The sequence below is a fragment of the Taudactylus pleione genome, unplaced genomic scaffold (assembly GCF_031769625.1).
Source record: "Taudactylus pleione unplaced genomic scaffold, aTauple2 ptg000186l, whole genome shotgun sequence".
NCBI classification, from domain to species: domain Eukaryota; kingdom Metazoa; phylum Chordata; class Amphibia; order Anura; family Myobatrachidae; genus Taudactylus; species Taudactylus pleione.
The window spans coordinates 9,426,427-9,714,784 of record NW_028284588.1 but is presented as its reverse complement, the minus strand read 5'-3'; the positions used below and the strand labels follow the sequence as shown (position 1 = coordinate 9,714,784).

General features: G+C 43.9%; 1 protein-coding gene across 1 annotated transcript; it reads left to right on the top strand.

Moving 5' to 3' along the window:
- The first annotated feature begins 157,747 nt into the window (after positions 1 to 157,747).
- LOC148519652 (uncharacterized) lies at positions 157,748 to 280,815 on the top strand. Its single transcript, XM_088476309.1, has 15 exons — positions 157,748 to 157,859; positions 169,857 to 169,925; positions 177,127 to 177,142; positions 185,642 to 185,698; positions 194,520 to 194,659; positions 204,742 to 204,867; positions 214,004 to 214,043; positions 235,034 to 235,067; positions 240,010 to 240,028; positions 251,635 to 251,673; positions 251,809 to 251,916; positions 256,334 to 256,382; positions 268,511 to 268,570; positions 275,364 to 275,780; positions 280,565 to 280,815. Exons 2-15 carry the CDS (start codon positions 169,872 to 169,874, stop codon positions 280,618 to 280,620), a joined length of 1,215 nt encoding a protein of 404 aa, XP_088332435.1. The 5' UTR covers positions 157,748 to 157,859; positions 169,857 to 169,871; the 3' UTR covers positions 280,621 to 280,815.
- Positions 280,816 to 288,358: the final 7,543 nt, after the last annotated feature.

The window sequence follows — 288,358 nt, the reverse complement described above, 5'->3', positions numbered from 1 at the left end:
TACAACTCCAAACATGACTTGTTTAGCATGTATAATACCTTAGTTATCAAATATCTTTACTTTTCAGCATTTAAACTAACTGAACCAACTTAAATCATACACTTTAGAGCTTATTGAACCTTATGTGTGAATATGTAATGTGTGGGTATTCGGGGTTTGATATAAGGACGCTAGTTATTAATGGGTGAGATTTGAGTGCATAATTTCTCATACACGAAGTGAACATTCAGCAGTGTGGATTGCTGAGCATTGTAGTTCCATGCCCTCTGTCAGCAGGCCCCCACCTGTCCTGCGTTCAAAGGAAAAAACCTCTTTTGTTCTCCCAGACTCTTGTGTGAACTGTGAATCAAGCTGTGAAGTTGGGGCCATCCTGTCTAGGATTCAGACAAATCCAATTGTGTAGATCAATGCCTGGATTATATTACAATTGCCACAACTATACTTTATCTGCATCCAGGGATTCCCAATTTGTATGTAAAAATACCCATTGTCTATTCTATTTACTCTTACTCAGAAAGCTTGTTCTTCCAGTTGCCCTTGGTAGATTAACAAAAACATTGCCATCTATTCTTAGCTCCTGAGTTGTAACTTGAAATGATGCTGGTCACAAAATGGCGTCTTGCAGATTCTTGTTTCTAAAATGGAGTCTAGCTGCCATTTGCAAGATGGCGTCGCGCATGCTTCAATTTTAAACTGATCTTGTCTCAGCCAATTATTCAGCTTCGACAGTCCAATCTGATAGCAGATTGTGATAGCATGTTGTTTGCTATTAGAATTTAATTTAGGCTTACATTTACATATTATTTAGTGTTATCATGGGATGGCACAAGGTGGTTCTTAGTCCATCAATAATGTGTCTCTGGGTGGGGACATAAAACTACTATTATACGCACACCGCGGATCTTGGAAGATCATGTGAAAGGTGTGGGAATGCACCAGTCTTATAAAAGCAGTCTTGAAGGGGAATTTAGACTTTACATTATTTGGGGTGTTTTTTTTAAAAAGAAAAAACATTTCAATAATACATTTTTTATGCATGGCTAAATATAATACATTAAATGATGGTATTTCCTAGCTCAGGGTTGTAATGCAGTTCTGTATTTACCTCGGTATTCATACTGGCCACTATCATAATTTCATTCTTTCGTTTTACTCTATTTTTACATTTTCCACACTTCAACACTATAGGAACACACCGGACGCATCATATTTCTTTTGCCTCTGTGTTCATATTGTGTGTGAAGATAGGGTGACGGTGTGTTTTTATGTATACCCAGCATTTCAACATGTGTGAGGGTCATAACTTCTGGAAGTATTTTTCCCAAATAACATAACAATTACAATACTAAAATGGGTCAGACACTCCCCTGATTGGCATTGCACTCCTCCTCCTGACTCCACTCCATCAGCTCCGCCATCAGCTCACATCTCCTTTATCGGTCCCCCATCACAGACACTGAGTATCCCCAAACAGATCATCATGACAAAAACTCTGGAAAGAAAAAGAACTAGGATGACCACAGCAGACCACTCCATTGCTGGAAGCAGTGATCTACACATTTCTTTAGCTCCGATATCTCACAGTCACCTTTTTAATCCTTCCGGCACAAGCTCGCAATCGACAGGTCCACGTTATCGGCCTTGTCTCTGCCTTGTATCTCCACCGGTTGGTTATCCTCCCTATAGTGAGTGGAATGGACCCACGTATCTTCCCCGGCCACCCTTTGTGGATGTAGTATCGTCAGATACGGACCTTTCCACCGATCAGTCAAACAACCTGAGCTAAAAAAAATTTGGATCATAACAAATTCTCCAGATTTGACATCATGACAGTTTGCATTAGACATGTTAGTTAATAACACTTTCAATTTCGGTTATTCTCATTCATCTTCGTGAGACCCTGCACAGTAACCTCATTATCATATTTTCACATGAGGCTGCCTGTTTGAACAGTATCTCCAAGGGGGACAAATAAAGGAAAAGACAGTCTGGGATAATCTTAGTGTTGTTACCCATCACCTTTCACATGTTCTTGGAAACGTCACCTGTAAAATAAGTCCCCCCATAATTTTTAATAATTCTAGGGATATAGTATCTGCATACAGGTTCCTGCAATTAAATCTTGTTATTAATAGCTACTGCTCTAAATAATGCCTGGGCCACTGGGTTGAATAGTATTCCGAGTAGTCGACCTCAGCCTGGCATGGCTGCTGTTTATCCTTAGCAACCTTGGGTCCTGTGAGTGGGAGATAAAGCACAACAGTTTAATATCATTTAAACATGACCTAAAATACAACAATAAATCGTCCACATTTTACATTAGAACAGATACATTGATAGGTTGAAAAGATTGTAAACAGTCATATAAGGCCTGGGAGAAGATACTGGGGTTACCTATGAACCCATGGGAAACTCGTGTTCCTGTGTGGTGTTCTACACTTTGCAGTTCTTACTTACATGTCCCACTTGGTGACAGTTAAAACATAATTTTGAACGGGGTGGATGAAAAGATTTTTGTGGGATTTGAGCAAGAGGGAAAGGTGGTGGGTATGGGTAAAGATAGGGAGGGTAAGGATATTGTGGGGGATATGAGTATGGGACCTGTGGTTGTGTATGATATGTGGGGTAAGGATGTGTTTGCTGTGGTGTGGGATTGGTGAGTATGTGTAATTATTCAGGTGTGTGTGTGGGTGCAGATGTGTCGGTTGGCTGTGATGTTATTGTCATTCCTTCCAGAGCTTGGATACTGACAGCCATTAGTTTTTCGCTCTGGGTCTCTCTCTTTTTTGTGATATTTTTATCAAGTTCTATGGCAGACTCTATGAGGTTATCTATTGTGATTCCCCTCCAGCCAGGTTGTGAGGTCTGAACCCGAGTCTTTAAGTCGTCTTTCAGACCGTCCATGAGTACCGTGACTATCATTCCCCTGTGGTGAGTGCTATCTTTAATATCCTCTATCCCAGTGTACTGGGTGATAGCCTGCAGAGCCCAATCACAATAATCTTCTGCAGTTTCACTCTCCTTCTGCTTAATGGTGAAAATTTTGTTCCAGTTAACTACTACTGGAAAATATACACCCAATTGAGTCACAATGCGGGAAATGTTACCTTGGTTTACTTGGTCTGTTAAGGGAACGTCACCATCCAATACACAATCCGTGATAAATTTTGTCACGTCGGTATTGCGTGGTAGACAGGCCCTTAACACCACACGCCAATCTTTATTAGTTGGCTCATGAGAACTACCCAAATTCCTCAAAAATCTTTGACATTTGGCTAGTTCCTTTTTGGGATCGGGGAAATCATTTATGATGGAATTTAGTTCCGCTCTTGTCCAAGGACAATGCATTACTACTTCCCTCATGGGCACTACACCGTTCGTATCTGCATTTCCTTTCAGAATAGTTATCGTCCGAATGGGATGCAGACCGGTAGCGCTGCTACCTTTGACCTGGTTACCTGGCTGGGGGTTTAATCTGCTGCTGCTACGTATGGTATTTACGGGTGCAGTGTGTGTTAACACTTCCCCTGCTGTTACCGATGGAGATGGCGGCACCACCCGTGATTGTGGTGATGCAGCATCTATCATCTGCACAGCATGGGAAATGGCAGACATTACAATAGGCTCATCATCCGCATCATGAACATTTTCTTTATAGTTGCTTAAGAGAGGGTACAAGTTGCTTGTTACATTTTTATGGGTATTTTTGGTAACTGTACTTGCACCTCCATCCACATAAGGTGGGGGAGGTGAGCGTGAACTGCTCGCAATACTCTCCACAACGCTACCCTGTCGCATGTGCGAGCCAATTTGCGGCTCGCCCGTATTGCAATTTAGCGTCGCGGAAGTATTTTCTGGCAATGCGTAGTTTGCGTCGCTTGCACATTTTTAAGCCACGCATCCCCTTCATGCTGCCACAGTTTTAAACATTCAAAATATTTAACCTTTTTCTCTCGGGAGCGCATCAAACTGATGTGATCCCGGACATTCTCTAATACATCCTTATCAAAACTACCAATTCTGGGAAACGGTCTAACACACTTCCTCGTCATATTAAACCATAAATCACAATACCTTATTGCATAAGTACCGTACTTGGTATGCATGATACGACAGGCCGATCCAATCGGCGCCTCCATTAGCAGCACATCATTGCCTAACATCTCTACTGTTTGCGTGGCTCCCTTTCTGAGACAACTCTACGCTTTTCAATAAAGATTTAGACCGGGGAAAGGCAATCAAGACACTTTCACTTGTGGACGATTTAAGTCGGCGGCGCCCACACACCTGGATAAGATTTAGTAAGGCAACTTCCACACCTGGATAAGATTTGAAAAAGGCAACTTCCACACCCGGATAAGATTTAGTAAGGTGACTTCCACACCTATGAGACTTTATATGTTGGCTACTCTCACGCACCTCTCTACAACAAAGACAACATGTACACCTGCTACTGTGTATAGAACGGTAAAGCTGCTTACCGAGCGGCTAGACTAACCCTTGCACCTAACATTTAAGGATCATACGATACCCTTATCTTTGCTCAACAAATATTCACTGTTACACACTTTTTTCCTGCGCAGAAAAATACAAGTTAACCCAGATATTGGTAATAGAAAAAAAAGTAAACCTCAATGGCTTTGTTTAAACACCATGGCAGCACAACCGGAAGTACGTATACGCTATTGTGCGACCAGCCACATAAAAAAATAATGCAACTACCACACAACCGTATAATGACTTTTTAACTGTGTACGCAAAAGTGCGTCTTTGCTATGCGCAAACCTGTGACTTAGCCGCGTACTCAGTACTGCAACACCCCTTTAAACGTAAGGTTCTATCAACAGAGGAAAACAAACTTTTTCCTCTCTTGTCCCTGGATTCTAGTCAGCTTCCTTGATTCACACGGAGACGGATAGCGATCTTTCAGCACAAAGCGGTTGCAGGCAAACCCTGCATGTGGCCACTCCACCGATAGACGTATGTACCGTGTGAGCAGGTAAGTGACTTCACTCGAGCCCCCATCTGACAATATTGAAATGAACCTCTATATACCCCTGCCTGTACCTTCTCAAACCCTTCCTATAAACCTCTAAGGATGACGCTAATTTGCGTACACAGTCATACAATAAATAGAGACTCCAGACTCAGAACATGTGGTTCCGAAGCACAAAGTATTATTCAAGTAAAAGTACAGTCAGTTACACGCTATGATCTGTGTACAATAAGCACAAATAAATCAGTCACAAGGTACAGTTGATATACATATGCATGATTAAACTTCAAAATACAATGAGAGACAGAGAGAGACACACATAGAGACAGACCGAGAGAGAGAGCGAGAGAAACAGAGAGAGAGAGAGACACAATTTAGGCGCAAAAGGAAATTATACAGACCCCAAGTACAGTATACATACGCAGGCGCTTCCGGACCCAGAGATAGGCATCAGCAAGAGACCCCTCATCATTCAGCACGAAGACCCAGAACCAGCGTTCGTGCACTCATATTTATACCCCCCAGAATAAACAGGACAATAGGGAAGTATGTTGCTGATATCATTGGTTCCCAGGGGTGAATCATCTGTTACAGCACATTTAACAGGCTGGTTCACAGTCTCCCTGCCTCTAACAGCTGGGGGTCTTCCTCTTCACGCCTCCTGCAGCATCCTAACAGTTGCTTCTAAAATATACATTTTGTTGCTTGTAGGTTCTGCGATCCATAACTCGGGAATGTATGATGCGATCTCCCCACAGATAACACCGGAATACTGTAAAAAGGATACGCATCAGTACAACTCCAAACATGACTTGTTTAGCATGTATAATACCTTAGTTATCAAATATCTTTACTTTTCAGCATTTAAACTAACTGAACCAACTTAAATCATACACTTTAGAGTTTATTGAACCTTATGTGTGAATATGTAATGTGTGGGTATTCGGGGTTTGATATAAGGATGCTAGTTATTAATGGGTGAGATTTGAGTGCATAATTTCTCATACACGAAGTGAACATTCAGCAGTGTGGATTGCTGAGCATTGTAGTTCCATGCCCTATGTCAGCAGGCCCCCACCTGTCCTGCGTTCAAAGGAAAAAACCTCTTTTGTTCTCCCAGACTCTTGTGTGAACTGTGAATCAAGCTGTGAAGTTGGGGCCATCCTGTCTAGGATTCAGACAAATCCAATTGTGTAGATCAATGCCTGGATTATATTACAATTGCCACAACTATACTTTATCTGCATCCAGGGATTCCCAATTTGTATGTAAAAATACCCATTGTCTATTCTATTTACTCTTACTCAGAAAGCTTGTTCTTCTAGTTGCCCTTGGTAGATTAACAAAAACATTGCCATCTGTTCTTAGCTCCTGAGTTGTAATTTGAAATGATGCTGGTCACAAAATGGTGTCTTGCAGATTCTTGTTTCTAAAATGGAGTCTAGCTGCCATTTGCAAGATGGTGTCGCGCACGCTTCAATTTTAAACTGATCTTGTCTCAGCCTATTATTCAGCTTCTACAGTATATGTACCCTTTTGAGGTAAAAATATTCCCCAGTGTATGGGATACACTGGGGAATAGGGGCGGAGTGATATGACTGGGAGTGACTTGGTTCCTGTCAGGAAAAGTAGGTCCGTTTATAGTGAGGTATATATAAGCTGTCAGCAGCAGCTGACAGGTAGTTGGGAGTTGCATTCCTTGGTTGCTCAACCCCCTGTGCCTTGCTAGGCATAGGGGGGTGGAGCTGGACAGGTAGCCTGTCACAGCAGGAGCTGCGATGCTAGTGGGAGCAGCGCGACACTCTGCAGGAGAGGCGGCTGACTGGGCTGCTGTATGCCAGAGCCAGTGACTGGGAGTCAGAAGAGGGAGGCCAGTGTGATGCTGTCAGCAGGTCTCCTTCAGCTGCCTGCAAGTTCCAATGAGCAGAGGTAGTAGTGGGCAGCTAGTCACACACTACAGTCGGAGCTGATCAGCTGCTACAAGAAAGCGTATATGAGCTGTCAGAGGGGGAGGCCAGAGTTCCCAGCCAGGTGAGGAGGCAGCATAATGGGAGCCACAGAAGCAGTGAAAGTATCCACAACAGTGAACCCTACCTGCAGTGGGTAATATTATACACTGCTCTGACACAGCTACTAGCAGCAGTGGAGAGGAGAGCTGGGAAGGAGCAAGGCACATAGAGGGCTGATGTAGTCAGAAGCCAACAGCCAGATAAGGTTCAGTCATATAGTACTGTACATACCTCCTGTCCTCCTTTAAACTCTGGAGCTGGGGGAGTTTTATACCAAGACATTTAAACTGGTGTTTACGCATAGCCTATGACATTGGTTAAGCTATTATTCCTACTATGGAGTTCATATCACAGTGAACAGACACTACAAGATACTGTCCTAAATGAAACAAAAGGATATGTTATGTAACTGGATAGGTTATAGTATAGTAAGACTAATTAACTTATGGTAGCTGCAGCCAATGGACAGGAGGCTCTGTAGTCTATAGACTCTGGATTTTTATTCTTGCTAATTTCTCATACTGGGAAGTGATAACATAATCTTATGCAGTCCCTCCCTAGGATATGACAGAGACTAAATACAAATGGTGACATGGTACACTACTGCATATGTTCTCTACTGCTTGTAACGTAAGAGACAGGAGCATCCAGGAAACCAGGTATTTTATGCCACTGGAGGGTTAAGCAAATTAACATTACAGAAGACTTTGGGACTCATCCTGTACTGTAGGAGTAGTGAACAAAATATAGCAAAGTTGGTCATTAAGTGTTTCTAGAATTATATCTATCATTAATGACCTGTGGTACACCTTTGTTCAGTTAGATGTTCATATCTTCATGTATAAATTGGTGTACTTTACATTTCTATATAATATTTGAATGTATGAATTAACTTATTTGTTCACTTCCCTATAAAAGTGATAAAATACCTTAAATGTGAGTATGTACTTAACCCAGAAAACGGTATAAAGCAACGAAGATCAAAGATCCTAAGTAAGACGGTAATGGGTTGTAATGACCAAAGTATATTATGCATGTAACTCCCAGCAATACACACTATACTGATATAATAGGGGTTTCCCAAGTAGGCCCATACTACTTACTTGGGTGGAGGCACTGATCTAAAGGAGGTACACCACTTAGTGGGAGGTAAAAAGTGGGTACATTAGACAACATGGGTGTTAGTAACCTAGTGTCCCTATAGTGTTAAAGGGAGGGGGTTACATTAAATATGCGGAAACTAGCATTTTTCATATGATGAATAGGCCCCTATGTCTCTGTAAACTGCTAACATCGGCTGATGGAAATTTGGCATTAATCTCTTTGGAAATCAATGTAACAGTGGCCACATTTAGATGACTTCTAACTCTTGTTAAAGAATATTTTAAAAGATGAAACACATCCAAAGGAAATGGTTGGTGTGTGGGCGAAAAAACCCTGAAACAGAGCTATAATCCTTGGCATGAAATCTTGGTTTTCTTTCCTCTGAGTTATGCTATTCCTCTCTCCCCCAGCTATTTTAATTACTATTAACAGTGACAATTCCTGTGTGAAAGTATTAGGCTAATTGCTGTGTAAACTTCTGCAGACTATACTACTCCTTCAGTGTCTATACATGACTGCTAGTTTACATGTATAAGAGGGAAGGTTTTGATGAATCTCAATGCAAAATACAACAGTCCTTGTTCCCCCAGTCAGCCAACTGTATTTAAATTATCAGCAAAGCTTATTGGGTGTTACCGAAGCTCACCACCTTTGGGTTTTTATGGCTCCCTGTCAGAATAACTGCATGCCACTGCCGCCCCCTGATTCATCAGACCAACCTCTGATCATTGTACCATCCTCCTTTCAGTGCAGCGGCTACTACCCCAGTATCTGATTAGCTTGGCATTGTCGACACCTCCTTCCAGTTCCACGGATCTGAGGCTAACGCTGGCTATATGGCTTACCTTGTTTTCAGTCCTCTTGGCCGCCACTGCCACTTCCCACCACTGGCACAGCTTCACCATGTATCTTACATTTTAGCCCACATGGGCTGCACTTAAACTGTCACTCTGCCACCACTGTTACACACAAACCCCGGCACTGCGCGGCACAGAGGCAGACAGGTAAGTCAGCTCTAAAGGATCTGGAAGCTAACGGTCTCCGCTGCGGTGCTGATATGTATACCCTTCTAACCTGTCCACGTGGCCCACCCTCTGTATTCCCACCTGAGCCTGTGTCCTCACAAACACACATGTACAAATGTCCCAGTCCCCAATGGTCTGTGTATGCCAGCAATGCAGCTTTGTCACTACCATTTGTTTTATTTATATGAATAAGATGCACATTGTGAGAGAAAAAGATGCTCAGCGCTTCCAAGTCGTCCTGGAACTGGATCGACAAGAGGGGCTAAATTATGCGACTTAAGCAATGGTATAAAAGGACACAACTGTAAATAAATAATAATAATAATAATAATAATGATGAGAAATGAAAGTAATCAAAGTGAAATCTAATAAAAAAAATCAATTTACCTGAATTCATATAAATATTCTGCAATTGTGCAGTCATTTTGATGTCTGCAAGTGGATGTGTGCCTTTAGTGATGTGCATTGGGATGTGTGAGTGATATAAGGCCTGTGTATTGGGGACAGTTAAACAGTTAACACACATACACACACACGTTCCTGAAAGACAGAGTGGAAATTATCAATATATGAATTTATCAGCAAATTCATTGCTTTGTTGGTATGACACAATAACAGTGGAATACTTAAAAAAAAAAACAAGTAAAGCTGAAGGCCTCTATGCCTTCAATACCGAGGTACAGCTATTGTCTTGTACATGCCGACACTCTGCTCCGTGATGCTATGCTGTGATCTCTCTCTCTTTCTCTCATTACAAGATTGCAAATTAAATTATATATTGTCTTAAGGTGGCCATACATCAGAGACAGGATTTTGCGATCTGGCGATGCGATGAGAAGTGCCGGCGTTTCCAAGTGGAAACAGATACACATCATGTAAAATTAGAATAAAAATTGCGGTTAAAATTTTGATAGCCGTTAAAATATTAATAAAGTGAGCAATAAAACCAGGTTAAAGGAATGCAGCTATTTCATAGCTATCATTTAGTCCATTAGGTTGCAGTGTATTGAGTTCGAAAATCCAAAACATTTCTCGCTGTGCGAGTTTTTTTGTGAGATTGCCATCTCTTGCACCTACTTTCACAAGTTCAATACCTTTAAAGGTTAAGAGTTCTGGATTCGAATCATGGCACGTTTTAAAATGTTTGGACACTGAATGACTTTCAACCTTATTCCTTACATGCTCCTGGATTCTATGTTTCAAATTTCTTTTAGTTTTGCCCACATATTTCAATTGGCAAGGATATTCCAGTACATAGATAACTGAAGAGCTGTTACAATTGATGAAATCTTTAATCTTGTAAGTTCTTGAGCTTTGAAGGTTGATGACAATTTTTCTATTGGGATGGAGGTGCTTACACATATTGCACTTTCCACACTTATATGCTCCAACACATTTCAATATGTTTTGTTTAGTGGGGACCATGTGTCTCAGCATACTAGGAGCTAAAATGTCCTTTTAAGTTTCTGGCTTTTTTAAAAATGATCATGGGTTTTTGGGGTAAAAAACTAGATAAAACCGGGTCCATTTGTAAGATGCCCCAATGTTTATTGAGGATCTGTCTAATCCTACTCTCCTCATTACTGAATTGAGTGACGAAGGAGATCATATCCTCTTTTTTCTTATTATCTAAATTTTTATATTGTAGGAGATCTTCCCTTGCTACAGCTTCTGTTTTGGACATAGCTTTGGAAATGATGGATTCAGGGTATTTCCGGTTCCTAAACCTCTCTGCATAGACTTTAAACTGTTGTGAACATACTTCATCATTACTACAATTCCTTTTTATATGGTGAAACTGAGAATAAGGAATGTTGTCTTTCCAGCTCCTGACATGTCCATTACCATAGTGGAGATAGCTATTCGTATCTACTGATTTAATAAAAGTGCTTGAGGAGATAGCATTCTGAGATCCTTCAAGGATAATGTCTAAAAATTCTATTTTGTTTCTTTGTAGGTTGGAAGTGAATTTTAAGTTAAAGTCATTGACACTAATAAAATCCATAAAACATTTAAAATCCTCTTCTGAACCTTTCCATATAATAATAATATCATCGATGTAGCGTTTATATAGATGTATTTTGTTTTTGAAAGGATTTTTATCAAAAATGAATTCTGATTCCCAGTTCCCCATAAAAAGATTCGCATAACTAGGTGCGAAGATCGTGCCCATCGCGGTACCACACATTTGTAAATAAAATTGATCTAAAAATTTAAAATTGTGAGTTAAAATAAATAAGATCAATTCACAAATAAAATGTTTGTGCTGGGTATCGATCAGGGGATCTTGATCTAGGAATTTTTTACAAGATTCAATACCTTTGTAATGTTTTATGCATGTATACAAAGACTGAACATCAATAGTGGCCCATATAAAATCATTACTCCAGTGCATCCCTTGTATTAAATTTAAAAGACTTGTAGTAGTGTCTTTTAGGTATGATGGCAGTTCTTTAACATATTTGTTTAAAAAAATATCAACATATTCTGAAGCATGTGAAGTTAATGAATCGATGCCAGCTATTATAGGTCTGCCAGGTGGATTTTTCATATCCTTGTGAATTTTTGGCAGGTGATAAAAGATTGGGATTACTGGGTTAGTGTCAGGGTTCAGCCTAGGATCGGCTATCTCTTACCTCCGTGCCGGCTTCCCCTGACTTCCTTGTGGCCAAACACCTGGTGCAGTGAGGGGTGAGATGCTGAGTATTCTACCTTAGGTGCTTTTGCGGACTTCCATGGTCGGCTGTGTGTTTTGGGGATCGGAGTTCCCATCATGGGCGCCGCCATGACAGTTCCTCTCATGTGACAGTCCTCCTAACCAATGGTAGCATGATCTCAGTAAGCTGATGCTGTGCTCCAATAATCTGCTACCCCTGGGTATAAATCCACCTCCAGAACTTCAGGAAGATGCTGTTCAACTTCGTTATTCCAAGTGCCTGTGTTACTCCCACTGTTGCTCTGTGCTAAATCCTTCAGTGTGTTGCTTCAGCCTGCTCACAGTTTTCCAGTTTCCTGTGTTAGCTTCCATGCTAACCCTTACTCTGAGACTTTAGCTTTCTCACAGTACTTCAGTGTTTCATGTCCCTTCCCTGTGTGTCTTTGTATATGTGCTGCTAATTCTATTGCAGCTTTCCTGTGGCTATTACCCTGTGTCACTGAGGTGTCAGATTACCTGCTAGTACTAATTATCTCACAGCTGGACCTCCAGCACTCTCCTAGTAATTGCCTTTGTCCAGTACCAGCATTACTAGCTTCCCCAGTTTATCCCTGCCTTCCCTCTGTGTTTTACTGTGCTTATCAGCTCCAGAAACTGTTGCAGTTCCTGTACATTTTCCTGTCTTTCCCAGCTAGCCTGCGACTGGGATAACTACATGTGCCTGTGTCCACTTCTCTCTGTGTCTTGTTTGTGCAGTCAACACCTACATTTATAGCTTTCCAGTGCATGTTGGTGTTCTTTGCTCTGTGTCTTGTCTCTGCAAATCAGCTCTAAACATATCTAGCAATTCAAAATATATGCCTCTGTTTTTCTGTGCAATCAGCACTTGGATTTCTTAGTGATTCTCAGTACACTTTCCAGTATTCCTATGCTAGCCTGTGATTAAGATCCCTAAACAGCGTTTCAATATCTAAGCATCCAGTTTACCTCCTGTGCTCTAGCATTTGCTTTGTTAAATATAGTTTCCGGTCTTCTTCCATTCCCAGGTACCTGTCCAGAGGGCCGCGACCTGCTCACTTGGTGCAGCAGAAAACCAAATCCCAATTGGAGGGGTCACTGGAGAAAACCACCAAGTGAGTTAGACTCCGCGCCTCTGGGCAGGTCTAGCCAAATCTGTGTTCGGCCGCAACTAGGAGACCTAGTCCGGTCACTTCCCAGGTCACCCGAACCCCCCGGCTTACCATCCTCCACAGAGGAACATTTGCATTGGATCGTGAGTTAGGTTGCATAAGATATTGGTATTCGTCTTTCATTAGTATATTCATGTGTAAGCCTTTTACTAATGTATCCCTTAAGGAGTCTGCAAAGTCCTCAGTTGGATCTCTAGTGAGGGGTTTATATGAATTCTGATCCCCCAAGAGCCGTACAGCCTCTTTGGTGTAGTCAGATGTATTCATTACAACCAAACCTCCTCCTTTATCTGCTTGTTTCAGGACTTTATCTTTATTAGTTTGGAGAGATTTTAGGGCCTGTTTCTCAGATTGTGTGAGATTATTCCTTAAGGGGATATCTGATTTAGTATCAATTAAATCCTTCTTAACCATATCATAAAACATTGAAATGTTACTACTCTTGGATTCTAATGGGTAAAATTTTGAAGCTGGTTTAAGACCAGATTTTGAGAATGGGATTTCATAATTGGAAATTACCGCTGTGTCTTTTCGCACAAAGTGTCTTTTCAGCGTGAGTTTTCTAACAAATTTGTTCAGGTCTATATATGTCTGGAATTTGTTGCTTTTATGTACTGGGGCAAAATTTAAGCCCTTACTGAGGAGAGAAATTTCTGCATTTGACAGTTGATGATCTGATATATTAAAAATGCCCTGTTTTTTGACTTGTTCTAATGTCTGTACATGTTCCTTCTTTTTGGTTCTTGTTCTGCATCCTGCTCTCCTACCTCTGTGTACCCTCTTTTTAGGGGGGATGCAAAATGTGACTGTTCCTTGAACATTGTTTTTTTGTACGTTCTCCTCTGGTAGGGAGTGGGGGTTGGGGATAAAAAATCGCTGTCACTATTGGACTCAACCCTCTCCAATGCAGTGAACCTATTTCTCAGGAGGGGTCCTTCCCTGTAAATGGGGCTAGGTTTAGGTTTAAAATTCCTATACTTTTTAGGTGGTTTATTCCAATTTCTGCGAGTATCATTCCTATATTGATTGATGGGATGCGAATTAAAATTAAAGCAACTCCAATTTTTGAATCTGTTGTTTTCATAATCAAGTTTGTCTCTAATAAATTTTTCTCCTTCATTTTGGTGACCTCTTCCTCGACTCTCTCTAGTTTTTTTTTTTGTAATACTGTTTCATTTATTTTATACTCCTCTTTTTCTTTATGGGAAAGGAACAAACTTTCTTTGCTTTTGATCTGTTCTATATTTTCCAGGTGATGTTTTTTCTCCTCTACAATGAGTTTCATGAGGTTCAAAGAACATTCATGGAGGATATGATCCCATTTTTCAGAAAAAATGGGGTTATCCAGGCCAAAACTCTGGGTTTTTGTTAGGCATAACCCTCTGGGGATTCTGTTAGCTTTTAAAGAGAACTCTAGGCCCTTTATATCCCACCATACTTTAGTTTCTTTAATGAGTAATTTTTCAATATCCCAAAAAAATGTGTCTACATCATCATTTGGTGCATTAACATTTAAGCATGAATCTTCATTAAAAAATTTCTGACAGGCATCGGATCTCTTATTTCCCAGGCCTTGTGTTCGAAACATCTTATTTTTTATGATCAAACTTTAGGAAGGGGAGTTAGTTACGGCTGCTACCCAAGTGTGCCAAGGTATTTTAGGTGAAAGGAGTGTGAGGGTAGCGCACAGTAAAAGATGATACCCTTATTAATACAAATGAACGTGTAACTAGTGCAAATATGTGAACGGTAAAAAGAGTTGCTTCAAAGTCACTGATCCTTAATTAAAAGGCGGCTGCAGTCCTCTTGGGGTCCGTTTTGGCTAGCGGGTGAAGTGGTTCTGGAAAAGAGGTTTAAGAAGACATGCGCCTGATAGTGTAGTATTTAAAAGAATAGTACCGAGTGCTCGTAAGAATAAGCTGGCATCGATTCATTAACTTCACATTCTTCAGAATATGTTGATATCTTTTTAAACAAATATGTTAAAGAACTGCCATCATACCTAAAAGACACTACTACAAGTCTTTTAAATTTAATACAAGGGATGCACTGGAGTAATGATTTTATATGGGCCACTATTGATGTTCAGTCTTTGTATACATGCATAAAACATTACAAAGGTATTGAATCTTGTAAAAAATTCCTAGATCAAGATCCCCTGATCGATACCCAGCACAAACATTTTATTTGTGAATTGATCTTGTTTATTTTAACTCACAATTATTTTAAACTTTTAGATCAATTTTATTTACAAATGTGTGGTACCGCGATGGGCACGATCTTTGCACCTAGTTATGCAAATCTTTTTATGGGGAACTGGGAATCAGAATTCATTTTTGATAAAAATCCTTTCAAAAACAAAATACATCTATATAAACGCTACATCGATAATATTATTATTATATGGAAAGGTTCAGAAGAGGATTTTAAATGTTTTATGGATTTTATTAGTGTCAATGACTTTAACTTAAAATTCACTTCCAACCTACAAAGAAACAAAATAGAATTTTTAGACATTATCCTTGAAGGATCTCAGAATGCTATCTCCTCAAGCACTTTTATTAAATCAGTAGATACTAATAGCTATCTCCACTATGGTAGTGGACATGTCAGGAGCTGGAAAGACAACATTCCTTATTCTCAGTTTCACCATATAAAAAGGAATTGTAGTAATGATGAAGTATGTTCACAACAGCTTAAAGTCTATGCAGAGAGGTTTAGGAACCGGAAATACCCTGAATCCATCATTTCCAAAGCTATGTCCAAAACAGAAGCTGTAGCAAGGGAAGATCTCCTACAATATAAAAATTTAGATAATAAGAAATAAGAGGATATGATCCCCTTCATCAGTCAATTCAGTAATGCGGAGGGTAGGATTAGACAGGTCCTCAATAAACATTGGGGCATCTTACAAATGGACCCGGTTTTATCTAGTATTTTACCCCAAAAACCCATGATCATTTTTAAAAAAGCCAGAAACTTAAAAGGACATTTTAGCTCCTAGTATGCTTAGACACATGGTCCCCACTAAACAAAACATATTGAAATGTGTTGGAGCATATAAGTGTGGAAAGTGCAATATGTGTAAGCACCTCCATCCCAATAGAAAAACTGTCATCAACCTTCAAAGCTCAAGAACTTACAAGATTAAAGATTTCATCAATTGTAACAGCTCTTCAGTTATCTATGTACTGGAATATCCTTGCCAATTGAAATATGTGGGCAAAACTAAAAGAAATCTGAAACATAGAATCCAGGAGCATGTAAGGAACATAAGGAATAAGGTTGAAAGTCATTCAGTGTCCAAACATTTTAAAACGTGCCATGATTCGAATCCAGAACTCTTAACCTTTAAAGGTATTGAACTTGTGAAAGTAGGTGCAAGAGATGGCAATCTCACAAAAAAACTCGCACAGCGAGAAATGTTTTGGATTTTCGAACTCAATACACTGCAACCTAATGGACTAAATGATAGCTATGAAATAGCTGCATTCCTTTAACCTGGTTTTATTGCTCACTTTATTAATATTTTAACGGCTATCAAAATTTTAACCGCAATATTTATTCCAATTTTACATGATGTGTATCTGTTTTATGTGACATAACTACTTTTTTGTTGCTTTTAAAGTTTTTATGGTCTCATACTAAACAGATCATTTTAAGGCTTGTAACTATTTGCCATAACAGTGTACATATACATAAGGAGGTGGCAATTCTCTCCTTTTAGTTCCCTTTATATGTGGTTTGCTGTATCATTTATTTATATGTTTTACTCTTTTATTCTTTGTTATTATGTATTATGGCATTCATAATCCATGGTGCAATTATGTTTTACTGTACCTAATATTTGTGCTGCATTAGCTATGTTTAGACTGTAAACAACCATTTATTATTCCCCTTTTTCCCTAAAGTATGATTTCTATATATTAATTATCTTTGGCACCAATTTAACTGCTGCATTGTGGGTTTGGTATCCTATCCCACTAACAAAATGACCGCCTGTGTATCTCTATATCTTACAAGCTTTCTGTAACCCGATTTAGCCCCTGACAAGTATATAGAGCCATTTCTTCTATGGCAATCTGGAGAAGAAAAAAATAAATTTTTTTATTTATTTTTTGCTGTTTTTGGTGCCAAAGTGCAGCAGCACACCTCCCCCTATCCAGGGGATAAATAGAAGGCACTCCAATGACCCACACTACTCCTGAAGAAGTCCTGAAGGGACAAAACGCATTGAGGCAAGCAGACCCAGGCTCTCTGTATCCTTGGTTATGTAAAGAGGACTGGGTACCCTTATATAAGCCATTTTTTTATTCTTTTATATCTTGTTTTATGTTCCCCCATACCCTGTAAACCTAATAAAATCCCCTGTTTGGAATATACTGACGAGAGATTGCATATGTATTCAGCTCTCATACACTGAACATCCAAGCACCTAAGAGGGATTCCTAGAGGGTATTAGGAGGTCCCTGGAGGAGAATATACTACGGGCTATTTATTCATCATTATCCGGTACACAGCCTCTACTTATTATTATACCATTTGCAAAAATATACTACACTATATATACTCTCTCTCCCATGAGCTTATACAAGCTCCACCTAAGGTGATCAAGTTGATGACATCTCATCTAAACTTATCCAGTGTGGACTACTCATCCCTGGAACACAGATAAGCTTAAAATTGTTTATTTTTGGTATGCACACTTATTCTTACGAGCACTCGGTACTATTCTTTTAAATACTACACTATCAGGCGCATGTCTTCTTAAACCTCTTTTCCACGACCACTTCACCCGCTAGCCAAAACAGACCCCAAGAGGACTGCAGCCACCTTTTAATTAAGGATCAGTGACTTTGAAGCAACTCTTTTACTGTTCACATATTTGCACTAGTTACACGTTCATTTGTATTAATAAGGGTATCATCTTTTACTGTGCGCTACCCTCACACTCCTTTCACCATATATATATATATATATATATATATATATATATTAGGGGTGAGCGGGTTCGTATTTCTGAAATCCGAACCCCGCCGATCCAAGGCCGATCCGAGTCAGGCTCGACTTTTCCCGCCTGACTCGGATCTGAAATCGAGGCAAAATGTCATCATCCCGCCTTCCGGGTCTCGCGGGTTTTGGATCCTATATAAGGTAACCGCGTCGGCGCCATTTTCTCACTCGGCTGTGGACAGTGAAGAGGGAGGGTGAGAGTTAGGGCTGGCTGGGCTGTGTAGTGTAGTGTAGTATAGTGTAGTGTAGTGCAGTGTAGTGTAGTGCTGTGCTGTGCTGCTGTTGTCCATAGGGGCTGTGTCCACTCCTTCAAAGTCCATAGGCTTCCTGGACTGTGTTGTGCAGTCAGTTGTCCACTCCAAAGTCCTGTGCAGTGTCCCAGTCCTAAAGGGGTGCTGTAGTGTTGTCCAGGGGTGTTCTGTCCATCAGGGGTGCTCCCCCCAAGTGCAAAAAAATATATATTTTTCCTGTTTTCCTGTGTTTGTGAATTGTGTGCACTGTGGCTGCACGTGCATCAACAAAGGATCAGCGCCAAGCGTGTGCCTGTGTCCCATTAGTAAAGGGCCGGCTGGCTTGTCCGTTAAAGGGTGCTGTTACCCCCAAAGTACACTCCAAACAAAAAAAAAATATATTTTCTGTGTTTGTGAATTGTGTGCACTGTGGCTGCACGTGCATCAACAAAGGAGCAGCGCCAAGCGTGCGCCTGTGTCCCATAAGCAAAGGGCCGGCTGGCTTGTCCGTTAAAGGGTGCTGTAACCCCCAAAGTACACTCCAAACAAAATCAAAAAATATTTTCTGTGTTTGTGAATTGTGTGCACTGTGGCTGCACGTGCATCAAGAAAGGAGCAGCGCCAAGCGTGCGCCTGTGTCCCATAAGTAAAGGCCCGGCTGGCTTGTCCATTAAAGGGTGCTGTAACCCTCAAATTACACTCCAAACAAAATAAAAAATTATTTTCTGTGTTTGTGAATTGTGTGCGCAGTAGCCGCACGTGCATCAACAAAGTAGTGCCAAGCGTGCGCCTGTGTCATAAGTAAAGGGCCGGCTGGCTTGACCGTTATAGGGTGCTGTAACCCCCAAAGTACACTCCAAACAAAATAAAAAAATATTTTCAGTGTTTGTGAATTGTGTGCACTGTGGCTGCACGTGCATCAACAAAGGAGCAGCGCCAAGCGTGCGCCTTTGTCCCATAAGTAAAGGGCCGGCTGGCTCATTTCTTAAAGCATGGTGTAACCCACAAAGTGCACTAGTCTCCAACAAAAATAAAAAATAATTTTCTGTGTTTGTGTGCACCTTAGCCGCACATATATATCAATATAACTTAAATGGAGTACCAAACTTTCTCCGATAAAAATAAAATAGGGAAAGATCAAGAACCACTTCCTCCTAGTGCTGAAGCTGCTGCCACTAGTCATGACATAGACGATAACATGCCATCAACGTCGTCTGCCAAGGCCGATGCCCAATGTCATAGTAGAGGGCACATACAATCCTAAATGACAAAGTTCAGGAAAATGACCTTAAAAAAAACATTTAAATCATCTGAAGAGAAATGTAAACTTGCCAATATGCCATTTATGACACGAAGTGGCAAGGAACGGCTAAGGTCTTTCCCTATGTTCATGACTAGTGGTTCAGCTTCACATGACGATGGAAGCCCTCCTCCCGCTAAAAAAATCAAACGAGTTAAGCTGGCAAAAGCACAGCAAAGAACTGTGTGTTCTAAGAAGATATCACAAATCCCCAAGGAGAGTCCAAGTGTGGTGGCGGTTGCGATGCCTGACCTTCCCAGCACTGGACTGGAAGAGGTGGCTCTTTCCACCATTTGCACGCCCCCTGCAAGTGCTGAAAGGAGCACCCACAGTCCACTTGCGATGCCCAAGAAGAAAGATCCAGATCCAAAACACGAAAAGTGGCCGGTGCGCACCCCTAATATATATATATATATATATATAAATACACTATATGTGCGTGCGTATGTGTGTACACTGAGCTATCAGCTTCCTTGTTCAGAAATAATATTTAGATCACAGGTTATTAAACTCGGTCCTCCGGACCCCAAACAGTGCATGTTTTCCAGGTCTCCTCACAGAATCACAAGTGAAGTAATGATCTCCATCTGTGGATCTTTTAAAATGTGTCAGTGAGTAATGAATACACCTGTGCACCTGCTGGGTGACCAACAAAACGTGAACTTTGTGGGATCCTGAGGACCGAGTTTGAGATCCACTGATCTAGCTGATAGCATAAGATATTACCTGCAACAGGGAAATACATTTAATATTTATCATTCTAGGTTGGCCTTTAGAGATATTTAAATTGCTATTTTGATGTGTCCAATTGCAGCCCAGTAATTGGGCTCACACTACGGGCCTGATTCAGAGCCGGACTCTCTGACCAGAGCGCTCGCTCTGAATCAGGGCCGTCCTATTTAAATTTGGAGCGGCCTTTTGGACGCTCGCATAGCTGTGGGTTACCACCCACAGCTTATGCGAGCGTCCATGATGATGGTCGCAATGGTCAAGACCATCGCGACCCTCGGGCTTGCGACGAGACCCTGTGGTAGGGTCTCGCTGCCGCAAGCCCTGGAGTGATTTTGGCTCTATCAAAGCCAAAATCACTCCCACTGACATCACTAGTGATGTCAGTGGGGCCGGACCCAGACGGTAGGCGTTCCCATGGGAACGCCTCCATCTGGCAGCCACGCCCCCAGCATGCCCACCAAAGGGGGCATGCTGTCAGTCACCATCAACAGCACGCCCCCTTTGGTGCTATCCGTGTCTCGCACATGCGCACGACGGAGCTCCCTCCATCGTGCGCATGAGCATTGGGGTAACATCGACCTGCTTGCGAGCGTCCTGCGCTCGCGAGCGGGTCTGAATGAGACCCTACACCCATTCCCTGACAGTCACGCTGAGCAAGTCGCCGACTCCAGGTCCAGTGAAAGAGTCGCAGTCCATTGCACTTTCTCATCCATGTTTAACAGTTGGTGCTACAAGGGATTATTCACTAAGCAGTGTTTTGTAAAAGCCGTCAGTTCCAGGTGTGTTTAAGCACAAAGGTAGGATAATGCTTTTAATACAGCAGCAAAACATAGTGTGTTTTGCTATTATACACTCCCTTATTTATCACAGCCGGCTAAGGCTAAAGGTGCATACACACGAGACGATATGAATGATAATGATATCGTTCAACGATATATCGTTCATATTCCGTGTGTATGCAATGAACAACCAACAATGCGTGCTCCCGCTGGACGATAACGATATCTTTGATTGTCCGTACATGCAGGCCAAATTGGACGATTTCATCATGATTTGCATGTTCAGAGATGTGGCAGGATGACTTCACTGAAGGATATCTATCATAGATCTCTATCAGTCTGTACACCTATTATCGTTTGTCCTGCACTACATGGAACTCGTTCAGCGATATCGTTGGTTATACAGATTGTCCCGTGTGTACCCAGCATTAGAGGCATATGTCTGGTTATTAATTGCTGGGGACCCCACACTGAAGGTTTTTTTTTATTTTTGTCAATTTTCACTTTAATATAAAAGCCTACACAGATCAAACTTGAAACTCGCCTGCTTCTGTCAGGTCATTAATTTGGGCAGGTTTGGAGGTGGTTTCTAGAACCGCTGCTTAGTAAATCTGGGGTATCTATGAACTGATGAGCAATTGTATGTTAAACCCTGGCTTGTCTGCATTTTCCATCTGTATGGGGTTTAGTAAATCTGCGGATTGCAAAACCATCACAAAATGCAATACCGCTGCTTTGTGAATATATCCCCAGGTTTCCTCTTAGAATGCCAGCAATAACTCTGCTCCTAAGCGGGGGGTTCTTCCCCTCATCTGCAGCATAATACTCCCAGTGGAGGGTTCGAGCAATATGCACTGAGATTATACCCTGTACTAATCCAGAGAGGTTTCCCGGAGTCGCTGTTCCCCCAGGTACAGGTAACGCCGCCTCACGATGATGTCATCTAGTATCAAAGCTTTATATATTGAGCATAGAAGTCTATGGGGACAGTGTTATAGTGCAGAAAGGCAATTAAGGCAGGGGAAATCAGACGGCTAACCCCATACTTGCCTACTCTTCCAGGACCTGCTGTAGGCTCCCAATTTTTCAGGTAACCCCCCACACCCACTGAAAAGTAGGCACTTCTCCTGCATCTCACCCACTTCCTAGTGAAAAGTGGATATAATTGGGATAATTTTCACAGGGATCAGCAGGTCCGTGAGTAGGGGGCCTAATGATGCAATTCTATGTGAATTGCCTAATTTGACCCTGTCACCTAGTTAAATAAGCGGAAATCCCTGCATTTTACTGTGAGGGGTGGGGCTTAATGATACAAATAGTCTGGCCCACCCATCGCCGCCCACCTGAATCTCCTCTCTTGGCAATATGTAAATGTTGCTACGTATGGCTAACCCTTTGTTACATAGGCAGAAGTGGCTGTGGCTCCTTTGTTAGCATTTACTCTGGCATAATGGCTCCTCTCAGCTTATTAATATGAGACCCCATCTTAAACTACCTGTCACTTTCACTGACAGGTAAAGGCCACTACTTATATGTGAAGATATTGAAAACAATAGCAGTTTCTCATTATGCTGTCATTTTATAACCAGTTTACAGTAAGGCTGGCTAGTACATAGTGTGCTTTAAAGATATAGAGGGGTATTCAATATGAAACGTTAAATTCACTGTCGAAGTTAACGTTTCATATCGGAGTTTTTTTCTGCGTTAAGGTATGGTGCGCGCTCCCGCTTATCCCGGTATTCAATATAAAATTAACGAAAATGGGTAACTCCGAAGTTGGATTTGCGTAAAGTTACGAATTTTTCCTTAAAATAATTGTAAGACCCCCCTAAAGTTGTAAAAACATGGGGGAACACTATGGGTACCCTCGTTTTAGCCTTTAATTGAAAGTCGGGGATTTAAATAGCCGCTGCAGGTATTTTTTTCCCGACATTGAATAAGTGATGCAGAAGAGCACTTAGGTTATTTTTTTCATTTTTTTATGTGGTCCCATCAAATTTGGGGTACATGAAAATGGGTACTAGCATATTTTTAAGTCCCTAAAGTAATTTTTTAAAAATTCTGCATTTGTGCACCTGCCGCTATAATTCTATTCTAGAAAACACCTGCCGCATACTTGCAGAATAGCCCTGAACCTATTTCCCTATTGTTAAAAAAAAATTTCCTATTTTTTTTTTTCACCCCAATTTTTAAAATAATTTTTTGGGGTGTCCCTATTATTTTTTTTAAAACTTTTTTTGACACAGTTCTTTTTTAAATGTCATTCCCAGGGGTGCAGGCTATTTTTTTTTAAGCCTGCACCCCTAAACCCCAATTCTGCACTTTTTTTCGACACCTATTCAATGGTGAAAACTTATCCCCGTTTTTTATCAAAGACTTTTCAAAACTGCAATAAGTCTTTGAAATTGAATATGGTGTAAAACTAAAACCTGCGATAATGATGTCATACCTCCGATATTAACGCAAAAACGATGTTATCGCACCCATATTGAATACCCCTGATAGTGACAATAAGGGTTGGATATATTTTTAGTAAAACATTGGGTGATTGAAACTAAGTCAGTGGTTCCCAAACTGGGTGCCATAGCACCCTGGGGTGTCACAGGGCACTTGCAAGTGTGCCAGAGGTTGGTGGTCCAATCCCAAATTTAAATGATTTATGGTCAATGTAATAGACAATGCTAGTGCTGGTGGCTGCCAACAAAATACGCGGACAAACAGAAAGGCAGACCTGTCCACCACAACATGACGGAACAGGACCTAAGGATGACAGGTAAGCACAGTTTACTTTATTTAATAATTTTTCCTGATTATCTCAATGAAAACTTTTGGCCCTGGGGTGCTCTGACTCTAGGGCGTCGTGATTCAAGAAAGTTTGGGAACCACTGATTTTAGGTATGATTTTTATTTTGCAATTACATACAAATATTTCTTAGAATTTAAGAAAAAAAAGTGAATTAATGTGTTTAATATGGTACTTAATGTGATCAAAGCCATATGAAGATAAATGTGCATAGTAGTGCTGTTTGTATGTATGTGTTGCATTATTCAAGTGTCTGTCTCACCATCGCATCTGCTCTCCACAATAGCTGTTGGGATCTTGTGGAGGCTGAAATATAAAGGAAGATGTGTTATAAAAAGTAATGGGAACTAGTCCAACTCTGAGTCATAAACATTCATTTTACTTTATTGCGCATATATGTATGATTACAGTACTGTCGTGCAATGTCCCACAAACATACATAAAATGGCATATATATATATATATATATATATATATATATATATATAATATATACAATTCTTTGCGTTCCCGGCACTCATTGATATATGGGTCTTACTTATGTTGGTGCCCTCCTAGGAGTGTGCATGCTCCAATACAGAATAGATTCTCAAGAAGGCGGTATTCGACGTCTTAGTATAATCTGTGAAAATTTGTTCCAACTGCGTTTCGGGCTGTGTGCCCATGATCAAGGATACATGTACATTGACAACTGTCCCTCTAATATACCCGGCTAGATGAATGTAATGATCAATGATCCTACTCACCTGTGTGGCTCGGCCATCCAACCCCCTCGTCCGGTGTGCTCCACAATCCTGTGGTCACATCCAACCTGATGCCATCAGCGGCACCACCCAGGTGAGTTCGATGGCTATCACACTGCCAGTTCCTATGGCAACATAGTAAAATTCAAAAAACTTTATTAACATGCACCATTCCACAATTTTTAAAAGAATAAAAATCAGTGTTCTTCCACATGGACCTCCTTATTTTGATCATTGAATCTAGCCTATTGAAGTTAGGCTACGGAAGTGCTTTGGATGTTTTTTCTTATACAATGTAGCAGATTGGTCTATTTGTTACAATGATGTTCTGTGTTTGCCAATGTTACTGTTTATAGACACCATATGTTGGATTTCTCATGCTTTTGAGTTTTTCTCTTGACCTTTGCAGGCTTTCCGTATCCTAACTTTTAGATTACTATGGTGATGGGGAGCACTTTATGCACATGATGTCACGCGGCTTCAGTCACAGAAGTGCCGCAGCCTTCTGTTCATTGGATGAGAGATGTAGTTAAGGTAAGGCAGTACAATATTATGTTTTTGTATCCTGATGAAAGAACCTATTAAAGAGTTCTGGCATATAGCCTGGCTTGCTCTGGTGCCCTCTTTCTGGGGTTAGTACCCCTAATCAATATAGTCCATAATGAAAGGCGGCACTCAGAGTCTAATAAATCCAAATACCCTCACCAGAGGGATTTATTTGTGCAAGTCAACATTTCGGGGTCTTTCACCCCTTCCTCAGGACAACTTGATCCCTAAAACCTGGACTGTTAGTGTGCCTTGAAGCCCATTTTTGGGAACCCCTGCACTAGAATTTCTGGGATACTCCTGAATTTCGACCAGCCTCTCAACTGAGTAGCCTCCAATGGGACAATGGGACTCTGCAGATTCCAGCCACAGAGTTCCATCTCTTCAAACAGAGGAATTTAGTCAGACACAGCACTGACTGCCTATGGTGCACCGGCAGAGCAAACCTGAGATGGATCATTGGATTCAAGGCCGATTCCCTATCATCTCCAATTGCAGAGCTCCATATACACCCCACAGGGACTGCAGACATCACGGGCGCCTTTCACACCGTGGTCGCTGCTGCCCCTGTGCACTGTGTTGAATAGACTGAAGACAGGTGAGACATTGGCTTATATGGGACATCAGTATTATACCACAGTTCCCACTGGGAGAACTCATGCTGATCATTCCACATATACACAACCAGTAAAGATATGAGTGAGATCTATATGTGACATCTACGGCAGACCTGAGGAGATAGCATAGAGACTATAATATACTTTCACTCCTCTATTCATAAGTGAAATCCAACAACTTTGTTTCAGGACATTTAATACAGACATACTATAACTATTGCTCTAGTCCACAGGATTTATATATTCCATCAATTTCTTGCATAGTTTTTAGTGTTTAAGAATATTTTATGTCAGGACAGCATTTTTCTGCTGTCCAAGATTGTTTTATATGATTTTTTGTTATATTTACTGTGATTCTATTTTTACGGGATATGTAAATAAATGCTTTCATATATTCACATTGTTACTAATTTGACTAGACTACGCAGCCAATTCATTTTATATTGTTCTTTTGGAGAAATTGCACAGACTTATTTAATTGGCAGCTGCACTCTAGTCTATTAACATATATTCACCTTAGCAGTTGTGAGCACCATTGTCAGTAATACATATCTACTTGGGGACAACACCGCTCCTACGCCTACCTCTGAGGCATCTGTCTGAACCACAAACTCTTGAGAAAAGTCTGGTGTTATCAACTCCGGTTGTGAACACAAAGCCACTTTCAATGTCTGAAACGTTTCCTCAGCCTGAGGGCCCCATTTCACCAAGTTAGACTGTTTCCCTTTTGTAAGGTCTGCTAGTGGCAATGCCGTGGTGGCAAAATTTGGGATAAACCGTCTATACTACCCAGTGATCCCTAAAAAAGCTTTAACTTGTTTTTAGTTTGTGGGACGGGGACAGTTTTGTATGGCTTCAATTTTGTTTAACTGGGGCTTAATCAGGCCTCTCCCTATGGTATACCCCAAGTATTGAACCTCTTCCATTGCTAGGCAACATTTCTTAGGGATGGCTGTTAGGCCGGCCTTCCTAATTGAGTCCAGTACCGCCTGTACTCTGACTAAGTGAGATACCCAGTCTGGACTGTGGATTACCACATCATCCGGATAGGCCGCTGCATACTGTCTGTGGGGTTTCAAAATTCTATCCATTGTTTGTTGAAAGGTTGCTGGGGCCCCATGCAACCCAAAAGGCAACATAGCCCTTCTGGAACAGAAAAAGCAGTTTTTTCCTTCGCCCTATCAGTTAATGGTATTTGCTAATAAACCTTTGTCAGGTCCAGTGTGGTGAGATATCTGGCTGTCCCTAACCTCTCTATCAACTCATCCACATGTAGCAAGAGATATGCATCAAATTTGGAAACTGCATTTAACTTACGAAAATCATTACAGAAGCGTAAGCTGCCATCCGGCTTCGGAATCAGAACTATGGGACTGGATCACTCACTATTAGACTCCTCGATGACACCAAGTTCTAGCATATTCTTAACCTCTTTAGAGACAACCTCACGCTGTGCTTCAAGAATTCTGTATGACTTTAGATTGACCTTAACCCCTGGCTCTGTAACGATATCATGCTTTATTATGGCCGTGCGGCTGGGCAGTGCTGAAAGTTCCTAATAAGCAACTCCTTAGCCTCATTTTTTTGATTGACGGACAGGGTTTTGGACACTTTTACTTCTGGAACCAAAGGGACTGATGCTACTGGTGGACTTGGTTCAGCTAACAGAGCTAACCTATCTTTCCAGGATTTGATAAGGTTAACATGGTAAGTTTGTTCAGGCTTCCTTTTGCCTGGTTGGTATACTTTATAGTTAACCTTACACCTTTTTATTACTTGATACAAGAGCTCATTGTTAAGGGCCATGTGTGGAAACGTAAGCCTGCTATCTGGGTCTAACGGGTTCCCATTAACAATTTTCACATTTCACCATCTTTCACCACGGTATTTGCACTTCCTGAGTCCAACAATGCCTTTACCCAGTTGCCTCCCATAACAACCTCACACATTTGTTTTTCTGACTCAGTTGAAGGTGTAACAAGACATTCTGTGACATTCAAAGACAGCATCACATTGCATAGGTTCTTGAACAACTGGGCAATTAGCAACAATATGTCCTGGCATACCACTCCTAAAACATTTAATCACATAACTGTCCAGTTTTTTAGGCATGTGAGACCTTTCTGGCCCCACTGACCCATCTTTGAACCGAGCACTCACAGTCTCTTCAGCTTTAAGTTCCCTTAACCGCCCAGGACCCTTTTCCCATGGAACAGTCTTACCAGGTTTCACTGAAGTGTGCTGTCGTAGATCTGGGGGCTGCTGAGACATAGCCAACAGTTCCTCTGCCGCCAGATACCTTTCCACCATCTCCACTATCTGTTCAGCTGTCTTAGGATCCCCGTCCATGACAACTCTTTTTTTTTTTTTTAAATATGTTTTTATTTGGGTTTTCAAACATTTTAATTATACATGTTATAACATTAGAATATTAATACAATAACATTTGTTGGCATATAAAATACATAACATATTGTATTTGAGAAATATTACATGTTTATGTCATTTATTGTTAATCAACAATGCTGAAATTAAATAATATAGAAAAAGGAAACAAAAAGAAAAAAAAGAGAGTGACGAGGAAAGTAAAGAAAGAAAGGAAGGGGAGGGGGAAGGATCATCTGCAGCCCTCCTCCACAATTTGCTATAAAGTATTTCAACTAAGTTGAATAGGAGGTTCTAACTGAAACACTCTAGTTTCATACTATAAAGTTTTTCGGAAACAGTTATGAATTTGTAGTTTAATTGTTATACTCAAATTATCAATAAAGGATTCCCAAATTTTAAAGAATTTTTCTATTCGTCGTTCTTTGTGTAATGATGTTTCCATCCAATCCATTTTAAAAGTGTTAAAAAGTTTTTCTTAGAACATTTGTATGGTTGGGGGGGGGGAGAATGTATCCAATGCTTGGAGTATGCATTTCCTCACCACAGCCGAGAGTATCAAGAGCAGTTTTCGGCACCCTGATGAAATCCTAGAATCTGTTGTTAAAATTCCAAAAATAGCCCATTCAGGGGTCAATGGTAGATAATTAATTAACTCTGAGATTGCAAATTGTTTTATTTGGTACCAGAATCTTTTAATAGAAATACAATCCCATAGACAGTGATAGAGAGAAGCTTCAGTGCTAGCACATTTTGGGCAATTGGAAGAAGAAAGACCAATTAAATGGCTATGAGATGGTGATACATAGCCCCTGTAAAATAATTTAAAAACATTTCTTGGTATGTGATTGCTGTAAGAATATAGAAGTGCCTTTAAAATTTTTGATTCGCTAAGATCTGGGAAGTGTTTCTGCTAGCGAGTTATACCGGTTTCATAATAACGGCAGTAATTAGGAGTTTTCAATATTTTATAAAATAAGGATATGGCTCCTTTGCAGTTTTCTGGGGTTTGAAGAGCCGTGTCTAACCGATTTGTCCAGTCCATGGGAAAGAAAAAAGAAATTACTTTAGATATATAATGTTGTGCCTGCATAAAGGCTAGATTATGAACTTGTATAAAAGGAAATTTAAAATGTGCTTGAGAAAAAGGAAGCACTTGATATGTGTCTGGATTTGTAAGCTGGCGAATTTTATTTAAACGGTTAGTATCCCATAAATTAAAAAGGAGAGAAAGCCATTCCATTCTGAAAATTTACATTTCCCAGTAGCGGAAGAAACAAAGATTAAGAGGCATTTAGTTTCCACTTGTTGCGAACAATGGGCCTGATTCAGACCCACTCGCGAGTGGCTATCCGCTCGCAAGTGGGTCGATGTTCTGGACTGAGCATGCGCACGACGGAGGGAGCTCCGTCGTGCGCATGCGCCAGATGCGACGAGCGAAGGAAAGTCCTTCGCTCGTTGTATCTGATCAAAGGGGGCGTGCTGTCGATGTTGATTGACAGCACGCCCCCTTTGGTAGGCGTGCCGGGGGCGTGCCTCCCTGACGGGGGCGTTCCCACGGGAACGTCTTCCGTCAGAAGCCGGCCCACTGACATCACTAGTGATGTCAGTGGGAGTGATTTTGGCTCTGATAGAGCCAAAATCACTCCGGAGCTTGCGGTTGAAAACCTCAACCGCAGGCTCCGGCTCGCAGTTTCGATGGTCGTGATGGTCAAGACCATCGCGGCCATCAAATTGCACGCTCGTATAGCCTGTGGGTGGTCACCCACAGCTATACGAGCATCCAGGAGGAGGCCGGCCCTCATTCAGAGCGTGCGCTCTGCTCAGAGCGTACGGCTCTGAATGAGGGCCAATATGCGAAACCGAACATACGAAGAGGATTATTTAATACGTCTTTAGAGATTTCAGATTTGTTTAAGTGTAAGAAACTAATTAGTTCAGTATTTTCAAGAAAAGATCTCTCTATTGAGTAATTAGAATATATACTGGAGTGTGATATCCAGTCTTTTATTTGTCTACAAACCGCTGCTTGATTGTATATTTCCATGTTTGGAAAATTAATTCCCGCCTCCGATTTATCTCGTCATAGCAATTGTAGACTAATGCGAGGTCTTTTATTTTTCCATATAAACTGTATAATTGTAGGTATTGCCATTCTTACAATTCTTTAATAGCTTTGTCTATAATATATTTAATATTGAGAGAATATAGATTGTAAATATTTTTGGGTAGTCTAATACCCAAGTATGGGATATCAGTATCTGTCCATTGTAATCTGCCAAAATCTAAGCTGTTTTTGGTAACGGAATTGTTTAAGGCCATTATTTTGGATTTAGAGTTATTAATGGTAAATCCAGAAAATTTGGCAAATTCGTCTAATTTTCAGAGAAGGGGAGCCAGACTGTCACACGTATTTGAAATAAAAAATGTAAGATCGGCAGCAAAAGCTGAAACTTTGACTTCTGTTTGTCCTAAAGGAATACCTTTAAGAAGGGGCCAGGACTGTAACACTCGCAACAGTGGATCCAATGCTAGGTTAAACAGCATAGGGGACAATGGACATCCTTGGCGCGTTCCTCTATACATTTCAATAGAATCTCCCAGCAAACCATTAATCAAAAGTTTTGTATGAGGAGAAGTGTAGAAATATTTGATCATGTGTATAAAGGAGGAACCAAATTGTCTAGTCTGCAAAACTGTATATAGATAAGGCCATAGAACTTTATCAAATGCCTTTTCGGCATCTAAACTTAACATTACATGTGGTGAGTGACGGTGAATTGAGGAGGAGTATAAGGCCGACACCGCTAAACGGACATTTTGGACTATGGCCCTCATTCAGAGCCGCTCGTTAGCGGCAGTACGCTCGTTCCGAGCGATGTTCGCACATCTGTGCATGCGTACGGTTTTTATTACGCATGCGCGAACCAGTCAGTACGGCCGAAAATCGTTTGTACGCTATATAGCGAGTGCCTGCTATTTTGAGTGACAGAATGAGGTGTATGTGGGTGGTAACAGGGGAAGGTGCTTGAAAACGGGGGAGTGGAATTCGAACGCAGGCGTGCTTAAAGGTCAAAACGGGCGTTTTAAGGGTGTGCATAATTAATCCAGCAGCGTCATTGACCACGTCACTTGGTTTTTTTAAACTCAGAACTGCTCGCAAAATAGCGGTTGAAAAAACCAACCACAAGAATAGCGAGCAGTTCATACGCTGTACGATGTACTCGATTAATCAAATAGCGGACATGACGTATGGTGCGAGCGGCCAGGGGGCGTTTTTATCAAATAAACGAGCGTATGTTTTGCTCGCACGTTCAGACTTAGAGGTGGGAACAGACTGCAATTTGCGAACGGATCATTTGAATAGCCACCCCTTGTTTTTGAACGAACGACCGCAAATAGCGAACGGCTCTGAATGAGGGCCTATATGTCTGTCATGTGTGAATCCTGTCTGATGTGGCGATAGAAGGGAGAAAAGCATAGATTGTAGGTGGCTTGCAAAACATTTTTGCTAATATCTTATAATCTTGATTGAGGAGGGTAATAGGTCTGTAAGAGGATACAGATTTCGGGTCTTTATTAGGTTTTAATATCAATTGTGCTGCGATGAACGGGAAAAGGGCCACAGACAGATCAGAAAAATAAAAAAAAGGGAAGGAAAAAAAAAGATAAAAAAACCTTAAACAAATAAAAAAAAATTAAAAAAAGTGACAAGAACCCAGAAACATAGGTTCAGCAATAGGTAAGTGTTAGATTGAAACAATGGCAACAATTTTACAATTAACAATTTTACAGCAAACATGTGAACAATTAATATGAGTTGCTGGAACCCCCCTCCAACACAAAGGAGGACAGCATTGAGGAACCAGCACAATCCCATCATAAGAAAGATACAAATAAAAAAAATACAACATAGTGTCAATCATTTGGAGGTGGATTCATAGAAAAAGAATGTACTGGAATGTTAAAATGAGCTCTAGCTAAGTCAGGAGTTTCAAACATTATTGGCTTTCCGTCTATGAATACCCTCATTTTGGCAGGGTAAAGAAGGGCAAATATAACATTCTGAGTGAATAAGGTGAAATCCTTCCTTTTCAGCGTCACATTTGCAGAGAAATCCTGGAATATTAGTAGTTTAAAGTTGCGCACTTGAAGAAGCTACTAGTATATTTTCCTTATCACGAAAGTTAAGGAATCTGGCAATGGCTGGACGAGGGCGTGTTTGGGTAGAGTGAGGACCTCGATCTGGGCCAATGCGATGAGCTCTTTCAATTAGTACTGCTCCTGTAGTAGGGACATTAAGAAGCTGAACTATATCTACACTGAGAAGATCAAAGAGATCAGCACCTATAATAGACTCAGGGATACCTATGAATCTAAGATTATTGTGACTTTCTCTATTGTCAAGATCATCATTTTTTGAGGTTAGGAATGCAATTTGTTGAGAATGCGAATCATCAGAGTTTTGTAAGGATAAGATCATGTCTTCGGCTGTACTGATACGCTGTTCTGCTTCAACCAATCGATTAGTATGAATTTCTAAATGGGAAAGTACTGTATTTAAAGTTGTTTGTATTGCATCCAATTTTTTTTCCAGGTTGGGATTTAGAGGTTGAGATTTTTCATTGGAGAGAGGGGGTACATTAGGTGATGAAGACATTTCCTGTGATAAGGAGGGAGGTGATAAGTTTTGAGGAGGATAATTTTTCATCTCTTTTACTGAGGGAATTTTAGCTTGTGGAGCTTTGGTTCTGCCCATTGTATCACTGGGAATTTTGTCAAAGAATCTGTCCATACTATGAACTAATTAACCAGCTAAAGACCCAATACCACTTATGATGAACGTCTACAGAATTATTACATTATCTATATAGTGTATGTTCAATAGTAGAGATATATAGAAATATTTCAGTGACAAATGATTATTGACCCAAGGTCGTTAGTCTTAATCCTAAATCTTAGTTACTGAAAAAAGTAGTGAAAGTTATAGTAATGTCACTTATCTATTAGTTTTCCTATTAGCCAATGTTAAAAGTTACATTCTAGACTTTGTCTGTGGTTTCTGATAAATTACATCTAGTCAATCACAAAGAACACTGAACAAGAGAAATAAAGAAATGTAAATATCTATATACTTCTCAAATGTAATATTTAAATCTTGTCTGTTAATTATAAAATATATCAGCAGTAAACAAGAAAAGACACTAGATGGCAGACTAAGGGCCTGATTCAGAGCCACTCGTAAGCGGCCACTCGTTCGTAGTCAGTCGATGTTGTACAACCACACATGCGTCGGTGTAACAGTGCGCATGTGCGTAAGTCTGATTACGGTCATTTTTCAGTCGATCATAGACACAGCGAACAGGAAGTGACATGTCAAATGTGATTGACAGAATTGTCCGTTTTGGGGTGGTGACGGGGGCGGAGATGGAAAAATGCAGGCGTGTCGAGGCGTTTTTTGGGCGTACATAAATTATTTTATGCGAGCACCAAATGTGAACGGAACAAGTGATACTTCACTGTCTCATCCAATTTCCATTAAGACTGCTCGCTCAGCTTGTGGCCTGGTATAGTCTACCACAATGATGATGGTCTCTTCGTACTTCCCTGGGCTCATCGATGGTGTAGCGATTTATCAATTGAGGCCACAAAAACAATCCTCTTTTAAATGCAAAACTGCTTGAAGGTGTTTAGCAAATAGACTTTTTTTAGTAGCTAAAAACCGAACGCAGGTGAACTACTCAGCTGCTAATTTCTGGGTCATACAATCAATTAGCTAACAAATATTATTTATTTTGGGGCTTTTAAAATATTTGTAAGTGTCTCTTTTTTAGGGAAACAATATTGTACGCATGTTTTTTTTTCCTTATTTTTTTGGAGGACAAGAAACCAATCGTCCTTTTGTTTTTTGCTAAGTGTTAATTCAAACTCATAAATTGTTTTTAACCCTTGTTTTGTTTCTATTTCCATTGTATTGTTTCTAAGTTTGTTTGAGAGATTACCTTTTCTCCCGTTTTGGAATAAATCAACAATAGAATTTTGCAGATTTTTATCATAATTGTATTAAATGATTGTGTCCATTTTTTTTTTTATTTCCCATAAACATATTTTTAATAAGTTAAAAAATTTTAAAAATGATTTGGGCCACACACACACACAGAGATGGATTGTGGGGTAATTAGCCAGTGCTGTCATCGCCCTTTTGGCCGGGGGTTGGAGGGAGCCGGAACGGGTCCGGGAGCTCCTTCGGCTGGCCTGGCCTGAGGCAGATGTTGTGGCCTCTGGACTAGGCATAGGGCTAGGCACATTTGGAGGGATGGGTGTTGTTGTGCTAGAGGTGGAGGGTCCTGATGTTCCGGCAGGAAGGGAGGCCGGCTCCAACATGTTCTGGCAAACGAGCTGCTCCAGGGCATTTGCAATTCTTACGTTTGCCCCAGTATTTTCCGCCAGGGCACTTGCAATTCTCATGTTGGCCGCAGTATTTTCCTCCAGGGCGTCCGCCACCCGTAGCAGATTGGCATCCATCCTCAGCAGAATCTCGGTGTGCTGATCCGTTTTAACATTGAGATCAGTGAGGAGGGCCACTGCCTGCGAGGGGGAATGCCCTGGACTCTCTGCCACAGGGTCCCCAGCTGGATCTACTGCTTCCTCCCCTGCAGAGCCAGAAGAAATTCTGCGGCCAAAGCTCACCTCTGGAGCAGACTCATCCGCCTGTGTCTCTGTGAGAAAAAAGAGAAAAGATTAAAATTCAAATCGAGATATTTTGCAAAACACATTTCTGAGTTGTTAACATTACAACATTTACCTGGGGCAACATGAGGAGCCGCAAAGTCTGGCATGTCGGTATCCATGTTCGACACGCCAAACACCTCCTCATCCTGCACACATCTGGGCCAGCTCCTCCAAATCCGTGAGCTCAAGTGACACAGGGGTGGGACCCCCACCTGTTCCCCCTGCATGCCTAGCCCTATCAGCCATTTTTTGTTTAAGCCGATATTTGAAGTTGCGCCATCTGTTGGTTAAAAAGTTAGCATTATTACTGCAGTATTTGGACCTGTAACCATTTTTTAGTAAAATGTAGTTTTTACGTACCGGCGTTTGACCTCCCGGGTTGAACGTTCAAACTCACCCACCACATTGACAGCACTGGCTATGTCATCCCACAGTTTCCATCTCTGGGTTGCACCCATATTCCTTGGTGCCTGTGCCAGGTTGTCGTTGCACATTTGCACCAAAACCTCCATCTCCTTCCTTGTGAATTGTGGCTGCCTTTTTATTTTGGCCCTACTAGGCCCAGCAGCCTCTTCCATGGCATCCTCCACACCTTTTTTTTAAAATGGTTGAAAAATTAAAAAAGTAAAATGTTTAAAAATGTAATGTTAAACATAAGCATTTTCACATAATTTAACAAATAATTACATGGCGCCTCTTTGCTAGTACTTTGCTGCTCTGTACTCATTGTCTTTTGTCAATGTAGCAGACCGATTTTGGCCTTCAGTGATGTTTTTATACATGCATCAGGATTATTCGGCCGCATCATTCCTTTGCGTTCCTATTGTCCGTCCTTAATTTGAGCGGGAAAATAAAGCCTATTTATGGTTTGGTGTGACTCCATTCGAGGTGGCATTTTTGGATTGTTGGAGGTTTTTTGGTGTAGTGGTTTGTTCGTGGTTTGTTGGTTCGTGAAGGAGTAGATTGTATTTTTGAGAAGGAGCGCTTTTTTATTACTTTGTTTACGTTAGCATTTTTGTGTTTTTTTTGCTATTTTTCTTTATATTTTTGAGTAAGTATTTCAATAATTCCCCTAAATATTTAGTATTAAATTGTTTTCAATTTAAAAAAAAAAAAAAATTTTAACAGTTATTTTGGCAGTGACCAAGTGACCTTTTCTAACTTTGGGATATTTGACTGTTTTTGGTAAGTGTTTTTGGTTTTATTAATTAACAAATTAGATGTGTTGGTCTTAGCATATGTTTCGCTAAGTAATGTGTGTTTTTTCTGTGTAAAATCATGTCTTAACTCTAAATGTAGCATACTATTTTGCAAACTAATGTGTGTTGTTTTCTGTGTAAAATCATGTATTAACTCTAAATGTAGCGTACTATTTGGCGAACTAAAGTGTTTTTTTCTGTGTAAAATCATGTCTTAACTCTAAATGTAGCGTACTATTTTGCAAACTAATGTGTGCTCCCTTCTCTAAATTTTCGACAACTATATTTGGCTTAATTCCTAGTTTATTAAATTAATAATAAAAATATTTTCTACTTTTGAAATGTAGGTTGATTTTCACATGACACGACCCAGGCCTGTAAGAATCTTTGGTTTTCTTTGAAAAGATAAGTATATTTTTCATTACACATTTGTCTAAAACAATAACTACCTGGCTTAACATTTCAGGTTGATGTTGGTTGTATTATATTGGCCATGGTTCCAGAACCCGACCAACCTCAACTTCATCCCAGGCATAGGCCTTGTAGGCGTGCAAGGCCCCAGATATATAGAACATTTATCACCCTTTTTGGAATGCCAGATGATGAGGTGTTAAGGCGATACCGTCTTCCGCCACAAATCATCATAGACACTCTCTCATTAATAGAGAGTGATCTTGAATGGCAAATTGACAGTCCTACAGCAATACCACCACTTACGCAATTAATGTAAGTGTTAAATTTTTGTGCCTCAGGATCCTTTCAAACCACTGTGGGAATAGTGGCAGGAATATCCCAATCCTCCTTTTCAAGGATCTTGAGGGCAGTGATGGATGCACTTTTTAAACACCTCCATCATTTTATTAAAATGCCATTGGATATGGGTTCCCTTAATGTGGTGAAGGCTAATTTTTACCAAATTGCTGGCTTCCCACACATCATAGGGGTTGTGGATGGCACTCACATACCACTTCAGCCTCCAGCAAGGCTGGAGGCAATATTTAGGAACTGCAAGCACTTTCATTTGCTGAATGTAATGGTGGTATGTGATGCCTCCCTCCAGATCCTGTCCCTGAATGCCAAATTCCCAGGCAGTGCACATAATTCCTTCGTCATCTGGCAATCAGGGATTTGGTACAAATTAAACAACCTACAAGCTGGTGATGCGTGGCTTCTGGGTAAGTTGACACCTTCTGTTGAAACCAATGCAAAGCTTGGTACACAATGGTCCTGATTTTGCTTTTTATATTTTCACAGGAGACATTGGTTACCCTTGCATGCCCTGGCTGCTGACTCCTTATTTGGTTCCCACACCAAGGCCACAAAGTCAGTATAATTCCACACTTACAGCCACCAGGCAGGTGGTGGAGTGCTGTATCGGCCTTTTAAAAGGCCGATTTAGATGCCTTCACCGCTCTGGTGGCGACCTCATGTATTTGCCGGCTATGGTTTCGAAAATTGTGGTCCTGTGTGGGATATTTCACAACATCACCATAAGGCGTGGTGTCCCAATGCAGCCAGAGGATGCCTTGCCTGAGGACGGCCCCCCGAGGTTGGTCGGAGGTCAGTATGTGGGGGGGGGGCATACGCATTGAAGTTGTTGCAAGATTTTTTAGGTAATTATTTCCACAAATTAATTTCATTGACACAATGTAGACATGTAATATTTTAATGTACACTTTTAACTTTTTTTTTTTATTATGTTTTTTTTTTATTCCCTAAAATGACCATAAAAATCCATGCATACTACCTGATCAACACAAATGACTTTATGTGGACACATTGGATATAACTTCGGGAACAATGATTTCTTCTCCTCATTTGTGGATTCATGTTGGCATGCTACTTCTTCAAACAGTTCCTGATTTTTTTTTGGGGGGGGGGTTCTGTTGTTTTGACTCTTGTGTGTGGTTTCAATGTGTGAATTTATTGTGTCATTTCACTTGGTGTTTATTATTTGTGTGCATTAAATTTTTTTTTTACGTTACCCAACCATTTCCATCTTAAATTACAACCAAGTGTAACCTGTTCAAAAAAATGCAAAGTTGCTTAATGCCTAATACTGTAATTTCTTAATTTGTAAACGTTAGTACCCTGCTTTGTTGCTAAAAACAAACACCAAAGGTATTATAGTGAATCAGTATGTTTTCAAATCTAGGCCTAAGCAGGTAGCTTTCATTTTTACATTACCCCCACAAAAAAATTATTTGATTTTTGAGGTTAATTCTACAAACCTATTGGTATTGTTATGTGTTTAATGTGCAAGCTTACATACTTACTTGAGCTTTCTACAAACAAATTTCCATTACTTAAAAACTCAGGGTCAAATAGTAGACTTATGTAAGGTTCAACAATCTAAGATTTACAGACAAGGGATGAGATTTAAATAATTCAAAATAAACTTTATTTTTTAGAAAATTATTTTTGGTCATGTCCAAAAATTAGTGGCGCAGGATCGCCAAAAGATGGTCCAATGCCACCAGCATGGCAATTACATGGCCCCGTAGATACAGTAATCCGGCAGCAATTGCCTCGTTATGCCTCTGGTCCTCTGTGGGTTTAAAAAATGTGCGGATTACTAAAATGACACCTTCATTTAGATTTTAAAAACCAACCAAAAATTCAGACTATACCAAAAAAAACCATCAGTTACCAAAACATGTCCAAAACAAAAGGAATGCAAAAAGAAAAGATTTTAAACAAATAAGGGCCCAAAAAGCAGAAAAAAAAATCCAAAAAAAAAAAAAAAACTACGCCAAACTACGACATTTGGGAGCTTAAACAAGAAAGACACAAGTGTGAGTGTTTGGACATGTGTCATATGTGTAAGGGGAAAACATCCTTGACATTGTTTCACAAAGATATATTTAAAGCACATTTGAACTACTTTACTATTTTGAACTGCACAGGCAAAAGGACAACATCAACCAAAATAAAAAAACCTAAAACAAACCCATAGTTTAAAATGTAACATACTGGGCACACTGCTGCCTGGGCCATGAGCCCCGAATTCCTCCTCATCAGAGGTGGGCCAGTGACTCAGGGAAGGAGGAGGGGTTATGTGGGATGAAGTAGAGGGTGAGGAAAAGAGAGGGGGGGGTTTGAGGGGAGGGGGAAGTTGGAGGGATGTTAATGTGAGGAGAGGGAGGGGACTGACATTCGGCAAGGTCTGGGGTGGAGGGGGAATTTGGGGAAGAGTGGGCAGAGGATGTTTGGGAGGGAGTGGGGGATAGGGGACGAGACACACATCTGCGACATGTGAGTCTCCGCTCTGCCCCTAAATGATGGAGAACAACATTTTTAATTACAAATTACCTTTTTTTTTTACGATTTTTTCCCAAATTTTTTTTAAAAAAACAGGGCTACACTGTAAACATGCACACGCAGGTATGTCCCAAATAAACAAACAGGCCTATACTGTAAACATATACACACAGGTATGTCCCAAATAAACAAACAGGCCTATACTGTAAACATGCACACGCAGGTATGTCCAAAATAAACAAACAGGCCTATACTGTAAACATGCACACGCAGGTATGAGAAAAAAAAAAATGTTAAAAAAATATAAACATACACAGAAGCACTTACTTTGCACTATCTGGAGATGCAAAAGGGCCAGCAGGCATGGGGATCTGTGCCTCAGATCCGACCACCTGCGTTCCAGCTGGCCGATATTATGGTGATAGCCGAGGGAACGCAGGCGGCAGCGCACCTCCGCGTAGGCCAGCCACTTGCAGAGGTTGGTGATGGGGGCTGGATGGTCAGTTATTCGCTGGTCCATCACCTCAGTGAGGACCAGTAGCTCACGCCAACAAAAAGCGGAGGCTCTCATGATGGCAATGATTTTTTTTTTTATTTACACAAAACAGTTTTAATAAAGGTCCTAAAAAAAATTTGATTAGCTAATGTACTTTGTAAAATAACAAGAACAATTTCATTGGTTATTGCATGAGTCATGTGACCTACTCCCTCACAAATATAATGTGAGTTATGATAGGCTTGATGCAGTGTCATGCGTAAGCTAATTTAAATATAAAAATTAAAGTATTAAAATCCGCCTATAAAACAAAAAACGAAAAACAATAGTAGCATTCAAACAAACTATTCATTTCGAAAAACCATCCCCTTGGTCAAACCGTACGTATTCTGCGGAAGAAATGACACACACTAACAAGAATAAAGTTTATTGACATTGAAAAAAAAAAACAGGATTGCAAACATGTGAATAACAATTAAGGTAATTAATATAGTGATTGCCAGTAATCGATTCAAGTATGTTTGCAGAATGAAATAGCAGGCAATCGAACACTGACAGGCCCACTTCCGGAACTGACTTGTGCGAGCGCTCAATGCAACCAAAGAGGAGACGGACGCTCGCTATTTTGAACGCTCGCTAGCTAGAGGAGGGGTTGGGAGAATATGGGGTGGAAGGTTAGCTACAAGCGAACATACGAGCGAGCGCTTAAATTTAAATTTTTCCGCTCGTACGGCAGACGAGCGAACGGCCACTTGCGTCCGGGTCTGAATCAGGCCCTAAGACCATAAATTCCAGTCTGAGTAAATGCAATGAATAACATGGTGTAATGTTAAATTACCTTTAGCTGGTATAACAGATATACATGGAGATATTTGTCACTATATTTGTTAGTGGGACATATAAGTATCAAACAAATAATTTGATAATTATAAACAAATTATTAACCCATATATCCTTAAAATGGCAAACAGTGGTAAAGAAAATGTTGCATATATATGGATTCAAACAAATTGATAGTTAATAAAAAAAAAAAAAAAATGAGGGGAAGGGGCAGATAGGGAGCACAAGGGAATAACTGAATAGGGAATGAAAATACTTTGTTTCGGATGGAGGTGCAATATCTAGTTTGGAGGAGAGTGACTTCACAGAGAACTTTTTGTCTATCAAGCAATAATATAACAGTCACAGTTACAGCAATAGGAATAGGAATATATATATTATATAGAAAACAAAAGGTGAGAACAAGCACCTATATAGTGTAGTATTCAGTGAAAAATGTCATAAAATGGCATGCGTACCGTCATCACCCAGAACAATAAGCATTTGTTTATAAGTCCTTTTTCAGGTGTCACCAGGTTGGTCCTCTTATGTACCCAAAAGTCGCTGGTTAAATACTCAAACATAGGGTTTAAAAAGAGAGAACACTTTCCTTAGTGTAGTATTTTTAAAAGAAGTTTAGTCCAAAATACACACACAACACACATAAAAAATGAAAAATTACATTAATGAAAATTCAAACACGCTTATCTGATGGTAGCTGGTCACAGAGTCTAGGGGTACACCCACAGTCCTCAACGCGTTTCGTCCTTAGTGCGGTTAAAGCTGGACTTCTTCAGGAGGATTTATAAAGCACTAAGGGCAAAAATTCTACATATTTTATGTGTGTTGTGTGTATTTTGGATTAAACTTATTTTAAAAATACTACACTATGGAAAGTGTTCTCTCTTTTTAAACCCTATATTTTGGAGTATTTAACCAGCGGCTTTTGGGTACATAAGAGGACCAACCTGGTGACACCTGAAAAAGGACTTATAAACAAATGCTTATTGTTCTGGGTGATTACGGTACGCATGCAATTTTATGAGAGAGTATGCTACATTTTTCACTGAATACTACACTATATAGGCGCTTGTTCTCACCTTTTGTTTTCTATGACTTTCTGGGATCATATAACAACTGATTCTTCCGGAGAACATACAGCTGCCACTGCAAAAACGGGATTTTAGTGGATCAAAACATTCATATTGTTATAAAGTAACTGCTTTTACACAGAAACATATGGGATGGAGCGCTGTCTCAGTACCATACTGATATATATATATATATATATTAACCCGTTCCAAAGAATCAGAAAATGAGTGCTCCCCTCAGACTTCCATAAATATCACCAGGCTTAGGGAACTGGGTGTCTCTCCAAGTCCAGCAATGTTATTGGGGAACAGGAGCCAAATTGCTCCGTCTTTTGTGAAGAAAAGCCCTTTGTAAGTAGCGTCCCCAAAAGACAGGACCTATTTGTCGGGAGCGTCAGAACTCACCAGTAGCTGCAGTGTCCCCACTGCCATCCACTGTGAGCCCTCTGCCAAGATGAGAAGACAGGTCCGCCATCCACAAGATGTGACTTCTCTGACGGGCTCAGAGGTAGATGCTGCCGAGAGTGCAAGATCTGCTATGAAGGCTTGCCTGTTCACAGGCTTATCAGGAGAGAACAGGTCCTTGCAGACTGTCAAATAGCAGCTGGATAGGCACTTAGGGTGAGGACACACAACACCTACGGGGAACCACCAACAATGCAGACACCGGAGCAAAGCAGCATAGGATCAATTTCATGGCCACAGTGTCAGGTCTGTCCACAGGCTCCAGAGGGGGGATGCACCAACAGTGAACAGGCGCAGCAGGTAATCAGATGGAGTGCCAGGTCCAGTGATGGAGGATCAGTCCTGCCGACAGTGGAGCAGGTGAGTCACCTTATCCGTGGTATGTCGTCGGCACTTAGAGAGATCCGGCTGCCAGAGCAATAGTCAAGCAGAGCACGCAACACCCCTGGGGGATCAGCGGGATCACGGCCAGCAGTAGGTGCCAAGCGACCACAGTCTCCATCAGTCACAAACCACTGGCCAGCTGTCTAACTCAGGGTCTCAGTCATCACAAAGAGGCAGCACTGATGGAGGTTAGCTGTCAGGCGGATCCCTCAGCCACGATGTGTGTCAGCCAGCTCTCCCCCGAGACCCCACCACGGGTATCTCACACACTGCCCAGCAGTGTTAAGGGAGGTCTTGTGGAACAGGAACAGCTGACAATGAGGATTGAGTGGAAGGTATTGTAGGTAAGGCAGAAAGGGAGAGCCAGACTCAGGCTTCTTGGGAGTGTAGAAAGGAGCCTGGAATTCACGCCTAAATCTCAGGTGGTCATGAATGCCACTTTGTTAGGGGCTGAAATCTGGGGAATTCAAAGAGCTCCTACTAGAATTAATAATCCCTTGGTAGCCTAATGCACTTAGGTAATAGATTATTTGAAGATAATCCAAATAAATAGAGATTATGAGGGAGGATTACACAGGATTCTAGACAAGGTAAAGGAGCTTCAGTAAAAAGCGGCCATGCATGATGCTCCGCCCACCGGAAGTGTCCATGACAACTCTTTCAACCATCTAAGGTCCAGTTAATGTCTCTGGTTGTAACCATTTTTTGGTCAGGTGAATTAGGTTGAGCATTTCTGAGCAGGGAGGTTTATCCAAGTAGTACACCCAGCGATGTACACGTTGCGCTCGGACCAACAAGGTAACTACCAGGCGAGTCAGAATTTCTGCTTTTAGCTTTTCATAGTTCAAAGCATCTGCCATGCTTAAGTCAAAGTATGCTTTTTGAGGCTAGCCAGAGAGAAAGGGGGCCAGCAATCCAGCCCACTGATCCTTAGGCCAACTCTCCCGCTCGGCCGTCCTCTCAAAGGCAGTCAAGTATGCCTCCACATCATCAGTCTCTGTCAATTTTTGAAGGAAACGGCTTGCCCTTATGGAGCTGTTTTGAACATTTGGGAAAGCATTTCCAGGCCATGCTGCACCACCTCTTTTAGGACCTCATGGTCCTCATGCTGTTGCCGCCGTGTTTCCTCAATCCCTAGATGATGTTGCCACCGTGCCTCCTCAACCTCCAGTTGATGTTGCCGCCGCGCCTCCTCAACCTCCAGTTGATGTTGCCGCCGCGCCTCCTCAACCTCCAGTTGATGTTGCCTGGTAGCTTCTTGCTGTACCCTTGAGGCTTCTTGCTGTACTGCTGTCACTTGTAGCAAGGCCTTGACAATATCCTCCATATTGTGGGGCTTTACCAGCAACTTTGTAGCCTCTTTTCACCCAGGACATGTATCAGTACTGGTTTCCAGCAAAAAGAAAGGTCTGGCCCTTTAACTGAACCAGATTCCACAACTCTGCAGGCAAAGCACCACCTGGACTTACTTCTATGTGTGAGGCACCACAGCTTCCAGCATTTCCCACTGTGCAAAAGCCTCTGCAGAGTATCACACCTGCAGTTTTACTCTGTGCCACATTTAATTTCAATCCAGACAGACACAGACCTGCTTCTGCAGAACTCTCAAAGCTGCTGCTATCTTCACCTATGCGCAGACCATTGTGCCTACATTCTCCACATGTAGCAAGGTCGGGCAACTGGTACCATCTCCTGGGGTATAAGGCACTGCACAGCAGCTGAGAAATCACACAAAGGCCACTGGTCTGGTGGAACTGGTCTCCACCAGTTTTATTTAGGCAAACAAACAGAATAAACAGAAACAAACATCCTGCTGTCTGGCACTAACTATACAGAAGTGATCCTAGCTCACTAACAACCAAAGTATTAGAAGGGTTTTTTCAGGTAATTTACCTGCTTCCATCAACTTGATTCTCACCCAGAGACACAAAAGTCTGTCCTTTCCCCAGGCAATGTCTTCCTGTAATGCTCAGCCTCACAGCACTAAAAAACATCCACACAGCTGAAAACCCTAATTAGCCTCCTGTGAAGCTAATAACCCAAAGAGCTCCTAACACAAATACCTTCCTGAGGTTTCAAAAGACGTAGGCCAGGAGTCTAGGGCTAGGGCAAATATACCTGCCTTCCACTATAATGCCAGTGACCTTGTCACAATATATATATATATATATATATATATATTATATACACACACACCAGGGCCGAAAATAAGATATCTGTTACCCGGTGCAGGGGTTACATGCTCGTTGCCATGGGGTTTATGTTCATTGCCATGGGGTTTATGGCCATGGGGTTTCATGCTTGTTGCCAGGGGGTTTCATGCTTGTTGCCAGGGGGTTTCATGCTCATTGCCAGGGGGTTTATTGCTCGTTGCTAGGGTTTTTTTTGGATACCCGTTTTCAGCAGAGTCCATGCGGACAGCTAGTCCGCATGGAATCTGCTGGAAATGGCCATCCAAAAATGGCCACCGCCTAGGAGGAGACAGACACTACAGGTCCAGTAAGTACCTCTAGCATCTGTCTCCTCCTTGGCGGCGGCCATTTTTGGATGGCCATTTTCTGAATCTGCAGCCCCCAAGCCACCGTGAGTCACCCCCTGCATTCTGGCACCCGGTGCGCATGCATCTCTAGCCCCCCCTAGTTGCGGCCCTGATACAAACACACACAGTCAGATATACAGTATATATAAATATATAGGGACTGCGAGGGATGCAGGTGGGAACTTCAGCAAGGCCTAAGATGATTTACTACCTGTAGCGAGGCCTAAGATGATTTACTACCTATAATTTTTTGCAGATAGAGCATAGATGTGCAGGTTAGCACACATGCATGTGCACATGACGCTGCTCTCCCGGATCGGCCGGGAGGCTCCTGAATCTTGGGTGGCACTCCTGACCTTCTGGAACAGTGGGCAAGTCTCCCAGAGGCTGCCCACTTCCCAAGTGCAATGGGTGGTACGGCCAGCTGATGACATGATTCCCACTGAATCACCTCATTGTGATCCTGCCCACCGCTTCACAATGCTGGTAATTGTAGCATTGTATAGCATGGGGTGGGGCCAAGATGACACATCACATCATCATTCCCCTGATGCCTCCCACTTGGCCATGACAGCCCCAGCAGCAGGGCCATAGCTAGGGTAGTGCGCTGGTGCCATCGCACAGGCCACCACGGGTCAGGGTGCACTGTTTGGGCCTGTCAAATTTCTGTTTATTATCATTCTTGCTTGTAGCTTCCTCTTATTTCATCCCCAGCATCTCCTGGCCTCTCCTATCTCTTTCCTGACCCTTCCCCATGAAGCCATGGCTCTTTTTTGAGGGCATTATGTCCCTTTGAAAAATGAGGGGGGCGCCAATGCTCTTTCTGGCACAGGGCACCAAAAAGTCTAGTTACAGCTCTGCACAGCAGTGCCAATCTAGCTGCCCCCTCCCGGAGGGCACAACTATATATGTGCATGGTCCTTTCCTTGAGATATTGCATGGACAGAGGGCTTCAGGAAATGCATTATTTTCATGTTCCAGAGGTAGGAGGGAGGAGTCTCCTTCCTCATTCACTCTTATATGCATGACCTCTACAATATAACTCAGGAAAGTGAGGTAATATTGTGGCTGCCTTTATTTTACATGTCATATATACATGGATTACACGTATGTTACTGCATTGATATAATTGTATATTATTGGTCTTATACCTTGATGCAAATATGGACATACTATATTTATTTATTTTTTTCTGGTTAAAACAAAGTTTTATATGACACTTATTGTAGCAGACATTTTACGCCAACTTATGGGTCATCCTTATATGCAGACACACCGTCACATATACAGATGGTCATGCCCACTATTGTACATCTCCTGTATTGTAACATGCATCTAGCACCCAGCCTTTACTAATAAGGAACACCCATTTCCTGTCACACTCCTCCCAGCAGCACAAAAAAATAAAAACACTTGGTCCCTCAGGACACGCTCTGACCAGTCAGCAGTGCTGTCCTAAGCTGTCATTCACTCTCATTCTTCAGGCAGAGTAAAGGGAGGAGACCATGGCGAGTGTGCTCTCCCCGCCACCCCTAACCTTATGCTCCACACAGGATCCGAGAAGCCTACTGTGTAGCTGGGGGCTGTCACCGGGGACTGTACTGAGACTGCAGTGGAGGCAGTATGTGAAAATCATGCCCACCAAAGGCACCAGAAGTTGGTGGAGGTTGCCTGGGGGGGATACACTACTGTTGGCTAGTGGCGAGAATACATTACTGTCAGCTATTGGGGGAGGATACACTACTGGGGGATACACTACGGTCTGCTAGTTGGGGTAGGGGCATATCTATAATTGGAGCAGGGTATGCGGTGTACATGGGCCCCTGGGTCCAGGGGGCCTAAGACCGTACACCCTGCACCCATATTTTCTAATACTCACCTCTCCGAAGCCCCACGTCGGCTGTCGCAGCCCTGCATAAAACAATTGGAAAATGGCCACCAGGGCCATTTTGCTGGAATTTTGCACATGCGCAGTAGAGAAATCACAGGAGAAATGGTGCCCAGAGTCTACTGCTGCAGTCAGTACACTGCCGGCCGCCGGGGAGAGAGGAGAGGGCCCCAGATGGGTAATGCACACGGGCCTCCTCCTCTCTTAATATGCCCAAGTGGGGGGATACACTATGGATGGCTAGTGGGTGTGATACACTATAGATGGCTTGTGGGGGTGATACACTATGGGTGGCTATTGGGGGTGATACACTATGGGCGGCTAGTGGGGGTGATAAACTATGGGTGGCTAGTGGGGGTGATACACTATGGGCGGTTAGGTCGGATACACTTTGGGTGGCTCGAGGGGTGGTATATACTACAGGTGGCTAGTGGAGGGATACACTACTGTCAGCTAGTGGGGGGATACACTATACTATACACAAGGTGGCTAGTGGGTGAATACACTACTGGAGGCTAGGGGGGATATACTACAAGTGACTAGGGGGATACACAATGAGGCTGCTATAAGTAGAAAGATAAGCTACAAGACATTCACATACAGGATATGGATCAGATATAGAAGAGGGCAGAGTTCATATATACCCCTGTGCTGGGGCTGGCTGGCAACTTTGAACCTGGGGGGCAAACACTAGCATGTGGCCATCAATATTCTACCAAATAACTGCGACGGAAAAAATAGCATATTAATCTTCTCGTCGGAGTGGTGTATCTAATGTGGGTGTGCTTTAAATAATCATATAAATGTCTTCTTATGCCAAAGAGCTATTAACAAACACATAACCTACCAGCCGTATCTAACAAAGCAAAAACTATTCTAGTGTCCTCTGTTCAATACAATGACCAATATAGAATAATTAGACTTAAAATCAGATCCACAAAATGACTGCCTCTCCTTTCTCATTAAAATCAGATGCTAGATCTGACCCCCCTTTTTAAATTAGACCCCAGATTTTACAGACTCCCACCTACTTTATTAAAAATCGTATTCAATACACTCACACACCTAGCTCATTGAAAATAATACCCCATATCTGAAGCACTCTCATTAAATAAAACAGACCCAACTTCTGTCTCTTCTTCCACATTAAAAATCGTACTCCAAAATTGACACCCCCTTTTTATTAAAGATGATACCCCAAATCATACTTGCCTACTCTCCCTGGACCGATGGCACCCCGCAAGACTAGGCAAGTCCCCCGCAATGGCCTCCGCACCCCGCAAACCCCCATGCCTGCTGCAAAAGTGGGCGGTCCGGGGATGCGATGATGCGATTCGAAACGATTTACGTCATTGTGGCCCTGCCCCTGCTCTATAATGCTGGTAATATAGGCATTATAAAGCGGGGGGCGGGGGCCACTATAAGTCATGATTGCATTGGCACACCCCCACTCCGCCTACCTGAACCACACCCACCCTCCCAGCGGGAACGACCTGGCAGCCCCTCCTGGAGCCCCCTGCAGAAATGTCGGTAAGTATGCCTCAAATCTGTATTTTCTCCCTTCCTCATAGCACATAATGCTGATATAGGCAGGAACACAAAGAGGAGCATGATAAAGAAAAAGGGTCAGGAAGATACTTATGTTTTCCTTCAGTCCTTGTTATTCTTGCAGGAGGAAGGAGGAGCAGGAGACATCACAGGCTGGTGGAGGAGAAGATGATAAGAGATCAGGGGCAGGCATTAAACTATGAGGTGACCCCTCCCCACTCTCCAGATTAAATACACTAGAATTCTGGTGAGGTACTTGAGCAGATTATTTCAAAACCATTCCAGTGCCTAGTTTGGTTTCCTTTAAACTTATAAAATATATATATATATATATATATATATATATATACACACACACAGTATATATATATATATATATATATATATATATATATATGTGTCGAAGCTGGATGATTGGCTGAGACCAGATCTTAAAATTAATATCGAGTGACACCATTTTATATTGTTTCTGACGATGCCATCTTGTGTCATCAGCATGAAACCATGGTGTGCGATGCTAATATGCTATTAATAGCATTGTGCGATCACATTTCCACTGCTTATTGTTTAAAACCCTATCATACCCCATACGCACGGATACACATATAAATATATATATTTAAAGACTTCATATATTCAGTGATGACAGACGTCTTGTAGACATGTATGTGACAAATAATCAAGAATACACAAAGATACTGTGAGTGTTTACTTCAAACATATACACAGTATGTCTGTGGCAATTGAAATATAACCCAGACACTGATATGCACAATTGAAGTGTCCTAAATGTAGATTAATAAACAATTGCCAGATGTGTAGCTATTGTTAACAAATATCCAATGCTGATGTATTTAAGTTGTATTAGGGGAGCCTTTTGTTAAAATTATCAGATTGTTTGCCAAGGCTTGCTCCATCCATGAACAGGACAAAACTCCATTGTCTGTCATTCCTTTAGTCCAGACAGAAGTAAATCAAGAGATATGGTAAGAACTTACCTTTGTTATCTCTGTTTCTACGAAGTCCATAGGGTCCACAGGGTTGACCTTGGGGTATAGCTGGATCTGGATCCACAATGGGCACCACGCAGTTAAAGCTTTAGCTGCTCCCAGGATGCACTTGGGTCCGTCCTCCTCTATACCCCGCCCCCGAGTCACAGGCACCTCAGTTGGTAAGCAGCCAAGGCCGGAGGAGGAGAAAAAACAGAGAGAAGGAAGACTGGAACACACAAGAAACCATACTCACAGAAATGGGAGACGGAAAACCGGTGATCAGCAACAAAACCCATTTGAATCCAGGTGCGTCAGGGCGGGCGCCCTGTGGACCATATGGACTTCGTAGAAACAGAGATAACAAAGGTAAGTTCTTACCATATCTCTTGTTTTCTACTTCAGGGTCCAAAGGGGATCCACAGGGTTGACCTTGGGGATGTCCCAAAGCAGTTCAACTAAGGGCGGGGATGCTCCTGTGCAGAAAGGAGAATCCTGCGCCCAAAGGATGCATCCTGAGAGGCAAAGGTGTCAAACGCATAACACCTCAAAAACGTCTGAATGGAAGACCAAGTGGCTGCCTTGCACAGCTGAACAGTGGAGGCACCACTTCTAGCAGCCCAAGAAGGACCCACAGACCAAGTGGAATGAGCCTTAACAGAGGCTGGAACAGGCAAACGTTCCTGAATATAAGATTCCCTAATAACAGAACAAAGCCAACGGGCTAAAGTTTGTTTGTTGGCAGGCCAACCCCTCTTATGAAAATCAAAGAGGACAAACAAAGAATCGGACCTTCTTACAGAAGCAGTCCGATCAACATAAATTCTGAGAGCAAGAACAACGTCCAACGAAGCCTTGCCAGCTGTAAGATCAGGGGACTGAAAAGCTGGCACCACTAGTTCTTGATTGATGTGCAACTTAGAGACTTTAGGCAAAAACTCAGGATGAGTGCGAAGCACTGCTCTGTCCTGGTGAAAAATGAAGAAGGGGGGACTACAGGAAAGTGCCCCCAACTCGGATACCCTCCTGGCCAAAGCAATTGCCAGGAGAAACACAGGACCTCATTCAGAGTCGGTCGTAGCGGCCACACGGTCGTACAGGCTACGACCACAAAATCCGATCGTACGGCAGGTCGATCGTAAACAAAGTGACGCCCATTCGTTAGCACTGCACCTCCTCTAGCTACCGACTGATCTGATCGAACGACCGAGACAATCGTAGTCAGGCGCTGTCAGTCACTGTATGCTAATTATGTTCTGATGTTTGCGGCCGTATGTGTTGTATTGATGGTCACATGTCATGTTTACCTGGACTATCGATCAGCTTGTTATTAGCTTGTTGTCAATTATCTAATTAAGATTGTTTAACTCTTGCTGTTCTTTTTAACAAGTTTTTTTCATGTGTCAATAAACTTTATTGTTTTTTTCGTGGGTGTTTTCTCCATTCTCTTTTTTTCTAAATTTCCAAAACAAAGTAATGTTTATCATCTGTGAATGTACTGTTGCTAATTGTGTTAACTTTAAAAATGCATGTGCATTGTGCGTTAGGATCATTTGCACTCATGTTTGCAATTGCACACTGCGTGTTTTATCCAATCAAATCTGACCTTATTTTTCGGGTCACATGATTAAAGGATTGGCCAATAGTGGTTTTTTTTAGGAAACTGAGTAAATATTTTAGCCAATCATTTTTATTTTCCCCCATGTATATTTAATATTTTCTGTAAAATCGGCCATTGCCATCATGAGAGCCGCGGCCTTTACCCGTCGGGAATTGATGATCCTCGTTCAGATCATGGACAGGCGGATTACGACCGCCCAACCTCCAATTTCAAACCACATAAAGCGGGCGGCCTATGCGGAGGTGAGGCGAGCCCTTCGCAGTGCGGGATACAAGCGCAATATAGCGCAACTAGAGAGGCGGTGGTCGGATCTGCACCACCGGTCAACAGTCCTTTTGCAAAATTTGCGGGCGCGACTATGCAGACGTAATTGTGCGTTTGTTTAAATGTTATAATTAGTGGACTGTTAAAAATGTATGTTCCTTTTCCAATTCTTTTAGTAAATGTAAAAAAACCGTCCTGTATGTTGTCCCTATTCTCCTGAATGTGCAAAGTGTACTTGTATTGTGTAGCCGAAAGTGAAAACTAAACGTATTTTTTTTTAATATCTTTAAATTTTAGAAACACAGCGGAGACAGGTCCCAACCTGCAGCCCTCCCCCTCACCTTCCCCATCCGCTCAACCCAGCCCTCCCTCCCCACCACCATACTCCCCCAGTAACCCTCCCTCCCTCTTCCAAACCTCCCATAATATTCCTCCCTCCCCTGCTCACCCATCCCAAATCTCCACTCCCGTGCCCGAGTCCTCATCCCAAATATCCCCTCCCTTTGATGTCTTCCACTCCATTTCCACTCCCACCATTCCCCCAACTCCAACTTACTCCCCATCTCCAGCACCATCTCCTGCACCATCTCCATCGGGTGCTTTGTTAGAACGCTCTGATGGTATGTGTTTTGTAATTTTTTTTTGTTTTTGTTTGGAGTGTTGGTGTTATCCTTGTTTTTTTAAACATTTGATGGCGGTGTGTTTGTTTTCTTTTTTTCAGTATGGGTGTCAAAATCATTGCGTAGTAATGCTGTTATTCAATATTTTGTGCTTATGTTTTGTACCTGGGCCATTTTTTTGGGGGGGAGCCCAAATATGTATGCCTCTTGGGGTTTCCAAAATGCTTTTTATTTTGTGTAAAAAATGATTACATTTGGATTAGTATTTTAGATTTAAATAAAACATGTCACAGAACTTGGGAAGGTGATAGGAACCAGACTAACCTTGTTAATGTTGTGTACACTGTGTTTAAAATGTACTAAGATGTAACTTCATTAGGCAGAGTGATGTTTGCTATAGCAAACAAACACATTTTAGTTTTGGATTATCAAGAACATTCTAGAAGTGAATACGTGCAGTGTGTTTTAAGGATATGGCCATCATGACTTAAGAATACACCTCCCAGTTTGTTTATTTTAACATCCTAGGGGTTTTCTACTTATGTCACATAGTTAAGGTTTCCAATTGTTTTTACACCATAAAAGTTTCAACATATTAATAATGTTGTGTTGATGAAACTTTCGAACACACCCTAACATCATTGTGTTTTCACACTTTTTGGGACATTGACTACTGTTTAATGTTCAAATGTTGGAAATTTTTTAGATGTTTTTAACCTACAAATACATTTTTCTGTCCACAGATCTAACCAACATCATGGTGGACATTCGGGAGGAGCTGAGACGAACAAGTGGCCATTTGCTGCAGGCCTACTGCTGCCTACAGCGTATTGTGGGAAGTCTGGAGAGATTTTAATTTTTTTTTGTCATCTTTGTCCATTTAAAAATTGTCTTTATTACAGTAAAGTTTTTTTGGAAAAACATTTGTCCTCTTTTATTTTAAAAATTAAAGGGTGTAATTCAGCATTTCAAATACTTTGTGAACAAAGCTGGGTGCCTTTCCATAGTGTAACAATTTCAAAAATGTTTTTGTAAACCTTAAGAACATTTGCAGTAATGTTTTTTAATAGTTTTGTTTGGGGTTGCCCTACATTATCCACCTCAAAATGGCTTTCCCAAAAAATTTACAACCAACATATTTATTTAGTAAAATCATTTATTAACTAACAAACATGTTGCCAACATGCTTTTAATCGTAAAAAGCATTTCATCACAGAATCACACGTAAAAAATGTCCTCAGGGTTTTTCAAAATCAAATATCTGGCTTAGTCAGACATAAAAAACAATATTATAAAACAAACATAAATTTTTTTTGGAAACAGAGAAATTAATAAAACAAAAGGCAAATTAACTAAACATGTTGTGGTATATCCGTGCAAAATTTGTTAGTTGTCCAAAAACAGTACAGGGTATTGCCAATGGGTTCCATTAGTTTTGCAGTTTTAGAAAGTGTTGTGATTTTGGTGGAAGAAAAAAAAAATTATGTACACCTTAAAATACATTTGCTCTAAGTGTAAAAAACTAAATAAATTTAAAAATTATTACCAAAAAAATCGAGAAACAACAGATTCGCATCTGGCTCCCCCCTGACAGCATCACAACACCTTCCTCCGGGGGGCCATCCTCTGGCAAGGCATCCTCTGGCTGCATGGGTACTCGACTCCTTATTGCAGTGTTGTGTAAAATCCCACACAGGACCACAATGCGAGAAATCATATCCAGTGAGTACATGAGTGCACCACCAGAGTGATGGAGATACCCGACCCGGCCCTTTAAAAAGCCGATATAGCGCTCCACCACCTGCCTGCTGGCAGTAGATGTGGCATTATATTGAGTTTGTGACCCTGGTGTGGGAGTCAAATAAGGAGTCAGCAGCCAGAGCGTGCAAGGATATCCACTGTCACCTGATGGAGATGGGGCACCAAAAGATACATAAATTGACCATGAAAACATGTTTACACTATTACTATAGCTACATACTGGATTTATACTTACCAAGAAGACAAGCATCACCAGCCTGCAGTGTGCTTAATTTTGGCCAAATCCCTGAATGCTGTGTTGAATTCGTCAATAAACCTTTTAATATATTCCTTCCTATAAACCTCTAAGATTCACCTGCCTAGAACCTCTAAGACAACACCCTGCCTAAAACCTCTAAACAGAATGCTAATTGCGTACGCAGTTTAACCGCAAATAAAGACAGGAGTGGAATCTGTGTTTCCAACGCACAAGTATTATTCAGGTAAAAGTACAGTCAGTTACACGCAATCTATACATACACAAGTTAGGCGTAAAAGGAAATAATACAGACCCAAGTACGGTTATACATATGCTGCGCCTCTGGACCCAGAGATAGACTTCTGACTAGATATCCTCAGTTCACCCAAAATTCAGCATGAACTGGCAAACCAGTGTTTGGACACATGTATTTATTCCCCCCCAGACTGAAACAGGACAAAGGGGGAACTTCCTGCTGATCTCATTGGTTCCCAGAGGAGAAGCATATGTAACGACACATTTAACAGGTTGTTTCAAATAGACTTTCCCTGCCTCTAACAGCCGGAGTCTTTCTGGTAACGCCTCCTGTAACATTCCATCAACTAAACATTTTGTTGCTTGTAAGTTCTACGATCCGTAACTTGAGTTTGCATGATGCGATCTCTCCACCGATAACACCGGGATTCTGTAAACAGCGTACGCATCAGAACGAAACCAAACACACCTTGCTTATCATGTATAATACCTTAGATATCAAAAACCTCTATTTCTTAGCATTTAAACTAACTTAACCAACTTGAATCATACAATTTGATGCTAATGGAACCTTGTGTGCGAATATGTAGTGTGTGAGTATTCGGGGTATGATATAAGGACGCTAGTTATTAATGGGTGAGATTTAAGTGCATAATTTCTCATACACGAAGTGAACATCCAGCAGTGTGGATGGCTGAGGGTTGTAGTTCTACATGCCCTCTGTCAGCAGACCCCCACCTGTTGTGTGTTAAAAGGAAAACAAAACCTATTTTGTTCTCACAGACTCTTGTGTGAAATGCATATGTATTACCACCTCAAGCTGTGGAATTTGGGGCCATCCTGTCTAGGATTCAGACAAATCCAATTGTGTAGATATTATATTACAATTGCCACAACTATACTTTATCTGCATCCAGGGATTCCCAAATTGTATGTAAAAATACCCATTGTCTCTTCTTATTTACTTTTACTCAGAAAGCTTGTTTTTCCAGTTGCCCTTGGTAGGTTAACAAAAACATTGCCATCTGTTCTTAGCTCCTGAGTTATAACTTGAATTGATGCTGACCACAAAAATGGTGTCTTGCGATCTCATTTCCAAAATGGAGTCTTGCAGCCATTCGCAAGATGGCATCGCCGCGATTAAATTTTAAACTGAACTTGTCTCAGCCAATTATTCAGCTTCGACAGTCCACCCTTTGATAGCAAACAACATGCTATCACAATCTGCTATAAAAATTTATTTTGGGCTTACATTCACATATTATTTAGTGTTATCATGGGATGGCACAAGGTGGTTCTTAATCCATCAACAATGTGGCTCTAGGCGGGGGCATAAAACTACTATTATACGCACACCGCGGATCTTGGGAGATCATGTGACAGATGTGGGGATGCACCAGTCTTATAATAGTAGTTTTGAAGGGGAATTTGAGACTTTACATTGTCTGGGTGTTCTATAAATAACATTTCAATAATATCTTCTATGCATGTCTAAATATTATACATTTAAATGATGGTACTTCCTAGCTCAGGGTTGTAGTGCAGTTCTGTATCTACCTCGGTATACATATTATCATTTCTGACCACCATCATAGTTTCATCCCTTCGTTTCACTCTGTTTTCACATTTTCCACACTTCAACACAATAGGAACACATGGGACGCATATGCCAATTACTATGATGACAATCAGTATAAGGATCAAGAATTTGCCTACGCTGGCGACCACTTCCTGGACCTGCTCTCCTAGACCCGAGAACCATTTCACTGGGTTCAGCCATGACACCCATCCTTCTATCTTTTCCCCTGCTTCAGCCACTGATGCGTTATGGTTCTTACAAAATTCCCACTTTAGCTGCAGAATCTCATCCATCTTCTGGTCTATCACCTCCTTAGGGTCGCTGGTATCATTGGTGACATAAGTGCAACACTTTACTCCAAATTGGGTGGCTAATGTTACATAATACCCTCCAGTAACAGCAGTTAAATAATTCAACACTAGCCTGTGTTGCACTAGTTCTTTCTTGTACGCTTGCAATTCTCTCCCTGTGTACCTGAATGTGTCATCGTACATCTCGGTGATATTATCTATTAATTTAGCAAGTTCCTGGATATATCTAAAATTTAATGTACCCCTAGCAATTCTGGTGGGATCCAGGGTGACTAAAACTTGGAAGCCAGTTGTCTCACTGATTAACTGAGCGGCTTTATGCATATCACCAGGTATCATATTTCTCTTGCCTCTGTGTTCATATTGTGTGTGAAGATATGGTGACGGTGTGTTTTTATGTATTCCCAACATTTCAACATGTGTGAGGGTCATAACTTCTGGGACAACTCTTCCCAGATAACACAAACCTTCGGAACTCGGGGAGAGCCATTTATACGCTTTTCTTCCACATATAAAATATACATTATCAGGGAGAATATAAGGAATGGTATGCATCATTATCATTAAACACATTTCTCTTGCAAACAATCCTATCTCAGGCTCTTCCATCTGGTATATGCAAGTTTCTGGTTGTATTATTTTAGCACAATAACCATCTGGTACTTTACCAATCATTTCTTTGGTGGAACTCAATGTATACCGGTACCTAAAATATTTCCCACTTGATTTAATTGAGCGTAGCAGATCATAGTTTATGGACTCATTATCAGCTCTTTGTGAGAAGGTCATCGTCTGATTATTCCCCGTCACTTCCCAACCTCCGGGTTTATTGGGGTTGGTTATGTTTAAACACAAAAGTGATTTATCTACTTGAAATTGATAGAGTTTGAAATGAGGTGGTTTGGATGAGAGGAATTTTCCATCCAATGTTTTCCCCTTTTGTAATTCTAAAATTTCCGTGATATTCAGCGGAAATGGCACCAACCCTACATTATGCTGTCCCTGTGGCACATGTGAACACACCCAGCAATCGGTTTGATTTAACACTTTGCCTACCATGCTGTGATAATCCTCTAAAGGATACCCTCCCCAGTACAGGTTATATTTAGGTTGGCACCGTTGAATACAGTTCTCATCAACTAGGGACCCACAAAACTCACAAATACAGGAATCTTCAGACGATAACCCTTCACACCTTCCCCGAGTATCCGGAATGACAGCTCTCTTAACAATAACAGTACTAAGATTGGTCAGACACTCCCCTGATTGGCATTGCACTCCTCCTTTCTCCACTCCATCAGCACTGCCATCAGCTACTGTTTCCTCAATAGGTCCCCCATCACAGACTGGGTATTCCCGAACTGACCAGGATGGTGAACACTCTAAAAGAGAATATGAAAATGAACACAGCAGGCCCGTCCATTGTCACAACAAGACCTCCAAATTTCTCTCAGTTCAGGTATCTCACTACAACCTTTTCAATCCTCCCGGAACAAGCTTGCGAGTGACAGATCCACACTATCAGCTTTGTCTCCGACCTGTTTCTCCACCGGTTGATTGACCTTTTTACAGTGAGTGGAATGGACCCAGGTATCTCTCTCGGCCACCTTCAAAGATGTAGTACTTGTCAGCAGCACCTGGTATGGACCTTCCCACCGATCAGTCAAACAACCTGAACGTAAGAAATTTCGGATCATTACATATTCTCCTGGTTCAACATCATGGCAGTTCATTTCAGGCATATCATGGGACAACAATTTCAGTTTCTGCTGCTGTTGCTTTAACTGCTTACTCATTGATATAAGATACTTCACAGTTACCTCGTTGTTACCCTTTAGATCTTCCTGTGGACTTATAATCAAATGAGGTTGTCTACCAAACAATATTTCAAATGGGGACAGATTCAGAGGAAATCTAGGAGTGGTCCTTATACTATGTAGGACCAAAGGTAAAGCTTCTGGCCATCCTAGTCCAGTCTCCGCCATGATTTTACTTAGCTTATTTTTAATAGTCCCGTTCATCCTCTCTACCTTGGCACTGGCTTGCGGTCGGTAGGGGGTGTGAAGTCGGCTATTAATGCCCATCAGCTTACACATATTTTGGAAAACATCACCTGTGAAATGGGTACCCCTATCACTTTCGATGACTCTAGGGATACCGTAGCTGCATATAAATTCCTGAACTATTTTCTTGGCAGTAAACGCAGCAGTATTAGTGGCTGCTGGGTAGGCCTCAACCCAGTTAGAGAATACGCCTGTGCACACTAATACATACTTAAGGTTCCTGCAGGGTGGTAATTGGATGAAATCAATTTGTATCACCTGGAAAGGTCCATCAGTCAGTGGAATGTGGGACGGTTCGGTAGGGATCGCTTTCCCTATGTTCTTTCTCAAGCAGGTCAGACAGGACAATGCTATCTTTTCTGCTTGTGAAGAAAACCCTGGTGCGCACCAGTATGCCCTCACCAACTTGCACATGCCCTGTTTACCCAGATGAGTCAGACCATGTGCTGCTTCAGCCAGGCTGGGGTAATATGCCTTGGGGGCTACTGGCTTACCATGTCCGTCCCTCCAGAGCCCGGAGGACTCTTGCCCACACCCCTTGGACTTCCATATGGATTTTTCCTGAATTGAACACAAATTTTGCATCTCAATTAATTTCAGCATATCAATGGTTTGGAATGACATAATTGTTTCAATTGGAGAAGGCATTTTTAACCCCGCTGACCATTTTGCAGCTTCGTCAGCTCTGGTGTTGCCCAGTGACACTGGGTTATCCTCACATGTGTGGGCTTTGCATTTAATTACTGCCACTGCTTTGGGCAGTTGGATTGCTTCTAAGAGATGTTTTATGTGTCGGGAGTGTGCAACTGGTGTGCCTGCTGCTGTCATAACATCTCTCAGACGCCATAGAGCCCCAAAATCGTGCACCACCCCGAACGTAAACCTCGAGTCAGTGTAAATGTTAGCAGATTTGCCTGCTGCCAGTTCACATGCTCTAGACAGTGCTACTAACTCTGCCACCTGGGCTGAGTGAGGAGGACCGAGAGGTTTAGCTTCCATGATGTCTGTGTCATTTACAACAGCATAACCTGTACATAATTCACCTGTGTCTGTTTGTCTATGACAACTCCCATCCGTATAGAAAGTCACATCTACATTCTCTAAAGGTGTGTCATGTATGTCAGGTCTAGCAGTAAAGGTCTGATTCAGATATGTCATACAATCGTGGGTGTCATCATGTCTGCTGAACTCACCTCCCGCCAGCAACTCCTCTCCTTCCACCCTTTGTACATCATGTTGTACATATGGCAGGTATGTTGCTGGATTCAGCGTACTGCAACGTTTAACTGTAATATTTGCAGGAGCTATTAGGGCTAGTTCCCATTTGGTGAACCTAGCCGAGGAGACGTGTCTGGTTTGAGCTGAGTTCAACAGAGCAGATACAGCATGGGGAGTGTAGACAATCATATCATGGCCCAATACTACGTCCTCACTTTTACTCACCAATAGAGCAGTAGCTGCTACTCTTCTCAAACAGGTGGGGAGTGATCTTGCTACCGTGTCCAATTGGGCACTGTAGTATGCTACGGGCCTACTGGCATCACCATGTTTTTGTGTAAGGACACCTGCAGCACAACCATCGGCTTCCGTACAATATAAATCAAAAGGTTTTTCATAATCGGGTATTCCCAATGCAGGGGCTTTTGTCAGGCTATCCTTAAGATTAAAAAAAGCCTGTTCTGATTCCTCAGTGTGTGTGATGCGATCGGGCTTTGAGGAAGAGACTAGTTCCTGTAAAGGCAAGGCCAAAATAGAAAAACCTGGGATCCACATTCGGCAATATCCACACATTTCCAAGAAGGTACGAATTTGCTGTTGATTCTGCGGCAGTGTCATGTTTTGTATGGCCTGGATTCTATCATTTGTGAGATGTCATAACCCCTGGGTTAGGCAATGTCCCAAATATTTTACTCTGGGCTGGCACGGCTGTAACTTGTCCTTAGCCACTTTGTGTCCTGTTTGCGAGAGATGAAGTAACAAAAGTTTAGTATCATTCACACATGACATAAATGAGTCAGAACATAGCAATAAATCGTCCACATATTGAATTAGAACTGATCCATTGGCAGGTTGAAAAGCTTGTAAACAGTCATGCAATGCCTGGGAGAAGATACTGGGGCTGTCTATGAAACCTTGGAGCAATCGTGTCCATGTATATTGCACACCTCTGTATGTAAATGCGAATAGGTACTGACAGTCAGGGTGGAGAGGCACAGAGAAGAAAGCAGAACAGAGGTCAATGACAGTGAAATGGGTTGCATTTGGTGGGATCTGCATCAGGATGACAGCTGGATTCAGCACTACAGGGAATTGGCTCTCTACTACCTTATTAACACCTCTAAGGTCTTGCACCAGCCTATAACCCCTCCCACCACTCTTCTTTACTGGAAAGATGGGACTGTTGGCTACACTAGCTGTACGAACTAAAATTCCCTGTTGCAATAATCGCTCGATTATTGGAAACACCCCTAGTTCTACTTCCTGTTTTAGTGGGTACTGGGGAATTTTTGGAGCTTGCCTACCGCTTTTTAAGTGTATCATTACCGGGCTTACGTCTGCCATTAATCCAGTGTCCTGTCCATCTTTTGTCCAAAGGGAATCTGGAATTTGGGACAACATTTCATCTACTTGTGATGGATTTACTTTTAAAACTGTAGAGTGGTACATTATCCTTTGTGGGGTGTCTAACATATCCTGCACTTCGTATACCATTCTCTCTGGGATATCTAAATATACACCATCAGGGGTGCAATATATGACACATCCCATTTTACACAACAAGTCTCTGCCCAGCAGGTTAGTAGGAGCCGCGGCAGCCAGAAGAAAAGAATGTCTGGTATGCAATGGCCCAATACTAACTTCTGCGGGTCTGGTTAAAGGATAACGTTCCACTTTACCTGTCACACCCATTGTTGGTATTGTCTCGTTGGTCACCTGTAAATTAACGGGAGATTTCATCACTGACTTGGTCGCCCCTGTGTCTACAAGAAAAGGATATTCAGTACCAGCTACATCAACCATCAAGACCGGTTCTTCCCTAGTACTTCCCGTTAACCTGACTATCTGTAGACTACAGGTATGACCTGACCCCTAGCGTTGGCTACCCTTCTCCAATAAAGCATTTGTGGCTACAATTGGAGCTGGTGCTTGCTGAATATTTGCTGATCTCTGTGCATATCCCTTATGGGGATATCCAGGTTTCCCTTGGTGTGGGGTCCATACTCTTTTTACTGTGCAGTTTCTACTTAAGTGTCCTGTTTGTTTGCAATTAAAACATGTCCGTGATTCAGGTGAAAGCATGTGTTGTTGTGAAGTTTGAGCAGAGGGCAAAGGTGGTAGATATGGGCAAGGATAGGGAGGGTAAGGGTATTGTGGGGGAAAAGAAGTGGGTGGATATCCTGGGACCTGTGGTTGCATTGGGTTAGTGGGATAGAGTTGTGTTTGTTGTTGAGTGGGGTTAGTGAGAGCAATTTGTTCTGGCATGAGTGTGTGTGCAAGTGCAAGCGTGTCTGTTGGCTGTGATGTTAACGTCATTCTCTCCAGAGCTTGTATACTGACAGCCATTAATTTTTTGCTCTGGGTCTCCCTCTTTTTTGAGATGTTTTTGACATGTTCTATGGCAGACTCTATGAAGTTATCTATTGTAAGTCCCCGCCAGCCAGGCTGTGAGGTCTGAACCCGAGTTTTTAAATTCTCTTTTAACCCATCCATTAATATCGTGACTATCATTCCCCTGTGGTGAATGCTATCTTTAATCTCTTCTATCCCAGTGTACTGGGTGATAGCCTGCAGAGCCCGGTCGCAATATTCTTCTGCAGTTTCACTCTCTTTTTGTTTGATTGTGAAGATGTTGTTCCAGTTACTACTACTGGAAAATATACACCCAATTGAGTCACAATGCGGGAAATGTTACCTTGGTTTACTTGGTCTGTTAAGGGAACGTCGCAATCCAATACACAGTCTGTGATAAATTTTGTCACGTCGGTATTGTGTGGCAGGCAGGCCCTTAACACCACACGCCAATCTTTATTAGTGGGCTCATGAGAACTACCCAAATTTCTCAAAAATCTTTGACATTTGGCTAGTTCCTTTTTGGGATTGGGGAAATCATTTATGATGGAATTTAGTTCTGCTCTTGTCCATGGACAATGCATTACTACTTCCCTCGTGGGCACTACACTGTTTGCATCTGCATTTCCATTTGGAACAGTTATTGTCCGAATGGGATGCAGACCGGCAGCGTTGCTACCTCTGACCTGGTTACCTGGCTGGGGGTTTAATCTGCTGCTGCTACGTATGGTATTAACAACTTCCTCAATGGGTGCCGAGTGTATTAACACTTCCCTTGCTGTTACCGATGGAGATGGCGGCACCACCCGTGATTGTGGTGATGCAGCATCTATCATTTGTACAGCATGGGAAATAGCAGACTTTACAATAGGATCATCTTCAACATCATAAACATTTTCTTTATGGTTACTTAAGAGGGGGTACAAATTACTTGTTACATTTTTATTGGTATTTTTGGTAACTGTACTTGCACCTCCATCCACATAAGGTGGGGGAGGTGAGCGTGAACTGCTGGCAATACTCTCCACGACGCTACTTTGCCGCGCCAATTTGCGGCTCGCCCGTATTGCAACTCAGCATCACGGATGTATTTTCTGGCAATGCGTTCGCAACGCTAGTTTGCATCGTTTGCACATTTTTAAGCCTAGCATCCCCTTCATGTTGCCATATTTTTAAACATTCAAAATACTTAATCTTTTTCTCTCGTGATCCCACCATACTGATGTGATCCTGGACATTTTTGTCAAAACTACCAATTCTGGGAAACGGTCTAACACTCTTTCTCATCATATTAAACCATATATCACAATACCTTATTGCATAAGTACCATACTTAGTATGCATAATACGACGGGCTGATCCAATCGGAGGCTCCATTAGCAGCACATCATTGCTTAACATTTCTACCGTTTGCGTGGCTCCCATTTTGAGACAACTCCTACGCTTTTCAATAAAAATTTAAACTGGTGAAAGACAATCAAGATACTTTCACTTACCTGTAAACGATTTAAGTCGGCGGCGCCCACACACCTGGATAAGATTTCGTAAGGCCACTTCCACACCTAGATAAGTTTTGAAACAGGCAACTTCCAGACCCGGATAAGCTTTAGTAAGGTAACTTCCAAACCTATGAGAGTTTGTATGTCGGCCACTCTCACACACCTCTATACAACAAAGACAACATGTACACCTGCTACTATGTTTAGAATGGTAAAGCTGCTTACCGAGCAACTAGGCTAACCCTTGCACCTAGCCCTTAAGGATCATACGGTACCCTTAACTTTAGGGAATAAATTACCCCTACTAACAATACACACACTGTTACACACTTTTTCTCTGCGCAGAAAATAAACGTTTAACCCAGATATTGGTAGATAGAAAAAAATGTAAACCTCAATGGCTTTGTTCAAAGATGTGGCAGCAGAACCGGAAGTGCATATACGCTATTGTGCGATCGTCTGCCTACACAATTATGCGACTACCACACAAGCGTATAATTACTTTTTTTTTTAACTGCATACGCAAAAATGCGTTTTTAGCTGCGTATGCAAATACTGCAGCACCCCTCTAAACAAAAGGTTCTATCAACAGAGGAAAAACAAACTTTTTTTCCTCTGTTGTCCCTGGATTCTAATCAGCGCTTCCTCTACACAATAACCGGCAGTACGCTCTCAGCAACACTGTGGTAATGAAAGACTAATGCGTCTCCCAAAAGGCGCCTCCACCCTTTTGCTGAGAGAGGACTGACCGAGTGTTATCATGTATCAGATAGTGTGATAAACCGATGAGCCCCCACTGTTGAATTCATCAATAAACCTTTTAATATATTCCTTCCTATAAACCTCTAAGATTCACCTGCCTAGAACCTCTAAGACAAAACCCTGCCTAAAACCTCTAAACAGAACGCTAATTGCGTACGCAGTTTAACCGCAAATAAAGACAGGAGTGGAATCTGTGTTTCCAATGCACAAGTATTATTCAGGTAAAAGTACAGTCAGTTACACGCAATCTATACATACACAAGTTAGGCGTAAAAGGAAATAATACAGACCCAAGTACGGTTATACATATGCTGCGCCTCTGGACCCAGAGATAGACTTCTGACTAGATATCCTCAGTTCACCCAAAATTCAGCATGAACTGGCAAACCAGTGTTTGGACACATGTATTTATTCCCCCCCAGACTGAAACAGGACAAAGGGGGAACTTCCTGCTGATCTCATTGGTTCCCAGAGGAGAAGCATATGTAACGACACATTTAACAGGTTGTTTCAAATAGACTTTCCCTGCCTCTAACAGCTGGAGTCTTTCTGGTAATGCCTCCTGTAACATTCCATCAACTAAACATTTTGTTGCTTGTAAGTTCTACGATCCGTAACTTGAGTTTGCATGATGCGATCTCTCCACCGATAACACCGGGATTCTGTAAACAGCGTAAGCATCAGAACGAAACCAAACACACCTTGCTTATCATGTATAATACCTTAGATATCAAAAACCTCTATTTCTTAGCATTTAAACTAACTTAACCAACTTGAATCATACAATTTGATGCTAATGGAACCTTGTGTGCGAATATGTAGTGTGTGAGTATTCGGGGTTTGATATAAGGATGCTAGTTATTAATGGGTGAGATTTAAGTGCATAATTTCTCATACACGAAGTGAACATCCAGCAGTGTGGATGGCTGAGGGTTGTAGTTCTACATGCCCTCTGTCAGCAGGCCCCCACCTGTTGTGTGTTCAAAGGAAAACAAAACCTATTTTGTTCTCACAGACTCTTGTGTGAAATGCAAATGTATTACCACCTCAAGCTGTGGAATTTGGGGCCATCCTGTCTAGGATTCAGACAAATCCAATTGTGTAGATATTATATTACAATTGCCACAACTATACTTTATCTGCATCCAGGGATTCCCAATTTGTATGTAAAAATACCCATTGTCTCTTCTTATTTACTTTTACTCAGAAAGCTTGTTTTTCCAGTTGCCCTTGGTAGGTTAACAAAAACATTGCCATCTGTTCTTAGCTCCTGAGTTATAACTTGAATTGACGCTGACCACAAAAATGGTGTCTTGCGATCTCATTTCCAAAATGGAGTCTTGCGGCCATTCACAAGATGGCGTCACCGCAATTAAATTTTAAACTGAACTTGTCTCAGCCAATTATTCAGCTTCGACAGCTGGATCACGTACGCAGCATGGCTGCAGCCTGGAAATTTGGCATTCAGGGAGAGGAACTAGAGGGAGGCATTACATAGCACCATTACATTTAGTGAATGGAAATGTTTACGGTTCCTATATATTTGTTCCCTGCATGCATGGGGCTGAATTGCTATGTGTGTGCCATCCACTACCCCTATGACATGTGGAAAGCCTGCAATCTCAAAAAACTTCTGCTTTACCACATCAAGGGCTTCCGTATGCAAAGGCATACTAATAAAATGTGCTATATGATTGAAGAATCCATCTAGCACACGTCTCAGGATCCGTGAAAATGAGGGCTGCGAGAGTCCACCCACCAGCCCCACAGTGGTTTGGAAGGACCCTGAGGCGTAGAAATGTAACACCGCCAATAACTGTGTAAGTGGTGAGATTGCTGTTGGAATGTGAATCTGACTTTCTAGATCATTCTTTATTATTGAAAGAGTGTCTAGGATAATATTTGGAGGAGGCGATAAGTGGTTACAACCACATCATCAGGCATTCCAAAAAGGGTGACACGTGTTCTATATATCTTGGCCCTTGCACGCCTCCTATGCCTACGCCCAGGAGGAGGCTGAGGAAGGTTGGTGAGGGGCAACATGGCCCCTATTAGCTGGCCCACATCGCTCTGTAAATTTAAAAAAAAGTGTTTTTGATAATGATTTTTGAATATTTGGCCCAAAATACATAGCTTAGTAATAATGGTGCATATTCTTACAGGGTCGGGCAGTGCCATCTTCAGGAACCCCTACAAGTGTATTTGGTGTATGGTTTTTTTGGGGGGGAAGAAAAAGAAAATAATATAATATTGTTAAAAAACCACTATTACTACTATTATTGTTAAAACCAACCTTAACTTTTAAATTGGCCAATATTACATTTTGTAAACTTTAATATTGTTTTTTCCAAAAAATTAAAAACTGCATTATTAAATGTTAAAAAAACAGCAAAAAACACTTCATAATTAAAATAAACAAACTTTTAGGTTTGTAAAAATATACACTTACCTGATTCAAGTACAAACTGGACTGTTAAACACCTTAAAAAAAAAAAAAAAACATGATTAAAATTTTTCGAATAATGTAATTTTTCTGGGTTTATATAACAAACAAAATAAAAAAAAAACTAGCAGTAGGCTGGCACACTTATTGGAGTCTTCAAATAACGTTGGATTTTTGATCCTCCAAAAGGCCGGCCACCCAAACACACCAAGTAACCAGGTTTGGGAAATTTTACCAAACAAAATTAGAAATAAAAAACAACCACCCAAAAAAATGTAAAACAAAAACCACCACCCAAAATAAAATAAAAAATAAAAAAACACCACCCAACCAAAAAAAATAAAATAAAAAAACACCCAAAAAATAAGAAAGAAAAAACAACCACCCAAAAAAATTAAAAACAAAAACCACCACCCAAAATAAAATTAAAAATAAAAAACCACCACCCAAACAAACAAAAAAAAACACCCCCAAAAATAAAAAAACAACAACACTCAAACAACACACAAAAGCACCACTCAAACAACACACACAAGCAACACTCAAACAACACACACAAGCAACACTCAACCAACACACAAAAGCACCAGTCAAACAACACACACAAGCAACACTCAACCAACACACAAAAGCACCAGTCAAACAACACACACAAGCACCACTCAAACAACACACACAAGCACCACTCAAACAACATACACAAGCACCACTCAAACAACACACAAAAGCACTACTCAAACAACACACACAAGCACCACTCAAACAACACACAAAAGCACCACTCAAACAACACACACAAGCACCACTCAAACAACACACACAAGCACCACTGAAACAACTCCAAACAATGTAACCAATAGCAATCCCTTCCTGCACCACAAATCACTCCAACTACAGCCTACAAGTAAGGGAACATTTGGCTTTGCCTCAAATAATGAAAAAAAAACACAATTATTGAATCATGCAGGCAAAGGATGCACGGGTAACCAATCCAGCAAATAGGGCAAATAGGGATGCACGGTTAACCAATCCAGGGATGCGCTCACATCTAGCCCAACCCATGCAGTGATTACGGAATGCAGGCAAGGTGTGCATTGTACTTAGGCAAATAGGGATGCATGGGCAACCAATCCAGGGATGTGCTCACATCTAGCCCAACCCATGCAGTGATTATGGAATGCAGGCAAGGTGTGCATTGTACTTAGGCAAATAGGGATGCATGGGTAACCAATCCAGGGATGCGCTCACATCTAGCCCAACCCACGCAGTGATTACGGAATGCAGTCAAGGTGTGCATTGTACTTAGGCAAATAGGTATGCACGATGCGCTTACATCTAGCCCAACCCATGCAGTGATTACGGAATGCAGTCAAGATGTGCATTGTACTTAGGCAAATAGGGATGCACGGGTAACAAATCCAGGGATGCACTTACATCTATAAAAAAGTCTGCACAGGCAGTATTCTTCATGCTCTCTCACATGTTTGTAAAATGTCAAGCGAGGAGCATGGTGAGCAGAGGCCAACTGAGGCAGGTAAGTGCGAATCACATTTTGAAAAAAACACAAGAACAGTTCATATTTCCAAAATTATACTTTTTTATTTTATCTAATTTTAAAAATGTTGTAGGTGCTGGGAATCCAATTCCACCACTAGAGGAGGAGGAGGAGGCAGGCCCAAGCAGGCCAAGAAACCCTCCTTTTTCACGGATCGAGCTTGAGACATTGGTGACCATGACAATGGATAACCTTGTCCATGCCCCAAGAAATATGGGGGCTGGAGCCAAAGACAGGATTTGGGAGGAGATATCCAGGGTTGTTAATGCTGTGGGGATAACCCACAGAACCATGAAAGTCATTAAAAAACGAGTGTACTGAAGTCAAAAGCGAGATCTTATTTTAAAAAACTAACCCTTAAAAAATGCCAAATCACATTGACAGCTGGACCGATTTCAAATACCAGTTGAAGAGGAAGCTACGGAGTAGGGTGGACCATGCTGTGGGGACAGGTGGTGGTCCCATCCCTGTTGGGGACGTTGGCTCAGGGATGTGTGACGGAAGAGGAGATAGTCGGCGTGTCCACTATGGACACTGACATGGCCGACTTCAATGCTCCACATGTGCAAGAATGTAAATATTTGTAAGACTCAAAAAAGTATAGAGCTAAAATGTGTATGCGTTTTTTAAAAAAAATAAAAATACAAATTTTTTATTTTTTTTTCCCAGACTCAGAGGAGGTAGTGCCTGCTCCTGAGGTCAGGTCTTGGTCCAGCGCAGATGGAGACTCTGCAGAAGAGGATCCAAGTACTCCATCTGGGGACCCTGTGGAGTCTACTCCAGGGCAACCATCAGACTGAGCAGTGCCTCTCCTCACCAGGTTGGTCTCCCAAACTCAGGAGAACAGATGTGTTCTCCTAAGTATGGAGACCACTCTGGTGAGGGTGGCGGTGGCCCTGGAGACCATTGCTGGGGCCTTTGATCGTTGGGCCAATACCCAGGAGCAGGCAAACCCACCTGCCATGATGGAGCGAGACTCCCTTCCTCCCAGGACCACCATCTCTGGCAGCCCAACAGCCACCCCTGCAAGTATGGAGAGCCCTATGCCTAGGCCTGAGGAAATCCCATCTACCTCTGGCCAAAGCCAGTCAGCGTGTTACACGCCAGTCGGCTGTCCGTAGCTTACCTCTTCCTCCGAGCCGGCCAAAATGACGAAAGTAGCCCTGGATATCTCTTCCCTCACCTGTTGTCCAGTCCCCATATTTCTTGTCACCAATGTCTCAAGCTCTTTTTTTTTTTTTTTATTTATTTATTCAGAATTGTGTTTTTTTTTTTAATTATATGCAAATTTTGCCCTAACAATTGTTAGTTAAATTGTGATGAAAGGCAAATTTAAAAAAAATAAAAAAAAAATATTCCAAAATGTCTATATTTAACTATATCAATGTATACAAGGTTTAAAAAGTATGGTATCTGAAAAGGCTGCTACGCAAAACAATGCTAGATGTTTAAAAAACTGTTTTAAAAAAATAAGTTTAAAAAGCACAAATAAACATTTGTGTTACGAATTCCCTAATGCACACGCAAGTGAAATCAGTTACAAGGTAATTAGGAGTGTTAATAGTTACAATGCACCAATCTTAGCTGCTTGGTTTGCGTGGTTCCAATTAGAATCATCGCAAGTAACATCGGATTTATGATTGTACTGTTGTGGCTTACGGACGCTTCTTGCCTACCTTAGTCTGGATGATCATAGTGTTCATAGAGTGACGTTGTCATGCATCCGCAATTCTTGGTCGTACTAAGCATAGTAAGCAGATAATTTATGCACTCCCCTAAAACGCCTGGAAACGCTGAAGAACGCCTCCGTTTGCAGACCACCACCCTCGTATACTCCCACAAACGGACTTTCCTGTCAATCAACTTTAGCAATCCACTTCCGTGTCGGAAGCCCTACGACCCACAGTATTTTTCATCGGTAGAGCTCATACGCACATGCGCACAGCTAGCCATGCGCAGGCGCAGAAAGAAAAACATAGGATGCGTACGACCGTGTGGCCGCTACGACCAACTCTGAATGAGGTCCACAGTCTTAAGTGTTAACCACTTGAGGTCAACCGACTCAAGAGGTTCAAAAGGAGGTCCCTGCAGGATCCGAAGAACCACCGCCAAGTCCCACGGAGCCACTGGAGGCACAAAGGGAGGCTGGATTCTAAGAACACCCTGGAAAAAGGTGTGAACGTCAGGCACTGTAGCGATTCTACATTGGAACCACACAGACAGAGCCGATACATGAACCTTCAGGGAAGCAAGACGTAAGCCCAGGTCAAGACCTGACTGCAGAAATGCCAAAATCCTAGAAACTCTGAACACCTGAGGATCAAAGTTTCTGGACTCACACCACTGAGAGTAAGTGTGCCACACTCTGTGGTAAATCCGTGCAGAGGCAGGTTTATGCGCCCTCAGCATGGTACTGATGACAGAGCTTGAAAAGCCTCGGGACCTTAAGACGGCTGTCTCAAGAGCCTCGCCATCAAAGACAGCCGACCCAGATCTGGGTAAAGGCAAGGCCCCTGAGACAGCAGGTCCTGACGCTGAGGTAGAAGGAATGGAGCATCTACGGACAAGCTCCTGAGATCGGAGTACCAAGGACGTCTGGGCCACATTGGAGCCACCAGCAGAAACGTGCCCCCGTCCTGTTTGATTTTTCTTAGTGCCCGAGGTAGCAGAGAGATCGGAGGGAACAGGTACGCTAGGTGAAATGTCCATTTCACTGACAGCACATCCACCAGGCTTGCGCCTGCGTCCCTTGTCCTTGAGCCGTACACGGGTAACTTGTAATTGTGACGGGAGGCCATCAGGTCCAACTCCAGCAGTCCCCATTTGTCCACGAGAAGTTGAAACACCTCTGGGTGAAGTGACCATTCCCCGGGATGCACGTCGTGACGGCTGAGGAAGTCTGTCTCCCAATTGAGGACTCCCAGGATGAAGACTGCCGAGATTGCTAGAAGGTGGCACTCTGCCCAAGCCAGGATCTGAGACACCTCCGACATCGCAGCTTGACTGCGAGTTCCTCCCTGGTGATTGATGTACACCACCGTGGTGGCATTGTCGGATTGCACCTGAACTGCCCTTCCGTGAAGAGCGGTGCCTGACGACAGCAGAGCCCTGTACAAGGCCCGCAGCTCCAGCAATTATGGGAAGAACTGCTTCCTCTGCAGACCAGTTGGCCCTGAAGGGACAACGAGCCAGTCACTGCCCCCCAACCCTGGAAACTGGCATCTGTTGTGAGCAGAACCCAGTCCGGGATCCAAAAGGGGAGCCCCTCAATGAGATGAGCTGGCTGAAGCCACCAAGCTAGAGACTGGCACACTTCCGAGGACAAGACCAGCATCTGGGATCGGATCCGGTGAGGTAACCCATTCCATTCCGATAGAATCTGCCCCTGCAGGGGCCTGGAATGGAACTGGGCAAATTCCACCATGTCGAATGCCGACACCATGGACCCTAGGACTCTCATGGCTGAGTGGACCAACACCCTGGCACTGCTCAGGCAACTGTGTATCCGCAGTTGTAGGTAGGACACCTTTTCTGGAGTCAGGAAAATCCTTTGCTGACGAGAATCCAGAAGGGATCCCAAGTGAACCATCCGTTGTGATGGGATCAGAGATGACTTCTTTCAATTTATCAACCACCCGTGTCGCTGAAGACAAGCAATGGTCAGGTGGAGATGTCGAAGAAGTACCTCCGGGGAGCTTGCCAGCAGAAGAAGATCATACAGATACGGCAGCAGCCATATACCCTGGCCCCCGAAGGTGGGCGGCCATAATAGCCATCACCTTGGTGAACACCCTCGGAGCCGTGGAAAGGCCAAAAGGCAATGCCCGAAACTGTTAGTGATGTTGCAGGATAGCAAACCTCAGATACCGCTGGTGTGCAGGTGCTATGGGCACGTGGAGATAGGCATCCTGGATATCCAGGGAGACCATGTAATCCCCGGGTTCCATTGCCAGAATGATGGAATGGAATGTTTCCATCCTGAATTTGGGAACCCTGAGGTATTTGTTCAAAGACTTCAAATTCAGGATAGGGCGAAGAGAACCATTGGTCTTCTGTACCAGAAACAGAGTAGAATAGTACCCCATCCCACGTTGAGACTGCGGAATGGGAACAATGACCCCTGCTTGTAGCAAGGATTCTATAGCTACCTGAATCTGGGAAGCTTTGGTCTTGTCCAGAGGACTCGTGCAAAAAAACTGGTGGGGCAGCCTGAGCCGAAAGGACAGGGCATACCCCTGAGAGACTACTTCTCGAACCCAGGCATCTGTGGTGGTATTGTGCCAGCACTGGGCGAATTGGAGAAGTCAGCCTCCCAGTCTGAGGTCCCCCAGAGGGAGGCCCATCCCATCAGGCAGTAGGTTTATTCTCCTGCTTGGAAGAAGGGCGCCGATCACTTCATGCCTGTTTCTTGGGCTTGGGTGTGGCCTTGGTCGCTGAATGTCTCGGGAAGGACTTACCTTGAAACCAAAAGGACCGAAAGGCAGAGCTCCTAACCTTGGTTGGCGCTGAAGCCGAAGGAAAGAAGGCCGACTTGGATTTAGCCAAAGTATCTACTATCTTGTCCAAGTCCGGACCAAATAATAACTCTCCATTAAAAGGCAAGGCCTCCAGACCCTTTTTAGAGTCCGTATCTGCTCACCAAGGACCGATGAGCAGAAACAGCTGCAGCCGAAACCCTAGAGGTCAGCAGGCTAGCATCCAACGACGCTTCCCCTATATAGGAAGCAGCATCCCTCATTTGCCCAATTAATGCTCTCTGGATATCCGGAGCATCTCCTGGAAATGAATCCTCCAAAGCGTTAGCCCAGCTCTCGATGGCTTTAGCCACCCACGAGATGGCCATGGACAGGTGCGCCACTGCCCCTGAAAGGGAGTAAATGGATTTCAAACAGATCTCTACCTTCCTGTCCATGGGATCCTTTAAGGAGGAGATAGATGGCAACGGTAGCATAGAGCTCTTAATCAAATGGGTGACATGGGAATCCACCACTGGTGGGGTCTCCCACTTCCTGCAATGAGCTTCAGGAAAAGGGTAATTAGATGCCAACCTCTTTTGAGGTTGGAATCTCTTACTGGGCATCTGCCAGGCCATATGATCCGTCAACTGGTCAGACAAGGGAAAGACACTCAAAGTTACCTTGGTCTTTTTAAAATTAGGGTACTTAGACTTGGGGGCAGGTGCATCATCCTCTATATTCAGGATAGCCCGCACCACCCTAACCAATGCCAGCACATTTATGGAGGACTTAGGACCTGATTCAGACCCGGACGCAAGTAGCCGTACGCTCGTCCGCCTACGAGCGGAAATATTTAAATTCAAGCGTTCGTCCGTATGTTCGCTCGTAGCTAATTTTCCGCCCTATAGTCTCCCAACCCCTCCTCTAGCTTGTGACCATTCAAAATAGCGACCGTTCGTCTCTTTGGTTTCTTTGGTCGCTCGCACAAGTCAATTCCGGAAGTGGGCCTGTCAGATTTCGATTCCCTGCTCTTTCATTCTGCAAACATACTTTAATCGTTTCATGGCAATCAATATATTAATTACCTTAATTGCTCTTCACATGTTTTCAATCCTTTTTTTTTTTGTCATTGTCAATAAACTTTATTCTTGTCAGTGTATGTAATTTTTCCCGCATAACACGTACGGTTTCACCAATGGTTTTTTTTAAACAAATTACATGTTTTTAGGATTGATACTATTGTTTTCCTTTGTTTTTTATAGGCATATTTTAGTACTTTAATTTGTTTATTTAAATTAGCTTACGCATGTCACTTCATCAAGCCTATCATAATTCCCATTATATTTGTGAGGGTGTAGGTCATATGACTCATACAATAACCAATACAATGCGTTCTGTTATTTTTCTAAGTACATTAGCCAATCAAATTTTTTCAGGGTCCTTTATTAAAACTGTTTTTTGTGGAAAAAATCATTGCCATCATGAGAGCCGCAGCATTTACACGAAGCGAACTCCTGGTCCTCACAGATGTGATGGACCGGAGAATCACTTCTCATCCGGCCCCCATCACAAACCTACGCAAACGGCTCGCCTATGCGGAGGTGCGGCGGCGGCTGCGTAATATGCCCTTCCACCGCAATATCGGGCAGCTTGAAAGGCGGTGGTCGGATCTCCACCGCAGGTCCCCCCGCCTTTTGGCGAATTTGCGTCAGCAAATAGCTGAAAGTAAGTTTATTTTTTTAACCTAAAAAATGCAAACATACCTGCGTGTGCATGTTTTCCATCTAGCCCTGTTTGTTTATTTTGGACAGATCTGCGTGTGCATGTTTTCCATCTAGCCCTGTTTGTTTATTTTGGACAGAACTGCGTGTGCATGTTTTCCCTCTAGCCCTGTTTGGTTTTTTTTGACAGACCTGCGTGTGCATGTTTTCCATCTAGCCCTGTTTGTTTATTTTGTACAGACCTGCGTGTGCATGTTTGCCATATTTTTTTTTTGGGTAAATTTTTGGAGGTGTAAATTTTTATCTAAACCCCCCCCCAAAAAAAATAAAACATTTTTATCCATCATTTAGGGGCTGAGCGCAGACTCCGATGTCTAATGCGAGGAAGGTGTCGGCCTCGTCCCCTATCCCCCACTCCCACCCAAACCTCCTCTCCCCAACCTTCCCCAAATTCCCCCTCCAGCCCAGACCGGCCAGTCCCTGAGGTCCCTCCCTCTCCCAATATTCCCATCCCTCCAAATTCACCCTCCCCTCCACCCCCCCTCTCTTTTCATCACCCTCCCCTCCACCCCCCCTCTCTTTTCATCACCCTCCCCTCCACCCACCCCTCGCTTTTCCTTCCCCTCCACCCCTAGTGAAATCAGCACTGGCCCACCTCAGAGGAGGACGATGTCGGGGCTCCTGGACCAGGCATCAATCTGACCGGTATGTTTCCCTTTTAAACTATGCTTTTTTTTGTAATTTTTGGGGTTTTGGGTGATGTTGTCCTTTTGCCTGTGCATTTCCAATGTATTTCGAATGTTTTGGAGATATATCTTTGAAAAACAATGTCTAGGATGCTTTCCCCTTACACATATCACACATGTCCAAACACTCATACTTGTGTCTTTCTAGTTTACGGTAACAACAAATGTAGTTTTTTGGCGTACTTCCCCCTTTTTTTGGTTGTCTTTTTATGTGTAATTTTTCTAGTTTGTATTTATACAATCTTTGTGTTTTCCATTTCTTTTTTTCTCTTCCAAATTTTTTTTTTTTTCTTTTAAGTATAGTCTGAATTTTAAGCTGTTTGGTAACATATAAATTAAGGTGTCAGTTTAGTAATCCACACTTTTTTTTAAACCCACAGAGGACCAGAGGTATTTGCAAGCAATGCAGGAAGGCTTGCACACATTGAGGGGCCATGTTGTCGGGATGCTTGTGGTCCTGGATCACATGATGGTGGTCCTGCGGTACTAAATCTTTTGTTTGTTCCCCCCTCAAAAAGTTGGTTAAAATAAAATATATATTGATTTATTAGAGTCTCATTCCTTGTCTGTAAATATTAGATTGTTTAACCTTACATAAGTAGACTATTGGAGCATGAGTTTTTAAGTAATGTAAATTAGATTCTAGAAAGCTCAAGTAAGTATGTAAGCTGGCACATTAAACACCTAACAATACCAATAGGTTTCGAGAATTACCAGTTTTTTTTGTTTTTTTGGGGGGTGGGTAATGTAAATATTAAAGCAAACCTGCTTAGGCCTAGATTATAAAACATACTGATTCACCATAATCCCTTTGGGGTTTGCTTTTAGCCACAAAGCATGTTAAACTACTTAACAATTTAACACATTACAGGATTAGCCATTCTGAAAGTTTGCATTTGTTGGCCCAGGTTACACATGCTTTTAATGTACCAAGGAAAAGTATTTTTAACGTCAATCAAAAATTTAATATACACAAATAATAAACAGAAAGTGAATTGTGACAAAACAATTCACACAGTGAAAACACACGCCCAAAAAAAATACAACACTCAAGAACTGTTGTAAGAAGGAGCAGGCCAACATGAATCCACAAATGAGGCGAAGAAATAATTGTTCCTGAAGTATCCAATATGGCCACATGAAGAGAATTTTGGGGATCAGGTAGTAGGCATCGTTTTTTTGGGTAATTTTAGGGAATAAAAGACAAAAAATGAAAAAAAAATATTAAAATTGGCCATTAAAATCTAACATGTCTACATTGTGTCAATTAACCAAATGTTTGACAATAATTACCTAAAATATCTGGCCACCACATCATCGCATATGGCCCCCCCACATACTGACCTCCGACCAACCTTGGGGGGGCCATCCTCAGGCAAGACATCCTCTGGCTGCATTGGGACACCACTCCTTATGGCGATGTTGTGAAATATCCCACACAGGACCACAATTTTCGAAACCATATCCGGCAAATACATGAGCTCGCCACCAGAGCGGTGGAGGCATCTGAATCTGCCTTTTAAAAGGCCGATACAGCGCTACACCACCTGCCTGGTGGCTGTAAGTGCGGAATTATACTCACTTTGTGGCCCTGATGTGGGAGCCAAATAAGGAGTCAGCAGCCAGGGCATGCAAGGGTAACCACTGTCTCCTGTGAAAAAACAAAAACAAACATCAGGACCATTGTGTAACAAGCTTTGCATCGGTTGCCATGGAAGGTGTCAACTTACCCAGAAGCCACAAATCACCAGCTTGTAGGTTGTCTAATTTGTGCCAAATCCCTGATTGCCAGATGACGAAGGAATCATGTGCACTCCCGGGGAATTTGGCATTCAGGGACAGGATCTGTAGGGAGGCATCACATACCACCATTACATTCAGTGAATGAAAGTGTCTGCGGTTCCTAAAAATAGCCTCCAGCCTTGCTGGAGGCTGAAGTGGTATGTGAGTGCTATCCACAACCCCTATGATGTGTGGGAAGACAGCTATTTGGTAAAAATTGGTCTTCGCCACACTAAGGGAACCCATATCCACTGGCATTTGAATAAAATGATGGAGGTTTTTAAAAATGGCCGCCATCACTGCCCTCAGGATCCTTGAAAAGGAGGATTGGGAGATTCCGGCAACTATTCCCACTGTGGTTTGAAAGGATCCTGAGGCACAGAAATGTAACACCGACATTAATTGAGTAAGTGGTGGTATTGCTGTAGGACTGACAATTTGCCGTTCAAGATCACTCTCTATTAATGAGAGAGTGTCTAGGATGATTTGTGGAGGAAGACGGTATCGTCTTAAGACCTCATCATCTAGCATTCCGAAAAGGGTGACACGTGTTCTATATATCTGGGGCCTTGCACGCCTATGAGGCCTATGCCTGGGACGAAGTTGAGGTTGGTCGGGTTCTGGAAACATGGCCAAGATAATACGACCAACATCAACCTGAAATGGTAAGCCAGGTAGTTATTGTTTGAGACAAATGTGAACCCAAAAAACTACTTATCTTTTCCAATAAATCCAAAGATGCTTACAGGCCGGGGTATTGTCATGAGTAGAAAAACCTACATTTCCAAATTTAAAAATAAATTTAGTTTTTTTAGCACAAAAACTTCTTCTAAACACATTTTTTTTCTCAAAAAATATAGAAGGGAGCACACATTAGTTAGGAAATGCACGCTACAATTAGTGGTAAAACATGACTTTACATTTTTTACACAAAAAAAACATTAGTGCGCTAAATAGTTTGCATTTTTTACTGGTTCATAAGGAAACATTAGTGCGCTAAATAGTTCGCATTTTTTACTGGTTCATAAGGAAACATTATTGCGCTAAATAGTTCTCATTTTTTACTGGTTCATAAGGAAACATTAGTGCGCTAAATAGTTCGCATTTTTTACTGGTTCATAAGGAAACATTAGTGCACTAAATAGTTCGCATTTTTTACTGGTTCATAAGGAAACATTAGTGCGCTAAATAGTTCGCATTTTTTACTGGTTCATAAGGAAACATTAGTGCGCTAAATAGTTTGCAATTTTTACTGGTTCATAAAGAAAGACATTAGTGCGCTAAATAGTTCGCATTTTTTACTGGTTCATAAGGAAACATTAGTGCGCTAAATAGTTCGCATTTTTTACTGGTTCATAAGGAAACAGTGCGCTAAATAGTTTGCATTTTTTACTGGTTCATAAGGAAACATTAGTGCGCTAAATAGTTCGCATTTTTTACTGGTTCATAAGGAAACATTAGTGCGCTAAATAGTTCGCATTTTTTATTAAATACAACTCTAACTATATTTCGCTAAAGAGTACGTTATATTTCTTGTTAAGACATGATTGTTTAAATTCAAAATAAAAAATTACTCTGCAAAACATATGCGAAGACCAACACATCGAAATTTTAACTTCATGAACCAAAAAAAATGTACCAAAATCCGACAAATAAGTCATAGTCCAAAAACGTCAATGGGGCAATGCCTAAATAACTTTAAAAAAAAAAAATAAGTACTAACATTTGGTTATTAGATCCAGAATTTTTTTAAGGAGGTTTTTAAAAAGACTTACTCAAAAAAGAACCAAAAAAGAAAATAACCAATTCCAAAAAAGCGAGCGGAAACTAAAAAAGTCAGAAAACCAAAACCAATAACAAACTCCAAAAAACCGCCTCAAACCACAAACCACGCCAACAATCCACTCCTCCAAGCTAAACCTCCAACATTCGTCACCCGCCACCTCGACTCGAGTCGCACCAAGCCATAAATAGTCTTTATTTTCCCGCTCAAATTAAGGACGGATAATAGGATCGCACAATCAATGATGCGGACAAATAATGCTGACGCATGTATAAATACGTCACTGAAATTCACAAACGGTCTGCTGTAGTGAAACTTTAATCTCTAAAATGGCTACAGAGCAGCAAAACACTGGCCAAGAGGCGCCCGGTAAGTATTTGTCTCTTTTGTATTAAAGGATTATTGATACCAATAATTTTGGGAACGCTTGACATAAAAATTGTAAAAATGTTTTTTACAAAAGGAGTGGAGGATGTCATGTCAGAGGCTGCTGGGCCTAGTCGGCCTAAGAAACAAACTAAAAAAAAAGGCAGCCACAATTCACAAGAAAGGAGATGGAGGTTTTGGTCCAAATGTGCCATGACAACCTGCCACAGGCAGAAAGAAATATGGGTGCAAGCCAGAAGTGGAAAATGTGGGATGACATAGCCAGTGCTGTCAATAGGGTGGGTGAGTTTTAACGTGCAACCCGGGATGTCAAACGCCGGTACGTAAGAACTACATTTTAAAAAAAAGTGCTTACAGGGCCAAATACTGCAGGAATAATGCCAACTTTTTCACCCACAGATGGAGCGATTTCAAATATCGGCTGAAGCAAAAACTGGCTGATAGGGCTAGGCATGCAAGGGGGACAGGTGGGTGTCCCACCCCTGTGTCATTGGAGCTTAATGACTTGGAAGAGCTGGCCCAGGGGTGTGTGCAGGATGAGGAGGTGTTTGGCGTGTCCAACATGGATACGGACATGCCAGACTTTGCGGCTCCTCATGTTGTCCCAAGTAAATGTTGTTATGTTACCAACTCTGAAATGTGTTTGTGACAATATGTAGATTCTAATGTTACTCTTTTCTCATTTTTCTCACAGAGAAACAGGCGGATGAGTCTGCTCCAGAGGGGAGGCTTGGCCGCAGAATTTCTGCTGGCTGTGCAGGGGAGGAAGCAGTAGATCCGGCTGGGGACCCTGCAGAAGCCAGTCCAGGGCAATCCCCCTCGCAGGCAGTGGCCCTCCTCATGGATCTCAATTTTAAATCGGATCACCACACGGAGATTCTGCTGAGGATGGACGCCAGTCTGCTACGGGTGGCGGAGGCCATGGAGCAAAATGCTGCAGCCAACGTGACCATTGCTCAGGGCCTGGCCGCAAATAATGGTGCCAACATCAGGATTGCAAATGCCCTGGAGCAGCTCGTTCGCCAGCACATGGTGGAGACGGCCTCCCTTCCTACCGGAACATCAGGACCTTCCACCTCTGGCACAACAACAGCCATCCCTCCAAATGTGCCTAGCCCTGTGCCTAGTCCAGAGGCCCCAACATCTGCCTCAGGACAGGCCAGCTGAAGGACCTCCCGGACCCGGTCAGGCTCCCACCCTACCCCGGCCAAACGGGCCAAAAGGCGATGACAGCACTGGCTAATTTTCCCACATTCCTTTTGTGCTTGCCCCATATTCCTTAAGGGCCAAAACTTCCCTCTCCTTTCTTGTGAATTGTTTTTAAATTGTGTTATTTTGTGTTGGGCAACTGCCACTATTTGTGTTTGTGTTTTTGTTTTTTGTTTTTTATTATTTATTTACGTTATCCAGATGTGATTTCTGACAATTACACATAAAAAAAAAAATGTGTTGAAAAAATGAAACATCTGGAAAATCTGCTCAATTGTATTGTGAAATTGTTCCTAAACTGGTTCATAGGTAATCCCGCAAAAAACCACACAAAAAAATGAATAGAAATCTACACATTATTTTGGATTCCGAAAAACAAAAGGGTTAAAAACCATTTAGGAGTTTTAATGAACACTTTGCCAAAAAAAAAGGACGAGTTTTTTCTTGGCCCCTTAAAAATGAAGAAAAAACACAAACATAATGACAATAATGTTGCAATTAAAATATCTCCCAATACGAAATGCAAAAAAACATATTTTTCTCTAAAATTGGTACGCTAATTGAGTGTCTAATCCTGAAATTATCAGCTGAGTAGTTCACCTGTGTACGGTTTTGTGCTACTAAAAAAATACTATTTGAGAAACACATTACAAGCTTGTTTTCAATTCTAAGTTGATTGTTTTTCTGGCAACAATTGATAAATCAGAAAAACATCGAAGAGGCACAGGAAGGAGGAAGAGACCATCATCATTGCGGTAGAGAATACCAGACCACAAGCTGAACAAGCAGTTTGAATGGAAAGTGGATCAGACAGTGACGTATCACTTGTTCCGTTCACATTGGCCGTTCGCATGAGATAATTTATGTACGCCCAAAAAACGGCTCGACACGCCTGCGTTTTCCCATCTCCACCCCCGTCAACGCCCCAAAACGGGCTGTTCTGTCAATCACATTTGACATGTCACTTCCTGTTCGCTAGTCGACGAACGAGGGAAAAATAGATCGCAATCAGTCGTACGCACATGCGCATTGTTACACCGGCGCATGCGTGGTTGCACAACATCGGTTCACTACGAGCGTATGGCCTCTTACGAGCGGCTCTGAATGAGGGCCTTAGTCTCCATCTCCTGGGCCATGGCGTCTGAGTCAGAGTCCTTGTGGACTTCTCCGTCATCTGAGAACACATCCAAGTCCGACAGCTGCGCCGTCAGAGAACTCACTACGGGACGCTTGGATGCCTTAGAGGGCAAATCACTCTGCAACATCGATTGAAAAGCCGAAGATGAGGCAGCCAAACTCTGTACAGAGTTAGAGAGGACATCCACCCATAGTGGAGGAGCCGTTTGAGGAAAACCCGGAAAAGGCACCACAGACTGCTGCGTCACCGGGGGGGACTGGACATACACATGTAACCCCACATAAGGACCCATGGGACCCATCCCCCAATGGGGGATGCTAGGCTGGGGAAACTCCCTGATAGGTACTGCCGGCGGAACGTCTTAATGGTCCACAATTGTCGCCAGCACCTGTGAAAACATCGCCCAAGGAGGATCCTGCGACATAGGGGGTTTAGAGGGGCCAGGTACCAGCTGGCACCGCCTGCACATACCATCCTGAGATAGTTCCTCCCTATCCAGCCCTGCAGAAAAGCGTCTGCAGGAAAGCAACACAGGAGCCACGGAGTGCTCAATTTTCTCATCAGACATGACACAATAAATATGCAATAAATCTGTATCACAAGGAAGAGATGTTATAACACCAGTGCACTCACAAGTATGCAAAACAAACAGTCCACGATATGGCACTGAGTAGCATACAACTGTATGTGACCGACCTCACAAATATTTGATTTATATAAGTGAGGTCCACAGAAAAGCCCTTCCCCCACACACCTATCGGGCCATAGGAAAAGAAAAGGGACAGGTATAAGCTGACAGTAAGTAGAAAAAGCACAGACAGGCAGCACTAGCAATAGTCACATACAATGCAGAGGATATGTTATATATACTCTCTGCCCCTTTACACTGCAATCAACCTCCCAGATTCAGTGTCTGGGAGGGCTATAGCGCTGAGTACACTGTCCTCACAGGGGAGAAATACACAGGGGGACCGGGTCAGCACCGCCTGGGAGATCTGCTGCATTGATGCCAATAGAAGATGGCCGCCGGAGAGCTCTGAGGAGGAGTGGCCACAGTAGGAGCAGCTCAGCGACGCCAGCACACATGAGAGAAGGCGCGCTGAGCTGAGGGGAGGAGCCGCTAAGCCAGGGAAGGCTGCCTCCCCTGGCTAGTGTTTAACCCCAGGGATGCCGGTTCTACTAGCGCCGCCGTCTGTCCCCAGAGACCGGCGGCAATAGACTGCATTTTCCCCCGCGAGCAGCGGAAGCAGCGCTGCTCGCGGCTTACCTTGTCCCCGTGAGCCCGGCAGCAGTCAGTGGGAGGTCCCGGAGCCACGCTAGTACTGACTCCGGGGTGCCGCTGCGATCCCCAGATCAGTACTGGCGTCGCAGCGCCAGCGGGGATGTTGGAGTGGCAGCTTGGATGTCCAGATGGACAGTCTGATGCTGCCGCTCTGAAGATAGAAAAAATAAACAAATAAAATATTTTTTTTTTTTTAAATTAAAAATAAGCTTAGAGGCTGCTACTGCAGCCCCACTGCGCCAGGGTGACCCGACTCCGGCCGGGCACCAACTAAAACTGAGGTGCCTGTGGCTTGGGGGCGGGGAATAGAGGAGGACAGACCCAAGTGCATCCTAGGAGCAGCTAAATCTTTAAATGCGTGGTGCCCGTCGTGGATCCAGATCCAGCTATACCCCAAGGTCAACCCTGTGGACCCCCTATGGACCCCGAAGTAGAAAATAAATAATTACCAGTTTGAGGATATATATATGTGAATGTGTGTATGTATATATATATATATATATATATATGTATGTATGTGTATATGTACATATATATACACTTAAACGATCACATGGGTATCCACAATGCATGCACACATAGATATACAGTTGCAACTATAAATAGAAACACACAGCGCACCTTTTTCCGCTGCATGAAGACACACAAAGCATACTTACATATAATCATAAATATAAACGCATTCATAAAAGGTTCCTGCACATTATGGTTTATATTCAAGTTATTAATTATGATATAAGATGCATGTATTTAATATTTATGGTATACAACATGATAAACATGGCATGTTTGGTACTAAACTGACACACTGTTTATTTCCAGATATCTGAACCTATCAGCGAGGGTGTCGCATCTTGTGTTCGATGGTTATGGAACATAGGAAATTATTGGTTAGAATATGTACACTGTAATGTAGTGTCTCTATCTAATTTAAATCAATTAAAGAATGACAATGTTATCTGGAGAATTGGGACATACCCTTAGTGAACTGCCCTATGAACTACAGCATACTACAAAGACCAAGAGCAAGAACCAATGGAATTATGTTTGTCTGTCTACATTGTTGTTTTCATGATCTGTTAGGGTATATAGCCTGTGTCTTGGTCCCAGTTAGAAGCCATTCTCTGGGATGACCACAGACCTCTGGGTTGATGACTGTAACTGGGATTGGTGTGCTTCAGTATGTATCGACTACACCTTGTGATTGTATAATTTGTTTGCACTAATTGTATTTAGATCACAGCGTGTAACTATCTGCTTTTGAGTGTATAATATCTTTTTGTGCTTTGGAACCACAATCAAAGTCTGGAGAGCAATTATTTATAGTGCGATTCATAACACTATTTAGCGACATTTAGAGTGTATAGATAGGTAGGAATCAATAGATGGGGGCTCATAGTGAAATCACGCTACCATTCACACGGTAACACACAGTTATCGATCTCTTAGCAAAAGGGTGGAGGCGCCATACGCAGGAAAGAACGCATTGTGCTTTCGAATGCCTGCTACCACTTTGTTGCTGAGAGACCGCTATCCATTATTGTGTGAGTTCAAGTAGCGCTGATTAGAATCCAGGGACAAGGGAGGAAAAAGTTTGTTTTCCTTCGTTGATAAAATTTCATGTTAAAAGGGGAAGTCACACAATAGGGTAAGGGTAATAATACGTTTTGTGTAGCGGTCGAATTATTGTGTATGCGACTAGTCACACAATAGCGTATACGTATTTCCTGTATTGCTGCCGTATGTTTAAACAAAGCCATTGTGTGGGCGCATCCTGTTAATATCGTCCACAGGTAAGTGAAAGTAGCCTTGACATTATTTCACCGATTTAAATCTCTATTGAAAAGTTTAGTGTTATTTTCCCAAGATGGGAGCCAAGCAAATGGTAGAGATGTTAGATGATGTGCTGCTTTTGGAAGTGCCGATCGGGTCTCCACGGCATATTATGCATACTAGGTACGGTGCTTATGCAACTAGATACTGTGATGTATGGTTTAAAATGACGAGGAAGGGTGTGAAACCGTTTCACCGGAATTGGCAGCTTTGATAAGGAGGTATTGAACAATGGCCCTGATTCAGAGCCGGACACTCTGACAGAGCGCTCGCTCTGAATCAGGGCCGTCCTTATCTTTTTTTAGAGCGGCCTCCTGGCCACTCATATAGCTGTGGGTGACCACCCACAACTATACCGAGCGGCCAAAAAGATGGTCACGATGGTCAAGACCCTCGCGACCATCGGGCTTGCGACGAGACCCTTGTGGTAGGGTCTTGTTGCCACAAGCCCCAGAGTGCTTTCGGCTCTATCAGAGCCGAGAGCACTCCCATTGACATCACTAGTGATGTCAGTTGGGGCGGCCCCAGACGGTAGGCGTTCCCATGGGAACGCCTCCATCTGGGTAGCCACACCCCCAGCACACCCACCAAAGGGGGCGTGCTGTCACTCACCATCGACAGCACGCCCCCTTTGTAGCGAGACCCATAGCGACGGCTTGGCCATCGCTATCCGGGTCTAGCGCATGCACACGACAGAGCCGGCTCCCTCGTGTGCATGCGCACTTGGCCAACATCGACCCACTTGCGAGCGCTCAGCGCTCGTGAGCGGGTCTGAATTAGGCCCAATGTCCGAGATAGCATCTGTATGGTGCACTCTCGAAAGAAAAAGATTAAGTATAACGACTATTTAAAGCTATGGCAGCACGAAGGAGATACGTGTCTCAGGAGTGTGCATGCGACGCAAACCAGAGTTGCTGGTGGAAGGTGAGTTCTGCAGGTATATTGATGCACATGATTGTATGGAATATCTGAATCAGACCTTTACTGCAAGGCCTGACATACGGGATACACCTTTAGAACATGTAGATGTGACATTTTTATTTTACATGGATTGGAGTTGTCATAGACAAACTGACACTGGAGAGTTATGTACAGGTTATGCTGTGGTAAATGACAAAGACATCATAGAGGCCAAACCTTTAGGTCAACCTCACTCGGCCCAAGTGACAGTAACTGGTGGCATTAAGGAGAGCGTGTGAATTAGCAGAAGGTAAATCTGCTAATATCTACACTGACTCTAGGTATGCCTTTGGGGTAGTACATGATTTCGGTGCACCATGGCATCTGAGAAATTTTATGACAGCAGCCTGCACACCAACTGCACATTCCAGACATATAAAAGGACTACTGACAGCGATCCAATTGCCTAAGACAGTGGTAGTAATTAAGTGTAAAGCCTATACATGTGAGGATGATACGGTGTCAATGGGCAACAACAGGGCAGACGAAGCTGCCAAATGGGCAGCAGGGTTAAAAGTAAATGTGCCAATTAACCAAATGACGTTTCAAACGATTGATATGCCGAAATTAATTGAGATGCAAAATTTGTGTTCCATTCAGGAAAAGGCAGTCTGGAAGTCCAAGGGATGTGGACAAAAGTCTTCTGGACTCTGGAGAGATGGACAAGGTAAGCCAGTAGCCCCCAAGGCATACTACCCAAGCCTGGCTGAGGCAGCGCATGGTCTGACTCACTTGGGAAAGCAAGGTATGTGCAAATTGGTGAGAGTATACTGGTGTGCATCGGGTTTTTCTTCTCAAGTGGACAAGAGAGCAATGTCCTGTCTGACCTGCTTGAGGAAAATCATTGGGAAAATGATCCCTACCAAACCATCCCACATTCCTCCGACCGACGGATCTTTTTAGGTAATACAAATTGATTTCATCCAATTACCACCCTGCAGGAATCTCAAGTATGTATTAGTGTGCACTGATGTGTTATCTAAGTGGGTTGAGGCATACCCAGCTGCCACTAATACTGCTGCGTTTACTGCTAAGAAAATAGTTCAGGAGTTTGTATGCAGATACGGTATCCCTAGAATTATTGAAAGTGATAGGGGTACTCATTTCACAGGTGATGTCTTCCAAAACATGTGTAAGTTGAAAGTAGACTTTATACCCCCTACCGACCGCAAGCCAGCGCCAAGGTGGAGAGGATGAATGGGACTATTAAAAACAAATTAAGTAAAATCATGGCAGAAACTGGACTGGGTTGGCCAGAAGCATTACCATTTGTCCTACACAGTATCAGGACAACTCCTAGACCCCCTCTCAATCTGTCTCCCTTTGAAATACTGTTTGGTAGACAACCTCATTTGATTATAAGCCCACCGGAGGATTTGAAAAGTAACATCGAGGTAACTGTAAGGTATCTTATAACAATGAGTAAACAGTTAAAACTGCAACAGCAGAAACTGAAATTGTTGTCACATGATATGCCTGAAACAAACTGTCATGATGTTGAACCTGGAGAATTTGTTATGATCAGAAGTTTCTTGCATTCAGGTTGTTTGACAGATCGGTGGGAAGGTCCATATCAGGTGTTGTTGACGAGTACAACTTCATTGAAAGTGGCGGAGAGAGATACCTGGGTCCATTCCACTCACTGTAAGAAGGTCAATCACCCGAAGGAGATACAAGGCAGAATCGAGGCAGATAACATGGACCTGTCGATTGCAAGCCTGTTCCGGGAGAGTTGGTGACTGCAGTGGAACACCTGAGCTAGAGAAATATACAGACCACTATTCCAGCAATGGAGTGGTGGGCTGTGATTATGGGGGGTCTTTCTTCCTGGGTTTTTCTCATTTTAGTTTTTCTTGGGATATCTAATTTCTGTGACAGAGGTCAGAGGATGGAGAGGGGAGCTGATGGTGATATCAATGGAGTGGAGCTGGGAGAAGAAGTGCTAAACCAATCAGGGGAGTATCTGACCAAACTCAGTACAGTAATTGTTAAGAGATCTGCTATTCTGGACACTCGGAGACAGTGTGAAGGTCTATCATCTGAGGATTATTGTATGTGTGAGTTCTGTGGGTCCGTAGTCGATGAGAGATGCATCCAACAGTGCCAACCTAAGTATAACCAGTATTGGGATGGGTATCCTTTAGAGGATTATCATACCACGGTGGGAAAAGTTTTAAACCCAACTGACTGTTGGGTGTGCTCTCACATGCCTCAAGGACAGCATAATGTAGGGTTAGTGCCATTCCCATTGAATGTCTCTGAGGTTTTCGAATCGCAAAGAGGGCATGCACTGGATGGAAAATTTCTTAAGTCCAAACCACCTCATTTTAAACTCCACCAGTACCAAATAGATAAATCACTTTTATGTTTGAACATCACCAACTCCAATGACCCAGGAAGTTGGGAGGTGACGGGGAATAACCAGAGGATGACCTTCTCACTAAGGGCTGATAATGAACCTATAAATTTTGAATTGTTACACACAATTAGGTTGGGTGGAAGACACTTCCGGTATAAATATACACTAAGTAACATCAAAGAAATGATTGGTAGGGTACCAGAAGGATATTGTGCCAAGATATTACAACGAGAAACTTGTATGAGTCAAATGGGAGAACCTGAAGTAGGATCACTTGCTAGGGAAATGTGTGGGTTACTGATGTTTACTATTCCCTATGTTCTCCCCGATGATGTATATTTTATATGTGGTAGAAAAGCGTATAAGTGGCTCTCTCCGAGTTCCGAAGGGTTGTGTTATCTGGGAAGAGTAGTCCCAGAGGTTATGACCCTTACACATGGTGAAATGCTTGGTATTCATAAAAACACACCATCACCATATCTTCACACACAGTATGAAGATAAAGACAAAAGAAATATGATACCAAGTGATGTACATAAAGCCACACAGTTAATTAGTGAAACAACTGGCTTTCAAGTTTTGGTAGCATTGGATCCCACCAGGATCACACGGGGTACACAAAATTTTAGATACATCCAAGATCTTGTTAAATGAATAGATAATATCACCGAGATGTATGAGGACACATTTAGGTATACAGGTAGGGAGTTGCAAGCTTACAAGAAAGAACTGGTGCAACATAGACTAGTGTTAAATTATTTAACAGCTGTCACTGGAGGGTATTGTGTAACTTTGGCCACCCAATTTGGTGTAAAGTGTTACATATATATTACAAATAATACTAGTGATCCCAAGGAGGTGATAGACCGGAAGATGGACGAAATTCTGCATCTGAAATGGGAATTTCGGAAGAACCATAATGCTTCAATGGCTGAAGTAGAGGATAAGGTAGAGGAATGGGTTTCATGGTTGAACCCAGTGAAATGGTTCTCCGGTCTAGGAGAATGGGTCCAGGAAAAGATTGCTAGTATAGGTAAACTCCTGATTTTTATATTGGTTGTCATCTTAGTAATTGGCGTATGTGTCAGGTGTGTTCCTACTGTGTTGAAATATGGAAAATGTAAAGATAAGATAAACTGAAAGAATGAAATTTTGATGGTGGTTAGAAGTAACAATATGAATACTCAGGTAAATGTAGGACTGCATTACAACCCTGAACTAGAATGTACCATCAGATTATGTATAAATGTAGCCATGCATGAAATGTGTTATTAAAATGTTATTTTAAAACCTCTTACATAATGTAAGTCCCTATCCCCTTCAAAACTTCCTTTATAGGTTAGGTGAATCCCCACAACTTTCCCATGATCTCCCAAGATCCGTGTAGTTTCATGTCCCCCCCTAGAGACACATTATTGATGGTTTAATGACCACATTGTGCTATCCCATAATATAACATTAAATAAATATCCCATAGAGTAAGACTAAAAAATAAATAAATAAAAATAATAAGACCAGAGTGTGATAGCATTTTGTTTGCTATCAAAGGGTGAACTGTCCAAGCCGGATGATTGGCTGAGACCAGATCTTAAAATTAATATCGAGCGACGCCATTTTAGGTTGCCTCTGACGATGCCATCTTGTGTCATCAGCATGAAACCATGGTGTGTGGTGCTAATATGCTATTATTAACATCGTGCGATCACATTACCACTGCTTACTGTTTAAAACCCTATCATACCCCATACGCACGGATAAACATATAAATATATATATTTAAAGACTTCATATATTCAGTGATGACAGACATGTCTTGTAGACATGTCTGTGACAAATAATCAAGAATACACAAAGATACTGTGAGTGTTTACTTCAAATATATACACAGTATGTCTGTGGCAATTGAAATACAACCCAGACACTGATATGCACAATTGAAGTGTCCTAAATGTAGATTAATAAACAATTGCCAGATGTGTAGCTATTGTTAACAAATATCCAATGCTGATGTATTTAAGTTGTATTAGGGGAGCCTTTTGTTAAAATGATTAGATTGTTTGCCAAAGCTTGCTCCATACATGAACAGGACAAAACCCCATTGTCTGTCATTCTTTTAGTCCAGACAGAAGTAAAATAATGACCAGTTTGAAGATATATATATGTGAATGTGTGTATGTATATATATATATATATATATATATATATATGTGTGTGTGTATGTATATACATAAATATATATATATATATACTTAATCGATCACATGGGTATCCACAATGCATGCACACATAGATATACAGTTGCAATTATAAATAGAAACACACAGCACACCTTTTTCTGCTGCATGAAGACACACTACGCATACAATCATAAATATACACGCACTCATAAAAGGTTCCTGCACATTATAGTTTATATTAAAGTTATTAATTATAATATAAAATGCATGTATTTAATATTTATGGTATACAACATGATAAACACGGCATGTTTGGTACTAAACTGACACACTGTTTATTTCCAGATATCTGAACCTATCAGCGAGTCACATATTGCGTTCGATGGTTATGGAATATAGGAAATTATTGGTTAGAATGTGTACACTGTAATGTAGTGTCTCTATCTAATTTAAATCAATTAAAGAATGACAATGTAATCTGGAGAATTGGGACATACCCCTAGTGAACTGCCCTATGAACTGCAGTGTACTACAAAGACCAAGTGCAAGAACCAATGGAATTATGTTTGTCTATCTACATTGTTGTTATCATGATCTGTTAGGGTATATAGCCTGTATCCTAGTCCTAGTTAGTAGCCATTCTCTGGGATGACCACAGACCTCTGGGTTGATGACTGTAACTGGGACCGGAGCGCTTGCATATGTATCAACTATACCTTGTGATTGTATAATTTGTTTGCGCTAATTGTACTTAGATCACAGCGTGTAACTATCTGCATTTTGTGAATAATATCTTTTTGTGCTTTGGAACCACAATCAAAAGCTATAGGAGGTACGGATCTGAAATTTGGCATGGCCGGGTGCTGCATGCCAAATTTCAGAGCAAAAACATAAAAAATTAGGATTTGGGAGTAATCTAAAGCTCCAACTGTCAGATTTTTCTGACATTCTCAATTAGGACAACTTTTCTGCTGTAGTCTATGGGGGATTTTTGGGAAGGCAAAACTCAGGGTAGGGGTGGAATTTAGACTTGGGGTTTGTTTTATTAGGTAGCTATTGTGCCAGTGTACGTGCTTTTGGGGTTCAGGTAAATTAGAAATTTACAGTTTTTAAACTATTACCTCAAGAATATAAAGATAGGACTTTTCAACTTGTTGCGCATGCTCAGTAGGAGCCTCCAGCAGGTGTAGTCATAGTGGCTTCACTTGGGTGCAGTAAGATGGCCGTCGTTTGTGGGCGATAGTGGGCGCTGGTAAAAAAAACAATGGTAGCAGTGGCGGGGTCATCAGCGGCAGCGGGTGTCATCTGTGGTGCTGGGGGTGCGGTTGTCGGTGGCGGAGGAGGGTCCGGCGGTGGCTGATGGACCGGCGCCTGTTCAAGTGTCGGCGGTGGGCCTGGATTCGAGAGGATCCAATCCCCCGCCATACATTCTGCTGAATATTCCAGTGACGCCCATTTTTGAAATTCAAAGATGGCGGCCATGAGCCAATCAAGGCTCACGGTGGCCATCTTTGAATTTCAAAAATGGTGCTGAGGCGTTGTTTTTGAAATGGGCGCCGCTGCCATACTCGGCAGAATGGTTGGTGGGGACTAGATCTTCTCGGATCCAGGCCTGCCACCAACACCCGAACAGGTGCCGGTCCCGCAGCTGCTGGGTGCTATTGGCTCACGGTGGCCATCTCTGATTTTCAAAGATGGCCACCGCGAGCCAATCACAACTCATGACATCATTGGAGGTGGCAGCACCTGAAGAGGACCACAGAAGCCCTGGGGAGGTGGCAGCCACCCCCCAGGTGAAGACGCCAGAAGCCCTGGTGGGTGGGCACCTGCCAGGTGAAGACACCGAAGCCCTGGCGGGTTTGCACCCACCAGGTGAAGACACCGAAGCCCTGGCGGGTTGACACCCACCAGGTGAAGCCACCTTAAGTCCTAGTGGGCGGCAGCCATGAAAAAAAGCTGACACAGGCTGTCACCCAGTAGGTGAAGATGTCGAAGCCCTGGCAGGTTGGCGCACGCCAGGCGAAACACACCAGAAGTCCTAGTGGGAGGCAGCCACGTAAAAGAGCTAACACAGGCTGCAGCCCACTAGGCGAAGACACCGAAGCCCTGGCGGGTTGGCTTCCACCAGGCGAAGACGCCGGAAGTCCTAGTGGGTGGCAGCCATGAAAAAGAGCTGACACAGGCTGCCGCCCACTAGGTGAAGTCATCAAAGCCCTTGTGGGTTGGCGCCCACCAGGTGAAGACGCCGAAGCCACAGCGGGTTGGTGCCCGCCAGGCGAAGATGCTGAAGCCCTGGCGGGTTGGCGCCTGCCAGGTGAAGACGCCCATAGTGGGTGGCAGCCATTAACAAGAGCTGACACAAGCTGCCGCCCACTAGGTGAAGACTTCAAAGCCCTGGAGGGTTGGCGCCCGCCAGGTGTGGACGTCAAAGCCCTGGCGGGTTGGTGCCCACCTGGCGAAGACACCAGAAGTCCTAGTGGGAGGCAGCCAAGAAAAAGAGCTAACAGAGGCTGCCACCAACTAGGCAAAGACACCAAAGCCCTGGCGGGTTGGCGCCCGCCAGGTGAAGATGCCGGAAATCCTATTGGGTGGCAGTCACAAAAAAGAGCTGACACAGCCTGCTGCCCACTAGGTGAAGATGTTGAAGCCCTGGTGGCTTGGTGCCCGCCAGGCAAATATGCCAAAGCCATGGTGGATTGGCATCAGCCAGGGGAAGACGCCGAAGCCTTGGTGGGTTGGCACCCACCCACTAGGACTTCAGGTGTCATCGCCTGGCGGGCGCCAACCCACCAGTACTTGTAGAACCACAAGTATCAGCATGCGGGGCATTACGGGCGTGCTGGTAGCTGTAGCTCCACAACAAAAGCAATATTAAAAAAACACAGCACACACACCGTAGAAAAGTATAATTTTATTAAAACATACATGCACACACACATGTACTCACACATGCACACACTGGGCCTGATTCAGAGCCGGACGCTATTTGCGCTCGCTCATTCAGAAAAAGGGGCCGGATATTTAAATAGAGCGCTCGCTCTTTGCGGTCTGTTGAATTCTCTATGTCTGAACGAGCGAACGAAACATGCGCTCACTATTTTTTTTAAAACGCCCCCTGGCCGCTCGCATCCTACGTCATCCCCGCTATTTATTAGATTAATCGAGTACATCGAAAGGCGTATGAACTGCTCGCAGTGCTTGTGGTAGGATTTTCCTACCGCAATCATGCGAGCAGTTCAGGCTAAAAGACAACCAAGTGACGTGGTCAATGACGCTGCTTTGTTAATTATGCACACCCTTAAAACACCCGTTTTGACCGTTTGGCACGCCTGCGTTCGGATCTCCACTCCCTGTTTTCAAGCACCTTCCCCTGTTACCACCCACAAACGCCTCATCCTGTCACTCAAAATAGCAGGCATTCGCTATTTTGCGAGCACACAATTTCCGACCGCAATGACTGGTTTGCGCATTCGTATTACAACCCATATGCATGCGCAGTTGTGCGAACATCGCTCTGAGCGAACGAGCGCCCGCTTACGAGCGGCTCTGAATCAGGTCCACTATCTCATATACTCACCTAGTATCCCTGAAGCCAATCTGTCCTCTTCTCCAGTAGATAATCCAATGGTGTACCTGTAATAAAAAATGTCATACTCACCTCCTCCTATGCATAGATCTGTTCTCTTTGTTCCAAAGTAGGCAAATCCGGGGTCTTGGCAAAAAAAAAAAACTAATTACCCGAGCCCACGGACACTAGTAGTGTCCTCTAAGGACACTACTACCCGAATGACAGCTCTGCTGCAGGATTTCAGTCCAGAAATCCCGGTGCGGATTGCTGATTGGCTGAGAGAGGCGAGCCTTCCACCTCTTAGCCAATGAGCGGTTCTCACCATTGAATTCAATGGTGAGAACCGAGTGCGCCCTTTTAAAAAACGGCGCCTCAGCGCCATCTTTGAAATGTCATCGCCCCGCCCCCTTGGCTGGCTTAAATACTGCTAGCACAAGGTCCGTTCACTCAGTCGGCGGCGGGGAGGTAGCAGAGAAGAGCTGCCGAAGACAGAAGAAAGAAGACGCTGCAGAAGCCGTGGATGGGCGACAGCCAGGAAAAAGAGCTTAAAGGCCGACGCCCTCCAGGTAAAGATGCCATAGAAGTCCAGGGGGAGCGGCAGCCATGTAAAAGAGCTTAAGGCTGCCCCCCCCCAGGTGAAGGTCCTGCGAAATAAAATATTAAACAAAATGGTGTCTGTCTGTTTTATTTTAATATTTCTTTTGCAGGGGTACTATAGGTACCAGCAGGCCCTTAGTGCCCTGCCTGCTGGTACTTGTGGTTCTCCAAGTGCCAGCATGCGGGGGATACCTGCTGGAACCTGTAGTACTACTGCAAAAGACAATATTTATAAATTCATATGCACCACACAACACAAATCAACCCAGCACCCACCACCCAGGGGTGCTGGGGATAGCCCCAGACTATCAGTCTGGGCCTGGGGTGCCCTGGAGTGGAGGGACCCCTTTAATGGGGGGGTCTCCAACTCCCCTGGGATCCCTGGCCTGGGTTGACTAGCAGTCAGGGGTGATGCTTTGGCTGGGGGGTCCAGTGAAAGGGCTCCCTTGGCTGTGGCATCACCCCCCTGCTAGAAAGGGTCCGGTGCTGGTTCTGGGAAATACAGGGGAGCCCTATGCATTTTTTCCCCCTGTATTTCCAGAACCAGGACTGGCTCAGAGCCCTGTGCTGGTTGTGCTAAATATGGCAGACCCCTACATCATTTGTCCCCAGTATTTTGCAACCAGTACTGGGGCTCCAAAGCCCAATGCTGTTTGTGCTTAATACGGGGGACCTCTATGTCATTTGTCCCCGATGCTGGTTGTCTTCAAGGGGGCAGGGCTATGCCTCTTTTTTTGTGACTTACTGAATTGATTTTCTCAGGTGCATACGCACTACCAATGAGCCTTCTGTTGCCCCCTTTGCACTGCACAGCTGCCACTGCTCTGCACCACCGCTGGTGCCGCTACCCCACATGCCTACAGCCATCTCGCACTCTGCACCTCCTAAACCAACCTCCTGTGTGCTGTGCCCTCTTCCACCTGCTTTAGTGTACCATTTTGCTGCCCTTCTCCCCTATAGGTGGCCCGGTTTGCTCATCCAAACCCTGATAGTTAATAAATGTTAAAAAAGCTATGAAATTCCATAGACAAAAATCCTTACGGTTTCACATGTCCCATTAAGGCTGCTTAGACATGATCTGAAAATTTACAAAACCTATTGATTTCTGCCACTCAAGCTTCAAAAAGCAATGAAATTACGATTATTAAGGCTGATGCCTTATTGGACGTGTTCCTTGTGCAATACAGATATGGTATGCCATCACACCCTGTGGTTAACTGCAGATACAGAACTCTCACAGAATGAGATTGCTGTCACTCACAAAATGGTGGAGCTGCTAATTCACAGAATTGTGTGCTCATTGGAATACACACATGCAGCCTATGCAACTGGGGTCAAAGCAGAAAATAGAGCTGTGCAGATGGGATAAAAGTGGTGTGGATGGGGGGAGGAGACACAGCAGCATGGATAGGTGAGACATAAAGGCGTGTAGAGGAGGGAAGGTTAAGCAGTACAGAGGGGGGTCGCCAAAGTAATGCAGATGGGTGGAAAACAGTGGTGTGGATGGGGAGAAACAGAGTGGCATGGTTTGGGGGGACAGCGATGTGGATGGGGAACAGAGTAGTATGGATATGGGAAGACAGAGCAGTGCAAATGGGTAAAGACAGATTGGTGCGGATAAGGGAATACAGACTAGCACAAATAGTTGAACACACAAAGGTAGGGAATGGGGAAGACAGATTAGTGTGGATGGATAGGAAGACAGAGTAGTGTGGGTGAGGGGCGGAGACAGAGTTGCACAGTTTGGGGGGACAGAGTGGTGCAGATGGAGGAAGAAAGAGTGCCACAGAGGAAAAGAAGACAGTGGCGTGGCTTAGGGGAAGGCAGTGCAGAAGGAAACAGAGCGGCACGGATGCAGGGCGGTACAGATGGAGCAAGACAGATTGGTGCAGATGAGAGAACACAGACTACCATAGTTCGGAGACCACACAGCAGTAGGGATTGGGGAAGACAGATTGGTGTGGATGGGGAGGAAGACATAGTTGCACAGTTGGGGGACCAGAGTGGTGCAGATGGAGGAAGAAAGAGTGCCACAGATGAGAGAAAGACAGCAACATGATGATAATAATAATAATAATAATAATAATAATAAGAGTAAACACTAATTAAGAAAATGAGCAATTTCATAATTTTCATTTAGACCATTCGGTATGATATTAAGCTAAAAAATCCAGAACATCTCTCTCTGGGAGAGTTTAATTGCCAGATCACCTCCTCTTGGTCCTAAATTCAGTAGTTCAAATCCTTTAAGGGTAAGGAACTCAGGATTGGACCCGTGATGTGTTTTGAAGTGTCGAGATGGAATAGCTTTCAACCTTGTTTTTAATATTCCTTAAGTGTTCTTGGATACGTAACTTTAGGTTCCTTTTGGTCTTACCCACATATTTAAGACCACAAGTACATTCTAACAAATAAATAACAGAGCAGGTGTTACAATTCAAAAATCGTTTGATGGAAAATGTCTTAGACTCATTAAAGTTTGCGATGGTACTTTTATTAGGATGAAGATACTTACACATTATACATTTACCACATTTGAAAGAGCCAACACATTTCTTAAGAATATTAGTAGATACGGATTCTTCTTTTAATATGCTTGAAGCTAGCATGCCTTTCAAATTTTTTGCTTTCTTAAAGAGAATCAAAGTGTTTATTCATAACATGTTTAATTCTCTTTTCATCCATACTAAATTGTGTTACATAGGGGACCATCTCATCTTTCTTTTCTTTCACCTTATATTGTAAGAGGTTCTCCCTTTGCAAAGCCTCAGTTTTAATTTTAGCTTGATATATAAGGTTTTCAGGGTAGCCACATTCCCGAAACCGACCTGAGAACATCTCCAGTTGTTGTGAGCACACCTCTGCATCAGAACAATTCCTTTTAATACGATGGAATTGGGAGTAGGGGATGTTATCTTTCCATTTTTTAACGTGTCCACTGTTATAATGAAGATAGCTGTTTGTATCAACAGTTTTAATAAAAGTCTTAGTTTGGATTGAACTCCCCTTCCCTTCTAAAATAATATCTAAAAACTCAATTTCATATTTCTGTACATTGGAGGTAAATTTAAGGGTAAAATCATTGGTGTTAATAGTACCTAAAAATTAATTGCAAATCTTCTCATCTCCTTTCCAAATGATTAAAATATCGTCAATATAGTGTTTATAAAAATGGATGTTAGCGTTAAAAGGATTATTACTGTAGATACGTTCTGCTTCCCAGTTGCACATGAGTAAATTTGCATAACTGGGTGCAAATATTGTGCCCATAGCTGTCCCACATGTTTGTAGATAAAATGTATCTAAAAATGTAAAATAATTATGTGTTAAAACATATGAAATCAACTCACAGACAAAAATCCTTATGTTGGCTAGACATCTCCATATCCTGTACCAGAAATTCCCTACAGACTCTTATACCCTTGTCATGCTCTATGCATGTGTACAAGGACCGTACATCTATAGTAGCCCATATAAAATAATTTTCCAACTTCATATTCTGTAGAAGATTGAGAAGACTTGTAGTGTCTTTCAAATACGAGGGTAGACTTTTAACATATTTACTCAAAAATACTTCGATATACTCAGGTACATGGGAAGTCACAGAATCAATGCCTGCAACGATCGGTCTTCCTGGTGGATTTCTCAGATCTTTATGTATTTTGGGCAAATGATAAAATATCGGAATAACTGGATTTGACTGCATGATATATTGATATTCATCTTTACTCAGGATTCCTCTATGTAAACCTTTTACTAAAGTATTCCTCAGAGCGTCAACAAACTCCTCTATAGGGTCACTGGGGAGGGGTTTGTAGGATTTCTGATCAGATAAGAGCCGCATAGCTTCTTTCACATAATCAGACCTATTCATTATAACAATACCCCTCCTTTATAAGCTTGTTTAATAGTAATGGTTTAATTTTTCTGTAGATCTTTTAGAGCCTATTTTTCATGGTAAGTTAAATTACTTTTGTTTTAATGTTAGTACCTATGGTATCATTATTTAGCAAATCCCTTTTCACCATTTCATAAAACATTGAGATATTGCTACTTTTGGATTCAAGAGGATAGAATTTTGAGGTAGGTTTTAGGCCTGACTTAGATGCCTCATAGTTTGAAACTACTGCTGTCTCTTTACGTAAAAAATGCCTCTTTAAAGTCAGTTTCCTTGTGAATTTGTTTAAATCTATAAAAGTCTGGAATTTATTACTTCTTTGATAAGGGCAAAACTTAAGTCCCTATGAAAGAAGTGAAGTTTCAGGTGCAGATAATTCATGGTCAAAGATGCCTTGTGATTTAGGATCTAATATTTGTCCGGATTTCTTTTTTTTGGCTTTCTTTCTGCACCCTGCTCTCCTTCCTCTATGTGTCTTCTTTTTAATGGGGAGGCAGGTCTCGACTGGTCCCTGAACGTAATTCTTTTTTGCGTTCGCTGTTGGTAAGGTGTTGGTAAGGTGTTGGAGTAGGGGATAAAAAATCAGCATCATCATTTGAATTAAGTCTCGTAACTGCTCAGACCTCAGTTGCATAGACTGCATGTGTGTATTCCAATGAGCACACAATTCTGTGAATTAGCAGCTCCACCATTTTGTGGGTGACAGCAATCTCACTCTGTGAGAGTGCTGAATCTGCAGTTAACCACAGGGTGTGATAACATACCATATCTGTATTGCGCAAGGAACACATCCATTAAGGCGTCAGCCTTAATGATAGTAATTTCATTGCTTTTTGAAGTTTGAGGGGCATTTTGTGAATTTACAGATCATGTCTAAGCAGCATTAATGGGACATGCGAAACCGTAAGGTTTTTTGTCTATGGAATATATATATATATATTGCTCCCGATTACAGCCCAGCCCCCGAACCATCATCTGATAGGAGATTTTGCCCACCAGAGAGTTATTCCAGCAGTGCTCTCATGGGACAGTGGGAGCAGCTGCTGCATGTGAGTGACATGAACAATGCTGAGCAGTGCAGAAGGTGGAGCCACATGCTTGAGAAAGGATTGGAGAGGTACATGCAGGAAGTGCACAGCGCTCCTGCCAGTAGTTAAGTAAAAAAGTCCCAAAACAATGTGCCTTAGTCACCACCCCAATCCCACCAACCCAGCAGCTGTGACTGACAGCCGGGGAACTCTATGCACGCAAAGACTCTGCCCAGCCACTCTTACCTGTCTAGTCCACCTGCAGCCTCCTGAATTCTGATTGGTGGATAGCTCCAGCCATCCACCAATCAGTGGGAAGACATCCCACCACTGTGATTGGTGGATGGGACTAGAGCCATCCACCAAGCAGCATTCTGCCAAATACCGATGGACACAGCACAGCTGCATCACAGGTATGTGACAGGCGGCCGGGAGACAGAGAGAAGATGCTCCCGGCCGTTCTGGCTGTGTGAATTACTTAAATGGAGCGGTCAGGGAACATCTTCTCTGGCTCCTAACCACAGGGTATGTGATGCAGCTTGTAACTGCAGCCACCCGGCGGCCCCTTAACTTTAAAATTGTAGTGCCCAGCCCCAGCTCCTGTGTTCATATATGAACTGTGCCCCTCTCCCATAAAAGACCCACGTACTCTGTTCTGCTCCATGTGTCATTTGGAGTAATACAGGTAGGAGGGTATTAATGTGGGTATTACAGATCATTGGGCAGCCGAGGAGAAGGAGTATCACTGGAGTATTATGTGTAATGTCAGAGGGTATAATACAGGCCACTGGGTAGCAGCAGAGGGGTATAGCTGGGGTAATATACATAGTATATATTTGTACTGTCTGGGTAGTATGTATACTGTATATGTATATTATAAGGGCACAGTCGTGCCCTTATATTAAGGCTACATCTAAAGAAACCAGATTTCTCCATAGAGAATTCTGAAGGGGGCAGAGTGTTCAAGGGGCTACACCTCAAAACCTATTAGAGGTACGGATCTGAAATTTGGCATGGCCGGGTAGAACTGTCACTGGGTGCTGCATGCCAAATTTCAGGGCAATAACATGAAAAATTAGGATTTGGGAGTAATCTGAATCTCCAACTGTTAAGTTTTTCTGACACTAAATTAGGACAACTTTTCTGCTGTAGTCTATGGGTTTTTTCTGGGAAGGCAAAACTCAGGGTAGGTGGTGAATTTAGTCTTGGGGTTTGTTTTATTAGGTAGCTATTGTGCCAGCGTACATGCTTTTGGAGTTCAGGTAAATTAGAAAGTTACAGTTTTTAAACTATTACCTCAAGAATGCGCCATTATAAAGATAGGACTTTTCAACTTGTTGCGCATGCTCAGTAGGAGCCTCCAGCAGGTGTTCTCACGGTGGCTTCACTTGGGTGCACAAAGATGGCCGTCGTTTGCAGGCAATAGCGGAGCTGGAAAACACCAATGGTAGCAGCAGTGGGGACATCAGCAGTGGTGGCGCAGGTGTCGGTGGGACCCAGTGGTGGAGGAGGAACTGGCGGTGGTGCGGGCGTTGGTGGTGTGCCTGGATCCAAGAGGAGCAAGATCCTCTCAGATCCAGGCCTGTCGCCAACACCCGAACAGGCGCCGATCCCGCAGCTGCTGGGTGCCGCAAACGATGACGTCACAAGCAATCATTGGCTCGTGGCGGCCATCTTTGATTTTCAAAGATGCCCGCCGCGAGCCTATCACGGCTTGTGATGTCATTGGAGGCTGCGGCAACTGAAGAGGACCACAGAAGCCCTGGGGAGGTCGCAGAAGCCATGGCGGGTGGGTGCCCACCAGTCAAAAACACCGAAGCCCGCCGGGTTGGCGCCCACCAGGCGAAGATGCTGAAGCCCTGGCTGGTTGGCGCCTGCCAGGCAAAGACACCAGAAGCCCTAGTGGGCAGTGGCCAGGTAGAAGAGCTAACAAAGGCTGTCACCCACTAGGTGAAGTCGCCGCAGCCCTGGTGGGTTGGCGCCCACCTGCCAAAGACGCCGGAAGTCCTACTGGGAGGCAGCCACGAAAAAGAGCTAACAGGCTGATGCCCACTAGGTGAAGACGTCGAAGCCCTGGCGGGTTGGCGCCCGCCAGGTAAAGACACCAGAAGCCATGTAAAAGAGCTGACACAGGCTGCCGCTCACTAGGCGAAGAGCCTGAAGCCCTGGCGGGTTGGCGCCCATCAGGTGAAGGTGCCGGAAGTCCTAGTGGGAGGCAGCCATGAAAAAGACCTGACACAGGCTCCCGCCCACTAGGTGAAGACGCCAAAGCCCTGGTGGGTTGGTGCCTGCTACGTGAAGACGTAGAAGCCCTGGTGGGTTAGCACCTGCCAGGCAAAGACGCCGGAAGTCCTAGTGGGCGGTGGCCAAGTAAAAGAGCTGACAGGCTGCCACCCACTAGGTGAAGACGCCAAAGCCCTGGTGGGTTGGTGCCCGCCAGGCGAAGATGCCTAAGCCCTGGGTTGGCAGAGGCCACGTAAAAGAGCTTAAAGACCGCCGTCCCCCAGGTGAAGACCTGTAAAATAAAATATTACAATATTAAAGTGTATTGTGTTATTTTAGTATATTTTTTTTACAGGTGGACTACAGGTGGCAGTGGGCCTTATGGCCCAGCATGCTGGTACTTCTAGTTTTCCAAGTACCAGCATGCAGGTAGGCATGCTGGGACCTATAGTTCACCTGCAAAAGAAAATATTCTTTAAAATGCACCTCATCACACAATCAACCTGGCACCCACCGCCCAGGGGTGCAAGGGATAGCCCCGGGCTATCAGCCTAGGCCTGTGGTGCCCTGAGGAGGGGGACCCCTTTATTGGGGGGTCACCAGCTCCTCAGGGATCCCCAGCCTGGACTGACTAGCGGTCAGGGTTAATGCTGCAGCTGAGGGGCCCGGTGAAAGGGCTCCCCTGACTGTGGCATCAGCTCCCCGTTAGAAAAAGTCTGGTGCTGGTTCTGGAGAATACAGGGGGACCTTACTCATTTGTTTCCCCTGTATTTCCAGAACCAGGACCAGATCAGAGCCCAGTGCTGGTTGCACAACTTACGGGGAACCCCTACGTCATTTGTCCCCCGTATTTTGGCAACCAGGGCTGGTTGTGCTTAAATACGGGGGATCCCTATGTCATTTGTCCCCTGTATTTAAGCACAAACAGGACTGGCTGTCTGTGTTTAAAAAAAAAAAAAAAAAAAAAATGGCGTGGCCCCACCCCCCATAGAACAAACAGCACCGGGCTTTGGAGACCCAGTACTGGTTGTGCTAAATACAGGGGACAAGCGACATTGGGGTCCCCTGTATTAAGCATAACCAGCACCAGGCTTTTCAGAACCAGTCCTGGTTGCTAAAATACAGGGGGGCAAATGACGTAGGGGTCCCCCATATTCAGCACAACCAGCACTGGGCTTTGAGCTGCCCTCGTTCTGGAAATACAGGGGGGAAAAATGCATAGGGCTCCCTCTATTTACTAGAACCAGCAGCGGGCCCTTTCTAGCAGGGGGGTGATGCCACAGCAAGGGGAGCCCTTCCACTGGGCCCCCCAGCCGAAGCATCACCTCTGACCATGCATATATGCACTTTTTACATGTCACAGATTCAGGACTTGTCATTGAGTACAAGTTAACCAATTATTTTTATTATACGCAATAAATTTTATTTTAATTACCTGTTTTGTATCTCATTGGTCTGGGTTTGATGATTGGTGCTATTATTGTATACTGAAGCATCACCTCTGACCGCTAGTCAGCCCAGGCTGGGGATCCATGGGGAGCTGGGGATCCCCCCCAATAAAGTGATCCCCTTTTCCAGGGCACCCCAGGCTTAGGCTGATAGCCCGGGGCTATTCTCAGCACCCCTGGAGCGTCGGGTGCCGGGATGATTGTGTAAAGTGTGGAGCAAGTAAAGTTAAAATATTGTCTTTTGCTGTGGAACTACAGTTCCCAGCAAGCCTCCACCGCATGCTGGTACTTGGAGAACCACAAGTATCAGCATATGGGGCATTACGGGCCTGCTGGTACCTGTACTTCCACAGCAAAAGTAATATTAAAAAAACACACAACACACACCTTAGAAATGTAAAATTTTAATAGAACATACATGCAGACACACATGTACTCACACATGCACACACTATCTCACATACTCACCTATGTATCCCTGAAGCCATTCTGTCCTCTTCTCCAGTAGACAATCCAATGGATTACCTGTAATAAAAATTCCATACTCACCTCCTCCTATGCGTGGATTTGTCCTCTTCAAAGCAATCCAGGGTATTGGCAAAAAAAAAAAGAAAAAATGCGGACCCACAGATATTAGTAGTGTTCTTAAAGAATACTACTACCCGAATGACAGCTCCGCCCAGCATTTCAGTTCAGAAATCCCGATGTGGAGCACTCACTGGCTGAGAGAGGCAAGGCTTCCGCCTCTCAGCCAATGAGCTGTTCTCACCATTGACTTCAATGGTGAGAACCAAGCGTGCCCTTTTCAAAAATGGCGCCTCAACGCCATTTTTGGAATTCAAAGATGGCCATCACGAGCCAATCACGGCTCGCGACATCATTGACCCGCCCACCTCGGCTTGCTTATATACAGCCAGCGCGAGGGCCGATCACTCACAGTCCATCGGCCAGGAGGCAGCGGAGAAAAGCTGCCGAAGACAGAAGATGCCGCGGAAGCCCTGGATGTGCAGCGGCCGTGCAAAAGAGCTGAAAGGTTGCCGCCATCCTGGTTAAGACGCCGTAGAAGTTCTAGGGGAAGCGGCAGCCATAAAAAGAGCTTAAAGGCTGCCGCTCCCCCGGGTGAAGGTGCAGCTAAATAAAATAATTTAAAAAACTGTCTGTTTGTTTTATTTTAATATTTCTTTTGCAGGGGTACTATAGGTACCAGCAGGCCCTTAATGCCCCGCCTGCTGGTACTTGTGGTTCTCCAAGTACCAGTGTGCAGGGATGCCTGCTGGGACCTGTAGTACTACTGCAAAAGACAATTTATATTTTCATACGCACTACACTACATAATCAACCCAGCACCCACTGCCAAGGGGTGCTGGGGATAGCCCCGGGGCTATCAGACTGGGCCTAGGGTGCCCTGAGGGGGACCGCTTTATTGGGAGGGTCCTCAGCTCCCCAAGGATCCCCAGCCTTGGCTGACTAGCGGTCAGGGGTGATGCTTTGGCTGGGGGGCCTGGTGAAAGGGCTCCCCTGGCTGTGGCATCACTCCACCCGCTAGAAAGAGTCCGATGCTGGTTCTGGGAAATACAGGGGGAACCTGTGCATTTTTCCCCCTGTGTTTTCCTGAACCAGGACCGGCTCGGAGCCCGTGCTGGTTGCGCTGCATACGGGGGACGCCTTAATTGACGTTTTCCTTGCGTAATACAGATATGGTATGCCATGACACCATGTGGTTAACTGCAGATTCAGCACTCTCACAGAGGTTGAGTGAGATTGCTGTCACTCACAAAATGGTGGAGCTGCTAATTCACAGAATTGTGTGCTCACTGGAAAACACACATGCAGTCTATGCAACTGAGGTCTGAGCAGTTATGTGGCTCCCACATCCCACTCAGTGCCCACAATCTTCCCAGTCACCACAAAAATTTCACTGTGTTCCAACATCCTTCTCACTCCATACATACATCTCATTCATTCATACCATATCTGCATTACGCAAGGAACACGTCCATTAAGGCGTCAGCCTTAACGATCGTAATTTCATTGCTTTTTGAAGTTTGAGTGGCATTTCGTGAATTTTCAGATAATTTCTAAGCAGCCTTAATGGGACATGTGAAACCATAAGGTTTTTTGTCTATGGAATATATATATATGCAGCCCCCGAGCTATCGTCTGATAGGAGATTTTGCCCACCAGAGAGTTTTTCCAGCAGTGCTCTCATGGGACACTGGGAGCAGCTGCTGCATGTGAGTGACATGTACCATGCTGAGCAGTGCAGAAGGTGGAGCCACATGCTTGGGAAAGGATTGTAGAGGTACATGCAGGAAGTGTGCAGCACTCCTGCCAGTAATTAAATAAAAAAGTCCCAAAACAATACGCCCCAGTCACCACCCCAACCCCACCAACCCCGCAACTGTGACTGACAGCCGAGGAACTCATACACTCTGCCCTGCCACTCTTACCTGTATAGTCCACCTGCAACCTTCTGAATTCTGATTGATGGATAGCTCCAGCCATCTGCCAATCAGTGTGGGAAGACATCCCACCACTGTGATTGGTGGATGGGACTAGAGCCATCCACCAATCAAAATTCTGCTAAATACCGATGGACACAGCACGGCTGCATCACAGGTATGTGACAGGCAGCCGGGAGACAGGGAGAAGATGCTCCCGGCTGCTCTGGCTGTGTGAATTACTTAAATGGAGCAGTCTGGGAGCATCTTCTATGTCTCCCGGCCGCAGGGTATGTGATACAGCATGCAGCTGCAGCCACCCGGCGCCCCCTTAACTTTAAAATTGTAGCGGCCTGGCCCCAGCTCCTGTGTGCATATATGAACTGTGCCCCTCTCCCATGCAAGACCCATGTACTCTGTTCTGCTCCATGTGTCATTTGGAGTAATACAGGTAGGAGGGTATTAATGGGGGTAATACAGGTCATTGGGCAGCCGAGGAGAAGGGGTATAGCTGGGGTATTATGTGTAATGTCAGAGGGTATAATACAGGCCACTGGGTAGCAGCAGAGGGGTATAGTCGTGCCCTTATATTAAGGCTGCATCTAAAAAAAAATGATTTTTCCATAGAGAATTCTAAAGGGGGGGCAGAGTGTTCAAGTGGCTACACCTCAAAAGCAAGAGGTACAGATCTGAAATATGGCATTCTCGGGTAGAACCGTCACTGGCTGCTGCATGCCAAATTTCAGGGCAATAACATATAAAAATTAGGATTTGGGAGTAATCTAAAGCTCCAACTGTCACATTTTTCTGACATTCTCAATTAGGATAACTTTTCTGCTGTAGTCTATGGGGGTTTTTTGGGAAGGCAAAACTCAGGCAAGGTGGCAACTTTAGGACCTCATTCAGAGTCTCTCGCAAGATGCCATCATTCGCTTGCAATAAGGGGCCGGGTATGCAAATCAAGCGATCGCTCTTTGCGCTGTATGGATGCCCTCTATGTCTTAGTGAGCGACGGCAGTTAGCGTACGCTGGACTATAAAACCTCCCACCTGTCACTCGCAGCACACGTCATCTCCGGGAAGTGTCTGATTAATCGTGAACATCGAGGTCCATCGGAGCTGCTCGCAGCACTTGGGGTTGACCTAACATACCCCAAGCACTGCGAGCAGTTCAGGCTAAAAAACAACCAAGTGACGTGTGCAATGATGCAACTTTGCTAATTATGCACACCCATTAAACACCGTTCTGACGGTCAGACACGCCTGCGTTCGCACAACCACTCCCCCATTCACAAGCACCTTCCCCTGTTACCACCCACAAATGGCACTATCTGTCACTCAAAGCAGTGACCTGAAAGTGGCTTGCGAGCTAGCAAAATCAGATCGCAACGAATTATAAGCATGCGCAGATGTGTGATTATCGCTCCCTGCGAGCGAGCGTGCCCTAGCGAGAGACTCTGAATGAGGTCCTTAGACTAGGGGTTTGTTTTATTAGGTAGCTATTGTGCCAGGGTACATACTTTTGGGGTTCAGGTAAATTAGAAAGTTACAGTTTTTAAACTATTACCTCAAGAATGCGCCATTACAAAGATAAGACTTTTCAACTTGTTGCGCATGCTCAGTAAGAGCCTCCAGCAGGTGTTCTCACTGTGGCTTCACTTGGGTGTACAAAGATGGGCGTCGTTTGCGGGCAATAGCGGCACTGGAAAACACCAATGGTAGCAGCGACGGGGACACGGAGGCGGCGGTGGGGACATCAGTGGCGGCGGTGGCGCAGGTGTTGGTGGGACCCAGTGGCGGCGGTGAAATTGGCGGCAGTGGGGGCATTGGCGGTGGGCCTGGTTCCGAGAGGAGCCATTCAGCAATCTTTGAATTTCAAAAATGGCGCTGAGGCCACAATTGCCTCGCCTTTGTCTGCGGGGCAAATTACAATGGATTTATCTTCACTCAATGTTTTAAGAGCTTGCATCTGGATTTTAGGCAAATTATGAAAGTTCACATAGTAACTACTAATAAGTTTCAACCCTTTGAGTGGAAGGTAGACATGTTGAGAATTAACATGAACCTCAAAATAAAAGAGTTTTTCTTGAATAGTACAGATGGTGTTACTATGTGTGACCATGGCCCTATTAAGAGCAAATCAAATTTTGAACCATACTCTACTAATGCATCAATCTGATGCTTTTTCACTAATGGTAGATGATGAGGTCTTAAATAGACATACGGATCACAATGGGAACTTTCATAATTTGCCTAAAATCTAGATGCAAGATACATCCATCGTAATTCGCGCCGCAGACAAAGGCGGGGCAATTGTGGTACAGGATACTACAAAATACTGTGCTGAGATATACAGACAGCTCAATGACACTACGGTATATAAACAACTTACGTTTGACCCTACATCAGATTATTTGGATAAATTGACCCTTTCTTTACAAAAGGCTAATTCTTCGGACATCATTTCTATTAAGACCATGGATGCATTGATTCAAATGAACCCTGTGGTTCCGTTATTATATTCCTTACCAAAAGTGCACAAAAACCTTGCCTCCCCCCGGGTAGACCAATAATCTCAGCTCGCAATTCACTGTGCAGTTCAGTGTCCAAATATTTAGACTTTTATTTGCAGCCGCTGATCCAAACTGAATCCACCTTTCTAAAGGATACGACTTCATTTCTATTGAAGCTACAACAACTCTCAGATCTGCCATCTAACTTGTTATTATGCAACATTGACGTAGTAAACTTATATACTAACATCCCACATCAAAAAGGATTGTTGGCAATGCAAGAATTTTTATTATCCAAGGACGACTACGCTAGTCCTCATATACCTTTTTTTCTAGAGTTATTACCCTAAGGAGAAACTATTTTTACTTTGATGGGAATTTTTTTGGCAATTACAAGGTTGTAGTATGGGATTAAACGTATCACTTTCCCTGGGAAATATCTTTATGTTTAAAATAGAAAAACTCTTGTTTTTTGATAACCTGGAAATTTCTAAACATATGTTGTTTTTTATTCGTTATATTGACAGCATTTTTGTTATTTGGTCGGGTACCTCTGAGGAATTTATCAAAACAATAGACAAGATTAACGAATTACATCATTCAATTAAATTTACATTTGTGCAGAATACACATAAAATCAACTTTTTGGATGTGGATATTACTTGGAATGGCAGCTCCTTAGAAACTAATCTCTATACAAAATCTACAGATAAAATACCCTTCTTCTCGCTGCCAGTCATCATCCTGTAGCTTTAAAAAAAGGACTTCCATTTTCCCAATTCTTACGTATTAGACGGATTGTCAGTAACGAGGAGGAAGTTGTTAAACAGATGGATGTTATGTTAAATTTTATTGCATAGGTTACTCTCGCAAAGATCTCATCAAAGCAAAAGAGAAAGCATTAAAAATCTTGCGGGCTGAGTGCTTATCTAATGCACGCAATAGCAAGACTAAACAACATAACAACATGATCTTCGTAAATACGTTCAATGATGCCAGTGCCAATATTAATTCTTCCATCAAGAAATTTTGGCCTTTAGTGGCCACAGATCCTCATTTGAAAAAGTTGAAAGATTGCAGAATCATGCAAGGGTACCGGAGAGGTCCTAATCTCAAGGACCATTTAGTAAAAAATTATATACAGGTTTTTCGGCAGTACTTAAGGAGAGTAATTTTTTAACCAAAAAACGGGGCTGTTATAGATGTTTGGGTTGTGCTACTTGCCAATATATGGAGACTAGCAATTATGTACTTCATCCCTATTCTGGACGCAAAATTTACATTAAACATATACTTACCTGCACTAGCACTTTTGTTATCTACGTCATCAGATGCCCCTGCGGCTTGGTCTACATTAGCAAGACAATCTGCCAATTTCAGAATAGAGTAGCCCAGCACCGCTCAGCCATCAGATCAGCCCTTAATGGAAGGGACTCGGATCAACATATGGCTCGCCACTTTAAGGAGTTCAAACATCCTCTTGCTACGTTGCGCTACAAACTTGTGGATCACATACCCCTTTCTCCCAGGAGGGTGATAGAGAAAAATCTTTCTTATGTTTAGAGGCGAGATGGATACATTTAATGAACAGTGTGGCACCTTATGGCTTAAACGAGAATTTACATTTAGCATGTTTTTTGTAAATAACATGTACTTCTATTTCAGGTTTTCTTTCCTTGATCTAGTAGGAATGTACTTGTTCTGTTTTGTTTTTTTACCCTAATATATTGCCTGCATTTGATCAACCATGGTTGGCTATACGGGTTTCATCATTAGTATTTTGCAACATGCAGAGTTATCCATCATGCTGTTATAGCCTTATATTTATAGCAGGTTCATTCTTATGCTTGTATTATCAGGTTTCTGGTTATCCACCATGTGATTTATACTATGTGTTATACATTTTATTGTTGGTGATAATTTCTTTGTCACTATAGCAACACGGATGCCGTCCGTGGTGTGAGGACGTCTGCAGCGGGTCGTGGCACTGACGTCACCTCCCCCGGCGCCGGCCTCCGGTTGTCTGCACATGGGTGAGTTCCCTTTTTCTTTGTCTATATATATGTATGTATTTTAGTGGTGTTGTTGGTCCCTGAGGAAAATCTCCAATAAAGGAGATTGAAACGTTGGCATATATCATGGCCTAGATTTGATTATTTTATCTACATGTTTACAAGTCCTAAGAGTGCTGCCGATTCACACATTTATTCTATATATATATATATATATATATATATATATATATATAGTATAGAAAAGAAAAACAGCGGCACTACGGGATTTTGCAAAAGTCATATGCGTGTAATTAGATCTTCCAACGTTTCGGGGCCATGTCGCCCCTTTGTCAAGGTATACAATACAAATACAAAAACTAGCTTACCTTAAGAAGGTTCAGGAGCACGCGAAAAAGTGTGTTGAGACTGTCCCGTCACCCAAGTCGCTCAGTGATGACGTTGCGGCGTCGGAGGTTCCATGGTCACAGTGTCCTAGGCAACCAAACAGCGTCGCGAGGGTACACTGAGCATAGAGAATCAAAACAAAACAGAAAGTGCTGTTCAGAAAAGGCTACATCCCATAGACAGCAACCCATCCCATAGACAGCAACATGTAACACCCTTGGGGTGTTTATTTCCTTTTTTCTCATTATACACCCACTGGACGCACTGTTAACTTGGATTACAAATTGATTGATTACACACTAGGTGTGTTTAGTTTGTGGTTTCACAGCCCTGTGTGATTATGGATTCAACTAATGCATCGACATGGCAGGAGGATCCTTCTGGATATAAGGGTATTAGTAGTCCACAAGGAGAAACTTATAGTTTCACGGATGATGATGCCACCAGATTACGTTTTTCAGAACTGTCTTTCACGGACACACAGTATGGAACCAAGAACATCTACCATCAATTACTAAAATTAAAACGTAAAGAAACTGACTTTTTACTTCATGGCATCTCCCTCTCTGATTATCATCGTGAGAGGATGATTCCTAGAGGGTTTAGGGTCAGGAATGTACCCACGATCGGTCGCTTTAATCCAGATTTAAAAAAAAAAATGGGTAGGGATTTTAAATAAGTGCAGTATGGACCTGTTACTTCTCGTGATAGAGGAACTAGGTTGTGAGCTAAAAAATACCAGAGATAGGATTTCCAAGTTCGAAGCATAGAAATTAATTTTTCTCCAACAGGATACCACACAGGATTGGATACATAAAATTAAAATGCAGTGTGAAGCCTATAAGAGAGATTTAATTAAATTTAAACGTAACAAATATTCCATTGTCAAAGAGGATTATGACTCCAATAGAGTGTACAGGTGGCTCATGGGAGGAGAACCAGGCCAACAACGCCCCTATAATTATAGAGTCAAGCATAGCTGGAGAAAGCGCAGAGAGATGTCAGCCAGGAATTTGACTTCATCCAACAGTGATAGCGAATTTGCCCCATATGAGTCAGAGGACATGCAGAGCACCCCGTCAGCCTCTGTAGGGGAGCCTTCAACGGTTCCAAAAAACTCAAAAGGCAGAGGCCGTCCACCCGTCGGGGAGGCCAGAACACGAGGATCCAAAGATCTGGATCCCAAGAAGAAAATGTAATTCTTAATCTGTCCTCAAGGCAACTAACAGCCCCTGAATTGAGAGTTTTGAATAAGGGTCTGTCGTATGTCCCCACTAATAACTTTGATGATTTAACCTGGAAGATCGATTTACACAAATTTGCTCGCCAGTTGAGAAGACAAGAATTTTTTCAATCTAAGGGGCATATTCAATTACCCGCGGGACCTCTCCTGCGAGTAATTGATGGGTGAAAGTCCCGCGGCGCGGGGTAAAGCTATTCAATAGAATAGCTTTTTCCCCGCATCCAAAAAACAGGACTTCCATGCGAGAACACACTGATTCCGCGAGAACTGCGGAATCAGTGTGTTAATATTGCTCGTGCGAGGCCTAATAGGGCGGCCTCGCGCTAATTTTACCTCGCACCTACATGAGGTGCGAGGTAAAATCAAACAGCGGGGACTCACGCGCGGGGTCTCAGGGACACCCGCGCGTGGAATCCCAGCTAATTGAATCCCGTCAAGCATGTCAATTAGCCACGGGGTTTGAATATGCCCCTAAGAGTAGCTCTTCTGTGCCTTCCAGACACCAGAAATTTCTTCACTCTAGATCCAGATCCCAGTTTGACCCTCAGTCTTCGAATTAAATTGTTCACGAGACTTTTGGATGAGTCGGTGATCAAATATGTTGCTGCTTGTCCCAATATTCATCATAATCTTGACAAATAGCAATGGTCAGCTCTTAGACAACTTGGAGCTTACAGGGACATTGTTATCCGCCCCGCCGATAAGGGGGGCGGCATTGTCATCATGGACCTGACACAATACAGAGATGAAATTTTGGGTCAATTGGCAGATAATAACACATATCGGAATCTAGATGCCGATCCTACGGCTGTATACAAGAAAGAGTTAGATGATCTTCTCATGGAAGCATCCATCAATGGCCTTCTATCCTCTGACCTCTACAGCGCACTGAGACAAGAGCATCCTGTGGTTCCTGTTTTCTTTACAGTACCTAAAATACACAAGAGTTTATAAAATCCCCCAGGCAGGCCCATCATATCGGTTAGAAATTCAATTTATCAACCGGTATCTCAATTCTTGGACAATATCCTCCAGCCTCTAGTTACCAGTCAACGTAATTTCATCAAAGATACCACCAGCTTTCTAAATCTTTTGGAGACTATTGAATTTATTCCCACCGGGACATTATTATGTGTTATGGGTGTAAAAAGCCTCTATACTTGCATTCCCCATAAAGACGGGTTGGAGGCGACCAGACAATTTTTAATTAAAGAAAATATGTCAGACCTCGATCTAGATCTTTTCATGCGTTTATTAGAACTTACTTTGATTCTGAATTATTTCCTTTTCGATGGTAAGTTCTACTTACAGCTTAATGGCTGTGCGATGGGGAGCAATGTCTCCCCATCGTTCGTGAACATTTTCATGTTCAAAGAAGAGAATATAATGTTTTTTCAGGATTCTGACATTTCCACCAACATTCTGGTCTACGCCCGCTACATTGACGACCTGTTCATGTGTTGGACAGGTGGGGAAATGAAATTCCTTCAGTTGATGAATTTTATCAATTCTAGAGATTCTCCGATTAAATTGACTTTTCAAATGAGCACAAATGAACTCAATTTTCTGGACGTTCAGATCACGATTAGGGAGAATAGAGTTGTAACTAATGTTTATTCCAAACCCACTGATAAGAACACGTTGTTAAGGGCAAACAGTCACCACCCACGCTCTTTAAAAAACGGTTTGCCCAAATCTCAAATGATAAGAGTAGCCCGTATTACCAGTGAACATGATTGTCTAGAGGTTGAATTGGACAAGGTAGTCCATAAATTTTGCAGTAGAGGGTATAAGATGAATTATCTCACTAAAATCAAAAATGAGGTCATGACCATTCCAAGGAATCATTTACTTAGCCCCACTACGAGGAATACTGAGGACACTATCCCCTGGGTTAGTAAATTTAATGTTGCTAGTGCAATTTTACCCAGAGCATCACGAGCTTTGTGGTCTCTGGTGTCTTCAGATAAAGATCTACCTTGTTTTAAGCACAAACGTCCCATGGCATGTTTCACCCGAGGACGTAATCTAAGGGACATCATTGTCCATACGGATATAACTAACTTTTCCAATTCTCAAACACATAGTGCTTCCTTTTTGACTAAAACACCGGGTTGTTACAAATGCCTTCATTGTACAACATGAAACTTCATGGTCACAGGCTCTTTATTTAAACATCCTCATGATGATCGTGAGTTTAGAATTAGGCATAATCTCTCTTGTACCTCTACATTCATAGTGTATTTGATCTTTTGTCCTTGTAACAAGTTTTATATAGGAAAGACAACTAGAATGATGAGGGAAAGAATGGCCCTTCATCATTCTGCAATAAAAGCAGCTTTATCTGGGAAACAATCAGATCAACCAGTGGCTCGCCACTGTGCAAAGAGAAACATCTACTATCCTCCCTACTTCACATGGCCATTGATCATATACCTAAGTCCATTAGGGGAGGAGACAGGGCCAAGAAACTTTTACAGGCAGAGGCAAGATGGATCTATTGAATACGGTGAACCCCAATGGACTGAATGAAAAATTCACATGGAATGTATTTTGTTAAGTGGAAGCTCACTTTATCAGTACATTGATACGTGTGTAAAGTTTTTGGTTAATTAGTTATATTCTATTAGGCAATTAGGATGGCTGAATTATTGTACTGTGTTGTACACTCTAGGAAAGGGGATTCCCCTACTTTGGGTGTAGTCTATATACATCATATTGCGCATTATTATGGAACAATGCATTTTGAATAATATACTGTTTCGTTTACATTATTATTACATTATTGAATAGAGAGACATTTTGTGCTGAACATATTTATAGCTGCATGAGCTTTTTTGCATATATATATATATATATATATTTTTTTTTTTTTTTTTTTTATAGAAGCACTGGAGAAGTGTGGAATGGCTTCTATGTATGTCCTAGATTCCTGTCCTATGTGTTCTGAAACCCCCAGGAAAAGTCTGTTTGGAAAAAACAGACTAGAAATGTTGGCTTTAGGGAAAAGCCGGAATGAGTCCTGGGGGTGTGGATGTGAGAGGGAGGTCTCCATCCACAAGCCACTCCATGTGTTGGGTCTTTCAGCCTGACAGCAGGCTCCTAAGGACTTGCACCTGGAAATGGCTAATATAAGCTGGGTTTGTTTATGGCTGAGTGTCTCACGTCAGGGAGAGCAGGCCCACAGGATAGCCTGCTCTGAGAAAGGGGAAACTTCCAGTGGTTGGTGTTTGACCCAGGAACATATGGCGTTTTTAACAAAGTGTATGTCTTCAAAATGTTAATCCCGGAGCCAGTATTTGAGAGGGCCAAACAGATTAAAGTCAGAAGGGGCCAAATCAGGACTGTATGGTGAATGTGGCATTATTGCCCACCCCATTTTGGCAATGGCCGCAGATGTTGCCAAGTGTGAGATCTGGCATTGTCATGGTGTAAGATGACATTTGACAGTGGATTTGTTGATCTTTTTTTGCGGATGGCTTCTTTCAGCTTCTTAAGTGTAATAATGTATCGATCACTGTTGATTGAGTGGTTCCATGTAATCAATGAGAATAACACCTAGACAATCCCAGAAGAATGTGGCCATGACTTTGTTTACGGATCGCTGTAATTTAAACTTTTTTGGCCTAGGTGAACTTGGGTCTTTCCATTGCTTTGATTGGGCCTTTGTTTCTGGGTCATAAAGGAATACCCAGGTCTCATCTCCTGTAATGACATTTTCCAAAAAAGTCTCAGGGTTGGCTTCAAAGTAGGTCAAAAGGTCATTGCACACTTCCAGGGCCTTATGATTCCTGGTTAATTGCTTTGGAACCCAGTTAGCACACACTTTACGATATCCCAAATCATTGATTAGTGTTTTTACAGTGCCATGGCTACATTCAAGTTCATCACTGACATCTCTGATGGTCACACGATGGTCTTTCTGAATCATGGCATTGACTTGTGTCGGTTCTCTGCCATCACTGCAGTTGATGGTCTGCCACCATGAGGTTTGTCGCACACGGACGATTCTCCCAATTGAAAATGCTTCATCCACCTTCTGACATTGCTATAGTCAATTGTACGCTCACCATACACTTTTTTCAGTCTTCTGTGGATTTCTGTAGCACTGCAGCCTTCTTTTTCCAGAAATTCAATGATGGCTTTGTTTCATCTTGGATTCCATGGTATTTCTTGAACTACCTAAACAAAAATACATATATAGCTAGCAGACATATTAAACTACAAACTGACAAAGTTTCAAATAAATATTGCATAATATTTCAGAGTTATTTTAGGCATTACTTTTTGGACAACCCTCCTATATATACATATATTTACTCTCAACACAATACATTTTTTAGACAGATTAGTACACACACACATATATATATATATATATACATATATTAGGGATTATCTCTCACCTGAATTACCCACATTCTGGTCAAATTAGCTCCCTTCAAGGGAGGCTGGAGTGAAACCTGAGTGTTCTGCATTAGTAGTGGAGATGTGATATTCCAGGTTTTCACATTTACACAGACCCAGCTGGAATAATCACTGGAGCACAGGAAGGGTTTAAAATTCTTACACACCTGATGCTCATTTCCCTGATGCTGAGTAGCAGCCAGGAAGTAGGGATACAGTGTTGTAGTGCCAGGGTCCAGGGCTATGCTGGGAGAGAGCCACTGCTGACTGATTAGCACAAGGAGTGCTGAGACTTTTATGTTTGCTTGCTTATTTTATGTTATGAGTCTGTATGTGTGCAGGCCTAACCTCACGTAACCTCATGTATGCAAAGGTGCAGTGTCTTTACCAAGTACCTGCCTGTCTGGAGTCCTCATTTCTATACCCCATATTACATATGGTGGCCCGTACAGTGACCTCTGCACTGCTGTGTTGCAGCACAATTGCTAGACACCTATAGCGTAGCAAAGGAACTGACAAGGTAAAACGTGTAGTATATGTGATGTGATAGAAGCACTGGTAAAGTGGTCAATGGCAGGTACATTTGTCCTAGGTTTTTGGCCTATGTGTTCTAAAAAAAACCCAGGAGAAGTCTGTTTGGGAAAATGTTGGCTTTAAAGAAAAGCCGGTTTGGGTCCTGGGGGTGTGGATGTGAGGAGAGGGAGGGCTCCATCCACAGGCCACTCCAGGTTTTGGAACTTTCAGCCTGGTAACAGGCTCATTAGGGCTTGCAGCTGGTAATGACTAATATAAGCTGGGTTTGTTTGTGGCTGAGTGTCTCACACCTGGGAGAGCAGGCAGACTAGCCTGTTCAGAGACACTTGGTGATAATCCTTGTAAGTACTGTGGTACGTGTTTTGTTGATGGTGAGGGCAATAGGCCCTACCATTATTATAGAGAGAGAATCTGCTCTGTAGCTAGTGCCCACCCGGGCTAGGACTTATTTTTATGTTTTGTTTGTGTTTATATTCATTTGGCACAATAAAGACTGGCACCGACTAGTTTGTACGAGAACCCCTGACTTGTATCCTGTTTCTACAGCTGCTGTGTGTGTTATGAGGGAGTCCATCTACCCCAGGAGAGGGACCCCTACCCTGACTGTGTTACATTTGTTGGAGAATGCGGGCAATAACACACTGAAGTTTGCAGCAAGGAAAATTTTTCATTTAAAATTTAAAGGGACAGATACCAATTCATCAAGGTGGATAGAGGTGGCGTCCGCAGATGCTTAGGGAGCCAGATTCTGCTTCCAACCTACACCCCAGGACAAAATGGAGGACATTGTTAAAGCCTTGTTCCAAGCTACTGCTGTGGTACCATCTTCTACATAGATCGTTAGATCGAGGAAATCAACCGAGATTTCACTAACACAAAAACTTAGTTTAATATTGTGAGCATTATTATTCAAATGTTGACAAAAGGTATCCAAAGTATTTAGATCACCCCTCCAACATGAAAATAATATCATCGATATACTGACGCCATGACACCAGGCTGGCACCAAAATCATGCCCACTCCAAACTGAGTGGTCCTCCCACCAAGCCATAAATAAATCGGCATAGCTTGGTGCCAGCCTGGTGCCCATGGCTGTGCCTGCAAGCTGTAAATAAAAGGTGCTATCGTACCAGAAAAAGTTATTACATAAAATTAACTCAATACCCTCCAAAATAAAATTCTGTATGTCCTCTGTCATATTTTCTTTATTCAGAAAATATTTTACTGCTTCCAAATCTGTTTGATGTTGAATAATCGTATATAGAGAGGTGACATCTGCTGTCACCAATCTATATCCAGGAAACTACTCTATAGAGGAAAAATCTTTAATAGTGGATATAGTATCCTTTAAATAAGATGTAGTTTTTTGCACCAATGGCTGAAGCAGATGGTCAAGATATTGCGACAAATTTGACAAGATAGAATTAGTGCCTGCTACTATAGGGCGTCTAGGTTTTTTTTTGTTGTCCTTATGGATCTTAGGTAATATATATATTACTGGTATGGATGGATTTTCTATGTGGATATATCCTTGTGTAGCTTCTGTAATCACTTGCTTTGATGTATACAAAGCCAAAAAAGTATACAATTTTTTAGTAATGGATATAGAAGGATTAGTTCTTAATTTTTTGTATGTTTTGCCATCAGACAATTGTCTGATGATTTCTGCATTATAATCATCCACATCTAAAATAACAACACTTCCCCCCTTATCGGCTGGTTTTATTACTATTTGTTTGTTGTCCTTCAAGGTTTTAATTGCTGATCTTTCTTCTTTGGTTAAATTCATATCTTTGATAGGTTTAATATTCAATCTTTCTAAATCCTCTTTCACCAGTCGTTCAAAGGTATCTATGTAGCAACCCTTCTTATAGGCTGGGAAAAATTTAGATTTCTTCCTAAACACCAAAAACTCCTGACAATCATGGGTCTTAATTGTTTCTGTATCTGGATCTTCAAAAAATTTCTTTAAAGTTCATTTTCTGATGAATTTCTGGAGGTCAATAAAGACCTCAAATTTATTCAACCGACTTGATGGAGCGAATTTCAGTCCTCGCTCTAATACTTTCCTTTCACTTACATTGAGTTCATATTTACTCAGATTTAGTATTGTGGTTTTGGATGTAGTTTTATTTTTAGTAATATTATCCAAATTTTCATTATTACCACCCTTATCTATTCTCTTTCTTTTTCTTTTCTTTCTCATTTGACATTGGCCACCCCTATTGCTCCTAGGTTTCCTATTTTTTAGGGTATAGGGAACCCTATTTATACTAAAAAATCGTCATCATGGTTAGTGAGTGGTTCAAATCTGTTTCTCCAGTTACCTGATTGGTGATAATCCTTTCTCCTTCCCCAATTGTCCGATGGTTTAACCAAGGGACGGTTTTGATGTTTAGTGTAATAATTTTGAGGACTCATCACAGTAGTCCAATTGTTATTAGTTTCAAATGGTCCCCTCTCAAAGTGATCAAGCCTAGCTGGTCTTGAAATCCTTCTAACAGAAGGAGATCTTAAATCCCTATATTTAGATCTTTGTAAGTTTCTTCTATTTATGTCTATACTATGGGAGTAATTAGAATGATAATTTTTTTCTTTTTTAGTAATCATATGCTCATTCCCATTGATATAGTCATTTTTGTCCCTCCAGTATTTTTTCTTTTTTTGTTTTTTAATTCCCTCTCATTCTTTTCTATTTTTCTAATACTTTGTTCTTCTAAAAGTTTAAAATCACCTGAATTTTGAAAAGGATCTATCAAGCTTTTATATGTATTAATCTCATCTTCTAGCTTTTGCATTTCCTTACTTTTTTCTATAATGATGAGATTCACAAGGGAAAAAGAACAGTGGTCCAATATTTTAAACCACACAGTTCTAAACTCAGAGGAACTACTTTCAAAAGATGGGACCTTATCTCTACGTAGACCCCTAGGGATGATTTTCTCACTGCAATATTTTTGTAGTGTTCTCATTTCCCACCAAATTTTTCCCTCTTTTAATAAACATTTTTCCAATTTAGATATAGCCATATCAAGATGTTCATCTACCACACTTTCATCTTCACAGTGTTTAAACACATCGTTCATAAGTAGATGTCTTTGTCCTCTGTGTGAGAACATATTTAGGACAGCTGGACACCTCCACTTAGGTGCGTTAACTACAAATACCAAAATACAATGTTGTAGAGGCAACCTGCGCCCTCCAGACTGCAGCTCAGTCACACACCCAGAGTGCACCACAACTCCAAACCTTGAAATAAAAACAAAATGGGTGGTTCAATAAGCGCTGTCTTCCAAGACCATGCAGAAGTCCTTCTTGATTGGGACCTTTATGTGGACATCGATGCCTGATCCCAGGTGAGTTTGTATACCTAAGGGTTCTTGATGGGAATGCATGAACCTTAATATAGTGTATGAGGAAATCCTGAACACAAAGATACCTTGATAGGAACACATTGTTTATTAAGGAGGTGGAATCAAGATTCCATATCAACAGAAATATTTTACAAGATTAGCATAATTTGCTGTGTATTCTTTTTATATATTTTGAGTGACAGTCCCAATCAAGAAGGACTTCCACATAGTCTTGGAAGACAGCGCTTATTGAACCACCCGTTTTGTTTTTATTTCAAGGTTTGGAGTTGTGGTGCACTCTGGGTGTGTGACTGAGCTGCAGTCTGGAGGGCGCAGGTTGCCTCTACAACATTGTATTATGACATAATCACTGACCCAGGGGTTAAGGTTAACTAAAGCCCTATAGGTTACAAGAAACCCAAAGAGAATCAGTGTCGAAGGAAATAAAAAAAAATAAAAATTTAGAGTTGGGTGTAATTGAAGAATCGCATAGTGAGTGGTCAAGTCCCATTGTGCTCATTCCAAAACCCAATGGGAGTGTACGATTCTGCAATGACTTCCGGAAATTGAACAGTGTGTCAAACTTCGATGTCTACCCTATGCCTAGGGTGGATGAACTAATTGAAAGGCTGGGGACAGCCAGATATTTAACTACTCTTGACTTAACCAAAGGGTATTGGCAAGTGCCGTTAACTGAGAACGCCAAAGAAAATACAGCTTTTTCTGCACCAGAGGGGTTGTTTCAATACAAGATGTTGCCCTTTGGGCTACATGGGGCAGCGGCTACCTTTCAAAGAATGATGGATAGGATTCTAAGGCCCCGTAGACAGTATGCTGCTGTTTATCTGGATGATCTGGTCATTCATAGTCCTGATTGGAAGTCTCACTCTCCCAGAGTACAAGCAGTGTTGGACTCCATCTATAAGGCAGGTTTGACAGCCAACCCAAAAAAGTGTTGTCTGGGGATAGAAGTAAAATATCTTGGGTACACCATTGGCAGAGGTTTGATAAAGCCACAGCTCAATAAGATTGAGGCAATCCAAAACTGGCCACGACCACAGCCAGATATTTAACTACTCTTGACTTAACCAAAGGGTATTGGCAAGTGCCGTTAACTGAGAACCCCAAAGAAAATACAGCTTTTTCTGCACCAGAGGGGTTGTTTCAATACAAGATGTTGCCCTTTGGGCTACATGGGGCAGCGGCTACCTTTCAAAGAATGATGGATAGGATTCTAAGGCCCCGTAGATAGTATGCTGCTGTTTATCTGGATGATCTGGTCATTCATAGTCCTGATTGGAAGTCTCACTCTCCCAGAGTACAAGCAGTGTTGGACTCCATCTATAAGGCAGGTTTGACAGCCAACCCAAAAAAGTGTTGTCTGGGGATAGAAGTAAAATATCTTGGGTACACCATTGGCAGAGTTTTGATAAAGCCACAGCTCAATAAGATTGAGGCAATCCAAAACTGGCCACGACCACTGAATAAAAAGCAGGTGAGAGCCTTCTTAGGGATCACTGGGTATTATAGGAGGTTTATACCCAATTTTGCCACCATTGCAGTCCCACTGACTGACCTTACCAAAGGCAAACAGAAAGTCATGGTTGAATGGGGTCCTGAAGCAGAGAAGGCTTTCCAGGAGTTAAAAATAGCGTTATGTACCCAACCAGTTCTGATGACACCTGATTTTGACAGAGAGTTTGTTGTACAAACCGATGCGTCAGATGTAGGCATCGGAGCGGTCCTGTCCCACAGCAAAGAGGGTGAAGAAAAATCTTCAAAGAGGGTGAAGATTTTCTTCTTAAGCCGGAAATTAAATGTACATGAAAGAAAGTATGCTACGGTCGAGAAAGAAGCATTGGCCATAAAGTGGGCATTAGAGACTTTCAGGTACTACTTGGTGGGAAGAAAGTTCAGATTGATCACTGACCATGCCCCTCTGAAGTGGATGTCAGAAAACAAGGACAGTAATGCGAGAATAACTAGATGGTTCTTGGCATTACAAACCTTTAAATTTACGGTAGAACACAGGCCAGGAAGCCAGCTGGCCAATGCAGATGCTTTGTCACATGTCCATTGTTTGTAGGCTTGCAACTGGTAATGACTAATATAAGCTGGGTTTATTTGTGGCTGAGTGTCTCACACCTGGGAGAGCAGGCAGACTAGCCTGTTCAGAGGCACTTGGTGATAATCCTTGTAAGTACTGTGTATGTGTTTTGTTGATGGTGAGGGCAATAGGCCCTACCATTTTTATAGAGAGGGAATCTGCTGTGTAGCTAGTGCCCAGCCGGGATAGGACTTATGTTTATGTTTTGTTTGTGTTTATATTCATTTGGCACAGTAAAGACTGATGCCGACCAGTTTGTACAAGAACCCTTGACTTGTATCCTGTTTCTCCAGCTGCTGTGTGTGTAAAGAGGGAGTCCATCTACCCCAGGAGAGGGATCCCTACCCTGACTGTGTCACAGTAAGTATGGTTGGCGAACCAGAAAAAATGCAGTTATAATAAGGACATTCTGTAACTTGCTATGCATTGTGAAAAAGCTGTTTATTTGTACTGAGAAAAAAAAGTTTCTGTGTTTCGATTTTACTAAGGTGCTTGAGATATAACAAATGCTGATTAGTATCTTCACCAGCTAGTATGCTGTCTAAATAAGTTCACCAGTTGACTGAACAAGAGGAAGACACACATATTACTAAGGTCCAATTCAGCACTGCAGTGCTGGAAGAGAAAAAGTATTTTTTTTCCCTGTGTTCTGTCTAACCCCTGCATTGCTGGAGGAAAAAAAAGCAGTGTTATTTTTTCTGTGTTAAATGTGAATTACAATTGCTGTGCTGAAGAAAGATATATTTATTTGTGTAAACTGGTTATCTAAAAGCACCTACATTTGTACATACCCCTCCCACTATAAAAAATGGAGGAAGTTTTCCGCACTATAGTAAATTTGTTGGCCTCTCACCAAAAGACAAAGGAACAAATGTTACAGAGAATGGGCACAACAGATGCTGGGTGTCTGAAGAAAATGTCTGCCTCAGATGACCCAGAGGCATATTTGCTGATATTTGAGAGTGTGGCACAGCGTTTAAAATGGCCAGCAGATACTTGGGCTGATAGACTTGCCCCATATCTCAATGTGGGAAACTGTGTTGCTGAATGGCTGAGAACTCCCAGCGATTATAGACTTAAGCTGGCCACACATCTAAAGATTATCTGTCCAACCAGCCAACTAGTAGATTGGTTGGAATGAAAATCTGGTAAGGAATAAAATCAGCAACTTGCTCCCAGACGCTGAAAAATGGACCAAAACTGTTGTATAAACAAATAGTTTAAATCAAACATTAAACAAACTTGTCTGACGACCATTTTCATCTGTTTTCTGGCATGTAGGAGTAAATTTCTGAAAATCATTTACTCCCATTCCTTACCAGATTTTCATTCCAACCAATCAATAAGTTGGCTGGTTGGATGTAAGTTGTTCTAGTGTGTGGCCAGCTTTAGGGAGTGAGCTAACCCTGATCTCAGAGGCTGTCCTGCCCAGGGCAGTATAAAAGGTGGCAGGGTTATTTGAAGTACTTTGTATTCAAGGATCCACAGAAAACTTTTCCAGAGTGCTAGCGAGCCTCACCATAAAGGGGCGCACTTATGAGGTGGTTGCCACGGTTGGTCCTAAGCTCCCCTATCTTATCATATTGGGACACAATTTCCCATGATTTGTTGAGCTTGTGAAGGAACCACAGAGACAATGCCAATGTAAAGTTTCCAATGCCCTACCTCGGAAAAGGGAGAGGAGTGGAAAAGCATGGCCAGTCCTCTTTGGAGAAGGAACGTATGACTCATCAATATTAAGTGAGAATAGCCCCAGTCCAGATTGGGATACGCTGCCACCTGACATAGGGCCTCATTCAGACCCACTCGCAAGCGGCTGTCCACTCGCAAGTGGGTCGATGGTGTGCACTGCGCATGCGCACGACGGAGGGAGCTCCGTCGTGCGCATGCGCCAGACGCGACGAGCGAAGGACTTTCCTTCGCTCGTTGTGTCTGATCAAAGGGGGCGTGCTGTCGATGTTGATTGACAGCACGCCCCCTTTGGTGGGCGTGCCGGGGGCGTGCCTGCCAGACGGAGGCGTTCCCAAAGGAATGCCTACTGTCAGAAGCCGGCCCCACTGACATCACTAGTGATGTCAGTGGGAGTGATTTTGGCTCTGATAGAGCCAAAATCACTCCAGGGCTTGTGGTCGAAAACCCCGACCACAGGCTTCTGGTCACACTGGCGATGGTCGCGATGGTCAAGACCATCGCGACCATCATCCTGCACGCTCGTATGTGCTGTGGGTGGTGACCCACAGCTATACGAGCGTCCAGGAGGACGCTCCATTTTTATGGAGGATGGCCCTCATTCAGAGCGAGCGCTCTGCTCAGAGCGTCCGGCTCTGAATGAGGGCCATAGACCTGCAAAGTTTTGCCTGAGATCAACAAAACGATGCTGCCCTCGGGAATGCTATGGCTAGAGTCATAGCATTCCCGAGGGCAGCATCGTTTTGCTGATCTCGGATAATAAATGGGAGTGGGATGAAGTATTCCCTTACTTTATGTTTGCCATAAGTGAAGTACCTTAATCCTCAACCGGGTTTAGCTCTACTGAGCTCCTCTTTGGAAGGCAACCAAGAGGCATCCTAGACATCTTGAAGGAAGGCTGGGAACAGCAGAAAATAGAGGAACCAAACATTGTGGAGTTAGCTAGAAAATTATATGAACGGCTGTATAAAATAGGGACCATTGTTCGAGAAACCCTTATAGAGGCCCAAGCTTGTCAGAAACGAGCCTATGATGCCACAGCTCAGGTCAGAAAGTTTCATCCAGGGTACAAAGTTCTAGTGTTGGTGCCAACACAAGATAATAAGTTGTTTGCCTATTGGCACAGGCCCTATGAAGTGGTGGAACCTGTACTTCTCGGCAGACCTCTCGAATGTCGCACTGGCTCTTTGAGTAATACATTGTCCAATGAGTGGCAGGGAAAAGTACAACCCAGCGTCCGCAAGAAGAAGATTGAAGGGTAATGATACTGAATTAGAACCTCTATATACCCCTGCCTATATCTTCTAATATCCTACCTATAAACCTCTAAGGATGACGCTATTCTGCATACGCAGTCATACAGTAAATAAAGACTTCAGACCTAGAAGCTGTGGTTCCAAAGCACAAAGTATTATTCAAGAAAAAATAAGTCAGTTACACGCTATTGATCCATACACAATTCGGCGCAAAGGAATTATACAGACCCAAGTAAAATTACACATATGCAGCGCTCTCTGGTCCAGATGTTAGGCATCAGCAAGAAACCCCTCATCAGTTAGCATTCAGCAAGAAGACTAAGACCCAGTGTTGGAGCACACATATTTATACCTCCCAGAAATAGACAACACAATAGAGAAGTTTGTTGCTGATGCCATTGGTCCTCAAGGGGGATGTATCTGTTACAGAGAATTTAACAGGCTGATTCAAATAGACACAACCCAACCTCCAACAACTGAGGGTCTCTGGTTTCCCGCCGCATGCAACATCCTAACAGTTGTTCATATAATATACATTTTGTTGCTTGAAGTCTCTGCGGTCCATAAGTTGAGAATGCATGATGTGATCTCCACACCGATAATACTGGAATTCTGTTGAAAGAGTACGCAAAACCAAACACGGCTTACTTAGCATGTATAAAACCTTAGTTACCAAATAATCTTTATTTCACAGCATTTATACTAAATGAACGAACTTATCCCTTAAAGCTTATGGAACCTTGTATGTGGATATGTAATGTGTGAGTATGCGGGGTTTGATATAAAGACGCTAGTTAACTTGGAGCAGATGCGTGCGCATAAAGCTAATGAACAGCGTTTTCATATAATATCTTATGCATTTGCTAATATGCGATTAGTTACCAGTGCAATTGTGCGTATTAATGTGTGTATGAAAAATGGTGCACCTAAATCTCACTTAAACTAAGTGAACACCTAGCAGTGTGGAATGCTCCGCCTTATTGTTCCACAAAACCCCTTCTCTCAGCGGCCCCCACCTTTCCCAGGCTCAAAAGTAAAGTCCTTTGTTCTCCCAGGTTCTTGTGTATATGCAAATTAGCACAGCTACAAGACCCAAACCTAAGATAACACTCTTGGCTTTGAAGGTATTTTATTGCAGGAAGCCTGCTAATGTAATGTGTGTATTCGAGCAGAGCCACCTGGAGTGAGAGCAGATGTTATATCCAGGAAGCTTGTCTACACAGGCTAGTTGTCACGTGGTCATTTGCTTTGTTGTTACTAATGCAATCCAATTTTGACATACTGTAAAGCCATTTCTGAAATATATCCTTTAGGGGAATTATAATAATATACACTTTATCCAGAGCACCCAAACTACGTAAAGTCATGAAATGGGCTTTTGGTGAATCGCCGTAACTTATGGCAATGGTCACAGATGCATTCGCATGATGCTAATAGTAATATCGCCACGTACTAAAGTGTGAGTTTATCTAAAATGGCGCTTAGGCAGCCATTCGCAAAATGGCGTCTTGCGATCTCATTTCCAAGATGGCGTGTTGCGGCCGGTCGCAAGATGGTGTCGCTGTGATTCAATTTTAAACTGATCTTGTCTCATCCAATAATCCAGCTTCGACAGTCCACCCTTTGATAGCGAACAACATGCTATCACAATCTGATTTTAAAATATAATTTAGGCTTACATTTATATACTATTTAGTGTTATTATGGGATGACACAAGGTGGTTCTTAATCCATCAATAATGTGTCTCTGAGTGGGGACATAAAACTACTATTATATGCACACCACAGATCTTGGAAGATCATGTGAAAGGTGTAGGGAAGCACATCTTATAAAAGGCAGTCTTGAAGGGGAATTGAGACTTTACATTATCTGAGGTGTTTTAAAAATAACATTTCAATAATACATTTTATGCATGTCTAAATATAATACATTAAATGATGGTATTTCCTAGTTCAGGGTTGTAATGCAGTTCTGTATTTACCTCGGTATTCATACTGGCCACCATCATAATTTCGTTCTTTCGTTTTACTCTATTTTTACATTTTCCACACTTCAACACAATAGGAACACACCGGACACATATGCCAATTATTATGATGACAATCAGTATAAGGATCAAGAATTTGCCTATACTGGCGATCATTTCCTGGACCCATTCCCCTAGACCTGAGAACCATTTCACTGGGTTCAGTCATTAAACCCATCCTTCTATCTCCTCCCATACTTCAGCCACTGAAGCGTTATGGTTCCTAAGAAACTCCCATTTTAGCTGCAGAATTTCATCCATCTTCCGGTCTATCACTTCCTTAGGGTCGCTGGTATCATTGGTGACATAGGTGCAACATTTTACTCCAAATTGGGTGGCTAACATTACACAATACCCTCCAGTAACAGCAGTTAAATAATTCAACACTACCCTGTGTTGCACCAGTTCTTTCTTGTACGCTTGCAATTCTCTACCTGTATACCTGAATGTGTCATCGTACAGCTCGGTAATATTATCTATCAATTTAGCAAGTTCCTGAATATATCTAAAATTTAACGTACCCCGAGCGATCCTGGTGGGATCCAGTGCGACTAAAACTTGATAGCCAGTTGTCTCACTAATTAACTGAGTGGATTTATGCACGTCACCAGGTATCATATTTCTTTTGCCTCTGTGTTCATATTGCGTGTGAAGATATGGTGATGGTATGTTTTTGTGTATACCAAGCATTTCAACATGTGTGAGGGTCACAACTTCTGGGACTACTCTTCCCAGGTAACACAAACCTTCAGAACTCGGGGAGAGCCACTTATACGCTTTTCTTCCACATATAAAATATACCTTATCGGGGAGAACATAAGGGATGGTATGCATCATTATCATTAAGCACATTTCTCTTGCAAACAATCCTATTTCTGGGTCTTCTAATTGGTTCATGCAAGTCTCTGGCTGTATTATTTTAGCACAATAACCATCTGGCAATTTACCAATAATTTCTTTGGTGGAACTCAATGTATACCGATACCTAAAATGTTTCCCACTAGATTTAATTGACCGTAACAGATCATGGTTTATGGACTCATTATCAACTCTTCTGCGAGAAGGTCATCGTCTAATTATTCCCCGTCACTTCCCAACTCCCGGGTTTATTGGGGTTGGTTATGTTTAAACACAAAAGTGATCTATCTACTTGGAATTGATAGAGTTTGAAATGAGGTGGTTTGGATGAGAGGAATTTTCCATCCAATGTTTTCCCTTTTTGTAATTCTAAAATTTCCGTGATATTCAGTGGAAATGCCACCAACCCTACGTTATGCTGTCCCTGTGGCATATGTGAACATACCCAGCAATCAGTTTGATTTAACACTTTGCCTACCATGCTATGATAATCCTCTAAAGGATACCCACCCCAGTACGGGTTATATTTAGGTTGGCACCGTTGGATACAGTTCTCATCAACTAGGGATCCACAAAGCTCATAAATACAGGAGTCTTCAGACGATAAACCTCCACACCTTCCCCGAGTATCCGGAATGACAGCTCTCTTAACAATAACAGTACTAAGATAGGCCAGACACTCCCCTGATTGGCACTGCACTCCTCCTGACTCCACTCCATCAGCGCTAACATCAGCTCCCATCTCCTCAATCGGTCCCCCGTCACAGAAACTGGATATCCCTGAACCGACCAGGATGGTGAACACTCTAAAAGAGAATATGAAAATGAACATAGCAGGCCCGTCCATTGTCACAACAAGACCTGCAAATTTCTCTCAGTTCAGGTATCTCACTACGACCTTTTCAATCCTCCCGGAACAAGCTCGTGAGCGACAGGTCCACGTTATCAGCCTTGTCTCCGACTTGTTTCTCCACCGGTTGATTGACCTTTTTGCAGTGGAATGGACCCAGGTATCTCTCTCGGCCACCTTCAAAGATGTAGTACTTGTTAGCAGCACCTGGTACAGACCTTCCCACCGATCAGTCAAAAAACCTGAACGCAAGACATTTCTGATCATAACATATTCTCCTGGTTCAACATCATGACAGTTAGTTTCAGGCATATCATGGGACAACAATTTCAGTTTCTGCTGCTGTTGCTTTAACTGCTTACTCATTGTTACCCTTCAAGTCTTCCTGTGGACTTATAATCAAATGAGGTTGTCTACCAAACAGTATTTCAAATGGGGACAGATTTAGAGGGGGTCTAGGAGTGGTCCTTATGCTATGTAGGACCAAAGGTAATGCTTCTGGCCATCCTAGTCCAGTTTCTGCCATAATTTTACTTAACTTATTTTTAATAGTCCCGTTCATCCTCTCTACCTTGGCTCTGGCTTGCGGTCGGTAGGGGGTATGAAGTCGGCTATTAATACCCATCAGCTTACACATATTTTGAAAAACATCACCTGTGAAATGAGTACCCCTGTCACTCTCGATTTTAGGGATACCATACCTGCATGCAAATTCATGGACTATTTTCTTGGCAGTAAACGCAGCAGTATTAGTGGCCGCTGGGTAGGCCTCAACCCAATTATAAAATACATCAGTGCACACTAATACATACTTAAGGTTCCTGCAGGGTGGTAATTGGATGACATCAATTTGTATCACCTGGAAAGGTCCATCAGTCGGTGGAATGTGGGACGGTTTCGGTAGGGATCGCTTTCCCTATGTTCTTCCTCAAGCAGGTCAGACAGGACATTGCTATCTTTTCTGCTTGTGAAGAAAAACCTGGTGCGCACCAGTATGCTCTCACCAACTTGCACATACCTTGTTTTCCCAGATGAGTCAGACCATGTGCTGCCTCAGCTAGGCTGGGGTAATATGCCTTGTGGGCTACTGGTTTATCTTGTAAGTCCCTCCAGAGCCCGGAGGGCTCTTGCCCACATCCCTTGGACTCCCAAATGGATTTTTCCTGAATTGAACACAAATTTTGCATCTCAATTAATTTCAGCATATCAATTGTTTGGAAAGACATAATTTTTTCAGTTGGAGAAAATATTTTTAACCCTGCTGCCCATTTTGCAGCTTCATCGGCTCTGTTGTTGCCCAGTGACACCGGACCATCCTCACATGTATGGGCTTTACATTTAATTACTGCCACCGCTTTGGGCAGTTGGATTGCTTCTAAAAGATGTTTTATGTGTCTGGAATGTGCAACTGGTGTGCCTGCTGCTGTCATAAAATTTCTCAGACGCCATAGAGCCCCAAAATCGTGCACCACCCCGAACGCATACCTCGAGTCAGTGTAAATGTTAGCAGATTTGCCTGCTGCCAGTTCACACGCTCTAGTTAGTGCTACTAACTCTGCCACTTGAGCTGAGTGTGCAGGACCAAGAGGTTTTGCTTCTATGATGTCTGTGTCATTTTCAACAGCATAACCTGTACATAACTCACCTGTGTCTGTTTGTCTATGACAACTCCCATTCGTGTAAAAAGTAGGGATGTGCAGGCTCGGTTCTATTCGATTACGTTCGTTTTTTTTTTTTAAAACAAAATATTTTATTGGAAAACATTATAAGTTTGCATAAAGAAAAACAGATAAACAAAACATTGTCTTGAATATGTGATAAATTAGAACACATTCAAACTATATACTTACACAGAAATAAGTAAATAATACCAATAAACACATCTCGGTATTTAATAAATTAGCCAAAGTCAACACAAATAATACTGATCGTTTACTAAGCATTATTAACCATAACATCTCAATAATTTTGTATTTTATAACACAAAAGAGAAATAGAAAGGAAAAGGAAAAAAGAAAAGAGGAGAAGGAACAAAAAAAAAAAAAAAAGGGGGGGGTTCAGAGGGGAAAGAAGGGAGGGAGTTTTAGGGTAGAGTATTCAACGGACTCCAGGAGCAGGACGAGTCTGAGAGTGAAACCATGGTAACCAAATCAGATGATATTTTGTTACCGAATTATTTTGTAAACTGGAAATATATTCCATTGATGCAATGTAGTTAATTTTAGCTATAAGAGCCTCTTTTGAGGGTGGGCGGTGGTCTTTCCAGTGTTTGGCTATAAGGGTTTTAGCTGCATTACATATATGTGTAATCAGTTTACCCTGGTTTTTAGATACACCAACAAGTGGTGCATTCAATAAAGCTGATAATGGATCTAAAGTAAATCCCGTACCAAGAGTCTGATTAATCAATTGGCGAACATGGGACCAAAAAAGGCGGATAGAGGGACAAGACCACCAAATGTGGAAAAATGACCCCTCTTGACCACAAAGTCTCCAACACATTTTGGATGTAGCAGGAAATATGGAATGGAGTTTAGTAGGTACTAAGTACCAACGGGTATATACTTTATAGCAAGTTTCGCGTATGGATACACTAATAGAAGCTTTGGCGGTACGTAATCTAATTTCTTCCCATTGATCCTCATCTATATTTGTAGCTAAGTCAGATTCCCACAGCAATTCGTGCGGTTCGCGTGGAGGATAATCGGGGGCCAAAATTGAATTGTAAATTATTGAGATATTCCCTCTTCTCCCAATTGAATATAAACACAAACGTTCAAATGAGGTAGGGTTGCGCAGCGAAGAAGATTTAGATTGGGAGCAGATAAAACTAATAATTTGAAAATATTGGAAGAAGCAAGAGGAAGGGAGGTTAAAGCGATCTTGGAAGTTCTGGAATGAGGAGGGAGCAAAATCGCCTTTGATATGAATAAATCTTTCTATACCTCGAGCCTGCCATGGAGCTGCCATTTTTCTATCACATCCTGAGGGGAATTGAGGATGATCCCATATTGAGGTGAGTGGGGATGGATAGGGAGAAAGATCATAGGTGGCGCGTACTTTGTCCCATAGTTGGAGAGAAAATTTGATAGTAGGGATTGAGTACACTGACGCCGGCCTACAATTTTTAGGAAGCCAAACCAACGTATTAAGCGTACCACATTGTGTTAAGGAGTTCTCAATATCAACCCACTTTTTAACTCCTGGGTCAGAATGCCATGACAGGATGTGATTAAGATGACATGCCTCATAGTAAGACTGTAGAATAGGGAGTCCCAAGCCCCCCGTGATTGTACTTTTGCTAAGAATTGATCTCTTGATACGTGGTCTACTACCCGCCCATACAAATCTGTTAGAGTGTTTTTGTAAAGAAATGAGGGTTGCGCGGGGTACCGAAATTGGAAGAGTCTGGAAAAGGTATAATAAACGGGGGAGAAGGTTCATTTTGAGAGCGTTTATTCTACCAAACCACGAAATATACATCCGGTCCCAGATCTGAAGTTCCTGAATCAAATTATTAATCAGAGGGACAAAATTAGCCTGATACAGAGAAGAATAGTTTTTAGTGATGAATATCCCAAGATATTTTATAGCGGATGGCCTCCAAAGAAAAGGAAACGAAGAGGTTAACGTGGCCTGCATTTGTGGAGAGACATATAATGCCAAAGCTTCCGATTTAGAATGATTAATTTTGTATCCCGAAAAAGAACCGTAAATGGAGAGCTCCTTTTGAAGGTTAGGAAGGGATATTAATGGATTTGAAAGAGTCAAGAGAACATCGTCTGCGAAAAGGGATATTTTATAATGGTTTTGACCCACTGTGATGCCCTGTATATCAGTATTAGCTCGAATACGGGCTGCTAGTGGTTCGATGCATAGGGCAAATATAAGGGGTGATAATGGGCAGCCTTGTCGTGTGCCGTTATTGAGGGTGAATCGGGGGGAACAGATCCCATTCGTCAAAACCATAGAAGAGGGACAGGAATAGAGGGCTTTAATAGCCGTGATAAAAAGGCCTCTGAATCCAAATGAGGAGAGGGTAGAGAATAAGAAGGGCCATGAAATGCGATCAAACGCCTTCTCAGCGTCGAGTGCTAGGACTATAGAAGGTGTTTTGGAGGCATTAATATGGTGGATCAAATTGATAGTGCATCTTGTATTATCTGAGGCCTGATGTCCCGGCATAAAGCCTACTTGATCAGTGTCGATTAAAGATGTTAACACAGAATTTAATCTACTAGCAAGTACCTTGGCAAATAATTTAAGATCAGTGTTTATTAAAGAGATGGGCCTATAATTGGTACAAAGGGAAGGGTCTTTACCGGGCTTGGGGATAACTATAATACGAGAAGCCAAAGAATCAGTGTGGAACGGGGTACCATTCATGACCCCATTAAATAGTTTAACCATATATGGTAACAGCTGAGGGGCAAATGTTTTGTAGTAGGCCATTGAATATCCGTCTGGGCCTGGGGCCTTAGATGGTTTCTGGGTTTTTAATGCCGCTTCAAGTTCCTCAATTGAGATATCATTATTTAACAGCTGACGAGCAGATGTATCAATTTGGGGGAGGGCACAGGAATCTAGATACAAATGGGACTCAGTGGCATATGAGGATGGGTCAACCGGTGGTTTTAAATTATATAGAGCTCGATAGTAATCCAAGAAAACCTTGTTGATACATTTAGGGTCATAGGTCAAACGGCCAGTGGGGTCTTTAATTGAGTAGATGGCCTGGGCAGCTTTTTTATTTCGGAGTTTATTTGCCAATAAGGTATGAGCCTTGTTGCTTTTGTCATAGAAATTTTGATTAGCCCAGCGTAGAGATCGTTCGACCTCTTCAGCTTGGAGCGATTGCAATTCAGCTCTTGCTTTAGAAAGTTGGGTAAGAGTGGTCTTGGAGTGAGTGCGTTTGTGTTCTCTGTCAAGAGCTGCAATGGAGTTGGTCAGGTGATCTATCTGTTGTCTCTGTTCTCGTTTTCTACGAGATGCATATTGGATAATCGATCCCCGTATGACTGCTTTATGGGCCTCCCAAACCGTCGACATAGTACACTCTCCCTGCATATTAAGAACGAAGTAATCCTGAATTTTAGATTTGATCAGTTCTTGAAATTGGGGGATTTTTAGTAAAGTCTCGTTGAGTCTCCATGGTGACCTACCATTCTTAGATTCTAAAAGGTCAAATGTTACTGACAAAACTGAATGGTCTGACCAAGTGTTAGGAATTATCTTGGAATGAATTGCAGACTGTGTGAGGCACAACAAAGAAATAAATCAATACGGGAATAGACATCATGAGGTATAGAGTAAAAGGTGTAATCTCGGATGGTGGGGTTAAGAGAACGCCATACATCAAAAAGCCCATTCTCAGCTATATTTTTTTGTAATGCCAAGGATGGGGTTGATATGTCTCTACGAGGGGGAGGAGCCTGATTTGTCCATATGAGGAGCGAGAGTCATGTTAAAATCTCCCCCTACCAGTGTTTTACCCTTACAATAAATATTGAGATCATGAAAAAATTTACGAAAGAATCTGGTTTGGCCAGTATTAGGGGCATATATGTTAGCTAATGTAATCTCCTCATGTCGGAGTTTACCTCGTATCATAATATATCTGCCCTCAGAGTCACTTCTGGAATCTAGAAATTGAAAAGGGAGGGACTTTCTGAGCAAGATTGCCACGCCATTACGTTTGGAGGCATGGTTGGAATACCACACCATTGGGAAAGTTTTGGAGGATAGTGACGGGTGTGAGTTATTTTTCAAGTGGGTTTCTTGTAAGAAAATAATATCTCCTTTCAATTTACGGAGGGTCTTGTGAAGATGTGAGCGCTTTTGGGGTGTATTAAGACCCTTTGTGTTAATGGATAAACTTATTAAAGGCATCGCGATAAGGTTTCAAATAACTTAAATTGCCAAATAAAAAACAAAACTCCGGGGTCCGCTAGAAAGGGGGAAGAAAAAAAAAAAAAAAGAAGGGGGGTAACAAGAAAATAAAATAAGAGATGAAAACAAAAATAGAGACTAAATAAACGGCCGAGAATATCCTACAGATATGGATAGTCGGCCACAAAAGTAGAGCTCCACAGGAATGGGAGCTCACAGGTGGGATTGAATAGTATAATTAATAATAGGCCTACTAAGAAGCCCAATTTGTATATATAATTATAATCCCAAGATTGGGGGGGTGGAGTGAGGTGAAATTACCACCACTCCCCCCTAGGAGCTACATATAATAATTATTGATTAATACTGAACAGCATATAACATTATGAACAAGAAAAGATGAAAAAGAGCATTGGTCTCATGATAGGGCCACAATACACATTATAATCGCAAGACATTGTATTAACGGGCAAAGAGGCAACACTAGTAACCTTAGTATCATTATCAATAGAGTACATGTATAGATGCTAGCGCGGCAAACACAGATAATATTATGACTATGTTCCAGCACACATTAAATCAAGATAATAAAATAAAAAATAAAAGCCCTCACTACTATTAGAACTAGATTGAGCTCTTGAAAAGAAAATCTTTACCTGTATGTTAGGCGGGGCCACAGCAATAAAAGATAACGATATATCAAACATTTCGGAAATTTCTAGTTCACAGTAAAGACATTGAGTCAATTAAAGAATAACTTGTAGGAAACAGAATATTAATTTTAGAGTCATAAAGGGCTACAAAAGACATTCAAACCCAAATCGGAAGTAGGTCAAGTCGACGACGATGCTCCAGAATGACCAAGAACTAGATCAGGAATAGATGTCAGGTTCAGCTTTCTAAGCAGTTGATTCCCCTCTTCCACCGAGCGAACAGAATGAAGGCGGCCCTCAATGTTCACTGAGAGACGAAAGGGGAATCCCCATCTGTATTTATAGCCGTGATCCCGGAGTGTAGCTGTGACTGCTCGGAGGTCGCGGCGTTTAGCTAAGGTGGCCGGAGCCAAATCTTGGAATATTTGAATATGGGATCCATCGAACAAAAATGAGGTAGTGTTTCTGCAGGCCATGGTGATGTTGTTCTTGATCTGGAATGACAGCAATTTAAGAATAACATCCCTAGGAGGGTCAGAATCTTTGGGTTTGGGTCGCAATGCTCGATGAGCTCACTCTATCTGTATGGACTCAGCGGTCAGTGAGGGAGCTATTGAAATAAACAGTCTCTTGAGATAGGATTCCAAGTCGGAAGCTGTAATGGCCTCCGGGATATTACGGATTCGGAGGTTGTTCCGTCTCTCGCGATTTTCGAGATCCTCTGTCTTCTCTCGGAGAAACTCCAGTTCGCTATGTAGGCAGTCCATGTTGTTGCCTGTTTTTTCTTGGAAATTCCTATGGGTGTCTGCTTGTGATTCCAACAATGAGGTACGAGAATCCAGAACGGCGATGTCAGATTTCAATTCACCAATAGCCGTTTGAAGAGCACTTGTGAATGAGGTTTTAAGGTCCAATATCATGGATTGAAGGGATTGTATGTCCTCTTTTGTTGAGGGGGCTGACATGGGATCCATCATTGGTTGAGATATAGAGGTAGCAGGTGAAGTAACTGAGGTCTGTGACCCACGGCGGGAGAAATGTTGTGAGATATCTTGTGAGGCAGTTTTTCTTGTTCTATTCCCTGATCTGCTCATAGTATCGTGTTAAACAAGAATAATATAGCAATGTGTGGATACATAGAGAAAAGTAATAAGTATGCTTGTAGCTCTGAAGCGGGGGGAGCAGAGGATCACATATTACACCAGGAACAGCATGAGTCTATATCTAGAACGTCCACCGTTTCCACGGCACTTATGACATCCAGGATCAGATATAGGTCAAGAACACCAGTGTAGCTGCACGGGGCGGATTTGACCCAGTATATGTTGATTTAGCAAAAACCACTCCAGTAATCAATAATGGTGCAGCAATAGAGCAGAGGAAAAGGTTAAAAACGAAGTTTGTAATAGTGTTTCAAAGTAGTAGCACATGTATAGGGAGCATGGGCAAAACAGAGATCCCGGGCCAGCCGACAGAACTCGCCCCTCAGCCCCTATCAGGAGTGAATTATGGGAAAATTTAATGATTAACCATGAGGTGGTAGGGTGCCCGTTAGTGGACTGGGCTGCCCATAGTATCTCCGCTATCAAGGGTCACCAGGTGTGAGAATCAGACAAGAGCTGAATGTCACTTGGGCAGCCTAGTCACAGCAGCCCCCGGTGAGCTGCACAGCAAGTCCGCAGGGCAGGTCGTCAGGAAGGACACAGGGCACAGGAGGACTCACCCGTCCACAACAGGAGCCTGTGGTTCCAGACAGTGGGAGCCGCTGAGAACGTCCAGAGCGGCAGACCTTTCAGACCTCACACATGACCGGAGGATCGCAGCAGAGCCAGCCCTGCAGCTGAGCCCGCGGCTCCACTCCGCGCGAGCGGGTCAGAGGGGCTACTGAAGAGAGACAGTGTGAAGAGGACAGGGGAGGTATAGGCACCGCACCAGGTAAGGAAGCGCTGCAGTTCGGGAGTCAATCCGCCGGGCACCAGGTTTAAAATTGAGGCCCCGGCTTCACTCGCGTGACCAGGCCACAACCCGCGGGAGCAGATTAATCACTCCCCGGCTCCGTAACCTCGGCCACCGCTGGTGCAGGGGGTATATCAGAGGCTGGGACTGGTGTCAGTTGTCCCCAGCAGCTTTGGTCTCATATATCTGGGCTATCAGGCGGGAGCTGCAGGGAGACACTACCGATCCTGATGGACGCCAAGCCACACCCCCCGTTCGTTTTTTTATACCGAATCTTATTGGCTATCCAAAACTTGTGACAGCTGATACCCAATAAGATTCGGTAAAAAAAAACGAACGGAACCGAGTAGAACCGAGCCTGCACATCCCTAGTAAAGAGTCACATCTACATTCTCTAAAGGTGTGTCATGTATGTCAGGTCTAGCAGTAAAAGTCTGATTCAAATACTCCATACAATCATGTGCATCTTTATGTCTGCTGAACTCACCTCCCACCAGCAACTCATCTCCTTCCACCCTTTGTACATCATGTTGTACATATGGTAAATACGTTGCTGGGTTCAGCGTGCTGCAACGTTTAACAGTGATGTTTGGTGGTGCAATTAGAGCTAGTTCCCATTTGGTAAACCTAGCCGAAGAGACGTGTCTGGTTTGTGCTGAGTTCAACACAGCAGATACAGCATGGGGACTGTAGACAATCATATCATGACCCAGTACTACGTCCTCACTTTTACTCACCAATAGAGCAGTAGCTGCTACACTTCTCAAACAAGTGGGGAGTGATCTTGCTACAGTGTCCAATTGGGCACTGTAGTATGCTACGGGCCTACTGGCATCACCATGTTTTTGTGTAAGGACACCTGTAGCACAACCATCGGCTTCCGTACAATACAAATCAAAAGGTTTTTCATAGTCAGGTATTCCCAATGCAGGAGCTTTTGTCAGACTATCTTTAAGATTAAGGGAAGCCTGCTCTGATTCCTCTGTGTGTACGACACGATTGAGCTTTGAGGAAGAGACTAAGGCCCTCATTCAGAGCCACTCGCTAGCGGCAGTACGCTCGTTCCAAGCGATGTTCGCACATCTGCGCATGCGTACGGTTTTTAGTACGCATGCGCGAACCAGTCAGTGCGGCCGAAAATCGTTGGTACGCAATATAGCGAGGGCCTGCTATTTTGAGTGACAGAATGAGGCGTATGTGGGTGGTAACAGGGGAAGGTGCTTGAAAACGGGGAGTGGAGATCCGAACGCAGGCGTGCTTAAAGGTCAAAACGGGCGTTTTAAGGGAGTGCATAATTAATACAGCAGCGTCATTGACCACGTCACTTGGTTTTTTTAACTCAGAACTGCTCGCAAAATAGCGGTTGAAAACACCAACCACAAGAATAGCGAGCAGTTCATACGCTGTACGATGTACTCGATTAATCTAATAAATAGCGGACATGACGTATGATGCGTGCGGCCAGGGGGCGTTTTTATCAAATAAACGAGCGTATGTTTTGCTCGCTTGTTCAGACTTAGAGGTGGGAACAGACTGCAATTTGCGAACGGATCATTTGAATAGCCACCCCTTGTTTTTGAACGAACGACCACAAATAGCGAACGGCTCTGAATCAGGCCCTAATTCCTGTAAAGTAAAGGCCAAAATAGAAAAACCTGGGATCCATATTCTGCAGTATCCACACATTCCAAAGAAGGTACGAATTTGCTGTTGATTCTGCGGCAGTGTCATGTTTTGTATGGCCTGGATTCTATCATTTGTAAGATGTCGTAACCCCTGGGTTAGGCAGTGTCCCAAATATTTTACTTTGGATTGGCACGGCTGTAGTTTGTCCTTAGCCACCTTGTGTCCTGTATGCGAGAGATGAAGTAACAAAAGTTTAGTATCATTCAAACATGACATAAACGAGTCAGAACATAGCAATAAATCATCCACATATTGAATTAGAACAGATCCATTGGCAGGTTGAAAAGATTGTAAACAGTCGTGCAATGCCTGGGAGAAGATACTGGGGCTGTCTATGAAACCTTGGGGTAACCATGTCCATGTATATTGTACACCTCTGTATGTAAATGCAAATAGATACTGACAGTCAGGGTGGAGAGGCACAGAGAAGAAAGCAGAACAGAGGTCAATGACAGTGAAATGGGTTGCATTTGGTGAGATCTGCATCAGAATTACAACTGGATTTGGCACTACAGGGAATTGGCTCTCTACCACCTTTTTAACACCTCTAAGGTCTTGTACCAGCCTATAACCCCTCCCACCACTCTTTTTCACTGGAAAGATGGGACTGTTGGCTACACTAGCTGTACGAACTAAAATTCCCTGTTGCAATAATCGCTCAATTATTGGAAAAACCCCTAATTCTACCTCCTGTTTTAGTGGGTACTGGGGAATTTTTGGAGCTTGCCAACCGCTTTTTAAATTTACCATTACAGGGCTTACTTTTGCCATTAATCCAGTGTCCTGTCCATCCTTAGTCCAAAGGGAATCTGGAATTTGGGACATTTCATCTACCTGAGATGGATTTTCATTTAAACTTGTTGAGTGATACATTATCCTTTGGGGAGTGTCCAACATATCCCACACCTCGTGTGCAACTCTCTCTGGGATATCCAAAAATACACCATCAGGGGTGCAATATATAACACATCCCATTTTACATAACAGATTTCTACCCAGCAGGTTAGTAGGAGTCACAGCAGCCAGAAGGAAAGAATGCCTGGTATGCAACGGCCCAATAGTAACCTCTGTGGACTTTGTTAAAGGATAATGTTCCACTTTACCTGTTACACCCATTGTTGGTACTGTCTCGTTGGTCACCTGTAAATTAACGGGAGATTTTATCACTGACCTGGTCGCCCCTGTGTCTACAAGAAAAGGATATTCAGTACCAGCTACATCAACCATCATGACCGGTTTTTCCCTAGTACTTCCCGTTAACCTGACTATCTGTAGACTACAGGTATGACCTGACCCCTAGCGTTGGCTACCATTCTCCAATAAAGCATTTACGGCCACAATTGGAGCTGGTGCCGGCTGGACAATTGCTGGTCTCTGTGCATATCCCTTATGGGGATGTCCAGGTCTTCCCTGATTTGGGGTTCCTACTCTTCTTACTGTACAGTTTCTACTTAAGTGTCCTGTTTGTTTAAAATTAAAACATGTTCGTGGATCGGGTGAAGACGTGTTGTTGTGAGGTTTGAGCAGAGGGTAAAGGTGGTGGATATGGGTAAGGATAGGGAGGGTAAGGGTATTGTGGGGGATATAAGGTTTGTGAACAGTATGGGACCTGTGGTTGTGTTGGGTTAGTGGAATAGAGCTGTTTGTTGTTGCGTGGGGTTAGTGAGGGCATATAACTGTTCAGGTGTAAGTGTGTGTGCAGGTGCGAGTGTGTCAATTGGCTGTGATGTTACCGTCATTCCCTCCAGAGCTTGGATACTGACAGCCATTAGTTTTTCGCTCTGGGTCTCTCTCTTCTTTGAGATGTTTTTATCATGTTTTATGGCAGATTCTATGAGTGTATCTATTGTGACTCCCCTCCAGGCAGGTTGTGAGGTCTGAACCCGAGTCTTTAAATTCTCTTTAAGCCCATCCATGAGTACCGTGACTATCATTCCCCTGTGGTGAGTGTTATCTTTAATATCTTCTAACCCAGTGTACTGGGCGATAGCCTGCAGAGCCCAGTCGAAATAATCTTCTGCAGATTCACTCTCCTTTTGTTTAATGGTGAAAATTTTGTTCCCGTTGACTACTACTGGAAAATATATACCCAATTGAGTTACTATGTGGGAAATGTTACCTTGGTTTACTTGATCTGTTAAGGGAACGTCACCATCCAATGCACAATCCGTGATAAATTTTGTCACGTCGGTATTGCGTGGTAGACAGGCCCTTAACACCATTGCCAATCTTTATTAGTTGGCTCATGAGAACTACCCAAATTCCTCAAAAATCTTTGACATTTGGCTAGTTCCTTTTTGGGATCGGGGAAATCATTTATGATGGAATTTAGTTCTACCCTTGTCCAAAGAGAATGCATTACTACTTCCCTCGTGGGCACTACACCGTTCGCATCTACATTTCCATTCAGAACATTTATTGTCCGAATGGGATGCAGACCGGTAGCACTGCTACTTTTGACCTTGTTACCTGGCTGAGGGTTTAATCTGTTGCTGCTACATATGGTATTAACAACTTCCTCTACGGGTGCAAAGGGTGTTAGCACTTTGCTTGCTATTACCGATGAAGATGGCAGCACCACTCGTGATTGTTGTGATACAGCGTCTATCATTTGTACAGCATGGGAAATGGCAGACATTTCAATGGGCTCATCATCCACATCATGAACATTTTCTTTATGATTGCATAAGAGAGGGTACAAGTTCCTTGTTACATTTTTATGGGTATTTTTGGTAACTGTAGTTGCACCTCCATCCACATAAGGTGGAGGTGGTGAGCGTGAACTGCTGGCAATACTCTCCATAACGCTACCTTGCTACACATGCGCACCATTTTGCGGCCCGTCCGTATTGCAATTAAGCGTCGCGGATGTGTTTTCTGGCAATGCTCTTGCAACGCAAGCTTGCGTCGCTTGCACATTTTTAAGCCACGCATCCCCTTCATGATGCCACAATTTTAAACATTCATAATATTTTCCCTTTTTCCCTCGGGAGCACATCAAACTGATGTGATCCCGGACATTATCTAATACATCCTTATCAAAACTACCAATTCTGGGAAACGGTCTAACACTCTTCATCGTCATTTTAAACCATACATCACAATACCTTATTGCATAAGTACCGTACTTAGGCCCTCATTCAGAGCCGCTCGCTAGCGGCCGTACGCTCATTCCGAGCGATGTTCGCACATCTGCGCATGCGTACGGTTTTTAGTACGCATGCGCGAACCAGACAGTGCGGCCGAAAATCATTTGTACGCTATATAGCGAGTGCCTGCTATTTTGAGTGACAGAATGAGGCGTATGTGGGTGGTAACAGGGGTAGGTGTTTGAAAACGGGGGAGTGGAATTCGAACGCAGGCGTGCTTAAAGGTCAAAACGGGCGTTTTAAGGGAGTGCATAATTAATACAGCAGCGTCATTGACCACGTCACTTGGTTTTTTTTAACTCAGAACTGCTCGCAAAATAGCGGTTGAAAAAACCAACCACAAGAATAGCGATCAGTTCATACGCTGTACGATGTACTCGATTAATCTAATAAATAGCGGACATGACGTACGGTGCGAGCGGCCAGGGGGCGTTTTTATCAAATAAACGAGCGTATGTTTTGCTCGCTCGTTCAGACTTAGAGGTGTGAACAGACTGCAATTTGCGAACGGATCATTTGAATAGCCACCCCTTGTTTTTGAACGAACGACCGCAAATAGCGAACGGCTCTGAATCAGGCCCTTAGTATGCATAATACGAGCCGATCCAATCGGCGCCTCCATTAGCAGCACATCATTGTCTAACATTTCTATTGTTTGCATGGCCCCCATTCTGAGACAACTCCTATGCTTTTCAATAAAGATTTAAACTGGTGAAAGACAATCAAGATACTTTCACTTCCTGTGGACGATACTAACAGGATGCGCCCACACACCTGGATAAGATTTGAAAAAGGCAACTTCCACACTCGGATAAGATTTAGAAAGGCAACTTCCACACATGGATAAGATTTAAATAGGCAACTTCCACACCTGGATAAGATTTAAAAAGGCAACTTCCACACCTTCTCTGCAACAAAGACATGTACACCTGCTACTGTGTATAGAATGGTAAGCTGCTTACCGAGCGACTAGCACTTAGCCCTTAAAGGTCATACGGTACCTCTAACTGTAGGGAACAAGTTACCCCTACCAACAAATACTCACTGTTACACACTTTTTCCTGCGCAGAAAAATACACGTTAACCCAGATATTGATAACAATTGAAAAATGTAAACCTCAACGGCTTTGTTTAAACACTGTGGCAGCACAACCGGAAGTACGTATACACTATGGTGCGACCAGTCGCATACACAATAATGCGACTATCACACAACCATATGACAACTTTTTTTAGCTGCATACGCAAAAGTGCGTCTTTGCTGTGCGCAAAACTGTGACTCAGCCACGTACTCAATACTGCGGCACCCCTTGAAACGTTAGGTTCTATCAACAAAGGAAAACAAACTTTTTCCTCTCTTGTCCCTGGATTCTAGTCAGCTTCCTTGGCTCACACAGAAACGGATAGCGATCTTTCAGCACAAAGCGGTTACAGGTAAACCCTGCATGTGGCCACTCCACCCGTTGCTGAATATTGATAACCGTATTTACCGTGTGAGTAGGTAAGTGACTTCACTACTAGCCCCCAACTAATGATACTGAATTAGAACCTCTATATACCCCTGCCTATACCTTCTAATATCCTACCTATAAACCTCTAAGGATGACGCTATTTTGCGTACGCAGTCATACAGTAAATAAAGACTTCAGACCTAGAATCTGTGGTTCCAAAGCACAAAGTATTATTCAAGTAAAAGTACAGTCAGTTACACGCTATTGATCCATACACAATTCGGCGCAAAGGAATTATACAGACCCAAGTACAATTATACATACGCAGCACTCTCTGGTCAAGATGTTAGGCATCAGCAAGAAACCCCTCGTCAGTCAGCATTCAGCAAGAAGACTAAGACCCAGTGTTGGAGCACACATATTTATACCCCCCAGAAATAGACAACACAATAGAGAAGTTTGTTGCTGATGCCATTGGTCCTCAAGGGGGATGTATCTGTTACAGAGCATTTAACAGGCTGATTCAAATAGACACAACCCAGCCTCCAACAACTGAGGGTCTCTGGTTTCCCGCCGCATGCAACATCCTAACAGTTGTTCATATAATATACATTTTGTTGCTTGAAGTCTCTGCGGTCAATAAGTTGAGAATGCATGATGCGATCTCCACACCGATAATACCGGAATTCTGTTGAGTACGCATCAGTACAAAACCAAACACGGCTTACTTAGCATGTATAAAACCTTAGTTACCAAATAATCTTTACTTCACAGCATTTATACTAAATGAACAAACTTAAATCTTATCCCTTAAAGCTTATGGAACCTTGTATGTGGATATGTAATGTGTGAGTATGCGGGGTTTGATATAAAGATGCTAGTTAACTTGGAGCAGATGCGTGCGCATAAAGCTAATGAACAGCGTTTTCATATAGGATCTTATGCATTCGCTAATATGCGATTAGTTACCAGTGCAATTGTGCGTATTAATGTGTGTATGAAAAATGGTGCACTTAAATCTCACTTAAACTAAGTGAACACTTAGCAGTGTGGAATGCTGAGCCTTATAGTTCCACATGCCCCCCTCTCTCAGCAGCCCCCTCCCTTCCCAGGCTCAAAAGTAAAGTCCTTTGTTCTCCCAGGTTCTTGTGTAAAAGCAAATTAGCACAGCTACAAGACCCAAAGATAACACTCTTGGCTTTGAAGGTATTTTATTGCAGGAAGCCTGCTAATGTAAGGTGTGTATTCGAGCAGGGCCACCTGGAGTGAGAGCAGACATTATATCCAGTAAGCTTATCTACACAGGCTAGTTGTCACGTGGGCATTTGCTCTGTTGTTGCTAATGCAATCCAATCTTGACATACTGTAAAGCCATTTCTGAAATATATCCTTTAGGGGAATTATAATAATATACACTTTATAGAGAGCACCCAAACTACGTAAAGTCATGAAATGGGCTTTTGGTGAATCGCCGTAACTTATGGCAATGGTCACAGATGCATTCGCATGATGCTAATAGTAATATCGCCACATGTACTAAAGTGTGAGTTTATCTAAAATGGCGCTTAGGCAGCCATTCGCAAAATGGCGTCTTGCGATCTCATTTCCAAGATGGCGTCTTGCGGCCGGTCGCAAGATGGTGTCGTTGTGATTCAATTTTAAACTGATCTTGTCTCAGTCAATAATCCAGCTTCGACAAGGGTGTCGGCCATCACCAAGGAATACGTGCACTTCCCAAAGCTTGGAAAAGCGAAAGGGGAGAATGTATGGTGAGAGGGATTGTCTATCACCTGAATTACCCACATTCTGGAGGAATTAGCTCCCTCCAAGGGAGGCTGGAGTGAAACCTGTGTGTTCTGCATTAGCAGTGGAGGTGTGGAATTCCAGGTTTTCACATTCACACAAACCCAACTGGAATAATCACTGGAGCACAGGAAGGTTTTAAAACTCTCACACACCTGATGCTCCTTACCCTGATGCTGAGTATCAGCCAGGAAGTAGGGACACAGGCCCTGATTCAGAACCGGACGCTCTCTCCAGAGCGCTCGTTCTGAATCAGGGCCGTCCTATGTAAATGTGGAGCGGCCTTTTGGACGCTCGCATAGCTGTCAAGACCATCGCGACCATCGGGCTTGCGACGAGACCCTGCGGTAGGGTCTCGCTGCCACAAGCCCTGGAGTGATTTTGGCTCTATCAGAGCCAAAATCACTCCCACTGACATCACTAGTGATGTCAGTGGGGCTGGACCCAGACGGCAGGCGTTCCCATGGGAACGCCTCCATCTGGCAGCCACGCCCCCGGCATGCCCACCAAAGGGGGCGTGCTGTCAGTCACCATCAACAGCACGCCCCCTTTGGTGCGAGACCCGGAGCGACAGCTTGGCTGTCGCAGTGCGGGCCTCGCGCATGCACACGACGGAGCTCCCTCCATCGTGCGCATGCGCATTGGGGTAACATCGACCCGCTTGCGAGCGTCCTGCGCTTGCGAGCGGGTCTGAATGAGACCCACAGTGTTGTAGTGCCAGGGTCAAAGGGCTATGATGCGAGAACATGCCAAAATTGTGGCTGCAAGCCACTGCTGACTGATTGGCACTAGGAGTGCTGAGACTTTTATGTTTGTTTGTTTACTTTATGTTATGTGTGCAGGCCTTAACTCACGTGTGCTAAGCTGCAATATTTGCTGCTATTAAAAAGCCACTGCTTTACCAAAAATACCTGCCTATATGGAATCATTTCAATACCCTGTGTTACAATAATATGAGATATGGTAAGAACTTACCCTTGTTATCTCTATTTCTACGAAGTCCATAGGGTTCCACAGGATACCTTGGGGTATAGGTGTGACGTCAGTCGCTGGGCACCATAGAGTTAAGCTTTTCAGCCTCCCAGGATGCACTAGGGTCCCCCTCCTATACCCCGCCCCCGAGCCAAGGCACCTCAGTTAGTTATCAAGCCATAGGCCGGAGGAGGAGAAGGAAGAGAGAGAAAAAAGATCTGGACACATACAAGAATCACATTCTCACCAGAGGGAGACGGAAAACCGGTGACCAGAGCAAAGCCCATCTGCAGCACAGGTGCAACAGTCCTGTGGAACCCTATGGACTTCGTAGAAATAGGGATAACAAGGGTAAGTTCTTACCATATCTCATATTTTCTACTTCGGGGTCCATAGGGTATCCACAGGATACCTTGGGGATGTCCCAAAGCAGTATCCTTTAAGGGTGGGGATGCTCCTGTGCAGAAAGGAGAATCTGCCGCCCGAAGGAAGCATCCTGAGAGGCGAAGGTGTCAAACCTGTAATACCTCACAAAGGTATGGACTGAGGACCACGTAGCAGCCTTGCAGATCTGAACTGCCGAGGCACCACGTCGAGCTGCCCACGAAGGACCCACAGACCTAGTGGAATAAGCCTTCAGAGAAGGAGGAACCGGTAGGCCTTCATGAAGATAAGCTTCAGAAATAGCCATATGGATCCAGGCTGCCAAAGTTTGCTTTGAAGCAGGCCAACCCTTTTTACGGAAGCCATAGAGGACAAACAAAGCGTCCGACTTCCTAAACGAAGAAGTGCGGTCAACATAAGTCCTTAAGGCCCGCACAACATCCAAAGAGGCCTCACCCACGGAAAGACCCGGTGAGTTAAAGGCCGGAACAACGATTTCCTCGTTAACATGAAACTGGGAAACAACTTTGGGAAGAAACTCGGGCCGAGAGCGCAGCACTGCCTTGTTCCCATGAAAAACCAAGAAAGGGGGTCTACAAGAAAGAGCCCCTAACTCAGAAACACGTCTGGCCGAAGCAATAGCCAGAAGGAAAACAGTCTTAGCTGTTAGCCATTTAAGATCCACTGAGCCCAGTGGTTCAAACGGCGGTCCTTGGAGAGCCCTCAGGACGACAGCCAGATCCCAAGGCGCCACAGATGGAACAAAGGGCGGCTGAATGCGGACAACACCTTGCATAAAGGTGCGCACATCCGGGATTGTAGCAATCCTACGGTGAAACCAGACAGACAGGGCCGAAACCTGTACCTTCAAAGAAGCAAGGCGAAGCCCATGATCTAGTCCCGCTTGCAGGAAGGCGAGAATCCGAGACAGACGAAACTCCCGCGGTGCATAACCTCTCGGTCGACACCACTGGAAGAACGTATGCCACACGCGATGGTATATCCTCGCGGAAGATGGTTTCCGAGCTCTCAACATGGTACGCACCACAGAGCTGGAAAACCCCCGGGACCTCAGCATGGCCGTCTCAACAGCCACGCCGTCAAAGACAGCCGAGTCAGATCCGGGTGAAGACAAGGACCCTGAGACAGAAGGTCCGGTCGTAGCGGCAACCGCAGAGGACTGTCCACGGACAGACACTGAAGGTCTGAGAACCAGTGCCATCTGGGCCACGCGGGAGCTATCAACAGGAGCGTCCCTCCTTCCTGTTTGAATTTCCGGATTACCCGTGGAAGAAGGGAGACCGGAGGGAACAGGTATGCAAACAGGAACGTCCACCGGACGGACAGAGCATCCACCAGAGACGCCCCTTCGTCTCTTGTGCGAGACCCGTACACCGGCAACTTGTTGTTGTGCCGGGACGCCATGAGGTCGATCTCTGGAAGACCCCACCTGTCCACCAGCAGTTGAAAAACGTCCGTGTGCAGGGACCATTCCCCCGGATGAACGTCCTGGCGACTTAGAAAGTCCGCCTCCCAATTTAGCACTCCCGGGATGAAGACCGCTGATATGGCCGGAAGATTGCGCTCCGCCCAAACCAGGATCCGAGAGACCTCTACGAGAGCCGCCCGACTGTGGGTTCCTCCTTGCCTGTTTATGTAGGCCACGGTGGTAGCGTTGTCCGACTGGACCTGCACCGGGTGACCCTGGAGAAACCGATGTGCCTGCTGGAGAGCATTGAAGACCGCTCGGAGTTCCAAGATATTTATTGGAAGCTCAGCTTCTGTCGGCGTCCACCTGCCCTGGAACAAGTGTGGACCCGAAACTGCTCCCCAACCCCGAAGACTGGTGTCCGTTGTCAACAGGACCCAATTTGGAACCCAGAACGGACGTCCCTTGTTGAGGTGGGTCGTCTGAAACCACCACGCAAGGGACAGGTGAACTTCCGGGGTGATCACAATCATCTGGGACTTCAGAGACTGAGGCAGCCCGTTCCACTTGGACAGGATCAGGTGCTGCAGAGGTCTGGAGTGAAACTGGGCTTATTCCACCATGTCGAACACCGACACCATGGAGCCCAGTAACCTCATCGCCGAGTGTAGGGACACCCGGCGGCTGTGCAGACAACTGCGCACCCTTGACTATAAAGCAGAGATCTTGTCCTCCGTCACGAAGATCCTTTGCTGTCCTGAGTCCAATAAGGCTCCAAGATGCAGAATCCTCCGAGATGGGATTAGAGTGGACTTCTGCCAGTTGATTAGCCAGCCATTCCGTTGCAGCAGTGCAATGGTCAGGTCCAAGTGGCGTAACAGGAGCTCTGGAGATCCTGCCACCAATAACAGGTCATCCAAGTACGGCAACATGCGGACTCCCTGCAGCCGCAGAGAAGCTGCCATGACCGCCATCACCTTGGTGAAAACACGTGGTGCTGTCGCCAGGCCAAGAGGTAACGCCCGAAACTGGAAGTGGTCGCTGCGGATTGCAAACCTGAGGAACTGTTCATGGCTCAAAAGAATAGGGACATGCAGGTAAGCGTCCTGTATGTCCAATGACACCATGTAGTCCCCAGGTTCCAGCGCCAGAATGATGGACCGTAGGGTCTCCATCCGAAACTTCAGAACCCGCAAAGACTTGTTGAGTGCTTTGAGGTTGAGAATCGGACGATACGACCCATTGGGTTTCTGTACCAAAAAAAGATTTGAATAGAAACCCTGGCCCCTCTGGGAGAATGGAACAGGCACTATAACTCCAGCCTGGAGCATAGTGTGCAATACCTTCCGCAGCTCCGTAGCCTTGTTCCGGTCTGATGGTAGACCCGTGGTGAAGAATCGAGCCGGGGGTCTGTGCCGGAAGGAGAGGGCGTATCCATGGGAAACCACCTCCAGAACCCAAGTGTCTGTCGTAGTGGCCGACCAACATTGGGCGAACTGCAGCAGGCGGCCTCCCACCCTGAGATCCCCCAAAGGGAGGCCCGGACCGTCAGACCGCAGGCTTGTCATCTGGCTTGGGGGCCGGACGTCTGGTACTCCATGCCTGCTTCCGGGGCTTGGCCGATTTCTTAGGGCCAGCCTGTCGAGGAAACGACTGTGGTTTGGGCCTGCCCTGGGCCGTGGATGACCGAAAGGACGATGGTCCAGAGCCAGAAGGAGCAGCGGCCGACGGGAGACAAGCCGATTTGGCTGCCGCCAGCGTGGCCACAATCTTATCCAGATCCGGACCGAAGAGAACTTCTCCGGTAAACGGCAACGCCTCCAGACCCTTTTTGGAATCTGCGTCCGCCTTCCAGGATCGCAGCCACAAGATGCGATGAGCAGCCACCGCTGCTGAAGAAATTCTAGACACCAGAGTACTAATGTCTAGGGCCTCCTCGTTGATATAAGTGGCCTAATCATGGAGATTACTAATCAACTCCGCCTGTTCGGCCGGACAGTCGGAATCAAAAGAAGCCTCTAATGAATCCGCCCAGCGCTCCATCGCTCTGGCAGCCCAGCAAATGGCCATAGCCAGCCGTGCTGCCTCCCCCGCAAGGGAATAAGCGGACTTCAGGCAGATCTCCACCTTGCGGTCCGTAGCATCCTTAAGGGAGGACATAGATGGCATCGGCAATGTGGCACTACGGACAAGATGGGTCACGTGAGAATCCACCTGTGGAGGGGATTCCCACTTTGCTAAATAATTATCCGCGAACGGATAAGCCACCGCCAGGCGTCTCTGCGGCTGGTATCTTTTGCCAGGCTGTTTCCACGCCTCCTCTAAATGGTCCACCAACTGACCCGAAAGAGGAAAGACTGTGGCATCGCCCTTCACATCTTTGAAAAAGGCATACTTAGATTTAGCCGCTGGGGGAACTTCGTCCTCAATCACCAAGGTTGTGCGGACCGCCCGAATAAGTCCAGGAATATATACTTTGGACTTAGCATCACCGTCCTTAGTATGGAGAGGTTCCTGATCGTAAGGATCCAGAATCTCCCCATCATCAGACGTCCCCTCATCATCCTCATAAGGAGCCGACAGAGACGCCACCGGCTGTTTATGCGGCCGCATCACAGACTCCCCTTGCAACACATCCGACAAGTGCTGTACAGAACTCGTCAGGGAGTTAACCCACGCTGGCTCCTGAGAAACCGGGAGCGAGGAAATAGGGAGACTGTGGGGTACCACCAATTGTCGTGGGAAACCCTGCATGGGTGACGACACCACTGACTGCTGGGATAAACCCATCGGTGTAAACGCAGGCTGCGGAGCTATCTGGCCCACTAAGGCTGTAAGCGCCTGAGCGAAACAAGCCCAGGGCGGCTCCTGTACCGGTGCTGTAACCGTAAGAGGCCGCGCCATGAACAAACACTGCCGGCAAAGGCCCTCCGCGCTACCCTCCCCCTCCGCTAACGGTACTTTACACGTGGTACACTGTAGTCGGAGGGGAAAATCACTTTCGGACATGATGGCACCACGTATGTGACCCCTCTCACCAATTATATCTTAAATAGGCGAGAGACCACCCTGCAGCACCGCACCGCAAGGGCTTAGCAGAAAGAACAGGGACAGTAATAAAGCTGACAGTTTAGAGAAAAGTTACAGGCAGCAGCGCTAGCACAGTCACATACAATGCAAAGAAAATCAATTCCTGCACTAACAGCGCTGATCACTCAACTACGCAGACACAGGGCCTGGTAGGACACAGCGCTGCATACACAGACCTGACCACAGCGGAGGAGAGGTATGCGGGGGGACCCAGACCACGATGCTTCCTTCCAGGCTTCCAGCAGCGTTCACCATGCGTTCTGGAGAAGATGGCCGCCGAGGAGCAGAGAGGAGGCTGGCCTGGGGGAGGAGCGTTGCCACAGGAACAGTCGGCAGCGTGCAGAGAGGGCTGTGTGCAGCGGGGGAGGCACCGGCTGTGAGACAGGGAAGGCGCGCTCCCCTGGCATGCATTTAACCCCTGGGACGCCGCAGCGCTACCGCTCTGCTGCGGTCCGCTGTCCCAGGGGGTAGTGGAAAGCGCAGGTTGGTCGCCTGGCTCCACGCTGCAGCCAGTCCCCAGGGAGCCCCCTGCCTGGGGACTTAGGACCATGTGACCAGCGGGGACCCACCGCGGGACCCCGCTGCTTACCTTTGTGCCCCTTGGATCCGGCCATGGTCCGGAACATCTGGGGTCACCGCTAGCTGTGACCCCAGATGCTCACCAGCATCCCCGGATCGGTACCGGCGTTCTGGTACCGGCAGGGGTGTAGGGAAGACAGCATGGACATCAGGACTGACTGTCCATGCTGTACATCCAGATGTGCAGCCACAGCTGCATTGAAGAAAGCTTCAGGGGCTCTTCTAGCCCCCACTCCGGCCGGGCACCAAACTAAACTGAGGTGCCTTGGCTCGGGGGCGGGGTATAGGAGGGGGACCCTAGTGCATCCTGGGAGGCTGAAAAGCTTAACTCTATGGTGCCCAGCGACTGACGTCAGACCTATACCCCAAGGTATCCTGTGGATACCCTATGGACCCTGAAGTAGAAATATATATATATGTAAATATATATATACTTATATGATCTTTGGGGGAGGGACCAGGGGTGACAATGGGGGCTGCCCCATCACAGTTACCAGCAGTGATCGGGACACTAGGGTAGGAGTCGCAACTACAATCAACAGCGGCTGCACGACAGCTTCTGGGTCATGCTGGGCAGCCCGAAGTGTGGGCGGAGCTGTCGCTAGCAAGTGGGGGGTAGTGTCTTTCAACTGACCAATCATTGTGGCCATAGTGATCGGACACACTCTGGGCAGAGCCGCGGCTGCTGTGAGCCGCAGCTGTCCTGTGCCTGCAGAGCTGGGTGGTGGTGCCACGGACTGCCTGATTACTGTGACCACCAGTGATCGGGAGAAATTGGGGGTGGAGCAGTGGATGACTGGCAACTGCGGGAAGATCATCTTCCCGCAGCCTTCAATTGGTCTTTTCTGAATGGTCGCATCAGATGCGACCATGTCAAGGACAGCCCAGCCTAATGTGGTCGCATCTGATGCGACCACACCAGGCAAGTGGTTAATTCGGCACTGCTCGCACTATTTCTGTTACATCAGGAAAAGCATTCTTGGTAAAACACTTCTATCTGTTGCCCTTGGATGTTGCTCACTTGTGCTCTCAATTTATTCAACATAATCTAGTGTGACACAGTCGGAATAGGGGTCGCTCTCCTGGGGTAGATGGACTCCCTCTTTACACACACAGCAGCCGGAAAAACAGGACACAAGTCTGAGGTTCTCGTACAAACTGGTCGGCGCCATTCTTTATTGTACCAAACGTATAAACAAAATAAAACATAAACAAAATCCTAGCCCATCTGGGCTCTAACTAGACAGTAGGTTCCCTCACTACCAGAACACTAAAAGTAAGTTCACGTCCACAGTACTTACAGGTCTGTCATATAGTGTCTCTGGACATGCTAGCCTGTATGCCTACTTCCGCAGGTGTGAGACACTCAGCCACAACTACTCCTAGCTTAAATCAGCCACGCCCAGGTGCAAGCCCTAATGAGCCAACTACCAGGCTGAAAAGGCCCAACACCTGGAGTGGCCTGTAGATGGAGCCCTCCCTCTCCTCACATCCACACCCCCAGGACCCATTCCGGCTTTTCTCCAAAGCAGACATGTCTAGTCTGTTTTACAAACAGACTTCTCCTGGGGGTCTTAAAACACATAGGACAGAAATCTGGGACACACATAGAAGCCACTCACCACTTCTCCAGTGCTTCTATCACATATCCCCCCTTTGTTTCGACCTGTGGGGCGGAACAACTGCAGCCCCCAAACAATGTACGCGTGACAAAGCGCCTGCATTGGCCAGCTGGCATCCTGGCTTGTATTCTACCGAAAACTTAAAGGTTTGCAATGCCAAGAACCACCTCGTTATTCTCCCATTGCTGTCTTTGTTTTCTGACATCCACTTCAAAGGGGCATGGTCAGTGATCAGCCTGAATTTCCTTCCTACCAAATAGTACCTGAGAGTTTCTAAGGCCCATTTTATGGACAACGCTTCCTTCTCAACTGTAGCATAGTTTCTCTCATGTACATTTAATTTCCTGCTTAGGTAAAAAATAGGGTGTTCCTCACCGTCCTTGCACTGGGACAGGACCGCTCCTATACCTACTTCTGATGCATCAGTTTGCACCACAAACTCCCTGACAAAATCAGGAGTCACTAGAACGGGTTGGGTACGCTGTTTTTAATGCCTGAAAAACCTTCTCTGCTTCAGGACTCCATTCCACCATGACTTTCTGTTTGCCCTTGGTAAGGTCAGTCAGTGGGTCTGCTAAAATTAATTAAACTTACCACATACAGTGGAACAAGGTATCTCCTGCCCCATAATCTCCTCAAAGTCATCATTATTCCAGTTCAAATTCACAGGTGTTAGCTAAACGATTGAGGGCCTGATTCATTACCGATGGCAACTGCAATTACGCACACAATCGGGCGATTGTTGCGTTGTGTGCATGCATCGCAGTGTGCGAACCGGCCACTGCTATCGGAGTGACTATGCAGACCCATAGCTGAGTGATTGACAGGAAGTATCGTTTGTGGGTGTTGACTGGGGGTGGTCGGCGAAACCCAGGCGTTTGAACACCGTTGCAGGGGCGTGCATAAATTAGTCACTGCGATGCCGTATGCAGCCTGAGGACTTATAGCGGGCGATGAAGTTAGACATTTCTGAGTGAGGTCTGACCTTGTGCAAGTGTGCGTGAGGCTGCGATGGTACTCCATTGTACCGATGGTTATGCAGTCTTGCTAAACATCACTGTTGTATTTAAAGTAAAGTGTAAGGTAAATTATGTTATGCTGCAACGGCATAGCGATAGCAATGGATTGGCATACTATCGCAGTGAGACTGCGTGCATAATCGCTATTGCATTCGCAGTTGTGATGCGTAATGAATCAGGACCTGTATTGCTTCGGTCTCACACTGACAATGGTAACTAACTAGTGACAACAGCAAATCAGATGTCAGCGATGATGTCACAATGACAGTATGTAACCACTGACAACAGTAAATCAGATGTGGCAATGATGATGTCACAATGACTGTATATTACATTGAAGTGAACCATTAAAGGTGAAATACCTCTAGCAGTGAAACGCATTTAGGGTGTACTCCTGAAATTACCAGGTGACTCCTGATAATGTCTCCCCAGACCCAGAATATTCCTTGGGGACCCAATCCTCCCCATCCCTCATTTTCTTTGTTCTTTTATTTATTTTTATTTATTTTCCTACACACAGCTGCAGGCTTAGAGGCCATGGTCAGAGGGAGAAATTACACCTGATATAGAGCTGGTGCAAGTTTTGATGGTGTGACCGATGGTACATCTAAGGACACAACAATCAGTATTATGTGTACGGACAGTGTAAGGGTGCACACTCAGCGTACACAAGGGAAGGACTTTGTAGCGGCATTTTCATAAAGTCGCAGACAGGTGACCACTAATAGACAAAGCTAGGGCACAGAATCAGCCCCATGTGTCATCCCAATTTGTTATGTTTATTTAATGCTACAGCACAATATGGCTGCCATTCTCCTGAGGGGACCAGTATGATTGTCGGCAGTCATAATAATGACAGCGTAATGTCGACCGGAGAATGCTGAAACGGCAGTAATGTTATTAAAGCATTTTTAACCATGTTGGCATTATAACGAGAGCAACACAGTGCCTGCCATATAATGCAGAGAGTACAGTGCTCGCCATATGATGCTGAGAGCAACACAGTGACGGCCATTAATGCAGAGAGCAATGCAGTGATGCAGTGCCCTCCATATAATGCAGAGAGCAATGCAGTGATGCAGTGCCCTCCATATAATGCAGAGAGCAAAGCAGTGCTCGTCATATAATGCAGGGAGCCATATAATGCAGAGAGCAATGCAGTGCCTGCCATATAATGCAGTGCCCACCATATAATGCAGAGAACCATATAATGCAGTGACCACCATATAATGCAGAGAGCAACGCAGTGACTGCCATATAAAGCAGAGAGCAACGCAGTGACCACCATATAATGCAGAGAGCAATGCATTGCCTACCAAATAATGCAGAGAACCATATAATGCAGAGAACCATATAATGCAGTGACCACCATATAATGCAGAGAGCAATGCATTGCCTACCAAATAATGCAACACATCTGTACCTCTAATTGCACACTATGCACTGTTCCCGCAGTGCCACCACATATGTGTACAGTATCTCCTTACATGCTACGCGTGGTCAGGGGCATCGAGAGGGTACTAATTACCCGGGCCCAGGCTTGTTGGAGGGGCCTGGCAGGGGTCCCCTCCCTCTTATCTGTCAACTGCTGTGTGCTGGGCTGCAGTGGGAGCAGGGAAACTGCTCGTTGCTGCTGAGCAGCAGTTTTTTCTTCTCTGCCTGTGGGGGAAGTGTATTTGCGCCGGTATACCCTCCGTGATTAGGCCACACCCTCATCGATTCCTGGGACCGGTGCCGCCTCCCCTCCCTCTTATCTGTCAGCAGCCCAGCACATACTGCTGTGTGCTGGGCTGCAGTGGGAGTAGGGATACAGCTCACCTCCCGTGATTAGGCCACGCCCCATCAATACCTGGGACCGTGGTCCAAACTGTGCCAACACCTATGTATACCCTATTGCACGCAATGCACTGTACAAACAGTGCCAACACATCGTGTACCTTGTGGCACGCTAGCAAAATCCCACACTTTGTATACTCAGCTGCACTTTTGGCATTTGTGCCTACTGCAGAGGTTCCCAAACATCGTCATGACAGTTGAGGTTTTAAAGCTATACATACTTGAGTCCACATGGTTAAATCAAATTGAAGTATTGATTAAGTCACCTGTGCTCAAGCATGGATATGCTAAAACGTGGACTGTAATGGCGGAGTTTGGGAACCTCTGGCCTACTGTGTTAAGCACTTCAAGGTATTGCATGGCTACCACCTCTCGGTGGATCGCAGCTATACCTCTTTCAGTGTGTTCTCCTGTAGAAGCAAAATACCAAGGCAGGGTCTGTTCCAGACAATATTACGAAGGTAGAAGCAGCATGAATGGGAGAGGGCTTGAATGTGGGGTTTGGAAAAGTGAGGAGTCAAGTATACCTCCTAGGCAGCAGACTTGTGGGCAGAGGAGAGGGTAATTTCAGTGGATAAATAGGCCCTGATTCAGAGCCGGTCGCTCTGACAGAGCGCTCGCTCTGAACCAGGGCCGGTCTTTTTTTTTTTTTAGAACGGCCTCCTGGCCGCTCGCATAGCTGTGACCACCCACAGCTATAGCGAGAGGCCAGGAAGATGGTCGCAATGGTCAAGACCATCGCGACCATCGGGCTTGCGACGAGACCCTTGTGGTAGGGTCTCGTGCCGCAAACCCCAGAAAGATTTCGGCTCTAACAGAGCCAGAATCTCTCCACTGACATCACTTGTGATGTCAGTGGGGCCCGCCCCAAACGGTAGGCATTCACATGGGAACGCCTCCGTTTGGGCAGCCACCCCCCCGGCCCGCCCACCAAAGGGGGCGTGCTGTCACTCAACATCGACAGCCCCCTTTGGTGCGAGACCCGAAGCGACGCATTGCCCGTCGCTATCTGGGTCTCGCGCATGCACACGACGGAGCCAGCTGTCGTGCGCATGCGCTCTGGGCCACCATCGACCTGGTTCCGAGCGCTCAGCGCTTGCGACCGGGTCTGAATCAGGCCCATAGTCAGAAGAGGGAGGTTAGGGGACTCCAAAATGAGTATAAATTGTATTGTTTCAATATATATCAAAATAAAATGTAATAAACACAATCTTATGGTGCGTACACACGGGACGTTTAAAATGTACGATATGAACAATATCGAGCATATTGTTATCGTCCATATCATACATTTTTTGGTCCCTTCCAACCCACCAACGACCTGTGATGCGCGGGCACGTATGGATTATAACGATATCGTCCATCGCCCATGCATGCAGGCCAACCTGGTTGATAACGTTGGTGGTGTGTTGGATGAACGATATCGATCATCAAGCACTCCGGGAAAGGTGCAGGACGATCAGTCAGCGATATTGTTATCGCTGACTGATCGTACCTTGTGTACGCACCATTGCAGTTATACACTATCCAATATAGAGAGCATCCAGGGACAGGCATTAACCACACATTTCATCAGAGTATGCAACCTAGCATCCTGAGAAGGGGATCTAGTCACTAACCTTCAGTTAGTGAATGGAAGAACTCTATCGATAATCGATGGACAGTAATTATCAATAATCTATGATTGATCCCACTTGTGGTTTCACCATCGATTAAGCTGCTCGTATGTTGGACCATCGAAAGCGGCGACTGACGTTTAGAAAACATCGGCGCCGCCGGTTCGATGGTACAACCTTAATCGGCCATAGTCACTACTTCAGGCACAGGAAACCCGAACGATGTAGCTTTTACCTAGCATGGAACCTCCGGTCACTATAGTTACACACCGGAAGTCACGTTACATAGATCGTCTCACATGGTACTTCCGGTGCTGCTTCTAGCGGCAGTAATTACGAGTGTCCGTATCCGGTTCTCTTGCTGTAGGAAAGGTAAGAGGTTGTCTCTCTGCCAGTTATAGCGGCTGGTGCTGCCTCTATTTGTTACAGTCGCGGGTGTGGGTTAATACCGGATCCATTCTAAAATAAATATATAATACACACAGATCTTGTTGTACTAAAATACAGAAAAGTCCACATCCACACTAAATTCAAGCTGCTGTGTAATTTTGCAAAAGAGCTGTAGTCATAGGGGGAGATGTGACTAAAGCTTGGACAGAGATAAAGTACCAACCAATCATCTCCTAACTGTCATGTTACAGGCTGTGTTTGAAAAATGACAGGAGCTGATTGGTTGGTACTTTCTCTCCCCATAGGACGTAAGTTACTGATAAATGATACATGGGCGTGTTTTATTGTGTTGGGTACGGGATGCCGGCTGTCACAATACAGTCTGAATCCTGACCCAACTAAGGGAGTACCCTACCCAACCCCCAGGGATTCCTACTGCTGTAGGGATTCCAGCATCGGCATCCCAACCGCCAGGATGCTAACTACATCCTGTGATGTAGGCTTTAGCATAGCAGCTTCTATAATGTAGAGGTGTCTTGCAAAGTTTAACTAGCTGTCAGACTTTGCAAGACACCTACATTATAGAAGCTGTTGCGCTAAAGCCTGCTATTGGCCCCATTTAACAAGGTTACCAAAGACGTCCGCAATATAGTGCCCGTTCTCATTCAGTTTACCAGACAATGTATTCTTTTCTCTTCCACGGACACCGACAAATGAAGAGGATCCGTGGGAGGTACCAGCAGCTGGCGCATGCGCAGACTGATTGTGTGGGCTTCAACACAGAGAGTAAAGGCAGGTATCCACTACCCGATTAAAATGAGCGATATAACAATATAGTTATTGTTCAATCGTTCGCAAATAGGCCATGACAGTGTTGATGCTCCCACTGGTAGTTTTTGACATCTGTCATCACCTGAACATTCTAGTCAATAACAACAGATTGCCCATGATGAGGAATGATCGTTCAGTGTAGGCACAGCACAGCCTGTGAAACGACTGCACGATTACAATGTTGTAATGATGCAGTCTTTTCACAGTCTACTAGTGGATGGGCCCCCTTAAGAGAGAAGGTGTGGAAAGCGGGGCCAGCACTGCATTGTGTTTAATGTTCCGGATGCAGTCTACCCGCTGGGACATTACCACTCACCGGTGCAGCTGGATGCCAGTTTTGCCTGCTAAGTTTGGATCTACACAACAGCAGTCAGTTGCAGATACCGCCGTTGTTAAATACAAATGTTAATAGTATGGATAAGAGAAAGCAGCCGAGCGCTGCTCACTCCAATTAGTCAAACTGCGTTATCTGCCATCATAAATATTAGAAAGGCTTCTAGCATCGGAAAAGAGAGATAAAAGGCTTATCTCTTGTGATAAATGGGGCCTCATATCAATCCAGCAGCGGCTAAGAGGTGGCGATCTACAGTAGGGGCGGGGACAGAGAGAGAAAGGACTGAATCCCTGAGAGAGAGACTGCGGCCCACACAAACCCTATCCCCATATCAATCCATTATCTGCTCTGATCACACAGTTACATGTTGAGCCTCCCATATCCAAAATGCTTGTGACCAGGGGTATTTTGGATATTGGAATATTCAGTATTTTGGAATAATTGCATACCATAATGAGATATCTTGGGATAGGGACACAAATCTAAAAACAGAATGCATTTATGTGTTATATACACCTTATACACACAGCCTGAAGGTCATTTTATACTATATTTTCAATAATTTTGCGGCACAAACAAAGTTTGTGTACATACATGAAATTCATTTATATTTTATATACACAAAGCCTGTTGGTAATTTTATACTTTATTTTTAGTAATTTTGTGCCTTAAACAAAGTTTGTGTACATTGAACCATCAATAAGCAAAGGTGTCACTATCTCAGTCATGCTAAAAAAATTCAGTATTTCGAAAATATTCAGTATTCGGAATGTTTGGGTATGGAAGACTCAACCTGTAATTGTGCCAGCGGCCCGGGATAAGTGCGAGATTACTGGTTGTACCTCCCTGATGGTGGCACTGTGTCCATGAAATGTGTACATCAAAGTTGTTATCAGAAAGTTCTCCATGTGTACTTCAGTATAGTTTTGTGATTTATACGAAACGATCCATGAATCTGTGCTGATGTTGTTTTTCCCCACTTATTGTCACGTCCTGTCATGTGTTACGGTCTGTCATTACATGTTGTAGAATTGTATGGAGGTGGACCACATGTAACAAAGAAAATGTGCTTGGCAATATGGCCACTACATATATTGGCAGTTAACATGGCCACTACATAAACTTTTGTGCCATGGCGCCATCAAAGGGGAAATATCAGCGCTACAGATGTGTCCTCACTAACATTTTCTCAAATCGCGCCAAATAACCTTGTTGGTGTGCTGCAGCTTATGTGACTAAACTATGTCATGCAATTTTGTATCAAATGTGTCTTAAGCTGGGTACACACTACTCCAGTGATCTTCAACCCGTAGCTCGCAAGCTACCAGTAGCTCGTGGATATAATTTGGGTAACTCTCCTAGCTGCAGTACTGCTGAGTCAACTAGGAGGAAGTGACCTCTGACAAACCGTGGGTGGAGCAACTGGGAAGTGCGTTAGATGATTACCATAGGCCCACACAATACGTGACGAACACCATCTGGACATCACAGGAGTCAACTGCATTTGGGCAAATGAGTCCTGCTCTGCCGCAAAATCACACAGCAGCCTGCCTATATCTTTTGCTCCTCTACTGTACTTACCTCCTTGGAGCTGGTTTTTAAAACGAAATGCGCAACAATATCACTATTAAATGCGCTGTTGTTTTCTTCTTCGGGTTCCATAGGGTCCACAGGATCTACCTTGGGGGTTATGTAGTTGGATCGCATCCAATGCACCAAACGGCAAAGCTTTGGAGCTCCCAGCATGCACTGGTCCTCTTCCCTATATACCCCAGCCACAGGCATTAAGTTTTTTTGTTTGGTGCGCGGCAAGACGGACCTGTTATAACAGCGGGACTGCTAGGCAGTCCTAGGCTTTTTTACTTTTATGTTTTACCTTAACTTTTTCTAAACTTCAGAGTTTAGTGGTACCAGGCGCCGTGAAAGACTCTTGCACCGCGACGCCTTCTACCTCCGTCGACACTCCAGCACCGCTATACGCCCTGAGGTTCTCAGCGTGGCTTGGCTAGCGGCTTTCGCGGAGGCCTTTGACTGCGGTCGAGTCACAGAGATGGCAGGTAAAGATTCCTCATGGGGAATTGTGCGCGAACCAGTCCTTTGCCTCCGGTGTTGAGATGCATCGGAGGCAGCTGCGGTGAATGCCTAGTGTAAAGTATCCTCACGAAGGCGGCCAGGGCCATATCGCCTGTCGCCGGGGACGGGTTGTAAGACACACTAAAGCGCACTAGTCAACATCTTGCTACCGTGAGGTCAGCATACCAGGTCATCAAAATCGCAGCCTAGGAGGTATCGGCGCAGCCCCGACTGCTCCTCCCTCTAGATGCAAACTTCAGGTTATGGATTCCGTGTCTTGATCGCTATAATTGACCACCTCGTGTGTGAGACGCGCACAGTTTAGCGTCGGTCCGTGCACTGGAGTGGTTGGTCTCAGAGGTTTGGTCTGTCTCTCTATATACCTCTCCCCTGGTTTGGCATATAGCGCACACTATATCCTACTATTACCCCTCCGAGGCTGGTCAGATGATTGAGAGTCCATATTGATTTAGCAAATGTGTGTATTTATGCATTGTATGTGACTGTATGCTAGCTGCTGTGCGTACGCTGCCTATTTTTTCAAAACTGTCAGGTACAACTATCACGGTTTCTCCTCATCCCTCTGAAGGTGTGTGGGGTGTCTCATTGATACAAAGTCACGTTGCATTTATATTGTTATACCTTATACCATTTATACATTATCATGTCTGAAGGTAAAGGTGAGGATGGGAGTCCTACAGTGCTTATTTCCTGTAAGTCCTGTTTGGCAGGCTTATCAGACCAGGATGTAAACCAGTATGGATTATGTAGTAACTGTTGCAAACAGCTACCCAATATATCTGGCACACCTGCACCAGAGGCGTCTTGGATGGCCATTACGCCTGAGGTTTTGTCCTATTTAATAGGCAAGGCCACGGAGGTACGGGCTCCGGCTGCTGTAGAGCCTCATGCTATGGGGTACGCACAGCATATGCATCATCCTATGTGTATGCCCCCCATGAATCCCTGTTGGGGTAATTTGCCTGCTCACTCTAGCCAGAGTATACTGCCATCTTCAGCCTCTCCGCAGGTGGATAGGGCGGTGGTAGTAAAAAAAAAAAAAAAAAGCAGGGGCATAAAACAGATTCTCGTCATGTATTACCTCACAAGTCTGACTCGACCTCCTCATCAGACATATACTCATGTAACCAGATTAATCGGGAGCGCTATGTTGCCCATTCCTGCAGCATCCTTTTTTTAAAAGAGGTTACGGGTAGAAAATTGGATAATCACTTGAAATCTATGTTTTCACTATCTGGAGCTGTTACTAGGCCAGCTACGACTGTAGCCTGGGTAGCCAAGGCTGTGGAGGAGTGGACAAAATCCCTGGAGGATACTATAGTTGATCCAACTAGAGAGCAACAATCCCTTCTCGGCCAGATGCGGGAAGCAGGAATTTACGCAGGCATCCTGGCTTCTAGGGTCTCTGCTAACTCAATTGCAGCTCGAAGAACTCTTTGGCTAAAGACCTGGAAGGCGGAAGCAGGGTCTAAGAAGGCTCTGGAATCTTTGCCTTTTGCAGGGAAGGTACTGTTTCGGCTGGGATTGGATAACATAATGACTTCTTTGGCGACACCGAAGTCTGCTGAATTGCCATGTATGTCTACTTCTAGGAGGCAGTCGTCCTCTCGGTCCTTTCGTCCACAAGGTAGCACAAAGAAAGTCCTCGGCCAGACAGTCAGTCCCACAGGAAACCGCAGCCCAAAAAACCTTGGTTTACTAAACGCACGGCTGCCAAGTCAGAAGGTAAACCTACTGGTTGATGGGGCGGGCCTTCCCCTGGAGGATGTCTGGGTTGGAGTCCGACTTTTACAGTTCTCCCAGGCCTGGCAGCAGACAATTACAGATGTCTGGGGGAAAAAGCTGGTCTCTCAGGGGTATGCCATCACATTCCTAAGACATCCCCCTCAGACGTTTGTTGCTACAAACCTGTCTGCAGGCCCGGTCAGAGGTTCGGCCTACCGGGAGTCTATTGGGGAACTCCTGGGGAAAAAAAATATTTTTTATTCAAAAACCTAATGGGTCTCGCCGCCCTATCCTGAATCTGAAATCCCTCAACAGATTCTTCCATGTGCCCAAATTCCGTATGGAAACTCTACAGTCAATTATTCTGGCAATGGAGCCTAGAGACTCCATGGTCTCACTGGACATACAAGATGCATATCTGCATTTCCCGATTGCAAGATCCCACCAGACCTTTCTCAGGTTCGCGGTGGATAAGTAACATTATCAGTTCCAGGCTCTACCCTTCGGTCTGGCCACAGCCCATCGGGTATTTACCAAGATAATAGCAGTAATGATGGCTTGTCTGAGTCCGGAATCTGCCAGATCTAGACGACCACTTGATATTGGCACAATGTTACAATGTCCTCTACATATGACCATTCTCTGCCTACAGGACCACGGCTGGATGATCAATTGGAAAAAGTATTTTCTTTCTCCAACTCGGCAGATGGTGCACTTGGGGGCACTGCTGGACTCTCTGGGAGAGGAGATTCTTTTACCAGAGTACAAGATTGTGCACGCGAGTCTGTAGTGCTTCAAACTACTTTGCAAGCAAACAGTGTTAGTTCACTTGGCTATTCAGATACTGGTATCCATGGTAGCCTAATTCGACATGGTGGCTTATGGCTCCGTTCCACTCCAGGTCTCTACAGCTGTGGATCAGTGGGATGGACAGTATCATCAGCTAAAGCATCAGATGATGCGCATCTCATCTGAGGTACGGCTCTCCCTTGCTTGGTGGTTGGAGACGACTCAATTGGACAAGGGTCGTCCGTTACGGATCCCGGAATGGGTGGTACTCATCACGGATGCAAGTGGAGCAATGACTGGTCATCACACCTTTCAGGGAAGGTGGACGGACCAGGAAACTCGCCTACCAATAAATATATTCGACCTTCTAGCAGTGCACAAAGAACTCAATCTGGCGCAGAACCTTCTTCAGGTCTTCTGCCCAGGTTCAGTCCTACAATGCGACAGCAGTGGCCTAAATAAATCATCAAGGAGGCACACGAAGTCCGGCAGCAATGAGAGAAGTGGCAAAGATTCTGCTGTGGGCAGAGGGCCATCTTCCAGCAATCTCGGCAATATTTATCCCAGGTTTTCTCAACTGAGAGGCGGACTTCCTAAGTCGCCAGGACATACACACCGGAGAATGGGCTCTTCTTCCAGAAGTATTTCAACTACTGGTGGACAGGGGGGAAATACTGGACGTAGATCTCATGTCATCATATCACAACCACAAGGTCCCCAGGTACGGGTCCAGAACAAGGGACCCCTCAGCCGCTTTCGTGGACGCTTTGGTGGTGAGATGGAACTTCAGGTTGGCATACCTGTTTCCTCCAATCTCCCTCCTCTCAAGAGTCATCAGAAAGTTCAAGCGGAAGGAAGGCAGGATGATACTAATAGACCCTGCCTAGCCCAGGAGGCATTGGTTCTCCGATCTGACACGTCAATCTGTAGACAGTCCACTTCCACTGCCTCTAAAACAGGATCTGCTAATGCAGGGTCCATGTCTTTACCAGGATTTACGTCGGCTGGCTTTGATGGCATGGCTCTTGAGTCGTCTGTTTTAAAGGCCAGGGGTTTCTCTGCTGTGATTCAGATGATGCTTAGAGCTATGAAGCCTGCTTCTGCTCGCATCTATCACAGAATTTGGCGGTCATTTTTTCTTTGGTGTTCCCACAGAAAATATGACCCTAAAGTTTTCAAGGTATCAAGAATACTAGGTTTTCTTCAGGCCCGATTAGACTTAGGTCTCTTCGCCTGGCTACCTTCAGAGTCCAAGTTTCGGCTTTGACAGTTTGGTTCCAGCTCAAGATTTCTCCTCTGCCGGATGTTAGAACCTTCTTGCAGGGGGTTTCGCGGCTGCGACCTAAATTTCTCCCACCGGTAGCACCGTGAGATTTGTCTTTGGTTCTCAGGGCACTGCAGTCGCATCCCTTTGAACTCTTGGATAATGTGGACTTCAGGTGGCTGACTGCGAAGACACTTTATTTTTCTTCTTGCCATCTCTTCAGCCCGCAGAGTTTCTGACTTGGCAGCATTGTCATGTCGTTCTCCCTATTTGATCTTTCAGCCAAATAGAGCGGTCCTCTGTACCAAGGCGGGCAACCTCCCAAAACTGATTTCCTGTTTTCATATAAATGAGGAAATTGTGGTCCCGGCCTTCAAGTCTTCAGATTTGTCTACAAGTAAAGCTTCCTTAGGTATGGTTCGAGCATTTCGTATTTACGTAGATTGGACCAGTTTCATCAGGAATTCTGATTATTTTTGTGCTATATGGTTTTCACAGAAGAGGTTGGCCAGCAAACAAACGTTGGCTCGCTGGCTTCGTATGACTATTTCTCACTTCTATACACAGGCTGGTCTCCCTGTTCCTAACAAGCTGACAACACATTCCACTCGGTCTGTTGGACCATCGTGGGCGGTAAGACAAGGCACCTCAGCTGAACAGCATTGTAAGGCAGCCACTTGGTCTTCCGTTAATACGTTTATTAAATTCTATGCTTTTGATATGGTTGCCTCCCAGGATGCTTTTATGGGGCGGTGGATTCTCCTCTCTGCGGAGGAGCGTCCCCAAGGTAGATCCTGTGGACCCTATGGAACCCGAAGAAGAAATACAGAATTATGGTATAACATACCTCTTGATGATAATTTTTCTTCAAGGTCCACAGGGCACCCACCCTGATGCACCTGGCCTCAGTTGGGATGTGTTCTTCAGCCTTTTTTCACAGATTCCTTCTTTGTATGTGGAATGTTTCTTGTGCAAGTTTTCTTCCTTCTCCACTCTCCGTCACTTGCCGTTAGGCTTGGTTACAAACTGATTGCCTGTGGCTGGGGACGGGATACATAGGGAGGAGGACCAGTGCATGCTGGGGGCTCCAAAGCTTTGCATTGGATGCGTTCCAACTACATACCCCGCAAGGTAGATCCTATGCACCGCAAAGAAAAAGAATTATCAAAGATATGTTATACCATACTTCTGTATTTCTATGAAACATTTTTTTTCAATTTCATTAAATGATGTAATTTTTCGGTTATTAGCCAGATTTTTTTAATTTTTAAAAAAAAAATGTTGTTAGCTGTTCAGGAGGTTTAATTTTTCTACAGAAGCTCACATCTCAATTAAGATTGGCGACCACCGCAGAAAACAAGGTACGCATGATACATTGCACCATCCATGCACAATGCAGTGGATGACGCTGTGATGTGTAGTTCCATACTGCATTTAGCAGCATGGCGTTGTTCATCGCATTATTCCATAATCTGTGCTGTACTGCACAGCAGATAAGACGATGCGATGAACGACCCACGGGCATGCGCGATCGGGCCTACATACTATGCAATCCGCACGATATATCGTGCAATGGATCTCGTAGTGTGTACCCAGCTTGCTCCTCACCATGATGTGACAAAAGTGCGAAGCAAGAGTACCTTGAACACTGCAACTGCCTTTGCATGCAGCAGTGGTATTCGACTCGGACGCTAACTTGGGAAAAAAATAAGACCGGACCGACAGTGAGCCATGCCGTGCATCTCGACATGCAGCGTTGTGCTTAATCTACAGCCTTATACCAACAAATGCTAAATTAAGAGATATAAACATACAGCACCAGGCGCTATTTTAAATATAAAATAAAAGTTGTTGGTAAATAATGTATAAAGAGTCGCTACCCAATAAATAGCTCTGATATTACTACTTCACAATATACAAATTAATAAGAGGTGACATCTGAAATTATTCACCTCAGGGTGCGCTCACATAGACATAAGGATTCAGGTATTACTGGAGTGGACATTTAACAGCTGAAACTTGCTTTGGAAATCTCATTACCCCCCTAATAAGGAGCATAATTATTGACAAGACGCGAGTGCAATATTGCTCTATTTGGACATAATTACAACCTTAAAGGAGATCAATATACTTATTTATACAGGTGGACATTTGATTGTTCACACACGCTATTATTGATCCATTATGATGAATATGTGAGAATGGCCATTTAGATGCTGATTTATAAATGTTTTTATATGTTAATACTGTGTATTTTTAATAAAATATTTTATTGTATTATATGTATCCTTATGTCTATGTGAGCGCACCCTGATGTGAATAATTTCAGATACCACCTCTTATTAATTTAAATTAAGATATAGGTATGAAAGTTAAAAAATTGCTGTCTGTCCATATAGCGCAAAAAATGGGTGAAGGAGTATATATCTATATGTGCCTAGTGTAGACTGAAAGATATACAGATAATATTGTGCAAAGTATGTAAATGAACATTACCAATGATTGAACATATTCATGTCTCATTTCATGCTTTGATTAATTCATACATTGTTCATTCACTGAATTTGTGTGTTCACTTACTGGCTTTGTGTTAAATCACTGGTAATTCTGCCCTTGTCTTATTCATGTTTTGTGGTTGTAAAATGCTGTTACTTAAGTCTTTAAATCAAGTTGTTTGTTGTTTTTTTTGTTTGTTTTTAAGTAGACAAACCTCTGTAGTCAGCCGACTAGAACAGTGGGCCTGCTTCAGAGACAGACGCTCTGAAAGAGTGCTCGCTCTGAATCAGGGCGTTTTTTTATTTTTTTTTATTTTGTGCGGCCTCCTGGCCGCTCGCTTAGCTGTGGGTGACCACTCACAGCTATTGCGAGCGGCCAGGATGATGGTTGCGATGGTCAAGACCATCGCGACCATCGGGGCTTGCGACGAGACCCTTGTGGTAGGGTCTCGTGGCCGCAAGACCCAGAGAGCTTCCTGCTCTAATAGAGCCGGAAGCTCTCCCACTGACATCAACACATATTATAGGCCCGATCCGCATATTATCAGTGGATTGGGGAAATGATTGCATAGTGAAGGAGCTGTACTCGCAACTCCACAATTGAATATCTTGCATATTGCTTATATATTTATAGCCTAAGGAAGTCTAATTTTTGGTGTCTGTCACTATGCAGCAGTTATTGTTTAAATCTATTTACACTGCAAACAGGCTATACATGACACACTTATACCATTTTCAGACAGAAAATGGCAAAAAAAACAGCTTTTACTCGGCATTTTGCATGCCAGGTTTTTTTGCCATTTTCTGTTTGATACCCCTATCACACAGGAAAATTAAAATCCTGGGTAATTCACTTTTACCTGGTAATTTCCTAAACAACCCGGGATTTTTCCCTGTGTGAAAGGGTCATCCCGGGACTAAATTCCCGGGTCTCCGACCCTGTTTTTTTGCAGGGTCAGAGACTCCGGGTTGTTTAGCAAATTACCAGTTAAAAGTGAATTACCCGGGATTTTCATTTTCAGTGTGAATGGGGTATCAGTGAAAAGATCACCACCAGGCACCAGTGTCAGATACGAACCTGTTCTTATAAGGTTTCAATTGCAGAGCCTAGTCCTTCACACTGCAAACAGGCTATACATGAGAATGTAAACTGCATTTATACCACTTTCAGACCGAAAATGGCAAAAAACCCAGCTTTTACCCGGCATTTTGCATACCAGGTTTTTTGCCTTTTACTGTCTGAAATCCCGGGTAATTCACTTTTACTTGGTAATTTGCTAAACAACCTGGGTTTTTTCCCTGTGTGAAAGGGTCAACCCGGGACTTAATTCCCAGGTCTACGACCTTGCAAAAAACCATGTTTGGAGACCTGGGAATATCCCTTTCACATCAGGATGCCGAGTCACAACCGAGATTTTGTTCACAGGTCCATCCTGGGTGCGACCAGGTGGAGACTCCTTTTAGACTAGCGGCCTGACCCGGCAATAATGCTGGGTTGATGACGTCACAGCTATCATGTGCTGAGCCGGCACTTGGATATATAATTTCCAGGCGCCGGCTCTTCCTATGCACTGGACGGGACCTGGTTTGCATCCACCCAAGTTACCCGTTCACACTGCATAATGAGCCAGGTTTAACCTGTGTTCAACCCTGCCCATTATCAGGGTTGAAATACAGTGTCGCTCAACCTGGCCCTTTCACAGTGCACTGTAACTCTGGTTGCTGCACATTCAGGTGCAATAACCCGTGTTATTGGAGCAAGTGTGAAAAGGGTATATCAGTGTATGCCCAGCAATGCTAAAATAATCACAAGTCAAAGAATTAAGGTGGCCATACACGGGACAATTTTTAACACGATTTTGGCTGTTTCTACAGGTTGGACAGACCAATAGTTTGAAAATAGTTGTATTTTGAGTCTTCTGCGACGCCGATGCGCGTCCACGCCATTGTCTAGTTGGATCGCAGATCAGATGGTTTTGCAGAGAGATCTCAACTGATCGTGTATGATGTGATACACTTCTATGCATCTTATCCTATGATCTTAATGATCAATCGTACACCATTTGACCACATCTTATGAAGAATTTCAAGGGAAGAATTTCAAGGGAAATCGTACAACTGATCTTACCAACTTTGAATCTCACCGTGTATGGGGGCCTTTAGAACCACCCGTAGATCATTTAAAATGTCAGTCACTGATGAATACACCTGTGCTCCAGCAAGGATATATAGCAGAGATTCCTAAACTCCGATTTGATTTAACCATCTGGAGTCACACTTAGATATTTTTAAAACCTGGGCAGAGTTTGGGAACCTTTGATAGTTGGAAGACATGCACTGTAAGTGTGTCCTGAGGATTGCATTTGAGAAGCACTTGAATAGAATATATTGATGTGCAAAGTATTCATTTTATGTGTTTGATAATTACCTTTTTTTTTTTCTTTTAGAACTACATCTTGGAAATGAGCGGCAAAGATGATCATCTTGGTCCTAAAGTGGACCGCTATGTTTTCAAGGTATCTTGGAATATCTTTAGTTGCCATAGCTAAATATGGTTTTACCTCATGTTAAGTACTTGAACACACATTTCACAATGAACGTATCTTGAATATGTATCATTAATTCCTATAGTAAAGACATGGTATTTTTTCTTTAGTCTTTTCAAAAGAGTAGGTGACCATGTATACTGCTGTTTCTTAGTAAGGTGTGTTTGAGTAAATTCTGTGTACCTTATTGTGTTCAGTGTTCCCCTTCTGCTTGTCTGTGTGTTTCATATGTATTAGCCATCAGATAATTAAATAGTCACTATAGTAGATTAGTGTCCTTATGTTGGAGGCAGCGGCATCTGCACCTGTGACTGTTTTCTTAAGAACTGGTATTCACCTAATTTCAGCAGGTAATATCCTCTATAAACTACTATTATCAACTAAAGGCCCCCATACATCAGTAATCTGAAAACCACAATTGAACAATTTGAAGATTTATTGTCCGATTTTAGGATTCTCCAATCTAGCAATTTGCGCCCATACATTACAGATATTTTTCAGTGATTCGCAGATCATTTTCAGCAAACACAGATCTGCCACTCTTGAAAGGCCAATCATTTTACTAGTAACGGTCTGCAAATCTGCTGATCATGTCCATACACTAGCAATCTACAGCCCCAATCTATCTGTGAAATCCAATTTGTTGGACAATCTGATTTAACAATTCCAATCACTTTTTGGTTGCAATCTGTGATCTGTGAAGCCCATACATTGCAGATATTTTTATACAATAATCTGCAAATTGCAGAATTGCCACAATCGATTGCTGATGTATGGAGACCTTAACTGTATAACAAAGACTCATTGGTCCTCCACATTAGGAGTTCCCAATCTTATTTTCTTTTTCAGGGTCCATAGGGAGTCCACAGGGTTACCATCGGGAAATGTGGTTGGAGTGATCCAGACACCAAACAGTTAAGCTTTCAGCTCCCAGGATGCCTCAGATCCTCCTCCACATATACCCTGCCCCTGGCCACAGGCATTTTTTTCGTTTGGTGTGGCAGGATTCAGAAGCACCTTTGTAACGCGGACTGTTCAGACAGTCCCAAGCTTTTTATTTTTTATTTATTTATTTTTACTTCAGAGCAAGCAGCACTAGGCATCCTAAAAGATGCCTGTGCTGCTGTTCCACCTACCCCCGCCAGCGCTGCAACACCAGTAACCGGACCGGTGACTTTGGCGGGCACCAGTGGAGCTTGGCTAGCGGCGATGCTGGGACCCGGGACTGCAGCCGGAAGCACGGGGATGCAGACAGTGGCCGCGGCCATGTTATAAGGCCAGCATACCCTTGGGGGTTAATTCAGCATAGGGGAGGCAGCCCCTCCCCCAGCCCAGATGCCGATCCAGCTGAGGTTTTCCAGCATCTGGGTTGCTCCTCCTACCCTTCTCTTTATACAGTGCTCTGCTGTAGCTGCTGGTCTCAGGAGGTTTTGGGTCTAGTCTCCAGGTATTCCTCTGCCCAGAGGCCAGGTTATACAGTGCTCAAAATCCTACCAAACCTTGTGTTTTGACTAAAAAAAATTTTGAGTAGTTGATTCAGGCCTATTGCAAGTATATTGTATATGCATTGTATGTGCTAGCTCTGCTGTGTTGTTACTGCCTTTATTTTCTGTACTGTCAGGTATAACTATCACTACTATTTCTCCTCAACCCTATGGCTAAGGGTGTGTGGGGAATAATTTTTTTTTGTGTTTCTCAAATTGTACTTCACATTTATTGTTGCTTGTGAAGGCAGTCACATTTGCACTTATTTATTATGTTTAAGAATAAAGGGAAGCAGGAAACTGAGGCCCTGATGCTGGTTTAATGTAAAAGTTGCTTAGCGGGCTTGTCCCTTCAGGACTTTTTAACAAATAGCACACAAACCATCCTGTATAAAGAACCACCTCACCAGTCCAGTCTACCAGCTCCTGTACAGGAGCCATCTTGGGTGTCCTCCTTGTCTCAGGTTATGACGCAGCTAGTGGACCGTTTGGCTACTCCCACGCTGCCTCCTTTAATGGGATACCCACAGCAGTTCCAGCCTGCTATGTTTGTTCCTCCTGTACATCCTTCCTGGATGTTTATGCCCACTCAAGTCAGAGCGCGGCTCAGTTAGCTGCTGCATTTCAACAAATGTTGCAGACGAGCAGACTGGTAGCCATTAAAGCACCTTAGCGAACGATATAATTTTGTCAGTCTGCACAGCATGTAGATTCAGACGCATCATCGAAGGAGTCAGATGATGTGCCGAGTTGTTCTCCAGGGTCTATCTCAGGAGAAAAGGACTATCCTTCTACAGTGGATGTCCCATCTTTAATGAGGGCAGCCAAATGGGATGCAATCGGGAAGCCGGCTGACATTATACCGACAGCCGACTGTCATATCTCGGCGAGGGTGAAATGACCGGCGTCTAGATGTAGTATCGAAGGGATGCCGGGCGCTGCGAGTGGACAGCCGAGGGGGGGGTGGGTTAGGTTTATGGCTCCCTGGGGGGACTTAGGGTTAGGCACCCCCCCGGGAGGTTACTGTCTAGGGGGAGGGAGGGTTAGGGTTAGGTACCCCTGGGGGGAGGTTAGGGTTAGGCACCCCCCGGGGGACTTGGGTTTAGGCAGCAGGGAAGGGGGGGTTAGGTTTAGGCACTTAGAGGGGGGGTTAGGTTTAGGCACTTAGAGGGGGGAATAGGGTTAGGCACTTAGAGGGGGGAATAGGGTTAGGCACTTAGAGGGTGGATTAGGGTTAGGCACTTAGAGGGTGGATTAGGGTTAGGCACTTGGGAGGGAGGTTAGGGTTAGGCACCCCTAAGGGAGGGTTAGGGGGGTAGGTTAGGTTAGTTAATACTTACCTAGGGACGATCGGGGTTTCCAGCGCTGTCGGGCATGCTGCTGCCGGGATCTGTTCCACTGTTGGCCTTACGCTGCCGAGAATCGAACTGCCGGCCATGCGGCCGGCTGTATTACATACCGATTCCCAGCCAAATCAATCCTAAATATAGAGGATGATGAGCCAGCTCCTAGACCTAAGGCTCCAGTGTTTAAACACCAGAGGGTGGTAAAAGCTGAGTTTCCGAAGTCTTAGCAGCTTACTGAACTTATGGGAGGAGCATGGAGTAACCTGGATAAACTGTTCCATCTTACAAAAAGATTAGCATCTTTGTATCCTTTTCCACCTACTGAATGTACTAAGTGGGAATGTCCTTCCTACTGTGGATGCTCATATGAAGCATTTAGTCAGGTGTGCTACGTCGCCTATACCGTCCACATCTTCTCTTAAAGATCCTATAATTAGAAAACTTCAAATATGTCTTAAATCCGTGTTTTTATTGTTTGGAGCTGTGTTACTCGAAATACAATAAGTTGACGAGTCGCGCCTGACATTAGTTAGTGCAATTGGGTTAAATATGTTAACTCACAAATATGTTAATCTACTCTAACTTAAATGCAATTTTGTGACATATAAACCATGAGGCTATGGCTGCGACCTGGGTATCCAAGTCTGTTGAAGAATGGATGGGGTCATTGGAAGATATGCTACCCGAGAACAGCTGACACACATCTCCCACATACGGGAAGCGGTCTCCTATTTGGCAGAAGCTGCAATAGACACTGGGCTCCTGGCTTCTAAAGCATTGGCAGCTTCGGTTGCTGCCCATAGAGCTCTTTGGTTAAGGTCCTCGTGGAAAGCAGATTCGGGGTTCAAGAAGGCTCTGGTATCCCTACCTTTTTATGGAAAAATACTTTTTGGAGCAGAATTGGATAAGAAAGTGGCTACTCTGGGAGCCTCAAAGTCTGCAAGTCTACCATCAACCCCTACATCAATGTCTAGACAGTCCTCTTTTCGGTCTTTTCATCCTTTCTGCTAGGGGATAAGATTTCGGCCCTATTATTGCGAGTGCGCAAATTTGCTCTGCAAGCGAAGGGTATCCATTTTATCAGCGATGCAGGTCCTGATTTAATGGTATCCACCTTTGACATTGTGGAATATGCTCAGTTCATCTCCAGGCCTCTGCAACAAATGATTCTCTCCCGGTGGAACAGCAGTATCATCTAATACAGTCCCAGAGGATTCTTCTCACTTCAGAGGTTCGTCTCTCTCTCGCTCTCGTGGTGGCTACAGAAGGCTCATCTGGACAAGGGTCGCCCATTCTGGATTCCAAATTGAGTGCTCCTCACCACGGACGCCAGTTTTCGCGGTTGGGGGCGGTGACAGATCATCATACCTTTCAGGGAAGATGGACAAATCAGGAAAGTCACCTGCCCATAAACATCTTGTAGCTTCGTGCAGTATACAAAGCGCTCATCTTGGCACAGGAACTACTCCAAGGCAGACCGGCCCAGATCCAGCCTGACAATGTGACCACAGTAGCCTATCTCAATCATCAGGGAGGCACGTGAAATCAGGAGGCCATTGAGGGAAGTGGCAAACATTCTGATCTGGGCAGAACGTCATCTTTCGGCTATCTCAGCAATATTCATCCTGGGAGTCCTCAACTGGGAAGTGGACTTCCTAAGCCATCAGGACATACACGCCGGAGAGTGATCTCTCCACCTGGGTTTTTTTCAACTCTTAGTGAATAAATGGGGCCTACCAGACGTAGACCTCATGGCCTCACGTCACAACCACAAGGTCCCCAGGTACGGGTCCAGGTCCAGAGATCCCTCAGCTACCTTCGTGGACGCACTGGCAGTGAGATGGGACTTCAAACTGGCGTACCTCTTTCCCCCGATTTCCCTCATCCCAAGGGTTCTCAGGAAATTCAAGCAGGAGGGTGGCACAGTAATACTAGTAGCTCCTGCTTGACCCAGGCACCATTGGTTCACCTACATACGGAGTCTATCCATAGACACTCAGTTTCCTCTTCCTCTATGGCCAGATCTGTTGACACAGGGTCCTTGCCTGCATGTGGATTTACCTTGTCTGTCTTTGACGGTGTGGCTCTTGAGTCTTCCATGTTAAGAGCCAAAGGTTTCTCCAGCTCTGTGATTCAGATGATGCTTAGGGCACGAAAACCTTCCTCTGTCTGCACCTATTAGAGTTTGGCACTCCTTTGGTCAATGGTGTCCCACAGCAAATATGACCCTAAGTTTTTAGGATTTCCCGGGTACTTGCTTTTTTCCAGGCTAGGTTAGATCTCTGCCTCCGCCTGGCCATCTTGAGAGTCCAGGTTTCTGCGCTGTCAGTTTAGTTCCATTGAAGGATCGCTTCTCTGCCGGAGGTTAGAATATTTTTTTCAGGGTGTTCTCCGAGTTCAGCCACCCTTTGTCTCACCGGTGGCACTTTGGGATTTGTCTTTGGTTCTCAAGGGGCTACAGGCTCCTCCATATGAACCTCTGGAATCAGTATATTTTAAGTGGTTGACAGCGATGACACTTTTTCTCCTCTGAGTCTCTGATTTGGCAGCACTCTTGTCGCTCCCCCTTCTTGAGTTTTCACCAGGATAGAGCTGTCCCCACAGGTGGGTTACCTTCCTAAGGTAGTGTCTCATTTTCATGTGAATGAAGAGATTGTGGTTCCAGCTTTCCAGTCTTCAGACATTTCTATAGGTGAAGCCTCCCTGGATATGGCTCGTGCTCTTCGTAGCACATTCTACTCGGTCTGTGGGACCATTGTGGGTGTTTCAACGTGGTGCCTCTGCTGAACAATTGTACAAGGCGGCCACGTGGTCTTCTGTTCAAACCTTTCAACGGCTTTGACACCTTTGCCTCTCAGGATGATTCCTTTGGGTGACGGATTCTCCTTTCTGCTCAGGAGCATCCCCACCCTTAGGGGAACTGCTTTAGGACATCCCCATGGTATCCCTGTAGACTCCCTATGGACCCTGAAGAAGAATACAAGAGTTATGGTAGACTTAAGGCCCCCATACACTGTGCGATTGCACTGTGCGAGGCGATAGGGGATCTGTCGTTCGACATATCGGGTGGTCCACGCACACAGTGCGATCGGGTGGCCGACCGCCCGATATGTCGGCTCCCCCTGTCTCATCCGCATAGTAATCCTTGGGATCGCATCCCCTGATCTCATAGTCCTGCAGACAGATCAGGGGGTGCGATGTACAACCCCATGGGAGCGCGCTCGGCCCGATATCAGGGCCATACACAGAGCGATACAGCAGGCAAATCGCACCAATCAGTCGGATCGCCTGCTTTATCGTCCCGTGTATGGGCACCTTTACTTTTTTAACTTTTTTTTTTTTTCTCCTTTTGAGGTCCATAGGAACCACAGGGCACCCACTCTGACACACCTGGCTGCATTTGGTAATTTTTCTTTCGGTCACGGATTCCCTCTTGTGTGTCTGTTTCTTGTGTACAATGTCCTTCCTTCTCTTGCCTTGGGCTTGTTTACAAAAAACTGAATGCCCGTGGCCAGGGGTGGGGTATATGTGGAGAAGGACCTGAGGCATCCTGGGAGCTGAAAGCTTAACTGTTTGGTGCCTGGATCACTCCAACCACATTTCCCCATGGTATCCCTGTGGACCTTTGGACCTCGAAGAAAGAGAGTTAACAAAGGTAAGTCTACCATAACCCTAATTTTCCTGTCTCAATATCCAGTCCAAGGACATTTTTCATCTACATCAATATATGTGCTACAATAGATGGCTTATTGCAGATTATTCTTATATATTTTTTTATGTTTTAATTTGCAATAAATGTAATTTTAGTTTACTCCACAGGGCCTTTTTGGTGGGCGCTCTACCACCCACCTCCCCTCCCCATCCTGTCTGTGCTCTCCTCTACAGGAAGCGCTTTGGAGAGGGTCCCTTAAGTGGCACATTAGCTGCCTTTGTGGTCCATACCCCACGCCCCCTTCCCCCAATACATGCTCCACCCAGCTACCTCATAATGCCACCTGGTTTTAAACACATTTCTGGGGAGAACACTGCATTTCTTGCAGATATACAATTTTTATATCATTCTTATACTTCCACCCACATTTGCGCAGTAACCCCAGTTGTTTCACTTTCCAGTTGTCTTATACAGACGGCTACCTATATTGACAGCAGCATTTGATTGGCGCATGATATACTGTATGTACACTCATTTTTCAGTTTCCTCATGTTTTCTGTAAGATTGATTAGTTTTGGAATGTTTAAGTTTACTATATACAGACTGCTACAGTTGTTAGTGTTTATGTACAAGGCCATGCATTATAACTACTTTTTCTTTTCTTTTTCATGTTCAATTGTATCATTCAGAAGAAGAAAAAAGGCCGTAAGTTTATAGCTGTATATAGCAAAATTGCTTGCTGTTTGGCAGTAAAGTTTTGTGACAAATTCATATGTTACGTTAGATGAAAGATCATGTTACCAATGCACATTTTCATCAGTTTTGCTACTGTATTTAAGGGGCAGTTTTTTACAAGGCAAAACCAATTGCCTCTTTAAATCCAGCAGCAGAATCCCCCCCAAAAAATATTGTTTGAGTTTGTTTCACAGAGCATTGAGGCTTTATTTTTACCTTTTAACCACTTAACTGACAGTTCGGTTTTTTTTATAAAAACTGCTCAGAAATTCTTTTTTTATGAGTGAATTAGGTTTAGAACATGCATTTCAGCTTAACCAAAATTATTCAGATTATGAGAATTACCTTTGATTGTGGATGCCTCCATTCTGAATCTGTCTAGGTTCACCACCATTCCCATCCCTAGTGCAGTATCCCTTAAGGATGGTGGTTTTCAAATGGTGAATGGCCTTTTTACTGTAAGTCCATTTTTGTCACAACTGGTGCCTCTCTTCGGCATGGGTGATTGAGGCTATGAACAAAAGGATGGTTGCGTTATATGAGGGCTTACATTGGGCTAGAGCAGAATTGCTTAGTTTGGTTGAAAATTCACAGGAAGCCTTAGAGTACCTTGGTAATGCGACTTATGATGCTGGTCATGTATTTATTAATGATTACTTATATAGCACCAGCATATTCCGTTGTGCTTTACAGTTGAAAGCAAGACCATCATAAAAAAACTAGGTAATAACAGAAAAAGATCTAAGAAGAAGTTCAGGGGGTAACTCAATTAGCCGCAAGGTTTACCTCACACCTAATTACCCGAGACGTGTGGGGAAAAGTCCACCTCTTTAGTGCACGGGGTAAATTGTTTTTCCCTGTTTCCTGGTGCTGGTAATTATCCCCTACTAATCTATAGAGCAGTGTTTCCCAACCTCCAGTCCTCAAGCCACACTAAAGCTTGGCATCCACTATACAATTTTCTGTCCAATCTGGCTGGTTGGAATGAAAACCTGGTAATGTATGGGAGCAAATGACAGTCGATCATATGGTTTTAAACACTGAAAAAAGGATTAAAAAAAAAATTGTTCAAATTGGTTCCATTTGTGTGTTTTAACCAATTTGTCTGAACAACCATTTTTGGCGATTCCCAGTGTTTGTGAGCACATGGACAATTGTCATTTGCTCCCATACATTACCAGGTTTTCATTCCAACCAGCCAGATTGGACAGATATCTGACAGAAAATTGTATAGTGGAAGCCCAGCTTTACAGTCCAGGTTTTAGTACTATCCATGCTTGAGCACAGATGGTCAAATCAAAATAACTGCAGTACTAATTAAGACACTTGTGCTCAAGTATGGCTATCCTTAAAACCTGGACTGTTGGTGTGCCTTGAGGACCGTGGTTGGGAAACCCTGCTATAGAGAGAGACATTTATATTGCAGATTGGTCAAGTCAGATTGCAGAAGTATGTATGTATGTATGTATGTATGTATGTAGGTGGGCTGTATAACCAGTCACATAGCAGTGTCATTGGGATATGTTAGTGTAGATAGAGGAAATATGTAAAGTGATATGTGGACTGTGTAGAGGGGAGTTAATTCATTGAATAGCTTACAGATGTTGTATAGGTGATTTTGGAATTTTATATAGGGAAAAGAATTATGTATGCATTCTAATCGTACCAAACTCTGGTTTAAGCCCAGTGAAGCATATGTGGCATTTAAGAATGTTTGAAAATTGTTTTGTTTTCCAGGTGGGGTCTTATTCGGTCTCAAACCGAATGTTTATTTTGCCAGGCATGGGTAGTTATAGTTAATTCCTTTATCATCCATCTGGGGGATGACTTACATATGGGTTGTGTAGTGATGGGTGGAGTTGGACAATAATTGAAAACCAACTTTCACCCCCTATATAACCCCTCCCTAACCACTGTAAGCTCAGTCTTGTTTCTAGTGCCTTTGTGTAATGACCAGAGTTGTTGTACCTGGTGGGTCGCGGTCTCTGCCTGTGCGGGTGCTTTGGCGCGGTCCTACTGGTGGGAGTGCTGGTGTCTGGAGGTTGGCGCGAGGTGCGCGTGGATGTCCGAAGGGTACAGGCCATGAGGTGACAGGTGAGACTGGCAGCGCTGCCGCTCTGGTGATTGCTGGGCGCCGCCATCTTGGTTTTGGGCATGTGACCTGAATGGGCCTGGAGCATCTTGTGTGAACTCTCAGCAGCCTATCATGCACTTTCCCATGGTACTTAAGGGTGTTCAGCATGCTCTCTAGTTGCCAGTGCAACATATACACAGCGCAAGCTGTGTGAGAGTTCTCTGTGTTACTTAGCTCGGTGTGATATTTGCAGTCCTAGCAGTGCTCCATTTCCTGCTCTGTCTCCATCACAGGCTTTTCCCGGATACACGCATCTGCCCTGCTATACCCTGTTACTCACCCCACGGTTTGTGAACCCTCCAGCTCTCCAGACTCAGAACCCACTCCAGTACTTCAGACCTCTGTTCCTCAGTCACACCTCCATTGGACTTTTGTTGTTTCCAGCCTCATTAGTTGGATTTTGTTTTCCTGCCAGTCATTTGTTTTCAGCCACACATCACTTGGACTTGTTTATTTCCGCCAGTTTATATATCTATCAACATTTCATGAATTATAATACTCCTATTAAACCTGCTGCATTTCAATACTGCACACCCGTTCCAGTTTATTCTCCTGCATTCACCCCGGATTCAAAAAATAATCCAAACCTGACACTTTTGAGAAGGCACTAGCTAGATAGGTCCTAGCTTTTAGTTAGGTTTTATTTCTTTTCTTTTATGTATGAATTTGGGTGTTTAGTCCCTAGAGACCAGGTGACAAACACTAACAAAGTGGGAGTTATATAGATTAGAAGGTTTTGTATGAACCTGTATCCTACTCAAAAGATCCCTGAGAGTCACCAAACTAGCATGTCCCTGGGTCTCTTTCCAGTCCAGACACACAGCTGAGGGAGTAGCAGGCAAAAAGTTAAGATTTACAACTCGCACAGCAGTGACGTCATCAGGTGCGACCGCAATCAGGAGAAGGTTGTAGGCTGAATAGAAGCGTTGCAGCGTTGAGGTACTGGCGGCGGGTGACGTCGTCAAGGACAGCGGGCGCTCGGGGACTTGAGTATATCACAACTAGACGTGGAGTCGCGTAGCTGTGACATCAGACAGGCTGCGAATGCCGGGGAATTAACAGGTGTCCTGAATTAGCAAGACACTGCGCCAGCCATGCCTCCATTCCCTCAGATATTTATCAGTAAGATTGAAGGCTGCTGTAAGCAGGCATCTGAGGACCGTGGAGACGGGCACTGGGGAATAGAGGCTTAACAAGCAAACAGCACTATAACCAGGACGTGCAGTTAACCTGGTGACTTTGGCTTATTTATCATTGATAGTCAGGCAATAACTTTCAGGGATAGATAGATATATATCTATCTATCACACACACACATACACACACCTGAATGGGTGGCACTCACAGGACTTCTAGAACACAAGCGTGTAAGTCACCAACAGGTCAATTTAATAGCCAACGTTTCAATCTCCCATCTTGGAGATTTTCCTCAGGGACCATAACAAAACAACAGACATATAAGTACTCACCCATGAACTACACGCCGGAACACCGACACCGTGGGGAAGAGATGACGTCACACACCTGTGACGCCACATCAACAGGTGTGTGACGTCATCTCTTCCCCCCCCGGTGTCTGTGTTCCGGCGTGTGGTTCACGGGTGAGTACTTATGTCTTGTCTCTTTGTGTTGTTTTGTTATGGTCCCTGAGGAAAATCTCCAAGATGGGAGATTGAAACGTTGGCTATTAAATTGACCTGTTGGTGACTTACACGCTTGTGTTCTAGAAGTCCTGTGAGTGCCACCCATTCAGTTACACTGTTTGCCTGGTCAATACCGGGGGGAGGACACCCAGGCAAGTACCCCGTTGCTTTTATAAAATAAGTATTGAGCACATCAACCTTTCTCTCCAGTAAATACCGTATATACTCGAGTATAAGCCGAGTTTTTCAGCACATTTTTCGTGCTGAAAAAGCCCCCCCCCCTCAGCTTATACTGTAGTGATGCTCCAGGACCAGGGCCGGTTCTCCCGTTACGCAGAGTAGGGCGCCACATATTGGAGGGCGCCTCACTCAGCTGCGTACCATGCGGGCCGTGGTGCAGACTGTATCTCTGTGACACAGCTGCACCGCGTGTAGCGCTGACCGGACGGAGTTCGGTCAGCACTACACAGTGTCAAACACACAGCCGCTGGCAATGGCAGCTGTGTGTTTGTTGTAATTAGCAGCCGATGAGAGTCTGTCAGACTCTCATCGGCTGCTGCTGCTCCCACTGCGGGAGCCATCTTCTGGCTCCCGCAGTGGGTAATGGGAGCCGGAAGCGGGTAATGCAAAGCGGCACGTCTCTCTCTACTGGGGGTGGCTACTACTGGGGGCAGTACCAGGGGGGGGATTACTACTGGGGGCACTGCCAGGGGGGGATATTGCTACTGGGGGCACTGCCAGGGGGGGATATTGCTACTGGGGGCACTGCCAGGGGGGGATATTGCTACTGGGGGCACTACCAGGGGGGGATATTGCTCCTGGGGGCACTACCAGGGGGGGATATTGCTACTGGGGGCACTACCAGGGGGGGATATTGCTCCTGGGGGCACTACCAGGGGGGGGGATATTGCTACTGGGGTGCACTACCAGGGGGGGGGGGATATTGCTACTGGGGGGCACTACCAGGCGGGGGGATATTGCTACTGGGGGGCACTACCAGGGGGGGGATATTGCTACTGGGGGGCACTACCAGGGGGGGGATATTGCTACTGGGGGGCACTACCGGGGGGGATATTGCTACTGGGGGGCACTACCAGGGGGGGATATTGCTACTGGGGGCACTACCAGGGGGGGATATTGCTACTGGGGGCACTACCAGGGGGGGATTACTACTGGGGGCAGTACCATGGGGGGGGGGATTACTACCAGTTGCTGCTGCATTTCCCACCCTAGGCTTATACTCGAGTCAATACGTTTTCCCAGTTTTTTGTGGTAAAATTAGGTACCTCGGCTTATATTCGGGTTGACTTATACTCTAGTATATACGGTATATCTGTGATGGGGCTATTGTAATGAAATTTTCACCAACTGTCAGCAACAACCTATGCAATCCACACATGCAAAGAAATAAAACCAAAGATATCCATAAATTAAGTTATGTGAAATGATGTGAAATGACACAAGGAAACGGTATTGAACACATGAAGAAAGGGAGGTGCAAAAAGACATGGAAAGCCAAGACACCAGCTGAAATCTATCAGTAATTGGAAAGCAATCCTGCCCCTTGTCAGTGCAAATTAATATAAACTGGTCCATTCCCAACTGATGGCCTATAAAAAGGTGTCTCATTACCAAGGTGTCAAAAGAAACATTTTATGATGGGTAAAAGCAAGAGCTCTCTCAAGACCTTCTCAACCTACTTGTTGCAAAACATACTGATGGCATTGGTTACAGAAGGATTTCTAAACTTCTGAATGTTCCAGTGAGCACTGTTGGGGCCATAATCTGGAAGTGGAAAGAACATCATTTCACCATAAACCGGCCATGACCAGATGCTCCTCACAAGATTTCTGACAGGGGAGTGAAAAGAATAATCAGAAGAGTTGTCTAAGGGCCATGGACCACTTGTGGAGAGCTTCAAAAAGAGCTGGAATTATAGTTTCAATTGTTTCAAAGAAAGCAATAAGTAATGCACTCAACCGGCATGGCCTGTATGCACGCTCACCACGCAAGACTCCATTGCTGAAGAAAAAGCATGTTGAAGCTTGTTTAAAGTTTGCTGCACAACTTTTGGAGAAGCCTGTGAAATACTGGTAGAATATAGTCTGGTCAGATGAGACAAAAATTTAACTCTTTGGATTTAGAGGAGAAATGGCACTGCACATCACCCCAAAAACACCATAAAACAGTGAAGTTTGGAGGTGGGAACATCATGGTGTGGGGCTGTTTTTAAGCATACGGTACTTGTGTACTTCATGTGATTGAACGAAGGATGAATGGTAAAATGTACCTATATTTTCTGCTGCCATCTTCCAGGATGCTGAAGATGAAACAAGGGTGGACATTTCAGCAAGACCATGATCCCAAACACACAGCCAAGGGCACTCTCTCAATTGGTTTCAGAAAAATAAAATAAAGCTGCTAGAATGGCCCAGCCAATCACCTGACTTGAATCCAATTGAAAATCTATGGAAAGAACTAAAGATCAGAGTTCATAGAAGAAGCCCACGAAACCTTCAAGATTTGAAGACTGGAAGAATGGGCCAAACTCACACCTGAGCAATGCATGCGACTAGTTTCTTCATACAGGAGGCGTCTTAAAGCTGTCATTGCCAACAAAGGCTTTTGTACGAAATATGAAATAAATTTCAGTAAGCGTGTCAATACTTTTTTCCCGGTGTCATTTCACATTATTACACATAACTTGTGTATATATGTATGGACATCTATGGTTTGATTTCTTTGCCTGTGTGGATTGTATGGGTTGTTCCTGACATTTGGTGAAAATTTCATTACAATAGCCCCATTACAAATATATTTACTGAGAAAAATGTTGATGTGTTCGATACTTATTTTACCCGCAGTATATATAATGTGACTTTGTTTATTCACCTTTTGGTTTATTAACATAAGATGGGTCTTAAGGTGGGTACACACCTGACAGATATATCTGCAGATCGAGTGATCTGCAGATATATCTGCAGATGATGGTCGTTCATACACACTGAACGGCCATCATCTGCTTGTGCCCTCGGGTCCTGTTTCTCTCCTCGCAGCTGCCATTGTGTGTGTATGTATGGGCGGTCTACCGACCGCCCGTACACACCTGCCGATGGTCAGATATGTCTGCAGAAATATCTGTCCATCGGCTGTGCAGCACAGCCAATGCGATATGTCGGTGAACGACGACATTCATCGACATATCGCGGGTACACACTGGCTGACGTGCAGCAGATATATTGGCCGATCAATTGATCGGCCAATGTATCTGTCAGTGTGTACCCAGCATAAGACCAGAATTTGTTTGCATTTAAACAAATGTGTGAATAGGTGTCTTCATTTACCTCTTTCTTTTCTATTCATTCTGGACTACTCTTCTTCGTTTAGATTTTAGATAGCTATCTTGTGAGTAGACTCGTCTTCTTCAGTATGGATAAATCAGACAAGGGATCTAAGAAGCAAGTTGCGATATATATTTGTACAAAATGTGAGCCAAAATGTACAGACCAAGGGTCGCTCTGTGCAAGGAGGTTTCATTATCAGGAGGTTCGGCGGAACAGTCTGTGATCTATGGCAGATGCCATAGGTGAACTACGTCATTTTCAGGGTAATTATGTGAGATCCTGTGATCAAGCAGTTTTGGCTGATTCCTCAATGGAGCCCAAATCGGACCAAAATGTAGGGCGATGTCTCACTCAGATGGCGAGATCTTTAAATAAATTGGTACCGTCTGCAGGAACCACAGCCACTAAACAGCCAGAGTTTTCTAATTTCAAAGACATATTAAAGGAATCCTGGTTAAAACCTGATTCAAGATTCTATATTCCTAAGATGTATAAGGGTCTTTATCCCTTTGCTGAAAGGGATACCAAACAATGGGAAGTTCCTCCTATGGTGGATGCTCCTATTGCTATGTTGGTTAAAAATACAGTTATCCCCACTTCTCAGTCGGTGACTCTTAAAGATCCTATGGATAGGAAGAGTGGGGCGGTCTTTATTCACCTTGTCAGGGGTATCGCTGCGGCCAAGTCTGGCCAGTGCCTGGGTAGTTAAGGCAATCTGTCCATGGATAAATCAAATGATTACTAGTTTTCAATTAGAGGAGGAATCTGAAGCTCACTCATTAGCTGATCAGATTTCGGAAGCCCTTACCTATATAGGTGATGCTTTGTTAGATACTGTTCAGATACAGTCTCATATCTCTGCCTTAGCTGTTTCCGCCAGGCGTTTGCTGTGGCTTAAAACATGAAAGGCAGACATACAGATGTGCCCACATACATCTATCCTCCGTGCACTACAAGTCGCGCCAAACAACACGGGAGCTCAGTGTGACTCTGTAGCGCTGAGCGTCTTTTCGTGCATCTTTTACCTTCAAATGCGTCTTATTCACACAACAATGCGAATAGATAGCACAAGCAACTTTTGTTGTTTTGTAGTATAGCTTGGGAAAATTCTTAAGACTCCAAAGAGAAGGAGGTGTCAAACTGTCTCTCTACATGAACCATGCGTTATGGAGTATTTCGAGGAAATGGAATTAAGTGATATTTCTTATACAGTATATGCCCCTGAGTTTGCCATGCCTCTTTTTATTATATTTGCCAAAGTTATAATCTGCTACTTGCTTTATGCAACTGTTGTGTATTGATACTCCCTGAGACTGTCAGTGTAATATTTATTCTTTGCTCTTTTCAGAGAGCATAACTTTGCTTGAGTTTGTTGATGATCCCAGACGAACAGTTTCTCTTGTTGGTAAGTTGTATGATTTAGTTTCTATGTAGTGATTTTTCCAGAAATACTGGTACTGATCTATTCTCTTGCTAGTACTAAAATGCATGAATAAACACTAAGAGAAAGGGGTACATTTACTAAGGTGCAGGTTTTTAGAAGTGGTTTTGTTGCCCATAGCAACCAATCAGATTCTAGCTATTACCTTCTAGAAGGTGCTAGATAAATGTTAAGTAGAATCTGATTGGTTGCTATGGGCAACAAAACCACTTCTAAAAACCTGCACCTTAGTAAATATACCCCAAAGCCTTTTAAGCATGTCACCAAAAAATAAAATAAACACATTTTTGAATTGGTGACTGTTTTCCTTTAGTTCAAATTAGCGATTGTTTATTTTTTTTAAATCAATCTTTCTACTGTATTTCATCTTGCATAAAAATAAACCATATCCCACCAAGACAATGCCACACTCAGTATGTGTGATTGAATGTTATTTAGTTCCATGAAGAACAAATGTCTCTATTATATGGTAAACTAGAATAATTCACGTTTAATTGCAAATTCCTTGGGGATAATAAAATTGGTTGATTTAAAGTAAAGTATTAGAATTTGATGAGAGAGTGTATTTGATGAGAGGCAGTGGCCTCTTTCATGAGGAAAATTCACACTGCAAAAATTGTGAAGGAATGGTTTGAGGAACATGACAGAGTTCAAGGTGTTGACTTGGCCTCCAAATTCCCCAGATTTCAATCCGACCGAGCATTTGTGGGATGTGCTTGAAAAACACGTTTGAGCCATGGAGGCCCACCTTGCAACTTAAGGTGCGTATCCACTAGTAGATAGTGGAATGACAGTACGATTACAATATTGTAATCGTACAGTCGTTCCTCATCCCCTGCAGTGCCTACACTGAACGATATGTCGTTCAGTGTAGGCATCCTCCCTCTTTCCTGAACATGGTCAATCTTTCTTTAACTGCAGATTGACCAGCATGTTCAGGCGATGATTGATGTCGGAAACTACCAGCGGGAGCTTGCATCGCTGGTCGTTTTCGACATTTTCATGCTCGATTTGTGAATGAGCGATTGAACGATTAAGATTGCATAATCGTTCAATCACTCATTTAAATCGCCTAGTGGATACGCGGCATTACAGTACAAGGATCTGCTGCTAACGTCTTGGTCCCAGTTACCACAAGACACCTTGTGGAGTCCATGCTTCAATGGGTCAGAGCTATTTTGGCGGCAAATGGAGGACCTACACAATATTAAGCCGAATGGTTTTAATGTTCTGGCTGATCGGTGTATATAATATTAATCAGTGAAATAAAATAATCTGCTTGGATACACTAGATCAGTGTTTCTTCACCCCAGTCCTCAGGACCATTAACAGTTCACATTTTTCAGACCACCAAGCAGGTGCACAGGTGTATTACCAACTGTCACATTTTAACCACTTTTAATGGCAATATTTTTTTTTTTCTAAAAACCATTCAGAAATTGTCAGGCTTTTTATGAGTAAATTAGGTGAAGCACATGTCTTTCAACTTATCCAAAATGTATTTTTAAAAAAATATATAAATTTTCTTTTATAATTATTTATAAAAAAAAAATAGTTTTTCAAATATCAGATCGTCATCATCGCGACTTTCCTTTTCCAAGTGGCTTCAGGCACCAGGTACACTCCAGGGGGCTGAAGGGGGGTTAATTTACTTTCTTCAGGGTCCATAGGGCTCCACAAAGAGACCTTGGGGTGTAGGTGGTGGTTGAGGACTGGGCACCACGCAGTTAAAGCTTTCAGCTCCCAGGATGCATCGGTCCATCCCCCTACACCCCACCCCCGAGCCAGAGGCACCTCAGTTTCGTCGGTGCTTAGGCAGCCCAAATAGCTTTTATTTTATGATTTATTTTATATATTATGTTTTCCTGCTGAGTGCGCAGCAGCAGACTGTACATAGGACGTCTGCGCTGCCGCTCCGTCACCCCTCCGTTGTCCATTTTCTCCCGGCTCAGCCACAGCTCTCTCAGGGAAACGCAGCGTCCGGTCCCCCTACATACCTCTCCCTGGAGTCAGGTTATGTAGCGCTATAGCCTACCAGATGTTGAGTTGCTGACCACAGAATGTGTAGTTGATTGTAGTGCCCTTCTGCAGTTATATGGTATTTCTGTATTGTATGTGACTTATGCTAGTGCAACCTGTCTATTTCTCTATACTGTCAGTATATATATTTCCCTTTTCTTCTTCGGGGTCCATGGGGTCCACAGCCGATACGTTGGGTATATGCTCCAGTTACCTAACAGTTAAACAAGCTCTCTGCTCTCAGGATGCACTGGGTCCTCCACTCATATACCCCGCCCTCAGCCATAGGTAGCCAGTTCTTCCTGTTTGGTGTGGTACACCACTTAAACAGTGGGACTGCAGGAGCAGTCCCGCAGACGAGTAAAAAAAAAAAAGTTTGACTCTCCACCTGGGCGGGCGGCCTGTGCTGACTGAAGGAAGCAGCCAAGCGTCTGATGGGAGACGCACCGGCCACCCGCTACTTCTACGCCCTCTGGCGCCGCAACACTGGTGTCGAGCCAGTGATTTCAGTAGGGGCATAGGGCCCTGGACTGTAACGGGGACAGGGGATGCAGGTAAGGTGGGTTCGGCGGCCGCTGACGCCGGGACCACGTGGCGGTCTGGCCTCCGGCGGTGGAGATGGCCGGGGGCACGCTGCAGTGAGGAGCCAGGTAAGACTGTCTCCCGCACTAGACCACCAGGACGTGATGAATTCCTGACAGCCGGAGGTTAGTTGGCGGCGGCCATGTCAGTTTTGCCGGGTGGGTCCAGGCAGCATAGGGGAGGTCCGCTTTCCCCGGCGGCCCCTCCCCCGATCCACACGCTGGCCCAGCTTGAAGTTCTCAGCGTCTGGATTGCTCCTCCCAGCCTCCCCTATATGAGTCAGCCAGAGAACACTTTCAGGTGCTCTCAGTTGCTGCACACTCAGGAGGCTGGATCAGTCTTCCTGTATACCTCTCCTACAGTGACAGGTTTTTACAGTGCTCTCTATCCTACTAAGCCTAGAGCTGTTTGTAGTGACCAGAGCTTAAAATTGCATATGCTCATAGGGTGTTTTATGCATTGCATGTGATGTGAATTTGCGTGTATGGTACTGCCTTTTATGCCTGAATAACTGTCAGGTTATAACCTATCACTGCTTTGTGTTCTCCCCTTATTACTCTACTACGGGTGTGTGAGAGTTGGGATAAAACAGTAATCACATGTGTTCTCAGAAACTTGACATAAGAGAGTAATATTATGTCTAAGGAGTCTGAAAGACAAGTGGCAGAAGCCCCTGTGCGGGTATCCTGTATGACCTGCAAAGCAGGATTATCCCCACAGGATTTTATACAAAATGGATTGTGTGGTAACTGCTTTAGACAGTCACCGCATCAATCAAGCTTACCAGTCTCTGTTCTCTAGACCACTCTCGCATAGGAGGGAAATTTATAGAGATACCCAAAACCACAGGTGTGTTAGGATGGGTATCCAATGGACCCCATGGACCTCGAAGAAAAAGAGTTAACGAAGGTATGTTATACCATAACTCTTATTTTTTTCTGACTTTGCCCTAACATACAGGTGTATTCAGGGTTTTTCCAGTGCCTCGCATCTCTACAATAAATGTATTGGTGAGGGTTGTCGCATACAGTTGGTTACTGCACAGTGCCATATTTGTGCTGTGCGCTCCTGCAGCTTGCTTAAGACAGGATCAATATATTGCATTCCTACTTTTATCCTACATACACAGTGGTTGCATTATACCCAGTGCCATATTGTGTGCTATACTACTCTACAACTATGTCTAGCAAAGGCAAGAGTAGCAAGCAAGCATCTGCTCCCATACTGCTATCATGCAAATTATGTGCTGCAGGCTTAAGTGAGGAGGATTTGATACAAGATGGGTTATGTGTTAAGTGTTATACTCCACTAAGCCCTTCAGACCCCCAGCTCCTGAACAAGATCCCCCCCCCGGGCTTCTTTTACTCAGGTGCTGGCTACTATTGCGGACCGCCTGTAATTCCCCCTATGGGGTTACCACAACAGGCTGGAATTCTGGGTTACCACAACATGCTGTAATTCCCCCTATGGGGTTGTCACAACAGGTTCAGGCGATAAAGGTACCTCCTGGGCCTCCTCCATGGGTTGACCTACTCTCTAGCTCAGTACAGAGTCTGGTGGCTACCTCTACAGCCTTTCAAACTATGTTGCAGGGTGAGAAGCCCCTACCACAGTAAGCCACCTAAGCGTCCTGTGTCATCTGAGGAGGCAGAAGATGCTGATCTCTCTAACATTGAGTCCCCTCTGGGGGAAGATCAGTCATGTCTAAAATTAATATTCCTGCCTTGGTGCGAGCTGTTAGATTCATCTTACTCATAGAATATGACGAGCCAGCGCCTAAATCTAAGCACCCACTATTTAAACAACAGCAAGTGTCTTCAGCAGAGTTGCTTCTATCGGATCAACTAGCTGAAAACATGGCTGCAGCCTGGCAGATGCCTGGTAAGAGGTTTCAGCCCCAAAAACATCTGACCACCTCTTATCCATTTCCTGTGACTCCTTGTTCAACATGGGAGACTCCCCCTGCGGTAGGTTCACATGTTACGAGTTTAATTAAAAGCGCCACGTTACCTATCCCTACAGTAACCTCAAATCGATATACTCTTTCAGAGGCTGTTGCCCGGCCGACCATGGGTGGCTAAAGCTATAGAGAGCTGGGCTGATGCACTTGAAGACTTTTTCCCTCAGATGCTTCCAGGGAAAAGATGTCTTTCGTCGCTCACATACGAGATGCAGCTTCCTATATTGGAGAAGCGACGTTGGATGCCAGACTCCTAGGCTCCAGAGTCTCGGCCGCGGAGGTGTCTGCCCGCAGTACCCTGTGGCTATGCTCATGAATGGCAGAGCGGATTCCAAGAAGGGCCTAGAAATTACCCTACAATGGGGAGATCTTGTTTGGCCCAGACCTTGACAAGATTGTAACTATGTTAACGACATAAAACTGCATTTCCGCCTTCAGCAACTATTGCTACAAAGCCTCAGACTAAATCTTTTAAGTGCTTTCGTCCTCACGGAAAACCTAAAGGTCAGCCCTTTCCTAGGCAGTCGGCTTCCACTAGGGCCGCCAAGCCCAGGACCAAGCAGGCCTGGACCACCAAACGCCCTGCTTCAAAACCCGAGGATAAGCCCTCAGCTTGACAGGACAATCCTACCTCTGGGGATCCCAGAGTGGGAGGCCGACTTCTTCAGTTTGCCCAGTGCTGGTGTCAAACCACCACGGATGCTTTGGTAAGAGCAGTAGTCTCTCACAGGTATGCCCTCTCATTTCTTTGACTGCCTCCCCAGCAGTTTTTCTACACAGGCCCTCCTTCAGACCCAAGCAAGGCCCTACAAATCCAGAAAGTCATACAGTCCTTGCTGCAGACAGGGGTAATTGTGCCAGTCCCGCTCTCCCAGCGGGGGACTGGTGGTTATTCTACTCTTTCTGGTTCAGAAGCCGAATGGGTCTCATCGGCCTATCCTCAACCTCAAATCTAGAACAAATTCCTCAGGGTACCCACGTTCAGGATGGAAACCCTACGCTCTATCATACTAGCTATGGAGCCTGGGGACTTCATGGTATCTCTGGATATTCAGGACCCCCAGAAGTGCTTCACAGACATCTTCGGCTAACCATTGGTTTCCTTCACAAGCACGAATGGTTAATCAACTGGAAAAAGTCCTCCCTGAATCCCTCACAGAGAACAATTCATCTGGGAGCCCTGCTGGATTCTCAGGATCAGAGAATCTTTCTGACATCAGACAAGATCTCCACACTTCAACTACGAGTGCACAGATGTCTCCACAGTCAGTGGATGTCGATCCACTCAGCAATGCAGGTTCTGGGATCCATGGTGTCCACCTTTTGACATGGTGGAATAGGCTGAGCTCCACTCCAGGCCTTTGCAAAGGCTGATCCTCTCCAGGTGAAACTGCATACACCATCGGATCAAAGCTCAGACAATGGTACTCTTTCTGGAGGTGCATCTGTCCCTCTCTTGGTGGCTACAGACATCTCATCTAACCAAGGGTCGCTCCTTTTGGATCTCGGACTGGGTACTCCTAACAACGGACACCAGTCTACGGGGTTGGGGCACAGTGACCAGTCCACACTCCTTTCAGGGCCGCTGGACATCGGTCGAAGCAACCCTGCCAATCAACAAATTGGAACTTCGAGCTGTCTACAGGACCCTCATACTGGCCTAGAACACGGAAAACCTGTACCAGTACAGTCCGACAATGCCGCAACAGTGGCTTACATCAACCATCAAAGAGGCACTCGAAGTCTGGCAGCAATGACAGAAGTATTGCGCATTCTGACATGGGCCGAGGGTCACCTCCCGGCCATCTCTGCTGTGTTCATTCCGGGAGTTCTCAATTGGGTAGCAAACTTCCTTAGCCGTCACGATGTCTATCCCGGGGAATCGTCTCTTCACCAAGAGGTTTTTCAACTCCTAGTGAGCAGATAGGTCCTCCCAACACAAACTGAAGGTGTACGGGTCCAGAACAAGAGATGCCGAAGCAACCTTTTGTAGATGCATTATCAGTGAAGTGGACCTTCCAGTTTGCGTACCTATTCCCTCCAGTCTCCCTTCTTCCTCTTTTTATTCTTTTAAGACACTGTCCTACTGGTGGCTCCATCTTGGCCCAAACGTCATTGGTACTCTGATCTTCGGAGACACTCCGTTCCTACTGCCTCAACGACCGGTCCTGTTGTTTCAGGGTCCTTGCCTTTACCCGGTCCTGGGTCGTCTGTCTTTGACGGCGTGGCTCTTGAGACTTGTCTCCTGAGGTCCAAAGGATTCTCTAGCTCTGTAGTCAAAACTATATTCAGAGCGCGTAAGCCAGCCTCTGCTAGGATCTACCACAGAGTATGGCATACATATTTCCAATGGTGTCGTACCAGAAGCTATGACCCCCAAGTGTTTAGGATTTCCAGAGTCCTGGCCTTCCTTCAAGCTGGATTGGACCTTGGACTCCGCCTGGCCTCACTGAAAGTGCATGTCTCTGCTCTATCCATTTGGTTCCAGCGTAGACTTGCTCCACTTCCAGATGTCCACACCTTCCTCTAGGATGTCCTCCATATGCAACCTCCCTTTGTCCCTCCAGTGGCTCCATGGGATTTGTTAGTAGTGCTTCGTGCCCTCAAGGGTCCTTCGTTTGAACCCCTGGATTCTGTGGAACTCAAGTGGCTCACAGCGAAGATTCTTTTTCTTCTGGCTATGGCGTCCGCCAGAAGGTTGTCAAATTTAGGGGCACTCTTCTGTCGCTCCCCATTTCTGATATTCCATCAGGACCGGGCTGTAATTTGGACACACCCTGGTTTCCTTCCAAAAGTTGTTACTAGTTTCCACATTAATGAGGAAATTGTAGTCCCGGCCTTTCAATCACCAGACCTATCAGCAGGTTAGGCCTCCTTGGATGTAGTCCGTGCCAGTTCCCTTCGGAGATCAGACGACTCAGTTGTGCTCTCTGGATTTCACAAGAAGGGATGGCCAGCCAACAAACACATTGGCAAGATTGCTTTGCATGACTATCCTACAGGCTTAGACGCAGACAGGCCTTCCTGTACTGGCTACTGCTACTACTCGCTCTGTGTGTCCTTCGTGGGCTGCTCGCCGTTGCGCCTCAGCTGAACAGCTTTGCAAGGCGGCCATGTGGTCCTATGTCCATACATTTGAGGGTTATGCCTTTGATACATTTGCCTCTCAGGATGTTACATTTGGGTGCCGGATTCTCCTCTCAGCACAGGAGCATCCCCACCCTTAAATGACTGCTTTGGGACATCTCCAAGGTCTCCCTGTGGAGCCTATGGACCCTGAAGAAGAAAATGAGTTATGGTAAAACTTACCTTTTTGTTAACTTTCTTCGAAGTCCATAAGGTCCACAGTGCACCCTCCCTGACGCACCTGGCTTCATATGGGCAATGTTTCTGGTCACCGGTTTCCTGTCTCCTTCTCCATGAGTGTGATTTTCGTGTGTACCAGTCTTCCTTCTCTCTTCTCCTCCAGCCTTTGGCTTGTCATGAACTGAGGTGCCTCTGGATCGGGAGCAGGTCATAGGGGGATAGACCAATGCATCCTGGATCTGAAAGCTTTAACTGCGTGGTGCCCGGTCCTCAACCACCACCTACACCCCAAGGTCTCCCTTTGGACCCTATGGACTTCGAAGAAAGAGAGTTAACAAAGGTAAGTTTACCATAACTCAAATTTTTCCCCAGCGGCTGCTAATCTCTGCAGCTGCTGGATGGGGGGGGGGTCCTGCTGTGCTGACTGATCAGCAGTGATTGGCAGCATGGTAGTCACTGGGGAGGGTGCAGGGAAGCAGAGTGACCGGAAGGTGCCTCCGAGAGCAGCAGCTGCGGGAAGGTTGTCTTCCTGTAGCCGCTCTTGTTACCTGATTGGTTACAATGTTGGCGATCAGATAATGCACAGTCTGGTGTGGTCGCAAAGGATGCGACCATGCCAGGCAAGTGGTTAAAGATCCATATAGATCTGGAAAACATGAACTGTTTGGGTTCCTGAGGACAGAGTTTTAGAACCACTGCTTTAATAGATTTCTGTCTTGGAATTGTCTGGAGAAACCATTTCAATTTGAAGTCTACCCAGGCAGCAGTTAGTCTTGTGATTTCTACGAGAACAGGATGACATTCGTTTTCCTATTATCAAAAATACTAATTTTGTGCCCTCTGACAGAAAAGGGTTTGTATGTGTGTGTTTTTTTTTATTTTTTAATAATTTTTAATGTTTTCTTCGTTATTTTCCAGGTCTGCAGTACGTGGTAGAAATTAAAGAACTGGGATGCAACACTAAACGTCTTGTCAAGTGTAACTTATGCAGAGTTAAGGGAGAAATGGAAACTATGCAGGATCATCTTATGGGCATAACTCATTTAAAAACCTACATGGTAAGAATGGATCCTTCTTTTTAATGCTAACTTGTTTTATAATGAATAATGAGATGCAGCTTTTACTAATGCTTTTGATAAAAGGGGGGGTTCTCCATTTACAGTCATACCAGATGTAACACGGCATATGGCATGACTGGGCAGACTAGATGGGCAAGTTGTTCTTCTCTTTCGTCCATTTCTATATGTAGATAAAATAGATTTTAATGGCTATGGCGCTTTGAGATAAAAACTACAGTTGCAGCAGCTGGAATAGTTAAGCTTAATTTGTTTGTCAGGTAAACACTTTCAGCAGAAGCATATGAGGATCCATTGCTTTAGCTACTTTATATGCTGTCTTGTAGTTAATTAAATGATTAGCAATTGACTCGATCTGCTTTGTACAACAGAATCTGGAGAATGAAATTAAGAATCTTGACAATCTCAGAATTTTAGGACATTTTGTTTGCTGTGGCTGTCTATAAATATAGTTTACAGATTCCATGCAAACATTTCTGGCATTAACAAATTTGCTGAGACTTCTCAGGTCCTGAATAGTATGAAAAGTCCCATAAGTTTCTTTAACAAGTAACCGCTTGGAATTAAAAACTTTCCCCTGTGTTATCCAAGCAGACTGTGACAATTACTTTGGCCTTGATTCAGCTATTTGGACTGTTTTACAAAGCTTCAATTTCTGTAAACGGTGTGGATTAATAGACAGTAACGAGACAGTCAATAGACACCAGAAGATAGACAGACAGACAGTGAATAGGTCGACAGGGTTAAAAGTTTGAATTGTGCAAAAGGTTGACATGCAAATTGTCGACACAAAAAAAGGTAGACGTGTTTTTTTGTTATTGTAGCCTAACCGCTAATCCTAAAATTCATGAAAAACCATCAAAAACCATGTGTTGACCTTTTGTCCATGTCGACCTTTCAACCCTGTTGACCTAGCGCACTGTCTATCATTTACCTGGCAACCTTTTAACACTATCGATTCATAAAGAACCTTCATGTATCTACCTTCTGTAGAGTCTGATATGTTCTAGTCCAGTGGTTCTCAAACTCTGTCCTCAGGACCCCACACAGGCCACGTTTTCCAGGTCACCCAGCAGGGGCACAGGTCTATTCAGTACTTACTGACACATTTTAAAAGATCCACAGGTGGAGCTAATTATTTCACTGTTTCTGTGAGGAGACCTGCAAAACATGCACTCTTGGGGTCCTGAGGACCGAGTTTGAGAACCTGTGTTCTAGTCTTTTAACATTAAAGTGATGTTCTCACCACCTGTGTCCATTCCTTTAGAATTAAATCTTCAATCACATGATAAATAGAACCTCTAGTTATGTTAAGTTCAGAAGGAGTTTTTGGTAAAGGTTATAAACGGTACCTTGCGACATACATGTTCCCTCCCATGGCAGTGCTCTCGAGGGGGGGCCAAAGAAATAAAAAGGGAAGGCATACTAGTCATTTTGGCAGTGCTGGATTTGCATATTGGGCCTGATTGAGTTGTACGCTATGCCAATATTTACACAGTTGGACGATGTTTCTATTAAAGCAAATGCATCTGAGTCACACAGCGCATGCGTCCCAATGCCTCTAGGATATCTCTAACACAGAAAGGATTAAGACACAGAATTATTGACATTTACTGACCGCTAGTGGGTGGTAACGGGGGGCAGTTAGAAAAATGCAAGCACACCAGCATCTTTGTTCCATCGGCTATTGTGAGTACCTCAATGGATTACTCAGAAAATCGATAAATGAATTAACTATGACCGATGCTGCGTCCTTGTACGCAGATGCTTGGATTTGCAAAAACGCAGCTAGGAATCGCAATACATATTTGTGCAAAGATGCGGCACATTTTCTTAAGAATCTCCCACCATCACACATTTGTTTAGATTCGATGTCCTCCTCATCTGAAGTGTAAATGTCAGCCCCCATAACCTCTGCTAAAACAACCTGTGAGCAAAACATTTGTGGTATAAAAGAGAGACTGTTAAAATGTCTACAATTTCTCTGATAGACGACAGATGTTATGGCCCGTACACACTGAGCGATCAGACAACGATCCAATATCGTTGTCTGATCGTCCTGCATGTGCTGGATGTTAAATATCGAACATCCAACCCATGCACCAACCCCCCAAAGGGCTATAACGACCTGCGAACAACGATCGCGGGTCCCTACAGTAACCAGGCTAATCTGGTCGATATCGAGTTTGAAAGGTTGGAAGATTTGGAGGTTGGAAGGGGCCCAAAAACAGGACGATATGATCGATATCGATATTGTTATCGTTCTTATCGTCCTGCAAAGTTGTACCATGTGTACACACCATTAGACAAGCAATAGGTTGACATGGACAAAAGTAGGTACCTGACTATGTCCATTTTAGTGCCTAACCCTAACCGTTGGGGTAAGTGCCTAACCCTTAAAAAGGGCCATGTCTTTTGTACCTGTCGACCTTCTTCTATGTTGACCTTTACAGTGTCAACCTTTTGTCACTGTCGACATATTGCCTATCTAACCTCTGGTGTCTGGGATCCGGTCAATATCCCAGCGCCGGAAGCCCGACACCTGTCACAATTCTGGCTCTGACATCCTGAATGTAAGTGGCTAGGGTTAGGGGCAGGGTTAGGTTTAGGCACCCGGAAGGGAGGATTAGGGGTAGGAGAAGGGTTCGGATACCTACCGACAGGTGTCAGTATCCCAACCCTGTCGGGATGCCAGCGTCTGGATTTTGACCACCTGCATCCCGTACCCAACCTTTGGTGTCTATGTAGACTTTGTCGACCTTTTTCACTTTCTATATATAGTCCTGATGCTGAGCAAATCATGGCTGCAGTTTCAACTTTGTTGTTTTCTGTTTTGCTTTGCAAACTTGTATTTTTGCCTGCAAAAGCAACAGTTTGATCTGTTGCAACTCAGGGCCGGATTCAATTCAAGGCAAAGAGTCGCGGTCGGCGAAATGTCTTCGCCGATGCATTCTTTTCACCTCATTCGCCTGTTTGGTTGCAATGTTTTTGCGTACTTTCACAATGCGCATTACCGCTTTTCATCCTATTCAATTCCAAAGCAGGCGAAAACGTAAAGGTGCGAATACAGCGAAAGGCGAAACTAGCTAAAAGGACAGATGTTTTTGTGGAAATCAGTCTGTACTCCATATAAAACCTAACTGACACTGGATATATATCTGTATTAATAGCCCTAATAAAAGTATTTTGGGTTTTTAAATTGAGTCAAAGGGATGTTTTTTTGCATAAGTGTGTAAAAATGATAGAAAGCATTTTCTTGGGGAAAAATAATTGCTATAGCTAAATTGGGGGTACATTTAAATGAGTACTAGTATATTTTTGTGTCTCTAGAGTGTATTATAAAAATCTTTGAAAAAATGCACCTGCTGCAGCCACCTGCAGTCCTAAAAACACCTGTCCCATCCATGCAGCACCCCAAAATACCAGAACCAATACTTTAAAACCCATTTTCAAACACTTTTTTTAAATTTTCACCCCAAAAATAACCTGCCTTTTTTAGGGGGTATTAAGATTATTATTTTTTTTGTCTAATTAGTCATTAGGGGGGGGTGCCCAAAGGGTTCTTCATAGTCGAGGCAAACAGTTGCTACGTTTGTCCCAACTCTGTTGAGTACTTATAAAAGCAGTGTTGGAACAGACTGTATTACATCCTCTCCAGCATTATTTGCACAATATTGCCTTGCAAGAAGTTGTATATTGCTATTATAATGGTGAGAAAAAGACAATTAACAAAGGAAGAAAGACAAACTATTATACCCCTTAAATGTTTGTGCCTTTCCTTTAGGGCAGGGATGGGGATCTTTTTTTTATGCCGAGGGTCATTTTGATATATATATATATATATATATATATATATACACGTTATTTGTGGGCCCAGTTCAGGCCACACACTCTCTCCGTGTGGCGTCACACGGGCGTGGGGCCTCAATTGCCGGTGATCACAGCAATGCCAGGAGCATCTTGAGGATGCTTCGGGCAGCTGTAAGGGCAGCGGTGTGACTGTCTGAAGCGTCCTAAGGGTACTCCAGGTGGCACTGCTGCATAGATTCTGGCTGCAGGGTGCCATTCTAGGGCCAGACCAAATGATCCCGCAGGCCTTCTATAACCTCGGGCTTGTGGTTCCCCATCCCTGCTTTAGAAAAATCCACTCTAGAATCCTTCAAAAACAGACAAGACTAAAGCCGGGTACACACTAGACAGTGTCGTCCGATCGAACAACATATCGTCCACATCAGGCAGTGTGCACCCGCTCTGTCGCTGACTATGCTCCCTCTCACGCGTCGTGGGTGATATCGTCAGGCATTCGGCAGCATGGCCCCCGCTGTTGTGCCGTCGCTCCCACACTTGCTGATGCCGGGACCTACAGCACGACACATCAGCTGGGGTACACATTGTTAAGTGTATACCCAGCATAAAGGCTGGATTCAATTAGCCGGGAAAACCCACAGTTTTGGCAAAAAGTTTACACTTGGGCAAAATTTTCGACAAAAATGTATATCGTGCTATCCTATTAGCCGTGGCTTTTCACACATGCTTATTTTGCATCGGCTAAAAGCGGCAAATAGTTTTCACCATCTCAGAGCATGTGAAAAAATGTGCAAAACCTTTATTTTGGTCTAAAAATGTGGGGACTTGGTTCAGAACCCCTATGGTCACCCCCCAACCCTAATGACTAATTAGGCAAAAATAATTTTTTATTTAACTTAATTCCCCCTAATAATGATGGGTGTAGTAGGTATTACCACCGGCCACATGGCCGGCGTTCAAATCCCGACAGCGGAGGCCCGTAAGTACCGCTAACCTAATTCCCTACCCCTACCCTCTCTTAGAGGGTGCCTAACCCTAACCTCCCCCCAAAGACCCTAAACCCCCTCTTAAGTGCCTAAACCTTACCTCCCCTTCCCTGCAGCCTAAACCTAAGTCTCCCGGTGGGCTACCTAACCCTAACCTCCCCACGGGGGTGCCTAACCCCCCTCCCCTTCCCCTAGTCTAAACCTAACCCTCCCGGGGGGAGGGGTGTGTGCCATTAGTACCTTGCTGGGATTAGACAGTCGTGAAGCCGGCGTTCGGCATTTAGACCATCGGCTTCCTGACTACATCCCATAATGACACGTCATTTTTGGGGTCAAAATATAAAAGTGTTGGAATATGGGTTTAAAGTAGTGTGGTAGGTATTTTGGGGGACTGTATGGATGGGACAAATGTTTTTTGGGATTTCGGGTGGCTGCAGCAGGTATATTTTTAACTTTTTTAAAAAAAAGTATCCTAAAATGACACACAAATTTACTTGTACCCATTTTTATGTACCCCTAATTTAACTGCAGCATTTATTTTGCCCCCAAAAAACTTGCTTTCTGTCATTTTTCCACTGTTAAAGAAAAATGCATAAAACTGTCATTTCACACAATTTGAAAACACCAAACCCCTTGATTTTGCCCAATAATATACTTCTAAAACTATTACCCAATGTTAGTTTACCTTTTTTGGGAATACAGGCACATTTCTCCATTTTCAGGTGCACTTTTCACCATATGTTTTTCGGGCGAATGCTGCATCGCATTTTGTAACAGGATTGCCCGAAAACCCACATACGCGATAGTGGCGAAAGTGACTCATATGGGCGAAGGGTGTGAAAAGTTTGCACATTCGAAAACCTTAATGTTTTCGCATCTAATTGAATCCAGCCCTTAACCTGTTTACTCAAGCATTTCATTAATGTACCTTTAGTTCCCACCAAAAAATACAACCCAAATGCTTCGTTCTCTTTTCTGTTCCGTTTGTTTTGTATCTTTTGTGTTTTTTAAATGCAAATTGCAAATGGAAAACAGAGTTCTATTCAGCAAAAACTGCTATATTATTATTATTATTATTGTTATTATTATTATTATTCAGAATGTATGAGTATATATGTAAAAAAAATTTTTCTTACAAGATGTAGCATCCTTAATACCACTCAGTATGAATTCAGACCCCACATTGAAAATTGGTCAATATCAGCCTCCCATTTATATCTCAAAGCTACAACACCCTTTTGTACTACAAACCGTGATAGCGTAGTTTGTGTGAAAAAACCTTTTGAATAGGGCATCTGTAATAATCGTTGAAGGTCTGTCCCATCTCCCATCATTTATAGTGGGTATCCCACCACAGTGCTGCGACTGTAGATGGGATAAGTTCACCAGCAGGTGGAAAAATGGGAACCCTCTTATCTCTCTGTACAGGTGTAGCACTCACATCTTCTTTCCCGTGTCATTGCCACATCTCCTCAGCTCTGGACGTGATGCAGGCCGCGTCAATGCAGGTTGAAGCCTCTTCACAGGCTCTAATAATTCAGCAGCGCATGGAAACAGGATATGTAGTGAATGCAATGGTCTATTCAGAATGAATGAACAAACTGTTCCTGCTTTCCCACACTTACATGCACACTGCGTTCTGATCCTTGAGGAGGATAAGGGCAACCCTCTCCCTACAGTCACATATAGTTGACAGCCTTCCCTCTTCCCAGAGGAACATGCTTACCCCTATAGGTGGGAATTGGTATGAAATACCGGCGGTTCGATTCCCGTCAGCGGCAGCCCGACAGGAGCAGAGTGCGACGCAGCGGAAGCCCGACAGCGCTGGAAATCCCGATCGTGGATAGGTAAGTATCCACTAACCCAACCCGTCTAACCCTAACCCTCCTTAGGGGTGCCTAACCACCCCCTTCCCCGCTGCCTAAACCTAACTCCCCCGGGGGGGTGCCTAACCCTAAGTCCCCCCCGGGGGTGCCTAACCCTCCCTCCTCCTAGCCTAACCCTCCCGGGGGGGTGCCTAACCCTAAATCCCCCCCGGAAGCCCTAAACCTAACCCTTTCCCCCCCCCCGCGCGGCTGTCCGCTCGCGGCGCCCGGCATCACTACGATCGTGATGCTGGGCGCCGGTCTCCCGGCGTCGGGGAAATGCGGGCGTCTACATCTAGACACCCGGCATTTCACCCTTGCTGGGATAAGAGAGTCGGGAAGCCGGCTGCCGGTATTTAGGCAGTCGGCTTCCCGATTGCCTCCCCTATAGGTGCATACACATGTAACGATTTTTTAAACAATTTAACTAGAACGATGTAGTTTTCGTTCAGTCATTAAAAAAATCGTTCAGTTCCTGAGCTATAACAATGAACAAAAATCGTTCAAGCGCACTCCCGTTTGTAGTTCATTTCAGACTGACCAACATAACGATTTTCATTAAGGGAAGGAACATTTTTCGTTCATCGTTCACTTTTCAAGGGGAAATCTGACAGATAATCGTTGGTTACAAAATTGTTACGTGTGTATGCACCTTTACTGTCAGTATCCCCAGTACTGCCTCTGCACGTCTACCCAAATCTCAAATTCAATTAGGTCTTCTAATTGAATCACAAGTGAGCAGAGCGCACGCTCTGAATGAGGGCCGCCCTCCATAATTATGGAGCGTCCTCCTGGACGCTCGTATAGCTGTGGGTCACCACCCACAGCCTATACGGGCGTGCAGTTTGATGGCCGCGATGGTCGTGACCATCGCCAATGCGAGCCGGAGCTTGCGGTTGAGGTTATCAACCGCAAGGCCCGGAGTGATTTTGGCTCTATCAGAGCCAAAATCACTCCCACTGACATCACTAGTGATGTCAGTGGGCCGGCTTCTGACGGTAGGCGTTCCCTTGGGAACGCCCCCGTCAGGGAGGCACGCCCCCGGCACGCCCACCAAAGGGGGCGTGCTGTCAATCAACATCGACAGCACGCCCCCTTTGATCAGACACAACGAGCGAAGGAAAGTCCTTCGCTCGTCGCGTCTGGCGCATGCGCACGACGGAGCTCCCTCCGTCGTGCGCATGCTCAGTGCAGACCATCGACCCACTTGCGAGCGGACAGCCGCTCGCGAGTGGGTCTGAATCAGGCCCTTAGTACCACGTGTGGATCTTATGAAATGTGTCAAATGAATATACCTATGCTCCAGCACAGAGTTGGGAAAATTTGTGCTGCTAAGCTGGCCATAAACTAGACCAACTTTTATCCATCCTTCCAACTAGTTAGTTGGTGGGAATGAAAATTTGGGAATTTATGGGAGCAAATGACAATCACAAGTTGTTTAAATCTGCTAATACATTAACAGATATTCATTCCAACCAACTACAAAAAAAAACTGAAGAAAATAGCGCTTCCTAGGTGATCTGAAGTGTGAGAAGAGACTGCATGCATCAGCATGCTCCTGACGAAGGTGTGCAGACACACGGAAACGCGTTGAGCAAACACAGCTGAACTTGTGGCATCTGATTCCTAAAGCAACATTTTTTTCTCTCTGAGCGGACCCATTATCCAGATCATTATACAGCCTATCACCCTCTCCAACAGGGAGATTCCGGTAACATACAAACCGGCACGAAGTCTCCATCGGGGATCACGTCATTCCATTGTGACTGCAGGCACCCGCTCCTAAGTGAGTGTACAGCCAAGCCGGCCGGCGGCTCCGTCAGCAGCTATACACTACCTGACACGGAGCGGAGCAATACCACCGAGAGTTCCCGCGATGAAAGGAAGAACGTTCTCTATCCAGTGACAGGCACACGAAGGTATATGCCGCAGACACCGGGATCCATACAGCAATATACGTGGAATACTGACACTTTTGATCTGCAGATCACAGGCTGTCATATCAGCCAGAAAATCGGGTGAGCTCATTCCGTGTTGCAGAATATAGCAACATTATATTAAACTAGCCTTAAAATTACCACAGATACAGCGTATCTTTACTTAAGAGACACATTTTTTTCCTTTAACTGGTAACAATCTAACCAGGAAAATTGATTACACCCGTCAAATCTCTTTTTTCTGATACTAATTATATGTTTTGTATATGTATGTATGTAATTTTATAGTAGGAGCACATATATGTTCTACTTAGGCTCTGAATATTTTATATTTGTGTATGAGATTGTCTTATTAAAATATTTTCACACTTCATACTTAAGTATGGTTTATAATATACACACTAAGTGTGATTGATTGAGCGCAGCCAATTTTGTTTCTATCAACCAACCAACTAGTTGGATGAAAGTTGGCCATTATTGAGTAGCACTGATGTATAGAATATTTTGTTAGGTGTACATGGTGGCTGTTTAGAGGAGCAGCCACTGGGGAAATTAAAGTTACGATATGTTCCAAACATCATTGATCCGATAATATTGATCACCGATATACCAAAAATTTATGTTCATGTCCTGTTCAAAAATGTTTTATTTTTTGTAATAAAATAGTGTTGGATAAGTTATAAATGTTCTTGACCCAACTAAACCATAAAAGTAGTCCAACCATTTCGGAGAGGTTTTTGGAAAAATAAAATTAGACAGTTAAGTGGTTAATATGCAGTTTACTAGTGTGCATCATTTCAGAATACTTGTTTTTTTTCTTGTTTCTACAATGCTTGCCAATCTGGCCAATATCTGTTCAGTCTCTTCAACTATTGAAGTGACCCATAAACTTGCAAGTTAAACTCCAAATATTGTAAATGATAGGTCCCTGGCCCCCACAAAATGTAAAACTCCATGTGATTGCTGATAATCTAGTGTTTAGTATTCACTGGGCACTTAAGCCTAATGCTTCTACGCAAAAACAAATGCATGAGCTTACAAGACCAAGGGATATATTTACTAAAGTGCAGGTTTTTGGAAGTGGAGATGTTGCCCATAGCAACCAATCAGATTCTAGCTATTATCTTTTAGAAGGTGCTAGATAAAGTAGAATCTGGTTGCTATGGGCAACAACTCCACCTCTAAAAAGCTGCACTAGTAAATATAACCCCAAATGTCACATCTGATCACTTTAAAAATATTAAGTTGTCAACCACAGGTTTTAAACTCTTTTGTGATACTTAAAACCTTCTAACCAATTTAATGAAAATAACAGTGGCAGTAAGGTCTTATTTTAGCATTTTTAGGCATTTTGCTCAGAGTACCTGCCATCCTTTGTCATAATGTTTTGTAATATTTCACTTAGTGCAATCATTTATTCAATTTGGTTGTAATTTTAAATATTGCAACTTATTTTCCTTTATCTCTAGGAAAAACATTATTTGTCTTTGCTGGATGTCTTAAAAGGTGTGGGGGGGGAGAAGACTCCGTTAGAGCAACTGCTTCGGGAATTTGCAAATGAGATAGAATTTTTGGAAGGAACCAGTGGTATTCAGGTAAGCCTTTACATTCAAACTATTGTTTTGCATGAAAACTGCCATCATTCTTCTGGAGTTTCATGTTTTACATTGCAGTTCTCAATCACTAGCAAGTTAATATATACTGAGAAACATGAAAAATATATAGCTCATCAATTAATTAATTTTCCTCTAAATATTCCAGGGCAGCCCTAGCAATGAGTATGAGTCCATTCTAGAAAAAAAAAAAAAACTTTGTCCCCAGAAAATTACTAAATGCTATTACCTGAATTTTCAGTGTAGATAAAGCGAGACCGTAACTGAGTCCATCATGAAAATCAAGGATGTGCGGAATAGTAAATAGTATATTGAGTTGGAGTCACTTGGATTTGCAGCTAGAAACTAGAAATAATCCTTCTCCAAACCTTGTAACAAGCTATAAAATATTTTATTATTCTTATTTTGAGACATATCTAATTTTGTTCTGAATGGAATTCATTATAAATTCCAGAAACTTTAATTGTTGTGAATTAATGAGCTGACTTTTTGACTGATTCACAATCCAGCCACGTGTCTGCAGAAACATGATCACTTGTGATATTCTTCCTCACCTGATTTCTTCAACATCAGTATATTGTCCAGAAGTCATCACATAACTTGTCTTGTCCAGTGAAGCCACAGAAATATGGAAATAAGCAATCTGAATGTTTATATATGTAAGAAAATAATCTTCACTGATGGATGAGAGGATATTGTATATTGACTCCATACACTACTGCTTAGTAATGACAAATTAGTTGAGTCTCCAGAGATCCAGAAAAGTGAGATAAGCACCTGAAGATTTCTTGATCATGAACATTTTTGTCATTCTGATGTAATTGAGCTGGATATTATTTTGGCTTTTGTTTAATCCTGTAGACCGTTTTGTAGAGCAACTAGTTCTACTAAGTGTTGGAGTACTGGATTGTCGAAGAAAATTTCCTCTTGTGCACTGGTAGAATACTATTTTTTTTTTTTTACTATCTGTAGCGCTCCTTACCCTAGATGGACTGTGTGTATTTATGTGCACATTGTTAAATTCTACCCCTTAATGGTGTTCTAGGGTACTAGTCCTGAAAATAGTCATTTTGTGGGATTGTCTGCTTTTGCCTCTCACTTTTGGAAAGGGCTCCCTGGAAGTACAGGTAAAATTCAGTCTGTGTGAGATTAGTCATGCTACATTAGGACTTTTGATCTACTGTTAAGGCCATAACCAAAGGGCTCTTCTAGCTACTATGGATGATGCCATGTTCTGGCAGTAACATTGTCCAAAGAAGCTTCACACAAGAGTTCAACACTCCTCTTTATAATACTTAAGCTTTTTAGTAGGTATTTTTGGTTTACCTTATCCTGACATCTGTCTGAACAGTCTCTCCCCATAGTATGAGGGCTCTGGAAAGTGAAGTGATGTAGACTCCATACTGTTTTTCCTGAGGAAATATAAAGCTTTTTAAAACCAGTTTCCATCTTTCTATACATGGGGTCTTTAAGAAATTCACAATCTTCTTGGGAGACTACAGTATTAACAGATATATTCGCTATAGATGTAACAATCAGGAGCGCTGTCAAATGGCAGGGAGGTCGGAATTCTAAAAATAAACAAATGTAAAATTAAAATAATATTTAATAATGCATATAGCATAAAACATCATTAAAACAATGTGTAGGTGTAAGTTCCCTTACCATGACTAAAATAGGTGCTGCCAGCTGCTCGCATAAACATGTCTCGTAATCACTATACCAGTGCAAATAGTCAGTCCCGAAGGTATTTTGTTGCAGTTTAGTTAAGTCTTGTTAGTAAACGTTAGATCCTTTGAACCAAAGCAATTTGTCTCCAAATAGGGCTTAGTAACTCTGTGGTGTTAAATGGAAGCAATATGTTAGAATCCCATATAGTTAGTATACATCACTTGTTCCAAAAATGCCAATAACTTAACCCATGCAAGTATAGAGGCACAATGGAAGCGACTACAATACAAAGTCCTCGGTCTTTCAAGGAATTGATGACCACAAAAAGTGAGCCGCCCAAGGAAATGATGAACTCACCCAGTGAGCCGCCCAGATCCGACAAGGAGTGGTCTGTAACTAATAACAGGTAAATGAGAGTATCAGCGTCTAGTTCAGCTGTTATAAAGATTCTATCAATTCATATGAAAGTGCAAGCATCATAATGAAACGTCCGCAGTCAGTTTTCAAATGAGGCACTCATGTAATGTGCTTCTCCATTCTCACCGCTGTGATCCCTTTTGAAGCAAGTGTGGCTGCGGCACTGCTCCCACTGTGGTGCTGGTAGACAGTGCAGGAGACAGTGTGGTATGTACAGCCACATTCCCTTCTCCCGCTGTAGAGCTGCTTACCATATGATGGTCAGTATGCTGGGGAGGGCTGCATAAGCTAGAGCAAGTGCTGCTGTGAAAAGACAGTGGGGTAGGCTGCTGCTGGGTCTGAGTGATGCAGAGGCAGTACTTGCTGATTTCTCAATGGGGCAGTCACTTAACACATTTCTTGGCTCTCCTGCCATTTTCATCATAAACTTCAGATGGCTACTGGCGTTATTTATATGCAGAGGTCAAGCCAGAATCAACTTCTACAAGAAGAACTGCTATTCAGCAGTTCCACAAACCAGGACAGCAGTAGCAAGCACAGATGTAGCTGGAAGCTGGTATCAAAGTTAATAGGTTACTACAGTTATAGTATGTATTTACAGGTTGAGCGTGTAATGAGGGTCAGTACACATGGCATTGGCTGTAATAGGAATACACAGCAGATGAAAAGACCGATGGATGCTAAAATAGAAGTGACAAATGAGAATTGTCTCCATCTCAAATAAACATCATGAAAGTAGGAAGGAAGAATAAGTGGGAAGCAAATAGAGCTCTTACCAATATCGCACAGAAAAATGTACATTATACCGGGTTGGGTACGAGATGCTAGCATCTAGGCAGGATTTGGATACCTGTCAGTAGGTATCCTAACCCTTCCCCTCTATCTACCCCTACACCTCCTCAGTGCCTAAACCTAACCTGCCCCCTAGTGCCTAAACCTAACCTCCACGCACCCTAAGCCTAACCCTCCTCCTAGTGCCTCACACTAACCCTCCCCCTTCGGTATTCCAGAGGACAGGATGCAGGCGATGGGATTCTGACAGGTGTCAGGATTCTGGCGTCTGTATTCTAAGTGCCGAAATCCCATGTGCCGGGATATCAACCGCATTCCATTATACCATGGTCCTACAGATAAAAATAAACAGTATGGTAATGGTTCCCTTGGAATCAGTGATACTGCGTGAAGGGGAACCTATTCAAACGAATATAAGGCAATATCGTACACATGATCACAAAAACCACTTATGGATAATTATTGGATAACTGTATGTATTGAGCTCAGCAGGCTAATTCAGTCCAGCAGGATATATAGAATTATGCTGGAACATGCAGCAAACAACGTGACGACATTAGAAATCTATACCTGTCACCCCCTCTAAAGGATCTTCAAGCTGTTGGGGTCACAGTGCTATATATATATATATATATATATATATATATATATATATATATATATATATATATATAAAATCAGTATAATAATCTTATGTGAAAACAAGTGATCACACACCAGTTTCTGTGGTCCAACACACAAAGGTAAATATTGTATTAAAAGGATATAACATTATTATCACAAGTTATACAGTGGTACAAAACAATTCAGGAAAAAGGTCAGAGTTACTAACCAGTATACTTACGTTCGCATGCGCTCCCTGGATCCAGAGTACAGTCGTCACCAGATGACCGGTAGAATACAGCTACTACTCTCTGGACCAGGGGAGCCTAATTTATACAGTTAAATTATGGGTGTGTATAATAGCAGTCTGTGTCTTCTTCCATTGGTCCAGGGGCGGGATGTTTCCAGTTCACTGTGGGTCATTGGTTGGTTCAAACAGTGGGCAATGCCTAGGCTCAGGATGCTGTTGCAGATGTTCACCTCTGGGTTCCCACCGAAAAACTAGTTCTAATCAACCATTGTTATATGCTATGTTAAACATAAATCCGGCATTGCTAATATTTGCTTGCCGCAATGTGCGACAATCTATTTTTTGGACAGAACAATCTGATATTGTGTTTTAGGCCAATTTGAAATATAAACTGGGATTTTGTTAAAGTCTGGGATATAAGGCATATTTTGTAGTGTTTTTAATATTTTTGACTTTGACAGTTATTAATCTGAAGAAGAGTAGATCAATACATCGCCTTCACTTCTCTGTGGGCTTGTAATAGGGAATCTGGTTATCACTTTTGAAAGAATGAGTTCAGCTTGTTGTTCGCTTTAATTTGAAATACATCATTCTGGGAGCAGTTTCTATGTAGGCGCATAAGTTGGCCTTTCGTGATTAATTTCCATGGTCTATGACGTGCACTAAAATTATGAAAGAAATTTGCACTGACTGGTTTGGTGTAGTTGGAAGTGTGGATCGTAGAACCTATTGCTTAGAGAGTCAAATTTAGGAACTCAATGCGATTCCTATCATATGTGAAAGATAAATTAAGTATTTGCTTTCAGAGAAGAAAGAAAGGATCGTGCTGTGGAAAGATCTTTTCGGCGAAAACCTGCTCGACTGGGCAGGCATCAAGTTCTCAAGCTTGCTGAAATACTTAAAACATAACATGGCTCCTTCTTACCCAGATATAAGTCTGTTCAGGGAGCACATTTACTCTTTCTTCAGGACCAGTGAATCAGATCATATACATGGGTCATAGTAATTATATACAAAGGTTGCGTCCTGGACCACTTAGGGCCATTGACCCAGGTGGTTCTTTTTTTGATACTCCTTCAGAAAAACTGGACCAGGAGACATGATTTTCAGACGGCCACCCAGGCCCTTCTTTCCTCAGGGTAGAGGATAGATTGTCCCAGTCCCAAAAGTTCAGGAAAGCTTGAGGTTTATAAATAATGGAATTGTCTTTTCGGACTATCTGGAATACAAAATCCCTAAAGTTGGTTCTGTGAGTTGTCAGATCTAGGCTCTATGTTCAGTCATCAGCACTATGGCGCAGGTCAAATGTTTTCGTCCATTGTTCTAAAAATGCATATCTTCCCTTTCCAGTATGAGAGGAACACCAAAAACTCCTAAGCTTCGCAGTAGTGAAATTCCGTTACCTATTTCGAGCTCAAAAGGCAGTCAGAAAAGTCATGGCAAGATATTTTGCAGACAAATGAGTGATGGTCATTTCATTCAACGTCCTTCTGATGAAAGCTTTTCTTCTGACCCATTTGCAGCGTACAGTGGAGACACTAGAAGCACAGGTTTGGGTAATAAATTATCATAAGTCCATTTTTGTTCCTGGCCAGCAGATGATGTTTCTGGGACCAGATGTCAAAGATTCTTTCTATCAGAAAATACATTTCTGGCAATTCAGAAACCGTTGAAAGCACTGTTATCTTGCAGATAGGTATCAGTCCTCCCATTGCATGAAGGTAGCTGGAAGAACGGCACCCTGTTTTAAAGCAGTGTTCTGCAGGCATTTTTCTACAAAACCTAAACCTGATCCTTTCAGCATACCTGATCCTTTCAGCATACTTTTTAACAGGCTTTGCCTATGCCAGAAAGGATGTTTGAATTGACTACATTTTTTTGGTCTTTCATGAGAGCTGCCCTCCAAATCACAATTCCAACTGAACCAAAGTGTTGCCCACTGACCTCTGTTCAGGGACAAGATCTAGCATGGGGTAGTGGAGATTCTCTCTACCTTGTAGATAAGATTAGATATTTGTGATTCTACAGAGATATTCACTCTATCTTGTGTGAAACATATATTGGTTCATAGCCTCACGCAATCCGTATCTAATGCCAGTGATCACATAGTTGAATGTCTTTTTGCAAATGCGCATGCGCAAACATTTCTGAAAACTCCTACGGCGCATGTGTTACACAGAGTACACACACAGCATTCGGACGGTATCAGAAATGTTGTGGAAAAGTGATGGGTGTTCCTGGGCGGTGACTGGAAGTTGGCTAGAAATTAACACAGAAATGGTCCATTCAGTGGACTTGGTTTAGGAGCATAAATGGCATGTCAATGCAAGCGGCTGCGTTAACAGGCGTGCAGGTATAGGAGGCACGGAGAAAGTGCTCCTGCCATAGTGCTAGTGCAAGTTTCAATGGTGCGATATAATGATGCACCAATCAGTATTTCAGAAATCGCTCGGTAAAAGTGGACTTCTCAGACCTTGCACATTCGGCCACACGGATGTTACGCAATGGAAGGAGTTTGTAGTGGCATTTGCATAAAGTCGCAGAGGAGCTACCACCAATAGACGCTGCTGCGTGCGACTTACTGCGCTAGTTATGACTCAATATTAGAGAATAACTAGCAATGAGGCAAACCGTGGCAAGGTGGACAATGGCTACCATCTTACAGGCGTATAACTAGGAAAGGCTCTGTTTTTTTTGTTTGTTTGTTTTTTTTACATTGTTTCGGCCCACTCTACCAGAATAAATGCCCCCTAACAGCACTATTTGGGCCGCAGTTAAACAGTTGTGCTTGGTCCTCATCCTTATTTTACTACATATTACACATTCATTGTTTTTGTCTCTAAAAATGCCAGTTTTGTGCATATCTAAGTCTAACAATATCCTCCCATCAGGACAGCTTTGGAATATACCTATGGTTAGCCGTGTGCCCCAAAGTGGTTGAAAGTGGGAAAAAAGATTCCTGAGTGCTTTTGTTTGATTGCTTAGTTCTGTCCTATCCTATGTGCTTTGTTATTCTGCAAACTGATTTCAGATTGAATGAGGGCTGTAGTGGGGATGAGATAGATGGAATGAAAACACATTCTGAGTTTTACATTGCTTGACAATTCCTGCAACAAGGTCCTATATACCCCAAGATTAGCAGTGTCACCCAAATGGATTTTGAGAAATAGATTTAAAGGTAAATAACAAATAAACTCATTTCTTCTCCATATTTGGCCTCTACAACAGTAAGATAGTAGATGAAGTAGGTGAACCGCGCTCACTAGTATGGTTGTGGGGGGGGGGATTGGGGAGGGAAAGAGGTAGGGAGAGGAGATGTGCGTGTGTCTTGAGGGGAGAGGGGTGGTGGGTGTGGAAGTGCTGCGCCTATGGTAGGAGTACCTGTTCCTACCTGGGTTTTAGACTAGTAGAATGAGGGTAAGGCGTTCTCTTCTGAGGGAAGTGGGAGTGTGTGATGTGAGTGGGTATTGACGATATATGTAACAGAGAGACTAAGACGGTGGTGTTGGGTCAAAGGCTTTATTGAAGTAGACACAGTGCTGCTTGAAAACAATTGACCCAGGGGTATAAGGGGGTAAAGAAGGATGGTTGCACGGGGGGGAAGGTGGGTGGACCCTTTTAGGGGGCTCCTTGCCGTGCAGTTCTGGACCAGCACGTTGTCCCTGCTGGACCTTTGGTCAACAGTCTTAACTCCCGGCAGTGTGGTGGTGGAAGTCTGTCTGGGGAGAGTAATGTGGCGGTGTCCCGCACAATGTACAACTTACCTACCGGTAGGTGCCTGGGTAGGCGTTGCGATAAGGGGATGGTGATCGGCAGTCTCTGGTGGTGTGCAGCGCTGGATAAGCTGGCTGCTCTCTGTGTACTGTGGCTCCTGGTGCGGCTGTGCCACGTGCTGCTGTTGTCGGTGGTAGCGCTTTTGATGGCAGACTGAAGGTGTCTGTGTCAGCGCGGTGGCTGCACCCGGGCTGGGTGGGCGGACTGCGACGGGCTGGCGGGTGCGGGATGCGCCCTTGTGCACGTGCCGCGTGGACCGGCGGGACGACCGGGGGTGGGTATCTGGTGTTGGATGCCGCTTGTGTGTGGTGTCTGGCGGCTCCTCGTGGCTCCTGTTGATGAGGTCACCGGGTGTTCAACGGGGCTGGCGCCGGAAGTGGTGTGTGCACAAGGCGGGGGTGCCGCTCGCCGGAGGTGCTGGCGGCTCCTTGTGACGCACAATCACTGCGTTCGGCTGGGGGGATCTCTGACGATCAGAGTGGGGTGTAGGACGTGGATCCTTGACGGTTGCTGGTGTGATTCTCCAACGCATTTCGGCATGTGCCTTAATCATCAACAGGAGCCACGAGGAGCCGCCAGACACCACACACAAGCGGCATCCAACACCAGATACCCACCCCCGGTCGTCCCGCCGGTCCACGCGGCACGTGCACAAGGCACAAGCACGCATCCCGCACCCCGGAGCCGCCAGCCCGTCGCAGTCCGCCCACCCAGCCCGAGTGCAGCCACCGCGCTGACACAGACACCTTCAGTCTGCCATCAAAAGCGCTACCACCGACAACAGCAGCACGTGGCACAGCCGCACCAGGAGCCACAGTACACAGAGAGCAGCCAGCTTATCCAGCGCTGCACACCACCAGAGACTGCCGATCACCATCCCCTTAACGCAACGCCTACCCAGGCACCTACCGGTAGGTACGTTTTACATTGTGCGGGACGCACAGCAAGGAGCCCCCTAAAAGGGTCCACCCACCTTCCCCCCCGTGCAACCATCCTTCTTTACCCCCTTATACCCCTGGGTCAATTGTTTTCAAGCAGCACTGTGTCTACTTCAATAAAGCCTTTGACCCAACACCACCGTCTTAGTCTCTCTTACATATATCGTCAATACCCACTCACATCACACACTCCCACTTCCCTCAGAAGAGTGTGCCTTACCCTCATTCTACTACTCTACAACAGTAAGTCACAGTTAAAAGCTGCTGGCCACCAAGCAGATTATTGTGAGTGCTAAAATGCATTTTGGAGTTTCTGAATTTCATTAAGTGAGATTGACCTGCGATTAGACAGCAATGCAGATTGGTAAATATGCATGTTCAGGGTATCTGACATAACTCCTTCAGCTATTGTAGAGCATATACCCGTAGCTGTTGTATTTTCTATTTACATCATACTGCTGACTACAACAATAGTGAACACAGTAACCTATTGTACATTAAGATATCTACCTTTTTTTTTTGTATCTTTTCATTACACTTTGCAAGTGTATCAATTTACACAGTCCCTCTCTTCCCCCAACCCCCCCCCCCCCCCTCCTCCACACACACACCACACCTCTCTCAAAATATATTGCGTGCCTTACTGGTTTCTAATGCTTTTGCTTGTTTGTAGTTTGCATATGTTTCGGGATCTGAATTCAAGCAGGAACAAGGTTTGTTTGTTTTTTTAATACATCAGTGATCTTGCTAAATGTTTTGGATCCAGTATAGTGAACACTGGGCCTAATTCACTACGGATCGCAATATTGCGTACGCACGCAGTTCAACTGCGATCGCAAGCCTAACCACTGCGATCGCAATGCAAACTCAGCACTACTCAGCCCACTTTACCATAGGCACATCCATAATGCTTGGCAGAATAGCGAAACCATCGGTACAATTGAGTACCATCGCAGCCTCACGCACACTTGCACAAGCCCTGAGCTTACTCAGAAATTGCAGCCACGCACACTGAGACCTCACACTGCATATGGCTTAGCAGTGGCTAATTTTATTCATGGCCCTGAAACGGCGTGAGACTACACTGGCACGTTTGCATTTCCCCGACCATCACCCTGTCACCACCCACAAATGGCACTTCCTGTCAATTACTCTGCGATGGGACTGCGTAGTCTCTGCGATCGTAGTCCCGATCACAATAGCTAGTTCGTGCACTGCAATGCATACACGGAATGCAAAAATCTGTCGATTGCGTGCTTATTAGCAACTGCGATCCTTGCTGAATCAGGCCTAATGTTTTTTGAAAAAATTTAAAAAGTTTGTACTGTAACTACTTATGGATATTCAGACACTATAGATGGTGTCACAGAATGGAAGTTGTTAATAATCAATTTATTGACCCATTATAAATTAGGCCTAATATAGGCTGTCATTGGGGAATAAACATCTAGAGTCTCAGAACAAATGTAACTGTAAATTTATATTTGGCCAACAGAAATCACCCCTTCCCCCATATGTTCAATTTAAATATTTCCAGCACATTAATCTATCTTTTCGTTACTACTGTGTTTAATATATTTCTTTCTTGGTATCTTGTTGAAAATGTTCTTTGTAAGCCGTTTTAATGAATCTAAATATACTATTTTAAATAACCTAAAATTATGTTGTCAATAGTGGATATGAGTGGCCCCCTTAAAACACTATTTGTACTTCTGTTTTGAACAAATCCAGCTAACCGCTTAACTGACTAATTCAAAAACCGCTCCAAAATTGTATGTTTCTTATATGATTGAATTAGGTCAAGAACATCATTTTAAACTTATCCATCACTATTTTATTTGAAATAAATATTTTTTTTAAACACCGTATACCATAAAAATAGCACTTTTTGTTATACTGTAGTGATGGCCATTGACAGCTGTACCATTGATGGTCAACATTGTTAAACTTCATTAATTGTTTAGCGATTGGTCGGGATCTGTGTAGCCCACAACTGCCGATGTTTCCTAAACATCGACTGCTGGTTGCCATCGATGGTGCAACATTGATGGCCACCAGCAATGGCAAACCACTTGGTTTCAGTCAGACCATCAATGGTTTCAAACCATCGACGGTCAGTTGCCATCCCTAATCAGGCTGTGATACCTATCGAAAAAAAACCAATATATATATATATATATATATATATATATACACATACATATACTGTGTGTGTATGTATTTGTGTGTGTAAATATATATATATATATATATACTGCTCCTGTGTGTGTGTGTGTGTGTGTGTGTGTGTGTGTATATATACATATATATATGTGTGTATTATATTACATACCGACATACTAATAATATATATATACACATAAATATATATGTGTGTGTGTGTGTATATATATATATATATATATTATAGAAATATGGCCCTTATAAAAACGGACATCATGGGGGAGGAGGAGGGGCTGAGGCTGGAGGGAGTGTGCGGGGCGCCGTACATGGAAACAGCAGCCAGAGCCACGGCTGCTGCTTCCTGTACATAAGTGATCACCTAGTGATCACTGTAGTTCTGGAGCCGCAGCGGGAGGGTGTCCCGCTAGCGACCCGGATACATAGCTGCTGCGGCGGCTACCAGAGCCGCCGCTACTGCTCTTTACTGAAGGGGGTGGAAACGGCGGCCTGATCACTGCTGGCCACAGTGATCCGGGTCACAGCAGCAGCTGCGGCTACATGAGCCGTGGCTGCTGCTTCTATGGGAGGGGGTTGCCGACTGTGCTCGATCACTGTGGCCAGCAGTGATCGGGACATGCTGGAGAGGCAGAAGTTCCCTCTGAGGTAGGCGGCTGCTGGAAGATTAGCTTCCCACAGCCGCCTACCTCAGTGGGCATTTCTAACTGGTCGTATCAGATCGGACCGTGCCAGGCAAGTGGTTAATATATGTTTTGAGAGACGAACATCTCCCCTGATTTACCAGATGAATAATGGGAGATATAATTACTATACTGTACCGGGAAATCCACTACCTTCTTGTGCAAAAAATATTTTTCTTACAATATAATGTGTTTTCCTATAATTTCTCACACCAGTGTCTGTATATGTATATACTGTATATTTATCTTTAGTAAATCTCTATTCCAAGGGGAGATGGTCCATACAATCTCATTTCTACATTTACGTGAAATCGCCTATATTGTGCTTTTAATACATAGCTACAATTCATAAAATTATGCTGAAACAGCAGCTTCTATATTGTTTTATGAAAAAAAAATTTTTGATACAGATGTATCCTCACTCATCTTTGCTGCAGTTGCATTATACAGCTCCTCTTGCCGCGCCTTTCCCTTGGCACACTCGGCTGGCGTCTTTTTTGACGAAAATGCGTCTAAAGACGCAATGCCATACGACTAGGATGCCGCAATATACTGTGCTGATTAATTAGATATATGACATTTGTATATCTGTGTGCAACTTTCTCTCAATCAGCATGCAAAGAGCTATAGTACAGCTGTCACAGATTTTTCTACGCCATGTTCCGTTTACAGTCTCAGTTGCACACAGATCTACATGTGTCACATATCAAATTAATGAAGCTGGTCTACTGGTGCGTCCTAGTTGAATCGCATTGATGCATTTTTGGTAAATAAAAGACAACCTGATGCTAGCAGAGTTGTACTGGACCCGACTGTTCTCTCACGCCAGGTATATCCAGCTGCTTGCTGTATTGAGGCCAGATGAGCAAGAACACATCTGTTCATAGGCCCCTAAGACAATAATATAACAACTATGCAAAAATGTATATTTTATAAAGTGACGTTTAGAATAAACATGAGATTCTTAGTGCACATTTTGATCAAATTATGGATGCCCATGTACCACGTCTAGTTGACATAATTCATGCTTGGCATGTCTACATTGGCCTTGTCGACACTGATGAACTGTTGACATAAATAGAATGTTGTCAAAACATTCCTGGTGGTCCAGTGGTTACTTACCTGGTTTGTCAGTTTTCTGGGTACGGCAGTCAGTGGAGGGTGACTTCCGGCTATTATTATCTCATGTATACTTGCATACTTTGGTATGTCATAGAATAGAGCAAATGAACTGTGAAAATATAAATTATTGCTTAATCTCCAAAAATATTCTAAAATGGCCTGGACAGATATGTTGGTACTAGAGATGTGCGGGTTCGGTTTTACTCTGATATGTTCAGATCTCAAAAACTGCATTTTACTGGCTATCGGCTATCGGCTATCACCTGTTTTGGATAGACAATAAAATAAGTCTGAACTAATCCGAAATCGCGATCATTTTGGCAAAAAGAACTGAGTTAAAGAGAACACACACATCTCTAGTTGGTACCCCTTAGAAAACACAATAAATAATTTGATTACAGTGATATTGCTAACTAAATCGCTTTCTAGAATTAGTCCAGTTATCCAGCCTATTTACTGTAAATGGAAAAAGTAGTCACTCTATTTGGTATCATCATGTGCACCACACTGAACATGGACCAGAGAAAGCAAAGCGAGCGTTGTCTGAGGAGATCAGAAAGAAAATTATAGTCAAGCATGTTCTAGGTAAAAAATAAAGATTTTTAGGGCCGTATTCAATTAGACGCGAAAAGCCGTTTTCTGTGAAAGTTTCGCCGATGACGTCATTTCGCCAGGCGGAAAAGTACGCCGTATTCAATTCCAAATACTTTTCTCGGACGCGAAAATGCAATGCAATGGGCAAAAAAGATTCGCCTATGAATAGGTGGCGCAAAAAAGTGCAGAATTGCGGTTTTGGGGTGCAAAAATCAGGAAACCACCAGCACCTTTGGGACAGCCCCCCAAAGCATAACTGCGTCAAAATAATCCTAAAAGAAAATGAACACCCCAAAAAATTACTTTGAAATAGGTGGCGACAACAGTCAGAGTCGGGGTACAAACTTAAAAACTAGCTAAATAAGCTTTAAGGGGTCTGCAAGTATGGGGGAGGTGTTTTTTTTTATTGCAGGTGCTTGCTGAAGGTGCGTTTTTTATGTTTTCACTTTTGCGATTTTTAATCATGCTTGCACCCATTTTCATGTACCCCAAATTTGCTGGGGCTAGTTATTTTCACTAAAAAAAACTGCTAAATGCTATTCTTCACCACTTGTGCAAAGACGCTAATTAGCAGCTATTGAGAGCATTTAAGTACCCCAAATCCTAGATTGATCCCCAATGTTAGTGCATCTTTTGGGGGGTGTCAGGCTGATTTCCCCAAATCTGACAGCACTTTTCGCCTGTTTGCGTTTCGCCGGGTACCATTTTCGCGCCCTTTGGAATTGAATAGGGCGAAAACAGCGAGGCCGCGCACGAAAAGTTTACAAGTCCAAAACTCTAAAATGTATATTGACAATTCACAACGCTTCTTGGAGATTGTCGTTTGGACAGGTAAGCCAAAACTGGAGCTTATTGGCAATTCACATCAGCTCTATTTTCACAGATGAAAATATGAAGATTTCAAAGAAAAGAATACTGTACCTACTGTGAAACATGGAGGAGGCTCAATTATGTTTTAGGGCTGCTTTGCTGCGTCTGGCATGAGGTGCCTTGAATCTTTACAGGGCACAATGAAGTCTCAAGACTATCAAGGCATTCTGGGGTGAAACATAGGGGTAAATTTACTAAAGTGAGAGTTTTTAGAAGTGGAGATGTTGCCCATAGCAACCAATCAGATTCTACTTAACATTTAATTAGCACGTTCTAGAAGATAATAGCTAGAATCTGATTGGTTGCTATGGGCAACATCTCCACTTCTAAAAACTCTCACTTTAGTTTTTACACCATACTGTCTATTGTCAGAAAGATCTGTCTGTCGTGTGCCATGGGTCCCCCAACAGGATAGTGACCCAAACACACACAGCTAAAAGCACCCACCTATGGATAAGAACAAAACATTGGACTATTCTGAAGTGGCCAATATTCCCTGTTCACTGGTGAAGAAATCTCATTGAGAGTTACAGAAATTGCAGTAATTGCCTCTAAAGGTTGTACAACAAAGTATCAAAAATCAAATATATATATACACTTTGAAGACTATTGTCAAACGGGTTGACAGGCATAATAAATATGTGTATGTATATATATATATATATATATATATATCAAGCAATAGATGGGTACAGCGCCACTACCTGTGTGACTTACTGAGTGAAACAAATAAATATTCAAATGTATAGCAACTTAGCCTATTATTTTTTTCGGCGTCCGCTCTGAGACAATAGTGTAATACTAGTGTGAGTATTTTTAAAAAGTGAAAAACAAGAGAATTGACAATCAGGCGACTAGTTTGCTAGATGTGTAAATTCACACACAGTAAAATGTACAGTAGATAAGTTAATGGTTTGCAAATGTAGTTATACCTCAAACCATATAGAGGGGCGTGTTTCACGCTAATTAATAAATATAATGAACCAATAAATAGCAAGGTGCTTAGTGCAAAATATGATATATCTGATTACATCTAGATAAAAAAAAAAAAAAAAAATTTTTGTTGAACTCATATAGACAACAAAGTGCTAGTGCAAAAATATAATGAATCTGAAACAAAGTGCTAGTGCCAAGTATAATAAAAATTATGACAGTTTATTGAAAAACAGGAGAGAGGTAGTTCTCCACAGTGCATGAGGCACTGTGGAGAACTACCTCTCTCCTTCAATCAGATAAGCTGCTTAAAAATATCAACTTTCCTCTACTTTGTTTTTATCTATTTACTGCCAGTCGTTGTTTTTATGGTCATATTTATTTATATATTTTTATGTGCACTGTTTTTCAATAAATTGTCATAATTTTTATTATACTTGGCACTAGCACTTTGTTTCAGATTCATTATATTTTTGCACTAGCACTTTGTTGTCTATATGAGTTCAACAAAAAATTTTTTTTTTTTTTATCTAGATGTAATCAGATATATCATATTTTGCACTAAGCACCTTGCTATTTATTGGTTCATTATATTTATTAATTAGCGTGAAACACGCCCCTCTATATGGTTTGAGGTATAACTACATTTGTAAACCATTAACTTATCTACTGTACATTTTACTGTGTGTGAATTTACACATCTAGCAAACTAGTCGCCTGATTGTCAATTCTCTTGTTTTTCTATATATATATATATATATATATATACACATTTTTTCTCAAATTTCCTGACTGACCCAGAAACGGCTAAAATGTTTCCTCCCCTTGTGCAATGTCCTGACTGAGTGTCTCATCGTGGCTGTAGCACAGTTCAATATTTAAACACCAACTGTCACCAAACATCACTGGCAGTTGGTGTGGCTCCCCTATTTGAATATAGAGGAAAGCTAATGTGTTACTAAACAGGTATGGGAAGGGAATGTGTCACTACACAGGTGAGGGAAGGGACTGCAGAAAAAGTGCAGTCTCCTCCAGTCCCTCTCCCAGCCCGGGGAAATAGGAGCAAGCCTCACCACCCCATGTATATCCTGCCCCCCCCTCAGTGTATAAACAGCAGGCACATGGCCTCATCTGAATGAGAATAAATATATAATATATTAGGGATGTGCGCCGACCCCAGGGTTTTGCATTTGTATCTCCTTCAAGATTTTGGATCTGGATTTGGTTTTATAAAACTGCCCTTGCGTATTTTGGATCTGTATTTTTTTTAAATTGTAAAAACAGTTGAAATTACATAATTTGGGCCTGTTTTTGCTCCTACAGTATTATTAACCTCAATAAAATTTATTTCCAGTCAATTTTGACCAGCTCACAAAATTGATTTCATCATGTTTAGGCCAAAAGGTTGCATCGAGCTAGCTGGCTGACTAAGCTAAGCGACAGCAGTGGGCTGCCCTAACATGTAGCAGTTCAGCTTCCAACATTGCACAGAGTGGTACTGCAGTGGTAGACAGGATGGCAGTTTAATAAACTATACGACCCCATAGAAAGTTTAAAAACCAAAAATGTTTTCATTAATCAAGAACTAAGTCAGAGGCATGAGGGAGTTGGAATATGTTTACGAACTGAAGTCAGGGAAAGGACGGAAGAAATTATTTAGTTTTTTAATTTATTTATTATTTTAATGTTTTGATTCTTAAGAAAATTTATGAAGGAAGAACAATGTAGCATCAAGGTTTACAGTTCCTAAAAGACATCTTTGGCCTGGAGGAGGTTTTTTTTTTTTTCTATAGAAATGTGGTGGCCTTGCTTGTGGAGGTGCTGCTAAATAGTACACACTGTGAACAGACATTTAATTTGTGCTCAGGGTGGTTGTTAGGGATAATGGGACCAAGACTTGCTGTTTACATCAGAAGAAAACAGCCTGTAGCTCTCCGACTGAACTACAACTTCCAACTTCCGTGCTGTTAGCCGTGCCTACTGGAAGGTGTTTGTCAACAATGGGTGGCGTGCTTCAGGTTACCTTTACACACTGTCTGTAACATGATGTCACTCCTACACCCCGCCAGAACCAGAATGCCGGTACTGATCTGGGGATGCTGGTAGATATCTGGGGTCACAGCTAGCGGTGACCCCGGATGCCTGGACTGTGGCCGGATCCAAGGGGGACAGGTAAGCGGCGGGGTCCCGCGGAGGCTCCCCGCCAGACAACACAGTCCCAAGTCCCCAGGCAGGGGGCTCCCTGGGGACTGGCTGCAGCGTGGAGCCAGGTATTAACCTGCGCTTCCACTATGCCCCTGGGACAGTGGGCTGCGGCTGATCGGCAAACGTCCGGCATCCTGGGGGTTAAATGCATGCCAGGGGAGCGCACCTTCCCTGTATACAGCCGGCGCCTCCCCCGCTGCACATGGCTTCTCCATTGCGGTCTGGTCCCTGTGTGAGCGCTCCTCCCCCGGGCCCGCCTCCTCTCTGCTCCTCGGCGTCCATCTTCCTGAGTGATTTGGCAAACGCTGCTGGACATTGATCATCGCTGGCATCGTGGTCCGGGTCCCCCTGCATACCTCTCCTCCGGTGTAAGGTCAGTGTATGCAGCGCTGTTTCCTACCAGGCTCTGTCTGTGTAGTTGAGCTCAGTGCTGATAGTGCAGGGTTTATTTTGCATTGTATGTGACTTACTGCTAGCGCTGCTGCCTGTACTTTTACTTCTGTCAGCTATTTTACTATCCCTGTTCTTCCTCTGCTAAAGCCCTTTCGGTGTGGTGTTGCAGGGTGTTTATTGCCTCACTATACAAGTATTTGTCTGTGAGGTGTCACATACACTCCATAGCACTCATCATGTCTGAGAGTAAAGTGATTTTCCACTTCAGCTCAAGTGTACCACATGTAATGTACCATTAGTGGAGGGGGATGGAAACTCTGACAGGTTGTGTAAGGCGTGTTATCTAAATTCACGCCCGATTTCTGTCACTGCGCCTGTGCAGGAACCGCCCTGGGCTTGTTTTGCTAAGGCACTTACAACCCTTGTGGGCCAGCTGGCGACACCCCCTGCATTCCCCCAGATGGGGTTATCACAGCAGTCAGTGGTGTCGTCACCCATGCAGGGGTTCCTCAGACAGTTGATGGTACCCCAGTGTCTCCCACTTTCGCCCCCCCCAGGTCTAACAGCCTGCGTGGGTTAATTCCTTCTCCACTACAGTGCAACACCTGTCGGACGTTTTACAGGGGGAGTCATCATTGTGGCCGCATAAGCTGCCTTTAGCATCTCAGTCAGCTCAGTATGATGAGGATGATGTGTCGTCTGGTGATGGTGAAATTTCTGACCTTTTCTGACCAGGAGCCCCTCTGTACTAATGAGACGGAGTTTAAGTCTAAGGTCTATATACCTGGCCTTATACGTGCAGTCCATACGGCCTTGGTTATTGAGGATGACGATCCCCCAGTGGCCAAATCCAAATACTCCTTCTTTAAGGATATTAAGGGTGATGCCACTGTATTTTCTCTTTCTGGTCAGCTAGTGGATCATTTAGAGGAGGCGTGGAAAAATCCGGGTAAACTGTACCAGCCTCAAAAACGTTTGGCTTTTGTATACCCCTTTACGGATAATTATTTCTCTAAGTGGGAATCTCCTCCGCAAGTGGATTCTCATGTGACACGCCTAGTAAGAAGTGCTACATTGCCCATGTCCTCCTTAAAGGATGCTATGGATCGCAAGGTTGAAATATGTCTTAAGTCCATTCCCTTGCTGGAAGAGCGTCCAGACCGGCTATGGTTGTGTGTTGGGTGGCCAGATCCATGGAGCGCTGGGCTTTTAGTTTGGAGGTGTCTCTGGACTCTGACTTTTCTGTGGAGCAGGCAGTGTTGGCAATCTCAGAGACTCAACCACTTACATTAATAAGGCAGCGTTAGATATCAGTCTCCTCACCTCCAAAATCTCCTCTGCAGCTGTAGCCGCTCGTCGCACATTATGGTTGCGCTCTTGGAAAGCTGACGCAGATTCCAAGAAGGGCTTCGAATGCTTGCCATTTAATGGACAGGTCCTATTTGGCCCTGATCTAGACAAGATAGTGGCCACGCTGGCAGCAGCCAAGTCTGCGTGTCTCCCATCGGCTACAGTCCCGTCAGGGTCTGGTACTTCGTACTTTTGGCCCTACAGGGCCCAGGGTAGGTCCAAAGTGCAGTCTTTTTCCAAGACCGGCCGGGCCCAAAAAGGCTACCAAGCCCAAGAAACAAGCTTGGAGTACAAGACCCCCTGCCCCCAAGTCGGATGATAAGCCTTCGGCCTGACTGACCGGGCCTCCCAGAGTGGGAGGCCGCCTACTTCGGTTCGCCCAGTGTTGATGTCTGACTACCACGGACACTTGGGTACACGAGGTGGTCTCTCGGGGGTATGCCCTCTCCTTCTGGCGCAGGCCCCCCAGCAGGTTTTTCACCACAGGCCTTCCGTCACATCAGAAAAAAGCCCTGGAACTACAGAAAGTATTGCACTCTATGCTCCAGGCTGGCGTTATAGTGCCTGTTCCATTCTCCCAGAGGGGCATGGGTTTCTATTCCAATCTCTTTTTGGTGCAGAATCCCAATGGGTCTTACCGTCCAATCCTCAACCTCAAATCCCTCAACAAGTCCTTGAGGGTGCCTCGGTTCAGGATGGAGACCCTGCGTTCCATTATACTGGTGATGGAGCCTGGGGATTTCATGGTGTCGTTGGACATCCAGGACGCTTACCTGCATGTCCCCATTGTCTTAGCACATCAGCAATTCCTCAGGTTTGCAGTGCTCGACAAACATTTCCAATTCCAGGAACTGCCCTTTGGTCTGTCAACAGCGCCTCGTGTCTTTACCAAAGTCACGGCGGTCATGGCAGCCCACCTGTGGATGCAGGGAGTCCGCTTGTTGCCTTATCTGGACGACCTTCTGTTGTTAGCAGGGTCTCCAGAGGTCGTCCAGCTTCATCTGCAACTGACACTCTCAGTATTGCAGAATCACGGCTGGTTAATAAACTGGAAGAAATCCACCCTGGTTCCCTCACAGAGGATTCTCCATCTCGGGGCCTTGTTGGACTCTCAACTACAGAAGATCTTTTTGTGACGGAGGAAAAGATCTCTGCATTACAGACAAAGGTATGCAGTTGCCTTCAGAGCCGCTGAGTGTCTATTCACTCGGCGATGAGGTTACTGGGCACCATGGTGTCATTCTTCTACATGGTGGAATATGCCCAGTTTCACACCAGACCTCTGCAGCAGTTGATCCTCTCCAGATGGAATGGGTTGCCTCAGCGGATAAAGACTCAGACCATGGTGTTTTCTCTGGAGGTTCGTCTGTCTCTGGCCTGGTGGTTGCAAACGACTCTCCTAAACAGGGGACTTCCCTTTTGGGTGGCAAACTGCGTCCTTGTGACGACGGACGCCAGTCTCAGAGGCTGGGGAGCAGTCACTGGTCCACATTTGTTCCAGGGCAGGTGAACCCCTGCAGAAGCTGCGCTTCCAAAAAACATCTTGGAACTTTGCAAGTTATTCAATGCTCTCTGACAAGCAAAACAGATTCTACAAGAAAAACCTGTGCAGGTCCAAACGGACAACGCCACCACGGTGGCTTACATAAACTGCCAAGGGGGAACACGAAGTCGGGCAGCGCTGGAGGAGGTGTCCCACAGGAGGAGGTGGGCGGAGGTTAATCTCCCTGCCATCTCAGCAGTGTTCATCCCGAGATTCCTCAACTGGGAAGCGGACTTTCTCAGCCGGCAGGACGTACTTCCGGGAGAATGGTCTCTTCACCAGGAGGTGTTTCAACTCCTGGTGGACAAGTGGGGCCTTCCAGAGATAGACCTCATGGCCTCCCGACACAACAACAAACTGTCTGTGTACGGGTCAAGAACAAGAGACAAGAAGGCACTTCTGGTAGACGCTCTGTCAGTCCGGTGGACCTTCCAGTGTGCGTATCTCTTCCCTCCGTTCTCCATTCTTCCTCGGGTAATCCGAAAATTCAAGCATGAAGGCGGGACACTCCTGTTGATAGCTCCAGAGTGGCCCAGACGTCACTGGTTCTCAGACCTTCGGAGTCTCTCCATAGACACTCTAATGCGTTTGCCTCTACGTCCGGACATGTTGTCACAGGGTCCTGGTCTTTACCCGGACCTGATGGCATATCTGAGACAGCCCTCTTAAGGACCAGGGGTTTTTCCAGCTCTGCAGTTGGCACCATGCTAAGAGCTCAAAAGCCTACATCTGCAAGAATTTACCATCGAGTATGGCATACTTTCTTTGAGTGGTGTCGCCCTAGAGGCTATGATCCTCAGGTGTTCCGGATATCCAGAGTGTTGACTTTCCTACACGCGGGCTTAAATCACGGTCTTCGCCTTGCTTCCCTGAAGGTGTAGGTTTCTGCCCTTTCGGTGTGGTTTCAGCGTAGGATTGCTACTCTTCCTGATGTCCACACCTTTATGCAGGGTGTACTTCGTATTCAGCCTCCCTTTGTTCCACCAGTGGCTCCTTGGGATCTGGCTGTGGTCCTGAGGGTTCTCCAAGGACCGCCATTTGAACATCTGTGCTCAGTGGATTTAAAATGGCTTACAGCTAAGACTGTATTCCTTCTGGCCCTTGTTTCGGCCAGACTGGTCTCAGAATTGGGGGCTCTCTCATGTCGGTCTCCCTTTCTTATCTTTCATAGGGACAGGGGGGTGCTTCGCACTTGTCCTAGTTTCCTCCCGAAAGTGGCATCTAGTTTCCACATCAACGTGGAAATCATTGTGCCGGCCTTTAATTCACCAGACCTTCGGTTGGTGAGGCCACCTTGGATGTGGTGCGGGCTCTAAAGATTTATGTTGACCGCACCAATTCTTTTAGGAAATCGGACTCCTTGTTTGTCCTCTATGGCTTCCGAAAGAAGGGTTGGCCTGCCACTAAGCAAACTTTTTGGCAGGATGGATTTGCATGGCAATTTCTGAGGCTTATATTCATGAAGGCCTTCCTGTTACAACCTCTATTAGGGCTCATTCCACTAGGTTTGTGGGTCCTTCGTGGGCAGCTCGACATGGTGCCTCAGCGGTTTAGCTTTGCAAGGCAGGCACGTGGTCCTCTGTCCATACTTTTGTGAGGTATTTTGCATTTGACATCTTTGCCTCTCAGGATGCTTCCTTCGGGCGGCGGATTCTCCTTTCAGCACAGGAACGTCCCCACCCTTAAAGGATACTGCTTTGGGACATCCCCAAGGTATCCTGTGGATACCCTATGGACTCTGATGTACAAAATATGAGATATTGTAAGAACTTACCCTTATCTCTATTTCTACAAAGTCCATAGGGTTCCACAGGACTACCGCCCTGTCGCACCTGTACTGCAGATGGGCTTTCATCTGGTCACCGTTTTTTTCGTCTCCTTCTGGTGAAAATGTGATTCTTGTGTGTTCCAGATCTTCTCTCTCTCTCTCTCTCTCTCTCTCTGTCTCTCTCTCTCTCTCTCTCCCCCCCTCTCTCCCCCTCTCTCCCCCTCTCCGGCCTGGGACTTGTTACATAACTGATTTGCCTTGGCTCGGGGGCGGGGTGTAGTAGGGGGACCCCAGTGCATCCTGGGAGGCTGAAAACTTAACTCTGTGGTGCCCGATGCCTGACGTCATCACCTATACCCCAAGGGATCCTGTGGAACCCTATGGACTTCGTAGAAATAGAGATAACAAGGGTAAGTAATTACCATATCTCATATTTTTGCAAATGCACTGTTAGCTGATCAACTGGAAAAAGTCTTCCTTGACACCCTCTCATAGGATTGTACATTTGGGAGCCCTCCTGGACTCTCAAGTTTAGAGAATCTTCCTGATGGGCAGACAAGATTTCAGAACTACAGTACAAACTACGCACACTGCTTCACAATCGCAGAGTGTTGATTCACACTGCAATGCAGGCCTTGGTATCAATGGTGTCCACCTTCAACATGGTGGAGTTCGCCCAGTTTCACTCCAGGCCCCTACAACACCTGATCCTCTCCAGGTGGAACGGGCTACCCCATCTGCTCAAATCCCAGATGATGAGCCTCCCTCCAGAGGTTCGCCTGTTCCTAGCCTGGTGGCTACAGACTCCCCATTTGAACCAGGGTAGTCTCTTTTGGCTCCTGGACTGGACTCTACTCACCACAGATGCAAGCCTCCAAGAGTGGGGCGCAGTAACTGGCCAACACTCCTTTCAGGACCGATGGTCGCGAGTCGAGGCAAGGTTGCCATCAACAACCTGGAACTTCGAGCCATCTACAAAGCTCTCACTCTGACTCAGAATATTATGAAAAACAGGCCAGTACAAGTACAGTCCGACAGCGCCACGGTTGTGGCCTACCTCAATCAACAAGGGGGCACCAATGACATATGTATCCATCATTCTCACATGGGACGAACGCAATCTCACAGCCGTAAGATTTCAGTGTTCATTCCAGGGATTCTCAATTGGGAAGTGGGTTTCCTCAGCCGTCACGACATGCATGCAGGAGAATGGTCTCTACATCCAGAAGTCTTTCAGCTTCTGGTGGACAAATGGGGTCTTCCAGAAGTGGATCTCATGGCCTCAAGACACAACAACAAACTTCCAGTTTATGGAGCAAGAACAAAGGACCTCGACGTGGCCTTCATAGATGCCTTGTCTGTGTCATGGACCTTCCAGTTGACATCTCTTCCCTCCAATATAACTGCTTCCTCGAGTGCTTCGGAAATTCAGACAGGAGGGACGCACAGTCCTGTTAATAGCTTCGGCTTGGCCCAGGCGTCATTGGTACTCAGATCTTCTAAGACACTCTATAGACATTCCTCTTCAACTTCCTCTATGAGTAGACCTGTTGTCTCAGGGTCCATGACTACATCCGGACCTAGCCTGTCTGCCTTTAACAGCTTGGCTCTTGAGACATCCCTCCTAACGGCTAAGGCTTTCTCCAGTTCTGTGGTGCAGACCATGCCCAGGCTTCCTTCTCAGCCAGGATTTACCACAGAATTTGGCATTCATATTTCCAATGGTGTGCTCCACGAAAATATGACCCTAAGGTCTTTAAAGTGTCTCGATTTCTTGACTTCTAGCATCTCTCAAAATGCAAGTTTCTACTTGTCTGGTTTCAGCGCAAGATTGCTTCTATACTATGTGTCCACACCTTCATGCAAGGTGTTCTACGACTACAACCTCTTTTTGTCCCTCCTGTGGCTCCATGGGATTAGTCAGTGTTGCTCAAAGCACTTCGGGAACCTCTATTTGAATCTCTGGAATCTGTTGATATCAAATGTCTCACTGCGAAGACTTTTTTCTGGCTGTAGCATCTGCCCGTAGGGTTTCGGATTTAGGGGCGCTTTCATGCCGCTCCCCCTTTTTGATATTTCATCAGGATAGGGCTGTTCTTCAAACACGCCCAGGCTTCCTTCCCAAGGTGGTTTCTCGCTTCCACCTGAATGCAGAAATAGTGGTTCAGGCCTTTAATTCACCGGATCTCTCTGCAGATGAGGCATCTTTGGATGTGGTCTGTGCTCTATCGATGTGGACCGTACTATTCCATCAGGAAATCTGACTCCTCCTTTGTCCTATATGGATTCCACAAAGGAAAAATAGAATGTGATTACTGCACCAGTTATGTAGTTTTTATAATTCAATCACTGAAGAACCCCATATCATTCAATATATTGTTATATTCCAATACTAATGTAATATATTAATTACTTTGGGGGTGCAGCCTACTGACAACTATAGATACACTAAATTTTCAGGAGCAAAAAAAGTCCTTTTTCTAAGGCGTACAAAAATAAATTCAAATATAACGTTTATTCCTTAGTTCAGGGTTTCCCAACCACGGTCCTCAAGGCACACTAACAGTCCAGGTTTTAAGTATAGCCATACTTGAGCACATGTGTCTTAATTAGTACCTAAGTTGTTTTGATTTAACCATCTTTGCGTAAGTATGGATATCACTAAAACCAGGACTGTTGGTGTGCCTTGAGGACCGAGGTTGGGAATCACTGCCTTAGTTCATAAAAAAAAAACAACATAACATGTAATAAACAGCAAAATATTTGAAAGAAACTCTGTTTCTAGACTTGGACAAAACATGTATTGTGTGACATAACAAATAAAGAGTGTTTAAAACAAAAGGCAAAAGGTCCCGCTATGTATTTATGAATACAGTCAATAAGTATGCTTGTTTAGTATATTCTTGTGTATTCCACCATATATTCTTATGGCTAATTATTCTTTGAAATAGGGAAAAGGATGTTACGCAATATTCAGGGTCACCATCCACTATAGAGTATAAATCGAATCAATAATTATTATTCCCTTTGAGAAATGACCGAAGGTTAAGTATTCCTATAAAATTACGTTTTCCTTTTAGGTATATTTATATCTTTTTTGTTCAAAAATCACTGTGTGGGTTAGTATGTGAGGGTAATTCTATAGATATACTGTATACTTCAGGATTATACCTGAAAAATTAGTCTAGGGAATATTATACCTCTAATTAGTTTAAAGGCACATGGACAATGTTTATTGAGGTCTCAGACGTGACTTTGGCAACGAAATAATACTCCACACAGATCCATTTCTTCAAACAAAGGAAATTTTTTTATCATTGTGGTTTGAAACCAAAACGTTCTAATATATCTCTCCTGATTGTATATAATTAATTTGGTAATTTACAATAAGTAATCCTTTATTCCCTGTATTTAATCAGATGAATAGTTGGATATACAGAGTCTTTCTCGGTTTATAATCCTTTTATAATAATAATCTGATATTTGTAATGGATTTAAAGTCCTGTAAATTAATAGGCCTTGTGACTGTGTTTCTCACAGATTTGTGTGCTGTAAATTGACATATTAGATTCTTATTATAGTGTCTCAATTGTATCCATGTATTTAGTAACATGTTTCTGAGCAGAATTCTATAAACAGACTGTGTGTGGCAGACTAAACGCTTAGTTTATTTTGTGCTCTTAACAAATTCCAGTCATCATATCATATGATATGCTTCCATCTCTCACAGGATAGCATCATATTTATTAAATCAGAACATAAGGTCACTTAGACAAAATATAAAAACTTGCGGCAGTACAGCCTAGTGTTCATAGATTTAGTAATACCGCAGCTAATATATGTTAAACAAAACCATTCTCCGTAGTATAGGTGTGATGTATTGAAACAGACTCTTCTTTCATAAGACCGTTTTATATTTGCGCATTATTTACCAACCCCATGTGAGTACTGGCTTGTTTCTTAATGAACAACCCTATATTCCTCCTGGTATGATGCAGCTCTATTAACCACCGACCACACCACTATTCTCTGTATTGCATATTTATTAGTGTGCTTGTACCAACTGTCCTCTCTCACAGGACAGATTAGGATTCGTCTACCGTAGGTAAATCACATGGGAGCAATGGAGGATCAGTGCTGTTATATTGATCTCATAGTGCGATTTTTCGGATATTTCGAGCAGATACACATTCACCATGTTTGCTTCAGACCTACGTGTATATGTATGTTAGTTCGCTATAGGATCTTGTCACATCGCAAACACATAATATATCTTAGTATAAATGATAGATATAAATCATAACACACAGCGGGACCAGCCACTGACGTGTGTTTCGCTGGTATTGGCTTTTGCAAGGAAACACTATTTGTTATGTCAAATATATCTTTTGTCCAAGTCTAGAAACATATTGTTTCTTTTAAATATTTTGGTGGTTATTACATGTTATATGTTGATTTTCTTCTGTTTTTTTTTTTTTTTTTTTTTTAATGAACTAATTTAATTTTACTTCTTTTTTCACTCCTGAAAATTTCCTGTACGGATTCCACAAGAAGGGATGGCCAGCTAACAGACTCTAGCCAGATGGATTCGCATGACTATCTCACAGGCTTACACGCAGATGGGCCTTCCTGTGCTGACTGCAGTCTCTGCTCATTCTACTCGCTCTGTGGGTCCCTCGTGGGCAGCCCGGCGTGGCGCCTCAGCTGAACAGCTATGCAAGGCGGCCACCTGGTCCTCTGTCCATACCTTTTTATTAGGTTTTATGCCTTTGATACATTTGCCTCTCAGGATGCTTCCTTCGGGCGTAGGGTTCTCTGATCAGCTCAGGAGCATTCCCGCCCTTGAACAACTGCTTTTGGATATCCCCAATGTCTCCTTCTGGAGCCTAATGGACCCTGAAGAAGAAAATGAGAGTTATGGTAAAACTTATCTTTGCTAACTCTTTCTTCGAAGTCCATAGGGTCCACAGTTCACCCGCCTTCACGAACCTGGCTTCTTTGGGTTTCTTCTCTTGGTCATTTGTTTCCTTCTCTGTGTGAGAGTATGATTCTTCAGTGTATCAGTCTTCTTTCTCCTATCCTGCTCCTGCCTTGGGCTTGTTAACAGAACTGAAGTGCCCTCAGGCTGTGGGCGGGGTATAGGGGGAAGGACCGGAGCATCCTGGGATTGAAAAGTTTTGCTGTTGGTGTCCGGTATTCCAGGTCCCACCTACACCCCAATGTCTCCCTGTGGACCCAATGGACTTTGAAGAAAGAGAGTTAACAAAGGTAAGTTTTACCATAACTTTCATTTTTTGATTCCAAAGCAAATTTATGAGGGAGGAGGGGGGAGGCATTTACAAAAAATATTGAAATCCTTCACATCAGTCCTTGCCCCAGAAGAATCCTTAAATGTTACGCTTGCTGCTGGGAGTGGATCTTCATCCCAGAAGGGGACCAGGAAGACTACTAGTAGTAGTTAAAAAAAAAAAAAAAAAAATTAAAACAGTTGACCTTTGCAAGGGGCAGCAAGTATGACAGCAGTTACCCAGTTGCACAGCGGATCACTGACGCCATAGCATATATGCTGGTATTAGATGTGCGTCCAATATCTGCCAATAATGCAGTGTGTTTTAAACCGTTAATTGAGGTCCTGTGTCCCCGTTACCAAATCCCATCTAGATTCCACTTCACTAGAAAAGCAATTCCCAGCCTGTACAGGGACGTTAAATAAACTTAATTAGTATACTCCAAAATGCCGTTGTACCCACTGTCCACTTAAAAATGACATGGCTGTGCAGGAGATGCTTTCTGTGGGCCGAAAAATTTCTCGACATTTTCACCATTCAGCAGGCGCATTTAGATGATTGCAGTAAATGTTGAATTTTCCCTGCCACCAGCTGAAGCAAGGTGGAACTCCATGCTTCAGCGGATGGAGGAACAGCAAAAAGCCATCCAAGGCTACACCACAAACTATGACATAGGAAGACGAGGGGGAATGCACCTTACTCAAGCTCAGTGGAAAGTACTTTCCGTGTTGTGCAAAGTGCTAAAACCCTTCGAGTAGTCACCTGTGAAGTGAGCTCAGATACTGCCAGCTTGAGTCAGGTAATTCCCCTAATTAGACTGTTGGAAAAGCAACTTGATAAACTGAAGGAGGAGCTGAAACGAAGCGATTCTGCAGCTAACTTTCCCTTTTGATGTTTTCTTCTTTACCAATGTAAAAGATTGCTTCTTTGATTTTAGATGCCCTGACTTAAGCACTGTATGCCCTTGGGCATCAGCTTTAGTAGATGACATAGAAGGACTAGTATTGTCATTTCTGGTGGCACTGGCAGCAGCTCCCACACTAGTACGTGGTTCCTGCTCTCCGCTCAACTGGTCGTTCTCCATATCAACAAACATGAACGAATTGGGATACAGCACACACGTCAATTTGTACCAATTTTAAATATTACACTGCGGTATTAATGTCACAATACGTGTTGAATATCACACTGTTTCCACTTTGTGTCACAATATTATTTATGAATACACTGCGCTACCACTTAGTGTCACAATTGTTTTTATATATAACAATAACACACTGCGCTACGACTTATAGTGTCACAGTAAGTGGATGATCAACTGCGGTCTGTCCGGCAGTGTCACCGAATAATAGCGTAGCTAGCACACACAAAATAAAACTGAAAAAATATTTTTTCTTTTTTGTGGAATGATAATTTTATTTAACTTTAAAAAAAAAAAAAATTACACTGGGGAAGAGCACCTCTGGACAACACCGCACCCCTTTATGTACTGCAGCCCTAGTCCCTTGATGGACAGGACAACACAGCAGCACACTTTTATGTACTGCAGCCCCAGCCTCTTTATGGACAACACAGCAGCGCTCCCCTTTATGCACTGCATTTCCAGCCCCTTAGTGGACAGGACAACACAGCCACACCCCTTTATGTACTGCAGCCCCAGCCCCTTTATGGACAACACAGCAGCACCCCTTTATGGAATACACAGCAGCACCACTTTATACACTGCAGCCCCTTTATGGACAACACTGCAGCCCCAGCTCCTTGATTGACAGGACAACTGTGACAGCAGCCCCAGCTCGACAACACTGTGCACATGTTCTCAACTTCTCAAGGGTGCAGACAGAGCAGCATAGAGCACGTCTGTTCTGTACACCACAGCCGAAGTGAAAATGGCGCCGATCAAAGGGACCTTTTATAGAATCCAAAACCCGTGAGGATCCGACAGCAGGATGCGCACGTTTTGGATTCCGAGTTAGGCGAGTTTTTCTTTTACAATTTTTTTACTTTTTTTTTTCCCTTTGACTTTATAGTTGTTTTTTTATGGCGGCCCTGTATCGATCAAGACTCTATACGGGGCCTCCAATTAGGGATGGTACACTATACAGTATACTATGGATGGCTACCGACCATCGATGGTTTGCAAACCATCGATTGTCTATAACAAGTGGTTTTGCCATCGATGACAGGCACCTTTGCTGCACCATTGATTGCAGTCCCCCACCCGATGTTAAGGAAACATCGGCAGCTGTGGTCTCAAACAATTGATAGTTTCTATCGATGGTTGAACCAATTGGCCATCAATGATACAGCTGTCAATGGCCATCACTACAGTATATCCAAAAAATTGCTATTTGTATGGTGTACAGTGTTTAAATTTTTTTTTATATTTTTGTTTTATAAAATTGTTATAAAAAGATGTTCTTGACCTAATTCAGTAAATAAAAAAAAGACAATCTGTGAGCGTTTTTTGGAAAAAATATTAGCCAGTTAAGTGGTTAAAGTTACACAATGGAACCTAGTGAAATGTCTTACATTTAACTGAAGTCATGGCTTGGGAATGATCTTCCTGCGCCCATCCTTCCACACATTCTTTATGTTGCTATTTTAAAGTGAGTGGCTAAATTCCTTTCTCATTTAATTTTTTTTTGCTTGAGGTACTGACTGTGGGAGGTTGGGAGAATGATGGTATCATTGTCTTTACTAGTTGATAGTATAGCTTTAAGATTGTACAGTCAACACATCCACAATATTTTTTTCCTTTGATCTTTTCATATAGAATCTTGGGTAGAATCGAAATATGACTATTCAAGGTAAGTGTCTTAAGCCGTTATTTTGTTTTGGATTTTTTTGTGTATGTGTTTGAAATAATGCAGGACGAGCCTGCCAATATAAGTTGGCTTGAGATAAACATGGCTTGTACATACATTAGCAACAATCAGTCGTCATGGTACTTTAAAATACAACCAAGCATTTTCCCGATGTTCTCACTCTTACATAGGTGTTGCAGGTGTGGTCTGGTGACACCGGTACCAAATCAAATAAAGCTTTTTACACTGCCTAGACGTGCAGTGCGACCCTGACTCCTAACCTCCTTTTCCCTACTACTGCCCATGACTTTATCTACACTTATGTGATGCTTAAGTAATTGGCGTCACTGGGATTTTTACAGTGAGTGTATTAGTATCACTAGTGAATGAAAAATGTGATTCATGTATTTTCTGTCCTTTAGCAGCAATAGATAACTGGTGTTTCTACATCAGGGTCTATAGGGTATCCACAGGATACCTTGGGGGTATAGGTGATGACGTCAGTCATGGGCACCACAGAGTTAAGTTTCTCAGCCTCCCAGGATGCACTGGGGTCCCCCTCCTATACTCCGCCCTCGAGCCAAGGCAAATCAGTTTTCGTTGGTGCCCAGTTCGGAGTCAGAGCACCTGAACATAGGGAGGCTGTTATGGCCCCTGAAGTTTTTCTTCATGCAGCTGTGGCTGCACATTTGTTCTCAGACCTTCAGGGTCTCTCCGTAGATGCTCCGATGAGGTTTCCTCTACGTCCGGATCTGTTGTCACAGGGTCCTTGTCTTTACCCGGACCGGAGTCGTCTGTCTTTGACGGCTTGGCTGTTGAGACAGCCCTCTTACGGTCCAGGGGTTTTTCCAGCTCTGTAGTTGGCACCATGCTAAGAGCTCGGAAGCCTACGTCAGCAACAATTTACCATCGAGTATGGCATACTTTCTTTGAGTGGTGTCGCCCTAGAGGCTATGATCCTCAGGTGTTCCGGATATCCAGAGTGTTGACTTTCCTACACGCGGGCTTAAATCACGGTCTTCGCCTTGCTTCTCTGAAGGTGTAGGTTTCTGCCCTTTCGGTGTGGTTTCAGCGTAGGATTGCTACTCTTCCTGATGTCCACACCTTTATGCAGGGTGTACTTCGTATTCAGCCTCCCTTTGTTCCACCAGTGGCTCCTTGGGATCTGGCTGTGGTCCTGTGGGCTCTCCAAGGACCGCCATTTGAACCACTGGGCTCAGTTTATTTGAAATGGCTTACAGCTAAGACTGTATTTCTACTGGCCATTGCTTCGGCCAGGCGGGTCTCAGAATTGGGGGGCTTTCTCATGTTGGCCTCCCTTTCTCATTTTTCATAGGGACAGGGCGGTGCTTCGCACTTGCCCTAGTTTCCTCCCGAAGGTGGTATCTAGTTTCCACATCAACGAGGATATTAAAGTACCGGCCTTTAATTCACCAGACCTCTCGGTTGGTGAGGCCACCTTGGATGTGGTGCGGGCTCTAAGAATTTATGTTGACCGCACCAATTCTTTTTGGAAGTCGGACTCTTTGTTTGTCCTTTATGGCTTTTATAAGAAGGGTTGGCCTGCCACTAAGCAGACTTCGGCAGGATGGATTCGCATGGCGATTTCTGAGGCTTGCAGTCATGAAGGCCTTCCTGTTCCATCCTCTGTTAGGGCGCATACCACTAGGTCTGTGGGTCCTTTGTGGGCAGCTCGACTTGGTTCCTCAGCTGTGTAAGGCTGCTACGTGGTCTTCGGTACATACTTTTGTGAGGTACTATGCATTTGACACCTTTGCCTCTCAGGATGCTTCCTTCAGGCGGCGGATTCTCCTTTCAGCACAGTAGCGTCCCCACCCTTAAAGGATACTGCTTTGGGACATCCCCAAGGTATCCTGTGGATACCCTATGGACCCTGATGTACAAAATATGAGATATGGTAAGAACTTACCCTTGTTATCTCTATTTCTACGAAGTCCATAGGGTTCCACAGGACTGTCGCACCTGTACTGCAGATGGGCTTTCATCTGGTCACCGGTTTTTCCGTCTCCTTCTGGTGAGAATGTGATTCTTGTGTGTTCCAGATCTTTCTTCTCTCTCCTCTCCTCCTCCGGCTTGGGGCTTGTTACGTAACTGATTTGCCTTGGCTCGGGGGCGGGGTATAGGGGGGGACCCCAGTGCATTCTGGGAGGCTGAAAACTTAACTCTGTGGTGCCCGATGCCTAACGTCATCACCTATACCCCAAGGTATCCTGTGGAACCCTATGGACTTCGTAGTAATAGAGATAACAATGGTAAGTTCTTACCATGTCTCATATTATATGTCAACTATAACAGTAAATCACTTTTTTAAATCTATTTTCCAAGAAACTATAAAGAACAATTAGATATTACAGTATGAATGAGAAATCGATTTATTCCAGTATGCAAAAATTATCCCTCTATCAGTGTTAATAACCATATAAAACGTATTTTGTTGCATTAAAATAAAAAAAGGTGTTCCCATTTGATGTGATCCATTGCTAAAAGAGAGATTTAGGTGTAGCTCTTGCAAGTCACTGTTCCTTGGCGTGTTTCTCTCCAAATTTTAAATGGCAAAACATGATATAGTTCACCATGTTTTGGTTTTAATGTGATTTGCCTTTTAATATTTCAGGGTTAAACACACCAAGAAGTGTCATCTTGCAAATGTATCCCTTGTTCTGAGGAAACAAGCTTTCTGTTAGGGTAATTGTCATAAGCTGCTAAAGCGTCAGCCTGGTTCTTGTTGTAAAACGGGGGAATCTACGTCTTTTTATCCTCTATTTTCCAGTAGCAGTTTAGGCTCAGAGGGCCGACTGATTACCAACCAAAATACCAAACTCGACCTTTAGTGAATGTACCCCTAAATCTCAATGTAAAGTCAATGCTTAATAGTTCCAGAATCAATAATAAGACCTCAAGTAGGAGGAATGGGATCACAGGGGAGTCAGTGGTCCTCATCTCAGAACAACATCCTTCTTTTGGAAAAAGCAGAGGTAAATGGTTCTGGTTTCCACAATACGAAACTTCAAGTCTCCAAATAATGATATATGTGAACAAAGAGAAGAGAAGTTATTGTCCATAGACCAGTAATTCCCAAACTTTTTTTGAAACCCGGCGCGCAGAAGTATTAAAATTTTTTCCATGGCACCTCTGGGCCAAAGGTTTTATATTGAGAAATTCAGCAAATATTAAATGAAGTAAATTGTGCTCATCTGTCACCCTTGGGTTCAGTTATGTGGTGGTTGACAGGACCGCACTTCTTTTTGTCCACAAAATCAGTGCTAATGGCTTCCAATCACACTGATGAAAAATCAGTGTGATAGGCACCGACCAATCCGAGGCACCCCTGCAGGGTCCCTGAGGTACCCCAGGATGACTCGGCACCCAGTTTGGGAACCACTGCCATAGACAATTGTTAGGGGTAGGATATATGAAAGATGGGGGTAGAGTATCTCCAATTTTAAGGCTGATATTGATATTTAGAATTGGCATATCTCTTCTTTTCTTTTTTTCTTTCTCTGTTACATGTAGCCCAGAAATAGCATTTAGGGTGGTACATATCCTGGATCTCTCTCTTGTTTGTGTGGCTCTCATATAGCTAATAATAAACAAACATAGCAATCTCCAGTGCAGTATCTTCAAGTAAAATTATACACACAGGCAGGTCAACAGGATAAAAATCACCTCCGTGTCTGTCCCCCCCCCCCTGTGTCTCTCATCCCCCCTGTGTCTATCAGCCTTTCCCCACACTTCAATCCTCGTCCTCACCCATGTCGCACCAGCCTGTGTCGCTCCAGCCTCTTCCTCGCCTGTGTCGCTCCAGCCTCTTCCTCGCCTGTGTCGCTCCAGCCTCTTCCTCGCCTGTGTCGCTCCAGCCTCATCCTCGCCTGTGTCGCTCCAGCCTCATCCTCGCCTGTGTCGCTCCAGCCTCATCTCCCTCCCCCTCTGTGTCTTTAAGTACCATTCCCCCCCTCCTATCATCCTGTGTTCCTACAGAACATACCCCTGTGTCTCCCTAGCTCTGTGCTCTCAGCTCCATCCCCCGTGTCAGTTAATCTCCAGCCACTACCATGTCTCTCCAGTCCACACTTACCTCCTGTTGCCTACCGCTTCTATTTACGAGCAGCTCCTTTTCAATCCAGCGACGCAAAATCAAGATGTCTCATGCGCTGCACCAGCAAATAAAAAAAAAAAAAACTTTACTGCGCAGGCCACAAAGTTCCCTCCTCCTGACTATGCCCTGAATACTGCAGCGCCACAGGAAAGGGGGCACACAGGAACTGGACTCCTGAGGGCCCGGGCCCCTTGGAATCTCGCAGTCTGGTCCAAGTGTCCCTCGCGTAACCTCCTGTCTCTGGGCCTTTGTGGAGTCGGTAGCCAAACCTGCAACTATGACTCTTCTATTAGTAAAATAGAGGAGTCGGGAGTTGAAGGTTTTGGATTACCGATTAAACAGCCCTGTCTGAAAATTAGGAACAGTTGGCAATTTTGTGCCTAATGTTTTAAAAATGTTTGTGTATGTGTATATATATATATATATATATATATATATATATACACAGATGCGCACACATATATTTTCCTATTCCGGTGAATCTGTAAAAATACTTTCATAGTGGCACATGCTATTTAAATTTAATTTAATTTAAAAATGTATTGATGTCTGGTTAAAAGTTTAAAGTAGACCTATTATCTACAAGGGTGTAAGCTATCATTTTGTGTCACATTACTGAGGCACTCTCTGAATAATAATCTTAAAACCTGGCTTTATTTTCATTCATTAGTGGTTGTGGTTGAATTAATGGCCTATATTAAGTATTAGCTGAGCCACACACTGACTGTCTCCACTGTTTGTTCATCCACTGTAATACAACCCATAGTTTGTACATTATTTGCATTTTATTAATAAATTTTTTGTTGTTTCTTCTTTTTCCCCCTTTAGGTCTGGACCACAGGGAAAAGTATGTTTATTTTATGTTACTCGCATGAATATATCATCTTAATTTTTGCTTCAGTTCCACAGGAGAAAAATGTAACTAAAGCGTCATCTTCATTAAAATAAGTAATTTTCATTGGTAATGTGTATTTGGGAGTAGAGATTTGAAATCTAATACATGCAATGATTGTACACTTAGGGGTAAATTTACTAAGAATCATGCCTCTGAGTATTAAACACGCTTGACATCTGTTACAGGTTTTTTTTTTTGTTTTTTTTTTTCCCTTTTTACCTTTTTCTTTTGTTGCCTGTTTTGATCTCATATGCCTGAAGCAAATATTCTATTTTTTATTCTTTTAATAACATAAAATTAATATATGAACTCGCAAAGTATTACCCAGAATTATATACCTTTTGAATCATTAGGATAATATTTCAATAAGAACATTATACACAAGATGTAGTAAAGCAGGGATGGGGAACCTTTCTTCTTCCAAGGGCCATTTTGATATATATATAACATTATTCGTGGGCCCCCTCCGTCTCATGTCACACGGGGACGGACCCTCCATCGGCAGTGATTACAGCAATGCCTGGAGCATCCTGAGGATCCTGTAAGGGCAGCGGTGTGACCTTCTGGAGCGTCCTAAGGATGCTCCAGGCGGCACTGCTGCATAGATTCTGGCTGTAGGGTGCTGTTATAGGCACCCTGCTAGCCAGATGAGGCTAAAGCTCAGAGGGCCAAACCAAATGATTCCGCCGGCCTTCTATAACCCCCGGGCTTGTGGTTCCCCTTCCGTGCTTTAGAGAAATCCACTCTAGAATCCTTCAAAAACAGACTTGAGGTTCCCCATCCCTGTAGTAAAGTAATGGTGTATTTATATAATTAAACAAATTGATGCATTGATATTCATAAAGTACAGTATCATAAAACGGTATTTAAACTTCACAATATTAGTCAAAACACAATATTAACTATACAAAGATAACAGAGAGAGAGCGAGAAACAGAGAGAGAAAGCGAATTCAAGTTTGTTGCTAGGAAGCATGGTGGGAGGTGTGTTTGTATGTTGTGCTTTGGTTATGCATGTTTAGAGGGTATAAGAATTATTCTTGCAATATGCATATACTATATCTATAAATGATTGGTGGGGTACATTCATCTAAAATAACACTTAAAGGTGTGTATGTATACAGATATGCAGAGAAATGTAAGGGGGATAGGAGACCGCATGGATTCTTTTGTTCATGCCACATGTTGGCAGCCATTTTAACAAACTTCAGACTCCATTCCACACTGTTATTAATTATAACAAACCTATTTAAACTATACAATCGAGCCTAGGATTATAACTATGATAGTATATCCCATTATACAAACTTCACAATATTATCTTAACGTGGCTAGTAATTCACAACCCTTATGGAACGACAATTAGATTCCATTATATAATTCAGAAGGTATAAACTATCAAACAATGTATAGTACTTATGAGCCTATTACAATATAATTGACTACATAACTTCACAATAAACAGCATATCTTACTGTTTGTTTACTATCACAGTGCTGTTTCACAGAATGGTAACCTTATGGCATATGAACAGCCAAAAGTTCCACTACTAAGAAAGGCCGTGCACCCTCCTGCAGGTTGCTCACTGCCCACACTCTCTTTACAACTACAAAAACTAAACCATGCCATGTAAGCCAAATTACACATATTTAACCAAAGCTATGTCTATAATCCATTATATGTTTGATACTTGGCATAGATTGAGAAGATAAATCTCCAAGCCACCTGGTGATTGAAGTTGCATGTTTGCGCCGGTCTCACTGTAGCAGTGTGACCTCTATTCTTGTGTTAGTGTCTTTGAGCTCCGGGCTCTCTTTGTGATCCCCACCCCCCCATGCTCCCACCTGATAGGTGCGTTCTGTTTCAACTGAAACTCTTGGTCAGTTGAAACTAGTGGGAGTGGTTCTAAACCTTATTGTGTTGCAACAAAATGCCAGAGCCATATGTGTTGAGGTTATGTGTGAACTGGCTAAGGCCAAGAACAGATCTGTTGATATGGCAATGGCCCTGATAAACCAGTTTCTGGACTATGGAATAAGTAATTCATATTATGTCTATAGCAGTATAAGAATGTAATATTCATATAGATATAATAATTAGTCTACAAATGATTGTTAATAATATACACACTCTTTCACATCACATCACATAGTAAATTTGTGAGTTTCTTTGGAACAAACTCACTCGTGTCTAAGTTGTCCTGTTTGACTGAACCGTGTTTTCTGATGGTATATGCAATTGTGTTTACAAGTGTGAATGTTCAGTCCTATTTGGACTGAACACTATAGAGCTGCCTGTCAGCAGCATGTTTAGCGGAAGCATACACAGATCAGTGTGATCCATGCATGTTTCTGAGTGTAAAAATGCCATTAAAGTGTTAATTTTAAAAAAAGACTGCCCCCCCCCCCCCCAAAAGCATAACCAGCCCAGGGCACTAGTTCAAAAAGTGCGTGGGGGTCCCCCGAATTTAATGAACCAGCAGAGGGCTTGAGGATCCGGCCCTGGTTCTAGACATACGGGAACATTTTACGTAGGGGTCCTCTGTAGTTTTAGAACCAGCAGCGGGCTCTGCTAGCAGGGGGGACGGGGGTAATTTCACAGCCATGGGACACACTTGACGGGGTCTCCCGGCCAAAGCTTTCACCCCCCAACTAGTCAGCCGAGGCCAGGGATTACTGGGAAGGTGGGAATAAAGGGGTTCCCCCCTCCCCAGTGTACTCCAGGGCTGAAGCCATGGATTGTTCCCCGCACACCTGGTTGGTGGGTGCGGGGTCAATAGGTGTAAAGAATAGGTTGAATGTAATTGTCTTTTACATTAGGACTACAGGTCCTAACAAGCCTCCCCCCCGCATATTTTCGCCAATTTTCGCATTTTGCTTTAGATTGTCTCAGTTTTTAAGACCTATTGTTACATTTATTATTATTCTAGTCAAATTTGTTTTCTTTGTTGCAAGTGTATCATTAGATTGGATTTTCCTGTTGTATGTAGATACATTGCCATTTGGGTCTACTTAACATATTATAGTCACCTACTTGTTTGAAAGCAAGTTTTTATATTGGCACACAACCCACGGCAAAATTGGAGTATAAATGTTTTTAACCTTTTGCTGAATAATTACCTTTTTAGATGTTTTTTTGTTTTTTTAATGTTGTTTTTTTGTATATTAACTTTCTACTTCAGGGTCCATAGGGGGTCCACAGGGTTGACCTTGGGGTTATAGCTGGATCAGGATCCATGGGCACCACACAGTTAAGCTTTTAGCTCCCAGGATGCACTTGGGTCCTCCCCTATACCCCGCCCCCGAGCCACAGGCACCTCAGTGTAAGTTGGTGCCCGGCCGGAGTCGGTCACCGCGCAGGGGGGCTGCAGGAGCAGCCCCCAGAAGCTTTTTATTTTAAATTAGATTTTATTTATTTTAATCTCTTTTTACTACAGACGGCAGCGAAGGGCTGTCTATACAGACGCCCACGCTGCCGCTCTGATCCCCGACTGGCGCCGCGACGCCAGTACTGATCTGGGGATCGCGGCGGGAGGACAGAGTCCGTACTAGCCGGACTCTGTCTACCTCCCAGGACTGCTGCCGGAGTCGCCGGGGATTCAGGTAAGCCGCGCGTCACTGGCTAGCGGCGGCGCGTGGAATGCCTTAAAATGCAGTCCTTTAGCCTCCGGTCCTGGAGACAGACCGGAGGCTGCTGGCAGTGGCGGCGCCCCCCCCCCCCTCCCCATAACCCGTGGGACCACTAGACCACCAGGGATTACAGGCAAGCGGGAAGCCAGCATCCCTGGGGTCATGGCCAGCCAGGGGAGGAAGCCTTCCCTGTTCAGCGGCTCCTCCCCTCAGCTCAGCGCGCCTTTCAGCACGCAGTCTGGCGTCGCTGAGCTGCAGTTTCACGGCCACTCCTCCTCTGAGGTCTCTGGGGGCCATTTTCTCACAGTGGCAACTCAGATCTCAGGGAGCAAGCGGACCGGTCCCCCTGTGTACCTCTCCCCTGATTTAAGGACAGCGTACACAGCACTATAGCCCTCCCAGACACTGAATCTGGGAGGTTGATTGTAGTGGAGAGGTGCAGTGAGTATAACTTCTCTGCATGGTATGTGACTTTTGCTAGTGCTGCCTGTCTGTGCTTATTTTCCGCTTACTGTCAGCTTATACCTGTCCCTTTACTTCTCCTACGAGCCCTACAGGTGTGTGGGGGAAGGGTGTTTCTACTGACCTCACTTATATAGATCACGTATTTGTGAGGTTCGTCACATACAGTTGTGTGCGACACAGTGCCATATTGTGGGCTGTTGTTCAACACACCGGTGAGTGCGTTTACTTCTGCCCTGTTGCCAGATATATAATATATACTGTCATGTCAGACGAGGAGGTTGAGCGCTCAGTGGCTCCGGCGTTGGCCTCCTGCGGATGCTGTTCTGCAGGAGTGAATAGGGAGGATTTGTCACAGGATGGCCTGTGTAGTCGGTGCCAGGTGGCTCCTGGCCCATCCAGACCTTCTGTGACGCAGGAACCACCGTGGGCGATGTTTTCTCAAGTGCTGGTGTCTATTGCGGACCGTCTGTCGGTCCCGACTGCTCTCCCTACTACGGCGTTACCCCAGCCGACCATCCCCCATTCCCCGGGTGTCCCGCAGTTATTGCGGAGTCCTCCTGGGTCTCAGTCTGTGGGTCCCTATTCGGGGTTGCCTATGTATATACAGGCTTCCCCTGTGCCGCAGCAGCCTGCGGTACCTTTTCAGGCCCCTATGGCGACTCCTCCACCCTGTGTGGATGTGTTCTCCAACTCCCTGCAAAATTTGGCGGCCGCATCCTCCGGCTTTTCAGTCAATGTTGCAGACTGACATGCCTTCTAGGGTTTCAAAACGCCCACTCATGGCGCGGGCGGCTCAGGTATCGGACTCAGAGGGTTCCTCAGATGATGGGGAGGTCCCTGATGACACTGACTCGGACGCCTCGGTCCAAGAAATGGATACCAAGTCGTCCATTAATGTGCGAGCACTGGTTAGGGCGGTGCGAGCCATTCTTCTTATAGAGGATGAGGCACCGGCTCCTAAGTCGAAGTATCCTAGTTTAAAAAAAACTAAGGTGGCTTATGCGGTGTTTCCCCTGTCGGATCAGTTGACGGATCATATGGCGGTAGCTTGGCAGGCGCCCAGTAAGAGATTCCTTCCTCAGAAGTGGTTGGCTTCTAATTATCCCTTCCCTGAGGCACATTGTAAAAAATGGGAAACTCCACCGGCGGTGGATTCACATGTCACCCGTTTAATAAGGAGCTCTACTTTGCCATTACCGTCTATATCCTCGCTGAAGGATCCCACGGACAGGAAAGTTGAGACTTGCTTAAAGTCTGTTTACTCCCTCTCCGGGGCGGTGGCCCGACCGTCCATGGCCATCTCCTGGGTGGCCAAGGCCATTGAGGGGTGGGCCAATGCATTGGAAGATACCTTCCCGGACGACGCTCCGGATGTCCAGAGGGCGTTGTTGGGTCAGATGAGGGACGCTGCTTCTTATATTGGGTAAGCCTCTTTAGATGCTAGTTTGCTGACTTCGCGGGTATCGGCTGCAGCGTTGTCTGCCCGCCGATCCTTATGGTTGCGGTCCTGGAGAGCGGACTCTGATTCAAAGAAAGGCCTGGAGGCCTTACCTTTCAATGGGGAATTACTATTTGGTCCGGACTTGGACAAAATAGTGGATACCCTGGCTAAATCCAAGTCGGCTTTCCTCCCTTCGGCGGCACTGCCTGCTAAGGTTCGGAGTTCGGCTTATCGTTCCTTTCCGGTTCAGGGTAAGGCAAAAGGTCAGTCCTTCCCGAGACAGTCGGCGAGTAAGACTGCCTCTAAACCCAAGAAGCAAGCCTGGAGTGCTCGGTGCCCTTCTTCCAAGCAGGAAGATAAACCTGCGGCCTGATGGGACGGGCCTCCCTCTGGGGGACCTCAGAGTGGGAGGCCGACTTCTTCGATTTGCCCAGTGCTGGCACAATACCACCACGGATGCCTGGGTTCGAGAAGTGGTCTCCCAGGGGTACGCCCTGTCTTTTCGGCACAGACCACCCCACCAGTTTTTCTGCACGAGTCCTTCTCAGGACAAGACCAAGGCGTTACTGATTCAGGAGGCTATAGAGTCCTTGCTGAAAGCAGGGGTCATTGTTCCCGTTCCTCAATTACAACGAGGGACGGGGTACTATTCTTCTCTGTTTCTGGTGCGGAAACCCAATGGTTCTCATCGCCCTATCCTCAACTTGAAGTCTCTGAACAAATTCCTCAGAGTTCCCAAGTTCAGGATGGAAACGTTACGTTCCATCATTCTGGCGATGGAACCGGGGCATTACATGGTGTCCCTGGATATCCAGGACGCCTACCTCCATGTTCCGATAGCACCTTCGCACCAGCGGTGTCTGAGGTTCGCTATCCTTCAACACGACTATCAGTTCCGGGCGCTACCCTTTGGTCTCTCCACGGCGCCGAGGGTGTTCACGAAGATTATGGCGGTCATGGCCACACATCTTCGGAACCAGAATGTACGGCTGCTGCCGTATCTGGACGACCTCCTGTTGCTGGCGAGCTCCCCGGAGGTACTGCTTCAACATCTCCACCTGACGATCGCTTGCCTGCAAGCACACGGGTGGTTGATAAATTGGAAAAAGTCCTCCCTGATTCCATCACAGCGGATGGTTCATTTGGGAGCCCTGCTGGATTCGCGTCAGCAAAGGATCTTCCTGACTCCGGAGAAGGTCGCCTCCCTACAGCTGCGGATACGCAGTTGCCTGAGCAGTTGCCGCCTGTCGGTCCATTCGGCTATGAGACTTCTGGGGTCCATGGTGTGGACATTCGACATGGTGGAATTTGCCCAGTTCCATTCCCGGCCCCTGCAGGGGCTGATTCTATCGGAATGGAACGGGTTACCTCACCGGATCCGCTCTCAGGTGCTGGTGTTGCCTCCGGACGTTCGGCAATCTTTGGCTTGGTGGCTTCAGACAGCTCATCTGGTCGAGGGGCGCCCCTTTTGGATCCCGGACTGGGTCCTGCTCACGACGGATGCCAGTCTCCGGGGTTGGGGGCAGTGACCGGCTCATTGTCTCTCCAGGGTCGTTGGTCTGCGGAAGAAGCTTTTCTTCCCATCAACATCCTGGAACTGCGGGCAGTATACAGGGCCCTGCAGTTGTCCGGACCCGCTCTTCACCGAAGGGCGGTACAGGTGCATCCGACAACGCCACCACGGTGGCGTATATCAACCACCAAGGAGGAACTCGCAGTTGGGCAGCGATGTCGGAGGTGTCTCACATCCTGACTTGGGCGGAGGGTCACATTCCAGCGTTCTCGGCGGTCTTCATCCCCGGAGTCCTCAATTGGGAAGCGGACTTCCTCAGCCGTCACGACGTGCATCCCGGGGAATGGTCGCTTCACCCAGAGGTGTTTCAGCTACTCGTGGACAGGTGGGGACTGCCGGAGCTGGACTTGATGGCCTCCTTTCACAATCACAAGTTGCCCGTTTACGGGTCAAGGACAAGAGACGCAGGCGCAAGTCTGGTGGACGCGCTGTTGGTGAAATGGACGTTTCACCTAGCGTATTTGTTTCCTCCGATATCCCTACTTCCTCGGGTTCTGCGAAAATTCAAGCAGGACGGCGGCACGCTCGTGCTGGTAGCTCCGGCGTGGCCCAGACGTCCTTGGTACTGCGATCTCAGGAGCCTCTCCATCGACGCTCCGTACCTTCTTCCTCAGCGTCGGGACCTGTTGTCTCAGGGGCCCTGCCTTTACCCGGATCTGGGTCGGCTGTCTTTGACGGCGTGGCTCTTGAGACAGCCGTCTTGAGGTCTCGGGGCTTCTCCAGTTCGGTTATTGGTACCATGCTCAGGGCACGCAAGCCTGCTTCAGCACGGATTTATCACAGGGTGTGGCACACTTACTTTCAGTGGTGTGAGTCCAGACATTATGATCCTCAGGTGTTCCGAGTTTCTAGGATCTTGGAATTTCTTCAATCAGGATTGGACCTCGGCTTACGCCTTGCATCTCTGAAGGTTCAGGTGTCCGCCTTGTCCGTGTGGTTTCAACGGCGGATTGCAATACTGCTGGATGTTCACACCTTTTTCCAAGGTGTTCTCAGGATCCAGCCTCCCTTTGTGCCTCCTGTGGCTCCTTGGGACTTGGCGGTGGTTCTACGGGTCCTGCAAGGTCCTCCGTTTGAGCCTCTTGAGTCGGTGGAGCTCAAGTGGCTGACATTTAAGACTGTTTTTCTCCTGGCAATTGCTTCGGCCAGGAGGGTGTCTGAATTGGGGGCGCTTTCCTGTCGCCCTCCTTTCCTGATTTTTCACCAGGACAGAGCGGTGCTCCACACTCGTCCTGAGTTTTTGCCCAAAGTGGTCTCGAAGTTCCACATTAATCAGGAACTTGTTGTGCCAGCTTTTCAGTCCCCTGATCTTTCAGCTGGTGAGACTTCCTTAGATGTGGTCCGGGCGCTTAGAATTTATGTGGACCGGACGGCTTCGGTCAGGAAGTCTGATTCCTTGTTTAGCCTCTTTGGTTTTCACAAGAGGGGTTGGCCTGCCAACAAACAAACGTTAGCCCGTTGGCTTCGTTCCGTTATTTGTGAAGCTTATGCACAGGAGGGTTTACCTGTGCCAGCCTCTGTTAAGGCTCATTCCACTCGTTCTGTGGGTCCCTCTTGGGCTGCTAGACGTGGCGCCTCTGCTGTTCAGCTGTGTAAGGCGGCCACTTGGTCTTCAAACGTTTTTGAGGTTCTATGCGTTTGACACCTTCGCCTCTCAGGATGCATCCTTTGGGCGCCGGGTGCTCCTTTCAGCACAGGAGCTTCCCCGCCCTTAGTTGAACTGCTTTGGGACATCCCCAAGGTCAACCCTATGGACCCTGAAGTAGAAAACAAGAGATATGGTAAGAACTTACCTTTGTTATCTCTGTTTCTACGAAGTCCATAGGGTCCACAGGGCGCCCGCCCTGATGCACCTGGCTTCATATGGGCTGTGTGGCTGGTCACCGGTTTTCCGTCTCCCATTTCTGTGAGTATGGTTTCTTGTGTGTTCCAGTCTTCCTTCTCTCTGTTCCATATTCTCCTCCGGCCTAGGCTGCTTACCAACTGAGGTGCCTGTGGCTCGGGGGCGGGGTATAGGGGAGGACCCAAGTGCATCCTGGGAGCTAAAGCTTAACTGTGTGGTGCCCATGGATCCTGATCCAGCTATAACCCCAAGGTCAACCCTGTGGACCCTATGGACTTCGTAGAAACAGAGATAACAAAGGTAAGTTCTTACCATATCTCTTGTTATTAACATAATTTTTGTTTTCTATCATTCCATTTTGCTACGGTTTCCCTGTAAATGTTCCCCCAATAAGAGTCCTTTTTGGCCTTCCTTTCCTTCCTGGTTAGCTTTTCTTATGCAATTCTTGACTGATAAGCCAAGCCTACCACATCATCTTATAGGTTTATTTCTCTTACAATTTTGTATACATTTACATCTATCGGCATTGGGGTTACAGTAATGCTATATTTGACCAGTTATTTGAATAATTTCTTCACCCCTCCCCCCCTTCTTTTCCTGTGCATTCATTCCCAATTGCACACTCCTGTCTAGAATGGAGCAAGCCCATTGTATGGAGTACTATGAAGTATTTCGAAGAAAATTATAGTCCACTGTATATTTGTGAACATATTTGCACTGTGATATATTTTACGTATTACTATAATGAATATATTTTGCCAAGTGCAGAAATGACAAATATTTAAAAAATTAGAATTTATACATTGTTAACCCATGGTTTTAAAGGAATGCAGTCAGAATGTCGACATGATCTGAATTTTGATATTCAGAATGCCGGCATTGACGTTGTTTACAGCCAGAATGTCGACACTCAATTTTGGGGTTAGGTTGCAATTTAGGATTAGGCAGGAGTTAGGATAAAGTTTACATTAAAAGTGAAGGGAAATCGCATTCGCAAAATGACGACTGTCAACATTCACATTGTCTTTTAGTATTGACATTTGAGATATCGATATTCTGAATGTCGACTAAATATACCGCATCCATTTTTTTACTTATTGTAATCCTAGTGATTTATTATGAAATCAATAAATGTCTCATTTGTATAAAAATAAATATTTATCATGGCATAAAATGATTAAATTCTCAGTAACACCTCTTACTTGAGGTGTGTTCTGAAAAATAAAACAAGGCAAACACTTTATATTAATAAATTTGTATTATTACCTAAAATACTAATGACACTAATTGTTGTGGAGGAACTAAAATAATATTTTTCATGTGTTGGAAGCCTGTTCCTAAAATGAACCCACCAGCCATACACAATCTATAGAGAAGGGGCCTGAGCATTCCTGTTGGTATGCGGTCTAAAGATCTACAGTAAAAAGGTAGACAATGTCTAGATAGACACCAGATGTTAGACAGGCAATAGGTCGAAAAGGGACAAAAAAAGTAGACACACTAAAGGTCGACATGTACAAATGGTCGACAGTGTCAAAAGGTCAACATGAAAATGGTCGACACATGTTTTGTTTGGTTTTTGTTCGGGTTAGGCACTTTCCCCAACGGTCAGGCTTGGGCACTAGAAGGGACGGTTAGGGTCTGGCACCTACCCCGACTGTTAGGGTTAGGCACCAAGGGGAGGGTTAGGGTGAAGATTAGGGTTAGAAAACAAAAAAAAGTCAACCATTTTCATGTAAAAAATGTGCATGTTGACCTTTTGACCCTATCGACCATTTGTACCTGTCTACCTTCTTATATGCCGACCTTTAGTGTGTCGACCTTTTGTCAAAGTCGACTTTTTGCTTGTATAACATCTGGTGTCTATCCAGACCAGGGGTCAGGGAACTTTTTTACCTTTTACCCCAAAATATATTTCGATACGCTGACGTTACCCCCTTGATTTGAAAAAAAGGAAATCATATAGTAGTGCCCCCATATAATGCTTCTGTAGTAGTGCCCCTGTAGTACTGCCCCCATATAATGGCCCTGTAGTAGTGCCTTCATATAATGCCCCTGTACTAGTGCCCCCATATAATCCCCTGTAGTGCCGCTTGTACAAAAAAAAAAAAAACACTTACCTCAATCCCCGCTCCTGCATTCGCCGCCGTCCTGTCCGCCCGGCTGCTCCTCGGAACTCCCATAGTGCGCATGGATAGAGCCAGAAGCTGGAATTCAGAAGAGAACTCCAGCCTCCGGCTAACGCGGCGCTGCAGGGAAGGAGCCGGGCGCCCGCTGGTAATAACATCTCAGCGGGCGTCCCAGCTTAGAGCCTCCCTGCGTCACAGCCGGGCATGCACATGAATCATTCTATATGCATGCCCGGTTGTCCGTCCATTACCCCCAGCAATTTCATTTTTACCCCATGTTGGGTAATTTACCCTAGTTCCCTGACCACTGATCTAGACATTATCTACCTTTTTACTGTAGATCTTTCAATCCATTACCCTCCTGTTATAAACTTCACTTTCAATCAGCATTGATCATGTTACCTTTTAGTGCTAGAATATTAGATATAATACATTTGTCTACCTTATAAATAAATAATACATTTTTATTTACTTTACAGTATTCATTCTCCAGAAGAAAATTGGCTTTATTATATTCGGTACGTTAATAAAATGCTAATATTTTTTGGCAAGTTTACTAATAATTTTTTTGGATTGTTATTTATATATATATATATATATATATATATATATACTGCATGATTTGAGCTTGATACATTTTGTTAACTATTTAGACAACTTTCCGGATTTCATCTTGGAAAGAGGCTTCAGAAGTGCTGATCCTGACCCAACAGCTGAGTGACCGTTTGGAGCAGTATTATTTGAAATGCAAAGAACTTGCTGTAAGTGTCAATATGTTACATTCTTGAGATCAGAACTCTATCAGCAAGAAAGATATAATAATTTAAGTTAAATTTTATGTGGTTCCCATAAGACTGTCAGAGCAAGGTGTACCCTGGACCTTATTAATCTCTGTAATTTGGGACCAAATGCCAATTACTCACTTTTTTAAAATTCATGCTTTTACTAGTACATCAGACTTTCATTGCTAGAAAATGTATGCAAATAGGTCTGTAGTCTATTGTTTCAAATGACCTCATATCCTCTTATGCTTGCACCTACTTTCAGGCAGCAACCTCATCTTTTGAAGTGGTAATCTGATCTCAAATAGAACTCTATTGCATAAATAAAGGATTCCTGTCATTGGGGACTACAAAATCTCAATTACGTGGTTCTTTAGGTCTGGGTTACAATCATCCCTGATTACTATGTGTTGGGCAGTAGTGATAACACATACACATCAATAATTGATGTAGCTGTTGGATCAGTGATCTTCTTGAATTCGGTGTGAATAAAACCTTAAATCCAAGGGGAAAGTACCCTAACCACCATCTTGGATAGACCCATCTCTCCACAGCTGCTATACCAACGCTGCATTAAAAGCTAAAATTAGGGATATTCACTGGTCCCAAGAAACGTCTAACCACTAGGTCTATCCACAGACACTCCAGGGGCACCTGCTGAATCCAAGTTTGCTAGACTCCTTTGTGTTCGCCTGCTCCTGGCCTTTTGAGACCAGGGACTCAAGTGCGTGGACCTTTTTCTAGGCTGCTGCCGCCTGAGACACTTGCCTTCTCCACTTAACATCTGCAGATACCGGAGGGGAAGCTTCTGGTTGCCAGTTGCTCTGCGCGATTGAGTTTATAGCCTGCTTCTGTTAAGTCCTGGCACGCTGGAAGCCATGCTATCTGACCAGCCTGATCGAAGCAACCCTGACTGTGCCTGCTGCTCCGGGGACTTCAGTGTAATGGTCCATTTCAGTGGTTCAGTGGAGGAGGACAGCTCCAGAGATCCGCTCGGCTCACTCGAGCTGCAATGGCCCCTCACGTCCATACAGCTCCTGGTGTGTCCAGAAGTGTGCCAGCACAATGTGGCTGCAGAGAGTGATGGCCCATCACTTTCTGCAGGTTGTGTATATTTTATTATGATCATTAAAAGATATATTTTATTTATCAAGTGTACTTTACGGAATTGATTAGTTCACCTTTATTACTGCTCTGTTCTGTGTTTCTGGCTGAATTAGTTGTCTAATGGTGGATATACATGGTCAGATAAAAAGGACAATATAAACAATTTCGTTTGACTGTTTATATTGTCCTTTTTTTTTAGCCCCCTCCAACAACCAAACGACCATCGATGCACGGGTACGGATGGTCGATATGGACCATCGTGCTTGCAGGCCAACCTGTTCGATATCGACCAGGTTAGCCTGTTTACTATACTGGTGGTTGGTGCATGTGCTGGATGTTCGATATCGAACATCCAGCACATGCAGGTCGATCAGACAACGATATCTGATAGTTGTCTCATCGTCCCGTGTGATACAGTCCATAAAAGTTGTCTTTCTAAGGAGTCATTTACATAAAGATCGCTATGGTGAAGCCAATATTTGATGTAGTGGCCATTCATCGCATGGTTATACAGCATAATTATAAATTCTATGCCACCTTCTGATTTATTCCATTGTAAAATTGTCATACATAGTTTAGCTTCTTTATTTTTTCTTATAAATTTCCAGACTGTTGCCAAAAAGGTTTTTTTGGTCAATGTGAGAAGAAAATGGAGAACCTGTAAAGGATAATGCAGTTTCATGAAAGTTACCATTTTTATAAAGTTGGTTCTACCCAAAAAGGATAGTTGCAAATGATGTCAGTTTTCTAGGGGAGCGATATGGTTTATTTCCCAAGGCCATTGCAGTTGATTTTGTAATGTAGTGAAGCCAGAGTGGAGACTAACATTTAAAATTTTTCAATTAAGGGGAAGCAAACACTCCTCAGGGTTGGCAATGAAAATAAGCAAGTCATCTACAAAGGCAGAAATCTTTACCTCCTCGGTTCCGTGGACACCGTGGAAAAGAGGCAAAAACTTAAGAACTCTTAATAATGGGTCCAGGGCAAGGTTAAATAGAGGTTAGCTTGTCTGGTTCCCCCGAAAACATTTGAATGGGCCATCTTAAGAGGTGATTGAGTAATTTGGTACTTGGAGAAGAATAAAAATAGGATAATGTCATCCCGATATGTAGTTTCTGGCCAAATCGGAACAACATAAAGGCCGGATCGTCCGATGTGTGCGGAGTATCTGCATGCTTCCACAGTCACGTGATATCGCCCGGTCGGCCGTGCTGCATGGCCAGCTGGACGATATCGCGTGGGGCGCAATTGCAGGTTACAAAGGACGGAACAAGGGATCATTCAGTCGTTCATGACATCGTTCAATGTGTACCTGTGATACAATATGACGGCCCATCGAGCCAACATATCGTTTGAGTACACATCACTAAGTGTGCAACCAGCATTAGTAATACTCTAGAAGAGGGTTTATCAGCAGGTGACCAGGGCTGCAGTCGAGAAAAGTATATCTTTGTCGGACTGATGGCTATGTGTAAGCTGATTTGATGACTTGTCAGAAGTTCTAGTATCGATTCCTGCAGTCTGGTAGAAAAGATTCTTCACTGTAATTTTATAGTCTTTATTAAGCAAGATGATCAGCCTATAGGAAGACAGTAGTTAGGGATCCTTGTACAGCTTCGGGTGGAAGGTCGTAGTGGCCTCAATGAAAGAAGAAATTAATTTGTTGTAATAGATTTGGAAGTGTGGAAATAAAATGATCCATGAGGATCTTATAATAATTGCTATTGAGGATATCCGGTCCTAGATCTTTATGTAAATGGAGTGTTTCAATTGCTAATTTTACCTCTTCTTCAGATATATCCCTGGATTGTCATTTCGGACAACTTGAAGATAGAAATGTGATCAAAATTGGTCTGTCAAAATGGCAGAATATACATTAACTAAATAAGATTCAAAAAGAGTAGTAATTGCAGCTTGAAAAGTTGCTGACATTCCATGAGGAGGTCTGTTAGTTTAGGAATAAAATGTTTTTTTTTTTTCGCTGTTTCACCACCAGTGCTCTGCCGGCCTTGCCACCCTGACAGTGATAATTATGAGTAAAATCCGTCTGAAGCTTAGCAAAACAAATGTTTCTAAATGTTGTTTGTATTGAAGATAAACCTCTTTGTTGCCAGCTGTGTTAAAAGTAAGATCGATAGTATGGTTTTTCAAGTGACTATGGAGGTAATATTTTCTTTATCATGAAAAATAAAAAAATTTGCAATTACAGGCGTACCTGTCCGAGCCCAGATGGTGTGCTCTTTTAATTAAAACTGTACCTGAGGTAGTTGGAACATTAAGGACAGGGGTGTATTTATAATGGGTGCAGGGTATGCGGTGCACATGGGCCCTGGGTCCAGGTTGGCCCACACCGCACACCCTGCACCCATTTTTTTAATACTTACCACTCCGGAGTCGCATGCCGGCGCCGATATCAACACTGTAATCGCCTGGAAAATAGCCGCCACGGCCATCTTCCTGGTGGTTTGCTTATGCGCAGTATGGAAAACGCCGGGAAAATGGTGAGGCAGCCGGCGCATGCGCTGTAGACTCTGGGTATAGAGTAGTGTTTAGAGTCTACCGCTGCGCTCAGTGCGCTGCCGGCCCCTGGAGAGGGGGCCCCGGACAGAGACTGCACACGGGCCCCCTCCTCTCTTGAAACGCCCCTGATTAAGGATCTGGGTAATGTCAACACTCGGGTCAACCCCCTTGATATGTTTAGGGATTACTATAAACCCAAGATTATTTTGTCAATAATTATTTTCCAAGTCATCCGATTTAGAAGTGAGATTTGTAATGTGGTTGGACTGAGATTCTACTGTATTTTGAAGGGCTACAATGGCGTCTTCATTGGCACTTGTTCTCTGATTTCAGTAAGACGCTTGGGGGTATATTTACTAAAGTGCTGGTTTACAAAAGTGGAGATGTTGCCCATAGCAACCAATCAGATTCTAGATATCATTTTCTAGAAGGTACGAGATAAATAAGTAGAATCTGATCGGTAGTTATGGGCAACGTGCGTGCAACTTGCAATCTGGCTCAATGTTTTTTATTGCTCAGAATTAAAAATGTGTGCATGCTTGCCCTATCAGACTTAGTTATATTTCTTATTACTAATTTTATCAAGGATTGTAACCTGGTTTCAGACTCCTAGTTAATTTAACTTGTTTCAAGTTAACAGGCTCTGACATCCAGTGTGACTAACAGCTTCATCGCAAACATATCAAACATTTGCAAATATAAACCTATATCATTCAGGAATATAATATTGTTACGAAGTTGTTTTAACTTTGTCAATTTTTATTTCTAGTTTTTGCCTCCATATGGTCAGGAAAACAGTGTCAACACAACAAAATGGGGTATGTAAACTCTTAACTTATTCAGTTTATCTTGTAACGTGCTTTGCCTCACTGTGGTAAAATCTAGAATGGTGGACTTTACCAGTTAGTGTCATGTGGAGTCAAATTGTCAAACTCCTTATCTCCAACTATATACTGTGTATGTATATATAAAATATTTGTATATGTGTGTATATATATATACACACACACACACACACACACACAAAGATACCCTATTATTTGCCCTAAAATTATTGATGATACTGATGTGTAACCAACACTTAAATCTAATAGAGTGGATGGCTGCACCTTTCACCTAATATCTCTGTTAGACAGATATGGAGGGAAATGGAAACCAAGAAAGAAGAGAGAGGGCGCTCTAATGTACAAAATATAAAATATATTAAAATACAAAATGTGTAAATAACACAAACTGAATAATTAAAAAATCAGCAATTAATGCAGCAATGAAGCTACTTCAATGATCAGTCCTAGATGTCGACACAAAGGATGAATCTCCCTTTCGTTTCACAAAGAGTAGATTTATTGAGTCCTTTGTTGGTCTTTAAATGATTTTGTAGAGGTCATAAATCCTGTTTTCAGGGTTAGCAATGATTCCTTGTAATGTTGCTGAAAAATACCCTTCCACCAAAAATACACCCAAACAGGCCAAAAGGCCACTATTATTATTTGAATAAAACACTTCAATCTCAATAAAAAAGAACAATATTTATTCAATAAAATCAGTGAATCTGATGAGCTTACATCAAACACTAGTCAAAATACGATGGATCCAGCGCGTTTCGTCCCCACATGGGACTTCATCAGGGGTACATCTTATAAAACATAAATGGGTGCATATAAGTGAAGGGTACCTGCACAGAAATCAGCCTAATAATAATCATTGCTTATAGTTTGCATATTGACACATACAGAGACAATGATTATACATACCATCAAATGACTGTATTATCAGTCCTATTAATAGTCAGGAAAATGTGAACACTGATCAAACGATGCTAAGATCTGTTTGCGGAGAATAAACTGGAGTAGACGCACTTTATATAGTGGATGGATTTATACTCCCAGGTAAGGATTGCTCAGAAGCAATAATCCTCTAGAAAAACACATAATATCAGCTGTTAATATTAACACTAGCATACAAAACCTATAGCGTGATAATATGTAAATGTTTAAATAACCAAGAGGATAGTCTCTCAGTATATACATAAGTAAAATAGTGACTCATTAGCAAACATGCGTAAACTTCCAGATAACTAGTTACTCTGGTTTCTCCATGAATTCACCTAAAGTGCATTTAGCATGGTAATTTTAACATTCATATAAATGTAAATAATCAAACAAATAGTCCTATAACATCCTTTTCTATAATCAATTCTACCTAATTTTATTAATACAATTTATAAATATTATTCAACTTTAGAAACAGATAATGACACAATCTAATGTGTAAAGATATAAAAGAGCATATATCTGACTAACTTTAACATGGTTAACATGCAGCATGATTTTTAGTATAATGCTAACATTGATAGTATAAATAATACATAAACAACAACATTGTCTATCTTTTTTAAGTCAAATCCTAAATGGGAAGTCTCAGAGTGAAATAGAATAATAATATAGGTTCAACTCACGTTCCACTCCTGCAAAATACTGCTGACAAGTGTTTCAGTCTGCTGCAAAAGTGACAATGCCTGACTGTTCAGCCTTATAAACCCCTTTCTGGGAAGTGTTGTCATGATTATCCCTTATTAGTAAAAAATCTTAAACCATTGCATAAAATGCACTAATCATAAAATTATTTTTATCGCTATACTTCTAAATTTAACTATTCTAAATGCCATATGTGAACAAACTAAAAAATATTTCAAAGAAGACCTTATTATGGAGGATAATTGTTAAAATGGTGAACTAGAATCACCTGAAGAAGGTAATCCTAAACAAAATACATCTGTGCACAATGTCAGTATGAATGCCTGACTATTCAGCCTTGAGCCCTTATTAGCAAAAATCTTAAACCAGTGCATAAAATGCATTAATCATAAAATGATTTTTATCACTAAACTTCTAAATTAATTTTATTCTAAATGCCATATGTGAGCAAACTATGAAATATTTTAAAAAAACCTTTATTATAGAGGATAATTGTTAAATTGGTGAACTGAAATCACCTGAGGAAGGTAATCCTGAACAATATACAGCTATGCACAATGTCAATATTACTTCCGCGTTCCAACACTTGGAACGCATACCGTAAGTAAACAAATGCCCCAAGTAGCTGAGCGTAAACACAAGCTCATCAATGTGAGCAAACAGCCTCCGCCCATAAACCGGCCGATGGCAAACAGATCCGGGTGATCTCCGCCAGTATTGTTGGCGTCATGTGTTCAACCTCGTGAACCGCAATGCTCAGGAGTAACATCCGCCCTCCAATAGGTTAGACGAAAGTGAAGGAAGACTTCTGTTGCTATGCAACTACAGCTTGCGTTTCAACTATTGGAATGCAGTGCGCTGCAGCCAGTCAGCATACACAACCAGCAGTCAGAACCCAGTTCGCAGCAGTCAGTTGCTATGCAACTACAACTTACGTACCAACTAGTGGGACGCAGTATACAGCAACCAGTCAGCGGCGCCCTGATGAGCCTAGCTGTGGGGATAATAAATATTAACTTAATAGTTTAATGTCACTGATGACAGATGTAAAAATGAAATGAAAAAAGCCCCTTATGTAGATCCTGACTGATGTATAGATCCTAACTGATGTGTATATCAAAAATATAACCCTTATCCTGAATTCTCATGAATGATATACTAAAATACATAACCATAATACCCTGAGAGAAATAATAGATAGAAACTCCCCATTTAGGACCATAACTTTTACAAATAAGCATACAAGATTCATATACATTTACTCAAAATCTTACAGAAGGAATAGTATGAAATGATAGAAACAAAGACCTAAGGAACTCTAATATAGAAGTAATGGTGACCCCCATCAAATCGTCAAAAAGGACACTATATCTATATTCTCATTAAGACCTTTAGGGTGAAGGGTATCCAATGAGTAGATCCAAAAGGATTCTCTTCTGGATAATGCCAATTCCCTATTACTCCCCATAGGGTCTAGTTTAATATGTTCCAAAGCTGTAAACAGAAAATCCCTAGTATCGGACCCATGTATTTCTTGAAAGTGTCTAGGCAGGCTGTGAGTGCGTACTATATTTTTAATATTCCTTAGATATTCTTGGATACGGATTTTAAGACACCTTTTAGTTTTTCCTACATAATTTTTTCCACAGCCACATGTGATTTTATAAACTACAAATTCTGTATCACAAGTAATTTTATCCTTAATTGTATATTTTTTGCCCTTGTCGTCTGTCCAATGGAAAGGTAGTCTATCCATAAATTTACAGCAGATGCACTTTTTACAAGGGAAACAACCTGTTGTAGGTGCCAAACAAAACTTTATTTAATTGGGTGATTGCTCGATTATTTATAGACCTAAGTTTACTTGGTGCCAAGATGTTTTTCATATTTATAGCCTTTTTGAAAACCAACTGAGGTTTAGTCGACAAGGATGGGCCCAAGATTGGGTCCTTCAGTAAAATATTCCAATGTCTGGCCAGTATATTCCTTATTGCTTTGTTTTCCCTATTAAATTGTGTGATAAACGGTCTATGTTTAGAAAATCTATCATCTGCATTCTTGATCTTATCTTTCAGAAGATCATTTCTATCCAAATTCAAGGCTTTAATACGTGCTGCTTCGATTTCACTTAGTTTATAGCCTCTCTCAATGAATCTATCTTTTAGCATTTGTGAGTGAGAAAAAATTGCACTAATATGGATCAATATTTACTTCAATCTCAAAAACTGAGCAAACGGTACATTTTTAATCCAAGCTGGATAATGACAACTAGAGGCTGGTATATAGCTATTTGCGTCTACATCCTTAAAATTAGTTTTAGTACTAATCGTTTGGTCCACCTCACCTTCCAACATTATATCCAAAAATTCAATACATTTATTATTTTGTTTAAATGTAAATACAAGATTGAAATCATTCTCATTGATGTATTTAATAAACTGCTCAATACTTTCTTGATCACCATTCCAAATAAATATAAGGTCGTCTATATATCGACGGAATAATACAATATTGTTTTTTTCAAAATTGGAATTATAAATGAATTGCTCCTCCCATCGACCCATTAATATATTCGCATATGAAGGTGCCACTTTTGTGCCCATGGCAGTACCTTGTCTTTGTACAAAAAACTTGTTTTCAAAAACGAAAAAATTGTGCTCTAACACAAATTTGATTCCTTCTAGGATAAACTCTTTTTCTGCTACAGCCATATCTGAAGAACAAGATAGTACTTCATTCACTGCCTCTAACCCCTTAGAATGAGGGATAGAGGAATAGAGGGCCTGTACATCTATTGTAAGCCATGTATATGCAGGTGACCATTTGAAGTCCTTCAATAGTTTTAAAAGTGAGGTAGAATCTTTAAGATATGATTTCAAATTCTTTACATAAGGCTGAAGTTTTAAATCTAAATAAAGTGACAAATTACAGGTCAGACTGATCCCTGAAATTATAGGATGTCCTGGGGGAGTTTCCTTATTTTTATGAACCTTAGGGATATGGTAAAATACTGATACCCTCGGATTTTCAATGTACATGTATTTAAATTCTTCCGTTAAATCAACCTTTTTTTCTTAGCATCATTCAGCAATTTAAAAATATCCTCCTGAAAATGATCGGTAGGATTAGCGTCCAATCTCTCATAGGTTGTATTATCATTCAATATGTTATACGCCTCTTTTACATACATTTCAAGGTCCTGTGAAACAACCGCCCCCCCTTGTCAGCGCTCTTAATAACTAAACTATCATCCGTATTAAACTGTTTAATAGCTTTTTGTTCGTGGGGGTTTATATTACCATTAAATTTACAACTTTGCGTTTTAAGTTTCCTAAAAACTTCTTTCACATTTTCGTAAAAGATATCCAAATAACTACCTCTAGATTCTACAGGATAAAACTTAGATGGTAGAGATACCAATGGTTTGTTTAGAGGCCTAAAATCTAATTTAGGAACAGGATTTTTCAAAAAATGTCTTTGGACAGTCAAGTTACGTACAAACTTGTTCAGATCTATGAATAAGTTAAATTTGTCAACATGTAAATGAGGTGCAAATTTGAGTCCCTTTTCGAGTAATGAAATCTGTGGGGAAGAAAGTTTCTTCTGGGAAATGTTGATGATGCTATTTGGGCATTCTCGTGTTGATGAAAGCCTGCCCGTCTTTTTTGGGGGGCGTTTCCTCCCTCCTCTCTTTCCTCTCTTCCTAATCTGTGGGGACGAAACGCGTTGGGTCTCCATCGTATTTTGACTAGTGTTTGATGTAAGCTCATCAGATTCACTGATTTTATTGAATAAATATTGTTCTTTTTTATTGAGATTGAAGTGTTTTATTCAAATAATAATAGTGGCCTTTTGGCCTGTTTGGGTGTATTTTTGGTGGAAGGGTATTTTTCAGCAACATTACAAGGAATCATTGCTAACCCTGAAAACAGGATTTATGACCTCTACAAAATCATTTAAAGACCAACAAAGGACTCAATAAATCTACTCTTTGTGAAACGAAAGGGATATTCATCCTTTGTGTCGACATCTAGGACTGATCATTGAAGTAGCTTCATTGCTGCATTTAATTGTTGATTTTTTAATTATTCAGTTTGTGTTATTTACACATTTTGTATTTTAATATATTTTATATTTTGTACATTAGAGCGCGCTTTCTCTTCTTTCTTGAGATATATATATTTATATATATATTTATATTGACCAGGATTAGGTTTTCGCCTAGGTTTGAACTTCTAAAAATGGGGACACATACACAAGTTCCAGGGCTGGCTCAAGTGGGAATTGACAGTCTGCTAAAAACCTGTGTGAAAGCTACAAATGTATCCTTGTAACCTCACAGTTTGAGCAAGTGGCAAACTTTTATGACTCATGCAAGTTCATAATAAATCCAGAGTTAGTCCTTTTCAAAGTGACCATATACACAAACATTTGCGCCCCACACAGAGCCCATTCAGGTTATGTCACACAGTAGTACCCCTTATACACATTATGCCACGCAGTAGTAGTTCCCCTTATATATTATAAAACACAGTACAAAAATCAAAACCCAAATTATGCCACGTAGTAAGTGCCCCATATAATACTTTATTCCACACAATAGTAGTGGCCCTTACACATTATGCCCCCCAGCAACTCGCCTCTCGTGTCCCTCTAGCAGCTTCTCACCTCCCCCTGTGTTTCATCAGCAGCCAGCAGGTGTGGATTTGGTGCAGGGCCGCCAGCTAATTACAGCTGATACATGGGTAGACAGTGCCGGCGCAATTTGAATCTGAAAGCAGTCACGAGCCAATCAGAGCTCACGGACCGGCAGCCAATCGGGAGCCGATACTACTGATGCCTGCCAGTCCGCGAGTTCTGATTGCCTCGTGACCAACGACACTGTCTCTCCATGTCTGCCTGCCAGTGTGCCAGCTATAATCCACTGGTGTGCCAGCTGTAATCCACTTGTAGGCCAGCAGCAAATAAACACCGCTGACACCCGGGACCCCTCGGCGGCCCTGACTGGACCAGCCCACCTTTTGTGCGTGACTTGGTGCAGGGGGAGCGGCTGACTCTGTGGAGTCAGCTTAGGCACCATAGCAGCTACACCCCTTGCACCCACGGTAGTTATGCCACTGTTTGCATGCATGTAAACAGTGGAGTCATTTTCATGATCAATGGAACGGGGTTATAGGCGAGGACAATGTAAACAAATAAAGGTTGCAGGTGTACTTCAGGGTCCAGTATTCAACCCAGGCAATGCTGGTTATCCCAGATCAGCATAATGGAGAGCTGGTTTGTGAACGTTTCAGTCCTGACAGGACCTTTGTCAAGATTTCATCATATCGTCACAAGATTAGCTATAAATGCGAAGCAAAGGCATTTGACTCCAAAACATTCTAAATACATAGAACATATTCACCTAATTTCTACCCCTCTTACCTCCAAAAGAGCGCCAAAAGACAATGTAACGCCGTGCTGTGAACACGAAAGTGATGTCACCCCCGCCGGAAACAGCACGTAGCTTTTAAGCATAAGATATTGGCGACAGTCAATAATGATTTTAAGAATCATACTGTATACAAGTGGCTCACATGTAAACAGGGCCCCAGAAAATCTTGTAGACTTTATAGATCAAGTAAACAGACCTCGATATCTACAGTGGATAGTGTCATCAGTATCTACTTCTGATCTAGGCAATTTAGATACCAGACCACCTAGTGGTTTTTAGGACAAACAAATACAACATCAGGCCCACAAAGAGGCGTAGATCCTATATGCGGCAAGGGGGTTACAACAAGAAGGGGAAGATGGAAGAGAACTTAAATCTCGTATTTAATCTATCAAGTACTCCCCTGAGTCTGAGATTAAATAACTTTCCAAGGGACTCATATTTGTGCAGATGTATAGACATAACTCTCTTAGGGGGCATTGTTCACTATAAATTCGGTCGGAAAGTTAGATTGAGGAAATATTTTTCCACACCAATGGCAGAATTGAGAGAAAATAAATAGACCTAAAAACTCATCCTCTTTTGTTCCTCCATCAAATAATGCTCGTCTTAAGACCTTCTAAGGCTCACAGAACATGTCTCTACCACTGTCGGCCCAAAAATGCATGACAACTTGACGGATGAGAGAATAGCCCTCCACAAATTGAGAGACCTATAAGAATTTTGTCTTCAGACCTGGATAAGGGGCAGAGCAGTTGTCGTCATCCAGGATTGGTTTGACTACGACCGAAAATTAACTAAGACGTTATCTGATGTTAAAACCTATGCTAGGTTAGATTATAATCTTACAGAAATGATCAAAAGAAAGATTGACACTTTGGGTTTTTCTAATAACTGGATAGATCAGGATACTGTTAATTTCCTGTAAGTGGAGCACCCTATAAGCCTAGTAATATATACACTCCCGAAGATCCATAAAGATTGATCATTTCGGCCAGGGGTTCAACTACTAGCTGTTTTTATTGACATAAATTATTCTGATATACTAATACGTATTTGGCCATTGGCCGCATTGTTGGGTGATTTCTTTGGTGAGAGGGTACGTTCACAGAACCAAATGCACATCTCACACATTGAATAAGAACCTTGGTAGCCAAATCAGAACAATTATTTAATGCCAATATCAGCTGAAAGTTTTCAGTGGTATCTCCATTGTGAATTTTGTATTGATATTAAAATGTACAAAACATTCCATTTGTCAGCGCCCTCTAAGTATTGTGTTTGGATATAGAGAGGGATATATATATATATATATATATATATATATGTATATATATATATATATATATATATATCAACAAATGCCCAGACCTGCATCAGTTGTAATCTGAGTCAGTATGAACACTGGCTAGGCTGCTCATGGCAAAGTGATGTAAATTATCGGAGTCCGGACGGGGCATGGTAGTGGGTGCCCGACGGATGGGACATTCCATTACTGAAGTTGTGCAGACATTCAACATTCTTTGATATATTGTGTCACTTGTGTATCAGGAATACCTCATGATGGGCAGTACTACCCACCGCGGTCAGTGCAGTGGCTGACCACAGGTTCTTAAACATGACCAGTGTCTGGACAGAATTGTCTGTGGTAACAGACAAGTGACACTGGCTCAAATCACTTCCACATTCAATGCAGGGGACACCAGACAGATATCCAGCAGGTCAGTGCAGTGTTCTTTAGCTTCCATGAGATATGGGACCAGAAGTCCCACCAGCATGCCCCTATTAACACTACGACACCAGACAGCGCCTCACCTGGGCCCATTACATTGCTAATTGGACCCTAGAGGACTGTCAATGTGGCGTGGTCTGATGAGTCACTGTTCCAGTTGTTTCGGGCTGATGGTGAAGTTTGGGTGTGGCACAGGCTGGTGGTGGTTCCATAATGGTCTGTTAGTGTGGCATGGGTTAAATTCGCTGGTCCGTCTGAACACATCATTGACCAGTAACCACTACATTGCATTGCTTGGTGACCATTTGCAGCACTTCATGGACTTAATGTATCCCCACAATGATGGAATATTCCAGCAGAATAATGCAACGTGTCATGGGTTCCAATTTGCCCAAAATCGGTTTGAGGAACATTCTGGAGAATTCCGATGAATGATTTGGCCACCACAATCGCCTGACATAGCCCAATTGAGCATTTATAGGACACATACACATTCAATGCAGGAGGTACTGTACCAGAATCATATCCAGCAGGTCAGTGCAGCGTTCTTTAGCTTCCATGGGAGACCCACCAGAGTGCCCCTGTTAACACTACAACACCAGCGACAGCGCCTCACCTGGGCTTTTGACATCGCTAATTGGACCCTGGAGGACTGGCACCGTGTCGTGGTCCAATGAGTCTCAGTTGTTTCGGGCTAATGGTGAGGTTTGGTGTGGCGCAGACCCCATGAGGCCATGGACCCTAGTTGTCCACAAAGGTCCGCACATAATGGTGTGGGGAGTGTTCACGTGGCATTAGTTGGGTCTGCTGGTCCGCCTGAACACATCATTGACTGGTAACCGCTACATTACTTTCCTTGATGGCCATTTGCAGTCCTTCATGGACTTAAAATACCCCCACAACGATGGAATATTCCAGCAGGATAAATCACTGTGCCATCTGTCCCAAAATGTTTTGAGTTGGCTCGCGGAGCATTCTGGAGAATTCTGACGAATGGTTTGGCCACCATGTTTGCCCAACATGAACCCAATCGAGCATTTATGGGACGTGGTAGAGAAATCCATTCACTATGCTAATATTGCAAGAGGCACCTCCCAGTTGGCTTCTGGGAGTTTCTACTGCGCACCCCACCCCTTTCCCTAAAGACACAGGGCAATGGACTTATCTCTGTTCATTGTGAACCCAGGCACCTGACCAAACAAAGCATTTTTTTTTCTAGTACAGGCTGCAAAGAGAGATGTGCGTCAGAGAGAAACAGCAGAAGGTCATTAGTAAATGCTACAATATTAAACTGAACAGCACTGACACAAATACTCTGGAATAAAAGCTCATACACCCTATAGATGATGTGTGTGATGAGCGATATTGGACACAGCAAGCCTGACGGGGGGTGCCGACATCGGTAAGTGTATACACAATTACCGATGTCAGCCACGACGAACAGCAGCGGAGAGGGGAGCAGGGCCATGTTGCATTCGGCAGCATAACGATATCCCCAGATTGAGCTGCATGTTTAGCTGACGGGGAATATCGTTATCATGCCATGAGAGCACGCATCGTCGATCGTTCAGTGCATATACACTGAACGATATATCGTTGAACGATTTAGTTATCTCTATATCGTTAATAAATATTGTCTAGTGTGTACGCGGCTTAAAATTAGGGGGGACAAGGGGCAGCCAATGTGAACTTCCATGACGTTAAAAATGGCAAGCCAAGATCCCCATTGATGGCTTATTTAGTACATGTACCGTCATAAATATAGGAATTAAAGCTGGTGAACTGCCCCCCAAAATTCTGAAGTTCAAAAACCTGGACAAATGCTTCCAAGACACTTTTTCATATGCTTTTTCTTCATCTAAACTATGAAGAATATCAGGGGCAAGCTTTTTACAGTATAAAGCATTTACAAAAGAAGCAATTACAGAGCTCACCCCCACACCTACTGTCTACCATGTGTAAACCCCAGTTGCTGATGAGTGAGCAAATATGGAAGAATACCCCTTGTAATTGATTAGCAATCAGTTTAGCTAATATCTTCAAATCAAGATTCAAAAGGGTAATAGGCCTATAAGATTATCGCAGCAACTAATGACTGATTAGCTGATCCAATCATAAGCACCAACTGTCCATGATACTCCTACCAAGATCAGCCAATGCACACACTGTAAACTTGGGACAATTTAAGAGGAAAAATCCCAAAAGCCCTGAAAATTGCAGTGAGAACATTTGAAATGCATTGGATACTTGCACACCACATGTTCCATCCTCAACAATGAGTTAATAACTGAGTAGGAGCAACCTGTTCTGCGGGGAGCACAGATATCAGTGCCACGCCATTGCATCTGAAAGCCCCATCAATTTCTCAAGTCGGACCACATTGGCTACTGCAGTGATACACAGAATATCGTACAGTCTGAAGAGGGACAAGGAAGCACCTTGACATAACTCATCATAAGGTTTTCTACTGACATTGTTCTATATTTGGATTGTCGAGTTGGTGTCGCATATTCAAGGATAGTGGATACTTGCCTGTACTTTGGGATTGACTAAGACCCAGTACAAAGGCGCAGAGTCTAACTAGCCGGCTGAATTCACCTGGGACCCCCGCAAGGAGGTTTTGGATTGACACGCAGGTTGCAGCCATCTAACTTTGTTCCCTAGTACAGGGGCCGGTGTACACTGGAGCAAAGTGGAATAAGTCACTACCAGAGGTCAGGAAGGAAGCCAAGGTTAGCAATGCACGGTAATAATCAGAAGTAAGAAGAACGCTGGAGCAAGGTAGGGAGCCTATACTCTGGCAAAGGAGAAGTGTCCAAGCTTCTCTTTATATAGTGACAATTCAAATTTGTCACCCACAGTGATGTCAGTATTACTGCCTCTGTTTCTTTAAATTTATCAGTGAGCAGCGTGCGTGCAGCCCTATTGGAGCTGCGGCCATAAGGAGGAGCTGTATTCGGCAGCAGAGTGGAAACCGGGGACTTCAGCAGTGGGTGCTGAGGACTCTCCGCCCACTGCAAGGATGCCGACCAGCGCTGCCGGACTCAGTAATTAAGCGTCGAGATCCAGCACCTTTCCACAACCTCCTCTAAATTTCTCATCCCTAGTTGTTTAATGCTTGGCCAGGTCAAAGACTGATAAGTTGAGTCAGAGAGGTCCAATGCCCCAGGTGTGGGAAATAACAATGTTATGTATTAATTTCAATATACACAATGCAAACATTTTGCGTACACTTTTAAAATACTTTAGGTTTCGTTTCTAAGCAATTGTTGCAATTATTAACATTTTTATTCCATTTTCCAGATATGGAGGACACAACACAGGAGTTATGGGACACTGAAGAACCATCCACTTCATCCATGGGTATGTCAACAAATGTACATTTGCTTCTTAGATAACATGTAAAGTTGTTGCATAATATTGGATGAAAACATAGTAATGTATTCTCTGAAGATGTTTCTCCCAGCTTTGTTTTCAGAACGCGCAAGTGGTTATGGTATTCTTTTTTGTTTAGTTACCTTAGGGCCTCAATCAGAGATGTACAAAAACCGAGTGGTTTGCTTACATCTCCGATGGTGGGAGGACTCGTGCATGTGCAGGCCTCCATCTGCGACTTCATTCGCAGTGTCTCCAAGCTGCAGTATGATTCACAGGCTGCGGCCATTTGGTGACAGGGAGAGGGTGGCGCCAGCCAGCTTTCCTGGAAAGGGGGGCATGCCTACCGTGTTCTCTGGGAGTGCTGAGGCCGGGGTCTGTGCAGATTTCCTGTCCTCAGCTATGCAGGTAAGACGGACATTCTGGGTAGCTTTGTGCTTTCTCAGATGGGTGATGCTGAGTCTTCAGACGCAGCGCTCTGATTTGCAATGCCATCAGAAGTCTTCTCAGACACATCCTGCTGATTTTAGTATTTTTTCACATCCCGCAGCAGTGATGTGAACTGCGTCCATCTCTGAATCAAGCCCATAGCCCATTGTTCATATACTACTTGTATCCATGTCTGTTGTATACTATAAAAAGTTTATAATTAACAAGACCTTAAGATACTATATGAACACAAAATCTGATGTTCAGTATAGGAATCTTTCTACTTCAGGGTCCATAGGGTATCCACAGGATACCTTGGGGTATAGGTGTGACGTCAGTCGCCGGGCACCATAGAGTTAAGCTTTTCAGCCTCCCAGGATGCACTAGGGTCCCCCTCCTATACCCCGCCCCCGAGCCAAGGCACCTCAGTTTAGTTTGGTGCCCGGCCGGAGTCGGGTGCACCTGTCGGAGTGGGGGCTAGAAGAGACCCTGAAGCTTTCTTCAGTGCAGCTGTGGCTGCACATCTGGTTGTACAGCATGGACAGTCAGTCCTGACGTCCATGCTGTCTTCCCTACACCCCCGCTGGTACCAGAACGCCGGTACCGATCCGGGGATGCTGGTGAGCATCTGGGGTCACAGCTAGCGGTGACCCCAGATGTTCCGGACCATGGCCGGATCCAAGGGGGACAAAGGTAAGCAGCGGGGTCCTGCGGTGGGTTCCCGCTGGTCACATGGTCCTAAGTCCCCAGGCAGGGGGCTCCCTGGGGACTGGCTGCAGCGTGGAGCCAGACGACCAACCTGCGCTTTCCACTACCCCCTGGGACAGCGGACCGCAGCAGAGCGGTAGCGCTGCAGCGTCCCAGGGGTTAAATGCATGCCAGGGGAGCGCGCCTTCCCTGTCTCACAGCCGGCGCCTCCCCCGCTGCACACAGCCCTCTCTGCACGCTGCCGACTGGTCCTGTGGCAGCGCTCCTCCCCCAGGCCAGCCTCCTCTCTGCTCCTCGGCGGCCATCTTCTCTAGAACGCATGATGAACGCTGCTGGAAGCGCTGGGCGGAAGCATCGTGGTCTGGGTCCCCCCGCATACCTCTCCTCCGCTGTGGTCAGGTCTGTGTATGCAGCGCTGTGTCCTACCAGGCCCTGTGTCTGTGTAGTTGAGTGATCAGCGCTGTTAGTGCAGGAATTGATTTTCTTTGCATTGTATGTGACTGTGCTAGCGCTGCTGCCTGTAACTTTTCTCTAAACTGTCAGCTTTATTACTGTCCCTGTTCTTTCTGCTAAGCCCTTGCGGTGCGGTGCTGCAGGGTGGTCTCTCGCCTATTTAAGTTATAATTGGTGAGAGAGGTCACATACGTGGTGCCATCATGTCCGAAAGTGATTTTCCCCTCCGGCTACAGTGTACTACGTGTAAAGTACCGTTAGCGGAGGGGGAGGGTAGCGCGGAGGGCCTTTGCCGGCAGTGTTTGTCCATGGCGCGGCCTCTTACGGTTACAGCACCGGTACAGGAGCCGCCCTGGGCTTGTTTCGCTCAGGCGCTTACAGCCTTAGTGGGCCAGTTAGCTCCGCAGCCCGCGTTTACACCGATGGGTTTATCCCAGCAGTCAGTGGTGTCGTCACCCATGCAGGGTTTCCCACGACAATTGGTGGTACTCCACAGTCTCCCTATTTCCCCGCTCCCGGTTTCTCAGGAGCCAGCGTGGGTTAACTCCCTGACGAGTTCTGTACAGCACTTGTCGAATGTGTTGTAAGGGGAGTCTGTGATGCGGCCGCATAAACGGCCGGTGGCGTCTCTGTCGGCTCGTTATGAGGATGACGAGGGGACGTCTGATGATGGGGAGATTCTGGATCCTTACGATCAGGAACCTCTCCATACTAAGGACGCTGATGCTAAGTCCAAAGTATATATTCCTGGACTTATTCGGGCGGTCCGCACAGCCTTGGTGATTGAGGACGAAGTTCCCCCAGCGGCTAAATCTAAGTATGCCTTTTTCAAAGATGTGAAGGGCGATGCCACAGTCTTTCCTCTTTCGGGTCAGTTGGTGGACCATTTAGAGGAGGCGTGGAAACAGCCTGGCAAAAGATACCAGCCGCAGAGACGTCTGGCGGTGGCTTATCCGTTCGCGGATAATTATTTAGCAAAGTGGGAATCCCCTCCACAGGTGGATTCTCACGTGACCCGTCTTGTCTGTAGTGCCACATTGCCGATGCCATCTATGTCCTCCCTTAAGGATGCTACAGACCGCAAGGTGGAGATCTGCCTGAAGTCTGCTTATTCCCTTGCAGGGGGGGCAGCGCGGCCGGCTATGGCCATTTGCTGGGTTGCCAGAGTGATGGAGCGCTGGGCGGATTCATTAGAGGCTTCTTTTGATTCCAACTGTCCGGCCGAACAGGCGGAGTTGATTGGTAATCTCCGTGATTCGGCCACTTATATCAACGAGGCGGCCCTAGACATTAGTACTCTGGTGTCTAGAATTTCTTCAGCAGCGGTGGCTGCTCGTCGCACCTTGTGGCTGCGATCCTGGAAGTCGGACGCAGATTCCAAAAAGGGTCTGGAAGCGTTGCCGTTTACCGGAGAAGTTCTCTTCGGTCCGGATCTGGATAAGATTGTGGCCACGCTGGTGGCAGCCAAATCGGCTTGTCTCCCGTCGGCCGCTGCTCCTTCTGGTTCTGGACCATCGTCCTTTCGGTCATCTAGGGCCCAGGGCAGGCCCAAACCACAGTCGTTTCCTAGACAGGCTGGCCCTAAGAAATCGGCCAAGCCCCGGAAGCAGGCATGGAGTACCAGACGTCCAGCCCCCAAGCCAGATGACAAGCCTGCGGCCTGACGGTCCGGGCCTCCCTTTGGGGGATCTCAGGGTGGGAGGCCGCCTGCTGCAGTTCGCCCAGTGTTGGTCAGCCACTACGACAGACACTTGGGTTCTGGAGGTGGTTTCCCACGGATATGCCCTCTCCTTCCGGCACAGACCCCCGGCTCGATTCTTCACCACGGGTCTACCATCAGACCGGAACAAGGCTACGGAGCTGCGGAAGGTATTGCACACTATGCTCCAGGCTGGAGTTATAGTGTCTGTTCCATTCTCCCAGAGGGGCCAGGGTTTCTATTCAAATCTATTTTTGGTACAGAAACCCAATGGGTCGTATCGTCCGATTCTCAACCTCAAAGCACTCAACAAGTCTTTGCGGGTTCCGAAGTTTCGGATGGAGACCCTACGGTCCATCATTCTGGCGCTGGAACCTGGGGACTACATGGTGTCATTGGACATACAGGACGCTTACCTGCATGTCCCTATTCTTTTGCGCCATCAACAGTTCCTCAGGTTTGCAATCCGCAGCGACCACTTCCAGTTTCGGGCGTTACCTTTTGGCCTGGCGACAGCACCACGTGTTTTCACCAAGGTGATGGCGGTCATGGCGGCTTCTCTGCGGCTGCAGGGAGTCCGCATGTTGCCGTACTTGGATGACCTGTTATTGGTGGCAGGATCTCCAGAGCTCCTGTTACGCCACTTGGACCTGACCATTGCACTGCTGCAACGGCACGGCTGGCTAATCAACTGGCAGAAGTCCACTCTAATCCCGTCGCGGAGGATTCTGCATCTTGGAGCCTTATTGGACTCGGGACAGCAAAGGATCTTCGTGACGGAGGACAAGATCTCTGCCTTACAGTCAAGGGTGCGCAGTTGTCTGCACAGCCGCCGGGTGTCCCTACACTCGGCGATGAGGTTACTGGGCTCCATGGTGTCGGTGTTCGACATGGTGGAATGCGCCCAGTTTCACTCCAGACCTCTGCAGCACCTGATCCTGTCCAAGTGGAACGGGCTGCCTCAGTCTCTGAAGTCCCAGACGATTGTGATCACCCCGGAGGTTCGCCTGTCCCTTGCGTGGTGGTTACAGACGACCCACCTCAACAAGGGACGTCCGTTCTGGGTTCCAAATTGGGTCCTGTTGACAACGGACGCCAGTCTTCGGGGCTGGGGAGCAGTTTCGGGTCCACACTTGTTCCAGGGCAGGTGGACGCCGACAGAAGCGGAGCTTCCAATAAATATCTTGGAACTCCGTGCGGTCTTCAATGCTCTCCAGCAGGCACATCGGTTTCTCCAGGGTCACCCGGTGCAGGTCCAGTCGGACAACGCTACCACCGTGGCCTACATAAACAGGCAAGGAGGAACTCGCAGTCGGGCGGCTCTCGTAGAGGTCTCTCGGATCCTGGTTTGGGCGGAGCGCAATCTTCCGGCCATATCAGCGGTCTTCATCCCGGAAGTGCTAAATTGGGAGGGGGACTTTCTAAGTCGCCAGGACGTTCATCCGGGGGAATGGTCCCTGCACCCGGACGTTTTTCAACTACTGGTGGACAGGTGGGGTCTTCCAGAGATCGACCTCATGGCGACCCGGCACAACAACAAGTTGCCGGTGTACGGGTCTCGCACAAGAGACGAAGGGGCGTCTCTGGTGGATGCTCTGTCCGTCCGGTGGACGTTCTGGTTCGCATACCTGTTCCCTCCGGTCTCCCTTCTTCCACGGGTAATCCGGAAATTCAAACAGGAAGGAGGGACGCTCCTGTTGGTAGCTCCCGCGTGGCCCAGACGGCACTGGTTCTCAGACCTTCAGGGTCTGTCCGTGGACAGTCCTCTGCGGTTGCCGCTACGACCGGACCTTCTGTCTCAGGGTCCTTGCCTTCACCCGGACCTGACTCGGCTGTCTTTGACGGCGTGGCTGTTGAGACGGCCATGCTGAGGTCCCGGGGGTTTTCCAGCTCTGTGGTGCGTACCATGTTGCGAGCTCGGAAACCGTCTTCCGCGAGGATATACCATCGCGTGTGGCATACGTTCTTCCAGTGGTGTCAACCGAGAGGTTATGCACCGCTGGAGTTTCGTCTGTCTCGGATTCTCGCCTTCCTGCAAGCGGGACTAGATCATGGGCTTCGCCTTGCTTCTTTGAAGGTACAGGTTTCGGCCCTATCTGTCTGGTTTCACCGTAGGATTGCTACAATCCCGGATGTGCGCACCTTTATGCAAGGTGTTCTCCGCATTCAGCCGCCCTTTGTTCCACCTGTGGCGCCTTGGGATTTGGCTGTGGTCCTGAGGGCTCTCCAAGGACCGCCGTTTGAACCACTGGGCTCAGTGGATCTTAAATGGCTAACAGCTAAGACTGTTTTCCTTCTGGCCATTGCTTCGGCCAGACGTGTTTCTGAGTTAGGGGTTCTTTCTTGTAGACCCCCTTTCTTGGTTTTTCATGGGAACAGGACAGTGCTCCGCACTCGGCCCGCGTTTCTTCCCAAAGTTGTTTCCCAGTTTCATGTTAACGAGGAAATTGTTGTTCCGGCCTTTAACTCACCGGGTCTTTCCGTGGGTGAGGCCTCTTTGGATGTTTGTGCGGGCCTTAAAGACTTATGTTGACCGCACTTCTTCGTTTGGGAAGTCGGACGCTTTGTTTGTCCTCTATGGCTTCCGTAAAAAGGGTTGGCCTGCTTCAAAGCAAACTTTAGCAGCCTGGATCCGTATGGCTATTTCTGAAGCTTATCTTCATGAAGGCCTACCGGTTCCTCCTTCTCTGAATGCTCATTCCACTAGGTCTGTGGGTCCTTCGTGGGCAGCTCGACGTGGTGCCTCGGCAGTTCAGATCTGCAAGGCTGCTACGTGGTCCTCTGTCCATACCTTCGTGAGGTATTACAGGTTTGACACCTTCGCCTCTCAGGATGCTTCCTTCGGGCGGCGGATTCTCCTTTCTGCACAGGAGCGTCCCCACCCTTAAAGGATACTGCTTTGGGACATCCCCAAGGTATCCTGTGGATACCCTATGGACCCTGAAGTAGAAAATATGAGATATGGTAAGAACTTACCCTTGTTATCTCTATTTCTACGAAGTACATAGGGTTCCACAGGACTCCCGCCCTGTCGCACCTGTGCTGCAGATGGGCTTTGCTCTGGTCACCGGTTTTCCGTCTCCCTCTGGTGAGAATGTGATTCTTGTATGTGTCCAGATCTTTTTTCTCTCTCTTCCTTCTCCTCCTCCGGCCAATGGCTTGATAACTAACTGAGGTGCCTTGGCTCGGGGGCGGGGTATAGGAGGGGGACCCTAGTGCATCCTGGGAGGCTGAAAAGCTTAACTCTATGGTGCTCGGCGACTGACGTCACACCTATACCCCAAGGTATCCTGTGGAACCCTATGGACTTCGTAGAAATAGAGATAACAAGGGTAAGTTCTTACCATATCTCATATTATTGCATAAAACAACTACAATTTCAAAAACAAATAGAATGAGCAATGGGACAGAAATGCTATAGTTGGGGGCAGAGATTTATATGATATGTAAATGATTGTGTGCACAATTCTGCCCATTTCCCTTCTGTTACAGACCAGTACAATGCAAAATATACACATCACCAGGTTACTGGACACGAGTCACACATTCCTGATGCATCTGGCTATGGGCAGTTGCACGTGGAACAGAAAACAGAGTACAGCACTCAAGTCTTTCATAGTAGCTCGAATGACAACTTTCCCAACATTGAGGTTACCTCTGGAAGTGAGTGTCCCATGGCACCAAATGTCACAAATGCAAAGGGTGCCACCGATACAGATGATGAGAATTATGCAGCCGTTCCTGACCAGTCATCTTCCCACACCACCCGTTCGCATGAGCAGTCAGCAACGCTTGGAAAAATCTCCAAACCTCTCAGCCCTGATATTCTTATGCTGCTTAAAGGAAAAGATGCAAGTACTGTCACAAATATTCTCAAGACCCTGTCACCTTTTTATCCCGCTCTTCAGGGTGAGTAGGCATCTTTTATTATACAAAGGATACTTTATGTAATGTATTCATTGCCTAACCTTCCATTAATCCTAGCTCAATCCAGTTTTCCCACAATGTTCAATTTGTCCAATTTTGGCCTGTCAGATAGATCTCATCTGACTGACATATTTGCCCGTTCAGTTAATCAAGCTAATTGGATCTTTTCACCCTACACAAGCTGCAATTTGTACTTTGGTCTAGGACCAATTGTTCATCCTAACCCCTCTGTGTGATGGGCAGGTTTAGGCACGATCAGAAGAAAGATATTAAGAGAGACCAAATAAAAAAACAGCAATATTTACATTATCTCTGATTACTGCACTGCTTTAGTTTTTGATGGTTATTGAATTAACTCAACACTGAATTCTTGGGGCTGAATTAATAGTGGGGTTGATGGGTCTGCAACCCCAGCTCTCCACATAAAAAAAATAGGCCTATCACGATGCACACACAAGTTACAGAATACCGCTCAACCAGCGCTCGATACCAAGAAGGGATTCTCTTCGGTTCCACTATTCTGTTTCCTGTTTCTCGCATAGAGAAAATGTCACCTCTCAGTGTATTAAGGCAGGAACCGGAAAAAAGGGATATATCGATATATAATTAGCACATTCAATATGGCAAATGCAGAAAAGGAGACATCCACACATAAACACAACAAAAAAATAGCTAAATGATGGCCAATTACTGGCTGTAGGAAAGAACTGGCAACGGTCCGTTCTTACAGGCGTGTGTAACAGAAATTTCTCCCCGGCTGCAGCAACTGGTCCTTCTGGTGTCAGTTCTCTCTACACGCCAGATCGGATTGTATGAGCACCCACACGTTCCGACCCTCCTCGGGCCTTTCTCAAGGTCTGCTCCAATTACGTGAATCATCATGATGACCAACCTCCCAGCTAGCCTTGCTGTTTTGATAGATAGACAGACCAACTGACCATTGAGCCGCTGCACTCACCACTCCTATGTCTGGGTTGTATGTTGTATGTGACTGCATTGTTTAAATAAAACACAGAAGCTTTGCAGTCACCATATAATTATATACACTCCAAGCTGTATTGTCCTTACCTTATAGACAATGATGGGTAAATTTACTAAGATTCGTGTTGGTCCAAGATTGCAATCTCGGGCGTAAATATCAACACGGAAAATTACTATTTTTAAAATCGGGTGGTTTTTTTTCCACTCCCCGCGGGGCCACATTTTTGAGCTTTGGAGCGTAAGCGCTGGACATAAACTGCTGCGCCTACTTCACTTCTACTCACCACCGACAGAGCTCTTGCAGGCAGGGTGGGCTGCAAGTATCCCTCTGTGGTCTGGGGGATCTGGTGCTTGGTGTCGCTTCTTGGTTCTGTGGAGGGGCGTGTGCCAACACGTTTTGCCCAGCCAATGGCGCTGGGCTTTGTCTGGGATCTGTTGAAAAATATATTGGAAACAATCACAGGGGCTCTGCACTCACCATAATAATTAATCATAATAAACAGCGGGGTTTTAGTTAATGAATTGATCAATGCATTTAAGCTTGCAGCCAATCGTCACGGGACCCCACTTTACTGCAAGTCCCTACTCTATTTTTCAGAATTATAACATGGACATAGCCTTCTTATTAGTGTTAAACTCATGGTATGCTATCAAGGTTTAAAGCTCACAGCAACTTTGCTTTTAAATGTGAGACAGTTACCAAGCACACCTGTTGCAAAGCACCTAGGAAAACAGCTGACACAAGTTAATGAAACTAGTTAAAAGGGGTGTATGAGAAAATGTGATCACAAAAATGATTAATTATAAAAATTTATAAATATATATATATATATATATATATGTGTGTGTATGTATGTATAGAGAGAAATATATATATATATATATATATATATATATATATAGAGATACACACACATATATATGTGTGTGTATATATATATATATGTGTACAGAGAGATATACATATATATATATATATATATATATATATATATGTGTGTGTGTGTGTGCATCTCTCTCATATATATATATATATATATATATATATATGTATATCTCTCTATACATATATGTATATATATATCTATATGTATATCTATATATATATATCTCTGTCTCTCTCTCTCATATATATATATATATATATATATATATATATATATATTCACACACACAGAAAAAGTGGCAGTATGACACACTGCCGTATATCGCCCCACTTCAACCACTATATATGTGTGTATGTATATATATATATATATATATATATATATAATATATTTATTACATGTATGTATAATATATTTTTTATTTTGCCCAATATGTAAATTGTGATGGGAAACAGACTATGAACACTTTTTTCAGTGTGTTCATTATAGTTGCCCTTCACACTACAGTCTGTGACGTAACACTATTTTTTCACCTTTACTGCAGCTACATAGAGAGGTAACGAACATTGCATTGCTTTTAGTCAGTCATTGGTATAGGAAGGTTTCTCATCTGCCACTATAACTACAAGAAGGATCCTAAACTTATATTCAAACATCCAATTATAGGGTGTATTAACTGTATATTATTAAAGGTCTGTTTAAAAAAGAATAAAAGTTACATTTCCATCTTGTGATAACCCATTTGATCAGTCATGGTTATTGGTGGTCTACAGTAGATGAAGAGATAAGGTGTGTGCTGTCACAAACTTGAACACTGTATTCAGCAGCACTCTGTGCACAGTAAACCAAAGTACAAAGCCAAAAAAAAGTCATGAAGTCGACATCTAAAGAAACAGATTTCTGCATCAGAGAGAGACTCAAATGCCATAGCAAGGGTATCATCTACAACTTGGAATGCCCCTGCAAAAGCAACAGTACATTGGCAGAACAACTAGGTAGCTGAAAAACAGGATCAACGAGCATATACGAAACATCAGAAAAGGCTCAGATGAGCATCCATTATCAGCACACTACAAAATATTCCACAATGCAGACCCCACTTTATTGGATTTCTCAGGGTTACAGTTAGTGAAGCCCAATTGGAGGGGTGGTAACTTCTCCAATCAAATTAACCAAGAACTACTACGTTTTATGATAAACATGGGCACATTAGCCCATAAAGGATTGAATCTGGATAATGAAGTAAAGTCAATCATCTGTAACTAAGATACATTAGGTATCCAAAAGCAATTTTTCATATATGAACTTATATATGTATCAGGATTAATATGTTAGGCACATGGTGATGTGTATATCCGAATCAATATGTTAATCACAACACCATTTCAGGACCTTTTTTTCAGGAAGAAATTTGCAAAAAATGGCTGTTTCTGTGACCAACACCATATGTTTCTGACCACTAATTTAGAAGACTAGGAATTATAGAATCAAATTTTAGTACATCTAGTTTATTTTGGACAAGTTGTAGAATACACAGATCTATATGACTATGGAGAATGAGACGTGATGTGAGATTATAGGATCCATCAATTACAATGATTATAAAGCACCTATCAGGTGAGTGACAGGCACCTTATTGGCATGTAGAATGATCTATGAATGATATATGAATTATCCAATCAGCACCCAGGATGAAGAGAACCAATCAGAAGAAGGGGTGGGGTAACATCCAGAACTTAACCCCCTCCTCGACTCACTCTGACCTAACACATCTCCCAGAGGAAGGCGCTATGAGGGCTGAAACGCGTTGGGGGAAGCTCACCCTTATCACATACTACCTGACCAGTAATCTTTGCAAGAAGATGAACAGACCGCGACCACACACACCCCGGTCACGTGACCTGGAAGTGGAAGAGAGATGGAGCATCGTGGCCGCACCAGGCTCCCAGGAGTGAAGGAGAGCGGACCGCAAGACGGCGAACAGAGGAGGAGTGGTCACTGCGCACACAGAGGGGATTGCAAGGTGAGTGTCCTCGCATGGAGGGGGAGCCCTGTGAAGTGTCACGTTGACCTGAACTAACGCATCTCCCTCCATAGGCAGCTGCATACCCTAGGGCACAGCCAAACGGGAGGTGTCTTTCAGAGAGACACACTACCGTTTGTGCGGTCCCGATCGGGTAGCACGGTCCAAAGTTCCTAGACATCCACCCGGGCACCGAAGATTACCCGGGCAACTACCGCAATACCCACAGGACAGTCTGGTGTAGGGGATACATGGGACGTCTTGTCACCCCACAGAATAACAGTACGGACGAGTGCATTTGTTACCCTCCATGGTCAACCATAGGTACATTTTGGACTCAATTCAACCAAGAGACATTAATATTTCCATTGTAGGGAACAACAGAACTATAGGTTTTGTGGACTAATTTCTGGGCCATTAAGAGGTCCTACTACGTGTATTTTTTAGGTTATCACCAGAATATGATATACATGGTATTGATACCTACATTTTAATTCATTTATGTAGACGATTTGTATTTTTCAACTGATTAGTAAATTTGATTTCTCTAGCACGGACTTCATTGGTATATATTGATACATATTATGATATGTTATTGTTTCACTTAAAGACCGGTACCAGTGTGAAATAGACAGTTTGTAAGATTTATTTGTGACACATTTCAATAAGATACGAGACAGCATGTACACTGCATAGGAGTAGTGTGCAGTTTTACCTGATTTCTGTGCACAGTAAAGTATCATGATCATTTTGCTGCTATTTTTAGGGAGAAAATTATAACAATGCTGTAACAAAGTAGTGTTTTAATAGTTATGAATAATCATGTGTTACATATACCGGTTTTTAGATTTAAATTTTTTTTCTGTTCCTTTCAGATGTTGACCTTGACATTCTTGGCCTTGTGCTTGTTAACACTGGAGCACTACACTAATATGCTGCAACGGTGATTGAAGATTGAGTAATTAGAATGTGAAGAATGTATTGGAAATACAGCCCCAGTCTCCATGTTCCAAATTCAGAATTTGTTTTTTGGAGGATTTTTTTGTTACTAGTCTTCATTGTTTTACGTTTTCTACAATACAGTGTTTCATTTTATCTTTTAAAATAAAGTTCTTTTGAGGTGCAGACATAATTTTTGAGTCGTTCACCTCCCATGTATCTTTTGGAGGTGCGTGTGTGTGTTTTGGGTATATAGAGGTCTTGTTGAGATACACATTACACTTACTGCCTGACCACATTATGAATGTTGACAAGACACATGTATTCTGTGTGTGTGTTTGTGTAGGTATGTGTGCATCTGCGTGTGTATATACAGCAATTAGTCATAACATTAAAACCACTTTCCTAATATTGTGTAGGTTCCCTCTTGCCACCAAAACAGCTCTGGCCTGTTGAGTCATGCACTCTACAAGACCTCTGAAGGTGTCCTGTGGTATATGGCACCAAGACGTTAGCAGCAGATCCTTTAAGTCCTGTAAGTTGTGAGATGGGGACTCCATGATTTGTTTTTCCAGCACATCCCACAGATGCTGGATAGGATTGAGATATGGGGAATTTGGAGGCCAAATCAACACCTTGAACTCTTTGTCCTGTTCCTCAAACTATGAGGAACTCAAACTGAACAATTTCTGCAATGTGGCAGGGCACATCCTGCTGAAAGAGCCAATGCCATCAGGGAATACCGTTGCCATGAAGGGATGTACTTTGGTATATTGCTATATGCAACAATGTTTAGGTAGATGGTACACATCAATGTAACATCCACATCAGTGCCAGGACCCAAGATTTCCCAGCAGAACATTGCCCACATCATCACACTGCCTCTGCCAGTTTTCCTTTCTTTCCATTGTGCATCCTGGTGCCATCTCTTCTCCATATAAACACACACACCTGGCCATCCATATAATGTAAAAGAAACCATTTTTTATTAGACCGGGCCACCTTCTTCCATGGTTACATGAGCATCAGAGCTGGACCATTTTAGGTGCTTTTGGCAGTGGACAGTGATCAGCATGGCCTCTCAGACCGGTCTGTGTCTATGTAGCCCCATATGGAGTAAGCTGCAATGTACTCTGACACTTTTCTATCATAGCCAGTCAGAGACCTCTGTCAAGTATCCCTCACTGGGGGTGCAACTCTGCTATAGACAGAGCGCCGTAATATGAGTACCTTGCTTAGCGCACTGTCACCACCGATGGAAATCAATAGGCCACCGGCCCTCTATTTAACAAGAATTGTGCAGGCTTGGCAACAGGATTCCAACTCAGTTAATCTGTTGCCCCTGCTTCTAGCAATTATCAAGATATCGCATAACCTCTATCCCAATTGTGCAAGCCCGGCATCCAAGATGACCACACAGTTAAAACAATGTTACAAAAAACGGTTACGGAATACATACAGTGCCTTGCAAAAGTATTCACCCCAATTTTTTTTTATCTGAATGTTATGTGATAGTTTTGCACAAAATAGTCTAATTTGTTGAAGTGAAATGAGAAAAAAAAATATAAAAAAATATAAAAAAATCTTTATAAATAAAATTCAGAAAATTGGCATATTCATATGTAATCACCTCCTTTGCTATGAAACCCCTCAAAAGTTCTGGTGCAAACAATTACCTTCAGAAGTCACATAATAAGTAAAATGAAGTCCACCTGTGTGAAATCTTGTGTCACATGATCTGTCAGCATAAACATATCTTTTCTGAAAGGCCCCAGAGGCTGCAACACCACTAAGCAAGAGGCTTCACACCATGAAGACCAAGGAGCTCTCCAAATAAGTTAGGGACAAAGCTGTTGAGAAGTACAATTCTGGGTTGGGTTATAAAAAATATCCAAATCTCTGATGATCCCCTGGAGAACCATCAAATCCATCATCATCAAATGGAAAGAACATGGTACCACAACAAACCTGCCAAGAGAGGGCCGCACACCAAAATTCACAGACCAGGCAAAGAGGGCTTTAATCAGAGAGTTAGCACAGAGTCCAAAGGTAATCCTGAAGGAGCTGCAGAGTTCCACAGCAGAGACTGGTGTATCTGTACATGTGACCACAATAAGCTGTACACTCCATAGAGCTGGGCTTTATGGAAGAGTGGCCAGAAAAAAAGCCATTACTTAGTTATAAAAATAAGACTACACGAATTGAGTTTGCCAAAAGGCATGTGGACGACTCCACAAATGTATGGAGGAAGGTGCTCTGGTCAGATGAGACTAAAATTGAACTTTTCGGCCACCAAGGAAAACGCTATGTCTGGCGCAAACCCGACACATCACATCACCCCAAGAACACCATCCCCACAGTGAAACATGGTGGTGGCAGCATCATGCTGTGGAGATGTTTTTCAGCAGCAGGGACTGGGAAACTGATTCGAGCCGAGGGAAAGATGGATGGTGCTAAATACAGGGATATTCTTGAGCAAAACCTGTTGCAGTCTACCTGTGATTTGAGACTTGGACGGTGGTTCACCTTCCAGTAGGACAATTACCCGAAGCATACTGCTAAAACAACACTCGAGTGGTTTAAGGGGAAACATTTAAATGTGTTGGAATGGCCTAGTCAAAGCCCAGATCTCAATCCAATTGGGAATCTGTGGTCAGACTTGAAGATTGCTGTTCACAAGCGGAAACCATCCAACATAAAGGAGCTGGAGCAGTTTTGCCTTGAATGGGCTAAAATCCCAGGGGCAAGATGTGGCAAGCTCATAGACTTATCCAAAGCGACTTACAGCTGTAATTGCCGCAAAAGGTGGCTCGACAAAGTACTAACTTTAGGGGGGTGAATAGTTATGCACGGTGAAGTTTTCTGTTGTCCTAAATGTTATTTGATTCACAATATAAAAAAAACAACTTCACAGTTGTAGGCATGTTCTGTGAATGAAATTATGCACACCTTCAAACAATCCATTTTAATTCCAGGTTGTGAGGCAACAAAACATGAAAAATGCAAAGGGGGTGAATACTTTTGCAAGGCACTGTACATGTATAGCAATTTACAAATAAAAAGGGTATAAACTTACTGATACATAGATGCATCTGTCCAGAAGGAACAGTAAGAAACGCACGTTAAACTTCAACCCGACATTGATCCCTCAGTTTGAACCCTGAACAAAGGACTCCAATACCTTTTATCCGCAGAGCATCACAATTTCATCTGTTGCAATTTAAAAATCGCACCTAACCTGTGAATAGGCGTGATACCTCTTTATGGAAAGTTGGACGCTCCTAGTGATTAGAGCAAGATTAACTTTCATCCAAAACATCATAAAATGTTTTATCATCTCTGCTGTACTGTATGTGTAATCGCTTGAAGGCCAGACAGAATATGCATTGGTTTGACCAGTCTCTTTGTACCTACAGATACCTGCCGTTTATGGTTTCCTGCTTTACAGGTCTAAAGCTGGGTACACACTGACCGATATATTGGTCGATCAATTAATCGCCCAATATATCTGCTGCCTGTCAGCCAGTGTGTACACACGATATGTCTGTTACGACGTTCACACATCGCATTGGCTATGCTGCACAGCCAATGGGACAGATATGTCTGCAGACCGCCCGGACACACACAGTGGCAGCTGCAGGCAGGATACCCCCCCAACCCGGCCGCCGGGTCCCGCCCCCTGGCCGCACAAGCAGATGATGGCCATTCAGTGTGTATGAACGATTACCATCTGCAGATCACTTGATCTGCAGATATCTGTCCACTGTGTACCCACCATAAGTAATCTGCCAGACAATAGGCCTTATTTAATTAGGTTCCTGGTCATAGGATGCCCTCAGAAAGATACATCCTAATGACCTCCACATATCCTCTTGTCAAAGCTGAATAGTTGGCTAATACAGAATCTGGTAAAATCAAAATCTGCACGACTCCATTTTGGGAATGGCTACTCAGCGCCATTTTGCAAATCCTACACAGTATACGGCGCTATATCAGTGATGGCAGACAAAGTCTTGTAGACATGTCTGACAAATAATTAAGAATACACAAAGATACTGTAAGTGTTTGCTCCACATATAGAAACCGTATGTCTGTGGCAATTGAAGTATAACACAGACACTGATATGCTCAGAGAGAGTGGATTTAGAAACAATTGTCAGATGTTTAGCTATCGTTAGAAATTGTAGGCCTTGTGTCCCATGCTGATGTGGTTAAGAGGGACTGACAATTGTATTCTGAATAAACATAGGAAAGCCTTTTGTCAAAACTTGCTCAACCTGTGAACAGGACAAACTCCATTGTCTGTCATTATTTTAGTTCAGACAGAAGTAATATTACTGTTTGGAGTTGTGTGTGTATATATATATATAATTTTAATATATTGGTATATATGTATATATACACTTAAACGATCACATGGGTATCCACAATGCGTGCACACATATTCAGTTACAATTATAAATAGAAACACAGCGCATGTTTTGCGCTGTAACACAAACCCTGCACACAGCACACCTTTTACGCTACATGTAGACATACAACGCATACTTAACATATCACAAATATACACGCACTCATAAAAGGTTCCTGCACATTATGGTTTATATTAAAGTTATTAATTATGATGGAAAATGTATGTATTTGATATTAATGGTATACAGCATAATAGACATGGCATGTTTGGTACTAAACTGACACACTGTTTAGTTCCAGATATCTGAATCTATCAGCGCGGGAGTCGCATCTTGGATTCGATGGTTATGGAATATAGGAAATTATTGGTTAGAATGTATACACTGTAATGTAGTGTCTCTATCTAGTTTACATCAATTAAAGACAATGTAATCTGTAGAATTGGGACATACCCCTAGTGAACTGTCCTATGAACTACAGCGTACTACGAAGACCAAGAGCAAGAACCAATAGAATTATGTTTGTCTACATTGTTGTTATCATGATCTGTTAGGGTGTATAGCCTGAGTCCCGGTCCCAGTGAGTAGCCATTCTTCTTGGATGACTGCAGGCTTCTGGATTGATGACTGTAACTGGGACCAGTGCGAATGCGTATGTATCGACTGTACCTTATGTATTTAATAATCCTTTGCGCTCATTGTTTAGATCAAAGCGCGTAATACTCTTTTATTGTAATAACTTTTTGTGCTTTTGAACCACACTCAAAGTCTGGAAAGCAATTATTTCTTGTGGAACTTGCAACGCTAAATAGCGATATTTGGGTATAAAGATTATTAGATATTCATAGACGGGGGCTCATATAGTGAAATCACGCTACCACAATTCACACGGTAACACACGTTTATTGGTCTCTCACCAAAGGGTGGAGGCGCGCCATACGCAGGAAAGAACGCACTGCCTTCGAAAACCTGCTACCACTTGATGGTGAGAGACCGCTATCTGTTATTGTGTAAGTTAAAGGAGCGCTGATTTAGGACCTAGGGACAAGGAAGGAAGAGTTGTTTCTTTCATTGTTAAAATTTTGTGTTAGAGGGTAATTCGCACAATAGCGTATGCATATTTCCTGTATTGCTGCCACGTGTTCAAACGGTCATTGTATTCATAGCATGATTGCTTGTTAAAACCTCTGCTATATTAAGGGAAAAGGTTTTATTTGTTTTCTGCGCAGAAAAGGTGTACGTAATTGAAACGTGTGCTTGTAAAGTGAAGGCTACTCTCTGTTAAGCCTAAAAAGTGGAGGTTACCATATGTTAAACCTCAGTGGAATCTCGGTAGGTGCCTGACAGGGCCGTACAAACTACTGGGCCAGTGTACAAAGCAGGTACATTGTGGTTATCGAAAAACTAAGGGGTTTCTTGGTCCGGCACCCATTAATCGCAAAGTCCATTGATCAGTTAGGTTCTTTGGGCAATGCGATCGAACCACATAGTTATATGAACTATGATTGTGGGTTGTTGTGGGAGTGAAACTGCTGGCAAGGTTAGGAGTTACTGGAACTCCTAGATGCTACCAGTGGGAGTAAACTCAAAATAGGAAGCGAGTGGTGAAGCTTGGAGTTAAATTCATAACAAGTAAAATAATTCGCTAGGCGGTTATTTTACTCCTCGTTTATGCACATGAACCATATTGCCTAGTGGGAAAGTGGTGCATAGCGGGAAGAAGCGAGCAGCTGAAGCTTGGGTTGAATTCGCCGCAGGTAGAATAATTTACAATAGGTGGTTATTCTGCTCCTCATTGTGCAAGCTGACTGTAACACCCTGCGGGCTGACTCTGCATAACGGGAGTGAGTGCGTGAACATAGCTTTCGGAAAATCGTTCACCAATTGAAATTCTCTAGAAATTGCTAAGCATTTTCTCAGATGGGTGCAAGGCCAGGTATGTTATGTTTACAAAGTATGGTGTGTATGCTACAGAGTGCTGTAACATATGGGTCAAAATGACCAAGAAATGTAGAAAACCCTTTCCTAAGATTGGTAGCTTTGATGTGGAGGTTCTGAATAATGTTAGAGACAGTATATGTTTAGTGAAGTCTCTAAAGAAAATGGTAAATTTTAATGATTGCTTAAAGTTGTGGCAGCATGAGGGGAGTATGTGGCTTAGGGGTGTGCATGCGATGCAAACTAGTGGCGCGCTCACAACGCAAGGGAGCAAGCATGCACAGCAAAGTAGCGTTGCCAAAGGGAATGTTAATAGCGCACGTGCACCACCTACGCCCTATGCGGATGGGGGTGAAGGTACAGTCGATCTAAAAAAAATCATAAAAATGTAACAAGTAACTTGTTCCCTCTCCTGAGTAACTATAAGGAACATGTTTAGAATGCAGATGATGATGAACCTGTTGTAATGTCAGCTCTTTCCCATGTTGCCCAAATGTTAAATGTACCATCACAGCAAGCACAGGTAGCTGCCCCACCAGAGCCAGTAGTGGAGGTAGCCCCGCCATTGATAGTACTGTAAGTATTAACACCCGCTGTAACAGTAGCAGAGGTTGTTAATACTATATGTAGTAGTAGTAGGCTGAACCCTCCACCAGGTAATCAGGCCAAAGGTAGCGGTGTGGCATGCTTCCATCCCGTCCGGACAATAACTGTTCCCACTGGGAATCCGGACGCACATGGTGTAGTAGCCACAAGGAATGTAGCGATGCATTGTCCATGGACGAGAGCAGAGCTACATTCCATAATGACAGATTTCCCTTACCCTAGGAAAGAACTAGCAAAGTGCCAGAGATTTGTTAAGGATTTAGGTAATACTCATTAGCCAACCAACAAAGATTGGAGAGTGGTATTAAGGGCATGTCTTCCACACAATAACGATGTGAAAAAGTTTATCACGGCCTGTGTATTGGATGGAGACAGTCCCATAACTGATGAGGATAATCAGAACAACATAGTCTGCATTGTCACCCAGTTGACCGTATAATTCCCAGTAGTAGTTAACTGGAGTAAGATTTTTACAAATAAACAGAGAGTGAGTCTGCAGCAGATTATTTCACCAGACCGCTGCAGACTATTAGAAATAAAAGACAACACACACCACAGAGAAATGACAATCAGTGCTTATGGATGGTCTTAAAGACGCTCTAAAGGCCAGGGTTCAGACCTCACTTCCTGGATGGAGGGGAGTTACGGTAGACACACTCAGGGAATCTGCAATCGAACATGATAAAAACATCCTTAGGAAGAGAGAAATGCAGAGCAAGAAACTAATGGCTGTTAGTATTCAAGCTCTGGCAAGAATGCAAATACCACGGCTAC

Excerpts from the sequence above, each read along its gene's own strand:
- LOC148519652 (XM_088476309.1), top strand. The coding sequence starts at position 169,872 with ATGAGCGGCAAAGATGATCATCTTGGTCCTAAAGTGGACCGCTATGTT. Across the intron at positions 185,699-194,519 it reads ACGAACAGTTTCTCTTGTTG|GTCTGCAGTACGTGGTAGAA; the intron begins GTAAGTTGTATG and ends GTTATTTTCCAG. Across the intron at positions 256,383-268,510 it reads TGTCAACACAACAAAATGGG|ATATGGAGGACACAACACAG; the intron begins GTATGTAAACTC and ends TCCATTTTCCAG.